General features: G+C 36.7%; 25 protein-coding genes and 1 long non-coding RNA gene across 43 annotated transcripts; 9 read left to right on the top strand and 17 right to left on the bottom strand.

Moving 5' to 3' along the window:
* The first annotated feature begins 6458 nt into the window (after window positions 1-6458).
* Prosap (prosap) lies at window positions 6459-50007 on the top strand. Of its 2 annotated transcripts, XM_066747596.1 has the most exons (18): window positions 32170-32783; window positions 35290-35511; window positions 36182-36184; window positions 37084-37101; window positions 41224-41349; window positions 41633-41813; window positions 41886-42205; window positions 42296-42560; window positions 43673-44168; window positions 44407-44660; window positions 45428-45604; window positions 45707-45920; window positions 46002-46203; window positions 46278-46590; window positions 46670-46863; window positions 46948-47109; window positions 47185-47485; window positions 47558-50007. In XM_066747596.1, the coding sequence occupies exons 1-18, from the start codon at window positions 32526-32528 to the stop codon at window positions 48721-48723; spliced, it is 4872 nt and encodes a 1623-aa protein (XP_066603693.1). In that variant the 5' UTR covers window positions 32170-32525; the 3' UTR covers window positions 48724-50007. The 2 variants fall into 2 exon arrangements, with proteins under 2 accessions (XP_066603694.1, XP_066603693.1); XM_066747597.1 differs by lacking the exons at window positions 32170-32783; window positions 36182-36184; window positions 37084-37101 and adding an exon at window positions 6459-6836 and having other exon boundaries at window positions 35224-35511; window positions 47555-50007.
* LOC136785791 (DNA ligase 1-like) lies at window positions 17804-19096 on the bottom strand. The gene is made up of 4 exons (XM_066747064.1): window positions 18971-19096; window positions 18790-18897; window positions 18573-18716; window positions 17804-18497 (listed from the first exon to the last, which is right to left on the bottom strand). Exons 1-4 carry the CDS (start codon window positions 19005-19007, stop codon window positions 18193-18195), a joined length of 594 nt encoding a protein of 197 aa, XP_066603161.1. The 5' UTR covers window positions 19008-19096; the 3' UTR covers window positions 17804-18192.
* LOC136785789 (uncharacterized) lies at window positions 19481-21323 on the bottom strand. Its single transcript, XM_066747063.1, has 2 exons — window positions 21188-21323; window positions 19481-21077 (listed from the first exon to the last, which is right to left on the bottom strand). Exon 2 carries the CDS (start codon window positions 21068-21070, stop codon window positions 19481-19483), a length of 1590 nt encoding a protein of 529 aa, XP_066603160.1. The 5' UTR covers window positions 21071-21077; window positions 21188-21323.
* A 1367-nt stretch (window positions 50008-51374) lies between the features above and the next one.
* On the top strand, window positions 51375-56240 carry egg (eggless). Of its 3 annotated transcripts, none has more exons than XM_066744274.1 (13): window positions 51375-51845; window positions 51999-52300; window positions 52377-52506; window positions 52589-52732; window positions 52817-53175; window positions 53258-53487; window positions 53552-53957; window positions 54023-54277; window positions 54351-54695; window positions 54777-55253; window positions 55317-55591; window positions 55664-55958; window positions 56033-56240. In XM_066744274.1, exons 2-13 carry the CDS (start codon window positions 52043-52045, stop codon window positions 56237-56239), a joined length of 3381 nt encoding a protein of 1126 aa, XP_066600371.1. In that variant the 5' UTR covers window positions 51375-51845; window positions 51999-52042; the 3' UTR covers window position 56240. The 3 variants fall into 3 exon arrangements, with proteins under 3 accessions (XP_066600371.1, XP_066600364.1, XP_066600380.1); XM_066744267.1 differs by having other exon boundaries at window positions 51979-52300; XM_066744283.1 differs by lacking the exons at window positions 51375-51845; window positions 51999-52300; window positions 52589-52732 and having other exon boundaries at window positions 52457-52588.
* A 24-nt stretch (window positions 56241-56264) lies between these two features.
* On the bottom strand, window positions 56265-57801 carry LOC136783922 (myotrophin-like). The gene is made up of 4 exons (XM_066744294.1): window positions 57713-57801; window positions 57351-57420; window positions 57068-57178; window positions 56265-56991 (listed from the first exon to the last, which is right to left on the bottom strand). The coding sequence occupies exons 2-4, from the start codon at window positions 57417-57419 to the stop codon at window positions 56815-56817; spliced, it is 357 nt and encodes a 118-aa protein (XP_066600391.1). The 5' UTR covers window position 57420; window positions 57713-57801; the 3' UTR covers window positions 56265-56814.
* Window positions 57802-58106: 305 nt separating this feature from the next.
* On the top strand, window positions 58107-63424 carry LOC136785808 (sperm-associated antigen 6-like). Of its 2 annotated transcripts, XM_066747088.1 has the most exons (10): window positions 58107-58214; window positions 58286-58548; window positions 58641-58851; window positions 58925-59103; window positions 59162-59335; window positions 59403-59555; window positions 59612-59761; window positions 59844-60002; window positions 62604-62749; window positions 63260-63424. In XM_066747088.1, the coding sequence occupies exons 1-10, from the start codon at window positions 58190-58192 to the stop codon at window positions 63420-63422; spliced, it is 1623 nt and encodes a 540-aa protein (XP_066603185.1). In that variant the 5' UTR covers window positions 58107-58189; the 3' UTR covers window positions 63423-63424. The 2 variants fall into 2 exon arrangements, with proteins under 2 accessions (XP_066603185.1, XP_066603186.1); XM_066747089.1 differs by lacking the exon at window positions 58107-58214 and having other exon boundaries at window positions 58455-58567.
* LOC136785813 (uncharacterized) lies at window positions 60714-63397 on the bottom strand. Of its 2 annotated transcripts, none has more exons than XM_066747094.1 (4): window positions 62936-63397; window positions 61647-62481; window positions 61287-61372; window positions 60714-60868 (listed from the first exon to the last, which is right to left on the bottom strand). In XM_066747094.1, exons 2-4 carry the CDS (start codon window positions 61857-61859, stop codon window positions 60865-60867), a joined length of 303 nt encoding a protein of 100 aa, XP_066603191.1. In that variant the 5' UTR covers window positions 61860-62481; window positions 62936-63397; the 3' UTR covers window positions 60714-60864. The 2 variants fall into 2 exon arrangements, with proteins under 2 accessions (XP_066603191.1, XP_066603192.1); XM_066747095.1 differs by having other exon boundaries at window positions 61677-62481; window positions 62936-63389.
* Window positions 63425-63502: 78 nt separating the features above from the next.
* On the bottom strand, window positions 63503-64690 carry LOC136785811 (uncharacterized). The gene is made up of 3 exons (XM_066747092.1): window positions 64438-64690; window positions 64075-64338; window positions 63503-64001 (listed from the first exon to the last, which is right to left on the bottom strand). The coding sequence occupies exons 1-3, from the start codon at window positions 64444-64446 to the stop codon at window positions 63684-63686; spliced, it is 591 nt and encodes a 196-aa protein (XP_066603189.1). The 5' UTR covers window positions 64447-64690; the 3' UTR covers window positions 63503-63683.
* A 131-nt stretch (window positions 64691-64821) lies between these two features.
* On the bottom strand, window positions 64822-66253 carry LOC136785809 (keratin, type I cytoskeletal 9-like). The gene has a single exon (XM_066747090.1). The coding sequence runs from the start codon at window positions 65875-65877 to the stop codon at window positions 64966-64968; it is 912 nt and encodes a 303-aa protein (XP_066603187.1). The 5' UTR covers window positions 65878-66253; the 3' UTR covers window positions 64822-64965.
* A 1-nt stretch (window position 66254) lies between these two features.
* LOC136785810 (uncharacterized) lies at window positions 66255-68418 on the bottom strand. Its single transcript, XM_066747091.1, has 2 exons — window positions 67339-68418; window positions 66255-67257 (listed from the first exon to the last, which is right to left on the bottom strand). Exons 1-2 carry the CDS (start codon window positions 67363-67365, stop codon window positions 66523-66525), a joined length of 762 nt encoding a protein of 253 aa, XP_066603188.1. The 5' UTR covers window positions 67366-68418; the 3' UTR covers window positions 66255-66522.
* Window positions 68419-68556: 138 nt separating this feature from the next.
* On the bottom strand, window positions 68557-69402 carry LOC136785812 (uncharacterized). The gene has a single exon (XM_066747093.1). It carries the CDS (start codon window positions 69349-69351, stop codon window positions 68800-68802), a length of 552 nt encoding a protein of 183 aa, XP_066603190.1. The 5' UTR covers window positions 69352-69402; the 3' UTR covers window positions 68557-68799.
* A 683-nt stretch (window positions 69403-70085) lies between these two features.
* LOC136785793 (uncharacterized) lies at window positions 70086-71499 on the bottom strand. Its single transcript, XM_066747068.1, has 4 exons — window positions 71192-71499; window positions 70961-71116; window positions 70622-70903; window positions 70086-70462 (listed from the first exon to the last, which is right to left on the bottom strand). The coding sequence occupies exons 1-4, from the start codon at window positions 71450-71452 to the stop codon at window positions 70175-70177; spliced, it is 987 nt and encodes a 328-aa protein (XP_066603165.1). The 5' UTR covers window positions 71453-71499; the 3' UTR covers window positions 70086-70174.
* A 223-nt stretch (window positions 71500-71722) lies between these two features.
* LOC136785631 (uncharacterized) lies at window positions 71723-72820 on the bottom strand. The gene is made up of 2 exons (XM_066746788.1): window positions 72678-72820; window positions 71723-72565 (listed from the first exon to the last, which is right to left on the bottom strand). Exons 1-2 carry the CDS (start codon window positions 72678-72680, stop codon window positions 72179-72181), a joined length of 390 nt encoding a protein of 129 aa, XP_066602885.1. The 5' UTR covers window positions 72681-72820; the 3' UTR covers window positions 71723-72178.
* A 111-nt stretch (window positions 72821-72931) lies between these two features.
* LOC136785630 (optineurin-like) lies at window positions 72932-75612 on the bottom strand. Of its 4 annotated transcripts, none has more exons than XM_066746787.1 (5): window positions 75251-75612; window positions 75143-75183; window positions 74750-75046; window positions 73554-74675; window positions 72932-73479 (listed from the first exon to the last, which is right to left on the bottom strand). In XM_066746787.1, exons 3-5 carry the CDS (start codon window positions 74864-74866, stop codon window positions 73291-73293), a joined length of 1428 nt encoding a protein of 475 aa, XP_066602884.1. In that variant the 5' UTR covers window positions 74867-75046; window positions 75143-75183; window positions 75251-75612; the 3' UTR covers window positions 72932-73290. The 4 variants fall into 4 exon arrangements, with proteins under 4 accessions (XP_066602884.1, XP_066602882.1, XP_066602883.1 ...); XM_066746785.1 differs by lacking the exon at window positions 75143-75183 and having other exon boundaries at window positions 74750-75119; window positions 75251-75357; window positions 75420-75612; XM_066746786.1 differs by lacking the exon at window positions 75143-75183 and having other exon boundaries at window positions 74750-75119; window positions 75251-75357; window positions 75432-75612.
* A 255-nt stretch (window positions 75613-75867) lies between these two features.
* LOC136785652 (uncharacterized) lies at window positions 75868-77742 on the top strand. Of its 2 annotated transcripts, XM_066746826.1 has the most exons (3): window positions 75873-75914; window positions 76021-76173; window positions 76240-77742. In XM_066746826.1, the coding sequence occupies exon 3, from the start codon at window positions 76791-76793 to the stop codon at window positions 77736-77738; it is 948 nt and encodes a 315-aa protein (XP_066602923.1). In that variant the 5' UTR covers window positions 75873-75914; window positions 76021-76173; window positions 76240-76790; the 3' UTR covers window positions 77739-77742. The 2 variants fall into 2 exon arrangements, with proteins under 2 accessions (XP_066602922.1, XP_066602923.1); XM_066746825.1 differs by having other exon boundaries at window positions 75868-76173; window positions 76266-77742.
* Window positions 77743-81844: 4102 nt separating this feature from the next.
* On the top strand, window positions 81845-86561 carry LOC136785651 (homeobox protein 3-like). The gene is made up of 5 exons (XM_066746824.1): window positions 81845-82022; window positions 82239-82508; window positions 82579-83371; window positions 83453-83661; window positions 83731-86561. Exons 1-5 carry the CDS (start codon window positions 82020-82022, stop codon window positions 83806-83808), a joined length of 1353 nt encoding a protein of 450 aa, XP_066602921.1. The 5' UTR covers window positions 81845-82019; the 3' UTR covers window positions 83809-86561.
* Window positions 86562-86709: 148 nt separating this feature from the next.
* Window positions 86710-87519, bottom strand: LOC136785653 (mitochondrial import inner membrane translocase subunit Tim13-B). Its single transcript, XM_066746827.1, has 3 exons — window positions 87303-87519; window positions 87160-87228; window positions 86710-86844 (listed from the first exon to the last, which is right to left on the bottom strand). Exons 1-3 carry the CDS (start codon window positions 87405-87407, stop codon window positions 86746-86748), a joined length of 273 nt encoding a protein of 90 aa, XP_066602924.1. The 5' UTR covers window positions 87408-87519; the 3' UTR covers window positions 86710-86745.
* A 1487-nt stretch (window positions 87520-89006) lies between these two features.
* LOC136785827 (cell adhesion molecule Dscam2-like) lies at window positions 89007-154570 on the bottom strand. Of its 3 annotated transcripts, none has more exons than XM_066747113.1 (28): window positions 154175-154570; window positions 124777-125097; window positions 118426-118587; window positions 117402-117551; window positions 116842-116959; window positions 108259-108499; window positions 107384-107585; window positions 106765-107061; window positions 106525-106635; window positions 106230-106388; window positions 104246-104647; window positions 97659-97778; window positions 96997-97176; window positions 96483-96630; window positions 95808-96106; window positions 95217-95365; window positions 94825-94979; window positions 94443-94624; window positions 93951-94259; window positions 92906-93202; window positions 92320-92455; window positions 92091-92218; window positions 91428-91856; window positions 91077-91361; window positions 90587-90942; window positions 90270-90522; window positions 90073-90163; window positions 89007-89983 (listed from the first exon to the last, which is right to left on the bottom strand). In XM_066747113.1, the coding sequence occupies exons 1-28, from the start codon at window positions 154311-154313 to the stop codon at window positions 89557-89559; spliced, it is 6246 nt and encodes a 2081-aa protein (XP_066603210.1). In that variant the 5' UTR covers window positions 154314-154570; the 3' UTR covers window positions 89007-89556. The 3 variants fall into 3 exon arrangements, with proteins under 3 accessions (XP_066603210.1, XP_066603211.1, XP_066603212.1); XM_066747114.1 differs by lacking the exon at window positions 104246-104647 and adding an exon at window positions 101171-101503; XM_066747115.1 differs by having other exon boundaries at window positions 89844-89983; window positions 90266-90522.
* Window positions 154571-156355: 1785 nt separating this feature from the next.
* Window positions 156356-157626, bottom strand: Pop4 (ribonuclease P/MRP subunit POP4). 2 transcript variants are annotated; one of them, XM_066746667.1, is made up of 4 exons: window positions 157302-157626; window positions 157036-157222; window positions 156829-156954; window positions 156356-156754 (listed from the first exon to the last, which is right to left on the bottom strand). In XM_066746667.1, the coding sequence occupies exons 1-4, from the start codon at window positions 157401-157403 to the stop codon at window positions 156615-156617; spliced, it is 555 nt and encodes a 184-aa protein (XP_066602764.1). In that variant the 5' UTR covers window positions 157404-157626; the 3' UTR covers window positions 156356-156614. The 2 variants fall into 2 exon arrangements, with proteins under 2 accessions (XP_066602764.1, XP_066602763.1); XM_066746666.1 differs by having other exon boundaries at window positions 156360-156754; window positions 156829-157222; window positions 157302-157617.
* A 145-nt stretch (window positions 157627-157771) lies between these two features.
* Window positions 157772-161241, top strand: LOC136785563 (uncharacterized). 2 transcript variants are annotated; one of them, XM_066746665.1, is made up of 5 exons: window positions 157772-158157; window positions 158244-158988; window positions 159085-159731; window positions 159807-159915; window positions 160010-161241. In XM_066746665.1, the coding sequence occupies exons 1-5, from the start codon at window positions 158052-158054 to the stop codon at window positions 160203-160205; spliced, it is 1803 nt and encodes a 600-aa protein (XP_066602762.1). In that variant the 5' UTR covers window positions 157772-158051; the 3' UTR covers window positions 160206-161241. The 2 variants fall into 2 exon arrangements, with proteins under 2 accessions (XP_066602762.1, XP_066602761.1); XM_066746664.1 differs by having other exon boundaries at window positions 157775-158157; window positions 158226-158988; window positions 160010-161239.
* Window positions 161242-161549: 308 nt separating this feature from the next.
* LOC136785722 (COMM domain-containing protein 8-like) lies at window positions 161550-162501 on the top strand. Its single transcript, XM_066746954.1, has 4 exons — window positions 161550-161806; window positions 161879-162040; window positions 162099-162251; window positions 162323-162501. Exons 1-4 carry the CDS (start codon window positions 161741-161743, stop codon window positions 162479-162481), a joined length of 540 nt encoding a protein of 179 aa, XP_066603051.1. The 5' UTR covers window positions 161550-161740; the 3' UTR covers window positions 162482-162501.
* Window positions 162502-162611: 110 nt separating this feature from the next.
* Window positions 162612-164175, bottom strand: LOC136785724 (vesicle-associated membrane protein 3-like). Of its 3 annotated transcripts, none has more exons than XR_010824701.1 (6): window positions 163961-164175; window positions 163807-163856; window positions 163659-163709; window positions 163334-163566; window positions 162921-163084; window positions 162612-162766 (listed from the first exon to the last, which is right to left on the bottom strand). XR_010824701.1 is itself a non-coding variant. In XM_066746955.1 (6 exons), the coding sequence occupies exons 1-5, from the start codon at window positions 164024-164026 to the stop codon at window positions 163047-163049; spliced, it is 438 nt and encodes a 145-aa protein (XP_066603052.1). In that variant the 5' UTR covers window positions 164027-164175; the 3' UTR covers window positions 162612-162766; window positions 163008-163046. The 3 variants fall into 3 exon arrangements, 2 of the variants coding, with proteins under 2 accessions (XP_066603052.1, XP_066603053.1); XM_066746955.1 differs by having other exon boundaries at window positions 163008-163084; XM_066746956.1 differs by lacking the exon at window positions 162921-163084.
* Window positions 164176-165240: 1065 nt separating this feature from the next.
* Window positions 165241-198080, bottom strand: Rgk2 (Rad, Gem/Kir family member 2). Of its 2 annotated transcripts, none has more exons than XM_066746755.1 (7): window positions 196881-198080; window positions 195075-195218; window positions 187838-188015; window positions 173919-174124; window positions 170099-170214; window positions 168111-168303; window positions 165241-167956 (listed from the first exon to the last, which is right to left on the bottom strand). In XM_066746755.1, exons 1-7 carry the CDS (start codon window positions 197779-197781, stop codon window positions 167673-167675), a joined length of 2022 nt encoding a protein of 673 aa, XP_066602852.1. In that variant the 5' UTR covers window positions 197782-198080; the 3' UTR covers window positions 165241-167672. The 2 variants fall into 2 exon arrangements, with proteins under 2 accessions (XP_066602852.1, XP_066602853.1); XM_066746756.1 differs by having other exon boundaries at window positions 170099-170190.
* LOC136785612 (uncharacterized) lies at window positions 182381-184186 on the top strand. Its single transcript, XR_010824693.1, has 2 exons — window positions 182381-182532; window positions 183005-184186. It is a non-coding gene; the product is annotated as an uncharacterized lncRNA (long non-coding RNA).
* A 3873-nt stretch (window positions 198081-201953) lies between the features above and the next one.
* On the top strand, window positions 201954-207705 carry LOC136785606 (arrestin domain-containing protein 17-like). 2 transcript variants are annotated; one of them, XM_066746747.1, is made up of 8 exons: window positions 201954-202283; window positions 203071-203226; window positions 203356-203570; window positions 203647-203832; window positions 205425-205633; window positions 205706-205863; window positions 205967-206110; window positions 206174-207705. In XM_066746747.1, coding segments are annotated over exons 1-8 (1188 nt in total). In that variant the 5' UTR covers window positions 201954-202165; the 3' UTR covers window positions 206176-207705. The 2 variants fall into 2 exon arrangements, with proteins under 2 accessions (XP_066602844.1, XP_066602845.1); XM_066746748.1 differs by lacking the exon at window positions 206174-207705 and having other exon boundaries at window positions 205767-205863; window positions 205967-206106.
* A 22424-nt stretch (window positions 207706-230129) lies between these two features.
* On the bottom strand, window positions 230130-231860 carry LOC136784690 (tigger transposable element-derived protein 6-like). The gene has a single exon (XM_066745546.1). It carries the CDS (start codon window positions 231858-231860, stop codon window positions 230130-230132), a length of 1731 nt encoding a protein of 576 aa, XP_066601643.1.
* Between the last annotated feature and the right edge of the window lie 11933 nt (window positions 231861-243793).

The raw sequence follows: 243793 nt of genomic DNA, 5'->3' as shown, positions 1-243793 counted from the left end.
TCCCGTTGGGATTTCAATAATATACAAACAGAGTTTCTATCTAGTTCTCTCAGGCACATCATCGCCTATTTCTATCTTTCAGCTGAGTCTCGTGCAACGTGATAACATCGTCAAGTAGCTGTACAAAGTGAGAGAGTAAAAAGAAATGATAGCTTATCAGCAGTAGCGAACCTATTTTTATCAAAAATAAAGAAATTTCGTACATGTCATTGCCGGGGGGTAATAAAAATTCAGATGATATAAAGTTAAATTTACTAAACGTTGACAATACAGAAAATGTTATCATGTTGAACGATCTTGTATCGATGTTCTGTTAGCCTCAAACGGGGCGAAATACGAAGGCTGTGCTACTTTTCTCGCAGAGATACTAAACGAAGTAAATATTGAACGTGAAGCAGAGTTTTGGCACTACGTTCGGATCATTTAAATATCTTTATCTCGTGATATTTTTTTCTCAGATAAAATTGAGGAGAACCTTGTTCGGAACGTGGTGCCACTTGTGCATACATATATAGCGGAATAAAGATATTTGTAAATATTTTGTGGAGGAGATCGTGTCGTCGGCGTGTGTAGCGAAGAGTAAAAAGGCTGGAGAATGGAAAATCGGGTAGATCGAGAGAGATAGAGTGGATCGAAAGGGTTTGCAGACACAAGCCATACACACATTCGAACTCACATAGCCACACACACACACAACACCCAGCTAATAAACACTGCCAATACGTGTAACTAAGAGCCCTAGGATAATCGATCGATTCATTATTCTTAATATTACGATTACGATTACTTGTATAATCTTCTAATAGATCTCTAGCGAAGTACGAAGGTGTGCCTGTTCACACTCTCCCAAATGCCTGTATATAGTTAGATGAAATTATTATTTGATACCCCTAAGCGCGGTGTGCGATCATTTTGTACACAAAAGCTGCCGACTGAGAATCTCTGTTGATTCTATGAAAATCATTTATCGAGGGCTCTCGCCAACCATCAATAATAATTGTCGATAGTTCGGACGTGCAAAGTTCTCGGTAGATATTTCGATTTTTTTGTAATCCAAAGTTTTTTCAAGAACGTTTCACTGCCAAAAACGCACTGCCGGCCGCTTCAAGCAGCTATTAAGTATACGCCGATATTTTTTAGACAATTGTTAATTTTTTCTTTTCTTTGCTATATTTAGAGAAAGCCTTAAAAATCACATTGAAGTTGCTACTGCCGATTCAATCATGAATCAGTCACAATCACTGCCAAAAAAAAAAAAATATTTAGAAACTCTTCGGCTCTTCACCTGCCCATTTCAATTCGACGTTAGACCCGTAATTGTCTCCGGTGCCATATTTTTAAAAGCATCCAATTCTATTTATTCTAACGTTTTTATTTTTATTGCTCCTCGTGGCACGATTTTTTCTTCCACAAGATCGTGCTTGATCTCGTGAAATCAGGCAAAAGAGACAAGTTAACGTAATTGGGCAAATTTATTGTATTTGTAAAATTGCTAGTTCGCTGGATACAATTGGTTTCTAGATCGAGTTTGAGGGATATAGTAAGTTTTCTAGCTATTAAGACGAGCGTAGTGACGCTTTGTTCAAAGACTGCCAAGTTGAATACTAATTTTAGATAATGCAGCCACTTTTGGCTGCCACTTTGCTTAATTATTCTTTTGTTGGTCGTTAGTCGTATTTACTGCTAATTTATTAAAGTAACTTTAAAAATTTTTAAGAAATTTCAAAACGAAGCTAGTGAAATTTAGTACAATTCTCCAGTATATAGCGCGAATGTGAAGTTTAGTATTGTTTTATAGACGAACAAATAATTATAGCTCGATTACAGAAATTAGTGATTCCGGCTAGAGACTGGTCGAAGCGATTTGAAAAATGGAGCAGTGAAACCGAAGAAGAAATTGTCCCGCGTAATTGCCACGTTGAACTTGTCGATAATTAACTAGTATACGCTTCTTAACGCACCACCATCTAGAAATTTAATGGCCCTCGATTCCCAATTTTTTTACCGATATTTTTCACTCTTCTAAACAGTATAAATACTGAATGTAAATTTAAGCGAGATGTTGTAAAGTTTTGTGTAATCTAATTAGTTACGTAATAGAGTTGTAGTGCGAAAAATATGTAAACTGACAGAGGAGCCTCAAAGGTCAAGAAGGATTTTTCAGGATTTCGTAGAAATTTGCAGACTTTTCGTAGGAGAGGTACGAAATTTCTCGACGAGATTCTCGATCGATAAAACAAACCTTCGAGGCTCTTCTCGAGTTTCGTTCTAAGTTTAAGCGTTCTCGGACATACTGTTGGAATATCTTGTATATAAGCGAACGATGTCGAAAATTACGCGATCTTTGGGACTGACTGAATTTAGCGACTAAAATTTTCGACCGTACAAGTGAGAAAACAAAAAATGAGAGAGAAAGAGGAGAGACAAAACCTTGTATTTTTGCAGAAAGAAAGGCATAAATTGTTCTTTCCCCTCGTTCTCCTGTATTTCTTTATCAAAGTTTCGCCTCTTTCTCGATCTCGAAGTTTCATGTTTATACTCAGTTGACGCGAGCACGTGGACAAAGGTGCTAAAGAAATCTCGTTTCTTACGCGAAGCTCTAAAAACTCATTATAAGAAAATTAGCTGTAGCTAGGCAATGTAGAACAGTGAAAACAATCTACCAAATATGTTTCAATTTTCAGTACAGAATTATTTTCTGTACTTAACGAATTAGACTGATTTACTCGCAAAGTCTGTTGATGTTCATCAATTAAATCATGTTGAAAATGATTTTTATTTTTCATCGAATCGGGCGGTTCCTTCATTATAAGTTTAGAGATATTATTTAGATAATATTAGGTTTAAAACTTACCTTTATCCACTTGCTCTCGAGAGTTCCATTGATTTTATAAATTATATTCGATTATACTTCAGGCTCCCATGAGTGATAAAACGCGAGCATGGGTCTTTACATTTGACCGCGGCTTTCTAGTTTTTACGCTGGCTCAATTTCACACAGCGCTTTGTAAACCAATAGAAAATGTATGAATGGGAGGTAAAGGTACAAATGCTGGTCCGTGATAATAGATAAAGAGATAAAACATAATTTTTGGCAAATCCCTGACCGGACAAAATTATTTTTCAAGATTCCCTATGGTGCAAAAATAAAATGGGAGTGTAAGAGAGAGTGAAAGAGAGTGTAAGGGAGAGAGAGAGAGAGAGAGGGAAAGAGAGAAAGAGAGAGAGAGAGAGAGAGAGAGAGAGAGAGAGAGAGAGATTAAATTAGTGAAAACTATATACGTGTAAATAAAATATTAGATTTCTGTACATAGTTTACTAATTATAGAATGAAATATTTGAAGATTTCATATAAGTATACTTATTATTACACAAATATGGTGTTTGCATTTATTATAAATTCTATGTTAAAGTACGAGGAAAGAAATCCGCCATAGTGTTCGATTTTTTTTTATTTAATGTGAAAAAGAACTTTTTTTGTAATATTAAATTTTACATTCCCTAATCAATTGGGCCAAATCATTCCAATCAAGTTTGTTTCTGCTTTCATTGCCATTGACAATTGAATTGATTTTTTTTCTCCAACTTATCGCGTGATACTTTATTTAATCAAGTGAATTGTCCAATTTTCTTTGTTTACCGGCTTTTGACATTGATATTGTGGACTAGTTTCTATTAGAAATTGCTTGTAATGTATACTAAAGGTATATAGAGAAGTATGTGGCGTAGTTGGAACCATTATACGGATTCTTAGTGGGTAGAAATTGCGTGGACGTGAGGTTGTCGATTTTGTAAGATGAAGAGAGGGAAAAAACAGCTGCATATTTCCTGATTGCAATATTAATAATGAGTATCGAGCGCTAATAACGAGCGAGCCTGAAAACTGGAAAGCCTCGGAGGACCTTTTTGTAGATACGTGGCACATAATTAAAATGATTTTCGTTAGCGAAGTGGCAGGTGCCCTAATCGATTAAACGATCACCAGGTATATTCGATCAAATTGCAATCGTTATTATTGCCTAACCAAAGCTGCATAAAAAATGCCAACAACGGGATATCCATTTACTTGTCGACATTTAGTATTATATCTATTGACAATTTATTGTAGAACGTGGATTAAAATTACTAATCGTAACAGCAATGTAATCGATTACGATTCGTCCCACACAGCCCAGAAATAAAACTTTCCTACCTAGTATGTTTTTTCATTCATTATTCATGATGTATTAGAGAGAGAGAGAGAGAGAGAGAGAACAAAAAAGTCAGACTTAAATAAACATATCTGGTGACTTGAAATACGATCAGACTTGGTCTCCTGGAACTTCTTCTCAAACATTTTTTTGCGAAACGCCGCGCTTTTAGTGCATAAACCAGCAGAATAGTATGAGAAGGAAAAATTCTCGCGCACTGCCTGTCTGCTGAACTCTCGATCGATTTTACTGATCGATCTCTCGAATTATTCAATGATCTTGCTTCATGATGAAATGTGTTTTGGCGTAGTGGTGTTCGTTTATGGTCAGAAAATAATAAAGCCAAGTTTCGCAAGGAAAAACACGAGACAAGTGCACGCGAGACTTTTTACGAGAGTTTATGCGAAATAACAAAGCGTGGAACAGCGCTTTTCACTATTTGGATACTTTCATGTACAAACGCAAATGGTGATTTGTAGCTCAAGAAAAACATTAAAGAGATAGATATTGTACGAGAGTAATAATAATTTTGCTATTGCAATATCGCTTCTTATATATATCCATCATTACCCAATTTCTTCACTTCGTCTTTCAATATTATTATTTTACAGAAATATATAATTGTATATATGGCTTGTTTTTTCTCAGGTCTCCCGACTCTTGTGTTATAACGACAGGTCGGTTCGCTTCCGTTTCCGCCATCCCAGCGGCTCTGTAACACGATATCCTGCCCATCCGAGGGAACTCGATCCCTTTTCCAGGATCTCCCGGATGACCTGCTGCAATGTTCATCGTGCAACTCGTACATCTGCAAAATTACGATCGATCAACTTGGAGGAAAAAGTGGCCAATATAATTAATTTACGGCTATAATTGGACTATAGAATTTCTCAGTCATTTTATCTCTTTGACGGAGAAATTCTAACGATTTTTTTGTGTCACTTCAGTTACATATGCATAATCCACGGTGGGAGTAGGACCTGGGGCTCCAAAAAAGCACAGAGTCCAAGGGTTACTGTAAAAACTCGACCTGGTATAATCGTTCGTCACCCGATTGTTGATTTATACTTGGCCGAGTTTAAAATACAGCTTGCCAGATGCAGCGGAGCAGGGCGCTTCAGTCAGAGACAGAGAGAGAGAGAGAGAGAGAGGGAGAGAGATGGAGTGAGGGCATTGGGAAGGGAGAGCAGAAACCAGGAATGGTAATGGTAATGGTAATGGTACCGGTGTAGAACGTCGAGAACGCGGATTATACGTTCGTTTCTTGCTCGATTCTTCGTCTCCATCGTCTTCTTTGCTCTTCGTTTACAGTTAAGGAGACTGGGATGAAATTAAGCTGAGCCGTTGTCTCACGGTCGATGACACTGATCAAAATGCCCCATTCGACAATATTTTCCCCTAACAACTTCCCCCTCTACATTCAACAGCATATTTATTCGCTCTGCGACATGCTCTTTTTCTTCATCCTACGTAATAAATTCTCTTCGTCCAACTTGCTTTCATACAATTTTAATTACACAGTTAAATACTACTGCCTTTCGGTGCACGGCTTACGTGTTTACGTTATGGCATTGTTTTCCAAGATGGCGGAAATTAGCGGGAAACGACGCACGATTGTTTAATGTAAATGGCTATCGCGAGCGCGGGAAAGGTAGTAACCACTGTTCACGCAACTGGTCGTACTTTTAGGTTTTCTGTTAAGAGCTCCACCTTCATTCGACAATATCTCGTCAACGACAGAGGAGGTAAGAAAACTATGAGGAGAAACTGTTGAAAATGAAGAGGAACATGGAAACAGTTGTAAATTGTAGTTTAGTCCGCTTCAGATGTTTCGCAGATTGTTGTAAATTTCTTGCTGAGTGTAATGACATCCTTGGACAAAAATCCATCAATTTGGTATTCACCATCCTCGGGAAAAATTGACTTAAATTTGCGAGAGGCACTAAAAAGTAGTTTTGAACGTTGATCGCTGGCAAAATACTACGTGCGACGATCGTTTAAAGAGGATAGTAAAATTTCGAATTCCAACAATGGACATTCCTGCGTCTAGCCTCGAGAAAATTCGCGTTTTTTTTTCTTTTTAGTCAGATCATGTACGGTTTTACTAAGACGTAGCACAAAATATATATTTATTAATCATCCGTGAAAAACGGAAGAAAACTGCACGAAAATTGAGCAAGTAACTATAAATATAGAATTATGATTAGTCTTTTTTCAGGACACGAATTAGACACGCGAGTAGAACAAAACGATCAACTAACAACCATGGCGGTTTTTGAATTGCAATTGTTTTATAGAACAACCGGGGGGATTTGTTTATAGTTCGATCGGCTTCCAGGTGTGGCGCTGAGGAGGAGGTTACGCTTCTCACATTTCTCATTGGCTGTTCGCTTAGTCGCCGCCGAAAACTCATCGGGAATGCACCGTTCAGCGACGCTCCGCGTTCGAATTGTTTAAACGGAAAATGTTGTACGTCCTAAAATTAACGAAGTCGATTTAGGTGTAGCAGTGAATTATGCCAACAGTGTCAGTGTAATGCCAAGTGTCGTGATCACTCTCGCGAAGCCTCTTCCCAATTCTTAATTGGAATTCTCAGAATTGTGTGTTTACCTTTCTCCGTGTTGTCAATAGGCTTCTAATCCAGTGGTAAGTTTATTTCCATCAAAATATAGATTTCTAGTTTATTAACCGGATACATATAGTGGCGTCGCAATGAATTCTGTGAACTACATTACTATTTTTCTAAAGCGATAGCAAGAAAAACGTCGGCAATAATTATCGAACAATGTTTCAGAGGTTTCCATACACAGTGTTTATAATCCAAAAACAATTGGAAGCCGCGCGCAAATAAATATGTAAGAGACGGATTGCGCACGATAAAACTTTTATCGCGTTTGATTTATTTCGCGCAAAGTGAATAATGGAGCTAATATATCATTTTGGTGATTTTCATCCGGTGGGATGTGTGTGGATAGACCGGAAATCTCTAATAATACTAGAATAATCTCTCCTTGTAACACATAGCTCGAATGTTTAATTGAAAGTAGAAAATCCCCGCTGCAAAGTCGATTTATCTCGTCTAATTTTCTGGAAGCGTTTACCCAGATCCGTGTGTATGTAAACTTTCAAGGTTTGTAGAGTTGTGTTTGAAAATGAGTATCGCGCTTGGAAATATGCTGTAACAGCAGTTTCACGGAGAACGAACGGTGCCACTTGTACAAATACTGGTACAACAATTGTGTAATAGCGACGATAATAAAACGATACAACTGGTATCCGCGGATGCTGCATTTCCGGATTTTTCTCTGCCGTAACGTGTCCTTAGGACTGTATATCTTGGCTCTCTTTTTTTTTATCACTGCTGCGTGCGTAGCCATCGCGCTTCTTTTTTAGTCGAGCACACGTGATAATTATCCTGACAACTGGTTTTCTGCCTGACTTACATAAGGAGTCAGAAGCGTCCTCACCTTTCCACCTTCATCATGAAAAAGTACTGCTTTGTCAAAAATGCCAATCCTTTCATTACCCGAGAAAATGCTGAATTTTCATGAGGTCATGCACGTCCCAGAAATTATGCAACCTTGCTTAAAATCGTCGACGAGTATTTTCAGTTTGCCCCAACGATAAATCAATATTTCCTTCCCGTCACTTTTTTCCCCGACCACTGTAATTGGATTGTTATTTTTCACCAAGGACAGCTCTTTTTTTATGGTTATTGTACGTCGGAAAGGATGATATAATCTCGTGGCCAGACGTATTTTTCTACTGCAATTTAATTTCACGAATTAAATGGAAAATTTATCGCATGCAATAAAAGATAAGAGCAGCTCGAGAAGCTTTTGCTTTTTTCTTGTTATAGTTGAGATTTTCAAGGCCTAAAATAGAAAGGGTTTTTTTTCCATATAATTCATCCACCGGATATTTATTCGCCGCTGCTTAATATAGACCTGTCATGATTGATACACCTGGGGAGATAAGTCTGTATTGTAATGCTTTAATCCTCCCCCCTCCCCCTCACCATCTTCTTTCTCTCGTCGGGAAAGAAGAAGAACGAACAAGTGGATTGTGTTTGGACAAAAAAGAAAACTCATCATCGGGGATCTAGAGTTTTATTTCGCACGCGTGACTCATGGGAAGCCGGCAGGTTTGAAAATATTTTACGAAACAGCGTTATCACGATCGATTTCAACGCTGTCAATAATATTTACGGACGGTAAGCAATTCGCGGAACTTCTCATAAGCTGAAACTCGTGTCGAAATCAATACAAGAGCGTTGTACCTCGGTTTCCCGCGTAAATTGGGAATTGCGCGAAGCGCACGGGCCTGCAGCGTGCTTCGTTGGATCTTAGCATCGCTGACAATGGGTTTTCTCGCCAGATAAGATAAGGCTTGATAAAATTGTGATCGCGAGTGCGCGAGGGTTTAAATCGATCGGGAATCCCGACAAGAGTTTGCAAACCTATGTGCGTGGTGGAGGGGGGGAAGCCCGAGTAGAGAAATTGTAGAAGAATTGAAGAGGAGCGAGGGGGGGGGGGGGGGGAGGCGTTTTGAAAGATTTTTGCGTTGAGCGTGGAGCGCGAAAAGGGCCCGGAGCGAATTCCGGTGGCGCTAGTGTTGATCTTCGTTAGTTATTTTCTGTCCAATCGCAGAACTCTCTCGCTGTACCGTCGTCGAATGCCCGATCGGACCAACTGATTTATTCAGGGTTATTGTCCGGTGGCGCGAGGTTTTTGTCCTGCGCACCGACCATAATCCTCTCCTGGACCACTCGCCTGATTTTTCTTCTACCATATACCGGGTGTCCGGATCTCCCAATAATTCTCTCTTTTCATTCATTCGAGTTTTTCGCCAATCAGCGTCGTATCGAGACTCAAGTCCTCGCCAAAATCGAATGCGTTAACTTTCAGAGGTTAAGTTTCCTCGCGCTCTTCACCTTTCCAAAATAAGGACCCACGAATTTATTCAGGGTTATCGTTCGATATTTTTCATCCGCGATTCCATCGTAAGCCTCTAACGAAGTGAATTTGTTTGATACGCCAAGCGTCTTGATCTCTACGTTGCATTGCAATTCTCTCTTCTCTCGTCTAATTTTCTACCACATACCGGGTGTGTCCAGCAAAGATTTCAATCGCGTCTAAGAATCGCCTCGACTCTTAAACCGCCTTGACACACGATCCGAGCATGTTATATGTCAGTGTGTAAATATTGGAAAAGAAATTGAAACTTTGCTTCGCATGGAAAATTACCAAGGGTCCAAGGATTAAGAATCAATTCTATTTTTCATTGCATATCGGGTGTCTATAGATCTCTGTCCGGATCAATAAAATTCTCTCGCATCTTCTTTCAATTCTTCTCTATAATCACTGCATATTTTTCACGCGTGAATCAATAATTATTGTATTATTTATTATTTGTTTCTAGGCACGCGCTATCGTCCGTCGTTCTCGCGTCAGTCACGCGAAGGAAGAATCGGCCAATGAGCTCGAGAGGCTAATTTTCCTCGCGCTCCACGCTCTTTTAAAACGAGAATGGAGAAATCTATCTCTCTTACGGTCTGTTAAGCCGCGAGTTGGCGTTTAATTATAATCGATGAAACTTTATCATTGAGCGTGGCTGAAAGAAATGCAGAGTGCGCTCGCGGCTCTGGATGGGAAAAAGGTATTAGTGGTAGTGTAGCGAGTGTCGATGAAGCTGTGAAAAATCGACGACTCGTTTAACGCTCCTATGTATACACGAGAGAGCCTATGATCGATTCGTGCCGCGCTAAAGTAGAATCAATCAATTTCAGCTTGTGTAATATTGATGATCGGCCAAATTTTCCTGCGAAAATCAATTGGAGAGCAAAGAGAGTGAGAGAGAGAGAGAGAGAGAGAGAGAGAGAGAGAGAGAGAGAGAGAGAGAGAGAGAGAGAGAGAGAGAGAGTGGTAGAGACGTCGAGCGTTGCACGTAGCGCTCGCGCACACCACTCGAGCCAAATCCACACCGACGTGTACCTACAATAATTTCAAATTCCACGTGTCTCGTAAACCCTCGGTTTACCAATGGTAAGTAGAGTTTTGGAAAGCTCTTGAGATAAGCTACAAGAATATGCAATAAAAAATGGGTGGTTCCATTTTAAAAAAAACTCAAGTTGATCTTCGTGCGACCTTCAAATGACTCTTCAAGGTAAGACCGTGCACTGGCAGAATGCTCTGACGAACGAACGTAGCAAATTTTATTTGCGATATTTTTTCGCAAAAAGTAATTTTCAGCAAATATTTGAAGCGGTCGTTTAAAATGGCACGTTCGCTATGTGCGTATATGTATGTATATACATATAGATATATAATGCAGCAGTCGTAAAAATTTCACCGTCTTCGCTTTGCATGGAAAAACCAAGCAAACTCTCTCCGTTTTTCCCTCTCTTTCTCCTGGAATTTGTCAGTATTGGCAAAAAAGGAAAAAATACCGAGCGACGGGGATTCCTTTTCGTCAGAGTCGACCGCGATTTCGCAAGGTTGTCATTGCTAATTAAAATATTTGAGATCCCGAGGGATTCGTTCGGGAGAGAAAGAGAGTGGGAAAAGGGTGGGGTTTGAGCGCGCGGATCGCGTGGGTGAGACCGGTTTTAGGCCACGTTCACATGTGCGGCAACGGAACTAGTTTTGTCTCGCGTGTTGTTGCGCGAGAAAAGAACGTGCAACGTGTATGCAAATGAGTGCGTTCACTTATGAAAATTAAGAACGTAAGGGCATCGCGTAATTTAATTAGGCAAAACCTACGAGAAAAATCCGTAACGACGCAGGAACTCGCGGTAATTGACCCCGAGCCCCCTATATAAGGGTAGAATTTTCCACCTTTCTCATTGGCTGTAAATTATGATGAAAAAGTAACAAAAAAGAGGAGGGAGGGGGGGGGGGGGAGCCAATGAGAGTGAAAAAGAGAAGGGGTGATGATTGCGAGTAATGAAGCAACGGATGGAAAGCTGCTCGGTGATCGTATCGATTCCTCATATTTATGAGATTATTATAACGTATACATTTATTATTTCAACACTTGGTTCCGTGCTCCAAATGCATCACCGAGTTGTTTGCCATAAAAATTAAGTACTTAAGTGCATCGCGTAGTTTGATCATAGTTAAAAGCAACGACGAAATTCTAGAAGGGACGAATTTGTCCAAGTTTTCGTCGCACTAATGAAAATATATCAGCGGACAGGGATGAGCGAAGGAATAAGGGAACGTTCGGTAAAAGTATATCAATGTAACGGTAAGAAGGTCGTTGATCGGATCAACTCCTCATAGTTGTGAGATAATTATGACGCACTATTATATATATATAGCGCTTCTTTCCACGCTCCAAATGCATCGGTGACTTTCCTCCGTCAGAGCCCCACTCCGCGGGCCGACCAATGAAAATGTCCCCTCCAATAAACTCATAAATGCCAATCGTATATACGTACGTTACTGTACCATCGCGTAACTCGTTGCGAGTTTCCTGCTTTTCTTCAAACGCGTCTCATCTTTAACCACATATATATACGTAATAGTCTTACGTAATTAAATATTATTATAAATAAACGCGTCGGTATCTTTTCTCCGTCTGGCGAGTTGCCGAGAGATCGTGAGATTGTCCCGACGTCACAATTGCCAATTAAAAACGATATTAGGCGGGAATAATGTAAATTGCGGATTATTCAGAACGGAAAGGTTTGGAGGGAACGGATTTTGTGTCGATTTTATTACAGTCGTTGAACAAGTGTAATACGTCAATTGGAAATCGCGTCATACATTGCTAATTAGAAAGAATGTCAAGCGGATATAATCCAAAGGACGATGAGTTATTCGGTAATGCGAGCTTTCTTATCCGTTTACGGTTTTATCGAACCGGTGTGTGTAATGGGTCGATCGGAAGTGGTCGAACGCGTATTCGCAAAACACGAGGAGAGAGGAGAGGTTGTGCCTTTTCGTCTCCTCCCGTCCAAGAGAGCAGCTCTCTTCCACCGATAGATGGCAATTCTCGACTAATCGGAAGTTCCCCCACCCAATGGGCGAGCTCTGCTTTATTGTCCAATGGAGAGCTTTCCCCCTCCAGCGGGTCTGCTTTTCCCGTTAATCTCGACAATTAAGGGTGCTTTAGGTGAAATTGCGCGCATGGTCTCTCTTGGAAAATTTCCGCGTGCCTCCGACCTATCGGAGTGATGCTGTCGGTCGACCAGCCATTATTATTATTTTCAATGACGTAAATGCAGGCGCGGCCGGCCGGCTCCCCATGGGATTACTTTAGCACTGCCCCGCCGGATGTTGTAATAATTCCGATTACCCTAACACACCGCGTTCCCTCTCCCTTCGTATCGCCTGCTGACGTATAGCGTCGCGCTCTGCTCCAAGAAAAGCCTGAAAATGGTCAACGCGTACTTGTATCGCGAGCGAACCGAGAAGTCTCCGTTCGTCTCACTTCCATTCTCCCCGCACTTTTTCCAACTTCCTTACCGTGAAATAGAAACGAGCGAGCCAAAAGTGCGGAAAATGTACAACTAAATCGAACAAACGCATAAGGATCTCCGTAGAGTTTGCTTCTCGGGGATTACGTTGATCGCGGCGGGTCGTGCAAGTTCACGGTAGCACGCGGAGAACTTACTGTTACTCCACGCTTCGATTTTCTTGCTTCCTGGCGCGATGGGAGGGAGAGAGAGAGAAAGGTTGCTTGATTGGTTTCCCAAAGGGGAGGGGCAGGGAGAGGAAATCAGCAGAGGGATTAGTGCAATGGGATGAATAGAGATGGAGATAAGAAAGAAGAATATTAAAGAAGATGGTGGGGAAGGTTGAGAGAGGGAGAGCCGGAGATAAGAATGAAGGAATAGTGTGAGATAAGGTTAAAGTTAGAGGGAGAGAGAGAGAGAGAGAGAGAGAGAAACGTGTGCGTTCTTTCCTCTGCAGAGAAGGCATCGAGTTCTCTTAGGTTGTTGCAGAAGTTGCGGTACTGCCTGAAGAAATTACCGTTAGAAGAGCTGCACTCGCCTTACGTGCTCTTCCTAGTCTCCATGTTACACATATAGTATACATACACGCGCATAGCTAGCTGCATCCTATGCTATTTGCACCGTCGCAGTTCCTGCCTTTGCCTATTTCGCATTAAAACTTTCCTACTCCAACTTCCTTTATCATTCCTTACCTCGGCTTTACCTCGTCTATCCATTTTATTCAACTGTCCCGAGCTTAATTCCTCGAATTAATTTCACAGAGGGCATTCCACCCCCCCCCCCCCCTCTCCTCCTTTTCCCATCACACTCTACCGGCTATCGCTGCACAGTCTATATAGCTTCTTCGTCATCTCTCTTCGGATCAGCAACAGGACGGAACTATCCGTTCGCGTGTCTCCGTTCCTGTCACCGCTGCAATTAGTCTGCCAATGGCCAATCATCAGCCTCGAATATAATTAAACCAGCGATAGCTTCAAATAGCTCTTTGGCTAGGATCATATTGACTCTCCACGAGAGATTCGATAATCTTGTTTTAAACAAACAAAAATTCGTTACTCCTTTTCTCTGCTAGTCGTATTATATATATATATAGAGAGAGAGAGAGAGGTTTGTGGTTTTATTTGCACGTGTGTGTGTGTGTGTGTCGAAGCAACGCTGGGAATTCATCGTTTTTTTTCTTGGAGCACATATAGCTCTAATAGGAGCTTGACTCCGTTGAAGCCTAGCGTGCACAGATATAATACTTGGAAAAGCAAACTTGATCCCATAAACTTGACTCGAGCGAGCCCTTCTCGGAATTCTAAGGTAGCAGCACCGCTGACACACATTCAAAGCGCGCTGTGGCCATGTATGGAGTCGTATTAATTGCGGGACGGTTGATTGTTTTACTTCTCTACGCAGAATGTTATATCGAAGTGTCGGGTTCCTCACTCGTACGCTCCGGTAGCGTCTGGCTTATCGCTTAATGCCAATTAAGAGGGGCACTTCGCGCCTTCAACACCGGGATCCTTCAGTTAAAAAGAAGCCAACACTTCGCACGCACTTCGACCTCGGAACCACTCGTCTCGCACGAAAATACTCTTTTCATCACGGAGGACCACACCACCACCACCACCATCACCATACTCGCTAGCTTTTTTAATTATACGACTGTGAGTTTTTCTGTCTTTTTCCGTTTTATATTCCTTTCCGTTTCTCTCTCTGCATTTTTGCCACTTCTCCGAACAAGCGTCAGTAAACCACCGACGCTTGGATCATGGCTTTTCCCCAAAACTTGTCTTACTCTGTCTCGTCCGTAAGTCTCTTCTTCTTCTTCTTCTCGCTCACTATCGCACGATTGTGAATTTTTGTAGTATTTTCACCAACGTTGGCTGGAATCACGAAGCACTCGCCATGGCAGCGGTGGTTATAGGAAGCACTTGGAAAGTCCCGCTGCGAGATAGGCGTGTGTCTTGCGAGGAATCCTATTACGAGCCAACGATCCTTCATTTTTCCAGCACGCCGATCAGCCGGTACTTGGATATATAGCTGCTCGAATACTTTTCTCTTATATTTTCGTTCCATCGCAAACGCTGACAAAGGTACACTCTTATCAATTTTCATTCTCTCTCGAGTCACGCTTACTTCGTCGCTCGACGAATTCATCATGGTTCCTTTCACACATGTTGTATAGATAACTGTGTAGATTTTTTTTCTCTTGTTTTTTTTTCATTTCATGTTCCTGTCGCGGGCATAGAGAAAATAGTCGCGTCGCAGGAACCCCACGACGTCACAATTTCACCCTGCGTAAGAGCGAATCTCGACTCTCGGAAGGGGTTGTAGAGGCTGATTTAATTGGCGGGAAAACAACAGCCCTTTCGAGGGTCGAGATCCCGGTGTGATGTGCCGTAGTGGAAAATCCTGCGTCGTATTAGCTTCGGGAAGATTCGAACGCCTTCGTGGAGCGTCGGAAGTTGCGCGCACACACAGACACACGCACACAGAGGCAGCGGAGACACAACACAAGGAGAGAGTCACCGGAGATATCCTGGAAGCGAAGCTCGCACACATGGACAGCACACGCGAAGCGTTGCCATCGCGCGAGTCACCAACAAATCCAAGAAACGAATACACGCGCGCGCACGTTTATGTTTGTGTTGCGAGATTGCGGAGAATCGATAAGAATAATTCACCGACACTGTACCTTAACTGGCCAAACGAAATTCTCCCTTCCTCCATTGTTCTTTGCCAGCCATGAGCCAGCAGTCTGAAATGCGATGGGTTCTCCGTTAGGTAGCTCGTGTTATTTTTTTTTTCTTCTCATTTTTTTAATCTTTAAAGATCCTAGCTCGGTCCGAGAAAACGGCAAATCTGCTTGCTCAATGGCTCTCCTCACCCCAGCAGCGTTCTTGCACGTACTTTGTTGTTTACCTCTCCTCCTCCTCCTCCTCCTCCTCCTTACCTGATTTTTCCTCCATTCCTGCGTTTTACACCTCGAGGACCGGAAACCGGCGCCAGCGTCTCGCGCAAACTTCCGGTCCCCGAGTTTATCATAATATCACGTTTCTCGGGACTAATCCGTACCTTTGGATTGTATAATTTTTAACCACATGTACGCTTCTGAAATATTTTGTCAAATATATAACGTATACAAAGTAAAACTCGCACCTAATAAATCATCTTCTTCTTATACGATTCCATCTGCAACCTTTAATTAGAAAGATGCTCTTGCGCGCAGGATGTAAAACTGGTCGATGGTAAGAAAATACATATCAGAGCGAGAACCTTGCGTAAGTAGTTTGGAAACTCGAGCAAATTTTCCACTTTTCCGTTCCATTTTCAATACTCTTTCCCGCGCCGCGCCATTTGAGCGTTTTCGAATTTTGTCAGCGATGCTGGTAGTAATAAAGGACAAGAGATCTGCTCGAGATCCGCGGACCGATAAAAATTCCTGTGGTAGTCCGCCGAGGTATAGAACGCGTGGCTCGAGAAACATCGAAGAAGATTTCACTGTCCGCGCGAGGGATTTTATCGATTTTATCCTTGCAAATGATTCTTCTCCTAGGGGACAAGTGTACTTGCATTATTATGATTATTGTTGTTATTAAAATTTAGTGTCGTAAATAAGGGAAAATACGAGGAGCCGTCGGGTATCCTCTGCCAGTGACCTGCGTGGGCAGCGTGCAGAAAATTCCAAATCTCGCCGCTCATACAGGGTCGCTTTTTTCCCTACGATTATTGCAACGACGCGAGACGAGACGCAATGAAAGAAACGCAGGAATGCGTCTGCGAGCTGTTATCTTCTTCAGCATTTTCCCCTCGGTGCTCGTATAACACCTCGAAGCAAAAAGCCAGCTAGCCGATGCGTCGTCGACGAGTGGTGAAAACACGGAGGAGCACGCGACGCGAAAAGCGCGATAAAAATTATGATTGGCGAAAGGAAAGTGCTCGCGCCGTGCATAATAATAAAACAGATATCCGACGATAATTATTTCGGCGCGTTGTGAAAAAAGCCTTCGGCTAGAGTTTCTCCTCTCCTTAAATTCGCTCGAGTCGACGCGACGCGACGCGACGCGCCGCGGTATTTTTCATTACCGAAAAAACACGAGATCTCGATAAGGGCGTGTTGCGCTTAGCATTTTCGAAGCAATTCACGTAAACCGGACTCTCTCCCTGGCACGATAATAATCGCCCACGACGACGCGAGGCAAGCGAAACTATCGGGGAAGCGACGATTCCTTCGCGCTGAATCGCTCGTAGAAAATCGTCAAGGAGACGAAAAAATTCTTCTCGTTAAATCCACCTACCCACGACTTTCTACCCTACCATAATTCAATTAGATTTTTCATCGATAAATTCGACCGTTGCGATTGGCCAGATTTTCTACGGTCGCTTAATTGGCAGATGGCAATCTTCTCAGGGACTCTATACGTATATATACATGAACAATATTTTATATAGGAAAGAATTCGGCTTGATTGTTGATGGATGTGCGTCGATGAAAAACTATATCGTTTGGGATGTAAACGTTAACGAGAAGGGAGAACATGTTGTGGGAGGAGGAGGAGGGGGGGGGGCTATCAATCACATTTTCGCCAATTCTAACAACTAACTGAGCAACCACCACGAGCCATTAGTCATCAATATCATCGATCGTCGATCATCGTCTTTTACCCCTTCTTTTCTTTTATTCTCCTCCACTCTCGCCTCCTTTTTCGTCCGCCATTGACATTATACACTCGCATCGACGTTTCTTGTCTTGCGAAAGCAACCTTCGCCTGCTCCGTAATTATCCTCGCGTGGCCATTGCCTTATTAACTCCAGTTTCCAGATAGCATTGCGAGTACCCGTAAAACTAATAGGATTCTCCCCCTCCTCCCTCTCGTTTTACTAGAAATTTGCTTGCGTCGGGACCCAGCGGCCGCGATATGCGTAAGGTAAAAGTACCGATTATGGAACGGTTTTAAGGAGACCTAAAATTATTGTTCAAATGACATTATTAAAAGTGCTGATATTACAATGTGTTATATATATTTCGATGGGCCGTAGTTTGCAGATTAATTTGCGACGTTAAATATGCAAATTCGTTAGAAAGTAAAATTACGGTAAATAAAATACTGAGTTGATGTCTTGTACCTATTATTGAACGCCATTTTTATGGTGTGCCCCGGTGTTCCATAATTAATGTACCTATTTTGGAACGGATTAATAATTACAGATAATTATAATAAGTAACTAAATTTGTCCAAATAAACGTTCACTACATTAAATTGTAAACTCGAAATATAACAAATTTTAAATATTTGATTAAAATAATAACAATTTTTAAATGCCTATTAAAAATAAAATAATAAAATTGAATTTTTAGAAAGGGTTTAACTTGAAACATTACTTTTTTTTATTTTATTTCAAAACATTGTTGAACAAAATACATATATTATAAAACAAACGAGCATATTAATTTATTTAAACATTTTTATCCACAATTTTGAGTATATAATACTATAATCGTATCACTGAAACGTCGAACATTCTTATTAAAAATTTTAACAGAATTCTTTTCTATAACTTTTCGATCTTAATTTTCTTTGCGATTTCCTTCATTTTTTCTTGCAACTTCTTCTTCTCCTCTGCTATTTTCTTTTTCTCTTCTCTTAACTGTTTATTCTTTAAAATTCGTTCTTGCTTTTCCTTTTTGGCTTGCTCCTTTTTCATTTCTGTATTCCACCACATATCACTGGTTCCAACTGAAGGGAGCTTTGATTTTCCTTTGCCTTCCAATTTAATGCGTTTTTTTTTCGGTAAATACTCAACTGGCAATGTGAAAGCCATAGAAAAGCTTGCTTCGTTTTTATTATCAGTTTTATCTGAAAAATTATCAACTCATTTACAAATTGCATATATATGTTGGAGTCCCACAAAATTAAATTGAAATAACGTACCTGGATTTTGATTTTCTTGATTTTCATCGTCTGTTTGGGTAATGTCTGACTCTTTGTTAACAGTTTTAGTCGACCTTTGAAAATTCTCTTGCAATACAGGATGAGACATTTCGATTGTAGGACTTTGGAATGCTTCATATGACTCTGTAAAAAATAGATGCAATTAACTATGATTATTTATATAATTAAGCAAATTTGTAAAAAAAATTGTACGAACCTCTGTCATTGATTTGTTTTTCTAATTTTGGAAGTTCCGTATTGAAGATTAATGAAGAAGAAATGATAGTCGGGTTAGCATTTACTTCTAAAGTACTGTCAATATTTTCTGAAACAAAATTATTAGGAATGAATAAATTTAAGTATAGAAATAGGTGAATTTTCTAGCATATTGTACAAACCTTTATCGTTGATTTGATTTTCCAAATGTAGAGGCATTGATTCGTCAGAGTTAACAGATGCAACATTATTAACATTTAGATAAGTTTCATTAGTCAACGGAACCTCTATTTCTTCAATATTCTCATTCGTGACATTGTTCGGCTCCAAAATTATACTACTTAAACTGCTATCTTTTAAAATATTATTTAATTCCACATCTTCAATATTATTATCTACTTCTAATATTATGACATCATTGCTTTTATTCTTACAACTTTCTACACTCACATTTGGAGGTAACGGGTCATGTAATACAATAACTTTGTGATTGTTAAAACACTGAATATTCTTAATTGTAGGATTAGTTTTCACTATTTTATCTAAAGGTGTAAAAAAGAACCATATCGTTATTTAAAATAAATCAAGATAATAAAAATCAATTTGTATATATAGTCTAAATATTTTTAAATATAGTTTTAAATTGATTTGTATATATTATTCTAATTTTATGGAATTGTAAAAATTTAATATTAGATAATCATAAATGTATAATGATTACTAGCACTGGTCGCCTGTTTTTGCTTGAACCAATAATTGAATAATCCAATATTCTCCACGTCTCTGGTCCAGAATCCAATTTGCTCTGCTTCTCGAAAGGCTTGTAGTAATTCGTGTGGTAGATTTTGTTCCAAGTTCTGCATATGTTGTGATTTGGTTTCAGTCTGCGCAACTGTAACTGCCTGTTGACTTTCAGGTTCATCTTCTTGCTTCTTCACTTTTTTCTTTTTTTTTTTGTTTAGAATATTATATTCTATTGCATTAGGATTAAATGGCATCAAACCGGCAGCTTGAAATCCACCTTGAATAATTTTTTTCTCATTTGTAAAACAAGCCAAAGTTTCGGCTAAAACCTTAGAAACGTGCTCCTTTTTTAGTCTCGACTGATTGTTCTCAGCTTTCCATTTTAAAACTGTTTTACGCCACAAATCTTTGAAGGGATGAAACAGAGCAATATCCAATGGTTGCAGGATGTGAGTCGCATTGGGAAAAAGAGCAATTAACTCTATTCGATTTTCTCGGCAAAATTTCACTAGTGGAATAGTCACGTGTGAAGAATGTCCATCTAGATAAATAATCACAGGAAATTCAATGTTTTCTTTCAATAGCCAAGGATAAAAGATATTAGCTATATATTCATAGAAAGTTTCTGTCGTCATCCAGCCATTCTCCGAAATTCCGATACCCCAATCAACTGGACAATTCTTCGAAATGCTCTTTGGAACACTATCTTTGTATTTGAACATGAGCATAGGAGGAGCACGTGATCCATCAGCACTGTACATGAAAAGAGCAGTGACGCTCTCTTTCTCAAAACCATCTACAATTTTATATGCTGATCTTGCTCCTATTTCAGTCAGTACTTTTTCTGACTTGGGTATCAATTGCATGTTGGTTTCATCGCAGTTGAAAACCCTGGATGGCTGAATGTCGATTAAACCTTTTTTTCTTAAATATTCCTCAATCTCTCTAAACCAATCACGTAGATCCTCCTCTGTTACAGAAGCACGAGTTAAGGTAAGATGCTGGGGTGTCCTTAAACTTATATTGTTATGACGTTTGCGAAAGCTTTCATACCATCGACGACCAGGCCTCCTATTAGTAAAAGGAGTTTTCTTATCAAGCAAAGTCACATATTTTCGCACTGCGTCCAGGAGCTCAGTTTTTGATATTGGATATCCTCGCTCGGCTCGATACAATATCCATTGAACGATATCACTCTCTTCATTAGGCGATAAGACTGTCGGAGGTCCACTTTTTTTGCTGGCTTGGTCCTGATTTTTCATAGCTCTGTGTATCGAGGTAACAGGTACACCATATTTATTAGATGTTTTCCGGTATGACATTCCTTTCTCAACATCAAGTACAGCCTTTTTTAAGTCTTCAGGTGCATATTGAATTCTTTTTACTTTTTTCTTAGAAACATTTCTCTTTGAACCAGTTTTTTCAGAAATTTTGATAACTTTGCTTTTTACTCCAAATTTAACCTCACTTTTCACAGTACTCTTGACTTTTTTAACACTATTACATTTTTTCTTCTTCTTTTCAGTTTTTGCAGGCATTGTAAATCTATAATTAAATTATAAACATAAAAATTATCTTTACTCGTAGTACATTTTATAGGTTAGTTTTTCGGTTTGCTTGAAAATTACAATTATGAATATAAATTATATACTTACTTTTCTCTAACATGTAAATACTATAATATGTAAACACTGCATAAAATTTAGTAAAATTTTTACACCCAAAACATAAAAAATTCTCCAGAAATCAGTGTCCGAGGTCTTTTTCGTCACGTGTTTCATCCATGGGTACATGAGGTAGACATAGGTACGTGGAAATGGAACACGTCTTTGCCTCGTTCCATAAATACGTACTATAGCGAATATTGTGTATCTATTATGAAACAGCTATATATTTTAAAAAAATCTATTTCAGATTGATAATAACAAAAAATAAATCAAATCTATAACATGTAAATTACCAATTAAGTCTTATATGGGTCGTAAAATCGTTTTAATTAAGAAGTAAAAATGAACTATGTAAATTGTAATTATCACCCCCCACTCGCAACTTAATGTTAAATTTTACGGATTTTTAAGCGCGCTACACTCAACGTATTTTTTAAAAGAATTGTTATCATATAACAGTATTATTGCTTGTGTATTCTTATATATAATTATCTGTAAATATCTATACAATTTTTACATTTGCTTATTTGCATGGTGATTATACTATTTTTCGTTATGTTTTATACCGTTCCATGAAGGGGTCACGATTAAGAGAGTGTTCCATAATAGGTACTTTTACCTTATATACGTCGGGCCTTGGAACATTCGACGTACCATTTTTCAGTACTCTCGTCGGGTGTAATGATTAACAGTCCGTCCGGAGAATTTAGGACGCGGAAGACTCGATACTCGATACTATTTATATATATATATATACCTATACTAGCTGATATATTATTGGACGAAAATGCCAGGCGATAGACGTGGGCTCTCGGGACACTTTCTTCGTTGACCCAGTGTACCGGGATAATGGGAGGGGTATTTTATAAGGTATCGGTTATGCACGGTATATATATATATATATATGTATAGAGTATATATACATATATATAGAGGCCTCCCATACCTTTACATAATCCCCCTGGACTGGTGGGACGTCGTCGCGTAGGTGCGCGTAATCTAGAACAGATTTCACTCCCTTGATTCGAGAAATGATCCAACGGCAGCGGTGGAATCACCTGATCGCCCGGCTAGAATGGATCCCGCCAATCATAGGAGACACGAGGAGGATTTCTAAACTGGATCGCCAGCGAGCTTGTGAAATTATTATTCTCCTTTGCGTAACGAAAAAAATCCATCGCTTCTCATCCGATTCCTCTCTCGTCACGCTTTTTTTCTTCGTCTTTCTCTCCTAGTTGCTCGATCGATTAGGCCAACCACACCACTTTCCAATTAAGGCGGTTCTGACCGAATCGTTAAAATCTGTACGGATATTGTCTGTACTCAATGGATAATGATGGCATGGCTTATCTAAAAAAAGAAATTTCTCATTAAAATTAATACACGAATGAAAAATGTGAAGTAGATTTACTCGCATATTTCAATCGAGCAATTTTTCCCTCTTCTCGGAGATTCTGAATATAATTTGTTGTTGTGACTTCCATGAAGCATTGTTCGAATCATGCAAATGTATACCCTCTCTTGTGTACAAGATGCTTCGGTAGTTTAAGCGTCACATTGCAGTCTCGCGCTTATTACCTCTTTATTCTTATTCCAAGGAGGCAGTTAAGCCAATGAATCTATTTCTTCCACTATATACCCATAATCTCATTTCTTATTTTAATTTATTTTTCCCGAAGCTCTCTTAATATTCCGCTGCTAAGACTGCGCATAACTTCTTGGCGTAACAAAGCTGATACTCCGCTCTAACGATCAAAAGGTGGTTTCTTTTAAAAACGGGGTCCAGTCTCACAGGCCCCTCCGTCGCACGAAACAATTCATCGAGAGCTAGCGTGAACGAGAGATTAGGGAAGGGAGCGGGATAATTAAAGCATCGACGCAAACTCTTATTCTCTCATTGGGTGAAAGTGTTGGGAACCATCGTTACAGCTCTTCTTATCTCGCCCGTATATCTGTCTTCCGATACACTCCTATCTACATATGAATATGTAGGTATTAGTATGAAACGAAACAAAACGGCTGAGCCGCCATGTAATAAAGCTTTTCACAAGTTTTAATCAGCTTTCACTCGGGCCGCGAGTCATCAACCTTTCTTCGTACGTCGCGCGCGCGCGCGCGCATAACTATATATCTCCTAGATGTGGAACAATCCCAATTATAAATACGACCTTGTCGAGTATCCTTTTTCTAGCCTCGATATGAATTTTTACGAGCGACAGACTTTTATCATCCGCTATTACAGTCCTTGCTCGGTGACACGAGGCAAATATCGATTTTACAGCTTGACATTATTCACCGCGAGCCATGCGTCACCTCTATTGTACGCGATAATATCAAACGTGTTATTCTTCCTAATGACCCCATCTCCCATCTCACGCATATAGATCGATCGCAGAGAGAGAGAGAGAGAGAGAGAGAGAGAGAGAGAGAGAGAGAGTCCCGTGGAATTATTTCTTCGCAAGATTTTTGCAGTCCACGAGATATACGACTACGAGTCAAGTTCTGCATTGGCAAATGTCAAGTGCGAGGTCATCGATCGCCGAGAGATTCTCGAAGCATCCGAAAACAATGACTCTTAACCACCTTAGCCACCCACTCAGTCGTGCTGCTCTCCGCTACGATGTAGCTCAAGGCTGCTCCAAGAGCAGCGCCCCTTCCTCGCCTTTTATGCAGATTCCTCGTCTATATAGCCAGGGAACAGTATATCATACGCGTGCACCAATATGGCCGAGAATTTTAGCGGGAAAAATTCCTATAGCCATCCATGGATCTAGGCAGGATAGATTTTTTTCATAGAATCGCTTGTTGCAGATGCCGTGACTCCTCGAGCAATCCCCCACAAGCTCGCGACTGCAGTACGAGGACCGATTATGGTGAGTCCTCGCGAGTATTGTAAATCTCGACTTACCTACTTTTTCACGCCTGCTTAAATAAGCGGGGACAAACCCTGTGCTTTTGCAAAGTGTATAACGCGTATATATATATATATATATATAGTGGTCGAGAGCGTAGGTTAAGAGACGACAGTATCCAGACGGACTATTATAGTGGAGCGAGTGCGCACGTGGGTGTGTCCGTGGAGGAACCGGTCCTGTAATCGCCAGCTCGCTGCTAAAGCAGAGCGCGAACAATTTGGTTCTAGCGATTTTCTCGTTCCAACCAATATGTACCAATCGTTCTATATATCCTGCATCGCTGGGATAACAACGGAGGAGAAGAATCGACATTCGTCGTTCGCTGGGTCGCGGACAAAGCAGGGGTCGAACGGTCAGGGTTTCTAGAATTCTTATTTTATGGACGGAACGTTCTATATCTCGTATATTTTCTTTCTATAATGAAAATAACTGAAACTCGAGTGGGATGGAACATCTTTGAGCAAAGAATCTCTGAGTTTTAATATATTTTTTGTAATTCTAGTTATTAGAAAAATGTTATTGGATGTTTGTCCGTTTAACCTCATGGTAGAATGCACTGAAGAGAGAGAGAGAGAGAGAGAGGGAGGGAGGGAGAGAGAAGAACTGTGAATTGGTCGAATCGAAGGCTTAGCGTTTTTTGTGTTTTGTTGGTAAACACTGACTCTCGCAAGAGTCGAAAGGTCCCGGGAGAATGTTTCCGAGGTTGCTATTAGTACACGGGGTATTAGTAACTAGTATATAGTGGACTTGATAAAAGCGGAGAGGAGAATTCCATTTGTAGCGCGGGCACACACCGTTGCTCCTGATAATGCCACAAGAGCAGCCAGCCAGCCAGCAGCAGTAGTACCGAGCGGTGTATACAGTATAACAGTAACAGAGAGTCTTATAACTGACCTACAGACAGAGCGCAGCTGGACTGCTCTTGCTTGACAGTAATCTACGTACCGGTCAATCGGCAATTCAGCCGAGGCTTTCCGATCGAAATTCCACAACCACGAATTATTATTATTATCATTGTACAACAAGAGGCACAATACCGCAAACGGAGAGAGAGAGAGAGAGAGAGAGAGAGAGAGAGAGAGAACTCTTAACAAACGTCTCCCATTGTTCTTCTCTCTCTCTCTCTCTCTCTCTGCCACTTTTTCCCCTTCCAATTCAATCTCGTCCCGATCGAAATTAGTAAATGCACGAATTGCGCAAGAGCAGTCGTCGCGATATTAAAGAAGAGGAAAGCTTGGGAAGAGAGTCGCGCGGCCCGCGAGACGGCATTAATGAATTGTGAAACTAACGAGGTAGCCGCATTAAAGAGCAATTATTATGTTACGTCGCAGGAATCCTTGGCGTCAAAAAAGGAGGGTAGCTGCTACATCGCTCGTTATCGTATTTCCTCCTCTCCCTCGCTCCACTCTATAGCGAATCTCCGAGGTCTAATTATTCAACGGAGCGCGGCAAAGCCTTTCGATCCATTCTCACACTCGGCCCGCTCGAACGCGGGGATTCCCATAACATTGCGTCCTAACGATAGAAACCGGCGAACAACGTATGTACTATGTACATACCAGGGGCTGCATGCAGAAACTCGCATATTGCGTCGGCCGAATCGCGCGATAGCCGACACTCGACTATCTCCACTTTTCACTCCACCTTCTCGCCTCCCCCTCGTATAATTATTACCTCCTCCATGTATACACTCTATTCGCCATAAATTATATCACCATCCATTAAGTACGTCAGCACGCTGGCCAATAGCAAACTTTCACCGCACACCTCTAATATTTTGCCATCCGTGAACTTTTGCCTTTGCGCCTGTTTACTCTCGTGCCGGCCAGAAACCACCGACGCCCTACTTACCTCAGTCTTGTTATGCATTCCACGCGTGCCACTACGCTACAATGTTACGCAATTTTTTCCACGAAAATCCAAGCGTCCCTCGCGCGCATTGCCAATAATTTCCACTCGCAGTCATCGACAACCGCGATAAACCACCACCTCCTCGCACATTTTTCTTCCTTCCTCCGTTCGCTCCATTACTCGAATCTCGCGTGTCGTTTTTCTATATGCCAAATCCCTGAGAGATTCTCCCGGCCCTATTTCATCGGTCCATCCCCCCTCCTTCTCTCTGACCCAGATCCACCTTTAATATCACCGGTGACTCGTTCGGGATCAATCATGCATGTGTATGTGTGTGTGCAGTGTGCGGTGGTCTTGTTCAAGCTGGCAAACCTACCGCGAAAAGCAACTAGCGCGCCCTGATCCTTCGGAGAATCTCTTTATTATGCGAGCTCCTGGAATAAGAGGGCAATATCGACGAAAATTTCCGCGAATTCCACTCGACCAAAGTCTCGATCCGGCTCTCGCGCGGAGGGGGGCTTTGTTTACAGTTCTTCCACTTTCGTTCGGAGCTCATTTTTGCTGGATTCTCTTGCTCGGAGCAAATATCGATTATTTATTGCAAAGCAATAGCTCTCTGTGTGTCTCGCAGCTTTGCGAACGTGTTGTGTTGCGCCAATCCAAGTGTCTCGGGGCGACTCTAGTGGAGAGTAATGTGTCCGCCCTGACAGTAAACTCTGTTGCGGAGGGGGGAGAGCTTGGCGTGACACTTGGTGATCGGCAGAAAGAATCTCGTTCAGCAAACCAGGAAATCGCCTGATTAACTAGCCTCTGGCACGAATGCGAGCCTATATACTCTAACGATTATCTGCATAGGGTCATCGGCTATTATTATTCTCCATGTTCTTACACAATAATTGATGAATGAAAGGGAAAGCTTCCATCTTAATAAAGCACGAATAACGTTAAACTCCTCCTCTCGCTGCAATTCCAACGTATCGCGCCCGTATAAATTCTTTCCGCCTGGTTTTCTTTATCGAATTTATTTATCGCGAGCTGTTAGAGGAGGGGGGGGGGGGGGGGTTCATGTTGAGAGAACGTTCAAAAGCGTTTTTCGTCTAGGTATAACTGTGTCTGTCTACCCATTTCAGAACACGGGACGTGTACACCCACGCTTACTTAGCCCGAATATATTTAGGCAGAGACAAAAGGCGAAATCCGGTCTGGCAGGCGTCTTGCCGGATCTCTACCGGTGCACCACGTGATCCTCGGGGACTGTCGGCGCGAGTCCTTAATGCTCCGCTGAATCACACCCATCGTCTCGCGCACCGACATTCCTCTTTTATCATTCTGCAGTTTCATTTTGTAATTAGGTCGTTACTTCACTAAAAGTTAATTGATATCTAAAATTTCTATACGCTGTGTTTTCTCATCAACTAATTCGAGAGGCCAAGAGTGTGGAAGAAATATTTTCCGTCGTGCGGTCTCGACGAACGGTGCTTTAATAATACGATTCAGCATCCCTTATTTATGCCCTCTCTCTCTCTCACTCTCTCTTTGGTTTTCTCTCTGCCGGCGGCTCCCAGCCCTCTCTCTCTCTCTCTCTCTCTCTCTCTGGCCGAGTCCTTCGTGGGATCAATAGTCTGGTACACGACAGTGACGTACCTAGCGAGCTCCTCCTCTCCCATTCATCCGTCAGAAATCATCATCTTTTACTCCCCTAGTCGCTCTTCCATTTTTTATGCCCCTATATATATATATACCCTCACCCAAAATACGAACCAGTCAACCGATGGACTATTTTTCGCATTAAACTTATCCAAGCTTGGGGGAAATTGAATTTTTTCATACCTCCGGCGGAGATTTTGAAATATTCGTCGAGATATTAAGCCGACGTAAAATGCTCGTATTTTTTTTAACCGCGCATCCGTGGCTGTACAAGGCTACAATGCAATTTTTGTCAACATGGGTGCAAGTTGATCGATAAAATCCATTAAAGAAGCTTCGCTGTAAGATTTTTTTTGTCTTAGAAAATTACAACAATTTTATAGCATTAACTGTATCAAGTATTTCTTTTACGATCCAGCGTAAATTTGCCACGTCATCCGTCGCGGCTACAAATTCGCCCACGATAGTCGTACAGTAATTTCACAAGAAAAACTTAAAATCGTGCAACGTTAAAAATTTCACGCAAAGGACCGCTGTACTTATTTTATTATTCAATCAACTTTACACCGAACACCCTTCGACGCGTTAAAGGTCCATTTTGGCAAAATTCGACGATATCAAAAGCTCGTATGTACGGTTACCTTAATTAGCGCTTGACACTTTGTTAAGAGGAGTATTTACGTAGCTCCGCGTTTGTGTGCTCGCGCAGCGACACTGTGCGAGCCGAGTTAACGTCGGTGCAGGCTAATCAATAAAAGCCGTTAAGAAGATACATGCTCGCGCGAAATAACTGGGAAAAGGACGACTATTTATTTATTGTTTAATCAACCCTCCCGCTAAATTTTTGCCGAAACGAGAGAATTCCAGAGAATCGCAGCAGCGTTTAGCAGTTTGTTTGCCGCACTCGGATCATCTCGGTCACGTTCGACCACGGGCAACCCTCGTGAAAGCAAGAGCCGAGAGCCTGCACTTTTGTTTTGTCCGTATATATATATACATATAAGCGTTCGTAGAGAGCGAGGATCGTTGAATTTTCGTGGTTGGAGCCTGGTGGTCGTAACCAATCGGGTTTTGTTCGCCAAGAGAATGGGCGGGCGGGTCTCTTTGAACGGTCACCCCCGACCGAAAGGCGCGCGAGTTTTGGTCCCTCGGGTCACGCTAGGTCACGAGCGACGCTCCTCTGGTTCATCGAACCCGCGCGTCGCGCAGAAGCGTACGGAATACCAGGAGCGTTTTTTGCGAATAGACATTGCACACACGCGGCGGCTGAGAAGAAAAATGGAAGGAAAAGTTTGACGAGCCGCGCGGCGCATAAGACGCGCGAGACTCTCTCTCTCTCTCTCTCTCTCTCTCTGCCGCGGACACCCCGCTGCCACACTGACTCTCTGATATACTCGCGAGATATCCGGACAAGATTTAGTGCATCCTCTTGCCAGCTGCCCCGTGCAGAAAATCTGCCTCGAGAATCTCCCTTACAACCCGATCGAAATGTTTCTCTCCTGTCCTTGAAATGAATACCACGAGTGGGAAAAAAACAAGCCGAACCCTCTATTGCCTCGGTAAAACTGACCACGCTGCTCTCTCATCCAGTCGCCTATTACCTCCTTATTCTTATTCCGAGCCGACAGTTAAGCCAATGAATTTATTCCTCCATCCATATACTACACCCATAATCTTATATTTCAAAATATCCACATTTTCGCTCTTCGATTCCTTCGGCTCTTAATTGCTTAATTAGCTTTCGTTTGTCCCGTAACGTGTACACCGTCTACGTCTGCGTGGTCGTTCTTTTTCCTCGTCCCTTCGCATTCGCGTATTTCAACGACGTTTTTCCCATGGAGGCCGCCACACGCATATGGTCACCGGACCGAACAATGTGTCGCTCATCGTTTTTCGGATAATACGCCACGAGAACCACCCTGCTTCCTCGTAATGACTGCTTTTCGTTCACCCGCGCGTGCTGCTATACGTATCTATATATATATATATATATGTATTATATGTTCTTATGGAAAAGAGTGTTTTGCATAGTCGCGCACGTGGAAAATTTTTAGGAGGCGAGGCGGTTGAAAGTGAAATTTGAGAGGGCGCGCGGACGATAATAAGAAGGTAGTCTCTCGGCGGGGTATGGGCAAATTAGCGTGGAATTATCGTAACACCTGTTAGCGGAGTGGAATCGGCCGAGGTGTTATGGATGGTGGAGAGGGCGAAAAAGGCAAGAAAAATGAAAAAAACAATTAACAGGCCTGCGTTTGTCGGACCTCTCTGCACTGCCGACATGTTGGAATGATGAATGCGTTTTAGAAAGCAGCTATATAAATCGTAGCTCAGCGAGGGTTTCCGAGGTGTATCAACACGAGTCTCGCTTCAGACCCGCAACTTCGTCTCCGATTTATAGAAATTCCTATATTGACCGATGAAAAAGGGAAGATGTAAATAATTACAGATTTGTATTTCTTGCACTTTTACACTCAACTGCTTGCCGTCGAATGATGAATGTACTTTAAAAAGCTCCTCGTAAATCATGGTTTAGAGAGACTTTTATGTATACAGTATCGACGCGCTTATTCAATATTAAGGAAAACGCAGCATGAACTTCAACCAAGAGAGTTTTTTCTATACCTTGCAACAGTTAGTCTTGATGCTTAAAAAAGGGAAGATAAAAATAATTACAGGTCTCTGTTCGTTGCATCTTTTTATTCAGGGAACGTTATAAAGCGATGAATTCATGTTGAAGAGCAACTGCGTAAATGGTCATTCACATCGAGGTTTCTCAAGTTTCGACGAAAATTCAAATGTGAGAGAATTTGTAGCTTCGGTTCCACCCGAAATACAACAATTATAGTCTCGATGCATAAAACAAGAAAGAGAAGATAGGAACAATTACAGATCTGTAGTATATATATTTACCGGACCTTTGCTCTGACGGCGTCTTATGGAATGATGAATATGCATTTTAGAAAGCGCAGCTATATAAATCGTAGCTCATAGAGGTTCTGCAGTAGGTGCTGCTGATATTTAACGCGGTGATTGAACGCGAGCCGCTCGCTGACTGCTGCCGGTCCCGCAGCTTCGTCTCAGAATTATAATAGAAATTCGTGTTGATTGACAAACGAGGGGGGACTGCAGCTTATATACACGTTATTGCGTCGATGCATGGCGAAGCCGAGTGGGAGGGGGAGATTGTTGAAGAAATGGCGGGGGGGGGGGGGGGGAGAAAACCATTTTGAGGAATCGGGCAAGATTCGTGAAATTTTTGCTTGAGATACGGGAGAGTTTACATACACACGTGTAAGCGTGTTGATAATAAGAGAGAAGAGGCCGGTAGCAGAAAGGATGGGAGAAGAACAAAGCAGCCCGGGTGCCCTTGGAGGAGAATCGTGATTTAGGGCCAGCACGAAAAAGCCACCTGCGAAGAACACCGAAGACGCTCCACGGCCACGTTATATTTCTTGGCAGCAGCGGGGAGTGTAGAGTCGAGTTTTGCTGCCCGTAGCCCACAAGCAATACGTCCCCCCCCCCCCCCCCCACTTCCCCTACCCCTCTTCTCGCAAGATCGTTTAATGCCAGCATAAAAATAATCAGCCTCCATTCCACCTTAGTCTAGGCACCATCAGGGTGATTCGAATAAACTTTTCCCTCTTCATTTCTCAAAAAGTACGTCCTTTTCAAAAGGTTCGTATAATATTAAACAATTCTTCGAGTATTCGATAATATAAAAATCATGGACCTTCGTTCCACCTTGGCATCATGGTGACTCGAATAACGCCGCTTTCCGTCCTCGTTTCTTAAAAAATGTGTAATTTCGGAAAGATTGAAAAATTCTAGAAATATCAAGTAATAGAGAAATCATCAGTCTCCATTCCATCTTAGCTTACGCCCCATCAAGGTGACTCAAATAATATTTTCCATTTCCGTTCCTTCCACAGCATGCAATTTCTGAAAGGTTATAACCTCGGTTATAACTATTAATGTTATAGAAAATTCTACGAGCATTAAATATAAATATATAAATCATCAGTCGTCTTAGTTAAATCTTACCTCGTGAACCAGAATATCGAATGGAGGAATATTTATTACTCCAGTTGGAAATAAAAAAGTTTTTATACCAATTAATCTGTACAAGAAAATTCTAGGATACAATCGGACATCGTTATTCCAAAGCACCAACTGCAAGAGTCTTAAATTTCATATCACTTTACCCGCAGTGAATGATCTCATTATCATAATCACCGAGAGGCCCTTTCTCGAAGCACGATTTAAAAGCAATTATTGCTCCCCACAAATAATAAGCAAACTTTGTATATCAATAAACGGTGTTTCTCGGAGAAAGAATCTCCGGAGCAATTTGGTCGAAATCGCGAAGAAGAAGGAGGAGGGGGGGGGGGTGAAAGAGGTAGAGAGCGGCGAAGGTTGCGTGAGTCGTGGTGGAATTTAGGAAGATTGGCTGAGGAAGAGGAGGAGGTGGAGGGGGAGGGGGGAGGGGTGGCCGGGAGCAAAACGTGGCGCGGAAGCAACGAGTTGTTCCCCCATCGCGTGTCGCACGGAGAAAACGTGTGCCGGACGTAATTTTTAATCCCAATCGAGGCAGCATCGACGAGGATCGCTGGGGGAGGAGGTAGAACTAGGCAAGCAGCAAGGTCTCCGCGCGCGCGATTAGATCCACGCCAATTAAGCTGATTCGCAACGCTTGACCTCCATTCGCTGCGCGTTCCGTTAATCAAACAGTCAGCGGTCGACCCGTTTGCCGAGTAATCTGCTCGACTCTTGCCCGTCTGCCATATAGTTCGATATGCACCAACTCACCGGTTTGTGATAACGATAATGGGAATAATGATAACAATAACGGTGGAGGATTTTCCAAGCTTTGGCATTGGTCGGTTCGGGCGGCGCGCGGAGACGTCGATCGTTGGATGAGGGACTGGAGCCCTGGGAGGGGTTGGGGGTTCTTCCGGGGGTGGCACACGGTCGATCTCGCGGTTGCCAAGCGACCGACATCCGCCGGCAATCCAGTGGCGCCATCTGCCCCCGCCATCCACCACTGCCCCCCGCAGTCACTCGGAAAGCCTCGAACCGTACGCAACAAGAGTGCACCACCCCTTTCCCCCGGGAAACCACCCCCTGCGATCCAGAAACATCAGCAGGAACGTCGTTCCTCTCGCCAAAAGTTCGTATCTTCAACCTACTAGTCTCTCTCTCTCTCTCTCTCTCTCTCTCTGTCTTTTCTGCTAAAAAACCATCAACCACCGATCTCTGCCTCCCCCCACCCCCTTTGCAAAACGATACGTCAGCTTTAATCCGCCAAATCATCCCCCCTCCCCTTTCAATAGCCTCTCCTTTTACGACCATTCACCCGATCCAAGCTACATTCCGGTAATCGTCATGAAAATGCAATCTCTGTGCTGCTGCTTGTTTTACAGATATGTATATATATGTATGTATATACGGTGAATCCATGATTTCTTCACTCATGTATGTACGTGCACGCAGACGCCATTTTTAATGTCTCCTGGTTCTTCCTCGGAAACGTTCAAACGTCCAATTTTCCCTTTCGGAGTGCTCCGACAAATTTTCATCCGTCTCTCTCTCTCTCTCTCTCTCTGTAGCTGAAGCTTCGTCGGCGCCATTTTCCTCCGCGAGGTTTTATCTCGCAGGACCCGTCGAGTGGCCTTGGAAGATTCTTCGGGGTGGAGTCGCGATTGGAAATTGCCAGGGAGTCCGCCGCAGATTCGATCTAAAAACACGCGCGTTTGGTTTTGAGGGTCGGGGTTGTTCGGGGTCGTCGGCGCCGTCGTCGAGGGTGATCGTCCTCGTGGAGGTCGTTGCACCGGGTCCAAGTGCATCGCACGTGCTTTTTTCCATGCGAGCCATCATCCGCCAGCCACGAGACTAACTATATGAAGAAACGATCGGCCTCTCGGCCTTCTTTCCCGCTCGATCCTCATTCCTTAATTGCGATTCCCCGAAAAATTCTTCCAGTGGGACCGGGGAAAACTATCGCTCGCGCGTTCGAGAGGTTTTTTCCCCAAACCTGCGATTAATGGAGCGAGAGGAGCGAGCGCGCGTTCCATAAAATTGCTAATTAAGTATCTCCGTGGAGGAGATATATAAATACGCCGAGGGAGTGGTGGAGCGAGCGTCATCTTTGACCTTTCGAGTTTTCCGCCTGAAATACACTCCGCGTTATATTTTTCGTCCGAGTGCAGCCAGCAATCGTCACGAGAGGCGACAAGCTCCTTTCTCAATCTCCCCTCCTCGTGTTTGCTCTCCCGGAACGCGCTCACTCTAGTTTCCCTTTGTGCACGGGGGTGAAAAAGAGATCGAAACCCGCGGAAACTCCCCGTCCAAGTTGCTCGCGGTGCTGCAGCAGACTCTTGAAAAATTCCTGTGTCGACGGTGCTGACGAAAACTCGTATATATATATGTATATTAATGGTGGCTGCTGTACGTCCCCGCGAATTAAATCGTCAACAAGGGCCGATCATTCGAGCCAATAATGCTAACCCCGATATTCCGGAGCGAGGCTTATAATTGTGCAGCGCAAACTCGGCAGCAGGGAAATGGCAGAAAAATTGCCCCCGGGCATTCTGGAATTTCAAGGACACCAACAGTGTCCACCGCGCAGTGTCCTTGGTTTTAATTAAATTCGAGTGACCGTTAAGGACAGACTGAATTAAGCTGGTTTAACCTTGCGAGCACCCACGCGAGAATCCATGCACCGAGATTGCCTCGGCTGGGATGGAAAATCATTTTGTACAATTTTCTCTCCAAGGGGATTTTTTTTTTTTTCCAAGAATTCGACGCCGAGTCTCCGAGTACGGACGGACGGACAAATTCCAAAGACCCTCTTCTTCGGCTGACGATGCTGCCACGAATAAGGGCCACACAAAGACGGCCCATAAAACTATGATTTACCGCTTGTCATTGATGCGTTTGTTGCATGTCCGTCCCTTCCTTCCTTCCTTCCCCCTTTCTTCATTTTTCTCCTCAACTCTTCTGCCTCTCTCTCTCTCTCTCTCTCTCGCATCCTTCGTCTCTCCTCACAACTCTCAAACAACTCCAACACCTTAATTTCTTTAAACAAAATTTTATATTCTTCCCACATCCTTGCCTCTGCCCTGAAATTACCGAGCTTCAAGGTCGTCCGATGAAGGAACACACGAAGATTCAGCCAAGTGCGGTCGACCCGTGATTTAAAGTTTTAGCCGCAGTTTTAGTGGCGTCTTTCTGTGGTTTACCATGAAAGCACCGAGGAATTTCTGACCAATCGCTCTCCGCCTACAGCGAAGCTTTCGCTTTTCATCATTTTCAACATGCTTTTTCGTTGCTAGCGCGCGATTACATCGGTTTCTGTTTCTGCTGCAGGTTATTCTCGGGTGAAAGCGTATATGTACGTCAGGGTAATTTTATTATAAAATACCGGGCAAACCTGTTGCGACTCGCGCGCGTCTTTTGGTGAAAGATTGATCGGACCGTTTAGGGTCCCGAAGAGTCTGGCTGAGATCACTGGTCCTCTCGGCAGTATCAATACAGGCTGATGATGTTGGTTCGCGAGAATATTTGCTATTTGCCAGAGGAGACTGTATTTTAATTCTACCATGAAATTTCCAGATGTGAGCGCATAAGGGTGGAGTCCGCGGCAAGTGCGAGGTCCTCGCGATGGAGGCAGGACCGAAGCAACAACAACAACAGCAGCAGCAGCAACAGGAGCAACAGGCCCAACAGCCAGGTTGTTCTCAGGATGCCACTGCTGCAACGGCTGAAGGCACCACTGTCGACGATGGCGTCCTGCTGGCTAGAGTACACGTGCCTGAACTCTACGTCAGCAAGTGCCTCCAATTCCCCAAGGATCAACTCGTCTGGGACGTAAAGCAACAATGTTTGGCTTCGCTACCCAAGGTAGACGATCACCGTCCAACTAAACGCTTCACCTACGCCATCTTCCCTTCAGCTTCGTTCCAAGAAACTCCAGGAAAACTCACGTGTCGAATTGCAGCGAGACTCTCCGAGCGACGACGAGAGATTTTGTCGTGTCTCGATAATACGCCACATGTACATACGCGTATACAGAATCGAGAAATACGGAGTCGTCGAGTCTCGCTGCGTAGAAAAGAGAGAAGAGGAGGGGAGGGAAATGTGGCTGAAAGAATGGCATTTTTTCAAATAAAAATCTACAAAGAGAACGCGCTGCTACCCCTCCTCCCTCTTCGCTCTTGGTGTTCGCTTGTCGCGCGAGCCAACTGCGAAGCATTATTTTCCAAATCACGCGTAGTTGAATCTTCTACTCTCTTTTCTATTCTGCTCTTTATTTTTGGCTCTTTGAAAAAATGTTGTAACACAGTACTCGAGCCACGCGATGACGTCACTCGAATTTGGCTTTGAGTCACCATAGTAACGTCAGTCACACAGTGAGTTTGAATATGTAGCTTTTCTGCTTTTCATTACATCCTCCCTCGTCATTCTCACCGTCACTCTCTCACATTCTCCTTGTATATCCACGCATTGTTTATCACGCTAAAAATGACGCGTGTCGTCTTTCTGTCCAACATGCTTGCCTTCCGGGACGCAGGAGGTACAGCACTCTATAAAAACCCATATTAACAATGGTCCCGCCTTTTTATACAAATATATTTATTTCTCAATATTTCTCTGTCACTTTGCTCCTGCGTCGTTGACTGGTCCAAGAAATACCGCTAGTAAATTATCTGATAAAACAGCGAGCACTAAGCTCGTAACACTGTACAGGATAAGTGACGCGATGCCACGAGAATCACTAATTTGGACCATGAAACGTTCGCGAGAGGATGATGACGAAAATTGTTTTAATTTAAAACATATATCTGCACTTGTATCTGTCCTGTCATTTAGACGAGAAAAAGAAGCGCCTCATTTCCATATCAACATCGCGAATCTGTAGTCGATGGCCAGTTTTCTTCTGGCCAGAATAGTTCTCAGGACGAGTTTGGAAGGCCTTGTAGTAAAAGTGTATGCATCTATACACACACATATATTATATATGTATATAAATAAATAAACAAACGATGCAGTCGATTTACCGCAACTGTGTACGGCGTAAAAGCGGCTGCTTCCGGTTGAGTTTGTGATTAGAAAGGCACTCTGCGAACTCGTTCTTCCTGCGGTCTTTGCCAATGGTAGTTGTTTACCCATGCCTCCCCCGGCTTTTAACAGACTCGCACAGTTGAGAATCGAGACGAGCAAAAAGAGCGTAGTATCCGAGCGCTCGTCAAACCGGCACAAATTCTTATTGATTTCTGATCTGTGGTGTTGTTTTGTGTTGTTGCTGTTTTTGCTTTTGCCTCTCGCACTTGGGACGTACGTTCACTTGCGTCACACCGGCCTCTCACCTGCGACCTGCCCTGGACTCTTCGAACACCTCCGCCACACCTCCACGATGCACACAAAAATAAATAACCCATATACGGACTTCCGGATAACGTCTCTCGAGCGCAGGTGGCTACTTGGTACAGGGTACGTCTTCACTGATACTAATAGCATGCACTAATTAGCCCTTTTTATAATCTTACAACCTCTCTCTCTCTCTCTCCCTCCCTCCCTCCCTTTAATTACCCTATTAATACCTGTTTTTTGTTCCCTCCACTCGTCATGCATGCCATGCACGCGAGTACAAGCTTCGCCGCAATAGCTCTCCAATAGAGCATAAGGATTAGGGGATCCGCTGCAAGAGGAATTAAGACCATGAAGAAGAGCACGACACCCAGAGAGAGAGAGAGAGAGAGAGAGAGAGAGAGAGAGAGAGAGACTTGTCGAACGAAAGGTGATGGTGGTGGTGGTGGTGGTGGTAGTGGTAGTGGTAGTGGTCCAAACTAAACGAGCATCCAGACGCGTTACGTTCCATTTTGCATCATCAGCTGCGCGCGATGACGCCACGTAAAAGCGAGTGTCCTCGATCGAGGTCACCGTACGCCCTTCCTCATCCACCCCACCCTCGCTTCGTCGACTTTCCTTTTCTTCTTCGACGCGCCAAACTCGTCCATGCGCCTTCTGGGAATTCATCGGATCAGCCTCGATCATCCCAACGTTGCTGCAGTGCACATTCTGATTCCACCGAGTTTTCCCGAGGTTTCGGGCCTTCCCGGACGCTCCTGAAACGGACGAATGATGCGGAAAGAGCCGTAAGGATGCTGTCGGAGCGAGGAGGAGGAGGGGGGATGAAGCAACAAGAGAGGGAGAGAGAGGGAGAGAGAGAGAGAGAGGATGCAAGGAGCCAGCGAGGTGCAGAGGGGGAGGGGGGAGGGCCGGTTCGCCTCAAAGTGCAACGACACTCGCGCACGGTGCAAGGATCCAAGATGGATTCAATCTCGGCTCCTCCTAGGAATAATGATTTTCACTTTCGCCCGCTGCAATTTTCTCCACGCTATAACAGCGCGCGCGCGCGTGCAGAGACTGAGGCGGTCGAAAAGTCCACGAAGAAGCTCCAAAATATAGCAATTGCTACCAAGGATCCGTGTACCCTGCAGGATCGACGAATCCTCTTTGTGCTATATATATATATATATAAGACTCTGGCTATATTTACACACATCCTGAACCTACCAATCGAATACCAGCTAGAAAACAAGCTCCACGCCTCTAGCAAAGCTGTGCGTGTATCTCGCCTACCGTATTCAAGGCTCCGGTCTAAAAACTATCTTGAACCATCTAATTTTGGTCTTCTACCTTGTCGGCCCAGTTTCTTCAAGTTTTCAATAATTCACTCTGTTTCTTCTTGAGCACATTGTTTTCCTGTATATATATATATATATAGGTTGCTTTGTTGTCGCCACTTCTCGCAGTCTTCAGCCCCCCAAAAGGACGGGTCGGTTCTTCCGCCTCTGGACTCTCTTTCTCTTCCCCTTCGGCTCGCAAGCATTCACGATGAAACTTGGATCCTCCTCTACATAAGTATAAGGGAATCCGTTGCTATCTTTCCTCCACAGCGGTAGCAACAACTGCAACAGGCACTTGCCCGCGGCTCTCCGAGTGCAATCTCGTATTCATGAATTCCTTCTACGCAGACCCCCCCTCCCCCCTCCCTCTATCCCTTCCTTCACCCCTCATGCCCCCCCCTCTTCTTTACCGAACACTGAACCACCGCTACCCCACCCACTCCACTCCACTACCATAACACACTCACTTTTATAATATTTTCACCGTGCAAAAAGTCACGTCAGAGTGACGATTTTTCCATCTCTGACTGACTTCAATCAGAAACGAATTTCCCGAAACTTAATTGCTAGGTAAAATGGTGCGCATCTCACCAATATCCGATTTAATCACTGACATTCCCAACTCGACGCTTAATTGCTCCATCAGAATCCGTCTGGGATACTCCCCGGTCATTTCCGCCTAGTTTCGCTCATCCGGATCTTATTGTTGGTTTCTTTCCTCGAGAGGTGCTACGTACTCCCAGGTGGTGGTACTGGAGCTTCTTACTTGTGTAGAGAGACCTTGTTTTTAGGGCATTGTGTTGGTAAAGAAAATACAATTGTTTCATAGAAGATTCGTCGTCTGCCTTGTCACCTGAATTTTGTATGGTGAATTCTCTTTCTACGGATCGAGAGAAGTGAGTGCCAAGTGCAAGAAAATTATAGATATTTATCTTTATTGTGCAAAATTCATCGAGTGGCCTCTGCCGAAGCTTCTGGAATGGGAAGATTGAGAAGATTGCTGTGGGTATTTTTGTTTCTTATTTTTAATACTTTTTCTTTTTAGAGTGGAAGGGGGAATCTGGCAAGTGAGTTTATGCGTCGTTCGAGGCAAAAGTCGAGGAAAGCTTAAGACCGAAGTGGCTGTGGTTCTTTCCAGTCTGGTCGTGCCGCCGGCGCAATTACACACCATAAAGCACGATTCAGACACGCTTGGAGCATTACTCGAGCCTTGCCAGGGCCGCAGTGGATGTTGAACTTCCAAAAATCACCCAGAAAACCCTCGCGCATCCTTTTTGAAACTCTCCTGAGAAGCAAGGAGGAAGTTAAAAAAATGGTACTAGAGATCCTGAAGAAATTCAGTCTGCAAGACACACTAGGATCATTGTTCGATCTTTGGCAGAACCAGCGCGTCCATAGAACAATTCAAAAAATGACTAAGGACCTCCTAACGACCTTCTTAAAATCGCCGAAGAAGATAGAAGGAATAAGCTGAAAAAATGGTGCTGAAGATCCTGAAGAAATTCAATCTACGAGACATCCTCGGAGCATTGCTAGATCCTTTCCAGCATCACAGCTCCCTCAAATTCCCAAAAAGCACCTAGAAACCCCCCTCGCACCCCTCTGGAAGGCAGCGAAGAAACGAGGGGGAAGTTGAGAAAAGTGCTACTGGGAATCCCGAAGAAATCCACCGTGCAATTTTCTCGATAAGGCGAAGAGCACGGTCGTGTCGACTCTTTATTATAATTTTAAACTGCTGCGCGTCTGGCACGCGTTCATACATTTATGCATAAAGCGAAGCACACATCCCAAAGTATCTTAATGTCCGAACGAAAATTTAGTGACTTAGTTGACCAAACGGGAGACTTTCACTCCGAAAAAGGTGCAAGGTTTATTGGTCCGCAGGGGGAAACGATGAATAACGTTGCAAAATGTGTGTGGCTGACCAAGCTGTGCAATGGGACAAAAACAGAAGAAGTCTTATCGTTTTCTTATCGAGACGACGAGAAACCTCGTTCGCTCGCTGCGAGTTGGAATCGACTGGCGCGAGAACGAGAGCTCTTCCAGTTTGCGCATATCTATATCTATATATATATATATATATATATATATGCCTTAAACATATATGTATAAATATCTATATGTACAGTATAAGATAATCGGGGCGATAATTTCGATCGGGTCCAAGGCCGATCGATGGATCATAAACCAAAAGAGCGATGCCGCGTTGCATCTAAATCTTCGAGGAAGACCTTCCGCTGGGTTCAAGGACGAGGAGGCTGCCCGAAGCGGAATATGAAGAATAGTCCTATCCTTGTAGTTGATGTCGCTTTGTGCGCTTCTTCCTTCGCCGGCGCAATTCTTCCAGCAGCTGCAGGAGTCCCCTTTCCCTCTGAGATACACTTTCGTAGCCCTTTAATTTGACACGTGTTCCACTCGTGGCTATTGTTGGCATGATTGCTGGTCTGCCCGGTGGGCGGACAGTCGGAATCGACTCTTTTCTGGCATGGTAAACGCGGTGATAATGCACTCTCTTCTGCTTGCTTGCTCGCTTGCTTGCCTTCCAGCCTGCCCCTCTTCTGCTTCTGCCTCATTTCTACCTTGTACATGTATACCTGTATATATGCCTACTCGATGATGCTCCTACCCCAGCACGTGTACCGCACAGTGTTTTTCGTTCGACGCTCCAAGTACAAACCTACACCTGCCCCCAGCCAACCCCATCCTCAAGAGTTTCCTACGACTGCTTCCTGGAATCTTCGTTGAAAAAACCTATAACTTCCAGAAAAGTAATACCGGATAATCCTCTAGGATCAAGAATGATGCGTTTGATGCTGCTGCGATTCTCCGTTTCTCGTGAATGTTGATTTGCATGAGGAAATGAGGAGCTTCCGATGTACCATGGACATCCTTCTTCTCTCTAATTGGTCTGTGTATTTTGCAGGAGCTGAAGGAGAGCTTCAACTACGGCCTGTTCTGCCCGCCGGTCAATGGCAAGGCTGGCAAATTCCTGGATGAAGAGCGTCGACTGGGTGACTATCCCTTCAATGGACCCGTTGGTTACTTGGAGGTGAGAGAAATGGAGAACGGTTGGAAAGCTGAATTATTTCACCAGTCGAGATGATCGGTGTGTCGAGTTGTCTGGAATTATTTCGTCATCGATCCCAATCGAGAGCATAAACAATTCCCATTAAAATCAAAGAGATAAAGCGTTATCTGAAGAATTTATAGCATAGCATTGACACTCTTAAGCGGTTGATAAGAGTCGTGGGACATCAGTCCTCCATCAGAGTCTGCATCGCCAAGATTCGTCACTCTTCTAATTGCGCGTGTTCCTCTTCATGTTCTTTCAGCTCAAGTATAAAAGACGGGTCTACAAGATGCTGCACCTTGACGAGAAGCAACTCAAGGCGATGCACACCAGGACAAACCTCCGAAAGCTGCTGGATTACGTGCAGAATAATCAAGTGGAGAAAATTGCCAATATGTGCAGCAGGGGATTGGATCCAAATTTTCATTGTCAGCAAACTGGAGGTAAGTTTGAGGAATAGTTTTCAACGAAAGCTCGTCATTCAGAGGGGAACTAATGTTAATTCCTGTTTTCAGAGACCCCTCTGACTCTGGCGACGAGTCTGAAGAAGCCCTCGAAGGTGATAATCGCCTTGGTGAATGGCGGGGCCCTGTTGGACTATAGAACAAAGGAGGGCTTGACAGCGATGCATCGTGCCGTGGAGAGAAACAGTCTGGAGGCTGTTAAAACCCTCCTGGAATTAGGCGCTAGCCCAAATTACAAGGACACCAAGGGTCTCACTCCCCTCTATTACAGCGTTATTTACAAAACCGACCCAATGCTGTGCGAAGCTCTGCTTCACGATCACGCCACGATAGGTGCTCAGGATCTTCAGGGCTGGCAGGAAGTTCATCAAGTACGTCCACGGAAATTCATTGCGTCGCGTGTACCTATCGCTGTTCTATTTATAGCCAGCCGTGCCAAATTAACCTGATTTTTTGTCCAGGCCTGCAGAAATAATTTGGTACAACATTTGGACCATTTGTTGTCGTACGGGGCAGATATGAACGCCAGAAACGCTTCTGGAAACACTCCCCTTCATGTTTGCGCTGTCAACAATACAGATTCTTCGTGTATTCGTCTTCTGCTCTTTAGGGGAGCGCAGAAGGATAGCTTGAATTACGCCAATCAGACACCTTATCAGGTCGCTGTGATTGCTGGCAATATGGAGCTGGCCGAAGTCATCAAAAACTATCAACCGGAGGAAGTTGGTGAGTCATGGAAGGTTTTGGGCTTTCTGAAACACTGGATACAAACTACGAGATTCATCGATCCATCTTTATCATACAAGTCACTTCGTGCCATCGGTGCTGTTGAAGGGAGAATAGTTGCATCATGAATCCATACTGTTTTGTATATATATCACGAATCATTCGACATCATACTGAGGGAAATAATCGATGCTTGTTTAGATGTATGGCATGCCAGCATGAGCACGCGCAAGTTACCCCCATTCCATTTTCAACAATCCATTATCGTCGATTAATCGTGCATGGTGTAAACAGTAGGTAGGACAAACACACGCTCCTTTCATTGACATACGTGTATCTGTGGTGTATTCGACTAACAAACCCATAACGATGGTATGGAAAAACCTTTGGTGATGATGGTTTGCAAGACGTTAATTACTACTACCCATTTAGAACTCTAACAAGGAGTAACGAGGAAAATTGTTTGCTTCCGAGTTACTAATTATTATTATTATTTACCAGAGTAACATTGGATTTAATTGTCGTATGAAGTCGATAGCTGCCAGGAGATCCTGCGGAATTCTTTGCATGTCCCAGGCGTGCTATTTGAAAATTTTCCTTGCACAATCTGCGATGCTTCTGAATCCTGGCAGCAGCGACCCTGTAACAAGTAAAATTAGAAATGTGTTTTGGGTAGAGTGTGATTTGGTGTCTCGTCACAGTTCGTACAAAATGTAAAAAAAGCAGGAAATTCTTCCGTCAAACAAATTTATATTTTGTTTTACATTTGTTTGTTTTTTTCTCTTTCTCTCTTTTTTTCTTAAAGAATTGTGACATTGCATAGTATATACCAATAGAGTGTGAATTCACTGGTAAATTTGTGAGAATAGTAGCGTGGAGAGATAAGACTGCAGCGAGAACTTGGTTCTCGCGACCCTTGTGTATATGCTTCCTAAAATGCTTTTACCTCGTAATCGACGACTAACGAAAGTTTAAGCCCCGAGTGGGATTAGCGAGATGAGCAAAGTGGAAGAGAGAAGGAATCCCGATGACGTGGCTCCGGATAACAAAAGAGAAACGACCTTGTAAGGCTAAGTAATGTTTACTTTACTTAACCTTGCAACCTTTTGCAGTACCGTTTAAAGGGCCACCACGCTACAATCCCAAGCGGCGATCAGTAGCGTTCGCCGGTACAATGACGATGACCACGAGCTGCTCGGCTAGCAATTTGGGCACCTTGACGAGGATACCGTCCACGGAGCAGCATGCCAGCACCAGTGGCACTCTCACCAGAACCGTCTCGGTCGAACAGTACACGACTGCCTCTGTGACAAGGGTACCGTCCGCGGAACAATACGCCAGCGTATCCGGAACTCTCCGAGGACCGGAGCAAAATACCGTCCAATACTCTAACAGTACGCTCAACAGGCTGCCAGACGAACAATTCGATGCCAATGTCGCACAGCCACCGTCCGAACAATTCCGACTACCGTCCATGGATCAGCAATCTAGCCACCATCCGCCACCAACGCTCAGTAGAACCTCGTCCAGCGACTCCCACCGTGGAGCTCTAAGCAGAGCGTCCTCCGACTACCAGAACTCTGCTGGATCCACCAAGGAAACCCCGAGGTAAGCATAAACTGTCTTTACTGTTCTTGGCAATGGATCGAGGTCCTCGCGTTCATTATCTCTCTCTCTCTCTCTCTCTCTATATATATATATATATATATATATATATATATGTATATACCGAGAGAAACGCAATCTTCTCTACTCCGATTCCGTATATCAATGAATTGTTCACTCGTGAGACCAACTCGTACGCCCAAGGACACGTTGAAAGACAATTTACGCTCATCTCCTGTAGACCGATTGCAACTTTGGAGTTACGCTCCCTTTCAAGATTGCCGATGAACTTAAGAATGGAGGGTCTCACAAGATTGCAAGAACATCGTTTGGAGCTCCAACACCGTTTGGACATACAGAGAACGATGGAGATGCAGCAGCCACCGTCCCCCTCACCCAGCAGCAGAAGCTTAGCACCGTTCAGCTCGGCAAGCTCCAGCCTGTCAGAGGGCAGCAACCAACCGTCCGGCGAAGATTCTGCCAGCATTGTCACAGGTACCCAAGTAACACTTTCCTTCACTTTTCCTCCCCTCCACCCCCACCCCCTTTTAACATAAGAGAAATCTCTTGTAAAAAACTTGACTCAACAGCCACAGAGAACCTCGTGTCTAATTATGCACCTCTATACGAGGGAGATGCGCCAACAGGATGTTCTAACCACAAGGATTGTCTAGTTTCGATGGAACCTCTAATTATTTGATGGATTTTCAGCAATCTATTGTTCGGAGCAAGTCGAATTGTTTGTGCACTTGATACTTGTAAGCGTCTAACCATCACCACCAAAAATCCGGTACGCGAGGAATTTTAAACGAGATGCTTCTATAGACAATGCATGTTCTCGTTCGATGTTTCAATAGAGTCATCCCTCGGATCATTACACCATTCATTCATTCATTTATTCATTCATTGCCATCAGTCTCACGCGAGAGTTTCTGGTTATACATCGTCTCATGTCATCATCTTTCTCACTCTTACTCTCTTTCTCTCTCTCTCTCTCTCTCCCTCCCTCCCTCCCTCCCTCCCTCTCAATCTTGACCTCTACGTTCCGAATTCTCTCATTCTCATGGAGATCTATACTATACTTACACACGTAGTGAATGTGACAAGTTTAGAAGAATAGCGTTACTTAATCAGAAAAGGAAGACATAGTGTCGCATGAAATTCATTCTTTAGAATGTAAGGATAAGAGCGAGGATGAGATAAGCCGGTTCGTGCAGGTAATAACAACTTGGTTTAAAGCAAATTTTCATTGTTCGTTGCAGACAAGAGTCTTGGTGACACAGCGTCCGACGTTATCAGCGATAGTTCCGGAGTTGGAACCTCTCAATCCGACACAACCAACTCTTTGACAATCCCTGGCACGACTGTAGTTTGCGTGGAAAGCTACAACAGTGGTATACCAGGTCACTTGGTCATCAATCAGGGAGACATCCTCGAAGGTGACTCGCATCATCCTCAAAATTATTATTATTATTAATGAACGTTGTTCAAGCACCTGGATATTTATGACAGATTTTTCACCCTCTTCTTTCTCTTTGTAGTGACTGGTGCTACAGATTGCGGCCTTCTCGAAGGCTCTCTTCGTGGTCAAGGTACGGGTCTCTTCCCCGCAAATTGCGTTCAGGAGGTCAGACTGCGTCATACAAATATTCCTTTGGGAGCTCGAGAACCAGCCAGGGATGCCAGAAATAGAGTTCTAGGACGTCGCGAGTCTCAGCACAAGTATTTTGCAACAGCTCCAAGATTGAAAAAACCGTAATTGTTTTATTCTCAAAAGCAACACGATTGTTCTTTAAAACAAGATTTACCACTCAGTTGTACGCTTTCGATCTGTAGATTATCATCCGAGCCACGAACAGTAGTCTTGCATCGATCCGTCAAGGGTTTTGGGTTTGTCCTTCGAGGTGCCAAAGCTACGTCACCCTTGATGGAGATGACACCTTCGGCCAGGTATCCCGCATTGCAGTATTTGGACGACGTTGACCGTGGTGGGGTAGCTGACATGGCAGGATTGAGAAAAGGAGATTTTCTTATTCACGTAAGCATTTTCTAGCAAGGACTCGCACACATTACAAAAGGACTGTGTTATATTTACTATACTTTATTTAATAGATCAACGGAGAGGACGTGACTACGGCTTCTCACGAACACGTTGTTGATCTTATTCGAAAATCTGGAGAGCTGGTTAGGATGACTGTAATATCACCCGCAGTAATCGCTCTGCCAAATTCCCAATCCACGGCTGCATTGCCAACTAATCAGCCCCTTCAGAGGCAGTACGCTACTTTGCCTCGTAATGGAAACAAAAATGTGGTGATGTGTGGTACGCTTGGTAGATCCCCAGCTCCGGTGCCCCCACGAAGGGACCCTAAAACGACGTTAAGCGTAGGAAGAGCCAGAGCAAGATCAATGGTTGCTGGCCTAGGTAATTTTCATATTTCTAAGATGGGATAACTCTTTGCGAAGGTGGAGGAATTTCAGACTCTAATTTTTGTGTTTCGCAGAAGGTGGTGGAGAAAGAGACGATCGTGACGAGATCGCGTCAACTGGTGCCAAATCTAGTAGTGCCGAATCCATTCATCTTCCTCAACAGACGTCAACTGGATCCAACACAGGGCAGAGTACACCGGTACAACCTAGGACAGCCAGTATTCGCTCAAGACCAACCTCCAGCCGTATCACGGCTGCAGAACTGGAGGTACTTTATAAAAAGATTATTGCATCGTTTGGCTATTGGAACAAAGCTATAATAATCTCACTCTGATTTATGTATTATACGCAGGAGCTCTTCCAGCGTCAGCAAGGTAGCACAAACGGTCAATATAGCTCATCGATGATGAGTTCTCACTTCCAAACTGCTCAGGCCACTAAATCCCATCCATCTTCGCCAGCCAAGACTGGCAGAGTTTATGCAAGCGTGGCTGAAATGAAAAGAAAGGGCAAAGTGAGTAGCTGCAATTGCTAATCGAAAATGTTCGTCAATCTTTGTACTAATATTATTCGTGTAATTGTATTATAGCTGAGCTCGAGAGTGCGATTTTTCGGTGGTCTCGGTGGTGGTTCCGACCTTCACAGAGACTTTCACAGTACTCCAGATTTGAATATTCAAGGACAGCCATCGATATTCGTTTCTAAAGGCCACAAGAGTCAGGAAGACGTAAACTTGCTAAATGGCAGAAATGGTCTTCCACCGCCAAATCATCCACCACCTCCACCACCAGTAGGACAAGTGGTGAAGGTGAACGTCGGTCCCAACGCTCCTGACGTTGTCACGACAGCATCGGTCTACGATAATATGGCGCACATTCAGCAAGTGAAAGGTACGCTTTATTTGACATTGCTTTCAAAGAACGATAATTGTGATATTAAACAAGAGTCAATTTTGCCAGCAGAACTGGCCGCGGCAACAGCAGAAGGAAACTATGGTATCATGTCTAGCTTTCGGCCGTCCAATAGTGCGAAGCTTTATGCATCACCAGAGGATATGAAAATGGTTGGTTTTCGGTCCAGAAGTCTACCGGCACACTCCAACAGGCCTCACGTGAGAAAATCGCACAGCCTTCGAGCACCGAACAACGCAAGCTTCAAGCCAACGAATCAACAAAATAATAATACTAGCAACGGCAATGCGAATAACCAGACGAACAATCACAATAACCAATATGCCCAGCCATTGAAGACCAACAGGAGTCACAGCATAACAGGAACTCGGGAGAGGAAGAAAAAGGCGGTGAGCACTAGCTCATCGGCTACGAACCTATCGTCATTGGCATCGAACAACAATAATTTAGGCTCGGGTGCACCACCGATACCAGAGCCAGATTACAGTCTGTCAGAATCCGAGAATGATTACGAGGGCGAAGGAGAGACAGACGAAGATGGGGAGAACGAGATCGTAAAGGAATTGGAGAAAGCAGCAGCTCGGGATAAACTGGATTCCACGAGGGAGACATCAGGAAATTCCAATACTTCGGGGTCTAGCTCCTCGGGAAGTAGCTCTTTGCCTCACTCGTTTAGCGCCGAGGAGATTCAGAAGGCAAGGACGCAGCTGAAATCGTCAAAAAGCCATCCAAATGACTTTCTGATGCAGCAGACGCAGCAGACTCTGGTAGAGGATGGGGATAATAGCTCGAGTGGCGTTAGCTCCGACCAAGACGTACCAGTGGGTCCACCAACCGGATTCGATGACTCGAGATCCCACGCCAACGATGCTCAACATACAGGATTAATCTCAATGGAGAAAGAGAATAATCCTAAGCGGGCCAGCTATGGAAGTGGAATGCTCACGAGACACGCGGTTAGTTTAGCACAACTACCCCCACCCATCGAGGCTGACGCCGAAGAAACAAACGGCGATCTCTTCGTACCTCCTCCGCCAGAATTCAACGCCGGTCCCTCCTCGGGGAACCAAAATGAGCTCGTGTTCGCACCTCCTCCGCAATTCTGCGATAATCGTCAGCAGCAGCAACAGCAAAATCGTGTTAAGATCATCGGCGCGATACCAAAGGTTACCAGCAAACAAGTGAAAGCTTGTGGCGGACGATTGCATAGCCAATAAATGGATGAATGAGTCAATATGTGCCTGTAGTAACTACAGGCAATCCGTAGCAATTCGAACTTGTAGCAAAAAATACATACGTATGAATGGTAATGAGCGAAAGATTAGTATGAATAAGTGCGTGGCGAAAGTAGATGCAGGATCTCAGAGTCAATATTTATAATCGTACGCGAAGGTGGCAATACATGAGTGTATTTTCATTTACTATGATTTTTCGATTCAGTTACCATCCACAAAGTGGCCTAAAAACGTATTGATTTTTTATAACTTTCACAGTTTACTCATCCAAGGGAGGGAGACTACTACATCTACAAGGCCGAAAAATAGCCTAATTTTATCAATTCTTCTTCAAAGCAATAATGATGTTTTTTATTGATGAATATTTTTTATTTCTACGTAAAAGTTAAAGTTTTTGTTTCTCGCACACTTCTAGCGCTTGATTTTCCATCTGAATATAGCGATTCTCATTCATCACTAGCGATTCCCCATCGTGAGAGACTTTGCCATGATCTTTTTTATCACGCCGATGATAATAATGATGATGATTTTCTGCTCGCTTTGCTCTCGTATGTACTAGACACTGCTCAACAAATTTCACTACAAAAATTTTACTCACAAAGTCATTAGAGATTGTTTCTAGTTTTAATTAAGGAGTAATAGTGAATTGTGCGAATCGATTATACTTTATCGATAAACCTGTAAGCGTTAAAGAAATGCTATGTACGAAGCTAAGCCATCATCCATTACTCAGCTTGTAAAATAAACAATTCCTTCCATTCTAAACTCCCTTGAGCCGCGAGTTGAAATTATAAACAAAAGGAAGAGAAGAGTATTCAGTAATATGTGTCTATAATGATACTTTGTAGGTGTCGCGTGAAATCTAACAGTTTCATGTTAGGATTGGAAAGATCTTTGTATAACAAAAAGAACACAGCGTTTTTCACCTTTTTGTACATAGTATATTAATTTTTCTAGTGATATTCGCATCTTTGAAAATCCAGGTCAAGCTCACGGCTCACGGTGAAAGTGCTATATATTTGTAAATAAATGACAAAACATCGCTAATATGTATCGAATATCTATGATTGTAATGAACATAGGCATATTACGAATATTACGATAGATTTAAGTGATTTTCCACAAAGTAACGTCCTTCCTAATTATCTATTATAGTCTCTACGCCTTCAAATGCAATTTACAACACAGAATATTGTGCAAGCATAGAGTGGAATATGAGAGAAGTTACTGCGTACTGAAAGAATAAACTTTATGTCAGAACTGTAATCATAAGTAATTGAATGTTCCTTAAATATTTTAGTGCGTCTATTTACCGAGGTCAGCTTTCTAGCAAAACTCTTGATCTGGACGTCCAATCAAATTCTCATTAAAAATAGTAATTTAAAGCACCAAAAAAATTACTCCATCAGTTATTTCTCAAGACTATTGATTATAAGTAATCTCTTCGATTATGCATATATATATATATATATATATATAAATAATATTTGCACAGTGATCTTACCGCTGCGCTATGGTTTCAATTGGCGCGAAACAAATCTTTTTCCACGATGCAACAGTGCGTAGTAGAGGTAAAATAGAGTTCATTCCTGCCAAAAGTAATTTAGCAATCATACATATATCAAAATTTACGACAGTTGATAATGTGAATACTTTCATGTTATCTTTGAGCCAGTTAGTATGATTAAATCCTCATGTAATTTATTGTTTAAACGACGTTAACCGTAATGTTAATAAGTAGTTTGAGATTTTGTTACAGTTAGATTGTCTCGTCATAAATTTTTCTTTCACAGCATCGATTATACTTTTGGAGAGATTTTGATGAAAAAAGGCGTAGCATTGAACCAACTAATTAAAAAAGAAACAAAAACGTAGACTGAATTTGAAGAAGATACTTTAATATTTTACAGGCGTAAAACTCAAATCATTTGAAATGCACACACATAGAGTCCTGTCCTATAGGTTTAATTGTCACTGTGGTCCTCATAAAGGAAAAAATAGGATTTCTGCTCGTGGCAGGACAACTGATGACAAAGTATAAAAAGGCGAAAATCTGTCAAAATTAGCCATAAAAGTATTAAATATACATATATATACAAATATATGTATATATTTAGGTATTTAAATAGTACGTGATATCGACACTAAAATATGAACGACTGAATTTTTCGATTTCATTCTTATTCTCTGTTAAATGTACAACGTACCCACAAATTATACATCCAACTCAATTAAATAATACTACAAACTATTATTTTACTATTGCATAATTTATGTTAATGTCATTGTTATTCTGGTTACATCAAACATTAACTATAATTTGCAATTACCATTAGCTTGCATTTATACCGTATCAATTTTGTATTATATAGTAATTATATATATTATATATATATAGATATATATATAAAAGTCGCAAAGTATGTGCAATATTTCGACGATGAATAATAATCAATCATGTTCAATTCGTGAGCCTTGTTTTTCAAAAAGACATTTTAATTATATTACTTTTTTAGATAAATAATTTTTTTATCATTCAAATTTTTTGCTGGCAGCTAATCTAGATTTAGTTCAGCTGATTTTTCGATTGCTTTGTGCATGTTTGTATGTATCGTTCTTATGTTTGTTGCTCCTGTGTTTTATAACATTCACACATTGTGTTGCGCTTATGGATGCTAGACGCCAGTGCCAATGAAATGGTTTACATTGCCGGATCAGCTAAAAACATCAGATACTCAGTAATAACCTCTAGACAATTTATACCGGCCGTCTGTAATTTTATCCTCTGTCTGTACTCTGTAGTCTGTAGTGCCCAATATGAAATGGCATTTCATTCAGTCATATTGACAATCCGCAACGTAACAAGTAATAATCACAGGGGTCGGGTCGGAAATCGGAATGCTGCAACCATATTGGCTGAGGTCGACATCAGGGAGCGGAAACGGTCGACATTGGTCGACATCATAAGAATAAGGAAACAAACATCCAGCAGGATTTCAGAATTTAAATTTCACTCGACGGATTTCCGATTCTATCTTTAATGTTTCTAAAGAATGAATGTATTTCCTTTGAACTGTTACTTTTTCTCATAAACTTTCAGTTTGGTAAGTAAAAATCCATTTTAACTTTCTAGCAAAAGTTTTGTTTACATGCAATAATAATTTGTAGGTTATGAAACGTTTGTGTTTACTTTTAGCAGGAAACAAAATAATATCTGAATAATTTATTTGTTAACAGAGATTACAATTTAATTATAGCCTCGTATTCAATAGTTTGTAAATTTTTAATAAAGTAATAAGAAATGGCAGTGAGTAATAACGCTACTAACACCACAGAGGTTATTGAATTGCTCTCAGATGAAGAAATATTTGGAAGTAAAAAAAAAAGGGATTCATCAAAATTATGTAAGAGCAACTGTATAAATTTTAAATGTAATTCTGGTTTAGATATGATGAATGCACCATCGTTTTCGTGTGCATTTTATGGTGTAAACACAGCTAAAAAAAAAAATAGAATGATATGTAAACAATGTTTTGAGGCATCTTTTAAACACCAAGAGGTAACAGATTTTTATATATAAATCATATATAAGTATGTTCACACTTATTAATTCTTATGTTACAAAACTTTGATAGCAATTAGCCTTGGCATTAATAGAACATAAACCTTTATTGAAATGTGAATTTCCGGATCGCACAATGGAAGTTGAAATTTCTGATAGTGATGATTCGGATAATGATGGAAAAAGAGATATAGTGGAAGAAGGTATAAAATAGTTATGTCTGTTGAACAGAGAGTAGATAACAAACAAAACTTACTTATTTCTCCTTAACTCTAAATATTTCAGGTAAATATTTACCAGAAGGAATTCTTTTAAGTATAGAACAAAACTTAGAAAGTACATTAAATAATATCATAAAAAAATTTGATATTAATTATCAGATAACAGAAGCACATAATACATTAAAACTTGAGTGGGATAGATTAGATGGTACCTTCTTTTATGTATAATATATAATTTATTCTTAATGAATTGATCAATTGTTTTATTAATTCATTTATTTTTAAATAATAGAAAAAAATACTGCAGTAGATAATGACATTAAAAATATGATGGGAAAATTGGATGGCCTGAGGAAAACCTTTTATGATGACTTCAGACCACAAATAAAACTTTTAAAAGAGCTGCAGATAGAAGACCCACCTAATGCAGGAAACAGCGTTCCTCTTGTTGCAACAAAAAGAGTTACCCAAGTAAGAGCTTCCTCACGTACACAAGATAATCAGCTAGAGGTTTTGCCACTAGAAGGAGATTGGAGTGAGAGTAGATCTTCAATGTTACCTCCAACTGGACCTCTTGTTAAAACAATACCGGAAGTTGACTATGCTGTATTTATTATGAAAAATCCGCTGATGCCTTGGGTAAAGGGAAAGGTCATTAAATTAAACTTTATTTAAAAGAGTCAATTTTTTTATGGCTTATTAAATCTTATATTAAAAGTGGAATATTGTACAGGTTCAAGCAATAATTACAACAAACCCATGGACTTTCAAAGTAAAATTATGCCCAAGGAAAGTTCCTCCATCATATAAAGTTGTTAGTGGTAAACAAATTGCGGTAGCTGTCTCTAGCAAAGTCATTATTCCAGTAAAAACTAGAGTAGTAGCTATTTTTCAAGATTCATCTTCTAAAAATTATTACAGTGGAGTTGTAGCGGAGCCACCAAAATCAATCAATCAGTATAGGTAAGATAATCAACAATTATATGTGATGGTTCTGAATAAAAACATAAATATTGATAATTTACAGATATTTGATATTTTTTGACGACGGTTATGCCCAATATGTGCATCATGATCAAATTTTTCTAGTTTATGAAAGCTCCACAAGAGTTTGGGAAGATATACCTAATGAATCTAAAGATTTTGTAAAGAAATACATGGAATCTTATCCTGAAAGACCTATGGTAAAATTACAAACGGGTCAGATAGTGAAGACTGAATGGAATGGGAAATGGTGGATTGCTAGAGTAATAAAGGTAGATGCTAGCTTGGTACAGATGTATTTTGACGCCGATGGAAGAACAGAATGGATTTATAGAGGCTCTGCAAGACTAGGACCGCTTTATGTCGAAATACTTAAAGCTACCGCTCGTCAGCATGGCCACCATGCTCCCCTTAATGCGGGTCGTCATCGATTTTCAGCTATAACAAATGTAACTTTATATTTTATTAATTTCCAGTTTAACTATTTGCATTACAAACTATAAAAATATTGCAGAAAAATAATATGCCTTACGTGGAATATACATCTTTTAATGCGGAAGATGATGCATCAAAAGGAGCAGATGAAAAAGCGTCATTATCCCGATCGGAAGAACCCCAAGTTTCTGAATCTACTAATAGTAATACTGTGACTTCTACATCGTCTCAACCTCGTGCAGTTGCGAAAAAGAGTACTAGTAAACGTCAAAGTAATCTTGAATCAACATCATTTAATGCTATCACAGAGACCAAACCCTCTCATAGTATAGTTGTAAGTAAATATATCAATCTGATATGTTTGAAATAACAATGTAGAAATTCACTAAACATTTTATCGATTCTAGTATTACCAGACACAAAATAAAATTCAAACCAAAAAGTATAAGCCACATAAATGTGGTCCTTCATGTGTGCAAAGAATATTAATAACACCGGACGATCTAAGGGGGTATTCCCCACTATCAATTCCTCTGTTGTGTGGTTGGAATAGGCAAATCTGTAAATTTGCTAAAAACAAAAAAACGATTTTCTATCAAGCACCTTGTGGCGTCAGGTTAAGAAATATGGAGGAGTTGCATAAATATCTTTGTATAACTGGAAGCTCAATGTCTGTCGACTTGTTCGATTTCGACAGCTGGGTACATTGCCTAGCAGAATTTGTTCTGGATAAGTGCTTCGTTAATATAAAAGTAAATAAAGCAATTTTTACTTTAAAGATTGAACTATATAGACTTTTGCAACATTTTCAATGAAGATATTTTGATTTTTAGGATCTTAGCTATGGTGTGGAGAACGTACCCATACCATGCGTTAATGAATTGGATCATGCTTTACCGGATACAATTCGTTACAGTACCTGTAGAGAACCAACAGAAGGAGTCCATCTTAATTTAGATCCAAATTTCCTATGCAGCTGTGATTGTGAGGATGATTGCCAAGACAAAACAAAATGTCAGTGTTGGCAATTGACCATTCAAGGAGCTACTTTGGGAGGACGAGTTCCAAACACTGCAGTTGGCTACGTTTACAAACGTTTGCCCGAACCTGTAACTACTGGAATTTACGAATGTAATTCCAGATGTAAATGCTCTGTAAAAACATGCCTAAACCGAGTCGTTCAACACCCTCTTACCTTAAAGCTACAAGTCTTTAAAACAGCTCCTCGTGGATGGGGTATAAGATGCTTAAACGATATTCCACTTGGATCCTTTATCTGTATTTATGCTGGGAGACTTTTAACCGAACAGGTAATACAAACAATAATTTCTTTATTTACTTTTGGAAAGCATTATTTCTTTACCTGGTTTTAGGGAGCGAACGAAGGTGGTAAGAATTACGGCGATGAGTATCTTGCTGAGTTAGACTATGTTGAAGTTGTAGAAGGTATGAAGGAAGGTTACGAGTCTGATGTTCTCGAGCCAGAATCGCCAGTGCAGACTGGTAGAGAAAAGAGCAATAAAAAAGAATCAAAGGGATATGATGGAGGATATTCTTCTAGGAATTCTTTAAATGATTCTGATGAGGATTTCAACATTAAACAATACGTTAATTATAATATTGACACCAATTCAGATTCATCTATTAGGTAATTTAATGCAAAAATTGTAGAACAATATTTCCGAATAATTTTTTCATTGAACTATCAATGACTTCTTAGAAAACGACTTCGGAAACGCAAGTCTGATAAGATGTTTGAAGAAGAAAGATCTAAAAGTCCTGAAAGTGTTACAACAAAAGCTTCTTCTAATTCTGGTCGAGTAACAGATGATACAACCAGTGACGATGAGGAACCCAGAAACGGCAGGCGAGAACCAAGCAGATTTGATCCAACAGTAGAACCAACTGAGATGGAAGGACCAAGCTTTAAATCCGTCAGGGATTTTTATGGAGAAGACGAAGCTGTATATATCATGGATGCAAAGACAACTGGAAACATTGGACGCTATTTAAATGTATGTAGCACATACTGTCAAACGTGTAATTTTATTTATCACATATTTTATATTATAATATTTCATTTTTGCAGCATTCATGCGATCCTAACGTCTTCGTGCAAAATGTTTTTGTCGATACACATGACGTCAGATTCCCATGGGTGGCCTTTTTCGCATTAAATTACATCAGAGCTGGTCAAGAACTGACATGGAATTACAGTTATGATGTAGGTAGTATACCAGGCAAAGTAATTATTTGCAAATGTGGCGCTTCTAACTGCAGAGGCCGACTTTTGTAACTGATATTTCTATGCTACACCAACCAATAATACTATACAATTAATATCATCTTTTTAGCTCGCTATGTTTCATGTCTTTTGTTTCTTTTTAAGCCTTTTTATTATATTTTTGTTGTAATTTTTGTTCATGATTAATCATACACTATACAGTTAAGAAGTCGTTAATACAGTATTTTAAACAAAAAGCGAAATAATCCGCTATACGTAAATTAAATTATACATCATATATTTCATATATAAAAAGAATTTTACTTCAGTCTATATTTCAGAGGACTTAGTATAGGCGCTGAAAACATTTAAAATTTATATTGACTGTATGTATTTAAAAATATTTTAACTGTTCTATTTATATATTTATATTTTAGGTGAGCTATTAGTAAAAACTAATTATTTATTCTATCATTGTCCTTTAAAATATAGGTGTAAGTTCTAAATGATAACAATCACTACCCAGAAAATTTAACATTTTTAATAAAATTTTAAAAAAATTGATAAAGTTATTTGAATGTTTCAAAAGGAACGTTACTGTAGTAAATTGTTAAAGCTTCTATTTATAAGCAATTTTTGGCTTTCTGCTAGTATGATTCAAGCAATTGTTTGATCTCATCTTTCTCAGCTGCGTCTAAATAATTTGTTCCATCCGGTGTTAGTCCATCAGGATCTGCACCTTTTTCTAACAATAGCTTCACACAACTTGTGTGACCTTCCCATATTGCCGCTAATAATGTGGTAATGCCATGTTTATCTGTAGCCTGTATAAATCAAAATGTATCAACAATTATGTCTGCACAATTTTTATATTTAAGTGGTTAATATATGAGTAATTACATTAACATTGGCACCCTTTTCCACAAGATACCTAACTACTTCCACTTGACCATAGTCAGCTGCATAATGCAATGGTGTTCTTCCATCAATTAATTGATTTACGTCAATACCCTAATAATATTTTCGTAAGTGTATTAATAACATTCTCTATTATGTATTATTCAATATTATTTATTTTAGTGTGATGTTAAAAGGAGCACTAAGATTTTTTTTTTAAATGGATTGGTTATAGAAGGAGCTTTCTTGAAATACAAAAGTAATAGCACTGAGGTAAGGAATTTACCTTGCTTTCGATAATATCCCGCACTTGCTCAATATCTCCATTCTTTATTCCCCAAACTAGTTCACTCATTCTGTAAAATATTGCTTTGGTTAAAGAAACAGTCCCCTCTATCACTATCGAATTGTCAAATTTAGTTTAAATCATATCCGTTCTAGTGTAAAGTAAAAGAGCAAATAGGCGGTGGGTCCAGTCAGTCAGTGTCAACTTTGAATAGGTAGAAAGTCTCCAACCAACTAATCAAATCAATTTTGATCGACTGAGTTGCAAAAAACCCAAAAATGTCCAGAGGAACCAATTAATGTTCTGTTAACTTGTCATAAAAAATTTCGCGTTACAATCGTCACATATGATCTATGAGTTACTTAGCAAAGGCAGGCAAAGTTGCATGTATAGCTTAGTTTAAATAGATACTATTAAAGAAATTTGTAATAAGGGATTCTGTGGCCAATCGACATAAGAGCGAGGCAGCCATTTTTCTTTAAGCAGAAACGAATAATGAGTGGGAGGGAGGACCATATTATTGAATTCTTATTCGGACAAAATGGTTGGAAGTGTCAAGGAATACTCATAATTACAACGTGTCATGTAGTTTTGAAGAAAAATTTGACAAATTAAGTCCGCGCTTTCTATAATAAAAGACGTATTTATTTAAACGTCAGCGGGGATTATCTTTTTAGTAACTTGGCGGTTTGAAATTTTATAGGGAGTTTTTGTAGTAAAAGCTGTCAACCTGTTTATAGAAAAATTTTAGCGGGGCGGAGGCGGTAGAATTTCAATTTAAATCGAAACAATTGAAAAAGTTTATTTGCAGAAATTACAGCTTCAAAAAATTGTTTAAAATGACTGCTAGAACTATTTCACAAGGTATTAAAAACTATGTCTCCTATAATTTAATGACTATTAATGAAATTAAATTAAAGTTATTTTAATTCCAGTTTTTGATAAGTATCAAAAGGCAAGATTGGACTTTGTGCAATCAGTTGCTGATCTTGCATTAAAATCTAATAATATAATGTGTCTGGAGTCTGCAGGAGCTGTAGACCTTCTATGCTCATTGCTAACGGATAATGTTCCATCAATACAACACACAGCAATTATAGGATTGGAAAGATTAGCAAATCATGATATTAAATTGGCAGAGACCATAGTGAGAAAAAATATTTTGTCCCAATTGCTGAAGAATATAGACAAAAAAAATGTATGCTTTCATATTAAATGTAAGATTTTGTTTTATATGAAATTATTTTATATTTTTTTATTCAATAATATTTCATGTATGTTTTTTTACAGAAATTCTATAAAAGAGCTGTATTGCTTTTTATGAGATCAGTAGCTGGGCATTCTCCAGAGATGGCCACAATTGTCATAAGCTTTAATGGACTAGAGGCTTTAATTCTGTGTTTAGAGGATTTTGATATTGCTGTTAAACAAGCTGCTATATCTGTAGTTAGATGCATTGCTAAACATAACAAAAATCTAGCAAGATCGATTATTGATGGAAGTAAAAAGAACAAATAATATTTACTATTATTTTTAATTATGGAAATTTTTTACTAAAATATTAATATAAATAGGGGCTATACCTTTACTGGTTTCTTGTTTACAAGAACCAGAGATAACATTGAAACAACTGAGTGCTGGTGCCATGTGTGATATCAGTAAACATGATAGTGAACTTGCACAAGCTGTTGTGGATGCTGGAGCTATTAATTTTCTTGCAAAAGCTCTTTCTAATATGGATGTAAAGCTTAAAGTGAGTCAGTATACAAATTATCTAGTTAAGTAAAAATTAGATCTATTTGTTTGTCTAGCGTCAAGTATTGTTGGCTTTGGCAAGTATAGCAAAACATTCTGTAAGCTTAGCAGAATCAGTTATTGAAAGTGAAATTATTTCCAATGTCCTGTTACATTTAGCACATACAAATGAGCATGTTGTTAAATGTGCTGCTTCTTTAATAAAAGAAATTTGCAAGCACACACTAAAGGTACTTTATTAAATTTTATTTTTACAAATATTAACTTTTAATAAGTATCAATTTTTAAAACCTATAGCTATCTGAATTTATTACCGATGTGGGGGGTATAGGAGCTCTTTTACAAATTTTACCAAGATCCAATGCTCTTGTTAAAATACCTGCAATTATGGCCATTGGATACATCTCTAATCATTCAGAGCAATTAGCTATGGCTGTAATAGAGTCCAAGGTAAACTAAATACAAAGAAAAAGGAAGCTTGATATACAAAATTATCATTATTATAGGGAATAGATCAATTGGCTCTTATTTTTCAAGAAGAGACTGATTATAATGTAATCGCAGTAACTGTATGGGCGATCGGGCAAATTGGCAAACATGGTCCAAGTCATGCAAATGCAATAGCAGAATCTGATGTATTATTAAAAATATTAGAGGTATAAACTTATACCTCTTTTGTTATTTATTTTCTTATGCATTATTGTACTGTTCTTTTATCTTTTACACTATTTATTAAAGCTATATAATAGTGAAAAGAGCCCTAAAGATCTCAAAGAAAACTGTTATACAGCACTGAAACAAATTTTGCAAAAATGTTTACAAATTGAAGCACTAGGAAGTCTATTATTTATTTCAACTCCAGATGTGCTAAAATATATTCTAGGACAATTTAGCAAGGTAATAAAATTATTGTTTTTTAGTAATAAACTAAATAGTATATTTAATAATATGAACAATTTATTGTTTATCACATTTATGATTTCATTAATAACTTCTAATGATACAAAGTGATAATACAAATCTTTAGTTTTCTTTTTAAGTGATTATAACATATCTACAGAAAATGTCGCGATACATTTTGCCAAAATATTTGCTATCCATTTATCTTTCAATTATGCCTTTCTGCAAGTTTATTTTGTGACACAATTTACACTTTGTGATACGCAATTAATTGAATATGGAATATTGTTTAATAAGCTATATAACTTTTTGTCTTCGTATATAAGCACGTTTCTTATAAGTATATCTAAATTTAAGATTTATAGCATATTATAAATTGGTCAACAAACTGTGCAAGGCTGTTATTCTTACTCGCAAAAGTAAAATTTCTTTAGCAAATTAAATTTAAATTAAAAAGATTTTTTTTTATTTTAATAAAATGAATTGTGAATGTATGACATTCGTGGATGATTTAGTACCGTGAAATTGATAATGCATGAGAATTTATTCAGATTAGCGTATTCTTTGAATTCTGTATAGCAGAATTTTATGGCACGTACGAGATACGAAACGAGCATACTCCTCAGTCTTTTGACAGTGAGTGGCTTAGAAATCAAATGCGTGCTAGTTTAATTTCATGTTTTTCCACGAATGTGTTATAAATGATTCTCATAAAATACGAAATAGTGCAAAATTTAATTTCTTCTTTTCATTTAGTTTTTCTTTTTTTCTTCATATCGTAAATTTTACGATACACTTTATTTTCGCTATCACATATTTTCTAGTCATTTCTTAATCTAGAATTTGTTCTACTAGGCAATTACCTGAAAAAGTCAAAATTTTGTAAATTAAGCTTTTTTAGTACATTTCTTATATTCTCTAATGGCAGTATTCGGTGTACAAATAGAATTCTTGCAAAATGAATGATATTATACTATTTTAAAATGAAAGTTTTACTGTTTAAATACGAATATGAATAAGGCATCAGTTTGATATTGGGATTAATAGTTTTTCATATAGTCTTATTGATAATTGTAAAAAGTAAATTCCCGGATAAATAGAAGTTTCTATTAAGCTCGAAATTTTCACTAGTAAAAAATATTTTGTATTAATACGGTGTCGGAACGAGAATTCAAAATGCAGTGTAAAGCTGTAAATATTAATAATAAGATTGTCGATGCTTTAACATAATCTTCATGTTAACTATAAATATTAAAAATGAAACTTAAAAAAAGAAGTTACCAAAATCTTTGCTCCCCAATTGTTTCAAATCGTAAAACAAACAAGGCGAATATTCTGCTGAAAGAGTGTAAACTGTCCACGTATTTCTGAAATAAATTAAATCGGCTTTAATTAAGATTCTTAATCTCTGATAGATCCAATAATATTCAGACTAAAATTGACTTGCTAATTCTATACTTTGCTTTGCTAATAAGCACATGTATAAAAATCTTACGACCTTTCACGAAATATAGAAATTTAAATTCTTTTAAATTAAAAAGAAAAATTAAGTACAGTCAAGTTACATGAAAGTAAAGTAAATTATTCTTCAGAGTCGTCGTTAGGTTTAATACTAGCGTAATTGTTCAGGTTTCTATTCACCCTTAACATTTTTAAAAAGCTTCCCAATACCAGTATTGTTTTTCTGTGTCTTCTGAAGATTCCGGCATACAATTCTTCGCGCACATCTCTTCTATCGCTAACATCCGAATCGATACTTGAAACTGAAACTACCGACGGCTTAGCAGATACAGGCTGATGATAATTAGCCGCTTCGCCCGTGTTTAATATGACACAGTGCTGATTATTTATCATATTGACTATTATTGAGCGTCGAAGGTAGTTTTATATATTAAAATTTGGTCAAGTAACTTCTCAAACTACGTTAATCATAACAGTCTCAAATCATACTGATAGTAAAATGCATGTAAATGCCTATTTTATGTTTAATTTTAATTTTTAGTATATTTATATAAAAACAACTTTAACACCAAACACCTCTTAAATATTTTTGTATAACTATTTTCTTGTCTTTGTAACAATTAATTTTATATCTTATAGCTACTTCTTTACATATCGCTATGAACTGATTGAACGATGAATGCAGTAACTGCCTTTATCTACATGTGTGGATGATTTAATTTTTTAAAATTAAAGCCAATATCACGTCAGCGGAAATTCTATATTTGCATGTACCGTCTCTTTAAAAGAATTTTGTATACTTAAAGATTAGAGTGACATGTGTCTAATAAATTATGTCGTTGCATAAATGCTAAACAATGAATAGCTTCTACACTTCTTGCTAAAAGCTTTATCTTGCTGCTTCAAGACTAGCTTTTCCTATATTGCAGTTATGATGTTTCTTCCGTTACATCCAACATGATAGGATTATATTTCTTCTAAAATGATGGTTATCGTCATCAGCTTTCTGCATTAACTGAAAAAATATGATTCATTATTTATGCAGCATATAAATTTTAAAGCTTTTTTATAATTTGAAAGAATCATTTTTTTATATATATTTTCTTTTAATAGATATCATGTCTACTCTGTATATAGGTTTTACCAAATGATCCTAAAGCAAGAAGACTCTTTATATTATCTGGCAGCTTAAAAAAAGTACAAGAAATAAAGGCCCGACCTAACAGTGTTCTTGCCCAATACATAGCGATTATTAATTGTTGCTTCCCCGAAGAAATTGTAAGGTAATATTCTCTTCATTTAACATTAATCTGTTATACCACTACTTATGTTGATGACATTTTTTAACATACTTTCACTATGATTTCTTTTATTATAAGGGTTTATATTTATTTAAGAAGCATAAGTTTAATCAATTTGATAAATTATTTGTATCTATAAATCTAGGTAAGTTATACACATTTGCTTACCAGTAGAAGAGCCTTATAATTGCATATTAAGAAATGTAATTGTCACTTAAGTTTAATATAAATGATTTAACTGGAGCACATCATGCTCTACTAGTCAAATGGTCAAAATTCTAATGACAAAACATACGCGATGAGAAGGTTTTGTTGTTACAGCTGATTACCATTGGAGAAAGTATTTAATAGAAAGGAAAGTCTATCTCTTCTTTGGGCGATTATGTATCAGTCGATAAAAATAATCGTCAAAGAAAAGATATTTTTGTTGAAAGGGGATTTTGAAGTTAAAAATTTGTGTAAAAAATCTTCTAATTTCTTCATTGGATATAGATACTGTTCACCTGGATATCCCGATAATATTTTGGAGGCTGTGGAGCAGTACCAACCAAAATGTCCTTCTTTAACAGCCGTGAATCGCGAAGGATCGCCAGAAACTTCGCAATCTAGTATTTCTCTTTTGGACTATGACGAAGAAGAGCGCGCTGAGATTTGAATTCGAGTTTTAAAAAGTATAATAGATGCGAAAAATTCAAAAATATATTCAAATAAAGGTAATATAAGTAATTTATAGTGTTTCCGCATTTTTTAAATGGTTTAATATTAATCAATAATAATAACAACAATAATTAAATTAGCTGCTTGTGTACTATTTTGAAAAATTTAACTTATTTTTTTAAGTGATTAATTTGATTACCAAGATAGAATGGGTTTTCTACATATACTCATTAATTTTTTGATGTAATACATATTCTTTCTATTTGGCATTATTTCCAAGTCTGACGTCAATCTGACCAACTCCTCCTGTATTTATTGGAGTTGTCCATAAATCAGGTGAACGAGAATCATCGTCAGGATATTTTATTGTAGAAGTAGACTGAAGCCAAGGATTTCCAGGATTCATTTTCCAGATATTCTTTAATTCATCGTTATCAGCTGGTAAAGTATTGCCACTGTTGGTCTCTCCCGGTATAGTCTGAGGTATGCCGGCTGGTCTTGTAACTAATGGTGCAGACGGTGCAGTTTGTCCAGTAATTGGCTGACCTGCTGGTATATCTTCACTGCTAATGATCATCTGAAATTAATAATAACATAACAAACCTGAAGATTTTGGTCACTGCAATTTTATCAACACAGTGTGATCAAACCATATCTCCGGTTTTTGGATTGTTACAAATCCAGTCAGCTGATTCAACTAAGATAGTTTGAGCATTTATCTGAGGATTTTGTGAAACTGGCTGATATTGTGGATACTGCTGATGTTGCTGATATTGTACATTTTGTGGATAATGCTGATGCTGTTGATGTTGTGGATACCATTGTTGTCCATGAAAACCGTAATCCCGATTACTCCAATATGGATTATTAGCATTTGACACTAATATAAGATTGGCTAAGATAATTGGTATCAGCTACAAAAAATTAGTGACGTTAAAGCAATATTTAGAGTTTTATTAATCGTTATCCAATTGACTTTTAAGGATCTCTTAGTCAGAATTTCGTCTACTTACAATAGTCATTTTTAATGAATTTTTCTAAAACGTGAAGCAGGCTCTTGACGCGATGCAGCTGCGACTGAAATTCAACCTATAGAGTTACAGTTTTAATGATTCCGACCGTGTATTTGAGTAGAGTTTGTATGCAGTCATGAATTGTTATTTTACAAGATAACAAACAATTTATCTTTTTCTTTGAGTTATATGAGTCTATTATTTTTTTTTATTATTCTCCAGTATAAGCGTTAGCGTGGAACTCTTGAAAAATATTGGCTACGACACCAAAGAGGTGAAACTACAATAAAGGGAAACAGTTGTTTCGCGGATGAAAAATGATTATCATTTATAGCACGCCGACGCGCAAGCTGATGGGTCATACGTCAAACTGTTTTACATACGATTTCCGGACTTCAGGCCAGGAAGAACGAAGAAGAAAATAAAAGATGCAAGATTGAATAACTTAAACGTAAAGAATTTATTTAACACAAAACATTTTAACGTCTTTCAGAAATCAGTTGTACAGCTGGAGTCGTAGGGCTGGAATTAACCATGATGCCTGCGGCCTGCTTTTCCTTGGACTTCAATGCTGACACCACCCTCGAATCCACCGTGTTTACCGCCTCCAATATTAATTTCGAGACTACTTTGTCCGTTGTGACCTCCGCTGACTTTTCGACCATGACCTCCGCCAACTCCAACTTGGAATTCACCGTCTACGTCACCAGCGACGTTTCCACCATGCCCGTGTACACCGTGTCCGTGTACACCGTGTCCGTGTACACCGTGTTTGTGTGCACTGTGTTTATGTGCACCGTGCTTGTGCGCACCATGATGGTGTCCATGTCCATGTACACCGTGTCCATTTACGTCGACTCCACCGTTGATGTTGACTCCAAGACCACCTTGTGGGTCTACGAATCCACCGTTGTTTCCACGGAGGTGTCCACTATGTCCACCGTTAACATTGATCTCCAATCCACTCTGTCCACCGTGCTCATGTTCAAAATCACCGTGTCCTGAACCGTGTCCTGATCCGTGTCCACCGACTCCACTGCCAACATTGATTTCAATTCCACCTTGCGGGTCAACGAATCCACCGTGATCACCGTGACCACCGTGACCACCGTTAACCTCAACCTCGATTTGATCTTGACCATCATATTCTCCGTGTCCGCCAAAGTGTCCACCGTGTCCCCCGTGTCCACCGTGTCCCCCGTGTCCACCGTGTCCACCTAGGTGTCCACCGATGCTTCCTCCGTGACCTCCATGTCCTCCGTGTCCAATTTCAATTCCTCCTAGTATTCCACCACTGTGACCTCCACCTAATTCGAGTCCCCATTTGCCACTAAGTCCACCTCCAATTTTCTTCTCAATCTTCAGGCCACCACCCAAGAGACCCAATGTAAAAGGCTTAACTTCTTCTTCCGTAGGGGCTGCCATTACGGCCACTGCCATTGCGGCTAAGATCTGTAACAAGAAATCAAATAATTTACACAGTGTTCTTTTTTTTTCAGATCACTTTTCTGACTCCGTACTCACCAAAAGCTTGCGAGCCATTTTCGAGAGAGTATATCCTGGTCTTTCTTCTCACAAGATTTACTATACCTACCGATAGAGATCATCCAACATTTATACTCTGGAGAATCAAAAATTATCAGATATCAGTGTGTACATTCGGATTGTATCGACAGCTGCATCCACCCCCATTGAAGATTAACACTGTAAAACTGTTTACGTAGGTGTAAGCTCATCCCTCTTAAAAAAATCACTCATGCGTGCACGTATATACAAACACGAGTATATATGCATAAATTTATTATAATAAAGGAGGGTACGTGCTAAGATGGGATTTTGTTGATTTAATTGGTTTGTACAACGCTCCAACGGTCTATATTCTATACCTGTTACGACCAATCTCAATAAATCGTTTCCTTCATCGGACTATTCAAGTGTAAAAACGCAATTGAACAATTTTGGCCAATTAAGAAAATATTCCATTTCTATATGCGAACTAGCTATATATATATACATTGGATAGAATTAATCTTCATGATTCAGGATCAATAAACTCGATTTATTTTGCTAGAAATTTTTACATGTTTATAAATTTGGTATGTGATCAGAAGAAGTAGTTGAATGCTCAGTTGACGATGGATCAGCTGAAGCAGACGTGGGTGCTTCTGTTGTTGAAGCTGATAGAATAGTATCCTGATGGATGTTAGGCTCTGGTTCTGCTGTATCGAGTGGCTCTGACGTCGGAATTGAATCAGGAGAGTACATTTGTACCTCGACGGTTGGCTTATGTTCTTTTCGTGATGGGAGTAACGAATGTTTGCCATGCTTATTGAATTTGGAGAACGTATGAGAAGCCAAGAAATCTCCTGTTGCGGTAATCAGTGGATGAGAAGCAATTGCTGAGGACACGCTCTTCTTAAAAGAGTCGATCGGGTCCTTGATACTCTGTCCGATTGATTCTTTGATGGAATTGAACTCTTCCACTTTTTCAGCCACTTTAGATTTCACTGATTCCATCTTCTTGTGCGTGGCCTCTGCTGCAGCCTTCACAGCGTTGATTTTAAAGGTTGCAACATCCTTCGTCGCATGGATCTTCTTATTTTTGATGTCATTAAGGATACTCAATTTTGCATTGGCCACATTTTTCACTGTATCCACCGTGGTTTTCTTCTTCCACTGCAAAGACTCCTTCCAACTCTCAAGTATTTTATTTATCTCTGTCAGGAAGTTTTCTCCAAAGCCAAAAGGTTTATCCTCGTCAAGTTCAGTGCTTTTGATGAAAGAAGCCTCGCTTGACATCACTGCCATAGCTGAGAGCACCTGTATAAAAATGTAAGCAACTTTAATATTTTCACTTCACCTAAAACAATTTATTCACTGGAATCCTGATTGTAAGCTTACCAATAGAAGACCTATCCTGACCTGCATCTTGACCACACAAGTTTAACAGGAAAATTAAAATGCACATGAAATGCATCACGCAGTCCTCCTTTATATACTGCTTCTAATCTCTTTCTCAATATTTTAGCTTTCCCATATTTTCAAAGCCCCAAGGCTCACCAAAATCAGCCTTCAAAATTCCTAAAGACTTTCTCTGCTTTATTCCCCCAGGCTAAGTAGAACTAGCATAAGGATACATGGACTAACTATTTTCTTTTCTTAATAATTAAATATACTTGTGCTTTTTACTGGTTCGTTTTTACAATACGATTTTTTTTCTTCTAGATTTGCTAATGGTGCAAAAGACCACCAGTGATTTTCCTCGAGCTCAATGGACGTGGATGTTCTTTGGACATTGCTGACTTATTTGGATAATCATTAATCGGTGCTTGGGGGCTGGACAGTTGGCGCTCTTTGGAACTCTTTAGATTTTTTGGATAATCATTACTAGCCAGATGAGCAGCCGTTAAAAGTACAGAGACTCCGGCGAAGATAAGCCAAACGATTAATTCAAAAACGATCTAAATAGAGAGCAAATAAACAAAATAATAATGTGATAAGGAACTACCAACTACGCAAGTGGTGTAGCTGTTTACGCGCATTTTAAATCACATTAAATGACAAGGTGGGACGTCGTTAAACTTAAAAAATCGACAAAACTACGACGAGGATGAATATTTGCCTGGCTTTATTTTACTTGAATGCACATATTAACGAAGAGGAAGAAGCTGTCGCTCAGTGATATCCAGGATAGAGTTTTTTGAACCATCGTGAAAATTGTCGTAAAACTATTCAGCATCGCTCGACCTAGACACCTCTTCAGCTTAGAATTATTACCAGCCATGATATCTGTCACGTTTGCCAAGAATGATAAATTTGCTTTTCGTTATATGCTCAGTCAGACGTAAATTTACCTTGTATCTGCGAATCGACGTCTGATTTTATTTTCAGCTGTGCTCCACTTTTGACAATTGATGCACGTGGTAATACCATTTCGATTTAAGGAAAACCGTTCAACCAGAAACCAAAACACTTTGTAATTTTCCTTACTCGCCTTTAACCTTGGAATCAGGCTGATGTATACACAAAAAAAGAGAAACAAAAATTACAAATCCGTGAATTATCGAGAAAATTCGAGATTGATGTGTTTTTTTTTTATGTAATTATCGATAGCCTGGGTGAATTGGAGCATATATTTTTATTTGTATAAAGATCGTACTATATTGCTATATACAGAGTGCATAAAGCTTATGTCAATGTGCAGTGAGAAAATAAATACAAGACAATGAGTTTGTTCACCTTAGCTGTACTATTTGCAATTTTGATATATTTGTCTTTATTCTTCGTACAAATATATATAGACTTTTACCGTAAAAACCGCAGAAAACACAACTAAAACGGACAGCTCCGATTAATTTACGGTTAGTAGTGCTTAGGATGAAAGGGTTTCGCAGTTCCATAAGTTTTTGGTCGATAAATCCTTTTTCTAGCAGCCTGTTGCTGTCTATAAACGAAAAGAGGCCTGAAAACTTTGGTGTCTTGAGCTTCAAGATCCTGATCCTTGACTTCGGAAGGGAATGATCTTACAGCACGAATACTAGAAGCTCTTGAAAAATGAAAAGGATGACCCTCAAATTTTGCTGGTTTCGTAACAATCTCTGTCCTCTCGATATTCCCATTACTCTCTAATTTTCGCTTTGGCAAACCGTAAACTCTAATCCCAGGAACATGATCTTCGTCCCAAGTTGAGAATTTCCTCCTGTTCTCTGACTTTCCAGAATGATCGTCCTCCAGAATTTTCTTTCCTGGCTCCAATGATCCAACAACCGGAGACAAAGTGGAAGTTGTCCCATCATGGATCTCTCGAAGTCTTGGCGAAAATGGAATAGACTTCTTCCCCAGTTCCACAGGAGTCAAACTGAATGCTGAACCAGCAATCACCGTCAAAAATCCCGTCATTAAAAGTAACAACATTTTTTTTTTTATTCAAACTAGATCAATAATGATCGATTACTGAATCTCCGACTGTTTAGCAAAGGAATAGCGTTTATCGAGGTAGAACCAAGGCTTTTATAGAAGGATGACATCTCGAAGCCTCGATTATTCACCCAAGTTATGCAAATTCCATTGCAGAGAGGAAATAGTCTCGTTCTTGGTATAAATCTTTGGAGAGTCTGTAAACAAGTCATAATCCATCATGAGTCACGTTTCGCATCCGGCCGATGGAATTGAAGGCCAATAATCCCGAGGGTTCCGTTAGTTTTTACGAAAAGGGAAATATTTGAAATTCCCATGATGGAACAGTGGGGGTCAGCTCGTTTAATGGATTTCATCGTCACCGTTTCTCATGCATTGGCTAGGGTGGTTAGATAAATTTTTGTCCGAATAGTGTAAACATATGTGACTAATTATATTGCCCAGAGGCACTATTATCGTCATCGTGCTAAATGCCTGCTTATTACAAACGTGTTCTTCATAAATCTATATAAACAATTATGCGTTGTATTACTCATAGATTACTTCTTCCACTGAGACCGGAGACATCAAATGTAGCGATTACAAAAATATTTGTACAATAGAAATTTTATTTCTTCGGCATGTCTCTTTCCTCGAAACTGACGTGGTCTTTGCAACTCGAGTGTTACCAATTTATGATGATTGATCAGGATTGGATAAGGTTTTGATAATTTTCACTAGATTCAATTTATATATGTATGTATAATAAAAGCGAATTATGAAGGTTGATCGATCGATTACAAGAATATATGTTTTATTCTTTACATGGTTAATAAGGGAACTAAGCATAATCATCGTTATAGTAATGAGGTCTTCTGCGATAATAAGGATTGTACTGACGCCTGCTGTATTCACTGTAATAATTGGATTTTCTTTCCGCCTCTTGTCGAAATCTGAACAGAGGTCTGAAGACCATATCTTCAGCCACATCCAAGTCTTGGAAATTATTCAAATCCTTAGCACCTCTGATGGACACTCTGTGGATCTCCGTCGTTGGAACTCTCAGAGAAGATATAATCATGTTTTCCGCACTGAGATATCCAATAGTGTCCGATGAATCGAAATCTTCCTGCAAGTCAACTTACGCTTATATTGTTTCCTTCTAATTTAATACTTTTATGGTCTTACTGCATCGCAGCAATTGTTCATACCAGAATTAAAAATGTATTTTTTTCTCTTTTTTTTCTACTTTACCCGGACTTTTCTTTCAGTCTGAGTGGAGATTTACCTCGGGAACTGCCGACACTTCATCGTAACTTAACTGATTCTGAGTAGTTTTAGTCGTACTGGAAATAGGAAGCGAAAGCAACGCTATTATTGAGTTTCTTGCTCGATCGTCGGCTTCCTTGGATGGATCCAAAACTGCCACAACGGGTACTTTGATGGATAAAGCCGGTTCGAGTCCAATTATATCGGACAATTTCTGGGTAATCGTCTCGGTTAGTAAAGATTCATCGGTTGATGTCTTTGAAGCTGTCGGGTCCATTGGGAAAACGTCGTTCTCCCTTTTCTGCAAATGTTAAAATTATTATATTGATCTAATAGTCACTAATTTTACTTGGCTTACTTTTTCCCCGTGTTCTTCGGGGACTTCAGCTTCATTCAAGGTCACAATTAATTGTGACTCTTCTACCTCTACTTCGGATTCATACGTTAAATTTTTTCGAAGGTCCTCCAAGTGAGTTTCTGGTACCTTTATAATTTGTGTTTGTTCGGAGAGTACCTATAATTTTTACGAAGAAAAGACAGCCTTGTTTTGTTAATGTTAAGGTCATGAATGAATTTCTTTTAATCGTACCTTATCAAGATCGTCGACAGGGCTGATGACTGTCTTCTTTTTTATCACCAACTCAGAGAGAGTTTTATTATCTTCAACAGCATGCTGCACAGCATTTTTTATAATTGGATCCTGAACAACGACCTCTATTGTTTCATTGACTGTTTTTGGCTGATCGGGTAACAGACTATCATAAATCTCATTGGATTCTAATGGAAATCCGTAAACGTTATAATAAGTCGATACCACGAAAAAAGTTAAAAGCTTTAATGATGCATCCATCCCTAATTTTCGTTGGAATCGTTGCTTAGATTTTCGTGTGATTTACTGTGAATATTTCGCAAGACTGGTAAGCCAAAACCTCACCTTAGGATTTTATACAGTTATCAGCAAATTATCGGTAGCTCGCTAAAAGCCAAACCTGTGATTTTAACAAACTGTAGATAAGTGAATAAATTTATTTATAGTTTTAAACAATAGGACGTAAGCTAAAGTGGATTTTTCAAGATATCGAAGAATCTTCTTATAAAAATGTATCAATTAAGTATGCTTTATTTATTTTATAAACGTTGAGTTTTTCTGGTCTTGACTCGTTAGGATGAATATCGATGTAGAGTGTTAGCGCTTAGTTAGCAATGGTATAGAAAATATTAGTAGTATTTAGCAAGTGTATTCAGTTTTGAGCTCTTCCTAGATATTAGAATTACTTAAAGTTTCTTACTTAAATGTGTGTGGTTAAAATAAGAAAATTATTTTTCTACAAAGACATTGTTTATTATCAAAATTGATTTGTACCTTAAAAGTATAATAATGAAAAACTTAAATGAGATTGACATAAAACTTTGATGAATGCTTCTTTTTTGTCTAAACTTGATCTCTTCGTTAATTCATCGAGCACTTTCTGTATGCTCAATTAGTGATGATTTCAACATTTGGCAAGGGAATAAATCCAGATAGATGCTGGATATAGGAACTTGAACCTTATTTAAACGTTTTGAGGTAATTAACTTATAAACGATTTCTGCGATTCTTTATGCGCTGCTTGTAAGCAATTTGTTGCCTGTAGACGAAAAGTGGTCGAAGAACATTACTCCCAGCTGCAGTTTCCAGGTCATCGTCATTGGATTCTTTAGCACTGCGTTTGTCAATCTTCCTGTTTGTATCAGGTTTCCTCGAATCATACGTATTGGCGTCCTTAGTATCTTCAGTATCCGCATTCATCACAACAATAGCATATACAGGAATTTCCATGTTTTTGTTCTTCAGGGTTTGTGGCTCCAAGTCTCGTTGATCAATTAGAGGAGCTATGAGTAATTCCCTGAGCTGATCTCTGTTTGTAGGAAGTGCATTGCCATATATCCCAAATGCAATCAGCAAAATGTAAAATTTGTATACCTGAAAATTTCAATTGTCAAGAATTACTAATCTGACGAGCAATTATATTAAATGTGCTGCAAACAACGGGAAATAGTAAGATTTTTATTATGTTTATTAAAATTTGCTGTACCATTTTTTGTTGATAGTTTTGAAGCTTACAATTTATTTAACCTGCTGTCTCGTGTTTTGAAAAATCACAAGTACTCTGGACCATCGAGAATCTTGACTGGACATTTATATGATCCAGTGACGTCAAAGGAGAGCACGCTAATCGTACAGTGACGCTCAGAAGAAGGTGATAACTGACCTGGTAAACCAAGAAGCGCAATTTGTCAAGCTACCATTTTACTTTGACATGTTTGGGTCCAATGAGAAATTCGAGAATATTGATAAAGATTCTCTTTATTAAAATATAATAACGAGCAAAATATTAGAGATAGTGAAATAATAAACTATATTAATGTTATTAGTCGAAGTATTCTTTACATACATTATTCTTAGCTTTATTAAACAAGAAAATAAAGTTTGTCTATCTACAAAGAGTGTAATTGCGCCTTAGAAACTATTTCTCCTAAAGCTGTCTAAGCCAATAATTACATGATATATCAGATCTGTACATTACTAATTTTCAATATACAAAAAAAAATGCTTACATAAACTTCTCCTCATATGCACATTAAGTTTGGTTTTTATTTATAATATGTCCAATTTAACTATAACTAATCATTAAATCTATATTTCATTTAAAATAACGCATGAATTTTTAATCTGTTTATTTCTTGCTGCAATTGCTCATTTAAATGTATTTGCTTTGCTAGGATATCATCTAGCTTACTTTTTTCTTCAATCAACGAATCTTTTACTGTCTTCTCTGCAGTAAAGTCTTCTTTGTATGCTAATGCTTGATTTCTGAACAAATCAATGGTATCAGCCTGAAAGAAATGTGGTCTTCAATTTATATTATTATTCAGATTGACCAATTAAAGAAGGTTTTTATCATACTTACCTGCTCTTCGATCGTTTTTTGTTGATACATTATAATAGTTACTTTATTCTGCAATTTTTCTTGCAAAGAGTTCTTTTCTGCCAAAAGCTGTTCATATTTAGATTCCAGTGTTCTTTTCTCCAATAGTATACTCTTTTCTTGACTTTCGTATAACAAACTTTGTTGATCAAGGGAGGTTTTTTCTTCATTTAGGTTAATCCTGTCTTGCTCTAATAGCTGTTTCTCTTTACTCAGTTTTTTTTGCTCCACCTCCAAATTACTTCTTTGATTTTCTACTAATTTTCTCTCTTCCTCCAGCTTTTGTTTTAACTCTTCCAATAATTTTTTTAGTTGCTCCAATTCCTCTGATTCTTTAGATGCATGTACCTTGCTATGTTGTGCCAATTTCATTTCCAGTCCATGAAAGTATGTATGATAATGTGACAGCATTTTTTGAACCTGGTCTTGTGCTTTTAACAAATTTTCCTTATCTGACGAAATAACTTGCATATCTTTTTCTATTTCCCAAACATTTTTAGGCATTGTAGCATTTTGTGTTGTAATGTCTACTAATTTCATTTCCAACTCATTGATTGGTTCATTATAATCTGACAATTGTTTTTGTGCTTCAACTATATAATTTTGATCATGAGAAATTTGTTGCTTTATATCTTTCAATTTTTGATGATTTTGAAGTGATTGCTGTAGTAAACTCCATTCATCATCTGACAAGAGATTAATTCTTTCTAAGATGCTGGAAATCTTACTAGTAGAGTCAAGTCTTTCAGTTATGCTTCTTTCATTTATTTCATCTACTTTTTCACATTGCAAGCTAGGATTTAAGCTTTGACAGTCCAATTTTGAATTACCCTCTTTATTCACAAATGACAGCTTTGTTTTAAGTTCAGTATTTTCCATTTTTAGATGATTGATTAATTCCATAGTTTCAGCAAATTTTGTTTTGTGATTCTGCCTTTCTTTAGTTATTTCATCGCACCAAGATGCAAGTGTATTGAACTGCTTCTTTAAAGAGAGATTATTTCTTTTCAAAGTTTGTTTTAGCTCAGCATTCTCTTGCAACAATTCTGTCAACTTTTGCTGAATTTCAGTTATACTTAATGATGGTACAATAGAATTGTAATCCTAATAAATATAATTTAATATTAAACAAAAGGGAAATACAATAGTTAGTAATACAAAAATAACAATATACTTACAGCTGATATACTTTTTTGTTTAATGTCAACATAAGAAGCTGTAGCAGCATTATAGATCGAATCTTGGAAATTTTTACTTAATACTACAAAGGACAATGATTTATCTTCATTGCTCATACTGTGTGTTGGTGGAATAATAGGTTGACAGAAATGATTGCTGACAGGTGCATCCAATTTAAATCTTGGCTTCCCATCGACCAAAGTAAATCCAAGATTTTCCAAATTGCTTTCAGATGTAACACTTGACTGCACATCAGGATTTAAAGTACCCAGAGTTGCAAAATCATCCGCTGATTGCTGAGATTTGTTTTCCAATGTTTCCATAGTGGTAAATAGGTTAGCATATACTATATGTAAAGTATATGTATGTCTATATAAAAAAATAATAATTACCCAAAAGAGAAATCACACACACACACACACCAATTTAATAACTAAAATAAAAAAAATAGCTTTTGAGTTAAATATATATAGGTTAGATTATTCAACATTAACATTTACCAATCGCTATTCGTATCCAAAACAAATTAATTAATTAGCATTTGTCATCCAAACTGGTGGTGACAGCATTCTTCAGCATTTCAGCAATTGCTAGCAATTTTAGCCAACTGATATAATTAAAAAACGAATCAATGATAATATATCTAAGTTTATCTTTATGAAAGCTTACATTTGTACATACGTCGAGAAGGAATAGTTTATATACTTTTTTCAATTTATAGCTAACATCTTCCGAAAAAAAAAATAATTAGGAAAAGCACTGAAATCAGGGAAGGCAGGCAGACGTTCTGAAATATTCTACAGCTTAAACAATATTATCAAAGAGAGGAGATGAAACATCCGAACGATCAGACTGGGAAGTGGGAAAGATGTAAAACAGTGATGTAACTGACGTAAGTGCCGTCGTAAGTGCCGTAGCGCAGTAAGCGGTAGCTTATCAGATTGCTTCGTAGACTAATCAGTTTAATAGTATTAGATTATTAGTTCGTAATAATGAGAGTGGTAGTCGTAACAGTATATAAATATGCATAAGCATAATGCATTTTTTTTTATAATAATGATTTACGTAATATAGCTGTTTTAACAGTTTACCACTGACCATTAATGGCATGGCCGAGAGGGTGGCGGGCATAACAATAAATTTTTGTCGTTACAAAATTTTTCGGTAACAAATTTAAATTATAAAATTTATAGCTCCCTCCCTCTAGTCGTAAGTCGTAATTGGTCGTATATATTACGCAACCACTACATCGACTTAATCGACCTTTTAGATCGAGGCCGGGTCGGCCTGCGGGTCATATTTTGTGATGAACTATCGATGACAATTCCTTTTATCGACTATATCGATCTATACAGATCGATCGTCAACCACTCAACCCTGACGTCCCTATTCGCTATGTGCACACCTACACGTTGGCAGTCAGGTAAGAATGTGTAGCAATATACATAAACAAAAAAAGTCCGGCAAAAATGACAAAATTTACCGACAGTTAGCGCTGATATTATGCATATGTAGCAGCGATGACGAGCAACATGGCGTAACAAGATGGCGATTGACACATAGTTTAAGTGATACCACGTTAACGAACTTTAAGTTGGCAACAACACTAGTCATAATGTATACTCAAATTGAACGAACTGTACTTAGCCGGTGCACATGCACTAACACAATGTATATATGTATATTACGGCCTTGTAATGATGTTCAACCCCTTATAAATGTCAATCCCGCCCACACTCTTTCTCTTTGTACAGGTGTTACTAACTGGACAACTGGTCCATGCACCTAACTCTTTGGATATTAAGTCCGACTTTTATAATTGGGAAAGGAAGTGTGAATAAAACGGTTGTAACCAGAAAATTCTACGAAAGACATTTATTCTCCTGATTATACATAAATACTACAAAATTGGTGACCCCGACGTGATCCACCCGGATTACGTTTTCTTTCTTCGCTAACACGTGCCAGAAGAGGAAGCCGCCGACCATCCTCTTTTCATCCGGAAGGGACTTGCGCTCGAAGACCGCGTGACACCATATAATGCCGGTTGATCGGACTCCTCCACCTGTGGAATCACAAGAAACTTCATTACTGGACCTAGATAATGGAAGCACATTGCGGCGGAATATAATTCCGCTTGAATCGGCGCCCGGAACAATGGCAGATGATACTACCTCAGGAATCATGTCGCGGCCGTCGGGAATTAGCGAAATCAATGCTGTATGGAAACAGCAATTACCCGCCTTCATGTGCGAGGCACCCGATGTATGGTTCGTCGTCATCGAGGCCGAATTCTCAGCGGCTAGGGTCACATCCGACGACACCAAGTACCTAGCAGTACTCCGAGCCCTAGACGCATCGACTCTAAGACTCCTTACGGATGTGCTTCGGAATCCTCCTGAAAAGGGAAAATACGTGCATTTAAAACAGGCCATCCTCAACAGAATGATCGAATCAAGGTCCAAGCAGGTGGACAAACTACTTCGAAACCTGACCTTGGGGGATAAAAAGCCTTCTCAGCTTCTACGCGAAATGCGCGATCTGGCAAAGGGAGATATCGGGGCCGATATCCTCCATCAGCTCTGGCTAGAGCGATTACCAGCGCACGTGAGACCACAGCTCTTGACCTCGAACCATTTTGGTCTTGATGGTGTGGCCGAATTAGCGGACCGTCTTCTCGACGTATTCAGCTCTTCCTATGCGGTAGCAGCGACGAGCAGCAGCAATTCCTGCAATGAAAGGAGATTGGAGCAAAGATTAGATGAAATGCAAGCTCTAATTTTGAATTGCATGCAAGAAATCAAGGAGTTGAAGCTCTCCCAACAAACCAATGACTCCAAAAAGTTCCGGCAACGACCACGGTCAAGGTCGAAGACACCTGCACGCCGAAAGCTCTGTTATTATCACGAGCGCTTCGGAAAGCAGGCCAAGAAGTGTGAGGAACACTGCATTCTCTTCGACACCTTCAAATCGCAGCCGGAAAACTAATTCTGCTGTCATCTCTGAAATCAAACGATGGCAGCATTATCAACAAGGTAGACCTTGAAACTCGTCTACATTTAAATGATAAAAAGACAAACAAAAAGTACTTGGTTGACTCGGGATCGGTGATTTCTATCATCCCCGTCGGCCAGTCAAAACGAGGACTTCGACAGCAAAATCTTATGCTTTTTGCTGCCAATTCAACGCCTATAGCCACCTATGGAAGTCAGGACATGGACCTGGACTTGGGATTGAGAAGGTGTTTAAGGTGGACCTTTGTTGTCGCCGACATTCCCATTGCTATCCTCGGAGCAGACTTTTTGATGCACTTCGGCTTACTTGTGGACCTAAAAAACAGAATATTGATAGATTCTATCACAGGAGTTACAACCAGAGGTGAAGTGTTGAAAACTGACCTCAAAAACATCTCCACAGTGAACAACTCCATGCCATATCATGATCTTCTCTCAAAATATGTGGAGATCACAAAACCGTTCTTGAGACCTGGTCTCATCGACACTAGTTTTGCACACCACATCTCAACCACAGGTCCACCAATCCATGAAAGGTTCCGCAAAATCTTTGGTGAAAAGGCAGCAGCAGCAAGGCAGGAAATCAATAAACTCCTAGATGCTGAGGTGCTGAGACCCTCACGTAGTCCTTGGGCAAGCCCCATCCATCTAGTTCCTAAAAAAGATGGGAGCTTTAGAATGTGCGGAGACTATAGGAGACTGAACTCAATCACAGTGCCTGATAGATACTCACCTCCTTTGATTCAGGATCTATTCGCCATGCTTCATGGAAAAACCATTTTCTCCACCTTAGATTTGGAGAAGGCGTACCATCAGATACCCATGGCCCAGGAAGACATCCAAAAAACTGCCATTAACACTCCTTGGGGCCTTTATGAATATGTGGTCATGCCATTCGGGTTGAAGAATGCAACACAGACCTTCCAGCGCTTCATAAACCACCTATTTCGTGGATTGGACTTCGTCTTTGCCTATGTGGATGACATTCTGATAATGTCTGAAGATGAAGAGCAGCACCGGGAACATCTAGCCACAGTTTTGGAAATCCTAAAAAAGAATGGTCTATCAGTTAACCTATCAAAGTGCAGTCTTGGACAGCTTGAGATAGGTTACCTTGGGTTCAATATCAGCAGGCAAGGCTACACACCATCAGCCGACAGAGTTGAAAGAATACTGACCTTCCCCAAACCACAAAATGTTCTAGAGCTGAGACGTTTTCTTGGTATGCTGAACTACTATCGGAAGTCACTTCCTCATGTCGCTAAACTCCAAGCACCCCTGAACCAGTTCCTGAAGTCCTCTAAAAAAAGGGACAGGACTCCAGTCAACTGGACCAAGAAAGCTGAAGATTCCTTTGAGGACTGCAAAAGAACATTAGCACATCACACACTCTTAAAGTTCCCTGCTGCCAAGGCTGAACTACGCCTCACATGTGATGCCTCCACTACAGCCATTGGATCTTCACTAGAACAAAAGGAAGACAACACTTGGCACCCACTTGGTTTCTTCTCCAGAGCACTGAGCGATACGGAACGACGATACTCAACCTACGACAGAGAGCTTCTTGCCATCTTTGCAGCCACAAAGCACTTCCAACACCTCTTGGAAGGTAGGCACTTTATGATTCTCACTGATCACAAGCCACTTGTCCATGCTTTTAAGCAGAAACACCACAAAATCTCGGATCGACAACTGAGACAGCTGGAGTTTATCTCCACACTATCTACTGACATAACCTATGTCAAGGGAGATCACAATCAGGCAGCTGATGCACTTTCACGGATAAGCACTATTCACATGCCCACTTCACTAACTGCACTTGACATCCAGAGAGCTCAAACGGATGATCCAGAGCTCCAACACCTTTTGGCTAACCCAACCTCACTTAATCTCCAGGAAGTCATGGTGGAACCTGAAATCAGAATATACTGCAATGTGGCTCAAAGTAGGGTTAAGCCGTACTTACCAGTGACCCTCAGGAAGACAGCATTTGAAGTGGTTCATTGTCCAGCACATCCAAGCATCCGTGCTACCTCTAAGTTGCTGCGTGACAGGTTTGTGTGGCCTGGCATTGGAGGTGATGCAGCAAAATGGTCTAGAGAATGCGTCAGCTGCCAAAGGGCTAAAACAATAAGACACAATAAATTATTTCCATGCCACATAGATGTGCCTGATAGCCGTTTCAACCATGTCCATTTAGACATAATCATTCTTCCTAAAATACGTGAGTACCAATACTGCCTGACTATCATAGACAGATTTTCTAGATGGCCAGAAGCCATTCCTCTGAAGGACATGACAGCTGAGACCATAACCCAGGCGTTCTTCACTCACTGGATATCTCGATTCGGCACTCCACTCACTATCACAACGGATCAAGGGATGCAGTTTGAATCATCCTTGTTCCAATCATTAACACGAGCTGTTGGAGCAAAAAGAATCCATACTACTACTTACCATCCTCAATCGAATGGACTTGTGGAGCGTTGGCACCGGACATTGAAGGCTGCACTCATGTGTTCACCGAAGCCCTGGTTTGAAATCCTTCCAGTTGTTCTTCTGGGTCTGAGGACTGCATTCAAGGAGGATCTCCAATCAACTCCTGCTGAGATGCTGTACGGGACAACATTGAGGATCCCTGGAGACTTCTTCATCTCAACCGACCAACCAGCTGACCAACAGATGTTTGTGGATAGGCACAGAGAGATGATGCACTCCTTACGTCCAACACCTACAGCCCATCACAATAAGGCAAAACCTTTCATACTCAAAGACATTTTAACTTGTACTCACGTCTTTATCAGGAATGACCACGTCCGAAAACCTTTGGAGCCTCCGTATGACGGACCCTTCCAGGTGATTGACAGGCCATCCGACAGAGTCTACACCGTTCTGGTTGAGGGAGCCAAAAAGAACATCTCCGTCGACAGGTTGAAGCCGGCATACCTCAGCAAAGACGATGAACAGCAGGAAACTACACTCAATCACGAAGACACTGAGCACCAAGAACAAACACAGCAACCCGTGCACCAATGGCAGTCTACAATGGATCCACCGAAACGGACGTATAAAAAGGTGCAATTAAAACTCCCGCACATAAACAATTAATTTGACACATTAGTAATGTGTCATTCAGGGGGGGGTACTTGTAGCAGCGATGACGAGCAACATGGCGTAACAAGATGGCGATTGACACATAGTTTAAGTGATACCACGTTAACGAACTTTAAGTTGGCAACAACACTAGTCATAATGTATACTCAAATTGAACGAACTGTACTTAGCCGGTGCACATGCACTAACACAATGTATATATGTATATTACGGCCTTGTAATGATGTTCAACCCCTTATAAATGTCAATCCCGCCCACACTCTTTCTCTTTGTACAGGTGTTACTAACTGGACAACTGGTCCATGCACCTAACTCTTTGGATATTAAGTCCGACTTTTATAATTGGGAAAGGAAGTGTGAATAAAACGGTTGTAACCAGAAAATTCTACGAAAGACATTTATTCTCCTGATTATACATAAATACTACACATATGCATCACTACACATTCTTACCTGACTACCAATGTGTAGGTGTGCACATAGCGAATACTCCCTATACATATACATATATATGTAAGTATGTACATACATGCATATAAACTCCCTGCGACATCAAAATCCACATACATACATACATACTATTCCGTAGTATTCCGTACTCAAAAAAGGATCCGAATTCCGAACTAGTTGGAACCAGTTGGAACTGTTGGAAGTTGGAACCAGTCGGAAGTGCGTCGGAAGTGTCGGAACATTCGGAACGCAACCTGTATGTATCTGTAGGTAGACTGTAGTAGTAGTATGTATAGTGTGTATACCTGCGTGTGATTCCGCGAATTTGCGAAAAGAAGACACGCGCGATGGAAAGCGTAAATATTTACATCTGCTGAGTGTTTGCAGAGTAATTTTTATTTATAATCATGATAGACGGCAATATATCCATGGAAGAGGATACAGAATTGCGTGATTTAGTGGTGCAAGCCCTTGAGAATAATGGTGTTCTCGCGAAAGTCAGGGTACGAAAATTTTACTTATTTTAAGATTCGTTATCTTCGGAGGTTATGCCAGTATATTTATCTTACTATCATTCTTTCATTCTTTATTTTTCCATTGCATATCGTTATTTCTTTTGCATTAATTATACTTTTTATAGGCGGAACTTAGGGCAAGCGTTTTTTTAGCCCTCGAAGAACAAGAGTCTGTAATGGTACGTTAAATTTATATGTTACAACAAAATAAAGTAAATTATTATTTAGTGTTGCCTTCAAGAAAAACGATGTTACTAAACAAAATTCGTGATACATAACTATCTCTATGGCAGCATTTTTTAAATAAAAATTTATGTAATCAATTTGTTGGGATGAGACATAATTTGTACAGAAGTGCACATAACCTTAACTAAATTATTATGCTTTTCATTTAGAACCCTGAACCTCTACTAAATAAAACTGTAAAACAGTACCTGTCTAATGCAAAAGGAAAATTATTGTTTTCCTTGGTGAGGGAGTTCCTAGAATACTTTGGTCTTGAGTATACTATATCAGTTTTTGATCCAGAAACATACTTTGGAAAAGAGTATAATTATGTTGGAAGAAACAAGTTGTCAGAGGCGCTAGGAATTAATTCTAATGAGCCTTTGCTTGGTGAAATCTTGAAGAATAGTATAAATGGTGCCTTTAGTAATATAGAAACTGTATGTTTTATAATTTTTGAATACCTGAACATTATGATTTATACATTTATTAATATCTCTCTTGTTTTAGCACAATGCTAATCATAGTAAGCATGAAAAAATTGGTGAAGCCTCAAATAATTTTGCCAATACAACATATGATGTTTCTGTTTCAAATATAATGCAAAATGAATCTATATCATTTTCAAATGATAATGATTTGTCTGAAAAACTAGAAAGCCCTTCTGAGCAAAGTCCTCAAATTCCCATAAATGTGACAATAACCGAAAAGAAGAAAGTAGAGTTGACACAAATTACTGCATCGGATAATGAATCACATGGAAATTCTCTCAGGGAAAACATAAATGAAAATCATGAAACTAAAGAAGATAATGCTGATAATAAAGGGAACAATAACTTACATTTTGAGAAAAACTCTGAAAATCTTAACAAAACTATAACTATTACAAATCATTTACAAAAAGAGACTGAAACAGAAGTGCTCAATCAAACTGCTTCATTAAATAAAACTGAACCACTAATTAAATTTGATGTATCTATATCTTCTGAATTGCAAACAAATCAAAGTCCAGATATAACAAAACAAAATAATAAAAATAGCTTAGATTTACAAATATCAAATAATGTACAAAATAAGAAGCCAGTTAGTACAGGAAATAACTTTGGAAAAACAGTATACTTTGAAGAAATTATTATTGATGGAAGAAGAGGAAATATTAGCACAATGCATAATGCTGAATCTTGCCTAAATAATGCATCAACACTAGAACATAATCATAATTCTATTTTTGGTGACTTACCACCTCTGAATGGTAAAAAGGCTAATATTAATGACTTAAAAGAATTAATAAACATCGGACTATGTAAATTCTTTTTACAATTTCTCTAGAATTCTTATTTATGTTGAAGGATTATTTTTTAAATTAAAATTTTTCTTTTTACAGCATCTGATGGTGTAGATAATTATGATGAAGACTTTGTATCATCAGCTTCTGGAAGTGCAAATGAACAAAGCCCTTTTAAAGATCTTGACACATCAGAAAATCCTACAAAACTACAAATGAAAAAAGATGATAAAACACTAAGTGCCCATAGCGAAGAAATAAGTGAAGAAATTGAAGGGTTGGAAGAAATACTTACTAGTACTTCTTGTGTATGAATATTTGAATTTGGTCTAATAATGTTTGTTTTTTAATTACTAAAGCTAAACATTACTTTGCAGAATGAGGATCTTAATATAGATAAGAATATATCTAATTTTACATCTGATGTCAATACAGATTGTATTGAAGAAGTATAGCTGAAAACTGCTAATCCAAAGCAAACGATAAATGATTATTTTAATCTTTTCCTATTTGTGGAGATTGCAATCCTAATAGCAAGGTATCACAAATGTTTTGCGTTTTTTATTTGGATTTGGAAGCCCATGAGGATTTATTAAGGTTTCAAATAAGACACTGCCAACCCTGGCTCAATACTTATAAGTTGCATTGCAAGAATTAATGTAGGAGGTAAAGTTTTGTATACTACTTATACATACTTTTTCATAAAACTTTACATACAGAATAAAATATTTTTCTACAGATTGAAATGTAAGTTAAAGAACTTAATTTCATTTCATTCATTTTTTCTTTAATTTTAAATTGCATTTCAAAATTGAATGAAGTGAAATTTCTTACTAAATGGTTTAAGCAGTCATACTTTATTTTTATCGAAACAATTTACCTTCTACATTGCACTGTATGTATGCGTAGTATTATTGTTCTTAAGAGAAAACTAGAAAACTGCTGTTGAAATAATTTAGTATTGGAACAAATTTGTTACTGCTTGCATGCTGGTAACTACCATTTAACAAAATTCATCATTATTTTTTCATGGTATTGAAAATGATTTGTGTATCGAGTTGATTGATAGAGCATTTCTCCATTGACCTAAAGTTACTAACATGATATCCTTATAGAATGATATCATTGAATAATCCGTCTGCTAGTGGATTGCCTAAAACAATCTATGAAAAAATTTTTTGATAATAATGGTGCTAGCTTTTTGAGATAAAGTTTTCTACGAGATTTGTGCAGTTCAAGTAAATTTAGGTGCTTTTATATTTTTTGCTTTTGAAGAAAGAAATAATTAATAAAAATGAAAGACATGAAGAATAGATTTTTTATTTTAGGCAATCCAACTCTATAAAAAATAATTTATCTAGATTTTTACGTCCTGAAGTAAGATGCAATAATAAAGTACAATGATGAAATAACTGGATGCTTGACAAATCAAAATTATTTTATAAGAAATATGTAGCTTGCTCTTTGTAGAAGAAGTTTCATTGACAGGTGAAGCCTTATACACTATAAACTACCATTTCTAAAAAATTATCTTTGATTCAAACAAACAGATTTCATTAAGAAAAAAGAAACTCTTGCATTTTTATATAAGTTTTGTAGAGATAACGGTTTGAGGTAGTATAAAAAATATACTACTATAATCTGTAAACTTGTCATGTATAAACTACATGTTCACATATAAAGTACATAATCATTCCGTATGCTACATGAATTAAAAATTAAACATATTTATAGCAATAATTTATTCTTATATATTTCTATGTGAAAATCAATTTGTTTGAATCAGAAATCGTCCTAAATATTTTACAATAGGTGTGTTCCTGACCATTCAACGTGGTTGCATTTTATTATCGAAAAGAAAAGAAGAGTTGTATCAGTAAAAAAGAACAGGACTGCATTGAACATTCCTGCACTTTTTAGATTTTAAGAGATAGGTACATTCCATATTGTTATTAAGGTAAGCTTAATTCACAATAGCAATCATATTTTTTAAAAAGTAAGTGTTTTCCACCATGGCAAAGAGGAATATAATTCTTAAAATGTTTTACAAATAATTCAATACAGTGTTTCTAACTTTCTCAGATTTTTTTACAAATACTAGCAATTATACTTATGTAACCTTGACGTACTGTGTGAGCATAAGTGCTTTGCTGTCATTATTGTTTTTTTTTTTTATTAATAATTATAAGATTTTTAAATTACTGGCTGGGTCTAGATTTTGTATTTAACTGCTTTCTAACAATCACTATATTTTTACTTCTTGTTTAATTATATATTAATTTTGAGATTGAGTAAATATTTTAATATTTAATTTATATATTACCAAATTTATTTAAATTCTGAAGGCATATATATTTAGGGGAATAATGTTTGATGCAACATGTTATAGAATTATTAATTTCAAAATAATGTTAATAATTATTATACTGTACAGTCCATATTTGAACTCAAATTATGCAAAGAATCATGTTTTCATATTACAGGAGATAATTGTACTGTAACCACGTTGAAATATTGGTAGCTATATTGTGCCTTTTAGTGTGTATGAATAATTATAAAAAATGCAGATAAAATCAATGAAATTGTGGCTTTAAAAAAAAATAACTATGTTACTTATTTATTATTTTTAACTATGATGTAACGATATTCGTGTATATGTTATTTATTTCATAAAATATTTTCTCTCTTTTGCTATAATAGCCTATTTTTAATTAACCATTTGGAAATTTGTTGTTTTTAACACATAGCTTTAAGAAAGAAATAATCTTTGTAATTTAAAGTGAAACTGATAATCAAATAAATTGGAGCTTCATAAATTATTGCATAAAATTTTAAAATAAATGGTGGAATCATAAAAATATTTTTCAATAATAAATCTTATAATATTTAATATTTGAAAGTTTTATATACAAATGTTTGCTAGATTTTTAAAGTATTGGATGTTAGATTCCTGTACATGAATATAAATAGCTGCCATTACAATACCAAAACTCCAACGCTTTATAAAGGGTAAAACATTATGACCTTTTCTTCGATAGAGGCCCGTTTGAGAGACTTTTCTATATGATGGAACAAATTTTATACAAGCCCTTTCTATGTCTGCCTTTAATTTATAACTTCTTGAAAAAACATATGTATAGTTTATGACACCTTAACTTTTGTTTACATCATTATCATAATGTGCTTTGTTATGCCTCCATAAAAATATCAACTTCAATTTCAAATTGTGTATGCTAACTACCTTAAGCTACGTTGTATTAAATTTTTATGTATTTTTGTATTCTTATTTGTATTTTTTTCTTTGTATGCTGATAATCCACAAAGGATTTCACTGCATTAAATAAGTAAGAAAAAAGTTTACAACAAAAAACAATTTATTCATTTGAATCTATTTACATTCGGCTTCGCTCTTTTTGTAGTCTACTGCTATATGCTCTTGATACAAGATTAAAAGCATCCATATATCTGTCCATGCACATAGCAACACATTTCTGTAAAATGAAATAAAGTAAAAATTAATTCGTGATAAATAAATATAAGAGAATTTGATATAACAGTTGAGATTGCTACTTAATCAAGTTCAAAAGGATTAACTTTTAGACTGCCGGCATTTTTTCATGAAAGTAATGTTTTTTTTTTTCAAGGATTTGTGAATAAAAATAACATACGTAGTTAATACATTATCGACATTACTGCAAAGCTACAATAGTGGCTTTACCGACAGCTTAAAGGTTAATAACTATGTTTATGAGCTATATAGGTTACAAAGAGGTTAAAAGATTTAGAGGTTATGTTAAAAGACCTACTTGTTCCGAATTATCTAACGAAGTACCTGGCTTAGTTACACATTTCTTGAAACACTTTTCTGTAATTTTCTAAAAAGAGAGTGTTAGTTAAATAACATTCATTCAAACATTCTGAAAATGATGTGATCAAATCTCATTATTACCGAGAGAAGTTCTTGGGCGTTTGCAACAGCAATTTGTTGCTTTACTTGTTCCATAAGCTCCTCTTTTTGTACTCCTTTTAAGCCATTACCTGGTAAAGAATCCATGTTATTTTTATTAAATTTTTTTGTTATTATTTGGAATCGGAGGTGTGTCGGTGTGACTCGTGAGCGGTCCGGCCGGAATTCTCGGGCCGCCTCGTTCCGGCCTCTGTCTTACTTCCGCACTCCCTATTTCGGCGCGGCGCCGTCAGATGGCCGCCTCGCGAGTGTTTTCAGTGTTTTTCGTTAGTCAGATTTTGGTTCAGTAGGGCTAGTAGGGCAATTCTGTAACTCTTACCGACAAATTTCGGTATCGTTAAGCAGAAGTTAATGATAAATATCGGTACGTGCAATAATAAATATATACCTATATATACCATTTTCGGTCCGTACCGACACCGAAATTTTTCGTTAAAATTACAGAATATGGGACCAAAACGCATTTAAGCTCGCGAATCGTGCCATTCCTTTCGCTCTCGAAACTCGACTTTATCAAACCTAGGGACCCTGTTTGTTCCCTCTTTCCTTTTTGGAGTACACCAGCAGTCAGCATTGTCTTCACCTTTAATTTGGACCCTGCTCCTTAGATTATTAAGTAACCCATCTGCATCACTCCATTTTAGATGTGCAGTCTTATTCCTATTCGAACCTACGTCATTCCATTTTTGAATGCGTAATCCTTCGATACTCTCGATACTCTCGTTCATTCGAAGCTCTAGGCCTAGGACCAGTTCCTATTTATCCTTTTCTACACAGCTCTCGATCATTCGGAGTTAGGACCGTACTCTCGATACACTCGAGACTAAGGACGTGTTCTATTTATCCCTTTCGTTTATTCGGTGCTCTTAGCACTATCGTATTATAGGATCTCGGGATTCTTTTCCTTTAGAGTGATAAATAACCCATCTGCGTATACCACTTTGGTTGCGCAGTCTGTTTCCTATCCTTCTATCTTTCAGTCTTTTTTTACTTCCTTTTTTTGGTAGCCATACCGGGTCAAATCTCTCACAGTTATTATTCTTTAATAATAAGTAATGTCTTCGCTGATCGCTAGAGCTTGGACTTGGCGCTCTATCTATCTAACGCACTTTCTCCTCTACTTTACCGATATTTGTTTTTTTCCGGAAGCACGTGATTATGTGTGGGAAAACTAACAACGGTCGATTAACGTAGTATACGGCAGTATACCGTCGAATGACTCGAATGCCATAATTGGCGTCGATACGATCGTATTTATAGGTATAAAGAGCTCTCACGCGCTTTAACCAACAACAGTAAACGGAGAATATAATATTGTATATTTACACAAAAGCATAGTGAAAAACTTACTACGAACAGCTATTACCCCTACTACCGTTATTTTTTCTTTTTTCACCGTGCTTTTCGTGTAACTTACATACGATATATACGTATTTTTACGAATTTACATTCTCATTTCTTTATCGTTATGTTTGGTTGATGGACAATTCTATGTATATCGACTGAAATCTCGCTAGCTACTACACTAATACATAGGCGGCGTTTTTCCATCTTGTGTACTTATAGATTATTCTTGCGAACACATGCAAATTTAATTGTTAAGTTTCAAAATTGCAAGGAATAATAAGGTATTGATAAAAGAATCGTTGCTACTTTTATTTATAGAAAAATATTTCTTTATTGCAAACTGATGGTCGACAGCAGTTACCGGTAAACTCCAAGTAACATTATAATTATAAATCTTGCACAGCTTGCAATTTTTGATTTTTTCTCTTTTTTATATCGTTTGACAGCATAATAAACACAATTAACTAGTGACATCATTTTAACAGTGTGACAGCAAGTTATAAGAGGTACGGCTTGAACCTCAGTCTTTTTCCTTGCCCAAGGGCAAATCGCCATTTCAATATTAATAATAAATACCTTTTACCAATTTTATTCGGCTAGATATGAATTTGTCTAGCCTGCACCATAGATCGAGGAGACTACGATAAAATTTAACATAAACCACGTAGATACATTTGTAATTCGTCTCTCTTTCTCTCTCTCTCTCTCTCTCTCAGAGACTAGAATGGTTTTCTTTACAGAAAACTCAATGGCAGCGGTAAATTGGCAGTGATTGATCGATAGAGGTCGATTCTTAAAACACCGAGAAATTCCTTATTTCGCACTTATTTTTTTCTTAATGACGTAAACATTGAGCGAAATTTTTTATGGGCAAAGTTGACACATATAATTAGACTCTAGTTACATCATTTATACAGCGCGATAACGTGTAAGAGTGGGTACGGTCAGCTGTTTGTCTATGGAGCTTCAATTTTGGGTGGAGGTCACGTTCAGTCTCACTGCTCTCGTGAGCATCCATGAATCCGGTCGGTGGTTTCAACTTAAGAGTCGGAAATTCGCTATCCCGAACGTTTAGCTCTTTCAGAAGATATTGAGGATCGAGGGATTTTCGCGAGCTCGATCTAAATGCGGATATTACCAGAGTTTGCTCATTCCCTAGCTTATCGCAGGAACCATGTTTCATCGATGATAAGCTTGGCGAGCCATTTCTCGAGAACGGACGCATCGCAGAGCTGGACTGGCCGATTTTCAGGATCGACTGCAATATACCAGAAGAGCAAGAGTCCATTATGCTATTTGGCATTGTACCGTGTACCCTGAAATTCAATATATTTCGATTAACACGTTGAATTACGAGAAAAGCTATTTTGTAAATATATATAAGAAATTTAGTCTTAAGATTTACTTTTGCCTATCAATCCTGGGAAACGTCTTTCTCTCAGAAATGGGTGACGGCTCGGTTGATGTACTTGATTCGTGCGTGTGGTACAGCACATCTGCGAAGTGGGCGGAAATATGCAAAACAGACTGGGTATTAGTATTGTTCGTTGGTGGTCAGTGGTTGCGGTGCAATGCAATGGTGAATTTCGAATACTAACTTACTATGATGAACCGGCCTGGGTACTAGCGCTAAGCGCTGCTCCCTCTGGTTTCCGCAATTCCTCCCCGGGGATTGAGCAATTATCGATCCAGGACCACAGTCTTCCAATTGATTGGATGATTCAGTACGGCTGCTGGTGCCCATTTCCGTGTCACTATCGGAGCCCAGCGTGTCGTACTCCTCGGACTCCGACTTGAAGGACTTCAATTTCCTCCGCGACCTACCTCTCAGCTTCGTGTACTGCTCCACGTCGCACTGCATTTCAAAAACAACGATATATATTTCACTTCACACTGTACAAGGCACAAAAAAAACTTACGGCGAGTGGAAAAAGATGAGTGGTAAGCGGACGCGATTGATCTCGGGCGTTAGCTTGCACGTGCACCTGCGCACTTTGCAGCATAGTCTCGTTACGTTCGTAGATGTAAGACTGTCTCATGGGATTGGCCGAAAGATTTTCTTGCTCGGGCAGATGAAAAGTTGCATAGGGATAAATATCGTCCTCGGAATAATCGTGAATTCGATCTTGTAGACTCGAATCTCGACGGGGTGATTCCTGACCTGATTTTCTCACCGTCGCGTAATACTGTTCCCTTTGCTCCATATTGTGCTTGTTGTCCAGCGCCGCCTGGTTTTGCGAATTGGAATCTTCTGGCTCTCTCCGTCTGTCAGGATCTGAAAAGTTAAGATGGCAGGTGTCGGGTCTCAAAACGAGTCTCGCTTCAAATTTAGAGATGAGGAAGAGACTATGTGGAAACTGGAATGTCTCTTTTGTGGTAGATCGAGGTGTGGAAAAAATTGGTATTTACGTGATTTTAGGCAGAAACACACGCCAGCCACTGCCAGAACAATAGCGAGCAATGATATAACACTGGGAGTTAGTACGTGAGCATCCAGATAGAGGGGAGTATTCTCGACTTCCTGCGGATGCTCCCCGTGCAGGCGAGTATTTCCGCTAGTCGACAACGTATTGAACAGATAAACTCGCTGACTCGAGCCGGCATTGTTGTAGGCCGTAACTCGAACTTCGTAGCTAGCGTCACTTTCCAAATTTACTATGGGAAACTTGGTGTGAGGCGGTACGTTGTTCGACGCTGCAAGGTAGAGTTATTAATTTACCATCTTTCATCCTACTTTTAGGTTAGAATCGAGATATTTACCAAGGAGCCAATCACCGGGGATCCTGCGATACTCGACGACAAAGTAGAGAAGGGGACAACCTCCATCTTGCCAGGTGGTAAGGTCTAGAAGGGCGAAGGTTAAATTGGCTTTGATGAGATGCTGTTTGGGAGGTGGGATGGGCTTGGATCCATTGGTTCTAGCAGTTTCCACTTTACTAGCACTTCCACTTCCGATTCGATTAAAAGCTGCCAATGTGAATTGGTACTTGGTACCGCACTGAAGCCCTTCCAAGAGGTGCGTGTTGTCCCTACGGTCTAGAAAAACTTCTTCCCATTCAGCGAACTCTCTTCTATATGCCAAGAGGAATCCCTTGATAGGAGCGCCCCCATTATCACCCTGCTTCCATTGTAGCTGAACTGCATCGTTAGTTGTTCCGGTTGCTAGCAGAGTCGGTGGTGTTGGCGGAACTGTACGTCAAGTTTGCTAATTAGAACTGATGTCTGTCTCGCTACGAATTAGTACGAAACCCGTGGTCCCGGCAAGACGCGCTCCAAGTTTCATTTCCCTCAACAATCAACTATACTTACTGCGTAAAACCAAAGATAGCCTCGCAAATTTATCAAAACTACCGCAATTCCTGTCTCAACGAACCCTAAACTACCATCAGTTATAGCATTAGCGGGACTTATTGAATTTTCTACCTTGCACCTGTAAGGTGTAGGTGATTTCGTCGTGGCCGAATGAATTTTTCACGTGGCAGGAGTAGTTCCCTTCGTGACTCCTTTGGACGCTTTTCAAGAGTAACGTGTTGTGCGGGCCAATGTCGGAACTAAGCGAAACAAAAAACGTGGTACAGTATACTTATTTGCAAATATTGCATATTTCGTGGAAGAGTATTTCGTGCAGTTTTTTTTCTAAGTGTCTGCTTACTTTTGATTTAATTTCAGGTCACCGTGACGCCATTCGAGAGTTGGTAATGGGACGCCGACGATAAGACAGTCCATATTTACATCTACTTTCCAGGGGACCACGATTGGTGTCCCAAATGACACGATCGCAGCTGGAACTAATTAAACTAAGTCAATTTAGTCGCCCTTCTAGGTGATTCTGACTTCTAATCAATCTCTGATCCTCTGAAATGAAAAGCTGCTTTTCATGCAAGTGCAAGAAATCCTATACCTAAAATAAATAAACTAGCTGCTTCTCCAAGCTTCTTCATCAACCAGATAAATAAACGTAAGTATAAATAAAGTCTCTTGATAAAACATAAATGTTGTTACGTTTGTTAATTTTATTAATTTTTTTATTAGCATAAAGGTTCGTTGAATGGATTTAAAATAATAACAGCGAAGGAAATACGCGAAGGAGGAAAGATATGCACGTCTAGATGAGGGGAATAATTAAACAAGATGAAAGACAAGTTTGACCTTGTAATGAAGCAGCTTTGCGGGAAAGGGGATACGTTAAAATTGAAGTTTCGGTGGAACAGAAAAAGTAATTAGTGGAATCTTCTTACCAGTTGAACTTGGCTGAAGCTTGATTACAGGAGTGCTGGGTCCCTGGCCCACTTTGGTCGATGCAGTAACCCAAGCTTCGTACGATTCGCGCAGCTTTAAGCCCGCCGCTTCGTGATGGAGATTCTGTGCAGTCAAGAAGCTCTTAGTGATCTTTACTTCCTGGCCTTGCTCCAACACTCGAATATAAACGATGTATTTGGTTATAATGCCGTTCGGCTGTCTCGGAGGCAGCCAAGATATCACCACCATGTCTTCACCGCCAGCTACAGCCTTCACGCGTTCCGGTGCATCTGGTACTACCACCAGGAACAGAATCACGTATTATTCATCCATATCATAATAATCAAAGACTTCTCTATGTCCCCTCGTTAAATTACACGCTTCGTCGTCTCTTTATTAGAAAATCAGTTAAAAGTGAATTTGAGAAAGTTTAAAAGTTTTTATTATATAATTCGCCTTGTTCAGCGCTTGCACGTCGATGAACGTTCGGATCATGGTAGAGAGAGAGAGAGAGATATATAACTACGTATAGGATCGAGTCGAAAGAATTTTTCGCGTTCTGCGCGCTGAATTTTTATAAATTTTTACAGGTGCGCTTTTAATGCGATAGCGCAGTGAAAAGGACTATGGAGATAAAATAAAGACGAGCTGATTAAAGTAGCTTGATTAAAGCTAGTGGAGTATTTGTCTGGATCGATCGGGAAGGAGCACATGAGGGATGGCAGACCATTCTGGCGAAAAACTAAGTTAGATAAGGTAGAAGCTCGCTAAAAGAAAGAAACTTTCTTATTCTGATCCTGCTCTTTTCTCAACCGAGTCCAATGAAATTCTAGCAATTTAAGGTGTCAAACTAATGTACGAGACTATATTTATTATCTTTTTATTTAAATTGAATTATAACTTTTGGCAAAGACTCGATTAATATCTACTAAACGTGGCTTAATCAAAGTTGATTCATTGCTTTTATGCTCTCGTCTATAACTATTCGAGCAAAGTGTGTAACAGTTGAACTTTTGTTGCAGAATTCTCAAAGAGAAAACTTACTAGTTTCTTCGGTAGTGCAAGTGACGGGACTGCTGCTGACTCCGTCGCCTGCTCTTGTATAGGCGAAAACCTGAACAGTGTAATTGGTATAGGGGCTGAGACCATGAAGAACAGTACTCAGTGCATGGGTGATTTTCGTTTCTCTCGACGTCTCTACTATCGAGGCTGTATCGCTGCTGCTCTCGTATAGCAGTTTGTACCCTTGAATGACCCCGTGAACTTTGTCCGAAGGTGGCGGTTTCCAGGTAACCTGAATGTTTTGCCCGGTTAAAGCCGTGCAAATTACATTCTGTGGCGGTGCGCTCGGAACTGTATTGAATAATCAAATGAATTCATTAAACTTATTTATCCTCTTATTTATGTCAGTGAGTTTTTGCCACAACTATTTGTACCGCGGATATAAACAAAAAATGGTAATTGAATGTTTAGAATTCAAATGTCCGGTAACTACGGCACGAATAAAATCTGACATATTTATAATATTCTACACACCGTCTTCAAATGTTTGAGCAACGATGGGATCCGAGCCTGGTCCGTCGCCCTTGGCGTTGAATGCTTTCACGATTATATTATACTGCGTATACTTTTGCAAACCCGTCAGCCTATATTCGCAGGATCTTTCGCTATTTCCTGAAATTCCTACACGCGTCACGTTGACGGATTGGCTGTGTTCTCTGGAACGGGAGATAAATCACTCCATGTATACTCAATTCTAGAAAATTGACTGCATTAATTTTCTGCAAGAATTTTTAAATGCTTTTTATATTCTCTCTATTTTATTATTAATATATCAATTGACTGGTTCTTGCGTCAATAATCTAAAAGTTTATTTAAATTTTTACAGTCTCGCCGGGTAATTTCAAATCAGCATTACCCTAAATTGGTGTAGCTGATTGTGTAGCCCAGAAGTTCTCCGTTCCACAAGGACCTATCGGGAGGTTGCCAGGTAACCTTCAACTGCTGTGGATCCAAGGGTTCCACGCTCACGTGTTTCGGAGCTCCACCAGGAATTTCTCCATCCGTTTGTGCCTGTTTCATCGTTAATTATGAAACATATATTATAAGGCTCCGTTAGAAAATCCAATTTCAACGTTGTCTGATCATAAACGACTTCTACTACTTGCTCTTCTAAATAACTTCCTAATGTTTGCTTAATGTTACACGTACAATAGTGCACATGCACGCCCGAATATGGTCGTCATTTTAGATGTACGATAAAGGGACAATGAAAAGTTCCTCTAGAAAAGTGTAATGTTTGATACTGACATGAAGAATGTCGCTTGGTGCTGAAGTTCCAAGATGATTTTCCGCAAGTACTCGAAAATGGTAAGGTGTGGCGGGTTTTAGGGGTGATACCAGTGCGACCGTGGTGTCTCCTGTTACCAGCTTCTGCATATTGTGCTCATGCCAAACGTCTTTCCAGCACAAAAGTTAATAACAATGCTTAAAACCTCGTAGAATTATTCATAAACATACATAGGTATTAAAAATAAAAAATCCAAGTAACCCCATATTTAGTCCCGATGAAATTAATCTGTTTGTACGTGATAGAGTATACGCATCAGTAAAGGAAATTCGATAAAACATTACTAATAAGCCAAAAATACAAGCGAAATATATGTAAATGCAGTTTTGTTTAAACGAGACTATTCACGAATGTATAGGAAGGGTTGCAAAGTTTATTAATTATACTAATTGAGAGATTTCAATGGTACGATCGAAATGGAGATATAAGGAATGTCTATATAAAAATTACATGGTTAAGTGTGGAATATTGGGAAGAAAAAGAGGTGAATGAACTCGAATGCAAGATAACGAAATTATTGGAAGAACGAGGGCGGTTAAAGGTTGGTTTACCTTGAGCTTCCTTGTACTGGATGATGTAGCTGGTAACGGGTGGGTTCGAGTGGGATGAATCGGATTCCGACATTGGTGAATTCCAGGCGATCAGAATCGATCGGCTTCCTTGTTCAGCTACGTGAACGTTTCGTGGAAAATTTGGTGGTTCCTGCACCAACAAATTGACGCTCGCCTTATCGTGACCGTAGGCGTTTCCGGCATTGCAAAAGTACTCTCCGTGATCCACGTGGTCGGCTTGGGATATCCTCAATTCGGACATCATACCTCGTGGAGTTGCTGAATTTTGCAAGGAGTATCTGCAAATTTAATTAGTTAGGTCTGATCAATCAAGGGAGTAATTATACATTTGATTGTTTTGTTCGGAACAATTTTATAAATTTAATTAACTTCAATTTGATACACGAAGTCGTTCTACGTGCGATTGTTGAATTTCCCTGGCTACATATTTGTAGATATCAATCCAATTGGATAAATATTTCATTAATTAAATTAAAAATAAACAAGGCAATTGGGGCCAAGTTCTTCATGAAATGCGGAATATTAGACGTAGTATAGTATATAGATGAGGATATTTCTGTTTGTATAGGGGAATTGAGGTCTTGAGTGTGGTCGTTGAAATAAGTGAGGGATTAGAGTTGATAATTGGTGTATTATTCATTTGGATATATATACCTGACGTCGTAATTAGGATCGATTCTGCTGCCACGAGCACGCCAGCTAAGATCAAGAGGCGTATCCCCTTCAGCTTCACAGTGCAATGTCACGCTCCCTCCTCTCCTAACTGTCTCTTGCCTGGACCTCACCGACACTCGTGGACCCGCTGGTTAACCCAAGCAATCCCCATTACTAATGCACCCATTTCAGACGGAACTTATAAACTCATGCATATAGTTTAATATTCCTTAATCCCATTCCATTCTGGTATATATATATAGGTATACAAGACTAGAGGAAGTCTTATCCTTTTTAACAAATTGGATGTTAAATTGTTATTAAATAAATAATTAGCTTTCGAAGAATGAAAGAGCAAGAGAGAGAGAGAGGATAAATAATTGCAAGGTTTTACGAGGAAAAAGCTTTTATCTTTAGTTTTTACGCCGGAAATTCGCGAGAGCTTTGAGGTGAATTTTACGGATACGCGTGCTCCGGGTGCAATTTGGATAAGGGGCTGCTTGAGATGCTTTACCATGGACTGTCAGCCGAATGAGCTTGCTGAGGCCTGGACCAATGCCGTTGCTTGCCTGGCATAAGTAGAAACCAGCGTTATCCCTGGAGACTCTGGATATCACCAAGGTGCCATTCGCAACCACCCCGATGCCTTCCGTGCTGCTGTATCCCAGCTCTCTATAGTCACCTGGAGTCTCACCTGGCACACATTTCCACTCGCATATAAAAGTCACCCTAAAACTCCTCAGTCAGCGAAACACGCCAATATCTATGCTAACGCTGCGTAAAATACTAACGATTCCCTCATGAGTGATACATGCACGTCTGACTTATTTCAGTCTTAGCTACTTCCTTATTTACCCTTGACCCCCAACAACCGACATTCGCCACATTTCTATAAATAAAACATACTCGTTGCTCCAGATGAACCATCGATCTTTCATCAAAACAAATTGTGCATATCTGATAAATGACTTTTCGAGAATCCTCCTCTGTTGTATAAATAGACCCATCCTTTAATCGATCAAAATGTCGTGTTTTCTAGAGAAGCTTTTTAAAGAATTTTGAAGCAAAGAGAAGCAAGAGAAAAAAATTCTGGAAGAAACCATCGAGTCTGGAGAGAGCAGTGTAAGTTGTTTCACATTCAAGTCGAGTATGGACGACCAGTTAGTAGTAGCTTACCGATAGATTGCTTCCAAGTTACGGTTGGGGCAGGAAATCCTTCAGCCTGACAGGCGATTGAAATGCCATGATCTACAACGGCGTTTTGATCCATGGGCTCCACGGTCCATTTAGGTGGTACTAAAAATTCCCATCCTTACATTAAAACCCCCACAAACCATTTCTCTTCCTTATCTGTCTAAGAAGGATGCTCTCCGCTTTTTCCTACTTCTTTAACTAATTTCTTTCTTGTGACCTCGCACGATCGCTCAATCTACCCCAATCAACCTATTAGCCAATTTCTCTGCTTTTTACACGATAACCTGTATATCTCCTGCACACGGAATTGTATTTGTTTATGAAAAACGTTGTAGGTGCTGAATATATTGATTGATCAATACATTGAACTATCGTACGAGTTTGTCAAGGAATCTCGAAAATCTATTGATCTTGACGTTAAGAATAAAGAATTTCTTTTATTACAGAGTAAACTAATTGATAATAATGCGTTATTACGTAATTTGAAATGCATGCAATTTTAGGACACAATATGATATGGTACTCACGCAATCACTAGAGAAATAATATTATAACAGTTTCATGATGAAGATGCTACTGATGAATTGCTTGAATTGACGAAATTCTCTTTCATTATTGTTAATCTCGACTAATATTGAAATTTGTAGGATTAAATTGTGTAATATGAAAAATTAAAGAGGGGAGAAAAGACCATTTGAAAGATTTCTTTACCTATGGAGGAAAATCGTCATTTCAAGTGATATAGGTAAATTTGATAATATGCGAAGATAAAAATTGACTAAGTTTAACTTATTATCGAATGCATGCTTTACATCAGCCACAAGCATTTTTGCATGACAAATATTAAAGTAATCATCGAATATCCTACCTAAGTCGATATTAAACATTTTGGTTGAGCCGAGAGAAAAAAAGAAAGAGGGTAATCCAATTTTTTTTCATGTCTGAGACTCCTTATTAATATGCTGTGATTAAAGTCTTACTTGTACTTCATTGGCTCTTTGTTATTGAAGGAAAGTTCCTCATTAGCCAGGCCATTGTAAAGCGAGTGAAAGGAGCTGTGGGGGAGTTGACTTTATACAGTTTGCCTTTCCTCGAAACTCGTCAAGCTTATACTTTTACGTACTGCCAGTCTCGTGTAGCAGAATGCTATGTATCGCGATAAGTATTCATAGAAAAAAGGCGATTGGTAGTTCCTTCCCCCAAATGTGGAAAAAAAGACTTCTTGAAAAGGATTGGAATATATTTTTTGTCGAATAAGTTTAAATCATAGGAATATTTCTCTCTCTTAATAAAAGGTTATTTATAATAATGAGAAACAAATGTATTTGAAAAGTGGAAATTTCAAACGTTCTACAAGTGCTAATTTTTTCTTAATACCATTATTTTTGGTTTTTACTTATAAAAACTCTAAATGAAATACCTCAATATCACGAATAAAAAATTATATTAATAAACTACACTACTTAATTTATATATTAATTGACTTGTGGTTTATCCCCTTCTCTTATATAGAAAAAAAGTAGAAGCCTTTATAGAACGTTTGGATGTTCCACTCTTCACTCTGTAATACTGACTTCGTTATAATACTACGTTATTTTAAGAATCTAAGCCAAATAATTTAAATAACCGTACCTCTACAAAGTATTCGCGTCTACGAATTCCTAGTATCTATGTATATATATATGCTAGAAAGTATCGATTTATTCATTGCTGCAAGTGTATCGTATCCTTGTATATACACACAGGGCAAGTATATATCAAATGCTAACTGCAGAAACATGATTAACGTACATGTGGATAGCGTGCAAGTGTTGCACTCGACCGTAAAAACCAGTAATATAATAACTGGCAGGTGACTTAGCGCAAAGTACCACGTACGTTCATTTCCTATGAAATTATAGAAAGCCCTGCCGAGGATGTGCGAAATCTTATTTTTTGCAAGAAAAATCTTGTTTCGCGAGCAATCGAATGACAGTTCCGTCGGAAGTATTTGAATGAGCGATTGGTACGGGAAGGGTCGGTAAGTGGGAAGGAAGAGGCTATAAAAATAAAGCGAGTACCTCGTGGAGCCATGGAAAAGGAAGATAAAAATATTCTGGTTTGCCGGTAATCGCGTCTGCGTCCAATTGGGAAGTGCCCAAATGGCTGCAAGATAGAAAAATGCGCGCCATGGCTAAGCACTCGTTCCGTACTGATTTTTGGATGAGTCCCAAAGTGGAAAGTATCGTAAGGCTTCTTTGTAGGTAGTCTTCTGCTATTTTCCGAGAGAGCCGAAAACTCGTGTGTGAGAGAGAGAGAGAGAGAGAAGGGGTGTTCGGACGACGGAGAGAAGCGAGGGGATCACGTATGCGGAGCTTCTTGAAGATACCGGTGCGTGATCAGGATACCAAGCGTCTACTAAAAGAGTCGGATGTCGACTCGAATAAGCAAATAATTTCAATTGTACCACACCGTGAAATTCGCGCTAGCTTGTACGAAGCTCGAATGAATGCCCAATCGACTGGTTCGGTTGGATCTTTATATGTATACGTACAGGGTGATCATAAAGTCACCCCTTCCCCCCTCACCTATCCCAATTACTCTGTGAAATATGCAATTCTTTCAAAAGTAAAATATACGCGTTTTCGCGTACTTTCAAAAATTTTTTTATAATGGTATTTATTCCAGCTTCTCGGAGGTCGAGCAAAGGTCGAACTAATTTTTCTTAAACGGAGCTCACCTATATTTCATTACATATTCTTGTAGCTTATTTCAAGATATTTTCAAAATGCTATATTGATTTATCATTACATCCAACCATTCGCTAGATATTTCGATTTGAAATTGCACGTATGTGTGGATTTAGCCGAAGTAGTGTACGCAACCGTTACACATACACGCGTACAGTCACTCGTCTGCTTATAATTTCAAATCGAAATATCTAGCGAACGACTGGTTGAATCCATAAATCAATACAGTGCTTTGGAAAGTTATAGAGATAAGGTAGAAGAGTATGCAATAAAAAATAGGGAGAAAATTGAAGAAAAACCAGCTTTGACCTTCATACGACCTTTGCATGGCTTTTCAAGGCCAAACGAATATAATAGCATATAAGTTTTGGAAAAGCAGGAGAGCCACTCGTTATCAACATTTTCTTTGAAAAGTGCATATTTTTCCAAATAATAGGAAAAGGGAGAGGATGGAGGGGGGGGGGGGGGAGGAGGGAGATGGGGTTGCGATTACCCAGATATAACCTGCAGTGAGTAGTGAGCAAAGTATAAGAGCTTCGTCGGAGATTATCCATCAGAGTATCAGAGAAGACGACATTGAATTGTGCAAACATAACCTATAGTCCAATCCCTTTGCAAGAGTAGTTCCTAAAGCTTTGGACAGGTGATCCTTATAGTTGGCGAGGCATACAAGAAGAGAGTAGATGTGCTAGTAGGCAAATGGCGCGTGGGTTTATGTACACAGAGTTTCTTACAGATACCATATGTCGTGATCGAGACACCAACCAGCAACTAAAAGACTGGTTGAATGCTCCGCCAGGCCTGCGACGTTACGGATCTGACACGTGTAGTTGCCGCTGTGCCTTGCGCTGACGCTATTTATCGTCAGGATGCTGGAAAATGGTGGATAGTCGCTTATCTGAATTCCAGCGTTCGCTTCGATCGCTGAGTTAGACTGGTCCGTGGCTGTATCGTCCACCCTGACCTGAATCGGCTTGTCGTCCATCAACCAAGTTATGTTGAAAGGCTGATCACCTTGGCTCGTGGTGCACATTAGCTGCGTCCTCATTCCTTCCATCACACCGCTTCCGAAATAAAACGGCGAAATCCGCGGTGGAACTATAACGTGACGTGTCATAATACTGTATCACGTGTGTGCCACACCATCCCTGATCCTAATCGACTAATGCGATTCATCGATCGCTACGTTTCAATTACCAAACACCGTCTACTTTATTATAGTATCATCCTTTGCGCCTCTGCAGGGGGGATTCCGCCTTTTATCCCTGCACCCCCACGTATAAATATTATTACCCTATAGTTATTTGCATCCCCCCCCCCAATCTAACTCGATATAAACACGATAATCCTTGATTCATCCTCTTAACGATTAAAGTCCACTCGTACTTTTTTATCGTATAATTAGTATTATAAGCGTGTGTGGGTGGCGAATTAAATACGTGTGTTTGTGGAACTGAGGTGGGGATTAATGGTCATCTCGATATACTGATTAGGCACGTTTCAATTAATATCCGGTGTATGCGCGTCTCCGAGGAATATTACCACGTGTATGACTACCGGAATTGTTTAGATAAAGCAAATACTGAAGTTAATTAATTTTAACGTATTGTCAATTATCACGGATCACTGATGTAATTAAGAGTGGCTTATTAATTGAAGGAGTCAAGTGATATATTGGAGAGACGTGGATGAATTTTTAATCTAATTTTTAGAAGCTTGTAAGTTATTTTTTAATGTAATAGTAGAGGAGGTATGGTGAATCAAAATTGAATGAGCTATATGCTATATTTATATGCATTATATGTGCTAGCAAATATATATACCCTTCTTTCTACGCGTTGCCAGAATTAATACCGCAATTTTCGCGCGATAAAAGCTTCAAGGCAATTGGTCTACTATGTCTTTATAGCTAACTTTACCGGGACAAGAATTTTTTCAAACAATCTCGTTTTTTTATGCGTTATTGATCTATTGGCTGAAAATATGAAAACACACAATTAGTGAGAAATCCTATTTTATACCATACTTACCGCTGTATCGTCGTGGCAAATGATAAGTACTATCTAGGCATTTACGTAGAGATACTCGATAATTGATTCAAATTTTAATTACTTGAATATATTAATTAGTGCAAAAATATTGGACTCACACAAGATATTAGGAAATACTTGAAATATTATGATAAGTCTACAGCTTGGCTCTGAATTCTAATAACAATACGAAAACGTTTAAGACGACAATAATTCGATGATGAAAGAAATGTAATAATAATAATGATAATGAAAAAATATAATGGTATTAATAATAACGATCAAGAATATTAAACAACGTTTATGATATAACTCTGCTACTGTATACTAGTTCAAAACTGTTCAAACTGGATATACCACATAACACGATATAACTAATAAAAAAATATAGTCATTCGCATAATGGATATAGCTCAAATGGCATAAACAACAATTCGACGAATATAAACGACGAGTATTATAAAAATGATAAACTCTCAATGTTCAGTTAATAAAATTACGTGTTCTTCGTCTCAAAGACTGGATACATATACGTGTGCGAATTATAAAGAATTCAAGGTAATTAATCGCAAAATGGTAAAAAATACTGCGACATCGAGAGATTTCTCTCAAGTTATTTCAAGAATAATTTATCTCGAATAAGTATTAGTGAAGTAGACTGTGAGGAAAAAATTATAAAAAATATGAAGAAAAACTTTGTAAAAATGTTTTCTCGATGCCGCACAAATGTCACTCGATTTACCTGCTAATTAAATGTATATTTAGTGTACAGTTCAACTATGTGCGTGTGTGTCTGGGTTAGATGTTCAAAGTTCAAAGATGTTGTGTCGGATAAATAGATAATATATTCATGAATGTATGATAATTGTATGTTTACTATGTAGATAAATGTGTAGATTGAGGCGACGGGGGACGAAGAGGGGGGTCTGTACGAAATTTTGTTTAAAGCGTGCAATAAAGCGTGCAAAGAGAGAAGAGCAAGATCAGAGCGTGCAAGAAGAGATAAAAAGAGGCTAGAAAGATCTGAAGAAATATGAAAATTTTGAATTCTTCTCTCAGCTCAATTAATGGAGATAGCGAACTTTACTTTTAATTAGAGTTTAATTTTAAAACCGTTAAATATTTCCAGAGTTCAAGCTCCATTAATAATAGAGAGAACATTCGTGCACATCGATTAGAAAGTAGAAAAGGACCATGTCGTACGCGACATAGATCTCGAGGATTAAAAAGACGGAAAATGTCATGATAAGTAAAGACTGCAGCTGAGAAAAGTTTAAAAGAGGTATACATATACGAACGACAGAGTTGGCATTTCTTCGCGAGGGCCAAAGGAATTTGGTTGAAATTTCAAACCACGTGGCTCACTTTAAGACGGAAAAGTTATATCGCGACCATAAATTCGATCAAATGTCAAAGTATCGAGATTGTTAATTTAAACTTTGCGATATTAACTTGCACACAACTACGCAATTTAACTTGAAAAACTTTATGCAAAAATATTATTGAAAAAATCGAAGGATCGGTGTTCAAAGGTTAGGTGGTTGAGAGAGGGGACCATGGAATTGAAATAAGCTTGATGAGAGAAGAGTGCGAGGAAACGGGTGTTTGGCGTTAACGATGGAAGTCGGTAGGGAAAATAAAAGAAGAAGTGAGTAAGTAGTAGCGAAGCGAGTGGAGTTTTAGGTTAGTTGATGGGTGAGTTAAGGGGCGTAGAGGGCGCCAGTGCGGCCAATGCGGGGCCGGATAATCCAGCTCTGTCGTGTCGTAGCGTGCAAGGGACGGTGAATTATATCAACGGTGTCGCGTTTACCGTTGACGTGAAGTAGTGCAGAATGAGCGACGGTGGCAGCGCCATTGGACACGCGACAGGTGTAAGTGCCATTCTGCGCGGGTGCGATCGTGCTAATGCTCAGGGCGCTGTTAAAAGCATCGTATTGCCGGATGGTAATAGCCTTTCTTGGGAACTCGGTGCCGTAGGGTCTGCTGCCTGACATCTCGGGCATGTTAATATTCTCCGCAGAACTATGGCCGTGCGAGGACTCCTGTCCTGGGCCCCCCGCATCCTGTTCCTGATCGCCCTCTATCGGTACGTTATCTTTCAGCCACGTGAAAGTTAGCGGCAGGTCGCCCGTTACAACCACGCACTGTATGCTAGTACGATCCCCGACGTTTAAATCGCGAGCAAAAGCGAAAGGCGTGATTTTAGGTGGCACTGAAAGAACACAGATAAACCTGGCATTCCACACAAGCAGTTTCGCAAGTTGGCCGCTCTTACGATAACTCCACTTCCGCCGGAAGCTTCGCTCGCTTAAGCCTCTCTTGCAGTTTTCTCCTCTTCTATATTATATGTGTATACGTATATATATATATACACACACACACATTAGTGACGTCTATGGCAGGTTTTACCGATAAATCGAGTTTCCCTATTTTTATTTAATAGACCAAAGTAGGATTATTTTTATTTGATAAATCATTTCTCAACCCAATTATTTATTCAGGTATATTCCAAGATAAGATTATTATTATTGGATAACGAAAACTCGATTTATAGTAAGATTTCATAAATGGTAGCTGCCAAATTGTCTGTAATTCTAATCTAGGCTATTGCAAGACACGGGAAAGGTTCGATAACAATGGAAATATCAATTTAAACATTCGCTTATTATGATTTCAGTTGTTTTCCTATATGAAGGAATGACACATTTATTAGAGTTATTTGTGTGTTCCTCTATATGGAGCAATGGTTCTTGGCAGAATCATTATAGTCACACTCCCAGTATTAAGAAAGACGCGAAAAATGTTTGTACACAAATCAAACGAAAGTGATTATAGTGGAAATAAATAAAATGATACGTATTTCTCTAGCCTAATAATAATGGTGGATTTTAGATAGGGAAAGTGTATCGGTATAAGAGCTTGTCAGCGGATAACACATACACAAATCGATACTTAGGCAAGTACATACCGATAGAAAATAGATATTGTTTTATGTACATTGACTTTTTTATGTACATAATGTGTCATAGAATATAGAGAGCAGTGAGAAGAGCGCGTGCAAGGATAGATGCTTGAGCAATGCAGTGAGGTGCTGTGCTCTGTGCGTAAAATATTTTCAGACTCTACATATATATATATATTTGAATATATTAAATTTTTACAAGTGTTCACCCATGTCGGTCAAAATTCCATCCCGAGTATGCCTCTTTATTATATATCTATATACGTTTTAATTATGAGACACTTCACTGTTTCTACCTCCTCCTCCTTTTAACTTTTACAGGCCGAGAAATCTTCTCATCGAATATGAAATGCTTTATTTTATAACAAGGCACGTTGACCAATAAAATTGCAGTAAAGTATATTTCATCAAAGTACATAGATTTCGAGTCTTTAAACAGCGAATGTCCGGGCCTTTAAAAGTTATTATAATTAAAATAGCTCAGCTGATCCAACGATGAATAGACTCGAATTAGACCATTTCTCTAATGGAAAAGAAAAAACTTAATTAACGTTTTTGTATCCAGTAAGCTCTGACTGACTATTGTCCCTACAGTCAAAATTCCTCTGGTCCGCTATTAGAGGAATAACGCGAATGTCCCTTTTGTATCTCCCGATTAATTCAATCGGTCCTAGCTTTCTTTCGCTAAAAGTTAATTGTAAAAAGGTTATACACGTCCAAAACTCCCATCTCTTCTTTAAATGCTTTCTCGACAGACTGAATCGGTAAAAAGTTTTAATTGAATTCATAAATCTCAATAGATGCCATTTGACCAAGTTTTCGAGCGACTTACCTAGTACACGAACCTCGACGGTACGTTGGGAAGTGATGCTATTTTTGTTTCTGGCGGTGCAGGTATATATACCGTGATCTGCTTTGCTCTGTATGGTATCGATGAAGAGGGTACCATTAGCCACCCTTTGTCGCATGTTCGTGGGCAATTTAATTGCGTCTGCGATTAAAGTTAGATAATAGATTTTGCGCAGGTTTTCTCGTTTAGGAAAATTACAAAGGAAACAGGACTCTTTAATAACGTCGAAGCGAGTGATGCGTGCAGGGTATAGCGGTAGAGATTGTTCTCGACTCACCCTTTTCCCAAGTTATCGACTCGATTGGGTATCCAGCAACAGGGCACTTGATTTTCAGCGCTTTCCCGGCTACCGCGGAGACGGTCGGCATTGGTCTGATGCTGAGAGGTCCTGTGACGAGGAGGAGGAGAAGGAGAGACGAGATGAAAAGAAGGGGTAAAATTGAGAGAGAGAGAGAGAGAGAGAGAGAGAGAGAGCTCGTAGAAAATTGAAGAGGTTCGTCGTGAACGAGAAAATTACCGTAAATATTCAGCCTCGCGGAGTGCTTGGCCTCTCCTGCTCGGCTGCCGGCGGTGCACTCGTACTCGCCGCCGTCCTCGGGGGTCACCGAGGTGATGTTCACGTGGGAGATTACGTCCCCGTAGACGGTCACGTATTGCCCAATGAGGAGCCTGTCGTTCTGCGGCAGGGGGAAGCCATCCAGCAGCCAGGAAATCTGCGGCGTGGGATTTCCGGTCGCGCTGCACTTTAAGGACACCGAGGGTCCTGGCTGCATCGTCTGCTCGATAAACCTCGACACCAATTGCGGTGCTATCTCTGCAATTTCAAGCATTTCCCACTACTAATTACTCCGAACTTTCTCTCCTTCTAGCTTCCGTTAAAAAAACATTCTCGTGATAGTTATACAATTGTGCCTTTTATTATTTATCATGTATATATATATACGTCTGTAGATTCTAGTTTTATAAAACATTGGTTATATTTTATTTAAAATCGCGTCGCTGTCGAGTACGATGATAAATTATTTCTTTCCAGTAGCCTGAATTAATTATTATCATTATTATTATTGCACTCGGTGTAGAGTTTGCAGTGGAGAGAGGGAGAAGGAGAAGAAGCTGAGAGAGTATAGTTCGCTTACCGCCCAATCTGAGCTCCGCAATTCCCTGGGACATCTCGTACTCGTTTCTCACGAAACACTGGTACATACCGCGATCCTCGCGTGCAACTGACATCACGGATATACGATTCTCCGAAATCTTAACACGTACGCCCATCCTTAATGGTTGTCCGTCCTTCATCCAATACAGAGCAGCCTGGGGGAACCCACTGGCGATACACGTCTGAAACGTTAAAACGTGCTATAAAAATTTCATCCTTCTTAATGCAGCTACTCTTTTTTTTAACATTTTATCCATCTCGATTCCTTCCATATACTCCCAGCACTCTAATACCATCCATTTCTCCAATACTCCCCAAATACATGTTTCGCTTTCATAAATTTTCAATAATGTTCATTTGCAATTCAATGATTATCAAAATATTTACGTTTAATACTGCACGCGAGGACGAGTTTCATCATTTGGAACGCTAGGATAATTCTTTTCGATTTAAAATATATTATACCGATAAAAAAGATTAATATTATACATATATATATATATATATATATAATACTGTAAAAATTCTAATCATGGGAGTAATGTTTATTTGCGAATATTATTACCTGTCCAGAGTCCTATCGTTATATACATATATATATATAAAGCTTAGTAGATTTCGCACAGTGTCAAGCTCGAAACATATGTATTTTTGAGTAAGTTTAGCAAATTCTCGCTGCGGAGCTCTACCACTGAAACAACCTTCTCCGTATTCTTGTTTTCCCGAGTGCTCTCCCAGTCGTATTTCCGTATTTAGCCCTCGCGTTTGTAAATTACGAGAGGCTAGGATCTTCCGGAAGGAGCGCACACTCAAGTTACCCTGGCTCTTTGTAAATTAAGATTAAAGGAAAATTACCAAATGCGCCGGCTTATGAAGATCCACAGTTTGAATAGCAGGCTGCACGTGAACACTCAGCGGAGCGGAAATGGTTAATGTAACTTCCAGGGTCTCGCTGCCCTCGGAATTAGCCGCGGTGCACAGATACAAACCACCGTCGTTCTCTTGCACTCCCTGTATTATCAGATTCCCGTCCTGAATTCCATAATGATCCGAGTGCTCGATCGGCTCGTCCCTCTGGTTTTTCTTGAAGTACCACCTACACCGAGAAATCGATTTGACGGATTGTATATATATATATATATATACAGGGTGTACCACCGAAGGCGCACCAGCCTCGAAATGACCGTAAGAGGACGGATAGCGCGTGGTGGGGGTCGACGCATAACATTGGACGGAGTTAGATGGAGAAAGGCAGGGCTATACGCTCCTATACGCTTTACTTATGCCTTCCCCCCTCCCCCAACAACGCTACACCAATAGTCACAGTCTCTCTCTCTCTCTCTCTCTCTCTCTCCCCGCCGTTTCCATTTCTTTATTTTCATTTACCCAGGAGGCGTTTTCGTCCTTTTCTTCTACTATCAAGTCAATTCTTGCGGATTACTAAACACATTAATTTTTAGCATAAAATTGAAAAGCGTTAGCAATCTTTCTCACACCACCTTGAGGTAGATAGCTAGGCGCGTTTTTTTTAAAGTGGTTTCCCCCGGAGGCCTAATCCACTGGATAGAGCTAGCCTATAAATTCTCAAAATATCCCCCTCTTTGTTGAGAACGGAGGTTAGCTCTTCGACATCTTAATCCATGCGACTACTTTTTGTGGGGACACATAAAGCGTCTAATGGAAAATCAGCGTGAGGATAGAATGATGGAGATTCGTGAAGAAATCATTGCGGCCTTCAGAACAATCACGCCGGACATGGTGAGACGAGCAACACGCGACATAATTCGAAGAGCTAACCTTTGTTCGCAGCAAAAGGGGGGATATTTTGAGAATTTGTAAGCTAACTTTACTTTGAGTTATCCAGTGGATTAGGCCTCCGGGGGAAACCACTTTAAAAAAAAACGCGACTAGCTATCTACCTCAAGGTGGTGTGGAAAAGATAGCTAACGCTTTTCAATTTTATGCTAAAAATTAATGTGTTTAGTAATCCGCAAGAATTGACTTGATAGAAGAGAAGGACGAAAACGCCTCCTGGGTAAATGAAAATAAAGAAATGGAATCGGCGGGGAGAGAGAAGAGGGAGAGAGAGAGAGAGACTGTGACTATTGGTGTCGCGTTGATGGGGGAGGGGGGAAGGCATAGGCAAAGCGTATAGGAGCGTATAGCCCTGCCTTTCTCCATCTATTACTCGCGCTGTATCTAACTCCGTCCAATGTTATGCGTCGACCCCCACCACGCGCTATCCGTCCTCTTACGGTCATTTCGAGGCTGGTGCGCCTTCGGTGATACACCCAGTATATATATAGAATAACATGGATAATCACTCGAGAAGAATTTTTGATAAATTCACCCCTTTTATCTTTATTTTTTATAAATTCTAATTTTTAAATGTATATAGTATATAGATAGAGTCATATACATTTGAAAGAAAACAAGATTTAAGCAAACGTGTAATTCTTTCTATCTCCGCAACTATAAGAGATATCAAAATTTTGCATAGGATCATTTCTAAAGTTCTTTTTATTTCCAATCGAAAAGGTTCTATGGAAAATTTTGATAACTCTAATAGTGGTGGAGACATATATATATAATTATTTTTGCGTCTATGCTTAGGAACGATTTAAACGCTGGACACCCGGTACAGTAACGGTTGTGATGTAAAAAAGGAATCTTTGGTTTAATTTGCAGAGAGTGTATCTGAATAATTGCTCAGAGTATGGAATAGAATTAATAATGGCGACAGCGATGGGTTGGATGGAGAGACCGTCGCGATGAATCGTGTTGATGGTGTTGAGTCGACGAGGGTGCCTGCAGCATTTTTTTCAGAGAGGTTTCTGACATAAATGTAACTCAAATTGGTTAAGATGGTAAAAATGCACGAGGAGAACTATGAATATTTTATTGTGGAGCGAGCAAAATTTTCCTTGCCCCTCGCCATGCTGGCGCCTATGAGCGTACGCCACTGCATGGAAGCAAAACAGCCACAGGCACGTTAACAGTCAAAGGAATCGAACTCTCATCTATCCCCAACGACACTGGACACGGTTTAACTGTACATCATGCGGTTGTGAATCTAAGTGATTGTTGAAATTGCAAGTGTCCCCGAAAATACGTATCTATATATATATAGGCCAAACCGAGCAATATAATAAGATTAAATTATGAGAAACTAATAAAGAGATTTGAATCCAACGCTGGAAATATTAAATTCCAAATCTTTTTCAACTAAATGCTCAACGTTTTCAAGTTCGGCTTATAAAATTTTTGTCCGATAATATAAATCGTAATTGCATTAACTTAATTTAATACTGTTAAATTTCGAAAACCCGTTGATTATTCCCTTTGGATGGGCAAATACTGGTGATCTAAATGCCCTTTGAGTTATGAACGAAATGAAATCAATACTTGTTTCCCTGCTTGCTGCTGAATACTTAGCCAAGAACGAGTAAGCAGTTTGGTTATACTATTTCAGATTTTGGATTACGTTAGCATAACGGTGAACAAAAAATCGTCTAAAGCGGAACAAAGCTTTGAACTTGCGGAGCACGGTTGGGCATACTGACAAAGTGAAAATATCAACGCATTTGCCTGTAGGCGTATCGAATGGCTAATCAAATTTAACGTTGGATGCTGCGCTGGCACTTCGTAAGCTGCACGCTTCTCCATTATACAGGATTTAAAATAATGAAGATAGAATGATGAAATATCCCAATGAATAAAAAATCACTGTGATTTCAATCGCAATATATTAAACAAATGGATCAGAAGGAAATTTCGTGCAATATATGCAATATGAAATGCGTTTGACAGCTTATTTAATTTTAAAACCACAATGATAATAATCCACCGAGTCTTTGGGGGGATGAGAGAAAAAATCGAGTTTTTTCTTTTTCAAAAATAGAAAAATCCAAAAGGAAAATATAACGAAGCAGGTGAAAGTTAATTATTCTGTTCTGCTATATACGAGTCAGTTTTTCGTTTCATTTGACTCAAAGGATATTATTTGTAATAGAAGGAGTTTCGTCGGAGCAGAAATCATTAAGGCTGTACATATACTAGTGCTACATACATATATGTTACATAATATCTACTAATCGATTTCTCTCTGCGTATTCAGAGGAACCGGCTTAAGGCGAATCAGTGCAGCAGCCTGGAGAAATAGAGGTGTTAGCAGGAAACTAGAAATTATATCTATAGATATATATAGATATATTTCGCGTCTGGGAATCCCCGGTATGGGAAGACCTCTCCTTCTCGGTAGCAGGCAAACGGGAGCTGGCAATTCGATGAGATATGTCTGAATGTCAGAAGAAATGTCTAGATTATCCATAGAAATTTATCGAGGTCACGTTTGCTGAAAACTATCGATCTATTAAAATATCATTTGCTTAGCTTTCAATCTTACGCGGTACATTTGATATTCTCCGCTTCCGCCTAACCTCAAAACTCAACTCGCCACGTTTTTTATCGTTGCTTGATAAATTCCAATAAATTGACAATCCACCCCGACGTTTTCATTTTCCACCATCGTTTTATCTAATAATTGATCGTGCTTCCTAACAAAAATTACGGTTTTAATTGAAAAGAAAAACGTATTTCTTACATATATATAAGATTAAATACAGATATCGACAATCTTGCGCGCAGTTTCATTTGTTAGGGTGTTAGGGTGTTAGCGATTGGAAAAATCGCGAGGATACTTGAAATACGAACTAATCGATTGGTGCAGAGTGTGAGAGGATGACGATGAAAATTTGTCTGGCTCGAAATCGGTATAAATTTATAACGAGACCCATGCTATGGTATCGTGCAAGAAAAGTATATCTATAGACGTGTAGCGAATAGCTAATCGAATTTAGGACGAAAAGGTCGGCTAGGAGTGGGAAGGAAATGGCAATTGGATAAGCAATGTTGGATTGTGAGGGAAACTCGCTGCTGGAATCCTCTACTGCGTCAGCAAACCCTCAAACTACCATCCTTCTTCCCCCCCCCCCCCTATCCAACCACACACACACACACCCACACAGAATTCTTCACCTTTCGTCCTATGATTTCTTGCATGCTTCTCTTTTTTCCTCGAATTTGCCTTCATTTTCGTACTTTCCATCCCTTTCCTTTTATACCTCTGACATTACCCATTCCAACGATCTCCCACTTCTCTTCGTCTATAGCTTCCTATAGTGACGAAAACTGGATGGGTAGAGGGGGATAGGGGAGGGGGGGGGGAGGAGGTAGAGGTACAAACACAGAGCTGAATAGAAATACGCAGACTACGCCGGCTTACATATACGTATATATACGTATATACGGAATATTTAATAGATTGTCAGAAGCAGCCTCTGTAATCAGCGGTTGGATTGTTTGTATCGCTAATACAATCTCAGCCGAATGTCTGTACACGACGCTTTCCTTCTTCATCTCGATTCCCTTCGTAAATATACATGAAGACTACCTGCGACCTTTTCTCATATATATATATATATATATATACAGGGTGTTTCACGTAAGGCGCCCCAGCTCGAAATGAGGACTCAGAGGGCATGGTGGGGGCAGATGCATCTAATTGGCCGCGGAGGGAGAGAAAAGGATTAACGTGGAGAAGGATAGAGCTATCCTTTACTAGACGATACGCCTAGCGTATCGCTGCCCCTCCCTTCCCCGCTCACATCAGTCATGTTTGGTCAACTCTTATCCTCTTTCTCTTACTCTCTCTCTCTAACCGCGGCCAATAAGATGCATCTGCCCCCACCATGCGCTCTAAGTCCTCTTTTCGAGCTGGGGCGCCTTACGTGAAACACCCTGTATATATAGATGTGTGTGTGTCTCTATACTACCTCAATCTTCCACTAAACCCTGAACAAATCCAACTCTCCTCATCCTCCGAGGGAAGAATTGATTTTCTTTTCCATGGAAAATGATTATGATAATTTTTCTCCATTTTGACCAGAGACTCATCCTTATAATACTCGCGGAAGAAGCTGAAAGAAAAATCCAAGATGGCGGAGTGGTGATTTGCGATTCAATTTTCTATGCAAGTAACGGCATTAATGGAATTATGTATGCATTGCACTTTATAAGCATAACAGACCGACCGTCTCTCCTCTTACCATAACGATTAATCGCCATCTCTGAAGCTTTCATTTTGTTTAAACACACGCTATACTATATAGATTGAATGATTGATGGATGATGCGATAAACGCTATTAACCCTTCTGCCCCATCTCGGAGCATCTGTTTGCAATGGCTCATCGAAACTGGGTCGAAGACCCATCGGATATTTGTTCATAGTTCGATCCATTTATATCTATGCATGAACTCTCAAACATTATCACTGGTCACGATCCTTCTGTTAAAATTACAATCAACCACCTGGCGTTTTAAAAATATCCTTAGTATTCGATAAATTAATTAAGGAATTTTATTGATCCTGAAGATTTGCTGTATTTCTGTTTTCGCGACTTTCGTGCAGATAAAACGAATGTGAAATTTTCATTTAAATTTTAAATTCAAAGATGCAAAAGGAACAAGCGCAACTGGGAGAGAAGAAGTATCGCGTTTTATGTAACGTGAGATATTCGTATGCGTACATTGTACTCCTTATCTGTCCGTTCTATTGTTCCTTGTTTATGCATCGCATATAAAGTTAGCAAGAGGGAAAATATTTGATCAATGAAAAACTATCCTCATGTGCACTAAAAGGTAGCAGGCCCCTCTCAGCAGTTTAACGAATAATAAAATTTCCTTCGGAGAAGAATTAATTTTACTTTTATCCCCTTTACTCAACTCTTTAAGAGGATTAAGCACGAATTTTCAAGACTTTTAGCGAATACGCACAAATAATTGTACGTGATGCTTATGCACGGTTGTATAAATTATGTGCAAAGAGGAATTAGAGACTATTATAGATAATTTTAAGCTTTTAGGGAGGCCTGGAGTTTCGACTGCGATCGATTATTATTTATTCGTTGATGCTCGTTTATGTATATATATATATTTGTTTGAAATATGCCATATCAGCCAACGGTAATATCATTTAACGTTCTATCGTATTTTATGAAATTAAATATTGAATAATAATTATAAACAAAGGGGTATTTTAATAAATTAAAAAATGTGATAATATTTGACGAAGATCAATAGTTTATTATTACTGTTTATCATCATTATATATTATTATTGTGCACAAATGAAAACCGGGTAAATTGGTATAATACTATATAATTAAATTGAAAAAGAAGGGGAAAAAAAGGAAGAAATCCAGAGAAGTGGGCCATTGAAATGTAAGATAAATCGTAGCTTTTCGAGTTAGTACGAGGTAAGATGGAATTAAGTCAGCAAGTTTCGGTTAACCAAACCTTGTTTGGGCGTACCTACACTTTTCTGTAGTCTCGTACACTGCTGTAGTTAGAATATCGTGACCATTTTATGAAATCTCATCGGAGTCCCTATATTAGATCACACCAACATTTTATCAAATCTCAAGACTCTGTGTGTCCCTACAAGGAATTTGCAGATGTTGTTGGATACTTCTCACGGACTCACAAAACATCCTGGATAAGTCTTGATTGGATTCCGACGAAGTTTCGATTAGTTTTCGTGCGCAACCGAATCTCGATAAAGTCCCAACTTGCTCTCTCACTCAGTGAAGTCTCGATAGACTCCTGGATAAAGTTTCTCTACAAATGAAGAGATGTAGCAGGCTAAAAGTTAAAAGCTGCAATTATTAAATATTGTTGCAAAAGCTTCTTCGATCCAATTTATTTATACCTCACATACTGTAACGAACTTTTAGATTTCTCGCTTCGTCTCTTTGTGACAAAGAAAATTCTTTTTACAAAATCAATCCCCCACATATACATATATATATATATATATAACCTTATTTGCTTTACACGAAAGTGCACGGTTCTTTTTATGAGATGAGTTTCTAGTATGATTTCGAGAGAAGGACTGATGGTAAGCCCAATTTAATGGGGAGATTAAAAATTGTTTTTGTCGCTCTGAGCGAGACAACATTGAACGATGGTGGAAAGCCGTTTCGGGTCTTGCTCGTTTTCAGGACAAAGCGCGAGATTCTAATCCGGCTAAATCCGGGAATTCGACCGGTTGGATGGCAGTACTTGTTAGCGCAAAGTAAAAAAGGAAATCTTGTGTCAGGCGTGGAAGATAATTTCACCTGTTATATTCAGCCTGTGGCTCAGCTTTGGCTGACACGGATTTGCTAAATACCTCAAAGAGCTATCAGAAATTCCCTCTAGTCTGAAGCTACGATCGAGGGACACTGTATCTATATATATCTGTATATACATACAAACATATACATATATAGTAGACGGTAGTATTCCTTACCTATACATGAAATATTAAATAAAGCAGAGTCGCGAATCTTGGATAGAGCTAGATAGTGGCATATATTGAGCTTGACGTAACCCAGAGAACGTGAACTGGCACTGTGTGATATACATATTGGGTTACTTTGCGCGAAAATAGTTCCTAAATGATTTAGAAGTAGAAAGTGCAGGCTTTTATTGCTGAAAAAGGAAGGGAAAATTTTCTTAGGAAGAATACTGCACTCGGCTGTAATAAATTCGGTAGAATCTAGTTACGAGATATAAAATATGCTACTATTGTTTCCTGTTCCCGGAAATGCATGGTTTTTAACCGAAGTATCGTTATAAGCCTAAGACTAATGGCTGGATCTACCATCTAATCTCTCGGCCGTGTTCCGCACGGATGAATTAACGTGATAACCGCGCGTATTCCGAAAATATTCCTTTCTAAATCCGCTAAATCTGCTACTTTTAACCTGCCAGGCTCGCACGTGAAAAAGGTGAGCGTATATTTTCATAAAAATTAGCGGGTGAAAAAGTAATGTGCTTTTATCAAGTTTAACGTTGCTATATAATGAATTCACACAAGCCCATTGTTTCAAGCGCGTGTATAACTATACTAACCAATTAATCTACTACTATTATTTTCCTAATTGAATTCTTCATTTGCCCCCCCCCCCCCCCGTAATTCCGATAACACGAGCGGATAACGTTTTTTAAAATATTCGATTAAATCTCAACAGGAATAAATTTCTTCGTCACACAAGGCTGAGTATTTGCTAGGATTTGCATTATATTGGGTCGAAAAAACGTTTTTAGATATTTCCTCGGGATATTCTCTAGGAGAAACTGATGAAACCAAGACACCGAGAGAGATTTCTATTTAGTCTCTTCCGCTCGATGAAAACATAAGTCTATAAATCCGAAGAGCCGGATATTAGCCATTCGAGTTAACCGGTAAAATAAGATATTGCGACTATACCGCAGATAAATTCACGGGGGAAAAAGCTCTAGTGGCTCCTCCATGCTTCCTAGGATCATGCGCTGAATACATTCTCGAGAGAATGAGATCCCCTCTGCACACACATATTAACTCGTAAATCTTACCTGTTAGATGTTTGAGGATTAGCATAAGCCACGCACGGAATCACTACGGTATCGTCGACTCGGGCGGACATAAACAAAATCTTCTCGTTTATAATTGGTGGCATAAAACCTCGAATCTCTGCAACAGTGAAAAAAGAAACGTCGAGGAATGATGGATCCTTGAAATTTTCTGCTTCTTCGCTGCAGATTGTCTCTCTCTCTCTCTCTCTCTCTCATTGATTTTTAGACACTCCTTCCTTCCTTCGAGATATTTTTCAACGAGTTACGTCCATTTGTTACAATATTAAAGGCGAGAAAACAGTGCGGTTCGAATTTATATTGCTTCATTACAAGATATCCTCCGTTAAAAAAGACTCGAAGAACTTTGAGAAAAGAGTGTACGCGTATAATACTCCTCCTCCTCTTTTTTCGTTAGATCGTATAATGTGAAATGGCAAAGAAAAAAACCATGTGTTTTTCACGTTAATATTACGTAAAAAGGGAAGATATGAATATTTACTATTTCAAATGGAGAGAGTATTCGTTTGATGAAAATCCATAATTTAGTATCACAGACTCACCAGTCAATTGCACTCGGCCTATATTGGTGCTGATAACGGTTTCCTGCGTTATTCGATGATGAGTCCTGCAGCGATAAGTTGCCTGGATATCGTTGCGCGTTATATTTATTATCATCAATTCTCCGCTTGGGAGCATGTGATATTTGCCATCTGCCAATAATTTAGCTTCTTATTATCATTCTGGTGAAATTGTAATCCATATAAAAACACAGTGAAAATCTCTATTTATATGTTCGTACGTGCACAGGCCCCGGTGAAAAATAACCAAAATGTCAGTTTAATCAGTTTATAATACTGTATATGTATACTCAAAACGATCGATTATCGTTATGATCGTCATAAAATAATAAGGTGTACAATATTATATCAGGAATAAAATTACTGAATTTTCGATGAAAAACGAGAATACGTGGGAATGGAAGTGTGGGGGGAGGGGGAGGGGGGTGGTAAAATATAATTTATATCGTTGTTGAACGAGCGAGAGACGCGTGGTTTTGTTGAATCTGTGCGTATAATATGCGAAAGTAAGAGAGGCAATTATCGCGTTAGTCACCACAAAATGCGGAAGTCAGTGTAAATGAGGTAATTTCACGGAGCTCTTTGGTGACTTTTCCATAAAGATTTAAAAGGAAATCTGAGAGGCGTTTCAATTTGTGCTGTCAATTGCATGCGTGGTCGGTGCTTCTTGAACGAATAAATGCACAATCCTTTTCTGTCCTTTATCGACCATTCCTTCATAAATCGTGTGGATTGTGAAAGAGCCAAAATGCAATCGGCGAGCAACGCGCACCCAATCACGGCTGGTTTATCAAAAATTAGCCAATTCATTTTATTTTCCCTCGCTCCTTTTCTCTATTATTTTATTTCAGTCTGCTGATTTTTCCGCAAACAATCAATTCCGCTTTGATACGCGGTCAATCGCTGCCAAATCACTCGTGCAAAACACTCTCGCTCGTAAAACTTTTAATTTACTATATATATATACATGCTAGATACATCGATATATTCGTTTCGTTGTACTTACCGCTTATAATGGAAGGATAAATGTTGAAGGATGGCTCCTGGAGCCACGAAGTTACAGTCACGTGGTCTCGAACAAAACTAGGTACGCTGCAACGCATAAGTATATTGTTGCCAGGAAAACCAGCCTGACTTTGAACTTCCGGATCGTAGCGCTGGTTTACCACTGGAAAAAGAAAAAACCAGAAATAGAAATTTCATCTTTAAAGCATCTTGCAGTTTATACAGGGTATAATAAAGTCCTGGATGGGGACTAATACAAGGATAACACTTTGAAAACTTTCAAAGGTAAAAATTTCTATGTATATACCAATTTCATAAATAACGAAGAAATGCATGAGATTTTATAACATCTTATCGTGGACTAATGAAACTCTAAAGAAAACCTTGGTAGTACTGTCTTACAGTACCTACTTTGAAATTTTACGAGAGTTATTAAAAACTCGTGAACCTTGTCATTCGTTTAATAATTATAATAACAAGCATTCATAATGAGCAGCGGGAAGCTTTTCTTTCTGAATAGCAATCTTTAAATTTGATATAATAAACTAATTATGGAGATAGAATTGTAACTCTATATATGTATATATATATATATATATATATAAGTGGAATTAAAAACTTAATAAAATAGAACGTGATTCCAACAAATATCGAAATGCATTTAATCTAGATAGTTAAGATCAAGTATCCGGTTCCGGATGGACATTCGATTCTACTGACTTTGAATATCAACGTGCTTGACGTGACTCATCTTATAACTGATACCCATTGCAAGCTGGCATTTCAGACGATAATTCGCTTGTCTCCAGAATCCAACTGTCATACCACATCGTGAACCAAATATATCAATTTGTGCACTGACAAAGATATCGTATTCCTCCGATATATATCGTACCTATGCAATACTTTAGAAATAAAGAAATAATATTGATCTGTATTTGAACGATTGTATATAAATATATATTTGTGGAGAAGAAATAAAAGGAAAACATTTGTAAAAACACGAAAGAGCTAAAGCTTATCATATATATATATATATATATCGAGAGAGAGAGAAGGCTACATTTCATGAAAGTTTCTTTTTAAAGTACAATATGTACTATCTTGAGATAATAATGGCCTAGCTTAAAGTAGCTGGACGACGTTAAGTAGACTTAGCAGGTTTGGCACGTATAAATATTCATCGACACACGGATATTGTTAATGAAGAAATTGTTTCTGAAAGTGTGCTCTCATTTATCAGGCTTAAAATAGTAGAGAAGGAAGGAGGAGCAGACTTACATAATTTTTCTTCAGCTGAAGTACTGCGAGTAGAAAGAAAAAGAAAGCAAGAGAGAGAGTGGATAGGGGGTAGGTGAGAAGGGAGGTAGAGGGGAGGGGAGAAGAGTTTCATTACGGTATTGTATGAGAAAAGAAAGTATTACGAAGAGAGTTGGACAAGAAAGCTAGGAAAATAATGTGAAATATAGTTTGAAAGGAGAAAGAGGAAAAGAAACAGACTATGTGCTTGGAAGAGAAAGCTTTCGCGAAGCAAAATGTAAGAAGGGGCGATACAAGAAACTACCTCGTGGCATAGGTAAGCTGCTGGTTTTATTTGAGCGGTTAGTAAGACCGTACGAAAATCAACTAAGGAAAAGGGGGAGGGTGAAATGGTGGGGAGAGTATTGTGAGGAGGGGAGGGGGTGGCCGAGTAAGATCGGACGAAAACAAGTAAGCTTGGTGTAGTGGAGAGAGAGAGAGAGAGAGAAAGGAGGACGGAGAGAAATAAAGAGAAGGGGAAATGGAGACGTAGGTAGGGAGAGAGAGAGAGAGAGTGAGAGAGAAAGGGGGGGGGTTAAAGGGGTGAGAGAGAAGGTGAAGTGTGGTTGTGGAGCACTCGGGCCTTCTACCCATTTCAAGAGCCAGCGGAGCGAAGCACTCAGACTCTAGAATGCGGTAAAAACTCAGTCAGTTCTGTATTTCTCGCTTTGCATCGGTCCACCCCGACTCCATCCACTTCCAACCCCTAAGGTCCCCTTACCCTTCTCTACATGCCCTTCCTTTTTACCTCCTTGCCCTGCTCTACCTCCTTACACGACTTTTTCTCCACATCAAAATCTCCTTTTCTACCTTATAGTGTCTCCCTCTCTCTCTCTCTCTCTCTCTCTCTACCTATCTATCTTTCCATCGCCATCTCCTCCTCGTTCCTTGTGTACCACTGGGCTTTCGATTACGCGCCAGCCAAGCCAAGCATAAACTCAGCAGACGTCTCATGCCACGTAATATTTACGAACCATGAAATGCACGGAAAGCGGAAGCCAGCCAATCCCCGAGCACCTCCTAACTACCAACAGCCTACGCGGCGAGAACTCCCCATATTGCCGAAATCCCAAACTAACTTCAGACCCAAATAAATTTACGCGTAAACGCGCGGTGAATGTGATTTTTAAGAAATTGCCGGAGCAATGAGCCATCTTTACTACTTATTACGAACCGCCCCGTCCGCCCACTGCGATCAACCACCGCTTTCTTTCCTACCGACCCTCCGCGGGTTTATGCAACATTTTTATTGCGATATTTCCTCCGACAAGCTGCGTATCAACTATTGCTCTGGCTTTATCGCCCCATACCTTGCGGTAGAAATACAGTATACACATGCAGTATTATATATATATATATATATACTGTGTTCCTTCCCTTTTGCTCGAACTATGCAAGCCCCTGGAAGCGCTATTTGCGATGCAGCCCAAAACCAGCTTGAATTAATTGAAAAGCAGGCTGATTTTTAAGAAACTTGTCGGAACAATAAACCACTTTTACTACTTATTCCTCTTCTTCGCTTTTCCACTACCCCCCCCCCCCCATCGCACCTGCCACTTCATGCTTATTACTTTCGCAAACGTAGTCTTAAAACTTTACATCGCGCGTCGAGAATCACTTCTGGACTCAAATTACTAATTAATTGCAAATCTTCACAAGCTATTAGCAAGGACTTTTTAATTAAATTCAAGAGATGCCAGTAATTGAGAAATATTCTCTGAAATTCGAGAAACACGCAAATTGTATGGGAGGAATCAGATGCGGGTAATAATGCGGATAATTATTAAGAATGGAAATGTGTGTGTGTGTCTATGATATTCTACACGCGCTTAAAGAAAGAGAAAAATATGAAAACACGATAATGAGTATACCTAGCTTTGCTTTGAAGTCTCCTTGACACAGATGTCGCTGAGTACGGGAGGCTCGTATTTATTAAAAGAAGTTGTTATTACTGTATAGTCAGAGTTAACTAAAAAAATGCATGATGTATTCGTGAATTTCAAAAACACGAAAAACCCCAATCTTCGTATATAAAGTTCATATGTAAAGTTTAAAATTTTTGCAGCCCTCTGTTTACTACATTATATATATAGTGTAATTATTAGCACTCCTACAAAATTAAATATAGATTTGCAATGTTTATTAAAATATTTAATTTTTCTTTACAAAGCATATATTTGTACAAGATTTAAATGCAAATATTTACTACATATAGCGAATGAGAGTCATTTGTCGATTGCAGAAAAGCTTTAAAAAAGCTTTAATATTTGGTTACAACTAAAGTCAACGTAAAAAACCATTCACATATTTACCGAGTTGGAGAAGCTACGTGCTTTTATTAAAAGCATTCGTATTTGTTTATTAACGAAACGATCGAATGATTTGCATGATTGTCGAGTAATGCGATACAACGAAGCAATCCTGTAATGTGTTTACTGCAATTGACAAAGTTACCTAAGTGCCATAACCTAATAACTATTGAAATTTCGACATCGTTGGCAACAAAGTTTGACGCTGCCTTGCAGAAGCGGATAGCTCTATTAGGAATATGAGAATTACGGCACGATTTGGTAATCGAGTCGGTTATTTAATTTTACCGGAATAAGAGGGGGGGGGGGGGATTTCTATAGGTGACCTAACCTGAAAAGCAACGAACGTTGGGGAAAGGCTGAAGAAGGCAGGTGAGGGTCTACGGAGCTGGATTTCGCGTAAAGTTTCAAACGAATGAGTAGAAAAACATAAGTAGTGGTAGTATAGTAGCAGGGAACCTTTTGGATTCTGAAGGCTGGCGAGGTGAATGACCTTAGTACCAAAGACATGCGCCTATTCGCTCGACTCGCGCTAATAGGGTGAGCCGAGTCAGCCGAGTCGAGCCGGGCAACGCCTTGGAACGGCGAAAAACCGAAGACTTAAATTCTACTCTCTGCCTCCGTTTTTTAATGCTCTTCTTTTGCCGAGTTCACTCTATACGCCTTCTCAATACTGAAAAAACACCTTTATGCCCCCTGACAGTCTTCGGCTCTCTCTCTCTCTCTCTCTCTCTTGCGCTAAGAAAATTTCTGTGAAGGAACAATAAAGAAATTCACTGATGAGATCCGCTTTTCTACACTCGTAATTTCATTCGACTTTGTATGCTAAATCTTGACGGGAACGAAGAAATATTTTCAGCTTTATAAATATTCTTCACGGAATTTCCATGTTTTATTCTCGAAGCTGTAAGAGCGGAGAGATTCAAAATTAATAGCACGACAATCCAATTCTTATTTATCTCGTTTATGGTCACTATTATCGCGTTAGATCGGTGGTTTGAAAATTGCGGTCGGGCGATTAATCGTTCATGAGGGTGTCAGGAGTTAACGGTGAGCTGTGAACGAAATAAAATTCTGCTAAATCGAAATTTTCCTTACACTGATGGGATTTTCGTGTAATCCCGAGGAGCGTGGCGAATGAATAGAGACGGTTCTTAGTTATAGCGCTTTAGAACGTGAGTAGCTAGTGTTGAGTAAAAGAAGGGGGGAGGAAGAGGGAGTGACACCTCTTTTCGTGCCCATCTGACCAGGGTCACCCGGTAAAATACGATTATCAAAATTTTCCAAGGAAAGATATCCTCGATGATAAAAACGAAAGCAATTAAAACTACTGCCTAAAACATTAAAACGTTGATCCATGAAAAGGTTAAAAGTTCAAGCCTCGAGTTCCAAACGATTATTTTCCCACATCTCTTCAGGTTAACGTTCACCAGTTAAACTTAAATACATCTATCCACCCTAACCTTTTATACCACAAAAAATATACGATTGCATCTCCCTCGTAAGCGCGTCCACCCTTTACGACATCTAAAAGCTTGATGAGCATTTTTATATCGCACTAATCTCCGCGCTTTAATTTATCTTTGCAACTTTCACTGAATTTCTCCTTTTGCCCACCTCGATTCTCCATTGTTCCACGAGAATTATTTTCAAAGGGGAACAAGAGTTTGGAAAAATTTTTGGTGGAAGCCTGCAGGATTGAACGGAAGGATATGCTATTATAGTGTTGTGTCGTTCTCACTGGTGTCATTAAGCGATTAAATTAGTAGACGAAAAACGGGAATAAACAGACGCATGGCTGGATTAAGATAAAAGCGCATTGTTTCCGTATAGCATGAAGCGTGAGTCACAATGGCACCGGGCGGCGCGGGCGGGCAGGGGGGGGGGGGGGGGAACTGGGCCGGTGTGTTGCCTGCGGAAAGTAGCTTTCACAGGTTGAAAACCGTCTAGCAAAATGACGATGGGGCTGCTTTCAGCGAGAAAGCTACAAGAAAGCGAGAAAATCGAAAAGAAAAGATGGTGGTTCGTAGAAGCACTGCAAGAAAGCGAAGAGAAGCCTGTGAAAAGCTGCGCGACGATCGATAGACAAAATTCAAAGTTATCGGTGAGAGGAAAAGAACGAGTGGGAGCTATTCGCAGTGGAAAGTGGGAGGAAGAAGGAGAATGTATGCAGGTTGAAAGAAAAACGTGCAGGATAGAGAGAAATAGGGGAGAAAGAAGAAGGAGGTAGCTGATGGCAAATTGTGTAAAAAGTGGAATAATAGAAATTTTAGAAGGAGACTGACTGGGGGTAGGGGATAATAAGAAAGATAAAGAATGGGAGCAATTGTTGGTAAGGTGGAAAGAAAAAGGAAAATAGGAGATAATGAATAGATGCACGTATGGGATATCGAGAAAAAAAAGCAATTGGGGAATTAGAAAATAGGAGAGGGGTAAACGATAAGAATGAAATACAAGAAAGGTATAGTTAAGAGAAGAAAGACAGGATAAAGGGACAACGTGCAGGATGGAGAAAAATAAGAAAGAATGAAGAAAGGGGAAAGTAGGTGGCAAATGGTGCAAAAAGTGCAGGATGTATGGAAATTGGGGGAGGGGGTAATAGGATAAGAAGGGAGGGAAGGAAAGGAAATGTCAGACGTAAGGGGCAGTTGGGGGTTGTGGTAGGGGGGGAAAGATGGGGCGAGGCGAAGGAGTTGATATTACCGAGGAGAGTTTCTTGGAAGAGAGATTGGACAATAACTTACCAGCCCTGACATTGACGTCCCTGCTAACGATGGCACCGACGCTGTTGACAGCGGAGCATTTGTAGATGGCCCAATGGACATCCTGTCGGAAGGCCTCCGCTTCGAATGGCAAAAAATGAATGGTACCGTTGCCCAGGATCAGCCTCGAGCCTGGAATATTCGCGATGCTGCCGCCATCCGCTGCCAGCCAATCCACCGTTGGCTCCGGGTTTCCCCTGACCATGCAGTCTACTTTTCCTCCATTAGCGTTTGTGAACTCCACTCGCGAAGGCGGCTCTATTATAAAGCTGGGTCCCTGCATCTCGTACGATGCCAAACAATCTGAAATATTAAAGCAGTCGGTCATTACACTCTTTAGTCTCTCTTGCTTTTTTCTTTCTTTTTTACTCTGCTCTCTCATACTCGTCTCTTCTCTCCTACCTCCCTTTGCCCTTTTGCATATACACCGTTTACAAATCCTTCAAAAGAACATCGCTATTTCATTATTGAAACTGCCCCTTCAATTTTTCAAATTACCCTTAATGGTTCGTTATAAAAATTGCAACTTGTATGAAGAGGTAACGTGCAAAGCAGATTTCACAGAGATTTCTCTTGTTTATAAATTAACGAGTCATTCGTCAAAATCGAGGTATCTTTGCGCTAATTATATTTTTTATTTCGTGCGTTCAATCTTTAATTCAATAAATCAGCAGTTTCTGTATAACATTCGAACGAGCTGCTAATTGATCAAATTCGACGTGAGTATCCCATGGGATTAAATTTATGAATGTATGAAAGCTTCATATATATATATATATATATATATATATATATATAAATACGAATGCAATGTTGGAAAAAAGATAACACAAAATCATGATATCTTTAAACAAATAATGCCTATATTACACTAGCTCCATTTTTCTATATAAAAGTATATGGCGAGAGCCATGCTAATAATAGTTAATTAAGAGTAGGAAAGATAAATTGGTTCCGCAATAAGGATCCTGTTGCTGACCTCAGTAGAATTATTTTTTATTCCAGCTAGATGGAACCGAGTTTGATACAAACTTTAATATGAAACTTTTGCATCATTCACGATAATTACGAGGTTTCCTAGTAATGTTTCATACGATTTGCTTCACTAATCTTTTCTTTTATTTAACAAAATAACTGAAAGTTTAGCCTAGTTTTGTTTCCACTATATATGCATATATATGTATATATATATATATATATATATATAATGTATATTGCTACTTGCTATAGAAGCGTATAATATTATACATGAAGAATACGAATGCCGGGCCTCTCACGCCAACTGAGCTGTATATTTCGTGTGACTGAAGCAGATGAAATTTTGATAGAAATTGTGAAACTGCGTAATATCTTTACTACTAAAATAATTCCGGTAACCTTCTGTCTTTCACACGCGCTCTGAAATTCCTTGGGAAAGATATCTTTCCATTTTAATTTCAATCTCGTTATGCTTATACCTTGGATTTAAACTTAATTATTAATTCTCGTTATAATTATAACTCCAGATTGAAAGAATATTGTATAAATCATTATTTTCTTTAAGTTGCAACATTACCATATAAATGTAATATTTAGTATAATATCTGAAGCATAGAAAATAGTTTTCTTCGTGTAATATTATTTCTATAGAGAGGATAAGGTTGATATTCGTTGGTAGAGTATTAGTTTATTTCTACTTTATGTAAGAAAAACACTCAACCTCGCTTGGATTTGTACGTCGAAAACGTTATTGATTCGCAATGAAGCATATCATTGATTTAGAAATTTATAAAACGTGATCTGTCACACAGAATATTTATTATATAAATCGTCGTTCGAAATATAAGAATATTTGATTCATTAAATTATCGTAGCTGTATAGGGTAAAATTGATAATTTCCTATGATAGTATTTATTAGTTTTTATAGAGTCGATAATGACATATATAGATCTGTAACCAACGCATAAGTACACTATTGTATGGAGTATGTATTATACGAGCAGGTGAATGAGCTACGCTCTCTCACATGGTAATTCGCGGCCAGGTAGGGAGTATCTAGTGAAAGGGGGTGGAAACAGGATGAGATAATGCATCGACAACAGGAAACAAACGGGAGTAGTATCTCGATCTATAAATCAGATATTTAACGCTGGAATATAGGAGAAGTATCAACGGTAAACGCGGTATATTAACTATCTGAGAATCTATTAATCACTTATCAGCCCATTTACACTGATTTCAGTAGAAATGCTGGGACTGTTCCGCATTCCGTTCCCTATTGCATATTTGGAAACCATGCACGAATCGTCTGATCTGAATACCTACAGCATATCTAACGAAAATTGCATTCCTTGTTCATAAATCGTTTTGTCAGAAAGATTGCTACCGACAGTTTTACCCCTTCATCGTGTACTCTTTCTTTTCTCTCTTTAACCAATTCGCTTCACTTATTCGGATTCCAAATGGATATATAAAGTAAGAACTTTAACAACGTCTCTTAAATTGTGCCGAAGAAAATAAATGAGTAAATTATGGCTATTTCCATTTCCTTAAATTAACTGTTATCTTTCTTTTTGTTCTTTTTTTTTAATTCAGTCTTCCCCCTTTTCCTCCAGACAGTCCTTTCATTATTTTCCCCTTTGTCGTGATTCGAACAAATGAGAAAAAGTACACGGATCAATTTTAGTCCTCCTGCTTTATTAGAGCACGGAATCGTCGATGCATTATCTGCAATAACTGTTCTGGAAGTGGGAATGAATATTAAAGAATATTGGGAAAACAGCGGTTCGTGTCTTGAAAAGACCACTACCCTATTTCTCAGCCAGAGATGTACTTCTATTTACCCTGCTGGTATAACTGCTCGATAACAGAATATACGCAAAAATATCTTTTCCTTTATTTACAGTTAAATTTTACTATCGAGTTTCGAGAAAATTTGTAAAATTCTACAAATCTGAATATTGAGAAACCATGGCTTAATTAAGCTTATTTTCCGCAATACCTGTACGAGTTGGTAAGATTGTAAATATACCTATATAGGTAATGGAAAACGCAATTCTGTAATAAGCCCCGTAAAATCGAATATATAATATCATATTTAGACGTTGCATAACGTTCGTAGTTGGTTTGCAACAATCAATATTGAAAAAGCCTTCGACAAAATGAAACCAAATTAAATATTGGAAAAATCGCTGGAAAGTCGAAAAATAAATAATACAATTTCATTACGAATATCGTTCAAATGCCAATAATAATAACAGATAAATATTTGGTTCGTTGATTCTCCTACGATGAGTATATAATATTTGGTAAGTTCTCTCTCATCGTCCGTTTGCCTAATTCAACAAAAATGGTAGAACTTGAATGATTGATAAAAAAAAGAGGGAAGGCTGATGGAGCGTGGTGTAATTAAACGCTTGGCTATAGAGATGAATGCCTCGTATGGATGAGGATAGAAATCAGAGGAAAATAAGAGGAATGACAGCAGTTTCCCTTTTTGCGGAAACTGCAGCTTATAGTATTGAAACGGTTTACAATACTTTGGATCGAGTGGTATAACACGCCGAATGGGGGAAGGGTTGTTGGGAGAGTCTAGGGGGTAGGAAGGGGGGGGTGAGATAGGTAGACCAGTCAGGCAGATATTTACACGCGTCTTTCAATTGTTTGATGCGTTAGATATAGATAAGGGATATCCTAGTGGAAGAGTGGGAGGTAGAGGGTGGTAGTTGGTTGCAGGGGTGGGCGAAGTACGCGGATGGCCGAGCACGCAGGTAGTTGCGAGTTTTGTGACGTGGAGGAGGAAAGGGGGAGAAGATGGAAAACGTTGCGAGTGGTTCCAACGCAGAAAGAGACAACATAATCAACAGAGTAATATCCCATTCAAACAGTACCCGTCAGCACCACAGTTTCCTGACAATGCACACCAACTCTCTCATTTCACTGTATTGTATCCATTGTTCAAGGACCGCAGATTGCAAGGGGCTCCACCTCCTACTACCGTCATCCCCTTCTATACTCCCCCCACCCCCCTCATCCACAACGCCAGCCAACCGCCCCTGACGGCCTGCCTGGGCAAGAAGAAGAACTGCAAGGCGGAAATGGTGGAGAGTACGAAAGCGAGAAGAAAAAATGTGATCCCACCTGCGGTTTTCCTCAGGCAATTAGCATTATCCTGCCTTCGGTCTATGTGTATATGAGTCGTTGTGACCTACGATAATAAAATTTAAACGAAATTTCTTGTGCTATTATTATAATGAGTTTATTCATTCAATTTTATGTGAGCACACTTGCAATAACCCGTGTCTCTTGCTTGTCATACTCACTCTTGCAAATTTTGTTAAATGTTTTTTTTTTATTAGCTTAAGTCTTCGCTCCCCCCCCCTACAACCCACCAGCCATCCTGAAATCCCCGTGTCTTAACTACGACATCGTGAATCATGCTATACGAAATTGCGAGTTTTCCCCTATCAATTATATCCGCCAAGCACCGATCTATCTTGTTCCACCTGCGCTGAACTTCTTCGTTATTTCCTTGCTCTTTTTTCAGAAAACGATGATAAACGTGAAACATGTTTATTTTATTCTGTGCTAACCTTCCTTCTTCGATAATAGATGATTGCAGCGAGTAACGAGTGAAGATATAGGGCTGATTTTTAAAGGAGTCCTGATATTGATCCGTTTTGTTCAGCGGTGCATTAACTATATTTAATTTTTCAGTGCCGAGATAGTCACGTTGCTCTTTGCACGAAGTTGATGGAAAAGATTGCATAAAATTTATGCCAATTAGCCTCTGATGACGTACTTTACGCTTCCTACGTAAATCTCGATAAAATCCAATAATGATGCTATTTTTTTATTGATATCCACTCAAGCGTAAATGTGTCGTTAAAAATTAAATCAGCCCTTTCGGTCGCTGCGAACTGAAATGACTGAGCCAATTTTCAAAACGCATCGCGCGTGTATTGTCATTAGACATTTATAAATCCTATCAGGTATTTAGAAGTTTGGAATGGATTAATATTTTGGTCAAAGAATAGTAGATGATTTCGTTAATAAATATTTACCAATTTTACAAAATATATATTTTCTTATCAAGTGTCTCGATTTGTTGAATGGAAAAGTCGTGACTGAAAGGATTAGAGATATTTGATGGGAAATGAAAGATGTCGTGTGTGATGGGAATAACTGGAGGATTTGTTTGTGGATAAGTGTAGAATAAATATGGTAAAGGGTTGGAGTGGTTGAATATGCTTTTACCGGAAGTGCCTTGGCGACTTTAACCCAGCCGAGATAAATTTAGCACTACAGGCACTCTCTTGGCAGCTATCGCTGTATTATGGGAAGACGTTGCCGTTTAGGGCCGAGAGCGAATATACTGCATTAGGTTAGATAGTTCCGTGATTTTGAATTATGTCAAGCCTTCGTCCTTCAAACTTTCTACGGCTTCAACAATCCAATCGCAACTTAACTCGATGTACGCAGAGGAAAATCTAAAAACAATCAATACATGATAACGACCGTTATCTCAACCGAATTAAAGGGGTGGAAATGTTCGGATTTAATTCAATTAAACATTAGTTTTTAATCGGAGAATTTAACAATCTTTTTAAGCTTATTCGTATAGCAGGCATGTTTTATAATATTCTCATATGTTCGTAGGAAGAAACGATTCTCATTCATAAATATTCCCATCCCTTTCCATCAGAAACCTCTTTAATTAGTAACCATACACTGTTAATCTTGTTAAATCTGCTAATCAAAGTGATTTCCTGCTTAAATATTGCAATTGTGTAATATACAGTATCCAATAAGCTTTAGTTACATTTTCTACTCTCTCGTTCACAATTTTCATTTCCTAATAAACAAAAAAACTTTAGCTAAAAATTTACGTATATATTGTTTACTATTCTATATACAAATTGTAGATACTCTTATTGGTAAAAATATCGAGTTCTCTAAATTGGGCAGGTATCGCGTTAAAATTATACAATGAAAACCAAATATCCTCCGTACTCGTGTATAACAATCCTCGGAATCACAACAGCCTTTTATTAGCAAGGTATTTCTTTATTCGCATCAGCAGATTTTATACATTTTCACACGAAAGTTTCGTTGAAAATTTCATGGCTCGTTTCACCAAATAATCGCAATTGCTTTGCTATTTTTTCATGTATTTCATTGGACACGAAGTAAAATAAAGGACATAAAGCTAATTTGAAAAATCGTCGTGTTTCGGTGAATGAAATATTTACAGAATTCTATATGTAATTAAACATTACCAGTTACACAGTTTCTGACATTATTTCAAACGGATTTAACGAGCGGCGAGTATAGTGTTTCTGAGTGGCCCTCTCGAATAGCGTTCTGCAATATGTATGGTGTTTAAGCATTTATATTCTGTAAAGGCCTAACGTCTCGTTTATTATTTGTTAGAGCGTAAAAAACATTATATCAGCAATATTCGTTTCGTTTGGTGATTTTTTTTACCTCGAAAAAGGTAGAAGGAGGGGGTGGGAAATACGCCAGAGAGAGATTTCCAGTGGAAAATTATACTATATCTATATTTACCCTACCTAGAGTCAGATAAATCAAGAATATTCTTGGAAAGTGTGATTTAGCTGTATTTCGGTTTCTGTCTCGTAGATAATTTAGCTATCTTATTCTAGTTTTTGCATGTCGCACCACCACTGTACAGTGGCTTGTAAAATATTAAAGCCATATTCTCCCCTCCGAAATTCATCTGGCAGCCAAACCACGTAGATGGCACTCATTGATGCATGATAATTCAGAGATTAAATGTAAACAAAAAAAATCAGTTTTAATATACTATCACGTTTAATATAATACACATTGTTGATTCTCCGTAGGATAAGTAACCAACGATCAATATAAGATACTTGTTGCTCGGCCTAACTTGGTTAGGATAAGGGCTTAGCCTGTCTATTTATGTTGAAATTCCTTGTAAACTAATAACAACATTCTATAGTTTAGCAATAATAACTACGATGCACGTAGCTCGATTCGTTGATAGTTAAGTTTTGATAGCGCGTTAGTCCAACGTTATAGTATTATTGAGAATTGTCCGCCGTATAATGCCATTCCTGGGGGTTGAAACTTCATCAGGATTCGATTGGAACTTGGCTGAAAGCTAATCGAGGCTTCGCCAAGATTCAATGAAGATTTATCAAGATTCTGTAAGTCTCGGAAGAATCTCCGGCAAATCAAATAGCTTCATTAAATAGCTCGCCTAAGCGTCTCTGAGATAACTCATAGAAATTCATTATCAATGCGAAGCTGCTGGATGCAGAGATAAGACGCTTATTTTACGTATTGCGTTACTCAAATAGGATAAAAAGCAAAACTTCTCAGAAAAAGCTTATAAATATTCTCCAAGTCCCGGTAGTGGAATGCTTCGCTTCCATTTGTTCACTGTTAAATAAAGAATCATTTTTCAAGAGGACGAAAATCAATAAGATGCTTCGTTCCCGAATAATATTATCTGGAAATATCGATAGTGTTGGCCATCGATATTTCCATTATACTGCAACATTTGAGAAACCCCGCGTTTCTATTAAGGCAACAACGGGATGTAATTAACTATATATATAGCTTGCCCCAACATAATCATATGTTAATTAACGTATAACATAGTTATTGCCTACGAAGCCTGTGTGTTCAAGTTTAATTATACAGTTTGTTAATTTTTTAGGTGTATATATTCATACACCCCACTCGCGTGCATAAATATCCTCCGGATATACAGGCAACGCATGCATTACATGAATTTCATTAATAAAATAATATTATATATATATATATATATAGGTTACATCGATCTACCTTGGGGAAAAACTTGTTGAGTTGAAACGAATGAAATAACTCAATTGTACTCAAAGTGCCACTGTAACGTCCATTCGTTGGATTTAACTGAATTATGAAGTATCATGAGGACCGAGAGAGAAAATTTCAATGAACAATTCAAAATAAGGGGTAAAGGGACACTTAATACTTATCAAGCAGCTAGTTCTAATTCATTATGAACAGAGACATGAAAAAATATAATCAGTGAAGAAAAAGAAGCTTTTAGCGAGACATTTGAATATGAATTTCGACGTAGCGAAAAGGGTGAAGTAGTGAAGGCTAGTGGTGGGACTGTGTGTAGGATGTTTCAAAGACAAATTAAATCGTAATGCAGTATATAAATAGAGTATATACATATCTATGATGGAGTTAGTGTATAGAGATATGAAAGAAAGTTATGAGGTGAGAGAATGGGAGATAGAAAGTAGGAAAGATAAGATAGAGAGGGAGAAATAGAAAACTGAAAGAGAGTGAGCTACGAGAATAAATAGAGAGAAGGGGCGGAGGGGGAGGGGGGGGGGGGTGTGGGAAAGGCGTTTGGTGGGCAAGGGTAGGTAGGAAGGCGGGAAGAGCAAAGTGTGGTTGGCATGATGAAAGTAGATGCGGTTGTGCTTGCTATAGAACAGTGTACGTAAACTGGAAAGCTCTGCTAGAGGTTGGTAGGAAGAGTTTAGCCTCGGTGTGTACATGTGTGTATGTTTGTGTATGCCAGAGCAGGAGATGGAGGGAGAGAGGGAGAGGAAGAAAGAGAGGAAAGCATAGGAGGACGAGCACAGGACTAACAAGGACACTCTGAAACAGGGATCGAAATGCAAATACGTATTCTGTGTACTTAGTAAGGTGTACCGCCAGTGAGCCTCATGCATACAGATTGTACATTGTCCATGTAATACACATCATCGACTGCGCCAACTGTCTACCACACTATTCCTATAACCCCACCTCCTTCACATTCCCCCCGCACATTCTCCCTACCACCCATTTTATTACATATATGTGCTCTTTCATACGTCTTATATATTTAATGGTCAGCAAACAATATAACCTTGTACTTTCCTTCTCCCTCTCTCTCTTTCTCTCTCTCTTTTTTTTGATTTATCAAATTGTCCACTTATCACTTAATTTCTTCATTTATTCATTACCCTCATTATTTATTTATTCTCCCTCCCTGTTTGCCTTCTTCTGTTGCTCCCGCGATATTAGGATTTAAAAATTTTAATGTCATGCAGATTAAAAGGTCAAGCTTTATTATGCGAAGCTTTAAATGTATTCAACTGCGTATAGACCAGGAAAACTCCAGAAAAGTAATAAACGACTACTGCTGCTTGAAATACGGACAAAGATGCGGCTCGTAAATAAAAGAGCACTGAATCCGTGCAACTGAAACGCCAACGCAAACTTCATTAACTCGGCTTATAAAAGGTGAAAATAATTGTCGAATGAAAACTTTGGCCTTTATGATGTTTTTCGGCGCTTATCGAAGCGACTAAACTTTATTTGGAAATAAAAAAAGCTCGTGACAAAACTGATTTTCTTTTTATACAATTTGCTCGATTAAGAAGTTTTCTAACGAATTCTGTATAATTTAGGGCGCAGTGTCTAGAATAAAATTAGTGATACTCAAAAAAACATGATATTTCTATTTTAAATACTCGGTTTATTGTAATTGATCATTTTTCTGTCGAGGACTATATAACATTGATTTCTCGTCAATCGAAGGATTTTAATTTTTCTCATATGTCCCGTCAGTTATTAAACAGGATAAAACGATTGATTTGCAAATCCTATGAGCTCTGACTATTCATGATCGAACGAATGTAAGGAATAAAATATGAGAGAGTTTGAATTACACCACTTCAATTTGACTTTTACTAACGGTCCGAACTCACTTTGGCTATACTACTGCTTTTATAATGTATTTGCCGATATTTACACTTAAGCCCCGTTAGGCGAGAACTGGGCTACCAGCTTTTCAAGAATTTACAAATATTTTCGACGAAAAAAGCTCCCTCTTACTAATGTATAGGAGATTTAAATATATATATATATATATACTGTATATATTTATATATATACTATATAAGACCACAGTACGCTTATAGCGTATTTCATGCTTCCCTAATTCCTCTCGTTCTCTCCACTGGAAATTGTATCAAATTCGAGCTGTAGAAACCTATTAATATACATTACGTATCTATTTGCATACTTGCTGCGTATTACTCCTACATACATACACTCCCAAACTCCAAATATACAAATCAATAAATATCTTCATATATCAAGAGACCAGAGTTCTGGATTTTCATATCACTTTAATTATTTCGTACTATAATAAACGAACTGTAGGATATTAGAAAAATGAAAGAAAAAACAAAGTTAACAATTATTTCTCTTCGCGAGTCAACGCCTAACAACGTCGTGACTGTTTTTTCACAACGTAATAATAGATTGTATGAGAAACTGACAGAAGTGACACTCGAGAGATTTAATAGAAAATAAAGAGAGAAGCCATCGGTGTAATTCGATAGGTTCTTCGTAATGAGAGTAGGGACTGGAAGGTTGTTAAATGCCAAGGGATGGCGTTAAAGCATAAGATTGAAGCGAGAGGTTCATCGGTTGGTGGATCAGAATGGAGGGTAAGCGAAGTACCGTATAGATATCTTGGGGGATGAGGGCAATAGAGCAGAGACGGCTAGCAGCTTCGTAGGCAGCATACCAATTACGAGGTTGGGACAAGTAATTGTTTGCTTGTAAGCTACACCGTGTAGAGACTGTAGTGGAGGGTGGGAGGGGGGGGGGTCGAAGGAATGGATAAAAAATGAATAAGAGGAAGAGAAAAGAAGAATGGTAGAAGAAAGTGGGCAAATAGAAGAAGAGGAAAAAGAAGAAGACTACTGAGATGAAGAGGTAGGGATTTGAAGAGGGGGGGGGGGGGGGATCTGTTAGGATAGGTCTCCCAATGGTGGTTGCAGACGCGGTTGCTCGAAGGGCATTTTGGGACGAGTAGGAAGAGGGGATGGTGGTGGGTGGCAAGTAGCTAGGGTATAAAGAAAAAGGAAGGGGGAGGGGGGTAGCAGTAGTACACACGTCGCTCTAGTAGCTTTACTATACTGACGAGAGACGACGAGGACTGGCTGGCTGGGAGCCTGCAGCGTGGAGTGACAATAAGGTTTATTTTAAAGAGGAAGCGAGGGACGGTCGAGAGAGCAAGTGAAATGAACAAAGAAGAACTCTCGTTCCTTCACCCCTCAACTAATGAGTCCGCGCGGTTACATCAGAGGCAGGGGACAAATTGAAACGTACGAGTCTAGAGGGTCGCCTACCCTGAAACACAGGCGACCTTCTAATGCCCGACCATGAGCACCACACATCCCTAGTCGTTTTACTGCCTCTCACTCTCTCCCTCCCTCATTATACGTCAGTCTATCGCACCATTGCTGACCTACACGTACAAACACAAATATGCGTCAGCTATCACTCGATTGCTCTCCTACAGACCCACTCTCGCTTACACCCCCAACCCCTCGCCCGGCCTTCGTTCTCGTTCAGCCGATTCTCTATGAACAGTGAAACCCGAGCCCTCCGATGACCCAGATACAATTACTGAGGAACTCTGCTGCAGAAAGGCTGATGAATCAAATTAGTTCCTGCCCTATTGACCCGAACAGGAAAATGACCTATCCCAATTAATTCCACCCCATTCTTCGTTTCTTTTCTTTGTCGAATACAATTATCACTCTATGATCGTCCCACATCGATTGTAATGTGGAATCTTTTAACATTATTTTTTGGTTTTATATACGCGATTATTTTGTTTATAGTATCGCATATTGCACACGTGTAGCGCCAGTCAAAAATGTAACGACGATATTTTCAGAGAGCGGAGATTCCGTAGGAGAAAATATTTGGTTATTCTTTATGAAAAATAAAGTGTACGCGTCATGTGTGGGTAGCTAAAGGATGAAAGAAGCTCTGGCAGCCCGCGGGCAGCGATCCCACTGGGATGATTCGCCCTCTGTAGCTCGCTAGTATAAAAAGTTGCTTTTTCACATTGAAGAACCAACGGAATATTGTGCATGGAGAACCGAAGCCAGCACATTTGCCATTGCCACATTTATTCCTACTCGTACCCTATTCATTCATTGTTTCTGTCGCATTAAAAACAAGAATCATAAATGAAGCACTTTAGCTCGTAGTAGCAAAACCAAATTTCCGCACTTCATCGACCGACGAGTATTTTATATCCGGCCAACTTAATAACTTTCAACGTAAAAACCTCTGAAGCTTATTATTAACGGTAAACATTGTCATCAAGCCATGCTCGTTTTTTCCGCTCATAATCGCAAATGTGATGGACGCTTTTTACGGTGGGATTATTATTAATTAAGGAAATTTTAATAACCACAGCTTTGGTATAAGTTTGAAAGTTTGACGCAAGTAATACCTGCCGGCACACCTGCCAGAAAAGCGTATTAACGTATATAGCTAGACTTTTTAGCTAAGAATTTCATTATGCATTCCATGCACGCACATGCTCACGTGGAAAGAGCCATTATTTAAAGAGGCCAGATAAGTGTGTTTTCCAGTATGAAACTCGACTTCGTTTCAAACTCATCGCTTCTTACTTGATCCACCTCCCCCCACCCCCTCCCAACCCAACCCCTTCGTCTGCACACCAACTTCATAAAGCTACATAAAGAAATCCAGCCAACTTTTCAGCCAAGTAAAATTATGAATGGATGCCAAAAAAATCGCGCAGCACCATTTTCCCACGATGCACTTGCGTATAACGTTATATATACTAACATACACGTACTGACAAAATGGAATGAGAAAAGCTGCATTTACCAAGCGATCACTTTTCAAGCGAAACGTATATCTACGATATTTCCGTGTTTCGAGAATTTCTTGAGTATCTCGAGAATCTAATAAAAGAAAGCAGTGGGATCGTTGTCGAATTCTCCAATGACAGCAAAACAGAAAGCTAAAAAAAGTTTACGATGAAAGTAAAGTACGTAACAACTGGGAATCTGGCTAAACAAAACAGTGCATGGAAGAATATTTTTGGTTAAAAGTAAGGTGGTAAACAATACAACGCGATGATAAACCTATACGTATTTCATGATAATTGCGTGCACATGTTGCATGCGGATTATGCCCTCTTGAGGAATATTTAGGCAAATAATTTAATTTGTTTGGTGTTCGGCAATTTGTCGTTCTATCAAGCTTTGATGATCTTTGACAAACTTTATCGTAAACTTTGGATTATTATCTCATCAAGTTGAGAGCACTTTGTCTTTGACACGGGTATCCAGTATTTCAGTATTCCATAGCCACACCCGGATTCAACCCCCTCCCCTCTCTTTGTTCATCCCCCCTATCTTTATTCCTCCTCGTGTGCCCTCTCACGAGGTATTCGCCGAACACTTGTACACGCTTTGATACTTCATCTCCCTGCATACTCTTCAAATGCCTCGTTCGCCGCATACTTCGTGACACGCTTTGTGTACGCTTTCTGAGTGGTCCATTTTTCAAGGAAAAGGCATCGAGACCAGCCTCAACCCACTGCTAACCTTTTACGGAGTAAAATACAAATATCAAAATACCCCCTCCCCCTAAACCCTTCCTTTATTTCGTTTATTTTATGTTTTGTTTATATACATATATATAAATCGATCAAACATTACCATTCATATTTGTCCCTCGAGGATCTTCTTTAATTAACGAAAATGGTATAGAAGTGAATATATAAGCTATGACTAGACTTTTCTTCAGTTTGCAACTACTCTTCAAACATCGAGTGCATAATGGTAATTGATATTGGTTTAATTACCCATGCAGAATGCCCCACTTCCAACCTTCCATCAAACCTCGACCCTCCTGATTTACCCTACAACCAAATTACTAATGAAAAGCAAAAATGCTTAAGGCACAGCTCGAACAGTGAATTTAAATGCTATTCGAGTCAACATTCTCTCTTTAAATTCTTTCTGAGCGAATTTAAATTCTGACTGAATTCGGCTATCCTTTAAATTGTGTTTTTTTTAACTTTTCAAACTTCCCTAGAGGACGCAGATGCTTCATTTTGTCGTTGAAAGCCGCTAATTAAGATTCCCTTTGGTGCAATATTATTACACATTTTTTTATTCTAGAGAACCAATATGGCAATTTGTTGTACAAATTTAAAATACCTGACAAAGATGATTTACCTTATATTTTTGCTGTAATGTGCTGTCATCTGTCATAATTAGCCATGGAGGGGCAGAGTGCATAACGTCAATTATATATATATATATATTCATAATGACCCGTGTACTTTAACGAGATTCCGAGTCTCTTTCCATCGCGGATGACTACCTATGCTTTTCCACGATTACTCGCGTTGAAATGGAGCAAACCTTATTAAATCTAAAAATAGCTAGCTCTTATTTTAATCTCGTATGTAGCTTAAAATATCATAAATGTTGTAAGAGAAATTCTTGAATTTCTCTCTCGTTATTCTATCATTATTACTATATTTATATAGTTTACAATAAATTATTATTGTAGCCTTAGCAAAGATCAAAATATAAATCAAAGTATTTGATGTTACGGTGTTAGGATAGCTGGTGTACAGCCATGGCGAGGTTCTTGTCGTTTCTAAGGGGATTTCAATGGTACCACAGAGAGACGTTGATCCCATGCCCGAGGGGTTGTTATTTTGTTGAGAAACTGTGTCTCAGGTAACGTAATCCTCTTTTGGACGCTGCCCAGTGTGAACGACGCTGCTGAATCAATCAGACCCTTCTTATAATCCGGTTATAATTACCTCGACAACAACTTTCACCTCCTCGAAATGCAATCCTAAACCCACGACACTTTAAAAAAATTACCCATCCAGTAAATTGCCACTTTCTTATATAAAAATCCCTCCACTTTATATTTACGCAGCGTTAAAATTCCCTCAATTTTCCCCACTATCTTAAACATTGGAAAGCCTAACTCGGGCTATGAATTATCGCTAAAGAAGACCACGCGTAGACATTCTCGAATAACACTTTCGCCTCGGTATATATATAGAGATGAGGAAATAATAAAAGAGCTCGGAGGCCTTAAAGTTTAGCTGGGCGCAATGAGAAGTGTATTAAAGTAGAGCAAACTTTAATTCGAGTCTGGACCGAGGATGACGATTCTTTTTCACAGTGGAATAAGAAATTTCCTCTTATAACGCAGGCAAGAGGGCGAAATTCATATGTCTGAGGATTGATGGTACTTTTATACATATAATGACCGTGGTTGCTGGGAGTAATTTGTGCATAGAGGGATGAATATGACTGTGCTGCGTATGGTAAGGGGGTTAGTATGTGTTGAAAGAGAAGAGAAGGGTAGAGGAGGAGGAGGAGGAGGAGGAGGAGGGGAGGGGTATGGATCCACTGCAGAAAGATAGGGGGGATGGGATGGCAGTGGATATAGCAGTCTGGCAGTCTACCATGCAAAATGCTACGTCGACGTTATCGTGCCATCCGAGATTAAGAGGCTGACACAGTAGATAGGAGGGACCGCAGCTGCGAGACCTTTTTCTATTTTTCACAATACTCTGTGCTGAGCTTTACCTGACAGATGTCCCCTGATACGGGTATATATATATATATATCCACAACTGCTCTTTTTTCTTATTAATTTATAACGCAAAACCCTTTCATCCACTCTGCCACAGCATTTTCCGCCAACGCTTTAACTCCCAGTAGCAAATATTACCCACGGTCTGTGCCTGAAGCTTCCAGAAGATTTGACAAATTTTCTATAGGAGCGAGAAGAGGAGGTCGTTCCGCGAGTGGAATGGAGAACGGTGAATGAAATTAGAGCGGAGTCATTATTCAGCATTTTGGCGTGATTGTTTCGCTGATATCAAGGCGTAGCCAGTCGAAGCGCCTTAGCTGGGGCGTCCATTATTCCTGCAGCATTGTTGACGCATGGGAGCTAGGCGAGGCAGGAAAAGTGCTGGGGGTGTTAAGGAGCATCAAAGTGAGGAAGGTAGGCTGCCCAAAGGGCTGAAGCTCGAGCGTGGAACGGGGAAGCCTGGGGAACGGGTTAGCTGTGCTGATAGCAAGCGTGAAAGCAGCGACTAAAGGAGTTCGGTCTTGTAAGAAAGGGTGAAGGAAATACAAGGACGAGGTTGTATTAGTGTGCGACTGGGGGGATTGGGGGGAGTTGGAAAAAAGAAGCGAAACAAAGGTAGGGGGGGGGGGGTAGAATAGAAAAGGATAGTGCTAGAGAAAAAAGTGAAAGAAAGCGTGCGTCCGAGAGAGAGAGAGAGAGAAACTTTGCCCCAGCTTGGTATAGCGTTTCAGTACATTGCGGGAGAAAGGCAAGTGAGTGGAGAATGGCAGGAGGGAGAGAAAGGAACGAGAAACAGAATACAGGGTAGAAATGACCGCGGAAATGAGCAGTCGCGAAACCCCAGGGTGGAAACAAACTCCGTCAAGTGTGAGAGCTGTATTATTGTCGTCTGACGACGAGAACGACGAAGACAGCGGGAACGACCATGACGAGGAAGATGAAGAGAACCAAGGCTTCTACCTTCAACGTTGAAATTGCAAACTGTTCGAAACTCGTATGAGTTTTACTTCCAGCCATTATCGGACCTCTTTCCACTTACCACATTCTTCCGGACCACTGTTCAGCTTTCATTCTCTTCTTTCTTGATTTCTTCCATAATTTTAACTACTATACCCAACCCAACCTTCCAACGTTTTTATCGTACATTATTGCACGCTCGGTAGTAAATTTTTATGCTCCTAGAGATTTTAAGCTCCCTCGTTTTTGAAGAAAGAGAGAGAGAGAGGGGGAGGGAGAGGCGGAGAAGGATAAAACAGCAACAAATTAGCTTCTTGTTGGATCAATAATGCATTTTCAGGAGATACGACTCGTTGAGCATTGTATTAATGTATAGAAATTAATTTTTACTTGCGGAAGGAGGATGTAAGAGTTAATGTCATCCTAGAAATTATTGTGCACTGCAACGTCTGTCAATGTGATTATGGCGACCCAATTGTTGAGTCGCACTACTTGAATAAAGCGTTTCTCCTGCAATGGCACAATAATTGACGAAAAATGTAATTGTCGAGAAACCACTTTGTTCAATTATCTACCATCGTGAGTCTTCCTCTTTCTACCGGAGGACACCAATTGAATCTTTGGCCGTGATTGCCTCTTCTTTTATATATATATATAGGTCGATGCAACAAAATCTTACAGTTAATTAATTCTTAAGCATTTGTGTGCAAGCTCGAAAATTGGCTTGGAAATAAATGAAGTTAATTTGGTGTAGAATTGGAAATCGTAATTAGATCGAATCACTTAGAATTAGACGATTAACTTGAATGAAGCTAGATGTAAACCTTGAGAAAAAAAGTGGAGCTGATGATTGGATTGTCTTATCAATTATCCTTGGTGATGATTTTACGAGGGCACCGGCTAGTCTCCTTATTGAATTGCTAAGTGTGATTGGACTAACCAATTGGTTAGGTACGGAAACGTCGCAGTAAAAGCAAATACGAAAATCGACGAGTCATTTTAGGAATTCGCGTTAGGCAGCGGCCAGCATTTCACTCGTTTCCTCTTCTATTGAAACGAAACGTTGCAGGTCATCTTACGTGACTGGCCTCTTCACATTTCCTCTGCACGATCGTTCTCCAAAAAAAGCTCAGCTTTTTATAAATCTTCCCCTCCCCCAAACTAATATTTGTATAATCATCGAGTTCGAAAGTTGGTTGAAAAAGGGTCGAATTGTTCGCGCACCTCTCTCGAATCTCGTTAGGGAATGCAAATATTTGAAACTTATGAAATTAGTTATCGAGCGTTAGATATTACTTTGGCTTAAAATACTGTATAACTATATCGTATTATAATGAGAGTAAGAGTTACCGTAACCGTGGTTGATCAAGATAAAGCGTGATGTTTTAAGAGTGTAACGCCCGGAAACGGATAAAGTCTGTTTCAATATTTTCGGTGGAACGACGGGGATACAAACGGGGTAGGATAGAGAGAAAAGTATAGAGGTAGAGGAAAATGGGTGTAGGATGTGTTGGAACAAGATGGAAACGAATGTCTTGATATCGATCCGGAGACGTAAGATTCTTGACGAAACTCTTGCAGTACACCCACTGTTACGGCGGGGTGTGGCTTGCGGATAGCGCAGGACTGAAGGAAAATAAGAGTTAATGGAATGGTGAAAAGCCCACCGTACCAAAAGAGCTAAGATAAATGGTCCTATATACTCCTGACCTTTACATCCATTGTAGCGTGAATTCTGCACCAACTATACAGACAGACTTTTCTAAAAGAAACTTTTTAAAACGATAGAATTCTTCAAGATTTTCCGTTCCTAGTCGGCCCATTAAGACTTATTTTTTAAAAAGTGCTGCATAGTATATCTATGTTATATGCACGTACTATATTTCTCTCAACAAAACTTACACTCGTTCCTTCCAAGTCGATCGCGATCCCTTTCAATATCAAATTTTCTGTCCATTTTCGATCGTGACGATGAGGCAATTTCGTTCGAAATAAAATCTACCTTTTAACCGTTCGAGGATGTTCGATATGCTTTCTTACTATACATCCATGTATTTCTTCCGTGACAGACCTCTCATGAAGATGGAGCACTTACCACTATACCTAGTGAGTTATGTGTAATTGATGGAACGAAAGTTGAATCACTTTCAACACAATACGTTTTATCCGACTTTGATACTCCGTCCCATTATTCATATTGACGTTGCACAGGAGAAAATTCAACGAATTTGTCACATTCCAGCAAATTCTCTTCCTAATCACCGATAAATATCTCTTTGATTCTAATTATTTTTCTATTTAATAGGAATCTGGATGGAGGGATTTTTAAAAAAATTGTTTAATTCTCTTTTTCGATAAAAAAAAATATATATTTATAGTATATAATAGTCGAGAGAAAAACGAAGAGAAAACTTTTCATGCTTTCTAAATCGTAAAACGAAAATATTTTACACGCCTTGATGGATTCCACGTAGGAATGGAAGAAAGTCCCGGAAGTAGGATCATAAACGGTTAAATGTGAGAGGAAAATCCATCCTTGACCAGAGCATCCTTGCTTTACTCTAAAATATTAAAAGTGTTAAAAAAATAAGCTTGTGGGTATATAATAAAAATTCTCAACGTTAAAATAGCCTTTTCTGAGATATATATATATATATATATACCTGTATTTACTTCCTAACAATTTTTTTAACCTTCTTGATCTTCTTCCTACTTGATTTTTGTTGCGAGGAAAATCCCACAGCTATTTTTTTTTTAAGTTTGGTATTAAGTCAGCACTACTACATTCGCCATAAAGTAATACGGAAGCGTAGAAAAGTATGCTGTGCATTGACCATTAAAAGTTTAAACTAAGAAAGAAAAAGGGGAAAAGAAGAAAAGTCGGTCGTGCGGTCAGTGTGAAATGAACGGAGAGAAACAAGTAAAGTTTTAAATTGAGTTTTCATTAAAGTTTCTTTATTCGAATCCATATAACCATTGACAAATACTTAAAACGCAGCGTTTATCGACGATAAAATACATCTAAATCTATTTTCCTTTCTCGTGCTTTACATAGCATTCAGTCTGGTTGGTCAAGAGCTCCGACTTGAGTTGTAAAAAGGAGAAACATGTTTACTAGCCAAGTTTATTGTGACAGTTTTCTATAGGAAAGGTAAAGCAAGTTTGATAAATCCTAAAGAGCGATTAAATCGTACTTTTGGTACATAGCACGAATGATCAACTGGAATGTAAGTTGGAACTTGTGAAAATTCAGTGAAGAAAAAAGGGAAGACTCGACATAAATTTGGACAGTTTGGTGAGGAATCGAGTAGACGAAGAAGCGAGCCATTACTTTCCAAGAATTATTCTCTTTTCTATTTTGGCGACTGTCCCACGGTTGATTGCTCGACCGAATGTCTGGCCAGGATAAACTCGTATCAGAGAAACAGATCCCACAGCTTGGTAGATGGTATATATGGTGACGCACGTATATATAGATCCATTTCAGTCATCTTTGTCTGCAGTGTACCTGTTTTACATTCGAACCGCGAAAGAAACCCGCCTGGCGAAGTAAGTTATTGACAGTTTTATGTATCGAATGTGCATCGTGTAGTTTCATCATAATGCGCTACGAAAGAAGAGTAATATCATTCATAAATGGTCCTTGCACTACACGATAAAAGTAAATCCACTCGAGCTTTATTGTCTTGGTGCGTGGAAAGTAAAAATTATGCACCATGAACAAATTTAATCGTTTAAGCTCTCGACTCTCATGGATTTTTCAAATTTCTGGCTGAATGAAAGCAAAAAAATTAGTGTAAGTATAATTGTGCTTGAGAAAAAAGTTACAAGCTCATTTTTGTGGAACGCGACGAATGAAAAAAAACACAGTGATTCGACGTGATTTGAAAAGATCCATTCCGTTTTCAAATAAAGCTAAAAGCACAATGAGTGATTAATGTTGACACGTCAAACACTATATAGTTAGACGATTACTTTGGTATCTGTATTTATTTTACAAATTAATATAACATACTGCGAAAACGATATACATATATGGCTAACGTTGGCAAACCAAGTGAGATTTGCATAGGAATAAAAGTGGGTTTTTGAAAGTTGGAAAGATTAAAGCTAATTTGTTTAAATGATAATATTTTCTGGGGATAAGAGAGTGGCCGCTATATAACGGTGAGGTTTCATGTTCGCCATCGTGTTCAGACACGAAGGATTATCTCCTGGAGGATAGTGGTTGGGATCACCGCAACCCCCACCCTCACCCTTCCCTCCCCCACTCTGTTCCCATTAATACCGTCGTGTACACATTTCTCTACCATTTCTAGCCCACCCTCCTACAACAGCCGCTTACAGAGATTATTAACCGCGGCATCCCATATTTTATCAATTTTCCTTCGTTTCTGCTACTTTCTCACCCGAGCTGCTTGCTTCCGTTGCTATTTCATTTCCACGTCGATATTTACCCGGACTGCGATAAGAGAGAAAAAAAACTTGTGTTTCCAGCAGGAAAACTGGATTCTCTCTATATATATATACAGGGAAGGGGGTTGATGGTCTTGCCATGCTTGGAATCGTCTGTGTAAGGGGAGAAAAGTGGTAGTACATTACACAAAGGGAAGAATTCGCATTGCGATTGGCTCATTAGCGTTGCTTCGACTGGCATTCATCCAGAAAGTCACCCCTCCGGCTGGCGTTAGAATCCCTTTCGATCGTCGCTTAAACGCTAAAAGAAAGAAAAAAGCAGCGAAATAATAAGTCGCGCCGCGTACACCGATTGTGGAGCAATTATGCAGAAAATACAGGGGAATTCTTAACAATGCTCGGTTATTTCTTAATGAAAAAATTTAATTATAAGCTAAATTACTCCCGGAATGCACTATCCTGTACGGGAAAAACCAACTTGCTCTGTGGCTGACTAGTGAAAGGCTCGACTACTTGAAAACGCTACTTATTCTTATCGTATTAGGTTCTGCCATATATATATATATATACACACTATAAAGAGCTAAGGAAATGAAACAAGAAATGGGAATTTCCGAGTCTTTCGTTCCCTAAGGACAGTGGCTTAAGTCAGGTCCATATAAGGCTTAACTACTTAATTTTATCTTTCCAGTCGTATATAAACCCTTGAAAGCAACGATAGGATGCGCCACCACTGAACGCCCAAACGTGAATTAATCTTCTCTCTGATACCTCTGAATGTGAGAGGAGAAGATGAAACGTAAGCAATAATATCTTTTCCACATGGTTGCTTCATGGGCCAATCATCTGTGTGCTCCGTCTGAAAAACCTAATGTGAATATAAGGCTGCACGACGTGCAAAAAAGTGCCTTATTGATCAAATTATATATAATATACCTATATAATATAATATACTATATAGATGATGATAAGCTGTGTATATATACCAATCCGACTCCTTTAAATAAGCCATAAATTCATATTTAGTTGATATTGTAAAATTCGATAAAGAGATTATTCTTCATTTGAAGGAATTATTCAGTTCTGGAATGGTTGGTATGAAAAGAATCTAGCGATACGCCAATGAAATTTCTGTTTATTTTATCAAATTATGGAATAAAGTGTATATATATAAGGAATAATCTGCTTCACGTGGTTGTATTATGAAACGATCAAGTTTTATCTGGAGAGATCGATCGTGACTGAAGGCTGCGATGAGGTAGATATAAAAAGCATGGCATAGAATTTGGAGAGTTAATGCCATTTGACAGTAGCCCAAGTTTAGATCAGTCGAGAGCTGCGATCTTGACGCTGCGCTGATCGATTTCCAGCAAAGCAACCCAAGCACGAATCGATCGGTTTACTAATATGCGATGCGCGCCAAGCTCGCTGCTATTCTGCCACTCTCAAGCACTCGCTAAACAATGTATATGCTGTGAATGGCCCGGGCATACCAGGAATTCCTACAACCTATTTCCACATCACAATTTCTGTCAAAGCTCTCTCATCACTTTTCAAATCATTGATAAAGTTACCTTGTCTTTCCATCGACAGTAAATCCTTTGCAATCCTTCCATAAGGACTTCAATTATTAACGAACAAACGTGTAGCAGCAAATACTGGTGATAAGCTTTCGAGCTATAAGGTTATTGCAGTGTTTGAAATTTAATGAATTGTTTCGTGTAATATTAAAAAACCGTCCATTTCAAAATGTCTCCTAAAAAGCTTGAAAAGAGAAAAACTAGAATTAGAAAGGACTTTTTATTGAATTTTAATTTAATAAAATTATAAATATGAGCAAAGTTAGGGCCTTGTAGCAATATTCTCATAATTTTCGCGTTAATTACTGAAATTCGCTCGAGTTACTACATATACAAAGCTCCGATATTATATATTCATCAGCTAAGAATTTTCATCAAATCTATCAAAGAAAGGTTTTGAAAAATGAGTCTTTTACGTACTAAGAAGCAGATTGTTTGAAGCACACGTCTACAGAGGGAGTAATTCTTGTGTGAAAATTAAATGGAAACTCGCAGTAAAGCTAATGAATGGTATTTGGTATAAAGTGCGATTAATTCGACATTAATAAAGCAGCCTTATTTTCTCGCCTCGTGAGAGAAATGAAGCAAGTGGACAATAGTAATAGCTGGTGAAAAATGAAGTAATTATTATGACCATTAAATACGAATTTTAACTGGCAAAGGCTTCGCCTCGTCGAGGAGGCAACCAGGAGAAGGGAAATAATTTTATTTGGAAATTAAGTGTTTTTTAATTAAAAAAGAGAAGCAGGAAATTCCTCATTGTTAATGGCGAAAAGTGGACGATGATATCCGGAGATAAATGGACGATGAGAGTATATAATGAATTATTTTGCGGAAGGGTGGATGGTGGTAGGGTGAAAACGATCCGAAGGACTATAAGCGGCTTCTTGTGAATGGCAATGGAGGGATAATGACACTCGTTGTTCGATTTTAGGTAGGGGCTTCTTCTTCTTCTTCTTCTCCTGAAACACTATTCGACATTTTTGCATTCTTAGGGTGGATTACGACGGGGTCCCTCGATCTTCATGTGCTTGACGAGGAAGTTGAAATTCGTGAAAAGGACAAGCGGAGGATAAGTTCCCATTGAAAATTCCTATGGCTTTCAAAATACGAATCTATACCTATGCATGAGCCAACAACACGCAAACTCACAAATGTACACAGGTGCATAGACAAATATGCAAGTCAAGTAAGGTATACATTCAAGTAGAAAGGGAGAGAGGGAGAGAGAAATGAAGTGAGCACTTGGTGTTACACCCCTTCCCTCGACTCTTCTACTTACTGTGTACACAGAAACCCTTGCCCCTCTTCGAAGCTTCATTTACCATCGTGTATCTATCTTATACAGACACATAACACCTCAATTCGTTTACGAGCTCCGTATACCGCATTATTCTGCCTATATATGTTTACCAATTGCACAACAACAACTCCTTTCTTTCCAACCACAAAAACTCCCCACCGCGACCTATAACATGGGGAATTATTAAACCGATATAAAAGATATAATTAACACTTGATATTATTTACAAGAGAGATTCCACGGACGAATTTTGCGATAAAATTCTGTCTAGTTTCAATTTACATTTTATCAGAGAAAAATTGGAATCTCGGAGTGGATTATGGGATAAATGGGTCTCGAGAAAATTGCTGCGATATATCCATCGCAGTGTAAAGGCGTTAAGACATTATGCGCGGGGCAATATGCGGTCTCTGGCCGGCCGTGCGTTATTATTACCTGAGAACGTTGGTCCAACAACGGCTCACTAATATCCCTATTAGGCGCACCCACCACCTAGCTATACTCGCGCGCTGATTTATTGACTTTACTCGCTCAGAACTTTTTGACGTCACCTGTACGAGGAAACTGGAGAATCCTTCATAAAAATTTCTCGAAAAGTTCAAACAAATGCCAATCCGTCAAAAATTAATCACTCGACGAATCAAGAAAAAAGAAACTTCGTTTTGAAGAAATGGCGATTGATGAATCAACGGATTATAATTGATTAATTAATTGATGTTAAAATCTATGAGCGCATCAGGAAAAGCAGTTTGTTATTTTCAATGATTCCATATACAGAGAGAGTTCCGTGAATCATAATTATATAAGTCGTTGGAGCACAAAGTTCACGGATTAGTGCGGAAGAAAGAGAGCTTGGTCCTAGTTAATCAGCAATTTTTTTTACCTCGCGGAAATTGATAATAAATGTCGCCGATGTTATTGGAAACTGCTGCACCCAGAGGTGACTGGTGAGGTTGCGTTACATTAATGGGACGTTAACTATAACACTGTTACGCCACAAGGGCTCTCGTACCAAGCACCAGTGTAACGTTTCAGCGAAATTTGGTGCAACGGAGGCCCAAGCAAGATCGATAAGGCACTACTTTGTCTTACCACGATTAGGGTTCATTCATCCCGAAAATATCGAAGCAAAACACTGTCGCATTCGACTCAATGTGACAGTTGCTCTCCTTATTCTTCTCTTATATTCAGCCGCCTAATTTATATATTCATAAGGCTAATATGCTATTCCATTGTTTTAACAACGATTAATATATTTGCAGTGATTAATTTTCTTTATTAAAAATAATAATTAGATAATTAACTGCACGACAAGGGAATAACCCTATTTCAAGACTTGGCGAAAAATTTGTTAAACCAGAAAGAACACTTTTCCTCGGTATAAATAGTTTATTTAGAAAACTTGGCGCGGGTCGAGGGAGATAGCAAGTAGGAAAATATAGATACAGAAAAGAACGAGATTGTATATATACGATCGAAAAGAAACATGACAGGGCTGAATGTATAGCGTAAGGTTGTTTTATAGTGGGGAAAAAATATGGGTCAGGAAATGCATAAAAGTTGGTTCGTTTGAACGTCCGTACGTCCAGGATGAACGCGAACAGTCCCTTGGCATTTCTAATAAAAGAAATATTTAATAAGGTGGAAAAAGCATTTTAGCAGAATATTCTGTATAGATAGTTTCAACAATTGTCACCGAAGAAAGTCGCATTTTTCTTATTGTGGAACTCTCAAAATGGATACGCGCGACGTTTTCACAAAGAAGGAATGTTGTTTGTGAAAAATCCTTTATAACATACTTTAATAGAAAAATTCTTTATGATTCGCGCCTTCCCTACTTGCTCGTTTTTCATTTCCAATCGTGAAAGTTTCAGCTTACCTCGGAGCAGTATAATAATAAGATGTCTGATTAATTTTACGGCTCTCTACTTAGCCGGTATCTTGTCAGTAGAGAAAGCACACGCGATTCTCGCTCTCTATTTTTTCTAATTAAACTAATCCCTTAGAAAAAGTCAGCGTTTCAAGAGCGAGCTTTGTACTTTCTTTTCTTTCACGGAAGCTCTTGGAAGCTAAGGAGTTTTGACTCTTGCGAGGAAATATGAGAAAATTATTATTATTTTCTCTCTCTCCCTCTCTCTCTCTCTCTCTAAAACTTCCTTTCGTACACGTGAGAAGGGTATGAAGAAGATGAGGCGTTTGCTGTATAGCCAGCTTGATCAGCTTTGGATTGTTGAGGAAGGATTAATTAGATCCTTCGTGCAAGTGACGTTACACCAGGCTCGAGTCCCTTTGTCTTCGACATGTAATATCCATTGACCTACATTGTACACCGTCGACTAACTACCACCCCTTACCAACACTCTACACCCTAGACACTATTAATAACGCTACTTCTTCGCACAAAAATCCTCGCACACCACGCGAAACACCCCCAAATGCCCTACCAATATATGCATATTTACCCTGACTCGTATACGAGATTCAATCTGAAAATCGACGACGGAATATTGAGATTTCACTCGTTAAGAAAGTCATTTACAGAAACCCGAAGCGTAATATTATCATCTATTCACATTGCGACATTAAAAGGAATAAAAATGTGATTCGAAGTGGGTTGAAAATTGGTTTTGAAGGGGGAAGGAGGGGGGGGGGGGAAGGAAAATTGTACGTGCCGAGTCTTCAAGGAGGAAGAGACGAATTTACGATGAAAATGTGATTTGCTGTTGAAGACTTATTCGATGGAGAGGAATCAATCAGTATTAAGGATGGTTCCTTACTTTCCTTCCTGCCTCCTGGACGCTTCTCAACCAATACTTGATCCCCGGTTAGGTCTCGCCTTCTCGGCAATTTCTGGTAACTACGAGTGGCCCCAGAGTATATTCGCTTGTTAAACGGATTTCAATAAGCTAGCTTGGTAGAAACTTGAGGCTAAATAATCAAAACGTATAAAGAAGAATATTTCAGCCATCAGGCTTTTGCTAACTGATACACTGTGAAAAAAATTCTCGTAGCAATTTAAGGATTGAATTTGTACAAGTACGGAATATTTGCAATGGACCAAAATGGCAATGATGGAAAAATTGTAATTGTTCTATTATTTGGTAAGTTAATAACCAAATTAATACATCTGGATAATTGAATTAAACTATCACCATGAAAGAGTGGTTTAATAAAAGCTTTATAATATAACGAAGCGAAACATCCGTTTTAATACAATTTGTATAATCGTATAGTTTGCAGAAAAGGATCAGGGAGGCTTTAATTGCTAATGTAGTACGCGCAATCCTCTTTATATAATCCTGTCAAAATCGTTTTGTCCGGTAATTCGTCAAATAAGTTACGATCGCATCAACTTTTGTTGTTCGATTGAAATTGAAATTTATCGAGTAGCAAGTTTCTTGATGCGAATCGCTCTTATAGTGATTTTCTGTAAATTCCTTAGGAGCGAACGCCTCATTAACTATATTTACTATATATGTATATATAGTTATGTAAGAGCAGTTACGGGCGTGCCAGCAGTTGTTTTGCATCCACCATTACAGGGTAAGCAACGTCTTTTTATTTTCACGTTCACAAATGAGCATCGAAGAATAAAACTTGCAGGAACATCCCATGGAAGGAGATTAAAAAACTCAAGCGCTTGGTAACCACTAATGGTCATGGCCCCAAACAAAGCTTTCGTATCCATTCATTAGGTAGTAATTAAAAATCGAAATTTAATTAAAAACAGATCGTTCGTTAATTTGCGTACAATACAAAGCTCAACAATAAGTATTAACAATAAGTTTCAAGATAGAGAAACTCTCTGTTAGAAAGTAGAGTACATATATAAGTAAAAGTATAATTCTTGTAGATTATTTATTATTTAACTCTTATAAAGATAATCAAGTATGATTTAGTACTCGCAATTATACTATTATTTTAATTACATCCTCGTTAATCGTGTTCTCTTTATTCACTATACTACATCAGTTGTGCAGTGATCATTTGTGTTAATGCATTCACGGATATCAATTTCAAATTATCAAATTACACTTGGCTGTAAAGTGTAAATAATACTCAACTGTGATACAAGTATCAAAATAATTTCCATTAACAATAAAAGTATTATGAAAATACTTCTATGTGTCCTTTACATTTTTTAATCTTCAGGTAGGTACGTAGATGATATTTTGCATTTTTATGATAAGTGCTATAATTTCTGGGTGATAAGTAGAAATTACTGGTCGTTTACAGACCAAGCTATGAGATGCCATAGTGTACATATTAAGTTTTATGCGAAAGGCAAATCCGCTTCTACATAGTTATATCATGGTCCTACGTCATCTTCACACTGGGAAGATCCGGAAGGTGCCTTATGAATACATATTTGCGAATGTTTTCATGCTACCAGCGAGCAGCTAGCTTTTCATCGACATGGTAAAAGGGAGGGGGGGGGGGCAGGTAGTGTTTCTGCAATTTTAAATTTTCCATCAAGCATTTTTCTCGCGCAAAGCAAATCATGAGGTATACGTGCGACTCACGTGCACTGCCTGATAAATTTGTCATGAACGCGATGTGTGAAAAATAAGATTTGTGAAGAAAGCACACAAGTATTTTGCCGATGTTCCTGCAAGCTTTCCTTTTACCAATGAGATGAAAATCCTAATTCAAGATCTATGCCAACAACATCCTTCATACCCAACTCCCCACAGTAGTTAAGTTTCAAAGATTTATTCCAGCATCCTGAAGCGCGGATCGAGTATCTACTAAATGCTGTTTTCACAAAACTCTTCTTATCTCAGACGACAGTTTTTATACAATGAAATTAATTTCTCTAAATTAAAAAGGAATTCGTAAAGAGGTTAATTAAACAGAAACATTGTTGAGGAATATATATGTGCCTATATCCTGTTTCAATGTTCACAAAGAGCTCCGAGAAGTTTTTGATCAGGGCGAAAAATGCTGCTTGAGAAATGCGAGAAAGTTGTGAGAAATTTATAATTGGCTGTCGATAAGGGTGCACGGTGTACTTTTACAAGTCGACCATTGAATTTCTTTCAGTACTCGGTATATCCTTGGAGAAGGAGCAGTCATGGTCCAGTAAGAATAACAATAAACTTCCGGCGAGACATATGGTGCAGGATAATTTATTATTCCATCTGTAATGCTATTCTCAAATCTAATATCTTTCTGCTTCCGAGAAAAGTTTGACCAAAGGAAACAATTGCAGAAAGTTTTTTCCCGAGGAAACCGCCTCTTTTACGGCCTGGCGAAACGATTCAAATCGCCATCAGTTAGTTCATTGTTCGCGCTCAAACTTGCATTATTTCCCAGTGACTGGGAAAATCGCAAAACCCGCAGTCTTAAAACTACGTATTATCAGTTTGCACGACTCTTTCTTAAGCCGCAAACTTTCAGCCGGGAAAATTATTCCTCGAATAACAGCTGCCTCTTTCTTACGCTGGCTCAAAAATTAACTCGGCCAGATGATGAGAAAGTAAAAGGAAATTAATAATTCACGAGAATAAAAAAAGAAAAGGTACAGGGAGGAAAATCACACTTGTGATATATAAGATGAAAAATGACGAATTATTTATTTTAAAATTGCAACTGACCGAAAGCATAAGTTGTACAAACGTGTGTATTTCTAGACGAGTTTGTGTTTTCTATATTTTCCATGTGATATAATAATATGTGACTTACCGGTAGCGAGGGATGCAAGAAGGTAGAGTAATCGCACTACGCCTGGTCTAACGAACAGTACGAGCGGCCAGTCCACGTGGAACGATAACCCTCTGAACTTGGAGCGATGCTGCGTGTTTTTAGCGCGTAACATTTTCATTCAAAAATGCGAAGGTTGCTTTGGCTCAGGATGCGGAAGTAGAAAAGGATATCGGGAACGGACTAAGGGGGTAAAGGGATTTTACTGAGAATCATTGGATTGGTCATTGAAATTGGTAGATTTATTAGGATGACTTTCTTAAGAATGATTGGGATTCTTGAAAAGATTTCAAAGGCTGTTAATTTTTTATTTACGACACACGCGCACACACTCTCTCTCTCTCTCTCTCCTTCCTCTCTCCAAAACTTATACCCGCTCTCGACCTCACTGCACCGAGCGCTAGTGAGAGACTGACTCGATCTCGGTACTCTCGGTTTACTTGGCCACATCGTACATGTTCAAACTGCGGTCGCGCGGTCGCAGAATACTAACATCCGCACCGCAACCTCCGTGCCAATTCGCTAAGTTCGACTTTCCCATTGCGCATGACTAGCTAACGCCATGTTTTCTACTACTGGGGATTTCAAAAGCAGGTAAACAAACCCCCAGCGAGAGATATCCCATATCCCACCTTTACCTCTCCTTTCTTATTCACCTTAAGTTTTTATCCTCCAACCCCCCCCCCTTCCACCCCCTCCGCCGCCTTCAAATCCTACTTCTTATTTCTTTATTATACACATACACTCTTTCCATATATCTCACTTTTTTTTATTATTATATCGTATGTTCGTGCTAATTACGACTGCATCCACGTGCGTGTAAACTTTCTTACGTACAACATTTATTAATCTTTCGAGGCTTTGTATTTTCTCTCCCTCTCTTTCTCTTACTACGTCATTTTCAAGGAAATACAGGTTCAGGGAAATACTTACTATAGCTTTATTTTATGGTGGAATGAGCTATATACTTTTTGTGAAAAAAAAAGAGGAGAAAACAGAATAGCTCCGGTTAAAGCAACCAAGATGGATTATGAGACAGCAAAGAAATCGATAAACTGCCCTCGTAAAGTTAAACTTCGCAAAGCTAGCCAATCAAGGCTAGTAGATCCAATATAGAGATTTCATGCTCAGGAAGCCAAGCACAAAGCCGAATAATTACCAAACCAAAATCTTCGGTTACGCCCCAAGTTAAAATTAGAACGAAATTTCATGGTTTCAAAGGAAATCCTGACAAAACACTGTGTTATATATTGCAAATTTTCCTTCTCCTCCTTCGTGTATTTACGCTCTATTAGTTTCAAAAACTCATTTCCTTATATCCTTCTTCTATACCTTTGCGAAAGAACAGAGTGCCATTCATCATTTTTAAAAAAAATTTCAATCTCCATGTTTTATCCCTAATAATTATTATTAGGAATAAGTTGTGGGAGTTTGAATAGTCTAAGAATGATAGATTAACAGGATTTGATAACAATGGAGAAAGACTGATGAAACAAATTTCTCATCAGTCGATTCCTCGGCATATAACGTGAGAAGCTGCAAGGCAAACTTAAATTACGTCTTATTGTTGCCATCTGGCTTACACCAAACGTGCCTGTTTACATTTCAGAGATTGGTCACAAAGTTTCGTCAGTCTAGATGGAAATCAGCTGTTCCAGATGCCACGATATACTATGCATAGTAAAATATGGCGCAAACATGTTCTCGGAGACTTTAATGCATTATTTCATCCCCCCAAGGATGCATTTCCGACGAGAAACTGAAATATTTCTATTTCTCTCGCTACATTCTGCATATACATTTATATTTACTTTATTACTTTTCTGCCTTTTTCTCCCATCTAACTTTCCTATAAACTGAAAGTAAGACCGATTACGAGATGTCCTCAACTAGTTAAAAAACAGTCATTTCAGTTTGTTTTTACTTCTTAGTCGTTTACCCTCAAAGTCCTTAAGTTTTGTTTATCTCTTGACAGAACGAAACACTGTAATAATTCAGAAGAGTATTATTGTAACGTCAAGAATTCGAAATCAAAATTTGCTGCTAACTTTCCTAGCATGGAAAAGCTTTCAGTGTATGTAAAGCTGACGCTTTGAAAAACCATTCTCTCGAGATTTGGGTATTGCTAAAAAGATATTGCATTTTATTTTCTTTTATTAGATATACACTTTACTTTTATAAATCAATGTTTTTTAGCCAGTAAAAAGTTTACATAATATTATTTGTAATATTTTTTTTCTTTGTATCAATCAGTCACGCGCGAATAATTTTGTTTTAAATTAAAATTTCTGCGGTCAGCCCACACCATCTGCTGGATAACTTTTAAACTTCTGTGTTACTTTATCGAATGCTGGCAAGAAAGAAGTTGAGTTTATCAATTATTTTTATTTTTTTAAAAAATTGTGTACAAAAAAGTGTTACATTATAATTGAAATGATTTTGGAATTTTGCACTTTTTTACTGTTCGTTCTGCTGGCCTAATAGCAAGCTGTCTTCCAAGTATTTGTAGTGTTACATTATAAGGCAAATATAATTTTATTATTACAATATTTTTTGGTATTGCTGAAAGAAACAAAGATTATTTGTATATAAGGGAACTGATCATTTCCTGTATTATAATAAAATAAATCTCTTACTTATTACTGTGTCATTTGCATTACATATCCTAAAAGTATTTTTTGTATCCTGTACGACTATGCCACTCTTTCCGGTTAAACTAGGACATCTTGATTTTACAATAGTTATCAGAGCACCATGAAAATCTGCTTTCATCAATTGTTGATTTAAATTATCCCAACTTGGATGAGTAGGCTCTTTAGGAAAATCTAGAAATACTTTATTACCAAACATCTGCTCCATATATTCTATCCATAATTTATTTAAAGGTAAAAGATCAGAATATTTTAGACTGTTCTTCCAGCCTATTTTATTAAGTCCTAAATGCTGTCGTCTTCTTGCACTTAAATACTTTGCTTTCTTTTTTCGTCTTGTTTTTTCATGCTTTAACCTCAATTTACTAAATATAAAAGACTGCAATACAAGAATATTCGTTATTTCTCATATTCAACTGATTCTGTTGTTAATTATTATACAAAAAATAAGGCTATACTTTTTTCAATTTTTCAGCTACTTGATTGGTGTCGGAAGCCGGTAATAAATCTTCAAGAAAATTTATAATATATTGACTGCTGTTTGCACATAGGGTTGCCATCTGTATTCTTTTCCCCGGACACTGACCTCTTTTATTAACCTTACGGGAACGTCCGGGGGGATTTTTAAATTTATCTGGGATTTTTAAATTGTTCGAAAAAGTTATTTTTTTTAATTCGTTATTACCCGTTAAAGATTGATCAATAAATATTGTTGGAAATCGGATCGGAGATGCGGGAGATGTGTCGTGGTGACTGGTGAGACTAGTGGAGACACTGGAGACTGACTTCAGGGGCTCAGGGCTCACTGCGACTCTCGGGCCTCGGCCTCGGCCAGCCTCGGCCGGTACAAGTACATACAACTGATACAAGACAAGGCATACAGCTACAGGCCGGCTATGCCCACATACAGCACTATGCTATATGATGTTATGTGTGTGCAATAAGTTTTAAAGATGAGGCACACACGCATTACGATGAAAGAATTCAGTTATTAGTGTATGAAATCACAACTAAAAAATGAATATATGTGTATGTAAATACAATTTGATTAAACAATTATAGTCTTCAGTCATTTGTTTTTCTACTTAAAACAAGATTTAAGAATTCCCAAGGCCTAACCTAGCATAACCTAAAAGTCAAAACATGATTATGTGAATTATGTACAAATTTGTATAATTTGTCATTAAAAAATAAAAGTATAATTAATCATGTACTTAGCTAAACTTGAACCTTTTGAAAAGGTTCTGAGAAATTTGTTAAAACCACGTGCATCAACCATTTTTCTGCCTCGCTTGACCAACAGTGCACCAACTGGTAATTATAACAAAATATATCATTTAGTTTATTTTTTATACTTAAGTAATTAATAACAAGGTTTTTAGGGATACCATCTGTTATAGGCTGTAAAGATAAGGAAGTGTCTGATAATATAGAAGCTACAAGTATAACTAATAACAAGTACAAATCTATGAGTAAATATGAGATTTTCCAAGCTTTGAAGAATATGAGCAGAACAAGCTCAAGCTACAAATTAGAAAAGAGTAATGTAGAGGCTTCTTATTATGATCATGTCTGTAACGAATTATTTAAGAATATTAGATCTTTAGATCATTACCATACTTTATATGCTTTAAAAATACTTGTTGAATTAAATACCCCTATAAATTCTAATATTATACAAGGGTTACTTCAAATTATACGAGCTTCAGTAAATGACTTATCTCTTGAAAACATTTGTAAATTATATTATATTCTAACAAGTATTGAAGAATGTCCATTAAGAGATGCTTTGCTAGAATCTTTACCTGTCTCACTTGAAGAAAACTTATGTCAATTAAGTGTGGATAATTTAATAACTTTGGTTACAACCCTGTGCCTTGTTACACAGATGAAAAAAGATCATTTAGAAATTGCAGATAAAACTACACTTCTTATTCTTTTGGGAATAAATAAGCATGCTAAAGATGTACCATTGAAATATGCTGTACCTATTCTTATATCCTTATGGGATTTACAATCTCCACTACTTTTGAGCACAAAAATTGTCAATAACATGCAAGAGATAATAATGGAAAATCATTTGGACTTGACTGACAATGAAATTATTTCATTATTGTTGCCTATTGCAACGAAAAAGAAAAATGGGTACTAAATTTAACTATTCTCTCTTATATAATATACAAAAAATATTTTTGTCCTTTTTATATTTTTGGTGAAATAATTTTGTTCTATTTTTTACAGTAAAATTCTCCACTACAATGAAAATCTCGTAGCAATATGTGTACATACAGCTATGCGAAATAATGTTGATTTCCTAAAAAGTACCACTATTTTAAACTTTTTAAACACAATGAACTATGTACATTATAACTTCTTAGACTATATAACCTCTTTATGTAGAAAAGATGAAACACTATTAAGCAGGTTTCCAGCAGGTCCATTATCCTATCTCATATCAGGATTTGAAAAAGCAAACTATAAATCAAATTCTTGGAGATTTCTTGTAAAACAAATATTAGATAAAAGATTGTTATATAAAACAGAATATTATTTTCTGAAAAATGCTACAAGCCTGTTATCGTTGGATATTTATAATTTGAATATAATATCGAAAGCTTTGGCTACTTTACCACGTGAGCATGACTTTGAAAAAAAAAGTATCATGACTTTTAACCAAATGCTTTTACTGTTATATCACTCTGTAAAATCTCTATATCCAATGTACATTGGCCCTTATCCAGCTGATGAAATAATTACATATTTAACGGTGCCACAAAAGTTGCATGGAACTAACAAAGATTATGATATAACATCATTATTGCAGAAAACCTTTGGAGGGAATGAGTATGTTTATAACAATTTAATAACAAAAGAAGGTCATATTATTGGTAAGACCATTATTTAAATATTTTGAGTATGTATATCAGTTTCTTTATTATTATCTTACATTCTTTCCATTTTAGATCATGCTATTATTTTTAATAAATTAGGAGATGCAGTTAAACAAAATCAAATTAATAATACTATTTCTGTAAATTTTGAAAACTTAAAATTCAAACCAGATGAAGCAGTGTAAGTAGATTGTTAGAATATTAATTGGTTTAGTAATGTATTGATTATATTAATTAGACTGAAAACATTTTATTCAAATGGTATTTTCTTTCAGGGTACTTATTTTAAATTTAAACTCTATGGCATATTCCATTAATACTAATCGTAGAACTGCTTTGACAGAGCTATATGTAAAAACTTTATCAGCTATAACTCAATGTAAAGTAATTTCTTTAAATGGATTATATGTTTATCAAATTCCTGAACGCGAAAGGTTACCATATTTAAAGAAGATTATAAAAGTTCGATAAATAAAAAAGTCAGTATGTAAATAGAAACGAATAAAACATCGTTTAAAAAAAATTGTAATTATTTTAATCTGCATCGTCAGAATTTCTAATCATATGGAACTTTTGTAAGGCCAAGTGATAATTTGTCATACATTAGGGATGCTGTATCAAATTGTAATGATCATTTTTAACCTTTTATGGAAACACACATTAAATATATGTATTTCTTTCATATTGTACTAAATATCAAATCCTAGGTACTACTAGAAAATATTTTTATATAACACATTTTAAATTTAAAGTATCTTAAGCGTTAACATTTTATTCTTTAAGTTGTTCATACTATTTGGAATTTAGTACAGCCATTACTTCAATTAATGCTTTGGATTAAAATATTAATATTTAGCAATTTCTGAGGTGTCTCTTGATGACTCTTTTTGAATGCTTTTTGAATTCTTAACGACTAATCTATAGCATGTACGAACAATGCTTGGTGCGGCACCATAGTCAAGTTAGCTAAAAAAAACAACCTCAATCCGTAAATTAATATTAAAATTTTCTTTATTGTTTTTTCGTGTAGGGAGTACCTAGAAAAGTAGAAAGCCCGAAAATTCAAACAACCAGGTGGGAGGGGACTATACTTTCGCCATTCAAAAGAAGGGTTGATTTTTGTTTTTGTACATTAAATAAATTTTTCAGCTTTTGTAAATTGTAGTTAGCTGATATATGCTTCAACTGTTTTAGAAAAATTTCATTTAGGAACCTTCTTTCCGTAAATATTAAAATTAAAAACTTATTAAGGAAAAACTAGACCAAATGTAAGATGATTTAATTGTTTTTCTGAACGAATATTTTGCCATCCTTTTTGAATAAAAAAATCTCAAATAATTATAACAGATTAAATTTTTTTCAAACAAAATGATAAAAAAATTAGTACTCTACGATTTACAGAATTAAAAAAAAATAATTAGCAAAAATCAACCCCTTTTTTCAGGTGACATGATAGAGCTCCTAACCCCATTGATATTTGAAATTTTTGTAATCTCTACTTTCTTAGACTCCTTAGTAGTCCTTAGTTCTCTTACACGCAAAACCAACTAAATTTTCGTATTTATTTACCAGTCTAATGTTTAATTAACTACACCCCCGGTACCGTTCTTAAATGCATCAAAACATTTATAAACGCCATGTATGTATTGTGACTATTGTGTCATATTGCCATATGGGCATCTGGCCTGGTGCGCTGGTGCGTCATACTCGGGCCGTGTTCCGTTATTGACTGTGAGTACTGAAAATCTATAGTTTATGTCACGCAAACTATAGATTACTAGTACTTACAGTCAATAACGGAACACGGCATCGGTCATACCCGTCATACACACAGGGAATACGGGGACGGGAAATGGGGATAGCGAGCAAAGTAAGGGAACCAAAAATTGTTTGTTGAAATGATTGAAATAAAACTTTTATAAATTTAATGAAATGATTTGAGATTTGATATTTCTTTGTTGTTAACGGAACAAAGAGATAAGTAAAATATTCAGATAAGGTTAATCATGGATGGAACTCAGTCAACTTATATTAGCCTTTTTAGTGAGGAGAAAAGTAAAATGTTAAAAGAGGTATGTTAAATTTATTCAAATTAATCTTTGAAAAGTTTTCTGAAGCAAACAATTTTAGTACAATTTTTTCAGCTTTTAAATTCATGCATTGATGAGATCTGTGGTCATCCAGGGCCTTCATATTATAAGTTTGTCAAAACTGTTGGCTGGACAAAGGAGGAATATGACACTGTTTATAAATTAATTTCTTTACTCTTGAGAAATCCAGCATCTTTATATTTGATAGAAGAAAAGGTATGTAAAATATTTATTTTTAACTAATTATGAATAATAAGTAACAATTAAATTTTAGATGCCACAAGAGTATCATGAACTTCCTGAGCACGTTCAGCTCAATCTTTTAACGTGCTTAAAAATACGTAGAGAGCAGCTTCTAAAAGCTTTAATCAAAGAAAATTCTAAACGAAAAAGAGATACTTTGATTGATTTTGATTGGAGAATAAAGGTAATTTTGATAATTCATTATTATCACATATTCTATTTATTGGAATTTAACATAGTTTGCTTATTTGACAGCTCATTATGGGATCTAGTAAAATGGCATCGCTTCGAGAACCTCTTTTGCAACTTGATTTAATACTTGAGGATAAAGAAAATCAACACATAAAATGTATTGAATTAGATAAGGATGAGTTAGAAATAATTATAAACACATTGAATTCAAGTATATCTTAACTTTAATCATAATCTAATTTATACCTCTTTTTATAATAAAAAAATAAATATTTAAAATTATAGCAGTATTTTCTCTTGTTAAACATTAATGGTTTGTAATTTTTCAAGGAATTAAAAATAGCTAGGAAAGTAAAGAAAAATAATAGAATATATATTTTATATAGACTTAAAAATACAATAAACATTACCATAAGAGGAGAAAATATTTTACATTTATAAATAGGATATTAGCCTCTCATGTCTTCTATAGCTGAATCAGTCAGGAGTTCTGGATGACAATATAAGCTGAAAAATAAAGTTTTGCATAAATAATGTAATGTTTATAAAAAGATAGTTATTTGTGAATATGGTTTAAAGCCAATTTTTGGAAAGAAGCATGCAAATATTTGAAGTTATGCAATATAACAGTAAATATTTAAAAAAATTATTGTTTACATACAATGATAAATGAAGAATTGTCTAAAGTGTGGAGAACAAAGAATTCTGTGAAGAATCCATGAATAATTCTACTGAAGAGCTTTGGTACCTTTAAGTGATCAAATCGACCTTGGGAACATCGCGTTTGTTATTTGAGAACCAGGTAAAGCACCACGATGTCCAGAACTGAAAATGATACGCGACATACTAACTACTAAGATTGCAAATGAAAGAAGATTAACCACATACCGGATAAAAGATATGAAAGAAGTAACATTTCTTGTAATAAACATGTTAGAGCTATACAATTGTATGTTACTTGTCTGAGTTCAAATTAATGATTGGATAACATTACAAGAATATAAGTAACAGGTACATGCCATGCAAACAGTTTCGATGAGTCCGGTTTTAAGGAAAGTGAACAAAATTTCTTACCAATAATACATGCAACCACAGTGAGGGTAATAGTGATAATAATAATCCTGGATTTTACATTCTGTAACCAGGCTTTGCGTTGGGCTTTTCTAGCAGTATCTCTGAATTCATTTCCAGCCATTATTAAGCGATCACTAGCTTCTTGTAAATCTTCCAACTTCTCTCCACGCTCCATTACTTTTTGTACATTAACACGCATGACATCAGTGACTTCTTGAATTTGAAGCCGTACACTGTAAAAGAAAAAACACACTTAAGGATTAACCATCAACTAATTAATCTACAACAATTCTGCAAAACAATTTTAAAACAATAAACTATTTACCTATCCATTTTTCCATCTACTCTTTCCTCTTCCATTGATGTACTTGGTCGGCTACATCAGTAACACATGCAAATATATATAAATAAAAAGTCATATTAAAGATAATATAGAGGAAACAAACAGATAATATAATCTGTTTGAAACTTACTTAAATAGCATATCTTCATCAGGGTCACTGTCATGTTCCAACAAAAACTCCTAAAACGTAATAATAAAATATTAGATTTCCCGCTGTTGTTTCTAAACTTGACTATCCTTATTTTTAATTAATTAGGAGATACGTCAATGTGACAACTACTTACCTTTTCATCTTGATCAGCCGTTCTTACATCTTCCCGTGAAAATTTTCTTGCACCAGCCAAGGCCATAATTATTTAATTGCTCATTTACGGCTTACGTAAGCTTAGTTAGTGGGAAGTGAAAATGAAACAGTTTGATCAGCGATAAAGTCTTCTGTTCACGGCTTAGAACGCACAATCCACACAATCTTTTGGCCATATTGTGTATTTACCTGATCTATTTTACCGACGAGACAGTCTGTCCCTCCTATTTTGCAGCGAACCAAAACATTGATAAAAGTAATACGAAATAATGTATATCCAACAGGTGGCAGAGATGGTACTTTACAAAAGTTTCATAAAAGAAATATTTAATCGTACGAAAGTGGTTAAAAAAAGCTTTTTCAATAATAGAATAGCTGTTATTTCAATATTGGATAAAATATTCTAAACAAATTTAAGACTAGGTTGCAATAAGTTGTAGAGTTGGTTAGGAAATAAAACATAAGTTGAAGAAAAGAACAGTTTTTATATTTTATATTTCTTACCTTTGGGGAGCTCTGTTAAAAATTTATGCCGTCTTCACGTAGCATAATAGTGGCAGCCGGAAGGAAGCCTCCCAGAACATCCCAGGGCCCGGACTACATTTGACACATCGAAGCGTTTTACGAACGTTTTTGACACTATATGAGCTATCTAGACGTACAAAAAAATAGTTATATCCAAATTATGAACAATTTATACAACAGACTATTATTACAGTTTGTTCGTTTAATTTTGTACTTTCTGCACTGTCTATAACTATATTTACGGTGAGATGCTTATAACATAATCGGAAAAATGTATAGACAGAAATACCGAAAATGCAGATAGTACAGTTATAACAGTTAGCTAAACTCATTATTAGAGAAACTCGAATCAGATTGTTTTCGGTTATACAATATTATAAGCAGAAAATCACCAATAAGGGTTAAATCTCTTAAAAGAGAAGAAACAGAAAAAGAAAATTGTAACTCGTTCTTGCATAAACATTAATTATTTTATTACAGAGATATATATTTGTTTTACAGTGGAGATGATATAAAAATAACTTGATTGTCGTGTATTTATAGATATATTATAATAGATTCTCGAGGTTACTTATTAAAATATTTCTCATACTTTGCATTAATGTGTGTGTGTGTAAAAAAGATCGCGATTTATATTCTTTAAAATTAAATTAATAAATGAAGAGACTAATGCTGAAAACTGGAGTTTTGTGTTTTTTAATGTTATTTAAAAAAAGAGACAAAATTTAATACGTACAATTTTGTGTGAAATGAGATTATATATATTACTGGGGATGAAGAATGGTTCAACGAATAATATATAAAAATAGACAAATATTTATATGGCGCACTGTTATTATATATGAATAAATATTCTTAAAATTGATGGCTTAATACTTAATGAATATATGTGTGTTTTAAAATGAATATAAATTCTTTCTATAAAAAGAAAAATTATCCATTTACAATATTTTCAGTCATTTAAACAATTTGGTAACAATAAATTAGGATTTATATTATATGTATATTGTTAAGGGGCAGCCATAGATATACATATACATACAGTACATAATAATATATTATTGTATAAGGTACATTATTAGTATGTAGAGAGAGAAAGAGAGACGTATGTGGAGCCAAACTGACTTGGATTCACATTTTATACGATTTTAGGCCGTGTCTACTCGTCTGCACATTGCTCACTTAAACAATAATTTCTTAACTACATCAGAAAGTTTGATCTAACACAGCTATAATACAAACAGACAAAAGCTGAGAGACTTGCTATAGGAGGTCTTTTTTTAATTACATGTACCTATTTGTGTTTCTTTTCGGCATTGCACACACAAATAAATAATAAGAAATACACATTTTCTTCATTTTCATCGTGTACTTTTTATTTTCTTTGATAATCATTTTTACCACATTTTTTCCCTATTGCGGAGTGTCGGATTAATTTATAGCAATCCAAAAACCATCAATAGAAATATAAAAAATTTAATCTAAACAAATTTTAAATTTAGCCTTTAACCGAAAGATTACTCGAGATGAAAAGTTGTAATTAAAAGTTTCCTCAATTAGTTGTAATTAAGGTAATCCATTGACCAATCGAGTGATTGAAATTGGAAAATTTTTAATATTTAATAAATTTAAATTTTAAGCATCCTTTTATCCTTGTTATAGCTACGGTTTTCAGGCTGGTATGAATTAATCCTGTACCTAATATGTCTAGGATAGTTTTGTTTTCTATTATACGATTGCAGATATGCAACATCATAAGTGATCACATCTATACGTCCATTTGAATTTAAATGTATAGTATACATATAATAAAGAGAGTCCCATTTTATAAAAAGTACATGGATAATTCTTCAAAAAAGTATTTGAGCGAATATGTTTAAAAAGAAACTTAAATGACTTTAAAGGGACTGAAGATGTTAATATTAATTTGATTTTTAAATGACATTTCAAGATCAGACCAATGGTGCTACACTGTATCCCCTTCGAAGTTAAACAATTCTTGTCTGAAACTTGTTTGCAAACAAATGCTTTCTTGAAGAATTATCGATATGAGTTCTTTAAAACGGTATACCCCGTAATCCGTTTATAGACCGATAATCGTTGAATTAGGTGAAGACGACCAGCGTCTTGAACATGACGTACCCTGCATCTAACACAATAACAGATTCTCCATGTTGCTTTTCTTTTGGTATTAAAATAGTGTAGTTTGCAAATAGTCACGGATACAATATGCTCTGCTCTTTCTTCAATTTATATATATATATATATATATATATATAAAGAAATCGAGAATAATATTTTTTTGTTCAATCAAAAATATATTGCTTTATAGTACCTCCTTTCACTAATTGATATTTCTTCACTTTTAGTCCTTTATTTTTTAAATCATTTTTGTAGTAAACTGACAAAAAATACTGTATATTACTCGAATATAGGGCCATATTTATATGTAATTGGCCCATTGAAAATGATAAAACGGAAATATGATATTTTCCATCTGTTTCTAACCAAGCACAATGTTTAAAATTTTCTTGGGGATATTCATTTCATGTAAATTTATTGATATATAGTAATACTGTCTCTATAAAAAGGTATACAAAAGAAATCCTTGTATCATACTGATAATTGATATAATTTTTTACACTTTCTCAACATCAAGTTTTATGCACACTGACAAAGTAGATTTTGCATCGTGTAACTTTGATCTAATTCATTATATCCATACAAGGTAGACAAGAAATCTAACAGTCAATTTTAAAATTTATTTTTTAGTTTAGAAAACGACAGAGAGCAACGAGCCAGCGCTGCCTTTATTAAAAATTATACACGTAGTAGACTTTTACTTACTTCAATCCTAGCTTGGTTCTCTCTAGCCTCTTGCCCTCCATTAATCAGCTTTGCCATGTAATATCTAATATATTATCAATCGACAAGAAAATAAAATTCACTTTATATCGAACGGTATTTAGCAGCCTTGCTGCAATCATCGATTAGTTACTATATGAAAATCCTAGAAATTGCTCAACTTTTCTTTAATACACTTAACTCGTATAATTCACAACATTGAATTTTCAGTAAAATTAGAATTTTATTATTAATTAACAGGATTAGATATGGACATTTTGATATTTAAGCATAAAATAAAGGGAGGGTAGTTTGACATTTTTTTACAGTACGTGAAGGTTCTCGCAGCTTTTGCTTTTGCTGTCGTTCAAGCATATCTTTTGAAGAATTTCCCTAGCTAAGCTTAGGCTGAGCACGGTCTTGCTTCCATGTAACTTGGGTAGTATTTTACCCTTACTGCTGCCCTGACGACGCTGTTTCTTGTCTCGCGATTCTCTCAGCCGGATTTGTTTCAGTACTCCCACTAAAAGCTCATCCACGTTGTGCTGAATTCCACTTGATGTCTCTATAAATTTGCACTCTCTCGAGGTTGCCAGCTGCTTTCCCTCTGCGATCAAAAGTCATCTCATAAACCAACTTTACATAAAATAGGGTAGAAATTCGGAAGAGAAACGAAAGATAATAAAAAAAGAAAATTAATAGTGCAGAAAATTTATAAATTATAAAATCACTTAGGTCATATTTTTGATAAAGTTATTTACCATTGGCTGAAATTATACGACTTCTAGCCAGATCGGATTTGTTGCCAACGACAATGACTGATCGTTCCTGAGTGTGGTGTTCTCTCCACAAGTAGTTTAGTATCTCCTCAGCTACTTGAAAGCTGGCACGTGACACGATGGAATAAACCACGATGCAAGCATGGGGCTCGTACGTCGACAATGAATTCTCCACCTGAAGCCAATGAATTTAACCAAAAATCTAAACAAGAATCTATCACTCGCTCTAAGAAAAATTCTTATAACTTGGTATTTTAATAAATTTTATTCCTAATGGTACAAGCAAAAGCAAGATAGATATGATTGATAGAAAAACTTGTCTCTCGAATAAAAATTGTAAACTTCAAAAGGGGAGTATATATTTTTTATTACATTATTCTGGTAGCTTTCCAGATTATTATTATTAATGAGCTAGGCAATTATGAGCTCATGTATATATACCCCCCTATCTGGAAAATAATTGGATTGGATTATATATTATGTAGATCGTTTCGAAAAAACAATTTAAAATTTATTAGAAGCAACGAGCGGTAATGTTGATGGTTCTTCAAAGAGATTTAAACATTTGAAGCCAGATTTATTTTTGTTTGATGATTTAATCTATTTAGAGGGTTTTCAGTCGAACTAATTACCAAATCGTCTTGTACGTATCATAAATTCAGGAACAGTTACAAGAATAAGTATTACCGTGGTTTCTTTGGAAATGCAAAATATAATTAAAAAGATAGTGTTAACGCGTAGTCGGTGGTTGACGTTTTTACCGTCGAAGTCGCAATGATTTCACGCGAAACGATTGCATCCAGTAATCACAATGGGGAAGAATTGACCACGAACATGACTGCAAAGTTCAGCCATAAAAAAAAAATAAAAATAAAGCCAGTCCTATTCATCATTACTTAAGAACACTTTGAACAAGACTCAAAACTGCAGATAATCGAATACGAAAAAATTTTTAAAATACAAAATTATACATATTTATCTTTAAATTCGATAAAAGTTAATTTTACTAACGACAAATGTATTAAATACATTTGAAGCGATTTATTTGGTTTTGTAATCTTTGCATGGGATGTGAAAAGGCAGAAATAAATCTGGTGAAAACAGCTAAACAGTTCAAACACGTATCTAACGTGGTTAAATTATGGTAATATATTTAAGAAAGAAAACGAGAATCCCTTATGCAAATATATTTTATTGGAAATGCAACAAGAGTGTTCGAGCGTGTATAATCAATTTAATCATTTAAATGTAGATAAGAGAGCGTGCGATTACCTCTCAGAATTTTAGCAGGATAATTAACGTTAATTCTATTTGACGAGTTATTTGTATATTTGCACATGGCAAAAAGACGTACTAAGAATAAGAAATGCAAAAAGTAAAATGATATAAATCCAATTTGAAAAAAGAAAATACGAAAAGACACCAGATTTTAATATTACTTTTAGATAGTTGGAATGAAAATCGTGTATTGGCTTTACGGCTTTGAATAAGTATTAAAGTAAAACGTGATCCGTGATTTTAAAAAGTTTCAAATTCCAGAATTTTGCGTGGGATAAGCCAGCACCGTGGTGGCTTATTATTCACCAAAAGCTGAAAATTCTAAGCTGAGGATACACTTTTTTACACGAGACGAAATCAATGTTATTCTTCGGTATACCAATGATATAAAATATATACGAAGCGTAAATACAAATTTAGCTTAGGCTATCAGAAATGAGATCAGTACAGTTGGCATTTTCATTAAAGCGATTAACCTGTAATATCATTCACCGATTATTATTTTCTCAATAAATTTCATGAATTTCCCTTTTCTACTAAATATTTACTCATTCCGCTTCCTTTTATGCTGCATTTTACAATCAATTATTCATAAATGTGCACGAAAGCAATTTTTCGATCCATTAAAATAATAATATTATAATGGATTTATAAAATCGTGCTTATTATCATTGAAAAATTCATATACTTACGCTCATCTCCACATGAGGATGATCGATGAAGATCATTTCGGATTCCTCACCATCAAGAAGGATAGATACTGTTTTCTCGCCAAATTCATCATCTGCGGAAAGACCAGTGGCGACGTCTGCTTAACGTTATAGAATAATGCATAAGAATACCGGGGCCTCACAAAAGAATTTAAAAAAAAAATGGAATTCATAATATATCAATTGTTTAATATTAATCAGAATAGCAACACAATTTTTTAATAAGAAATGTGGTAGCTATTTAAATAAAAACCTATAAAGAGGAGTATTTTTTTGTTTTTCGAAAAATCAGTTAGGACAGTCAAAGGACAGAGTTTATATAAGGGAAAGTTTGTTCCGGCAGTATCATGATAACGAGTTTGTTGAAACATATTTAACAATGTTGAGGTAACAAGTTTTGTGGGTTGTAGGGTATATAGAAGCAGATGCAATTAGTATAAAATTACGTAATGGTATATCGAATGCGATTATGATAGTATTGAATAGTAAATGATTTCTTGGCCATTCTATATATATATATATATATATACATTGGCGATCGACACTCTTCCTTGGAACCCTTCGAGAGGATAAAAATAATGAATATGCTTGGGGATGGAAGGTCGCGTCTGGGACTGTCTGGCCTGGCAGTTGAGCTACTTGAACTGCGGTAAAAGCTGCGACACGGAATGGCCATTATCGCACGCTGTGTAGGTTGCGTTCAGTTGCGTTTGTTCCACGAGATGCTATGGCTTATGAAGCTCGTTACAAGTCTGCAGCTAGCTACTTCTGCATAGTAACATGCTACCAAATTAAGCCATTCTATCACAATTGCCACTCATTAACAGGCAGCCATGCTTAATCACGAGTACGTTTGATTTGTTTGCAAATTTTCTTGAAATGCAGAGACATTGATGTAACAATTTATTAATTGGTCCAAATACTCTTGGAATATTGATAAGATCCCTTAGAACTTGTATTTTTAATCGATAACATTTCAATTGGAAGTCTCTCGAGAGAAAAAGACAAATTACCGATATTCTGAAAGTTTTAAGTACAGTTTGTGAGAAAAACTTGAATACTCAACGTAAAAGTAGGTATAATATGGTTAATAATTATTGCATAGTGAATGTGGAAAGTTTCATTATCCAATTAGCTTTCGAATTATTTGAAGGCTGTGTCGAGGTTTTCTTAATCTTACAGATTCATTAAAAAACAGAATAGTTTAGTCGAACTTCGGACTGAGGAGTATCAAAGGTGCAGATGAGTTTTTCTTCTTACAGTTTCCGTTTTCAAGTTTTAATTAATTCTAAACAGGATATGGAAAGTGTGTGACCAATTTTCTCTAAATAACGTTCTGCTTGATGATAAATTGTTCAATTGTGGAGCCTTCGCGGAACATTTTACAGCTGGTGACGTTTCAGGGACAAGGCTTTAATTTAACAAAATATGAAAACGAGATCAAAGAGTTAATCTAATTTATACGAGAACAAAGAAAATTTAAGATAATTCATGCATTATAATCAAACTATATTAGTTAGACGTGCTTTAAATTTGAAGAAATCAAAATTCTGTTATGTCATTGAATATTTAATGGCGAAATGTTCAAACATAATAAATAATAAGACATTTACTTAGTATATATTGACATCTAATTTAATTTTATTACTTATATTTTTTCTCTATTTTATTTCACATGTAATCAGTAATTTATTGTTCGCAAAATTTATATTTTTCCTTAATTTTAATTTAAGATTAGTCATTTTATTTATAAAATTATAATTTAGAAATTTACTTATTAATTTCTCGAAATTATTTACAGCAATTAAGCTAAAAGCTAATTTCTATATAATTGCCTGACTCTGGACTTTATAAAAATTTTGAATGAAAAACTATATTTACCGCATTTTTAGTAAATTAACATGTTGAGAATTTGTAAAGTATAATTTCACGATTAAAGACTACTCATAAATTAAAAATGAGCCAAGACTGAACATTTTGCATTAAAATAACCAATTTTAAAAAAACAATAAAAATATGAATTATAAAAGTGCGCGTTGAATATTATATAGTATACTAGTCAAATATCTTATTTTCTATTATATTTTTCAGTTAATTAGGAATATGTTATCAGTGTTTATACACCATAAATGTGTGTTATCGTTTTCATCTTTAAAGTATGTTTGACCAAGAAAGCTTTATCTACTGCATGAACTATCTTAATTATTTGATTTGGTAAAATCCACTACGAATTAGGTATATTATTAATAGATTAATCAATATCCGCGCGTCAATAGTCTGTAAAAATGCATTTATTCACTCTAGTTTCAAATCCCTTATTAGACGCATCGTTAAGATTCTGTGGTTTAACATTGGTATTGATCATAAGTAGTACTGTAGGAAACTATTGAATTTTGACGTCATATCCAAATAATTTCAATGTATAATCCAGATTAATTTAATCCGACTTCCTAGGACTTGGCCCAAAGGCTGATTCCAATTGTACTCTCTCTCTCTCTCTTTCTCTCCCCTACTCTTTTTCTATTCTAACGTATTCCAGTTGCGTGGCATAACCTCATTAATTTCTAATTAGATTTATAACATGTTTTGGATTACCAGTGTAACAGCATAGAGAGTAAAATACCGCTATAGCAATAAGATCCTTAATTATGGGAAAACTTTAATACTAATTAAACTGATTTACATGTACAAAATTTGTGTTCAACGTTGGAATGTCCTCTTGATTTTAGTACTGAAGCATTAGCTTACAAACTGGAAAACTCTTTGGCAATTGAGCGAAAAAGGGGGATGGTCTGGCGAATTTAAAGTAGAACGGAAATACGTGTTAAATTTTTAATGCCGTCTAACGGAATGAAAGCAATAAATACTTTGCTCTCAAGTTGGAAACCCTCTAAAATTGCTTTTCAAATTGTATATGCTTACGTCCATTTAACTATATTTAAAAAAAAAATAGTAATTTCATTCTTCAACTTACGTCTTATTAACATAGATTTTAAGAGACCCTACAAACTTTTAGATTGCAAATAATATAATTTTAGAGACTATTGGTAGTTCAGATTAAACGAACATACCATGATAGTACTAGATGAAAGTGAACGAATAAAAATGCTTGAATTTACTCCAGAATACTCAAATCTTTTACTTATACTACTGCAATCCCTTAAAACGTGATAGTTTTTCTTCGATTTATCAATAAAATGATTATTCATGGTTATTTCGTAAAGACTGTAGGTACTGAGTGTTAAATTCAATAAATTTAATTACGCAGATGAATCTATAAATCATGCACGTATGCTAATTTCTTTGCTTATACTACTGTATTTTCTCACAGGAAAATGTAACTCTGCATTGCCTCGACATTTTACGATTTTCTACATTGTACCTCCCACCGTTTCTCCTACTTTCCATGACAAAGTTAACTGCCAGCACCAGTGAGCTTTTCCACACCGCAAACAATTTCTCTACACCCTTCTTTGTTTTAGCAGAATTTTTCTCGGAAATAAGTTGATATCGTGCAACGAGCAATAAGTTGCTCGTATTTCGCATGTACGAAATTAATATAGGAAAACACGTTGCAATAAAAATAACTTTTGTGGGAACGTGTGAAACTATTAGAGTAAGGACAATTGAACATATTGCAGGCTGCATATATTTAAAATAATAACCGAGAATATGGTTGAGAAGGTAAGGAAAATATATAAGAGAGAAAAAAAAGTGAAATAAATTAAAACGTGGGTGGCCCCGATTGACGATCGTTAAGGAAAATTGAAAAAAATTTTAGTGAAAAGTAGAATATATTTACCAAGACTGGCGTCATAAGTATTCATGTACTCGCTCGTCATGAATTGGGATACCAGAGCAGTTTTTCCAACCCCAGAATCACCCAGTAGAACGACTCTGTATTTTGAGACTTCTTCTATTTCACTGTCCGTACTATTCACGGCTCCTCCATGTCCACTGCAACAAGATCCTTCGAAAGGTGACCTCTCTCCGGAAACATTACTGTTTCTGGAACAAAACGATGAGGACAATAAGATATTAGCGAAATATTTAATAATGTAATAAAAATATTAAACAGTAAAAAAAGGAATAATTAAAATTGATATTAGGCCAATTACGTATATAGATATAATAAAACAAAAAAAAGTTTTAGTAATAAGATAAACAAATAATAGACATTCAAATTTATTGAAAAGGAAAAAATTTAAATGTAATTTTTGGTAAGAGGAAAGAAGATAAATATTAAGAAAAAGAAAATTGTATGAAAAATTGTATATTTATACTAATTAAATCATTGTGTAGTTTATAATCGATAGCCAAATTTAATTAAACGACATGAATAATAGTTCACCATTTATTCCCTAATTAGAACAGGGTTGTTCAAACATAACAGCTAGGATATTGTACTCGTCCTACAAGTTCAATGAAGTTAATTTGCACCTGAGATTATGCGTTGAAAGCTCCAAAGCAAAAAGCGACTCCCTATCCTCTTTGATCGAAAGATGATTTTTTATTAATTGTAAAAGGAAATTCTTTGTGTTTTCGTTTTCCAAAATATAATTCTAACATATAGGAAGTAATGTTTAAAAGCAGAATTCATGCTGGATAAATTTGAAATTACTATGAGCTCGAGGGTAAGGCACGCTATTTTAAATGCACTTTTCTTTCTCATTCTATTAATTCGGACAGTGAGAAAAAAGAGTCCTTATTTTTATAATGCTATGTTAAAGTTCCAAATACTAATATTCGCCCTGCAAAGGAAGAAGCTGTATAATTCTTTATCATCCTTTTTTTAAATTACTAAAAAGTTTGTTGTTCATCATGATCGTTTTCTTTTTCTAAGAAAAAAAAAATCACGATAAGGAGGTATATGTCCTTTTATGCAAAACTTTTCTCTAGGAAATTTTTAATTCGGTCATTAATTTAACATAATCTCTTAAACATATTAATATTTTAATAAAAATGAATGAATCTTTATAATAATATTAATATAAATAATAGTAAAAATATAGCTGTATGTGAAATGAATGCAAACTTGATACTGTATCGTAAAAGCTTGTACATCCTTAATATTCGTTTTCTGCAAAGTTTCCTTTAAAGTTGGAGGTGCTTTTTAATGGGAAAATTGAGAGTTTCAGTGGGGAACGTCTAATTTAGCGCGAGGAATAATGATTGAAAGAGGCCAAATATTTAAGAAGCTTGCATTGGAAAATTCAGGGATGAAGCGACAGTTGGTATGGCAGTTTTTCCCTGCAATTTCCTTCCGGGACTCGGGTCTTGGTACAAAATCCCATGAGTCATCCGTATGAAAGACGAGCACCCTCCCAGGAAAGCGCCCCCTTGGTTCAGGAACGTCCGACTGTCCTAAATGACGTACCTAAGCCCCCAAGGGAAGCAGCCCGGCTTATGTCAGACACAAATCAATGATTTTTCTTTCTTGTAACACTCTGCCGAAATTGTAAGGATTCGATAAGTTGTAGACACTAAAAGTGACATTATTATTTGATAATATTCTAAAGTCCTCGATATTATATCTTTTTTTGTGTTTTTTTTTCCAAGTAAACGAAATAAGAAGAAACTAAATTTTCTATACTTAAGATTTGATAATTGCTGTTTTGTGTTTAGTTTGAAAACTATGGTTCTCAAGGAGGAAAGGAATGCTGATAGGTATAAAAAATGACAAGAATTTTCTCAGGTGGTTGTGTCAGGTAAACTGTGGTAAAGGAGAATGAATAATTGCTGGATCAAGCGGGTAGTTTGAGCAGTGTAAACCCGGTAAAGTATTCTGTGATGTAGGACGATTTTCAAAGGTTTGTATTTTGGGGAGTAAGTGGGTTATCCCAAATGGCGTCCCAGGATGCTGTAAGAGTGAACATCCCGTGGGAGATCTTCCCATCGGCGATTGTCTTTGACCGCCGTAGGCTCCCCCAGTGTTTTATCAAATTGATCAATTTATAAATCCTCCAGCAAAGAACGAGAAGAACCTTCGTGGAATTATTGGATTTGATCGATAAATTAGTTTCCAGCTTCTATCCTCATCAAATATCCCCGATGCTACTATTTAATCCCTACTAACTGACGGAACTCATAAAAAAATTGTAACCTTATTTACACATTAAAATTTACGTAATTTAAAATTTTAAATTATAATAAAAATCGGTGAATTATTATATTTTATACGAATTATAGTGTATTTATGTATACTTTTGTTACCTTAAAAATTTGTTTCAAGTACCTCTTTTCATTTTATAACATGCTTCATAGATATATAGAGCTAGAAATAAATAATTCACTGAAATATATATAGAAATGAATATTGCGTCGCGGCAGTTAAACCTTTTATGGTCAAAATATTCTTCGACATCCAAGTCATGAGCGACGTGACAGAGGGGCAGAGATGTATAATTTATATGTAAAATAATAGTCAGGAAAGAACAGCTTTCGGTAAGGTATAAGAAATAGGATTGTAGAGAAAATTGGAATGGTGCGGGAAAGAATTGGTGTCAGAAACAAACGCAATAATATTGTGAAAATGTAATAAGGGGTTACGCTGAAGAGAGGGAGAGGGAGAGAGATAGAGAGAAAGGGAGAGGGAGGTTTGGTTTCATGAGAAAATAGTTTCATTATACCTTTTGAACAATGCGGCCAGAGCTGGTATTAATTTTCTGCTTGTTGAAGGTGAGAATCCAGATGGGGACAAAAAATATCCTTTTACGACACAAAAGCTTGGCAATTGGGAGGAAACATTCTTGAAATAGAAGAGATTAAATTTTCAACCAGTCGATAATCTTATATAATCAGTGATAATAACACATTCCTATATGTTACTAGCGATACAATTGAGAATTGCGATTATACTTTTCGTATTTCGCCCTTTATAATAATTCTTGGAAAAGAAGTCACATACCGACACGTTTTAGAATTGTGAAGAGTTACAATCATATAAAAAATTATAATTCATTAATTCTTTTATAATAACTAGGTTCAGCTTGATAAGAAAATTGAAGTAATAAGCTAAAGAGACATATAATAGATGACTACTATCGTTTCGTGTAATTAGTTAAAAAGTTCTTTTGTAAGAGAGAAGCAAGAGGTGGATAAAGATTTTCGCAATACCATAAAGTATAATGGAACTTTACTGGTGAGTTGATGTGACAAATTTTATCGCATTTTATTTTTCTCTTTCATTGAAAGCTCGTGAGTTGGACGTGTCGGTGTAACGAGAACCGTAATAAATCTCATTTCTGCGAAGCTGCCATGGTTTCTCCCCAATGAATTTTCTTCTGTTTTGACTTATTTGCGCGCAACAGATAAATTAGCATTATGCGCGAAACCCTCGGCCCACGCAGAGAGACAATAAATTTTCAGAAAAATAATGAATGTCATTGGAATTGTCAATATCGTCGTTTTTGCGTCTCGTAAAAATTCATTATCAGATAAAGCTTTCAAAAACTATTAAGGTACTTTGTTAGATTATGTAAGGGATGAAAAGCATTGTTAAGAGACGTGAGCATAATTAGATTGCTCTGTTTGCCACTGGCAGTAAACCCTTGCTAATATTTTCTGCATGCTAAAAGAGGAATGCATTTGTCACAAATAATAATTTTATTAAAAACTGAAAATGGAAGTTTCTTTTTTAATCCAACCATCGATAAGCTAGCTTAAAAATTCTGTTGTCTATTTCTTTTCTCAGAATACCGTAGGTACTACATTACGAAATAAAATAGTACGTGTTAGCCAAGGACAGTAGCTGGTGTATGTTCGGATTCGCAAAGCGCACATGAGATTGTGTTTAGCTCTGTTTTTGTACGTGCTCGCGCATATACACATATTTGCTATACGTATATTGTACCTTATACTGTGTGCGTGATCACAAGGAAGAAGAGGAAAAACGGAGACAAATATTTACGCAAGCTATTTAGGGGCCCAAAAGCTTAGCACGTGTTCGATAAAAACTAAAAATAACAAACTCATCTTAATTTTATCAGGAAATATTACATCCTTCTTTATGAAAAGGCTTGCGAAATTTCCTTTAAAAACATATTTCTAGCTGGCGATAAAAAGTTTTCGATCAATTTGTAGGCTTGCTTGGCAAATTTGCAAATAAACCTTATAGGGGGATTTTATTTTAAATATGGTAAAATCTCGTGATAAAATTTGGAGAAAGTTTTATGGTTATGCTGAAAATAAGATGATTCGATAATAAAATTTTCGGGAGGAACTTTAGTGATATATTGAAAAGCCTGTCGTCTCACGTGGGCTCTTGTGGTTAGCCTGAGGGAGAGAACATTTATTCTCGGACTGTAAAGAATTTTTCGTTGCAATCGTTACAATAGCGACCGTGACCTTTAATCATATGCGAAACATGAATGATTCATGGTCGAAGGTGGGTTCGGAGACTTCTTCCCTTTTCCACTTAGCAGGGAGAGTTACGTCGTTTGGTATAATAAAATTGGAAATAGTCGAACGAGCGCAAAGATTCTGCGGATGATCGTAGAAGTGTTCGAAGTACGAAAACGAGTTCATGAGAAATCTCCAAATGGCCAAATGGCTCGTTCAATGCGAGTTTCCCTGCTTCTAATGAAAGTCGGGGATTCGTGAGAAAGAGAGCCGCCTGATACTGACATATTAAAGCTCGCATACAAGCTCAGAAAAGTTCCCCTTTTCAGCTCTCATCAAAGAATCCCCTAAACTAGTGCAAATTGATCCTAAACAAGCTCTTGGCACAAACCTTCATAAAAATTTATTTTCGGTTGCAATTAGTTACTAGTTTCTAGAATAATAATTGTTTCTTTATTGTTATACAGTCTTTGTATTACATTTGCAATATGTCGAAGACCGCACACCTAAAGGGTTAAAAGAGTAATTTTTCACTCGCAGACTCGAAGCTAATCCAGAAAAATCTATTCTAATTTATATCAATCTCATTTGATAAATTAAAATATGCTTTAAGAATTATTCGGTGGTTGAATACAATTGATTAGTTGTATCAAACCTGAAAAATTGCTTCATCTACATAAATGAAATGGTTTGGGCTCGTAATTAAATCGGAAGCTCTTGAAAAATTGAGAATTTTCAGAAAATTTATAGCAAGACAAATCTCTAAACTTTTCCCAAGTACAATAAACTACTCAAACAATTGTCTCGAATAAAGAAAAATCGCTCTGCCAAAATAACAATTCAAGAAAAATATTTTACTCCCAACTAGAGGAAAAAACCAGGGGTTTCTTTAAACGGACTTTAAACGAGCTTTTCCCTCGAGTTTTCACCTTGAGCGAATTTTTCTCATACACGCATCACTTCTCTTTCCACGTGTAAAATACATTGCAAAAGAATCTCCTGAAATTCGAAAATACCATCAGCGACCGTAATGCAATTGTTAAGAAATAATTGCCAGATGCACTTTTCAATCATTTTTAGATGCAAACGAAAATTTAGCATTAAAACGTTATACGAAAATCTTGTATCGTGACCTTTGAATCAGTCTTTTTTATATTGTTAGGGAGATGAGTGGGACTATCGACTAGCAAGCATATTTTTCCGATAGAAGCTTTCTTTGAGGATTACGACAAGGTAGAAATTCTGAAGATCCGGACCGGATCGGCTGGGGTTGATTTTATAGCTCGCAAATGCGTCTCGTGAGAGATTCGAGAATGCTCGCGGCTATTTTAAGATGCGAAAGCTGCAGGTATTTGAAGAAGAAGAAGAAGAAAGAGAATTGTATACGCGGTATGGAGGGGAGAGTGTAAAAATGTTACGAAAGCAGATGAGAGAATGAAACTCACACGTGTCGTCGTAGCCGCTGACAGTTTAGCATTCAACCATAGCTAAAAGTTTGTAAGAGTGCTGATGAAATATTTCAAAACCGGAAGTAATCACTGATTCCTTCCCTGCCCTTATTGGAAGAGAGCGCATCTTGCAGTATATTTTTAACTATCTCAAATTGGACAGCTATTAATTTAACTTACACATATTTTTTTATATAAATATAAACATTACAACAAAATATTGCACAATTATATCGATACATAATTTAATCTTTGAACAAGTAACGTTAAACAAACATGGTTCTTACACGCATTAAGTAAAATAGGATATTATTAGTCTTCTTCAGAATGCTTATACAGATTGAATTCCTGTTTGGCTCAGTTTCTACAACGCGAAAGATTTGTCCGGATGAATCGTGTCGAGATTTTGGATCGAATCCATCGATGCTTCGCTAGAAATTCATATAGAAATGCAGAACTCGCAGTCAGCCCCGTGACTCATATTCGATTTCCCGAGACTGTGTGATTCTTGATAGAATTTTTCTGAATCACCCAATCCAATTTGGAAAAAGCATGAGATTTTAACTTACTTAGCGATGATTCGTCAGCCTACTAGATGGTTCCACACGATGACCGATTTGTATATAAATATAAGTTTTACTACTTCTGTACAAAATTCTCAACGCATTTCCAAAAATACCTATAAGCTTTGGTTTTCCAATTTAAATTAAAAATAAATCTATAGGGGAAAATTGGTCTGACCTTGTTTCCCTTGGTAGTTTGGGTTTAAAATTGAGACAAGTTGGTTGATTTCATTTTATTAGGACTAGTGGCTGGACGAGTTTCTTATTTTGTACATATAATGAAATTTCGCTACTTAAAATGAGGGAGGAAGTTTACCAATTTCAGTTGGAAAGCTGGAAAGCGGCATGGATGGAGGAGAGGGGGTGTTGCTGTACGTATATATATATATATGTGTGTATATATACAGCGTACTTTAGTACACTTGTTCCTCCTTTCTTTTTTTATACTACTTATTCTTCTACCCACAAGAAAAAAAAATCTTATGAAAAATTCTCTCTTTCCGCCTGATAAAGTAGCTTTCGTGCTATTATAATAAATACCGAGATAGCGGGAGTTTTAATCGACCTGATGTGGCTGAAGCATCGAGACCCGATACAGATAAATCAGGACAATACACGCTCCAAGAAAACTGCAATAATAGATCGAGCCGAGGATGGATAATAATTTACAGAGTTTAATGGCGAATGGAAACAACAGGCAGCAACTAATAGCGAATACATCGCAGTATTTTGCATTCACATTTGTCAAAGCTAATAGTCTCACTTAAGCAAGTAATCTTCGATGATAAATATCTACCCTTGGACAAGACCTACGGAGAGAGAGAGAGAGAGAGAGAGAGAGAGGATGACCTCGAAAATATAAACGGTTGTCAGCTGCAATTAACAACGACAGCAATTGAAGCAAACAATTCTCTTCCCTAGAATAATGCATCCCTAAGGGCCGTCCTCGTACCTGTAATCGTGAAAACTATAGTACCGAGCGAACTAAACCTAATTATGGAGCCTGCGAAACGAGAATAGTGTCCTTGAAATTAAATCGCCCACGCTCTGCGAGGACTCACGATGCGTAATTATGTCGCGAAGTCAATCGGCCGTTGAGCAAGTTTTACAGGGGGAGTGAATGCATCAGTGAGTGAATAATCCAGATAAACATTCCATAGATTTCACGGCTAAATATTTCTCACCTTTTGGACAAGGAATGCGAGCTCTTATAATAAACGTACCTATATACCTACTCTTCTTGGAAGCTTTTCACAAAAAAAAGCTTCGAGCTTTCCAATGACAAAGGACCTTAATACCTTTGAATCTTGGAATTTCATCGTTGACAATAGCGTTGCAAATGAGTTTCTTGCCAAAGGTTTCGAGTGACGAAAGACCGGAGCTTCGAGGGGAAAGGGCTAATGTTTTCGAATTGTGAAATTTCAACGTCGAACTAAAGCCCTTGGGGAGTATTGCGTTTAAGCACGAGTTGAAATCGAGGTGATCTGGATGAAATATTTGTACGGAATGGAGCCAAGGGTAGTGGTATGGGAAGGGGAGCGGAAGAGGGTGTGATGTAAAGTGGAGGATTGCTGCGTTGTCACGCGAGAAAGATTAACCGGTTGAGATGTGGATGGTGATAGAGGAAGAGGGAAGAGAATTGGAGGGGTAGGGAAAGAGAGGGGAGAGAGAAGGAGAGATAGAGACGGATAAACGAGGGGGAGAGCATTGACTCCGAAAGAGAGGGAGAGGGAGGGGAAGATTCGAAGAGGCGTAATAGTCGCGAGCTTCTCAAAATTCCACGAATACTCTTGTCGCGTCAGAGATGCTGACAGACTCGCCAGATTTTAAGCCCTACTCTCTGCACCATAACGGTCACGTGACACCAAATTCCCCTCCATGTCTTAAAGCAGCGAGTTTAGAATAAACCCGGCCACCGTCCTTCGCGGCATTCGTTAGTTTCATCTTGAGAAGTTCGAGTTTGACTCAGTTCTCTCCCTTCTCTCTCTCTCTCTCTCTCTATCTATCTTTCTTTCTTTCTTGCTCGATTCCCAGTTAACTTTCTGGATCATGGAGGTTGCCAAAGGTAAGACCCTTTTTTTGCTCTGGCCAACCCTAATTGCTACCCGGCACGTTTCGTGAAAAAACCTTCTCTATTTCGCCCTTTTTCATAAACCCACCCCTTCCCTGTTCCACTTTTGTTTTTATATCACCAACGCGAAGGCTAACTGTTTTTCCCACGAGTCCATGGAACCGAAACTATATTTCGTGCGATTAATTAGCCCCGAACCGATACGGTACAATTTCCTAAATTTCATAAACTAACCGAATTTCTGAGCGGATTCGATCAGAATTCTCTAATGAATTGCTTCCGTTTTCCCGGTGCTTCGTGAAAAATATTTCTCGCCTACTATTTTCTTTATTGTTTTTTTTTTATTATCGCACGCGAAAAGTATGCTAGAAAGTTTATTTATATTATATTAGGGGTTACGTGTCAATAATGTGAAATAATGTTGTCTTGTTTATTCTAAGATTACGATCATAGCATTTTGTTTCAGTTAATGACGCAGCTACGAGTTTGGTGGAGCAGTCGGCCAATATAACATCGGCGACAAAAACGGTTAAGACATCGAGTTCCGTGGAGAGCGTACAGACGAAATCAGTGACGGAATCGTCGACATCCATGAAATCAGTTATGTCCTCTTCCAGAAAGTCGCAGAAATCAATGGAGTACGAGGAGGAAATTGAATACACAGAATAGTTTATAAAAAAAACTCACCATTGCCAAATTCCCAACCTATAAAAGACGCGCCTCTTATGCAAAGAGAAAAATGGCCTAAAGCAAATATGGTGCTCATTCGACAAAGTCAATTTTTTCTATCCGAAAGCTGAATAAAAAAATAACTAAAAAGAAGCAAGCAGTCAAGTGGAATCTGTCTAAAATAAAGCCATCAGCCTAGCATTCCAAGAAAGCAAAATTCATAATGATTGCTCTAACGCAATAATTTGTCATGATTGTTTTTTACAAGGAAGAAGGAAGGGGACCTAACCTCAAAAATAAAGAGATTTCTGCATGAATGGCGGCGCTGTTGGAGGACCTCTTGTGGAAGACAGTGGAACTACAGTATAATAAAAGAAGTTGTTGGAAATATCGCGAGGAATGATTCATAAAAGTTGAGATAAAAGATTTTAGGGTTGCGCGCGAGTAGTTAAATTGTCCGTGCATATCGCATCTGTCGTTCCTTAGACATGCACAGTATGTAACAACGTTTCGTGATATAGCGTACAAACTGGCTTCTCTCCAATCGCGATTCACTGGATAGCGAAACCTCTTCCATTTGTTTCTCAAGAATTCGCTCGGGAGTTCCTAGCTGTTTTTTTCTTACTGCGCAAACTCGAATAACGTCGCTCCATCATTGTCAACCTCGTTTCACCAATATTTTGAGCAGTCGTTTATCATTTCGCAACAAAACTACTCAAGACCGCCCTCTCGATAAAGATGAATGCTCTCTTCACCATTTTTATAATCGTTAATCCAATCATTATACTATATTAGATAATCGTGTAATTGTGTACATCGATAACAGATTGTACAACCTTTTCTGTACGTTGGATAAAAATGAAAATGTACCAAAAGTGAAAGAAAAAAATAAAGAAAACTCCTTAACAGGTCGAGGAAATAATATATACGTTTAACATTTGTAAAACACATTTATAAAATAAAAAAAATAGAATTGTAACATTTATTGAATCAAGTAGTTAAAACATAATTTTATATAAAGAAATTATATCTTTATAAGTTGTAAAAAATAAGTGAGTAGACTCGCGATACCGTGTTGTTATTTTTCGTCGTTAATTGCCAGTAGATAAGAATAAATAGTGCAACAAAGCGTTTTTAAAAGCGCGCTAACAAGATTACAATTTTTTAGAGTTTAGTCCAGTAAAAAGCGAGTATCACGGGTTAGAAAATTATTCATTGCATCCTCACCCTCTCTTTCATTCGAGGCTGAAAAAAATATGACTATAAGCGGAATAAAGTTTTACAAAGAAATAAATTGTATTTATTCATCGTGCGCTCTACCTCTGCACGTATACACATGTATGTATGTGAGAATATGTAGTACGTTTGTGCCTAAGAGTCGCTACATTTTCCGTCGAAAGGGAAAAGCTACGGCTTACTTCACGCGATGTTAATAGAGATCCAGCTGGAGGCAGAGAGAGGATGGAATTTTTCTCCCAGGCGGTCGCTATAAATCGTCATGAATTGACTTTGCGGAAGTCAAAAAGTAAAACGAGCTTATTTTCAACCAAAGATTGAGCTGAGCCATCGAACTATAGGAGTTGTGCCATTTCACGTCAAAACGGACAGATTTCAGAGTACAATACCGAATTTTTTTTTACCTGAATAAATATAGATCCAGTGATACACTTTAGCACCAGTTGGATTTACACGAACGTTCTTTCTAGGAAAGAAAACGGAAACGTAATTAACACTGATGAAAGACGCAAAAAATCTTTTGTGAAAGTACACGTGGGACGTGTGACCTTGCCTTATATTTATTTTGAAGACAAAAGAACCGTGATTTAATCTAAGAAGAGTACAAAGCATGTATTCTACGCAGAAAAAGGTATCGAAAAGAAGTAAAAAGGATGTAGAACAGCAATAACTCAATAATAATGTACTACTGAACGAATAAAATTATAGAACTTTTCCAGGGATCAATCTTCAGAAAATTTCTTATACCTATATTGATTTTTAATCAAAAAGAAAACTAAAATTGCAAAAAAATTAAATTATAAGTAAAAGCATGTATTTTTTGCTGCTTGTTTCTCGGATAAACAAATAGGAGTAGAGAAATGAATATTGCAGTCAATGACAAAAGAACTTTGCTTCAATCTTCTATTGTGCTTTAGTTGATAACTCTGTACACCCTTCAGGCTGTATATTTATTCCTTTCTAAATCTAAACAAACAAACTAAAGCTTCGATATAAAGCCTTCGCATCTAAGAGACGAGAGTTTTTCTTTAATTTAAGATAAAACGCCTTTCTTTGACCTTCTAAATTAATTATATCTCACCTTGTAGAGTATTGCGCTTCACGTTAAAACTCAACTTTTCATATTTCATCAGTCCATGGGCTCATTTGTCTTACGCATGCTCCAAATTATTTACTTTCAACCAATTTTCCAACATTTAAAATGAATTAGACGTTCAACCATGCTCAAACGTATTTATTATTATTATATTTTACGATTCTTAGCCCCTGTGTCACTAGATGCCACTCAATATCCATCTCAGAGTTCCACTCGTTTCCTGAATGCCCAACACTCAAATTTAATCAGCATTTTGCTAAAATTAACAGGCTCTTCTAGTTATATTCATGCGAGATTATTATTTTTCGTTGGATGACTTATCGTGAAAGCTTTCCCTTTCTCGCTCAATAATTGCAAAATAGCACCGATAGCTTCCCTCAAAGCCGTTGTACAAACAGCGCTCGAACGATCGATATCAGTTTGTTTGATGAAATGTAAACATTCATAATTTATATTTTACGCACATAAATGCCTACTCATTTTTCTATCGTCGTCCAACTTCAATGCAAACATACGGATTGTTGATTTAAAAAATCAAGGTTGGTACGAAAAGTTTGGATAAATTTGTACAAATTTTACAGCATGCGTGACAGAAAGATCTGATTAGTTTTATCGCCCAAGCTTATCGTGAAATTCCGCACCAAGGATGAAGAAACTTTTGACCCTTGACGCGATCATAGAAATTTCCTTCTTCTATGCTATTCACATTGTTACGATCTATCCAACGAAGGAATCTAACCCAATAATTTAAAAATCAGTTATGTTCGTGCAGCGATAGGCGTAATCCGGATTTAACAAAGGGAACACACATTTCATCGTTATTGCTAATCTATAGCGACGCAAAATTGATAATTCTGTTAGTACATAATTTATTGGTAATTAGCAAAGTTGCATAACGCTTTTGATTCAGAGAGTTGCGTTGATGATTGCGAAGGCTGAGTATAGGAGCTCTTATATAAGACTGGTCAATAAAGTACAAAAGATTTTTACCATTGTAATTGTTACAAAGTTGAAAAGGATCGTTAACGGCTATATCGTAATTCATCTCGAATAACAACGAATAACAACGGATTTAACGAGAAGGTTTTTCTCCAAGGACTCGTACTTCTTCACAATTTTCTAGATTCCCTGAGATTCAAGAGACCTTTTTCTTGCGATTGATTTCACTCCTGTTTACTGTAACATTTTTCATGCTTCAGTTATTATACTAGAGTGCAGATATAATCCTTAAAAAACGAGTCAAATTTAATACTTGATATATTTTATTGAAATAATTTTTTAAGCAATTTATTGTTATTTTCATTTGCAATATATATAAGGGTCTTTCTGGTCAAAATTGGTGTTCTCGTTAAAAGTATTTAAAATTACGATAGACTAAGAGCGAATAATACTGGTGCTCGAATGGGGTTGAGAAAACATCGTAAGTACACAAAGAAAATATTTTGTGAATGCCGTTAAAGCGTTGACTCGTATTTTAGATTATCTACCGATACTCTGCTCAGCATCCGTTTTTTCAAACTCCCGACTCTCTCTCTCTCTCTATCTCTCTCTCTCTCTCTTTCGGGCCTTCAAAGATCAATATTTACGAGAGAAGGTGGAAAGAGAGAGAGAGAAAGAGAGAGACTGTGTCGATTTTCCCTTTATCAATATTAGATCTGTTGAGCCAGTGCCACTGTATATAGGTATATAGTATAGTGGACCTTCTATATAGTATGCTACCACCTAATCATACTTCTCGTCTCTTATCCCTTTTCTCCCTCCTCCCCCCTTCCTCAATACTCTTTAACATTCCTGCAGTTCAAGAAACGTCACTGAACACTGAACTTTATTATTAGCCTCGAACAAACTCTCATCATACCATTTACCCGGTAAACTTTTTAGGATTGTAGATGATTTAAATGAAGATTGATTATAATGATACTGAGAATCGAATTACCATAATAACACATTAATAGCAATTAACGAGTGAAGCTTTATATGGATGAGCAAATGACTCAAAGGGATTTAATTTAATTGTAACAGAACGTAATATTAATGATTGTGTTTGACAAGGAAAGGAAAATATTGTAATGGGTGTTATGTATTAGAAAGAGTAATTTAAGTGATATAACTTTATTTTAGGGAGACGGCGTATGTTTGGTACGCCGTAGGATTTCGTAAGTGGTAGAGAGTACGAATGGGTGAACGAGGAAATTAATTGTTTTAATTTGATTTTAGCCAAGCGAAAAATGGTTTTAGTTGCTTGGCGAGGGGCGAAAATGAAAAGATATATATATATATATATATATATATTCTTACCTGCTGCTGTTGACTGAAGTATTGCTTCTGCTGTGTCTAGAAATGATTGAATCGCCCCGATTCACGACACCTTTGTGGGTGATACTGAAAGCACGCAGCCTGTACAAATCGTCGCCAGCACGTGGATTGTACGCCTTTTCGGGTAAACTGTGCACCCGTGGCTTAATGTGATCTGGTACTGAAACAAATGAAATCGAATATTTTACCGCAACTATATTCCAAAGAACGTTGTGGTATTTTTATAATTATTTATATTGATATTCCTTATTTTTATTATACAGCAATAAATATTAATAAACAGGATTTATAATGGCGACGAAGCAAATATTTAACTTTTATTAATCTGTTTGATCAAGTGTGTGAATTTAGCGATAAATACCAGGGGTTTTGATAAGCAGCCAGAGGGGATAAGAGAAAAAAGAGCGACGTGCACTTTTGTCGGATTTAATTGCGCGCGCGCCCTCGACAGCAATTGAAAACTGGCATGGGCAAAGCATGGTTGTCAGATAGTCGATAGCTAAAGGAGGTCGAATAATTGTTCTCCGTATTGGTTCGGTTTTCCTTCAACCGGATATCAAATCCAAAATCTTCCCTCCGGAGAAACTAATCCAACAGCTCTGGGATTTTTAGCTATTTTCTTCTTGTTTTGCTATCTATTATTCAGCTGTTGGTATACAGTCGCTACTCTTATCGTTCCTTTACAATCTACAACATTTTAATTAAAATTGATTAGTTCGAGAGGCACTGCTCACTAAATAGAGTTGGCCGTTATTGGGAAGAAGCTTTACATTTAGCCTAAATTACTACGGTTTGATCAATATTGGTAAATAAACGATATACCCGATATTAATGTGATTATGTTCGATAGGCCACTCCAGCAACTTCATCTTCGGTTGCTCCGCGGAGTTTTCCTATTAATGCTGCTAACTTCAAGACCGCTTCTGCGAAATGCACCCAACTGCACCACTGACGATGAAGCTTCCTTCAAATGAAACAGGTGAAGTGTTTTTAAAAACACTAGACGACCCTTGACTGAAAAATGCAAAAACCGCACTTTTCCAGAACAAATTGAAACGTTTTCTTTGTTACAAACGAAACTCAGAGGCTTCGCTTAAAAAATATACATACATAAATCTCTTTCAAAGAGAATGGACGAAACTTCGTTAGGAATAAATCTTGGCTGAAAAAAGATATTCTCGAGAATGCGAGGATATTTTAACTTTCGAAACCCGTTATTAATGCGACACATTATTATTATCATAATATAAGGAATAGCTAGTAACACTTTAATTTCACACTTAGACGATTAGGCGATTAATGTATCGTTGAAATTGCGTTCCGCGTAAAGGTTTTCCACTCGATAACTTTAAAAGGTGTTTTATCGATTTGGAAAGGCGTTATTATCTATGGGAGCTAGTCGACTGGCATCCAGCCGTTAAAAATCAAAAATAAATGTATATCAACCATCGTCCAATAAGATTTTTCTTTGTTTCATTTTATTACCTCAATTTTTATCCATTAGCGCTCACCAAACGGAGTATATGGAGCATAATAATGGAATGCAAATTTGAAAAAATTCAAGAAAATTTTTCTCTGCTCACACGAGGTAAGATGCATGATAATTTTGCTTTCATTCACTGCTGCTTTTGAGATGTACGCTAGATAGGTACATGGGGGATAAGGTATAACGTGGATGGCCGATGTGATGACGGTGAATATCGATCTGGGTAATTTGTAAGGCGCAAAAGATGTCTTGTGTTATTTGTACAATGAGAAAAATGTCGTTCCAAACGAAAGCGGGTACTTTATATCATCTAACCAGCTACTTGCTTCTTTTCAACAACCAAATAGTTCATTCAGATGCATAATTATATTCGCTAACTTTAACTGTATAAATATAGTATGTATTCAACGCCTTAGCAAATATTCCCTCAATGTATCAGTATATATTTTCTTTGATAAAAGAGGCGATGAAAGTCTATAGATGAAAATTTAATAATCAATCTCCTTGAATCCCGAGATCTTCAATATCGAACATATTTGCATTCCGATTCTCGCGCTACCTACGAGCAAACGATAATATGAGCTCGGTGATGTCTATACGTCGGAGAATGACAATAAAGATTTAATAATAATTTACGAGTAAATACACAAAAGATTGCATATTCTGCATTTCCTATATTGTTATCGACCCTTGTTCGATAAATATCTGCCTATACTACTTAGAATATCGAATTATTCATTTAAAATGAAAATAAAATATTTCAATTTTATTTTTTATATTTTTACATTAATATATGCTTCGCTTGTATTGTTTTAACCAAACTTCTACTGCCGATAACACTTCGTTTTATCGATTATCCGCGGCGACGATGCGTAAGGCGCAAAATGCGGCGAATGTTTTGAAGAACTGTCTTTACTCGTGATAAAAGTCGGTCAAGCTGACCTGACAAGGGCTTCCAACTTTCCTATCTGGAACGCAGGTGTTCGCGCTAGCACGCCATTGTGCGTCCATTCGAACGTCGGGTCGTGGAAACCTAGCGAAAGCAAAAATTATGTCGATTGACTAGAAGTCTCAGGATTTATAAAGAAAAGGCGTTTCCTTAAATTCCTATTTAGCCTGACGTCAATTATTTCTAAGCAATGAAAAATTTTTTAAATTCCAATTTCTCGGGATAATACGGAGAAACGAACACTGGGATTAGAAATGCGGGATTACAATTAGATTTCTGAGCGAGTTTTAGCTTAATAGATGCGATGGGGACCGGGTAGGGCGAGCTGGATTAACGAAGGATCCAATGTTAAGCAGGAATACAAAGAAGGAAGAACAGTGCTTGTGAAAACGTAGATTCAGAGGAGAAAGTAAATGATACAAATTCGAAAAAAGAAGCAGAGTTTTTAACAGTGCTGAGCAAAGCGTGATTTCAATTGAAATTACTACGACATTTCAATTACTTTGAAAATGGAAAAACAAATTGCAATCACGTGTAAATTATATGTGATTTAAGAGTACAATTACTTAAAAATTGTAATAGTATTTCTTCTATTTTAAATTATAGTATAATTCAATTTTCTCCTAATTGTAACTGCAAACACATTTTTTGTCTGCATGCAACAATGGTTTTTAAGATACTTTAAGATATAGTATATGTAGGTATTTTGAAAACTTACAATATGTATAATAGGTACAGAATTTTTAAGAGATATAAAAGTTGGAAATGTTAGAATTGTTCAATGTACTATGCAAAATACGAATTTAAGCAAATAAAGTAGAAGAAGAATGAGCGACACCATAAAAGAGATAAGAAAAAAGGTTGGAGTGGTAAAAGATTTGTATAATGAGACATACAAGGTTGAAGTAAATTACATATGGAATAAGAAAACAGTTTCAAGAAGAAAAATACTAAAGAAACTGAGAGAGAATAGTGGAGATGAGAATGAGAATGAAGGGACTAAAGTTAAGGGTGCTGATCGTTAGTATTAAGGTTCAGGAAACTCGTTCATCAACGATGATCCTGGCCAGTCCTGCCCACATCCTCGGAATACCAATTCGTTCACGAGCTAAGATTGTAAGATTACGGCACTATATATATATATATATATATATATATATATATCCGTCCAGTCTAGAACAACACTTTAGAAATTAATTACACGCTTCATGTCTGCACGGGCAAATACACAATCAATACGCTATAACATTTTTTCTGAAAACCTTTGAAGATGTTTAACAATGATTATCCTTTTCTACTTTCATTGGCAAATAAAATAGTAATTAAGATCACGAGATTTAGATGAGATTAATTTTATTTTAAGATAATGTTTGATATATTTTTGACTGGGACCACTGCAGGACGAAAAGTTTCAGTTAATTGCTGCCTCGAGTACTTATCGTGATTCCTTACAATCTGATGTTTCATCACGCATACTAAAAGTGTTTTTCCACTCGAAAGAACCGTTTTCAAAGTATAAAGTTTTAATTTATCGTTAATTCATGATGACTGTTTTTAATTATTTTGTAGCTAATTACAGTTTTATAAGTAACCAATGGAAGCTTTCAATTTCTTGCATGAATTAAAATCTTCTCCCCACTACAAGATTCTTCAGCTTGGCTCGAGTAAATGGGACGCCTTGTATAAAGTATATATACATACAGAAATAGGAATATTTGAGGAAAGAATTTTAAGGTAAATAAAAACATTACATTGGTCTATTTAGGTCTAAAAAGGATCATAAGATTTAAGCTGGCATAGATAAGCAAGGCAGGGACAAGGCGCTTAAAAACTTTTTATCATACTGGGCCAGTTGGTCTTTTGTTGAGAAATCTATATAAGAGAAGGTAGATAAAGTAACGTAACTCAATTGTTGAAGCTCGACAGTGGGGATTATAAAAGTTTGCCTTCCCCTTACAGCCCTTTAGCCCCACCTGGGATCTTCTAGAATTGCAAATGTATAATTCTCTATCGATTTTCTAGCAAAGATTAAAAGTCTGTAAATTTTGTTTACACCGTTAAAAACTAAAAACCGCTAAAACCAGTCGAAACTCTTATAATTCGTTTGGGAAGTGCACGTTGTAGAAATTTATCCTGAAATATTATAAAAATGTTTACAAGCGGAATCACTTTCCAGGTAAACTTATACGACTATACTACAATTTTTTGTACTTTATGACATCGTCCCCTTGCTTGTGAGAAAAATAAATTTTTTCCTCAGAGTACACGATGAAAATTTTAATTGTCACATTTTTGCGGAAAATACTTGTTTCAAAGTAAAATCAAATTATTCTTATCTGCTATATGGTGAGAATGAGAGCTGAAATTTTCGTATCGAATAAAACAAGAGAAAGATAGGTAAAACGCAAGGATAAAAGAGATAAATGGGAAAAGGAAAGCGAAAGGTGGGGAAAGGAAAAAAGAAAAGTAGAAAAAATATCGAATGAGTTATTTTCACGTGAAAAAAGGGAAAGCTTGTTCAAATCCTTCTTTATCTACAGTGACACTCTCTCAAGAAATGGGGGATAACATCATTTATGAGAAAATTCTATGATTTTATTAATGGGGCGGTAAAAAATAAATCTTTAGCGTTGGAAGATATTTTTTCAGGAAATGGAATTTTCATATACCTGTTTATCAGATTGCATCATTATGAAAATTTACTTCTGATGATATTATTATTTATTATAAATAATTTTCTCCCATTTGCACATTTATGAAATATGAAACATAAATTATGCAAATCAATTATTCATAAATCATTGTAATTGTTATTGTAATACATTATTCTAGAGCATATATATATATATATGCATAATTAGACCACAGGGATAACATTTGTTCCGAGTTTATTCACAAAGCGTGCTAATATATTATTCATCCGGAAATGAATGAATGAATTAATTCTGTATAAATCAACAGGCGCAACTTGAAGCTCATTATAGCTGAGATTAATTTCAAAGTAATGAATCTGCGGTTTCCTAACAAAATTAGAATGATAAGAATAAAGCAATATTTGTCTAGTGTTATACGATGTTTGACTATCGGAAAGCGAATAATCATGATAGTTTGTCCATATGTGATTTTCCTATTCCTTTAAACGCATTTTGCACAAATTTTTTGACATTTAATTTAAATTATTCCAGTCATGGAAATCCAATCAAAGCATTTATCAGGCATATTTTTGCGAACTAAATCTACGTTTCTCGATAATTTTATCAATTTAAAAAATTGTATTAGAAGCAAATAGATCAAACGGTAGTCATCCGGATTTCATTTGCTGAAATTCCATTAAGCAAAAAACTGGTAATGCTGTTTATTCGTAAAATTAAATAAAAAAATTGCATTTTAAAACGTTTAATAATTTTAAATGCTTGCTTGAAATTCGTGATGCTCTTTATGGTAGTTCGTTGGAAATTTTAGCAGAGAACAGGCGTGGTACTTGGATTAAAAAAAACTCGTTTGAATGATTCTTGTATTAAAAGATATACTGCAATTTATTTATTTACAAGAGATTTTTTTATCATCGGTGACGTGATCACGTTGCGCCTCTATTTGCTACTTTGTATTGTGTAAGCGAGCGTGGACAGTCTGAAAAGCGTTTTATTTCTTTTTACAATGCCAGCAGCAGCAAAACCGACAAAAGACCGAGCTTGGACGCGTCAAAACTACAATTATTTCTGCCAGTCTACGACCTTCCTCCGCATCACGACAAACTTCCCATAAATCCAATTATGCTGCATACACAAAACCAGTGGTAGCGCCACGAAATCTCATTGTGCCAAATTTAATCCAATTATTTTTTTATCGCCTTCATCATTTACAATAATTTCTTCGTTCAATAGTTTGTTTGGATGGTTGTTTTCAGTCTCAATTTTAGAAATTCATTCTGTGTAATCTATTGAAAGGAAAGCGAATACAATAGGGACTAAGGACTGAGGCTGTAGGTAAAGGAATAAAGCGGGAGGGTGATAAATAGTCGTAGATAAGGGATGAAACGGAAAGTCCACTTTTATTACGACATTCCGACGTGATGGAAAATTGACTTGGGCATGGATCTCTGAGAAAATGATGGGTATGCTGCATAGCTGATGATGAGTCATTGGCTAATCGTGGGTGAAATTGATGATTTATCTCAGTCCAGTAATTGCTAGCCCTGCTCATCTCTATTACAGGATTAGCTGTAGGATCCATGGTATTTTAATGAAATATTTCACACACTTGATTCTCCCAGGGAGCTTCGAGCAGGTGTGAAAAGCCACATTAACCGCCGCATCAACTTATCACTTATCCATTATTGAGCTTATTCCTATCTTCGTATTTTATAAATTCATGTTATCAAGTTTGTATATTACATAATTATTATGGGATGTAACTAAGCTGATCCGGTGAAACTATATTTTGCGATCATACACCCACACACACTATACGGTAGCATTTTAAAAGTATTACATAGCTATAATCCATTTATAAAAAATATAAAAATATTTGTATAGTTATCAGGAAACTCGGTAGTCTCGCGTCAAGTAGTAAAAGTAAGCTACATATGAGGGAGGCATATAGAATACTTTTCTTGATGCACTGAATTTTTAAATCTAGTTAAAAGATGTGTTAGATACTTTTTAATACTAGCAATTACTTATATAAGTATATATAAATAATCGTTTTGAGAATCATAATAAATTATTTCAATAACCACTTGAGTGTATATTAAGCTATATTTTTTTATTTTAAATTGAACTTACCAGGTAGTTCTAGGAAGTTAGACGTTCTGCGTTGTCGACCACGTGGATGAGCACTGAAATTTAGTGGACCAATGTCCTCGTTGCTGACATTTGACAAATTTGAACGCTGACTATCCCTCGAACTACGCCGGGACGCCAGGTAAGCTATAAAAAAAAAAGAATTCGATCAACTACTGAAACTTAAATCTCAAATAAAGATATTTCAATTTTTCCAAATATATCAATGATAATTATACGCCTACAAAGACTTATTCTGGCCTTACTTTTCACTTCTCAAAATCGTAAAATAGTCTTCAATATAATAATTCGTTGAGTATTCCAAATTTCAATACTACCAGTTTAGTTATATATATTTTCTTGTAATAAAATAATTCGACAAAGTTCTCTTATAGATTACATGACTAGAATAATAATAATAACCAATACTTATTAATAGTGTTAAAACGAATGTAACTAATAAATAATTAATAGCCTATTGATACGTGAAATAGCAGTGAAGTCTGTCGATAACATATAACGATATAACCTTTCACTGCTTAATTGCATTTTGTATAAATGCAGTAGGTTTCATGACGCTCTAGCATAATATCAAGGTTAAAATCATGAAAATTGCCTCTATTGGAGAGGTGATTGTTCGAAATTATAACATGCAATAGACTCCAATATCAACATTACGGATAATTCCAACACTCTCCACTCATAGATCGGTCATGATTGAAATAGTAAAGTAAATGGTTCTAGTTTATCACCATAGTTTCAGTTTGTGAAATGATTAGCAAGGTAATTCTAAATTACAATTTGTTCCCCATACAGCTTAAAAGCATCCTATACCTAACAACTAATTCCCTTTGATACAGCTGAAGAAAAGAATTTACTATAAAAAAAGAAAATACAGTATACGTAATGTCTCTCTACGAGCGAGAACCTTTTTTACACCAACCACTCATTAGCACACACATATAATGGTTATCAGTAAAAAAATTTTAAATTAAATTTTATTTCTTGTTTGATGTGTCTTTTTCTCTCTAATAAGAAGATTTTAAAAATAACACAAGTGAAACAAAAAGTGAATCTTTCTTTCTACAAGGATATTAGAGAAGAAAGATAATTGGACATTGGAGTCAATTAATGATCGTTTTAATTATATTTTATTAGTTTTATCAGTTTTATGAAGAAATTCCTTTGTGCGTGAAACCCAATTAGTTGCGTAAGCCAGCGTTTTAAAATCTATATATGACTATATCTTACGTCCGAGCGTCAATCGAATGGCTCAGGGAAGTATTAAGGATTATGGACGGATTATTCTATAGATTCGTGAACCATAAATTCAATTTAGGTCGCATGGCTAACTGATAGGTCGATTCTTCCATTAAACCATGGATGAAAAGGTACGAAATATCCATTTTCCTTTTTGATCGCCATGAAATGGCTGGAATTAATCTTTAACAACATAAGGTCAATTGATCAAATCTATAACGACACTCTCCATGGAAAATTGCTAACGAGTGAAACTAATATTCAACCATCAATTTTCGAAATAATTCAACAAAAACTCAGTAGAACGAATACGAGGAACTTAGAATCCGCCAGTGGAAATAATCAAGTAGAACAAATATGAAATTCAGCCGCCCAAATGGGATAAAATAAATTTCAAGTAACAAAAAGTATAATAATAAACTATAGAGATCTGTCAGTGAAACAGTTTAAGACGCGAGTGATGCATAATCATTGTTTATATTAAAAAAAAGGGATACAGAAAGTTATAAGGGTGTAGACAATTTCGTAAGGGAAGTAGATCAATCTTACCAAGCCCACCCTTCATGGATCCCCTTCTTCTGGGGCTGGACAATAGGGTAACTTCAGTTTCGACATCTTCGATTTCTGTGAGGTCGCTCGTCGACTTTCTTGCCATAAATTTGTCGTTTCTAGCATTAGCAGATCCTTCATCGGATCCTCTACGTCTTTCCCTAGAATTTTCGTATAAACAGCCTTGGCTCTTGTTGAAGGAGCCGCGGATTTTTGGTCTGCTCTCACCTCCCTTCGGATGCTCGTCCAGCCTGAAGGAGCCCTCCAATGACGAGACCTTGCTCTTCCTGTAGATATCCTTACCTTCCGGACTCTTCCGATGCTCAGATTCCAACAATGGAGTCTGTGGACTGATCGAGCAATGATTGGAGGTCACTATGGTCGGTGACATGGGACTCTTGACACCACAGAATCCAAAGGCAGAATTTCGGTGACGGTCCATTGGTTTCGGACTTTTCTGACCGAAACACGTGGAGCTCGACGATCTGCTCGTCTTGAGTTCCAACGGGGCAACGGGACCCTTGGGTGGATAACTCAAAGTTTTTCCCAGACTTCGTCTCTCGCAGAATTGGAAGATAGGCAAATTCCGGTTAGGAGAGAGCAACATTTCCGGTAATGGACTTTTCGGACTCTTATTTCCCGAATAGTTGTAACTGGGACTCCTGGAGGCAGGTCTATGATTCAGGTCGGTTTTCCATTCGAACTTATCAAAGTCGAAGTTCATATTCGGAGTTTCAGGATAAAATTCCGGTGGGAACTCAAAGACTCTCGGTGTTGTCGGTGTTTTCGTCACTGACAATTGGCTGGGACTTCGCCGACCGGAAATTGGCAGCTGCGGTAGCTGACGTGGACTCCTTGGGGACTTGATGTGAATCGAGTGACCTGGACTACTGGTGGCCATTGTAATTTTCACAATAATCTCGTGGCCTCGCTTATTTCTCTACTACGTCTCTGTCGTAAAATCTCCCTCAATTTCACACCTAATCTCTCTTAGTCAAACTCCATTCTTCCATACGAAAATTGTCTTTCGACCTTGAATCTCGAATACGTTGAATCTTGGGAATCTTTTATCGACAAGGGATGAATCCAGATATTGGGGAAGACGATAAATTCGATCAAATTTCGATTCAGCTCACTGTACTGGGTAGTATGTATTCGTTATGTTGAAATAACCTGTTGATCTCGGGCACGTTGAGTGTTCCATTTACTAACTTCTGCACGCCGACGACTGACCTTATATATATATATATATATATATATATGGTAACCAAAACTTTCTCTTCACAAACACAAAACTCGTAAAATTTCTCAACACCATCAAAGACCTTGGGTCTTCGTATTTCTCATTTTCCTGAGATATTTCTTAATTCAACATTTGTTTTGCAATATATAAAAGAACTGCTGCATCACCAATTAGTTTATTTCAAAGAGACGCGATTTCATTGATCAATCAAGGAGGATCGTTGATTGTAAATATCGTATGAGCCAATCTAATTAGACAGGAAATTCGCATTTGGATTTTATTGGAGTTGCTGGATTTGTAGAGGAGTCTCTTTGGGAAAGGAATTGAGCTTGAGTTTCGGGAAGCGAGTTAGCGAGTGCGTTTTTGTGTCGTTGTGCGCGTCTGTGGGAAAAAGAAGGGAGCGAAGGGAGCGAGATGTTAGCTGGATGGTTGCCAGCGCGCTACTGCGGTACCTCGGAGTGGCTTGGAGTGTAACTCACCCTCGCACCTTCTTCGCGAACAACCCCTCCTCTAGTAGCACCGTACTCTTATCCAGGAATCTCTCAGAACGCTGGCGCGTGACTCCATCCACCCCAGGCAGCCTCTCCACCTCGCTCCCACCACCATCCAACCATGATCCCAAAATTCGGACCCTTTTTGTGTATTACCTCGAAAAACCACACGTCCCACACGTTTTCCCCGCTCGTTATATTTCCCCGAAATCCATTTCGTTCACAATCCTTTTCCTGGAACTATACTATTTCGACTGCATTATTATATTTTACATGTTGCTTTATGCATTTAATTAATCCATGTCATTACTCGTATTTCCTATTATACTGTCATTTTTCCACTATTTGTATTATAACACCAATAACTCGTTATTGGCTCTCCAACAAGTGCGCGTTCTACTTTTGTAAAATGTAACTCGACGTTGTTTGCTTGTAGCGATTCATTTTCAAGAAAACATACTAATTCGTGCACTGTTGGCCATGGATACATTTCTGACTGTACGTATATACTAACGTACAAATTGGTGTGTATAGAAATTATTACACTGCTGCAGATCAATAGTGAGCCCAGTTGAATCTATCGTATAGGTAACTTTAAACTATCTCTATATGTGTACTTGTCTTATAAAACTTTTATTTGTCGATAAAGGAAATAGTATAAGGGTGTAAGAGAGTTGGAGAATAATTCTAAATGTACATCGGAGAATAAATTTTTTAAATATACTGGAAATCGATAGGAGTATCAGGTATTGTAGTTATAATTAATCGCGTATTACGTGTAAAATGATTGGAAATATTAATTAGCAATGATATAAAGGCGTTTGAAGGATTTAAAATAGATCGACAATTTACAAAAATTTTAATTTATCGTTGAACCGTTCAGTGGCTCAGACAAATTTATCCTGTGTAAAACAAAAACGCTATGATTAATTAGTGCACTGAGCTGTTAAAAATCGAAGTAGAATTAATTAAAAACTGTATTGTAATTTAATTTATCGGATGAAAAAGTAGAGTAAATTTTATAAAAAAAAATCATTGAAGTGATGTAAAATCTAAAAATTCTGCATGAGATTTAGGATTGAAAGGCAGGAGATCCGTGGTTTAACGGAGACGGTACTTGAGCGAGGTCGAGCATTTTAAATTCAAATCAGTTTTAGTGGTCCAGGTTCGCCTGAATAAGTCCAAGAGTAGAGTCTATGGCTTTTTCAACTAATTCGACAGAATCGACCGATGCCGGATGCTTGATGAAGAGCCACAGGATATTTGTGGGGTTTTCAGAACGGCGAAGAAGGGGAAATCTACAGAGTCACCTCGGTCAAGGTCGCGCTTAACGTGAGACTGCAGGTGGTGGAAGCTGTGTGAGTTCGCCAGAGGGCTCTACTGGCCAGATATTCAACAAGTAAAGTAGATAAAGCAATTGCCTCTTACTATATACTATATTTCTCCTAAATTCAATTTTTAAACAATAAATTAAGCGAAACTCTAAAAGTCGTGAAGAATTTTTCTATAATCCTTCAAAATATCAACAAAATTAAACTGACAATAATTAATCTACGTAAATAAGGAAAATACTTTAATCGAGTCATAATCCATATAAGTAGTATCGAAAGGGATCAAAGGGGTAAACCCTAACAAACTGTTTCATTCCAGACACGTTCTAGCACATTTGCCGTCCAAGCTCGATGATACTTGAAACTCGAACATTCCACTACATTTACGGAATACAAATGCTCTCCAATCGTCCAAAACTCCTGTTCTGTGTAATGTGAATCCGCCCCGATTAAAGTGAAATTGGAAAATAAGCCTCTCGGTAAATTGTACTCTCCAGAGGTTTAAGTGGAAAAAGACCGTGAATGATCGAAATAAATTCCAATTGAAAATTACACTAGTTACTTTTATCTTTTCGCGAATATTTTTTCAACTGCGTGAAAATAATAACGGAGAGAACAAAATAATAATACTTATTTTAGAAGAAGAAAAATAAAATTTTCTTTGCTTAGTGCGGTACTTGGATCCTGTCGATAGGGGCCAGGATTATCGCTCAAAAGATGCATCACGTGTTGGTCCAACAGGAGGTTTGAGTTTGACCTAGTGGTAGAATATAAGCTTCCACGTGGGGTGAAACTGGTTGAAGTTGCTTGAAAAGCCCGCAAGCTCGGTAAGGCAGCACCGATAAAGCTGAGCTCATATGGAGTCTCAACCTACGCGCACCTCATTCGATAAGCCAAATTTTCAAGCTTTCTTACCGAGTGATCCTATAGTAATCAGCGGAGTAATTATTTTACCTTTCGTGAAAGCAAGTATACCTTGCTACCTGCATTTCTCTTCAAACGGTTAAGGGTGGACGGTTTTAGTACATCGAAGGCCCCTACATATCCCAGTCGATCAACATCAGAGAGACCAGAAATGCATTTACCATTAAATCTATGAGAAATTTTCTAAATATGTGTATTCACATTTTTAAAAAGGTTATTTTCACCCCTCAATGGTAGGCTTAGAATTGTATATCCTTTAACTTCGTCAAATAAGTCAAAAAGGAATAATTTACTGAATATATAAACACATTTTTGTTTTCTAATAATTAATATAATCTATTTGTCTACAGTGAAAAAATATTATCATTTCGGACAGGTAAATCAAGTCCTTTGCAGTGAATCTTCCTGTGTCAATCATATCGCCGTATATCTGTGTCTAAATCCACGGATTTTTGAATACAATGCCAAATTTTTGCGAACAAAATAATTTTGTAGTAGAAGGATAATCATGACTTTTGATAGTACTGACGGCCAAGACTCCTGTTTGGTCCTGAAAATACGAGGCTTCAAAATTAGCTTTTTGTCAATATTAAACCATAATATGCAATTTTTGACAATTTTATCTCCTAAATTAATAAAGATACGAGGATCAATGATTAGACCGAAAATGCTCTGGAAGAACTGTATTTTATGAAAATGTTATAAAGAATCTAGTTTGTTCTAAATTGTTAGTATAATTAGAAGATTCAAAAGGAATAGGGTGGATTGCATTGTAAAAGCAAATGGAAATATTCACTGCGCACTAAAAATCAATATTTAGCAGCAAATATCATTTCCAGGGAGGTGATGCAAGCATCTGAATAGTCTCAACGGAAAACGTGAATCACGCAAATTGGTTAATCTCGAAACAAAACAAGTGTATATATAGTATATGCAATATAGGAATGCATATATTACATATGTTGTAAACAGGTGCTCGATTAGCATTAAGTATAAGGAGAAGGGGGGAAGAGAGTAAATAGACGCATAAATAGAGGCAAGGCAGGAATAAATAAAGATTTTCGCGTTGTTGACCAGACGATGGAACAGAAGAAAGCGAGGCACTACTGTGTGTAAGCATATGCAGTTAATTTCGGAAAGTAGTTCGTGACCGGGACTCAACGGTCGTCGGCGGTTCAGTTGAGTTGTGGCTACCACTTGGACCAAGCGCCAACCCGTGTTTCACTCAACCTTGCGTTTTCCGCATTCAATTGAAAAAAAAGCAAATAATAAAATAAGACACGTGAAAATAACAAAATGCCATCTTTGGCAATTTTTAGAATCGAATTCGATCAGATAAGTGGAACATTTTCACCAGGAGAGTTTATCACGGGATACGTCATCATCGATCTATTAAAGCCCAAACAAGTCAGAGGTAAATCACTTTCGAAAAGTGTTTTTTATTTATTGCATTCAACTAAACAAATGAAGCGGCGAAAATCACATGACAAGTGGTGCCATCGATGCAACGCGTGGTAGAAATGTAAACCTCAAACAGTGATCCAAAAATAATACCAATTATTAATCATTCGACTCCTTAGTTTGGATATAATAATTTTATTTCGTTAAACTCTAATAAAAAATCTGCATAAAACTGTAATGTTAAAACTTTTCAGCAAAGAACAAATAAGGAATAATTCTTACGAAAGATTTTTTTTATTAATATTAGTAAAAGACGAGAACTTCGGAATAGTAAATTTTCATTAAAAGTGGAACATAATTTGTGTTAAATTATCCAAACTAATTCTGCAGTTCAAAACTAAATTGATTTTTAAAAATTAGGACTAATAAAGCATAGTTATTTAAAAATTTAATGAAATAATTTTACTTATTTGTGTTATTCTATTATTGAATCTACATCGTTTCTTTATTGATATTTATTCAAAGAGGGTGTTACGCAAGTGTTCACGCAGCTCTTATATTTTCCCTGAAGATTCCAAATAATTCAAGATTGCCACGCATGCGTTCGCTCACTCTATGTTTAACTTTCCATTGCAATGAATTAGAAAAGCGCGACAAGAATGACAAGAATGGACTATTAAGCGAGTAATGCACGTCGCAAATCTATTTTATTATTTATTGGACCAAATTTCTTCAAGCGCTTCTTAAAGTTTGTATAAATTTTAAATGCATGATAACTTATGTTTCAATAATTGATCAAGGTCTACAGTTGCTTGTCAAAGGAGAAGCCAATACAAGTTGGGAAAGACGCAAATGGGAACAAAACAGCGAAGGACATGCCGATCCCGAACCAGTTCATTATAAAGGCACCGAACAGTACCTTCTGATTAAAACTTATCTGGTTGGAAATGAAGGAGGTAAATTTCTTTCTAGAACATTAAGCATTTTCTATATCTATTGGCATTTAATAAATTTCTTCCACAATTTCTGTAAAAGAATTAATAACACAAAACATACAAATGTAACAATTGAAACAAAAAATATAGGCGATGAGAACGTCGAGCTGCCAAGAGGGGAAAGCACGTATCCATTCAGTTTTCAATTACCACCAAATATACCATGCAGCTTCGAGGGTGAATTTGGACACGTTAGATATACTGTCAAAGCGATCATTGATAGACCATGGAAATATAACCACGAATGCAAAGTAGCTTTTACGGTTATCACTCATTTGGACTTAAATGAATATTCTGAGAAATGCGTGAGTTCTAATAAAAATTTGCCACATAGCTAAAAGAAATTTCTTATTATAAACTTGTTCTGAATAAAAAATTTAGATGGGAGTTAAGGACGACATTTTGGATAATTACAGCTGTTGCTGTGTATCCATCGGAACTATGAAAGCAAATATTGCGATCCCTGTCAGTTGTTACGTGCCAGGACAAACTGCAGAAGCTGTTGTAGGTTACGAAATGTGTTCCAGAAGGGTTGACATTCATCGAATTTCTTTGTGCTTACAGCAGGTATTAGAGAATTTTTATTTTATTATGTTAATATGTATTATTATAGGAAAGGTAACTGTAATCACACAATTAAACGCGATATAACTTGATTTTATTAATTTTTATTGGATGCTTTTTTTCGCCAGTTATAGTAAGAATGAATGAATTAACAAAGGTCACTTACATATTTATATGTATAATATATTCGCACACATTCTCGACAATCGTATATATTTATTTTTTATTATAATTGATCGCTGTTATTGATCAAAAAAGCGAAAGAGACAGAGACTAATCAAATTTTATTTATTGCCACTATTTTTGATTAAATAGTAAATAAACTTTATTTTCCGGTCCGAGTCGAAATTTTAACCCTACATTAATCCTTAAACATCTTAAAAAAACCTCATTTTATCCTATTTTGTTTTACAATCGTACTTTCCTTCTTCACAGAACTATCTAACTTCTTTCTAAATCTTAAATTATTCTCCAATGTGAATGAAGTAATATTAATTCCTTTTGTAGGCTATTATAGACTTTTCATTGAACTTTGAATGTAGGATATTGTAGAATTAAAATCAAATTTTATTCTGAAAGCCTATTTTACGTCTTAAAAGATCTTTAGCGCCTCCATAGCCCTTGTTTACACTAGATTCTTTGAAGTCCAAAGGAGGTCTTATAAGAAATCAACATTATAAGAATTGCAGGTTAGCGGAGTAGGCAAAGGCATGGACTGCTGTTCGCGAGGTCCCAGGTTCGAGTCCCACTGTTGCAGAAATGAAATATATTTACTGGTCGCTTTTTAACATGAATAATAAATAGTATTTGATATAGTAGTTGAGCCGTAGCTGCTTAGAGGCTAAAATATGCAAAGAATGTTGAAGAACAATTATTTTTATCCGATTTTCCTGATAAAGACGTAATCAATGTTAGACTCATCGTTTATATTAAAATCAGATTAGATTTAACGGAACCGATCCCGACGTATCAATGCGTTGCATGATCCATCCGGTGAGCTACATACTACATTACTCTAAAGAATGAGTTCAAAGGATTACAGGAGGTTTTGCTAAATCTTACCTTTGTCATATTAGCTGGGGAATTGTTCAAAATGTGACAACTTTTAGAATTAAAAGAGGATTTCAAGCCATTAAAGAAATTCTATACAAATACTATGAAGTCCTCACTAGAGGACTTTCGTAGAATTACGGTAAGAGTAAAATTTCGACTCGGGTCGCTCCAGTTGGAAAGAAGCTTATATCGTATACATTTAAGCGACGCGGTGCCTTAGTTTTTATCAACCTACTCTCCTTTGAATCCAATTTAGGATTTACATTTTACGAAGTTGATTCATCCTCGGTGACCTTGTCATTTCTTTAGACCTTTGTCTATATAAAACTCGCAATCTGCACAGCTAAAATTCCCTGTATTTTTTTCTTCAATCCTCTTTTTGTTACTTCTCTTATCTTTCCCTGCACCAATCCTCATTCTACTTTTTATATTCACTCACACGTAACACATTCTATAGGTTAAAGACATTTTTTAAAAACATTGTATTGTTTGCTTTTACTTTATCATATATGAAATAACTTTTGTTTGAATATAAACAAAAGGTGGCGTACTTTTATGCAAGGGAGCCCAGTAACGATAGCAGAAGCGTGACGACCATATTGGCCAAGACAGATCAGACATCAAATTTCCAAAAAAGAGGAAAAGTTTTTTTAAAATTCATGATACCTGCTGCACCACCCTCGGAGCTTCAGTTCTGTGGCCTAATTGCTGTTAATTATTTTCTGGTCGTTCACATTAATGTATCAGATTTGTAAGTATAGCTATATATATAATTTAACGAGTCATTAGATTCTATTCAGATCTTTTATTTGATTTAAATTAGCCATAGCGATACTGAGAGGCGTTATCCAATTTTAATGGGAACGATTCCTTATCGAATTCAGCAATTCGTTCCAGGCAAGAGGATTAGCGAGACCTGTCCAGTACCAATTTTACCATCGCATTTCGAGTCGGACCGTAAAACGTCAATGATTGGTCTTGGTAAATAAATTAGTTAGAGATTTAGTGCTAAGAATGATTATAGATATATTATTTTGTTATTTTCTACATTTTTGATTTTTAACTAGCTTGTTTTATTTCGTAGCGGTGTCACCATCTTATAAGGAGTCTAAGAAAAGGGCAGACAGCATCAAGGATTCCGAGGACTCGAATTATGTTTTGGGGGCAGATCAGCCATTTGCACCAAAATATCCTGTATTCAATTTTGACGCACAACATAAGCACCAATGTGAGCTTCTCCAGTCAAATCCAGTATACGAAGCTACAATTGCATAAACCTTTTTGTTTACAGGACCACTGTGGAGACATGCCTAGTTACCTACAGTCCTTCATTCAATAATGATTATTATTCTAATGGAATTTGGAACTGTGAGAATCCTAATAGAGAGCGATGAAATGCCAAAAGGGTGCTGAGAGCAACAGGTTTACCAAACATTAGCTTCCAATAAAGTTAGCGTCGTGTGCCTAACCGTAAGGTAAAAATAAAATAGGATTAAATGGCAATGGACAGAAGAGATCGACTCACTGGTTTACATTAAGAGTATCAGTGAAAACTAGTCATCTTAATATAGCTAGGCATTATTTGTGTGTCTGTCGCCGACAGAGCTTCAACGGAGTTTAATCCATCATGTAGACAAAGGAAGCAGGGAAGAAGAGAAATTCTTTTAAATTATACGTTGAAAAAGGGCTCGCAAACAATTTGGCAAGACTACTTGTAAATCGTATCACGTGTTCATCCTATCTCGATCTTTATAACAACGAGTATTTCTACAACAATATTACCTATACTATTTTATACATATATTGGAAATAAATTTTAAAATGCAACAGAAAGTTACAATTTATTTATTTCCTTACATCTATTATAATCATTGACTAACATTTATTAGTTAATTTTACTATATTAATCTCGTTTCTGCGATAGGCGTGACCCTGCAACCTATTGTAATCACATGCTCCGATGCCTAACATTTTGTCTACTTGGCTAGCCTATGACTTACTTCACATGGTTTTGCGCGTTTATCTTAAAATACAAAATATTTTAATTTTTTTTTATGATGTAATAATAGCTAATTAAAGTTATAAGTTAGCCGAGCGGACAAAATATTGAATAACTGAGTTTTGTAATTACAATAGGCTGCAGGTTCGAATCCCATTGCGGAAAAAAGTTTTAATATTGTTAAAATTAACTAATAAATATTGGTTGATAATATTGTAATAGATTAATATGGAAATAAAATAAATAAATTAATTAATCGGATATTTTTTTTTGCATTTTAAATTTTATTGTTAATATCAGATATTATATTGATAATAGTATTTTAAATAAATTCTTTTATATAGGTATCGAGATAGCCTGACGAATGCGATGTGATTCGCACAACAATCTTGCGAAACTGATTGCTAGCTTTATACTAAATGAAGCTGGTTATCAATAGGGACCGTGCAAACTAATACAATAACAGTGATGTAAAAAAAATAATTGGTATATATGCGTACTATCAGCACAAACTATCGGACAATTTTCACACTTTTAGTGTGTACTTTATTTATATGTATACAGTTACACACTAACACTTTGCTATCATTGTATTTGCTGCACTCTTCCTATATCAATAAATAGAATGCATTTTTACATCCCCGTAGTCATTCGTGATTTTCTACATTTGGAGTCATGCAGATAAGAGAGCTTTTCTATAGAAACCGTTGCGCAGCTTAAAAAGCAATTAATTTAAAACGATAATCTCGACAATTTGTACCTTGAAATTGCAATGAAATTTCATCCACCAAAGACTTTGTAAATAAAGTAGATTAAGCAGCATATTCGCTAAAGATTTACTTTTTCAAATCTCCCCTTTTAAATAGGATTTTCTTATTGTTCGGAATTAATTAAATATTTTCGATACACGGGTCGTCCCGTTGAGCAGTGGGTATTTAACCCCTTTTTCACAGTGTATTTATGAGACATAGGTGAGGGCTATTGGTCGAGCTTTAGCTTCACACTTTTTGTATCATTTAACCTACGCATCATTTTGCTACTAGATTATAGGGTTACAATAATTTTGATGTAAATAATATAAATTTTGAGTTTACTTATTTTATATGTGTTACACACATAATTTAACAAAGATCTATTTTAATAATAAGCGTAGGCTCAAAGTGTCAACAAAATTTAGATACAACAAAATATCTTGAAAATTATATTTTGTGAAAAATGAAGAACAGATGCAAGCAGAGAGAGACCCGTATCCCCATTACTGTAATAATAATCAACATTTTGCATGAAATCTTTATGGATACAAATAGTAAGATACAAGTTAAAACTCATTCGAAACTCTAATTTAAATCCCACTTCTAATCTCAGGTATGTGCTTGCCGTCGAGACGCTACTGTGTCTTTTAACAAATAATGCTTTATATAATCTTATTTGTTTTATTAATCAAATTTACATAATGATTTCAATACGAATTGTATAAATTTTAGCAATTTTTTAAAACATTTTACGATTGGACAAATAATTAAGATATTCAAGTATGCTCTGATTCAAAAACAAAGAAATGTTTTAAATAATTATGTTATTTTCCAGAGAAACGTGTAGGATTTTTATAGAATATTAATTCTTGAACAATTGGTGAGTTTTTGAACTTGAAATTTGATTTTTCTAATGAATAAGCAAGTTTAAAATGACTGAAAAATTAATCATTTTTAACTAACCTCAAAAATCCTTTTTATTTCTTTAGAAAATCTTATGCTCTATTAATTGAGACGAAAATGAACGTAACTGATTTAAAATTATTTTAAACTACGCGTCCTGCCAAATCTTAAAGTACATATAGTTACGTGGATATTCTGTCCAAAATTTTTAAGCGCGCTCAACGAGCTATTGACTTATTTTAAGGCATTTCACACTTATATTTTCGAAAATAAGCTATAAGACCTTATTTTTAGGTTTATAGCATATATTTTATGTAAAAAAATCGAATTCTCGAAAACTGAAAAGTGATGTAACCCGTTAATATAATTGTTCATATTGATCACCTCTTTCCGATAAATATTTTGATTAACAAAAAATAATATATCATTTATTATAATATATATCTTTGTCACGCACAAACAAGAGCTTATGCTTATTACATAATGTAACGGTGTATCGTGAATTTTATTTTACATGAGAAACCACTCTGTACGGGCAAATATGTATTTCAAAATATAATACAAAAATGTTTTAAATACAAGTAAAAATATACAATAATTAGCTGAAATATTATATATTTAAATATATCTCTGTATAGTATCAAATATATTTTATGTCTTGAAGATATAATAAAAATATATTTGCAATGAAAATTTGAAGAAATAAAATATATATATTCGATTACATTGTTTTATATTTTCGATTAAGAATTTCGCCATAGGCGATATTATACAAATAGGTACAATAACATTTTAAGTTGGATAAAGTGAAAAAGAGACTAAAGATGTAAAGGATTAGGAGAGAGAGGGGTGGCACTTCACCGCTTCCATGGCTCTACGTAGTGGGGTAATTGAATCTGCGCGAAGCTCTCTGCATCCAAGATATATAGAACGCATACTGTATATAAAGGTTTGAATAGTATAGCGATCCTGCAGTGCGTTGACGAACCCCGTTTGGCTGGGCTGCTATTACAAAATTCAACAACACTAAAATGGCAGAGCAACAGATGCAGATTTTGAAAGAAATAAGAATCGTTTTCGATCGGGTTACTGCTGTTTACGCACCGGGTGAAATTATCACTGGCCATGCGATTGTCCAATATAAAAAATCAACGACTATTAAAGGTAAATCCAAAACTACTTTTATCAACTGTGTATACAGTTATCTATGTATATTTTTGTTGATTTCTTGATAGAGGTTGCATTCCGAATTACGTATGGAGTGCATAAAATGTACAGTTTATGTCACATGTATTATAGAAATGTTTTGAACATTATGCGAGAAGCAGCCGTTTTATGTGCTCCTTTCAAATGCGTGCGAAAAGCTGTTGCTTCTCACACCTGTTTGAATAAAGTGCGTAAAACAGCTGCTATACGTACGCTTAGTCCTGTTTGACAAGTTGAGCTTTTTACGTAATATTTTTACAAATAGCATGTGCAACAGATGCCATATATTTCCTTAACCCGTGTGGCTGATTGTGGCATACACTCTTACGACACAAACTTGATATTCGTTAATAAAATACATGCTTCTATCATTACTTTCACAATATACTGTTTTGTAGATTAATGAGATAATAATGATAAAAACTCTAACACATACACAACCTTTCATTTGCAAAATTGATATTTAAGGGGTTAGACCCCTGTTGAAGCTAAAATTGAAACGCATTCTTTGACATTTTTTAATGGAAAGAAGGAAAATAAAAAGAAAAACAAATTAAATATGTTATTAGGCATAAATTGAAGTATGATATAACAAGTTTTCATTGAAAAATATTTCAAAATAGCAGCACCAGAGCTATTCTTCTGAAATATTGACTTTTTCCACTGTATATATGCAGCATAACTTCAACAATGTTCAACATTTCCTTTCGAAACTTTAATCACATCTTTGAAACAACATTTCGAAGTAAAACACGTAAGGAATTTTAATAATATTAAGTTTGGTATGATTAGCGTTTATTTCAAGTAAAACTTTCAATTTTCGACCAAAAATTGTAATTATTTGTTTATAAAATATGTTCGAATTAACCTATCGAAAATTCCCTAAGCGTTTTAACTCGAAATATTGTTTTAAAGATGTGATTAAAATTTCGAAAGGAAATATTCAAAATTTTTGAAGTTATGCTGCGTATACCGTGGAAAAAGTCAATACTTCAGAAGAATAGCTCTGGTACCGCTATTTTGAAATATTTTTCTATTAAAATTTTTTATACTATACTTCAATATATACCTAATAACATATGTAATTAATTTTTTTTATTTTCCTTTTTTCCATAAAAAAAAATGTCAAAGAATGCGTTACATTTTTAGCTTCAACAGGGGTCTAACCCCTTAAGAGAGAATACTACTTTAGAAGGCTTATTTGCACGGTTTGTTCGCGATTGTTTTTTTAACAAGAAGAAATATATAAGCTAATTTGAAACTTTGAGGTCATTTTATTTATACTTTATAGTACTTCTCTAAATTCTTTCAAATGATTTTAACGTATAATATAAATTATACTGACTCTATTGTTGATGGAAGTCCATTATCAGACTCTAATTTTGGCGGGCAATAGACAATTCACTATTTTTACTTGAAAGTAACGAATTGAATTTTTGTTTACATTATATAAATATATTTTATTAAACGAACCTGTTTTTATTTAAAAATATTGAAACTTGAAAAATTAATAGACCTTTGAACAGAAAGTTTAATTTTCACATTTGTTTGTTCTTTTTTCATAAAGAAAATTATTACAAATTTTATTTTTTCAAAATTATGTTCATTTAAAAGATAATTTAATAATGAATAATTAGTCTCCGTTTTTGAAAAAATCGGCCAATAATTGATTAAGTTACAACGCCCGCCAATGACTACAGCCCTATATTTGTTTCAATTACCAATAATTAGTGTGATGAATATTTTTCTGGATATATTAAAAAAAAACTAAATTATCGTAATTTTTATTTGTATAAACATACACTCTCCCTGTGATATTCCGTACAAAATAAGAGTTCAATAGTGGGTCGACAAGCTCGCGGTGAAGGTAAAGAACTGCATAGAGCGCTCTAACGGTTAAGCATAGATATATTACACTGCCACACAAGAAAAAAATTTCCTGATCTGAGGATCTAATTATGTTTACTTTATACTTTTGATGTTGCTGAATTCTAATTTAAGGTCTGTTTACTGTCATCACATCAGAATTTTGCCATAACCTCGGGAAACCTATAGGTTAATTAACCGGTTTAGCCTACTCGACCCATATAATCTTGAGAATGAGATTATAATCTGAAATCAGAAGTTCTTTAACGAAATAACTGTCACCGGACACCGATAGCCTTATAACTCTATAACTCAATGTGCTATCAGCCCCAATAACCATGTACATCAAGACATTTAACGTGATATATACATTAAGGTACAAATCGCATTATTGCGGTCAATGCATCTTTTCTCGCATAATTTTTATTACGTCTCAGGCGCCACACATGCTATTACGTACTAAAACTAATTTACCATATAAATCTATATTTTTATATTTGCTCAATTAATGTTAGTTTTTCAAATCATTGTACCATCGACATTTACGTACCTGACAAATACGCACAGAAATTAACATGTTGACTACCAATTCCAATTTGAGAAAACTTCGAGTAGGACCAATTTTCGTTTTTGATCTAAACTTATACATGTTTACACTTGTGTATATAAATTTAAGCGAAAGTTTAATATTGTTATTCTATGTGTTTCTAAAATAACTTTTTTTTTTCGTGTCCTACAAATGGCCCCATGCGAAATACGACTGTCTTACAGATTTAAATGACGTTGCAGTCAACGTGTTAAGCTAAATGTCTGACTTATACAATTTTTGGGGTTAATATACATTGAATAATGAAGTTGCATGAGGTATAGTGTTTAAGGGTTAAGTGCGTTATAGGGGTACAGTTTAAATGATCGAGTTTTCAGGTTACAATCTCATTCTTAGGATTATACAGGTCAGATAGCTTAAATTATTGGTTTCTTGAGGTTATGGCAAAATCCTCATATAACGCAGCCAAACAGACATTGGATTCAAATTCAGTGACATCAAATGCATAGAGTAAACATGGTTAGACTCCCAAATCAGAATTTCTTTGTATGACTGTGTTATTGCTAAATGCAGGTATATATTTGCGAGAGAAACAGTTATCTCTCTCTCTCCCATATTTACACAGTGTATAAATATATATATATATGTACACATAGGAGCTATCTCCAATAATTTTTCCCCAAAATGTATGGAAAATATTATGCAAAAACTTGCTACATTTTATATCCATAATTATAAAATTAATGAATTTTTTTTTTCTCGCAGTACTTAAAATGTGCTGGGAAGGAAAATGTTATGTCTCTTGGACAAAAGGTACCTACGATAGGGTGGAAAAATACTCATCGTCTGAAACATATTTTCATGTGGATACTTTAATTGGTATTCATATAAACGGTAGGTAAATTGAAAATTTAATTTCTAATTAGAATGAAGCTCAATGTTATTGTTGTTCAATCTTTGTTTAGAAGTGGATCTTAGTGAACTTTTCGAGGGGAAGCATAAGTATTTATTTACTTTTGCGCTGCCAAATAATATTCCTTGCAGCTTTTATGGTGCCTACGGTCATGTTATCTATACCGTTACAGCAGTTATCCCAATGCTAAATAATATGGATTATTTTTGCAAATCAGTTTTCACTATTTTATCCCCCTTTGACGTAAACAATTGGCCCGAATTCTACGTAAGAAAATTTTAGAACTATCTTTTTCGATAACAAATAAAAGAAAGTATTAACCCTTAGATTGAGAATGCTTTTTCCTAAGGAATTTTTAAATTTTATCTATCACAATTTTGACTATGAGGTGATAAATCACGACAAAAGTCTCGCGGCACTTAAATTGTAGTTATGCATGTGCAGTCTAAAGGTTTAAGTAAACTTAAATTAATATTAAAAAGAAAAAAATATGTATATATATATATATATATTATTAACCCATTAACGTCCAAAATGTCAAAATTTCTTGCACGTTTTCAAAGTGATTTTTTCCTATGTAATTGGCGTTGAAAAAATTCTTGAACCACATATTCTGATGTAAAATTGCATGCTCTTTCAGAATCCGTTGCCAGAATCATGATGAAACTCACAGGAAAAGAGATATGCTCGATTGAAACATAAAAAACACCTAAATTTTCGAAAAAAAAAATTTTTTGGATTTTTTTTCGAAGTGTTACGGTGAAGATATCACCTTGCGACCGTGATCAAAGGTGATCATGGGAGTTGAAGTTTAACAGGGAATTTTTTTGTTGACCTTGAACCATCGCTTCTTTACAAAATGGCGGAAAAAACGAATTTTTTTTTTTCAATCTTCATCAACTTTTTTCTCGAAATCTATGGTCTTTAGGAAAAAATTCATAAAAACAAAAATGCCTTAGAATCGCTCGAGGAACATTCTCAAATTTTTTCAGAATTTTTTGAGAAAATTTTTGATTTTCCGGGAAACTTGTGAAATGGAATTTTCAAAAATGTCTCCAAAAATTCTGAAAAAATTTTAGGATTTTTCTCGAGTGCTTCTAAGACATTTTTGTTTTTATGAATTTTTTTCTAAAGACCATAGATTTCGAGAAAAAAATTGATAAATTTGAAAAAATAAAAATTCGTTTCGACCGGTATGTTCTAAAAACCTATTGGTAAAAAACGATTTCTGTGCAAATTTTAGGAAGATTTTTTTACTCTTAGCGTTACTCAGAGACTACGGCGTGGACGTGGTAAAATTCTGTCTCCTTTGGGGTGCTTTTTTCCCGTGAGTCCCCTTGCCTCCCACGTCTCGGGGTGCTTGTTTTCCGTGAGTCCCCTTGCCTCTCACTTATTCATACTTTTAGGTGTGCTTTTTTAGCCAACATTTATTGCAAATATTTAAATTATATGTTTTGCAGAAAATTCTTGTTCTTATTGGACAGTTTCCATTCGAACAAATCCTCAATTTGTCACTATTAGATCGTCCATGTGCTTTACTTTTGCGACTACTTTTTTGTAAGTAGTATTTGGCAATCGAAATAGTGAACTCTTTTATTCCAACTTTTTTCTTTCCATCGTTAGGAGCATTGAAAATTACAAGAGAATTAGTAATAGACGCCTGTATAAGTCTCATAAAAACTACCCATGTCTATTTTTTTGATCGTATACTTGGGAGTATGTCATTGCAATGTCCGTCATGCAGGTCAACACCTCCCATGAATTTGTTATATAGGTGAAAAGCTTGCGGAAAAGGTATTTCAATTTTAGATTTAGCCTCTGCGCTGTATCTTTTTGAAATAGATAGAGGATTGACACCTGCTGCAGTTGAAGCTATTGAGACGGGCTTCGAATCCATGATAGTAATGAAATTTATGCCACTGTTTACGTCGTGCTTCACCACATATGTCCCTCTTGGAGCTTTCTTATCAAGCACATTTTTTTCTTTTAACTCGATTATCTCTGATAGTACCAGTGCATTTCAAACGCAATTTCTTCAAATGTAATACCAAATCCATGTTCGTGAAGAAGTTGTCAAAGTACAGATGAAATTGAGAAATTTTGTTATAACTTATTATTTGAAAAAATGGTTGTAATAAATATAATACTACTCGTGAACCTAAAGCACATTTAGATAACTTATCTCCTATTTGAGAATTCTTGCCGCAATAAAGATCCAAATTCAGTAGATAGCCGTCCGAAGTACACAAGCCCCAAAATTTCAAACCAAATCTTATCGGTTTTCCTCGAATAAATTGTTTCAAAACAGTTTTTGCATAGGATTTGGCCATCATCTCATCAACGGATAGAGCAGTTCTCCATATTCCGAATTTCATGATGTTATTTTGAAAAAGTTTCAGTAGAGAACGAACGCGCCATCCTCGATCATTTGAATCTTTGTCTTTGTTTTTTGAAAACTTCAATTTAGATTTTGTGATTTCAAATTGTTGGCGAGACATTGCAGAAGAAACTACTTCATTAGATAAATACGGATCAGATGACCAGTAATCTCTCTGTGATTTTCTGGGATTGAATGTAGAAAAAATAACTATTCCAATAAAAGTATCAAGATCTTTCAATTTCAGATCATAACCATTGTCTTTACACGCATCAATAATATATTTTTTCATTTCAATAGAAAAAAAGGTTTCAAACAATTGAAAAGGTTCGCTCCTACGTATTTTCTTTTTTTGCGATTCGGACAATAATACTTTATCTTCACAAGAATCAGGGTGTAACTTTTCACCCTCAATCCAAGTGAATTCATGACCTTTTTCAAGTTTATCTTGTTTTTCAGAATAATTTGCACGAGCTTTATTGTAAGTGATATTGGGTATTTCATGTTCGCAATCTGAATCAAAATCGGAACCAGAATCATCGGAACCTGAATAGTCAGGATCCGGAATCAATACGTTGCGTTCTGAATCACTATCTGAAGAATCTGATTCATATTCAGAAGATCTTACACGTTTCCGCGACATAATGTATGAAATTAATGATTTCGTTTATTTATCACTCATCCGTATGTACAAAAATACGAAAGAAGAGAACAAAAAAAGACGAATATTCATGAATACATGAGACCAAAAATTACGCTTATCTGCCGAAATGAAATGGAAATAAAGGATGAAATTTTTGTCGGAATCTATAAGTCTTTGAAAAAAGAATGAAAATAAGTTAGAATCATTCGAGCAATATTGTAAAATTTTTTCCGAGTTTTCGTAGACAGAACGTTTTTTTACCAATAGGTTTTCAAAACATCGGCCGAAACGAATTTTTTTTTTCAATCTTCATCAACTTTTTTCTCGAAATCTATGGTCTTTAGAAAAAAATTCATAAAAACAAAAATGTCTTAGAAGCACTCGAGAAAAATCCTAAAATTTTTTCAGAATTTTTGGAGACATTTTTGAAAATTCCATTTCACAAGTTTCCCGGAAAATCAAAAATTTTCTCAAAAAATTCTGAAAAAATTTGAGAATGTTCCTCGAGCGATTCTAAGGCATTTTTGTTTTTATGAATTTTTTCCTAAAGACCATAGATTTCGAGAAAAAAGTTGATGAAGATTGAAAAAAAAAAATTCGTTTTTTCCGCCATTTTGTAAAGAAGCGATGGTTCAAGGTCAACAAAAAAATTCCCTGTTAAACTTCAACTCCCATGATCACCTTTGATCACGGTCGCAAGGTGATATCTTCACCGTAACACTTCGAAAAAAAATCCTAAAAATTTTTTTTTTCGAAAAGTTAGGTGTTTTTTATGTTTCAATCGAGCATATCTCTTTTCCTGTGAGTTTTATCATGATTCTGGCAACGGATTCTGAAAGAGCATGCAATTTTACATCAGAATATGTGGTTCAAGAATTTTTTCAACGCCAATTACATAGGAAAAAATCACTTTGAAAACGTGCAAGAAATTTTGACATTTTGGACGTTAATGGGTTAATGTAACTTGATGTATTTAGAGAGGGATAAATGACGAACTTTGTGAACCAGTTCACTGGTGTGATTGGTGGGAAAGCGGCAACATAACGATTAAAATAACATCTCCTAGTAGTACTTTTGTGCCTGAGGAAACTATACCGATAACCATTAGATATGGTATGCATTCCAATAGCATTAATATTGCAAGCGTTAGTGCTATATTTGTACAGGTAATTTAAACTTTAAATATTTATATTTTCACTAATCGTCAATTTTATCATTGTTTAACATTATTATCTTTTGGTTTATATAAAGGAAACAGTTTTTTATACGAGTCATTATTGGCGTAAATTTCAAGAAAATATAATCACTAGGGACAATAAATGTGGTCCATTTAATCGGGAAGGAATTGTGCTGCTGAAACTAAAGATTCCAACTTTACCGCCATCTTTTTTGCAATATTGTGACTTAATCCAAGTGCACTACGGAATTAACTTAATCATTTGTTTAAATGAATGGTAAATATTTTGAAACAGTTTAAAGAATAATTTTTAATCATTAAAATGCGGTAAGGTGTTTTAGAATTGATAATTAACTTGAAACATCTAGATGGCGAAAGTATTTTTGAGAAAAAAAAAATCCTTCCAAAATATTAGATTATGACCTATTTTTAAAGAGTAATCAATAATTTTTCTTTACTCCACGAGCATTAATTTTATTCAGAGACATCTCTGAAGCTGCGTTCCTATGGCGTACGTAGTGGTTCGTAATATAACTCGGTATTATTCTTAATACCACATGCAACTCAACACAATCTAGTTTGTTTTCCCGGTAGGCTTCGCCATATAAAAAATGTACTAATGAAATATGTATGTGTTGTATGCTTGATTTCATCACAATAATAGGATTTCTAATTACTCCTTAAAAATAGTCAACAATTCAATATCTTATAAGAATTAATTTTTCTTCAAAACCAGTCCTCCCTCTAGATTTTTTGAGTTAGCCATTGATGCTAGAATACTTAGGTTGTTTAAATTTCAGTGACCAAGAGCGTTTCATAGAAAGGTTTTATCCCATATACATTGGAACAAAACCTTCGATAATGAATCCCCCGATATCAATTATAGTCCAGCCTCCAAATTCAACAACGAGTGATAGTAACCTTAGCCAGCAAAATCCATCAACTTCCGAGTCATCAGAATCATCAGGACTTAATGGAGTACAACGAGATTCGAGATCAGATATTCCATTGAATCTATCCCAATTGGAGCAGTGTACTTCTACAACACTATAAGCAAAATTAAAATAAGAAAGGAATGCAACAGGGCATGAATAGGTACTGTAAGTAAAGATAACGGTAATTAAGTGAGAAATTTGATGGATACTCTATATGTATATTGAAAATACAGTGAAAAACTTAGAGAAATGAACGATAAGCAATAGTATTAGCAAACTTTACGCCGTGCTTTTCGTGTACATGTATTACACTCCTACTACATTACCGTTGCATTACGCGTATAGCGTCTATAAGAAGGCTCATTCTAAGATAAACATCGCTACACACACTGTCAACAAGTAGAAAACTGATTTTCTTTGAATCTCCTATAATAATTGAATAATTTTGTATTGCTTCTAATATTTTAGTATGTCATGTTATACATTTTTAGAGGAAAATTAATTCAAATGTACCGTAAAATTCTTTTATCAACGAAAATGATAGAAATGGTAGACGTTAGAAAGATAAAAACCTCTTCATAATATCTTAGTGGAATTATTATTATAATCACATCACCTTTTATTGTTAGTTTGGCAACAATTTTAGTAGAAGATCAAGCGTAATAATATTTGTTTCATTAGAAAAATAATGTAATGAATATTAATGTTACTCTTTAACCAAGATTTAACTCATCTATCTATATGTTAAAATCAATAAAATAGTTATTTAAATAATAAGGAATAACTGTAGCCTTATCTTGGTTAGATAAAAGTGGTAGCGACGTGAAAAAACCGTTGCCAGAACACAACGCAAGAAGTTTTCTTTCTGTATTACTGCATCACTGTGTTTCATCAATTTTTAGCTCTAGAATATTTTCCATTATGATAAAAACATCTGATAGTTTCTTGATTTAGTATACGTAAACTCAATGTGATGACCGTACACTCTCTTTGTATAAAAAAATACAATATATAAGCGAGAATTGAACGTGCGTAGAATTAAAACTGTAAAGAATTGTAATGACTTGATCAAAATCGTCAATTCTAATATTTGAAAAGCAGTAAGTTTAAACGAACCAAAATCCTTGCATTCGTAGGAAAATTGCTCGCAGTCGATTTTTTTCATAAACATTTGTTTTATGTGCTTGAGTAAAGGTCAATAGTTTGTTAGGCGAAAATATGGGCCAAATTCGTTTAAACAACTTTTTTTAACAATTAAAGGCAATAACAATTTTTTTGGCTTAAAACATTTTTTTAGGTATTTAAGGATATTTTAAAGCATTAAAATGTCTACATATTTTCTTGTAAAGTTGCCCGTTTTGGAGTTATAACTAATTTCATGTTCGAAAAGCGCAGAAACGTCGATTTTCCACAGTGAAAAGCGATATTAAAAAATGAAATTTTGGTATTTACCATAATTTTATAGTTATTTTTGGACAACCCTTAACATAATCCTGAAGAGCCCTTGTAGATATTTTCATTCTAAAGGTTTAGTTTTAATTATTTTTTAAGCGCTCATTAAGCAGCCGACATGCTTGCTTGCTACTGCTGACCGTACTGTAGGGTGTCATATTTAAATCATCGATGCTTTACTTCAAGTACAATTTGATTACTGTTGATGTATGTTTTACGAATCAATATATTTTTGTATAAACAACGATAAATATATTGATTCGTAAAACATATCACCAACAGTAATCAAATTGTATTTGAAGTAAAGCATCGATGATTTACATATGACACCCCACAGTGCGGTCAGCAGTAACAAGCAAGCGTGTCGGCTGCTTAATGGGCGCTTAAATAATAATTAAAACTAAACCTCTAGAATAAAAATATCTACAAGGGCTTTTCAGGATTATGTTAAGGGTTGTCCAAAGATAACTATAAAATTATGGTAAATACCAAAATTTCATTTTTTAATATCGCTTTTCACTGTGGAAAATCAACGTTTTTGCGCTTTTCGAACATGAAATTAGTTATAACTCCAAAACGGGCAACTTTACAAGAAAATGTGTAGACATTTTAATGTTTAAAATTTCCTTAAATACATAAAAAAAATGTTTTAACCCAAGAAAATTATTTTTGCATTTAATTTTTAAAAAAAGTTGTTAAAACAAATTTGCCCCATATTTTCGCCTGACAAACTATTAACCCTTATTCAGGCACATAAAACAAATGTTTATGAAAAAAAATCGACTGGGATCATTTTTCCCACGAATGCAAGGATTTTGGCCCGTCTATATAGTTATATACAAATAATATTTAATATATTTATTATATGCATGTGTGTGTGTGCATTGTGTATCTACATGGACATACATAATAAATTTCTCTGACCATATATACTTAATGGTGTTTGTATGACGTTTAGAAACTATAAAGAAATAGAGACAGCATTATAATATCTATATGTTTTTTTCAATATATATATATATAAAATTACATTCTAATTAAATTAAATAAATGTACTAAATCATTCTAATAGTGTATTCATTGTGTCACAAATTACCTAACCTGCTGATGATTAATTATTAAAACGCCTTTTTTTCACAAATTGACAATCATTTTCATAGCATCCATTTGCGCTAAAGTTTATATAATTTCGTTGGTCTTCATAATTACTCACAAGAAACGTATCATGTATATAATTTTAGAATTATATGATTATCGCGTAATTTATTTTAGCACATCGCTTATTTATTGCTTTGAATTAAATCGTGGTCCTAGTTTGTTTATAAAAGTAGCATAGATAATTGTATTTATTAAGAATTATAATTGAGTACATTATTTAACATCTTTTCAAAAACTGCCGTTATTACAACGTCCTTTTAAATTTTCATTTAAGATCATCCATGATTACGCTAAAGATTTCACCGCCGCATTAATAAGGATTTATATAGTGGTGCTCCATAAAATTGTTCATACTTCAACATTATTTAATATTCTGTAATAATCGTTAAGGTTAAGAGTATTTATATCGATGTAAAGAAAATCTTGTATTAATAAAAGTGATTAAATTTGTTTCACGGTTGCAAACAAAAATAATTCTTATTGTATTAGTTATTCAGAGTACTAGTATATACATATAACCCCTAAAAGTAAATTTATACTATATAGCACCGGATTAGTACGGTGCAGTATGATAAATTTTGGTTGAAGGAGGATAAGAGATATATTTTCGTTCTTTCATTCAATTGATATGTCATCAAGTGCCATCAAGTGCCTTACTGGTCTGATGCCATATAGTTAAATTCAGCCTAAAGAGTATTCTTTAATATATAGTAAGTTCTATAGGTCAGCGTCGAATAGTGGAAATTAAATAAAAATAAATATACATTTTCTCTATAGTACCTTACAATTCTCCGTCAATTTAGACAAAATCTGCTCACTAGAAGCTAAACAATAACTATGCAAAATTTTTCGAAAATAATACATTGACTCATATATACGTATAGTCGGACATGAATTGTTTTCCTCTTATCTCTTCTAAAAAAGTATTCTGTACGGAAGGGATTGAACTTAGAAAAGAAGATAAAAAAAAGTATAATATAAATTCAAACTCTTATACTCTCAACGTCCTAGTAATTGAGTAGTACATTCTATTTATTAATTTTTTCCTTTAATGATTTATAAGATATATAATAAAATTAAGTCGATTATATTATTAGTACTTTTGGTTTTATTATATAGCAATAATATACTAGGATTTACAATTTAAATGTTACGTGAAAAACGGATTAAAAATGGTGGGTTTTTCGATACCGACGCTCAAACGCCTTTAGGGTGAGATTCACCAAGTCCGGCTTGATGGCTAGCCGGGCTAATATGGTATACTTTGGGGCTAAAGTAGTATAGTTTCCGTTACATAAGCTGTATGAGTTTAGCCCTTCTAGCCCCAAAGCCGGGCTTGGTGAACCTCGATCACCCTTAGGGACTTCTCCATATGTTGATTGACTATAGTCGACTGGACTGGCGACCTTCTCCGTGAGATTCATACAGCACTACTGCAAAATGAAAATAAGTATAATTCTGTAAAAGTTATCCTAATTTGATAAAATTGATTGAAATATAAAAAATACCGCATTTCAATTGATCGTATTTTTTTTAATACTTTCTATTACACTGGGAAAAGAAAACTAAAAATTGCCATGATGGCATGCATGGCACCAAATCTCCTACATTGCCAAATTACAAATATTTCAATTTTTTAATATAGAATTGGTAAAATAATAAATATTACAGTATAAAAAAGCTAGTAAATTTACTGAAATTGTCTTTGAAACAGGTAATAATTGTCATCTAGCGATTGAGGGGATAATAAGTGCTTTTTTCGTATACAGTGAATTTTACCGTTCTTTCTCTCTCTGCGCTGTAATAATTATCATTTTAGAATTGAAGGTATTTGGTGCTATGCAAAACTCGAAAAAGTTTAGTGCAATTGGAAACAGTCCTTTATAAGTATTAGTGTTTATTTAATTCAAATAAATTAAACATTTGTAGATATTATTGTTATATACCAGAGAACATCACACAGGTGATATATATTGGACAATAAATCTAAATTAGTGAATATTTTACATTAATTAATAAAAAATAACTACAGTGTGCCTGTGATATTCCCCACACTTAACTATGTACATAAAAGAAAATCAAGTGTCTACTGGTGGGTTAATGGGTATTTGTTTTGCTTATTTTTATATAATTAGTTCCGATAAGTTTGCTTAGGGCATGTTCCAGGATTCACTGCCGGTACAATAAACATCTTTATGTCTTTATCTAAAATGAAGCATTAAAAGAAGATAGAATGATACTTGCAGTATTGGCAGTGAGTTTTGAAACACGGCTTTAGTATTTTCTCCATACACATTCCTGTTTTCTCTCTCTTTCTCTCTCTCGATCTCGATCTCAATCTCTTTCTCCCTCTTCGATTTATATAAATGGATTAAAAAGTAAAAAAGAAAAAACAAAGGGAGGATTAGGGATTATTGTTTATATTCACGCTCATCCATTTCAAATGGTGGGGAGCGCAAACGCGAATTGCCGTAAGCTAGTCAGCCCAGTCAGACGTGAAACGTGAAATGACTAGTCTGTCTGACGTAGACCCGCATTCACGAAGCTCCACGACGCAGTGCAGTGATACTGAAGCAACAAGTACCGAATAAATTCGCAAGATGCCATCTTTACAAACCTTCAAAATCGAGTTCGATCAACCTAACGCCGTTTATATTTCTGGCGAGATTATCACTGGCAAGATTATCGTCGAATTTTCAAAAGCGAAGAAAGTTAAAGGTAAATTTAAAATTATACTCTGATAATAGCTCATTCAGAAATGTTGCATAAAATTTGAACGCTATAAAAATATCAAGAGAAATGTTCACTTATTCACGAATGACTATATATTTTCAATTCGTCACAGTATTGACTAAAAAATTTATTTAATTACAGTCATTTATCTTGTATTAGTTTTTTTCCGAAACTTTTCAACTCTTCAACAATAATGAAAGTGTAAATAATCGAGTCGAATTTAGGTAGGTTTTACGCGGGACGCTAGTAAAAAGTTTGAATTTCGCGCCTTCGCGGGTTTCGGCTGACAATTAGTAAACCGAGTAATTGTTATAAAGCAACAGATCCCTATAAGATAACTACAAATAACAAAGAATTAGGTATACACTTTCCTATCGTACTCAGTTTTAAAATATCACTTTCAGTGCACTCGGATTAGCTTGAAAAAGTACCGTTTACATGTAAAGGAAAAGTAAAATATGAAAGTTATTTTATGGATATTTTTAGGGAAGGTATAAGAATATCAGGAAAAATGTTTGGAGTCCGTTTATAAAGAGGAGACATTGTTTAAATAATGAATGAAAATGCAAAATCAGTTATTTGCTTATAATTATGAAATCATTATTTTTTATATGAAAAATAAAATTATAAGTGGTAAAATAATTGTTATACTAAGCTTAGGAGCTGGTATAATTTTTATTTACCAAATAATTGTTATATTATTTATTAATATTTAGAGCTAAAACTTATAGGTAGTACAGATTTGGAATTAAATTATAGTTTTTGATGTTTAACCAAATGCCAAATCAATGTTTGACTAGAATTATTTGAGAAAGCTGCAGTAGGCCTTTTTTGTGCAATTATTGAATGTCGTGAACGATAACGTAGACAAGGGTGAGGGGAGGGAACAATGAGTGAAGACATATTGTACAGCCGCTAGTTCAAGGTTGGTCACATCACCCACCGGTTGCACGTCCTAATCTGGGTATAGGCTGGTCCAGAGTTTCCAGACTTGCAACATTGCCCCGTGCAAACGGCGGCGTCGCGAACCACATTTACGTACCCGGTTTGATGTGAAGCTCTCACCGCTCTCACATGGAACCTCCAGCACATCATGTAGATGTGGTTCGCGAATAGCGATGCTGCTTGTGTCGCGGCGCAGTTGTAAACCTAGTCCTAGACCCGGCTTTATGCTCAGGTCGAGTTTGGATGGATTCAGACGCACTCGATCGGATCTCAGCGACTGACGCGCGCCGATTCCGCTGTTCGCTGTACACTGTTCGGTGTCAATTTTCGGTACTTTCGTTGCATTAGAACGTAAAGGGAATAACTCGTTCAGTTTAGTCAACTTTTCTTTATCAACGAGCTTTAGGCGATCTGAATGTCTATAACGACGGGCAATTTTAATGAGGACAAATATGTAATTTTTATAGAAATTCATTTAAATAAAAAAATTCTGTGGAATTCTAAGTATTCAAATTACTTAAAAAAATATATCTATAGAAGGTGCCTGGAAGGAAATTAGCACAATTATAAATTACTTATTTCTACTCGTGGTTCACGCTCAATATTGGATAAAAATAAATTCTCTGCGTTTGAGAAAGGTCTGTTCTTTATACTCTTAAGGAACTTACGAACAGCAATCATAAATATTGCATTATCAAGCACAGCGCACGTAATTTTTTAACTTGAGTATTGTGTGTAATGCTACATTACACATTAAAAAAAATATTTCAACTATAACGAATAAAGTTATTGATATGACGAATAGTTAATTATAGAATCAGTCATTGATTATATCAATCAATTGTTCTTTATACCAATGAATTTTGTTCACCATTATAACAAAAAATTGTTGATTGGTTGAAACATTTTACTGAGTGCTGATTCGACTCGCCTAGTTTGTACCTGCGCCTCTATATTTAACTTAGATCGAAAAGTAAGCAATATACAAATCCGGTTTTCATAATTTTTTCAATTTGGTATGCCACAAAGAAATAATATCAGCTACGTTATTTATAGATTTCAATAAAACATTATTTATTCGTAAAATTTAGATATTGCATTTGATATTTCTCTAACTTAATAATCGTAAAATCTTGTTACTTATAAAAGGGTAAGTCAAATATAAATAGGACTACGTTGCTTAAAAATTGTTTTAAAAATCTGGAGTATTCACTTTAGCACGGCCGCGAATGAGGCAAGCCAAGACCGAATCAAACATCCACTCAGCCTCTGTATGAGTAATTAGCAGCTTGCACGGAGACATTACGTCCGCACTATAGCGAGCATCAATCTCCTTTGATCGACAAACATTAAATGACTCGGGCTGAGGTCGTGCGTTGAACACTACGAGGCAGTTTGCTGCGCCTCGGATCAATATCCACACTTATTTTGCCTTGGTTTATTACCTAATTCACATTCGTGTTCAAGTGCGTACTCACCTTAAAGAGTTGCATACCGGTACAGCTTCGATTTTCTTGTATCTTGATCGTTTATGGAGAGAATAAAAATAATCCTAATTCTCACCTTTTCCTTTAATTTTGTAACAAAATTTGAGTAAGAAGAAAGAACGCGTGTCTGTGAGGAACAGATCTTTATATGTATGTATAGTCTCTCGTAATCGGAAGAATGAAACTGATCGAGATATTCGGTACTTCAATAGCGAAAATCGTGGAACAAATGTTATAAGAAGCTTGTGTCTTTGCCTAGGGTAATGGAGTTTTATATAGTTTAAAACGAAAGCCGTGGCCATCACTCATGCATTAAATAGCCTTACACGTGTTGATAACATCAGTTTAGTTTTTAATTTTTTGTTTATACTTCATAAAACTCTACATATAACTATCCGCTGTGCTGCACGAACGTGTGCGTTTTTTCTCACTCATCTTTTTAATTACACCATATGGATCCTCTCGTTACGGGCAACGTCAATATAAGCAATTTAGTTGATCTCCGCATGTTCTGGTAATTGTCAATACACGTTTTACGGTTTTAAACCTTTGCAAAGGGCGACATCAAAGCACAACTTAACAACTATTAATGTGTATCAAGAGCCAGAGGTCCTGTTAAAGCTCCGTTGTGGGGGCTAAGTTCGTAATTGGCCACGGAGACAAAGAGAAAGAATGACTTTTCGGATAGAGAGTGTATACAATGCTACTCACGCCGCTTCCCTGTCAATCCTAGTAGTCTCTCTTTCTGGAGGACGCATGAACAAAATTCATTTGCTACTAGAGAGAGAAGCTAACAGAAGCGAACGAGAGACGATGATTAGCCAATAAATTTTGTAAATCTGCAGCGTTTCACAGAGAGAGAATACTAGGATTGAATTAACAGAAAAGCGACGAGAGTAACATCGAGTTTTCTTTCTCCGATCAGTCATCCTTTCTCTTCCTCTCCATGGCCAATCACGAGCTTATCCTCTGCAACGGGGCTTCAAGAGAACTTTTGGCTTTTGATACGAATTATCTAACTAACACAGTATACCCTACCATATTTCAACGCGCGCGCGGCAATTATCAGTAGAAAACTGTAAAACGTATCCACTGACAATTATCGAAATATATGTATATAATTAATAGATTTAATTACTAAATCGCTTGTCAAGGACGCCCATAATGAAATGATTAATCTCTTATATATTCGCAATTCGCAAACACTCCAATGCCCCAAATACAAAATGACTGATTTAAAAAATATTTTGGCCAATTACTTTTTACCATTTAAATTTCAGAAGGACATTTTTGATATCTGTATAAAGGCAGTTATCACCTCAGATATCTTCTGCACTATTTAGATATACCACAGGTTTGAAATAAATAAATTCTGTTTGTTAATTAAATAATGATGCTGAAATATCAAATAGTAAGTATAGAAGAAACATAATGTCCACAATAAAAATTGGCACTCTTATATTCACATCGGATACTCTAATTTTTTATCTGTACTTATTCATTCGCTTTTAAAACTTAAGTTTTTCTATTGAACAATTTTTATATTTCTTGTTCCATTATATTTTTTCACAAGTTATTTTATTCGTTAATATATACTCTACAAATTCATTATTTCGATTTTTACATTAATTTACAAAAAACAGACTAGTAATTCGTTGATTATCATTTTAAAAAATTTAAACGGTGAATTTGTGAGTATATATTAACAATTAAAATGACTCTTCAAAAAATACTATGTGTGTGTTTATGTGTGGAACGAAAAGCAAAAACTTTTCAAATGAAAAACTAAGTTTTAAAAGGAAATTAAATAATACATTAGTAATAAAATGAAATGCAATGTAGGGTAAAAAGTGCAATATTTGGTTTACATTGTGTTTTAAATATTATTTAATACTTCAGCATTACTCATACAATCATAAAGCTGAATTTTATTTATTTCAAATTTCAAACATTTCTATGACTAGTAGATTAGATGTCTAGGGTGATAATTCCTTTAAATTAATCATTATATCACTTAACCATATTTTACTATATTCAAATTTATGTAATTTAGTTTATGGGATATAACAAGAAATTTGCATTGTAATTACGAATAACCACATCCTATTAGAACATATAGCGTAGCTATACTTAAAGCATTATTCACTCAGAAAAATTGAACATTAATTGTTTTTAACCTCGTTAACAATTACTCGTGATGTCAATAAACTAATTTTAGTAATATTATGAATAATTAATTATTTCTTAAGTTATTCATAATATCAATAAATTTAGTTTATTGACATCACGAATATAACTGTTAATGAGGTTAAAAACAATGTAAAATTTTTCCGAGCGTACAAGCGTAATAAAAGCTGTGACTTTAGCTTACAAAGAAAGTTTTTGTCCAATCTTTAGGTAATTGCGGTTTAAAATTTATAAGTTCGTTAGTGTAGAAATATTTGCAAACAAACTCCAATCACATTATCTTGGTGGCATTGCTTGATAATGCGTAGCGTATGTATTACAAAATGCTATTACGTCCAATTTAACCTTGAATGTTACCGTTGTCTGCTGTCTGGTATAGGGTAACAATGCGTAACACTGAGGGTGAAATGGTGATGCTTATTGGTTGTATACGCTTAGAGATCAATAGAGAGCTTTCGGAAACGCTAAAGGAGAAGCTACATATATACTGCAAATTCAAAAGTTGTAGTTTCGTAAAAATATTTGTAGTGTTTTACATATATTATGAGATGTGTTGTCTCCGTAATAAATTTGTTTAATTATAAAACCTTATTGTTTGAGATTGTTATGGCTTTAAGGGACGACGCTGAAGCTAGCGGCCGATGGCTAGCGGCCGATGCGAGCATTATTGTCGTAACTGTACACGTACCATGTTATGCGCCGCGTAAGTAGAAAACGTATATTCTCGCTATAGCGCGCCGTATGTAGTCAGACACACTCTACGTGTCCCAGCACGGTGCGAGCAACAAAATAAAACTCTATACCATCTAAACCAAACACTTGATAAACATAAAAAATTATGCATCTTCTTCGTTACTTCATAACAAAGAGATCCATATATATTAAAAAGTGGAACCGCCCAAGGAACTTGTCGAAAAAAATTATAGAAGCTTACAATGCGCGTCATTTTTGCAGATTTCTCTAGGTTTTGGCCAAGTTTTACTCCGCTGCTAGCTACAGGAAATCAGCTGCTAATATGAAAGTATATGCATCTTCTTCCTTATTTCATAAGGAAGAGATCCATATACTTTCATATTAGCAGTGAATTAAAACTTAGCCAAAACGCGGAATTTCTGTAAATACGACGCGCATTGTAAGTTTTAATAATTTTTTCGACAAGTTCCTTGGGCGGTTCCACTTTTTAATATATATGGATCTCTTCGTTATGAAGTAACGAAGAAGATGCATAAGGTTTAAACTGTGTGAGGAATTTCCTGTGGCTAGCAGCGAAGTAAAACTTAGGCAGAACGTAGAGAGATCTGAAGAAATGACGCGCATTGTAAGCTTCTTTAATTTTTTTCGACAAGTTACTTGGGTGGTTTCACTTTTTAATATATATGGATCTCTTCGTTATGAAGTAACGAAGAAGATGCATAATTTTTTATGTTTATCAAGTGTTTGGTTTAGATGGTATAGAGTTTTATTTTGTTGCTCGCGCTCCGTGCTGGGACACGTAGAGTGTGTCTGACTACATACGGCGCGCTAGCGAGAATATACGTTTTCTACTTACGCGGCGCATAACATGGTAGGGGAGGCAGGGGATAGTTGTGACATTTTATATTATATTTAAAATAACTAGTTAATTAATCATATATTTTAAATTAAAATCAAATGCTGTTCTTTCTACATCATAACACTATATTATCCGCTATAAGCAATTCTTATATACCTATTAGGCTGTCTTTAATTTAATAATTTTTAAATAATATTGCTTGCAACTTATTGCCCCAGTCTTGGGGTAGGTTGTTACATCATAGGGGGTAAAAAGTGATAAATTTTGTCTCTTTAAAATTGGATGCAAAGGTAAATAAAATAAAACAGAATTATATTTTTCTTTATTAACTTTTAACTAATTTATTTGTTTAACTTGAATGAAGATATGATTATTACAAAGTTTTAAACATATTAGATCAAAAATAATGCACCAATTAATCAGAATCGTCTTCAGATTTACAATTGAAACAAATATAATGCAAAACATCACCTTTCACACATTTAACGTGACACCAATTTCCACACTGCATACACTGAACCCACTGTGTACCAGGCTTACTTGCATTAAACGATTTATAGCAAATTAAACAAAAGCATTCATCATCTTTTTTTTCATTATTATATTTTACTTTTTTTTTCTTCACGCACACTTCCTTTTTGCTTTTAACCTTTCGTTTTTTATTTAACTTTTTATCTTCTTCTTCCTTCAATAATTGTATCTCTGGTGAATCAGTTAAAATAGCAGATTTTCGTTTTTTTCGTGATGTATTCTTAATTCGAGGAGGTGCCTTTGGATACGGTCGAATTTCTTCTGGATTAAAATTAATAGGGCCAGGCGATAAATTTTTATCTGGATTAGATGGACCTGCAACTGGTAAAATTTGATCTCTTTGTTCATTATTTTGTTCTGTTAATACCCTGTCAGTGACAAAGGCAGAAAGAAAATCTTTTTCCTGAAATATACTATTATTTAATGGGAAAATTCCAGTTTTGCGAAATCCAGCAATAATATTAACCGGATTTAGTGCCATCGGAAGAGCTTCTTTTACTATGGATGGAATATTGTGTATACTCATTGTCTTTCCGGCATTGTTTCTTAGCCAAGCATCTTGCTTATTGGAACAATAATTTTTAAAAGGACCATAAACACTTACGTCCAGTGGTTGCAATTTGTGGGAGCAATGCGGTGGAAATGATAATAATATTATATTATTATTCTTTGCTTTTTCAACCACACTGATGCTTAAGTGCGAACAATGATTGTCCAACAGTAAAAGTACAGGGTTCGAAATAGATGGCTTTACATGATCGATGAAATGATTTAGAAATAATTCAAATTCTATTTCAGTCATCCAACCTGACTTATTCCCAGCACCGATACATCCTGGTGGACCATCGCGTATAAAATAGTCTCTATATCTAATTCTAGGGAATATAAACATACAAGGAACGGAATTTCCAGTTGCATTGACTGCTACACAAACAGTAACAAGAGAACCTCTTTCAGCCGAAGTTACAGATCCGACTTGTTTAGCTCCTTTTGTTGCTATAATTTTTCTCGGTTTTTGTACAGTAGTAACTCCTGTTTCATCTACGTTCCAGATATGAGAAGGAGTTAGCTTATATTTGTCAATTATTGAAGTTAATTTTGTAAAAAAATTATCAATATTTGTCTTATTAAATGAGGTAGCACGGCTTAAGCTGGTAGCTTCAGGAATTCTTATTGAAATCATAGAATTATGTCTTTTTAAAAAAGCAGTAAACCAGTCTACACCTGCTTCTTTATTAATTCGCCATGATTGTGGCATTTCAATATGATATTTAAGCGCACATTCATAAGCAATTTTTCTAATATCTTCTGGAGTTAACCCATAATAAATTTGGCTACATTTAATTATATAATCGGTCAAGATTTTCTCTTGCTGTTTATCAAAGACCTGTCTGTTTGGCCGATACCCTATTGTAACAGAATCTATGGATTTTCCTTCATCTAAGGCTATTTTTCTTTTTTTTAAATATCTTGCCAGAGTCATGTGACATAAACCAAAATCTTTCGCTACTCTGCGAATTTTCATTGTATTGTCTTCCTGTATAATAAGAGCAACTTTTTCAAATAATTCTTTTGGTTGTGTACCACGTTCAGTTTTTCTCTTATATACTCGCATTTTCTATAAAATAAATTAATAATAATAGTTTTATGGTTTTAAATAAAAGTATCTATAATTTAACACGATGACTTAAACATAAACCAATTTTAGCGTAGAAATTTAAGAGTCTAGGTATCTATAACTTGAGGTCAATTGTGACACGTAACATCTAGCCCCGAAAATTTATAACATTTTGCCCCGACTACACAATTACATCTTTAATGCATAAAAAAAGTCGTAAAAGAAGATTTGGCTTTTCTATTATATACTGAGATCATTAAAAAACTTCAAATTTATATAAATATACACAATTTCTATATGATAAAATAATTTATAATATTAAAAAATAAAAAATAAGGTTTACAAGAAAAATTTACAAACCTAGTATTTTCAGCAGCTACTCCTATATCTTCCTTCATCGACAATATTAGTGCGACTAAGATACTTAATCCATTAGCGGACGTTATAAGAAGCATTTACTTGTATTGATGCTCTTCTACAATATGTTTATTTACCTGTTTTTCATCTGTAACTTCTTACCCCCGTAACAACTAGCCCCTGTCTCCCCTACGTGTACAGTTACGACAATAATGCTCGCATCGGCCGCTAGCCATCGGCCGCTAGCTTCAGCTTCGTCTTTAAGGGAATGCATTGCGCGTCGAGAAATGACTTCCAAATTATCTTCTACAATTTTAAAAATTTGAATATATTCATAGGGACCAAATTGACTCGTATTGATCTGCTTAATTAACGTAAAGGCTTATTTTTTGGATTAAACAAAAACAAAATTTTAAATCGGATATTAATAATATTTTATTTCCCATCAATAATTTCGAAAAAGGGAGCCTTTACGACGCTGTGCCAAACTTCAACGAGTAATTTAAGACCAACAAGAAGCAAATATTCCCATAAATGTAGAAGATTTTTAGGAAATACTATTGTAGCGCAACCATGGTAAATTTGCACATTTTTCTTTGTTGCGCTACAATAGTATTTCCAAAAAATCTTCTACATTTATGGAATTATTTGCTTCCTATTGGTCTTAAATTATTCGTTGAAGTTTGGCGCAGCGTCGTGAAGGCTCCCTTTTTCGAAATTATTAATGGGAAATAAAATATTATTAATATCCGATTTAAATTTTTTTTTTAATCCAAAAAATAAGCCTTTAGGTTAATTAAGCAGATCAATACGATCCAATTTGGTCCCTATGAATATATTCAAATTTTTAAAATTGTAGCAGATAATTTGGAAGTACTTTCTCGACGCGCAATGCATCCCCTTAACTGAACATACTTTGTAATTGATTATGATTAAAATTTTAAAGAGAAATATGCGTTTCTCAACAACGCGCGGGTTTGTATGAGAAGAATATAGCTTAAAATGTGTACAAAGTAACAAGTTGACATATTAATTTATGTTAAATTAAAATTTAAGGAATTTACGGTCCTATATTTGTGGGCCAAGAAGTACTTGACGAGAGAAAATATATATCAAGCAGAGCAAACTGATATATTACATTTACCTTGTATGCTTTTTAGTCAAGAAATTTGTAGATTACAAGAGTCTTTAATCTGATCAAGTGGAGTGCTGTTTTCTTGAAGTTTTGCTTTTATGATAGCAGGAGAGTAATTGCTTTAGACGTGAAAATTACAGTAAGCGCTGGCAAACCCATCCATGTCTAAATCATATTACAAAAATATACCAACAAAAATTTATTGCCTTCGGTGAATTTCAATTTTTATTGTTTTTAAGTGTTAATATTTCTATCCTTTCATTTTGTTCATCATACCCATTTAAAACATTTTATTAGTTCCATTCTACGTAAATGTATCGTATAAATACTTAAATGAAAATTCTTTGGTGCAGACGATACAGGTACCTATATGACTTTACATCATCTTTATCAAGTTGATCATAGCAGTAGACTACAAGGGCACTTATGTACGCATGCAAGATTCCAAATTAAGCAAAAGCGGCATGCATATGTTCACCGTGAGAGCAGAGTAACATGGCTAATCATATTGTAGCCTTATAAGTACCAGCATTGTCATGCTAATAATAGGTAAAATGCAACTGTGAAACACTAGCTATTTTAAAATAATAATATTTGGTAGTCAAAACACACACGGTGCGCTTCTTGATAATAAATACATGCAAAAATTTAGGTATTGAAATAATCTTACTTTTCTTATTTTTGAGAGTCCCATACATCGAACACTTAAGCATTTTTAAGGATAAGTATATGTAATTAATTAAAAATAAGGTTTCTTTATTAACTATTGGTAGAAAAACCTATATAAATCCAGTTAAATAAAAATAAATTAATGTTTGCAATAAAATAATTTTTAATGACAACCAACTCTTGGTTTTTAATTAAACGAAAACATTCTTTTGTCATTTTTTATGGAAAACATGAAATAATGTTCCCTAAAATAGAATTATCTTAAAAAAAGTTAATCTTTGACAAATATTTAGAATACTCCAAAACATCAGCAAAGATTTCATGGATCCAACATTCAAAATCTTCTGAAGTTATTTTCGTTACTTGGCACATAGCTTTTAGAAACAACTTTTTGATCATTTTCAAAACGTGAAAGATTCATCTCAATATCAATACTAAATGTTACATAGAAGAAAATTATATTTACATATAGATGACAATAAATAAATACTAAATAATATATATTTGATAAATTTTCTTCTCGGCTACTAAGACAATATGTTTTTTCGGTAATATATACAGGGTGTTTCACGTAAGGCGCCCCAGCTCGAAAAGAGGACTTAGAGCGCATGGTAGGGGCAAATGCATCTTATTGGCCGCGGTTAGAGAGAGAGTAAGAGAAAGAGGATAAGAGTTGACCAAAGATGACTGATGTGAGCGGGGAAGGGAGGGGCAGCGATACGCTAGACGTATCGTCTAGTAAAGGATAGCTCTATCCTTCTCCACGTTAATCCTTCTCTCTCCCTCCGCGGCCAATTAGATGCATCTGCCCCCACCATGCCCTCTGAGTCCTCATTTCGAGCTGGGGCGCCTTACGTGAAACACCCTGTATATATATATATAGAAGACAAAGAATGTAGATAAACTTATTTCCCGTGCTCCTTCAATCAATGTATCGATCGATACTATTGGTGCCTGGTGCTAGATATTGCCTAACATTAGAGGAGTTCCCCTTATAATTACTAAAAATATTCTGCATCACAACATATATTCTAGTTTTGAATAATAATATTAGTTACTCTAAGCGTTTTCCGAATCAAAAAATGATATGAATCTTATTTGTAGAAATAAAAAAATCTTTCATTGATTCAAAGCTTAATTAAATAGTGTATAAGCATTTCACAATGATAGTAATTGTTAGAATACAATAAATTCTGAACTCTCTTATATCTTTTTTATTTTTATTTTTATTTTATTACAAAAACAATCTCCACTGATGTGTAAGTATACTACGGACTATATAGATGCATTAAATAAGAATTTACATAAAATAATTACACTAAATTATAATTCAACAATATAACCTCTACGGAGAAATATATGTATAATCGAAAATATGAAACAATATAATCGAACATATTTTATTTCTTTAAAATATATAATTGCAATTATATTTTTATTATATCGTCAAGAAATAAAATATATTGGTACTATATAGAAATAAATTTGAATATATATAATATTTCGGTCAAGTATCGTATACTTTTAATGGTATTAAATATATTTTTGTACTATATTTTGAAATATACATATATTTTTCCACATGGGAAACTACGGTAATAACCCCAAATTTTCCATTGAATGCCAACATGTTCCTTAGTTCGGCGACTTAAATTTAAAAAAATCTGTATTATATTTTACCTATATCTTAAATAGCAATTACCTATAATGGTTTTTTCAAATTTGCAGTGCTTAAAATATGCTGGAAAGGAGAATGTAACATTCTTTGGACGAAAAAAACTGAAAATATAATGGAAGAATTTTCGTCAAGCAGAAGATATTTTTATCGAGAGGTTGAAAGCCTTGGACACCTAGACGGTGAACAATTTTGAAAAATCAATTTTTTATTAATATTCTACTCTACTTCGATGTACTTAAACTTTTTCCAGGGGTGGATCTTACTAAGATTTCTAAAGGGCGAAACATATATCCATTTACTTTTTTGCTACCAAAAAAAATACCTTCTAGTTTCAATGGCAGCACAGGTCGTATTCAATATACTGCCAAGGCAATTATCGTGAGACCCGTAAAATCGAATTATGAATGCGAAACAGTTTTTACCGTTATAACTCCTTTGAAATTAAACACATATCCTCAATACATAGTAAGACAAGACAAAAATTATTATTTTTCATAATCAGTAATTAAAATAGGGATAGAAATAGAATAATTTTAAACACACACACATTTATGTAAACCAATATATACTTGCAGGAAGGAATTAATGACTGTGTAGTAAAAGAACTTCACAGATGTTATTATTGTAATGCAGGAACAATACGTATGAAAGTGGTAACTCCCTGTACCGGTTATGTACCCGGCCAAACCATATGGGTGGCAATTGCTTTCCATTTGCAATCTAACGCCACCAATGTAGCTAGAATATCTGCTTATCTTCAACAGGTAAATAAAGTTCTAAACCTTTAAACTCCAGGTAAACTTGATTTTTAATTTTTTAACTATTTAAAGAAACTACTTTTTTATGCGGACGATGGAAAGCTAAAGTTGGAATTCACTACTCTGGCTAAGGACGACAGCCTTGGTCCATTTAGAAACGTTGGAATAAAAGCGTTAAACCTAAAAATTCCACCTGCACCTTCGTCTTTTTTAAAATACTGCCATCAAATTAGTTTGAATTACTATCTTAAAATCATCATTTATCTAAATGGATGGTGAGTGTTATAACAATAGAATAGAAAGCTTTTATATATATCGAAATACAATAAAGCAGTGCACGGTAATTTTAGCACGCGAGGATCATTTTTCGAAGCGTTTCCCTTTCTTATCAGCTTCACCACTCCACAACGCCCGTAGTCAAATTCAGAGTTAGCTATGCGAGTTATCCTGGTGTTGGATTAGCCTTCTGGTGTCATGGAGGGGTAAAGTTGATAGTAGGGGAAGCGGTCCGAAAAATGACCCTGGCGTGCAAAAATTTCCAAGCCTTGATCAAATAATTGAATTATCAGTCAGCGCAATGTGGCAGCGTCCTACCCTATACTGATTGGGACTCCCCCCTTCATACAAGAACAAAGAATATCTCGTTTGAATAGAGCGGAAGATAGTTGTTCATCACTCACGAACGATAACCAGCTAATCCGACGAAATTTGGCACCCTTGCATCGATCGGTGTCAGTTGAATTAAATGGGTTACCTCCGTATTCAGAAGCACCTGTTGACTGCATTATTCAACCCCCAAACCGGCCGAGTTCATCCAGAGCCAACCAGCAAAGCCGTATGTATTTCAAGATAAAATTAATTGTTATTATATAGGGTGAGACATTTAAGATGTTCCAGAGTTAACATACAAATTTATTTACCTATATCTCCGTATAATTATAGGAAAATTTGTAACTATTTTTAATTAGGACTTCTCTGAATGCTAATGCAGAGGAATTTTCAAAGATCGTAAAAAAATGATTATCTATTATAGTTACAAAGATAAACCTTTTCTTATATTTATACTTTCTGAGTCGTCTTAAGTATCTAACCCTGGAGTACATTCCTTTATTAAATCTAAGCGTTAATTATATCAACTTGAATTCACGACAATAGCTCCACCATCATATACGGAATGTTTGGCTAAAAATGTTAATACCGAGAAAGACGACAGCACTGTTCAAGTTATTGCACCGAAAATATGTTCTAAATCGAAATATTCCGTCTTCAAAGGTTTAACTATGTAAGGCCTCAATGTAAGGTGCGAACTAATTCTACTAATAGCCACATATATAGTGTACTAAAATGAATATCATGTTAAGTGTCTCGTCTCATATAGATAACATTTAGCAGAAATAAGTTGAAGCTTATAATACATTCATTCCCTTTTGTATTACTAGGAATTATTACGCATATTATAACGCAGTAGTTTCAGTATATATATATATATATATATGTATACATATATAGAATAAAGAAATGTGTATACTCGACCGGAAGAAATAATTAATTAAATAATAAATGGGAGAGGCATAGAAAAGAAAAAGAAGAGGCAAGAACATTATTCACTATATATAAAATTATGACATGCGTAGATAGAGGGTGGTGAGAGTAGAAAAGGATTTTAACGCTTGGATAAGCAGATATGGAACTAGCGCAAATAAAATAATAAAAATTGGGAGGTAGTCGAAATTTAAGACAATGGACAAAGACAGTAGAAGAATGATACAGCTACAATGGGAGAGACGGGAAAGACAACTCTAAATCAGCGTTACAGTATCGTATAATAATTTCATTCTCTCGCTATAACTTTACTACACTTTGGAGGAGAATGACAAGGAAGAGATTCAGGGATTAGAGTAAGGAAAATAATGAATTCAAACTACCAACTACTGGAGCCACATTTGATTGAATACAGGAAGAGAGAGAAAGACGTACAATTTTTTCTCATATTACAAGAAGAGGAGAGAAACCACTTCTTAAAAGCAATAACAACGTTGGTGAACCATATTAATACTCTAAATAATAGTTATAAAACTAATATAATTACTTATTACAGGTAAATATTAGTAATTAAATGTAATGCAATGTTGTAACAAGTTTAAAACTATGTATATCGGCTTATGTAAACCTAATGTAACATTTCAATCATAAATAAAATTAATCTAAGCATAAAGCATAGTAATACTTTTGAATTTATAAAACAATCCTTGAAAGAAAATAAATGCAATTTAGAGATATTGCATTCCGATAATTTCACTAGTCTTTTAATATGCAGCACATTATAATAAGATAGGCATAGACCAAACAGAAGGACGCATTTATTAGTTCTATTGTTTATAAACTTGATGGTAACTTAGAGAGATTAAGAGAAAAGGCGAGAGAGAAAAAAGGAGAGAATATGGCTTTGTTTTCATGCACGTCAAGGGGTTAATATCGAGTTAAAGTTGACGCGCGCGCGCGCGCTCCATTAAGGAGAAAATCTTCAGAATTAGACTCTACCTGTTTCTAATGGTGGAACGACAACTTAATTGTTATTTTAACCTTACTTTAAACCCTTAATAGAACCATAGGCGGTGTTTGACTCGTCTAAATTCCATTAATTTCTTTCCTAAAATGGTTATAGAAGAAATAAAGTAGTACCTTGTATTTATTTGCTATTTATTAAAGTACAAAATACTTGATTATTTTGTGGCAGTACTGAAAATTTTTTTTAATTAAAATCACCTGCATTTTTGGCAGATATTTTCTAAAACTATTTACTATATTTTTAAACTATTTTACTAACTACAGCAAAGCTAGATCATATTTTAATAAACAGTATATTACATATATTAGCCTTCTCTCTGCTTTATTACGCACCTAATATAACAAAATTGATTAAATCTTTAATTTAACTTTCGTAAAACCGTGTCCTTTTAGTGATATCGGCAGTTACATGTTGTAGTTTGTAAAACATTCATTTTTTTCCCCTTTTTACATATTTTGAGTAGTTTATTACAACTTCTGACTTCCTGTTACAACTGTAGCAAATGTTACATTCGGTATCTATCTAATATATCTTTCTTAACACTAAACCTACCAGAGCGGTCAAATAACCGCTTTTGAGGCCCGAAAAAGAAATGTTTCTTAATTATTATATGAAAATGTTGTGTTTATTGTTTATGCTAAATTCTGTATTAATTACAATCAACTGGAACAGACCAATGTTTATTTCAAAAGCAGTCATTTGACCGCCATCAGTAGAAATAGGTATACATATATAATATGTCGGTAGGTTTAGTGTTAAATTAAAATATGGGTTAAATTATAAGAAGTTTAATTTTATTAACTATTATAGTATATCTATAAATCTGAGAAAATAAATCATTGGTCACAGCAATTTTTATTTGAATAATAGTTACAAATTATAATTGTATCTGATTTTAATAAACAAAAAATAATTTATTAAGTTAAACAAATGTTTGAACCGAATGAAAGTCAATGTATTGCATTAGATTTTATGCAAATCGAGTAAATGATACATTGCCAGTATTCCTAACATTTATTGATTTTATTAAAATAATTATTTTTCTTAGTGATATTGTATTTTATATGTGTAGAAATAATTTATATAAGTGGAATAAAAAATAATTGTGAGAAAGGTGAGGTATTATCGAAGAGGTGAAGAAGGGACAAGCTGCAATGAAGGTCATACTGGCATGCTGTGATTCGTACATTTAGATCCTGATGGGTGGGGAGATTCTACCTGCGCGGGAGTTTGTACGAAGCTTTCATTTAGTTCGTCGAATAGTCTCACACGTGTAGCATTTCCAAAACTTTATACGCTTCAGCGTACCTAAAGTAATAACAAACCTGCGAATAAAAAGCGAAAAATGTCATCATTATTAAACTTTAAGATCAAGTTTGATCGGCCTAGTGCCACTTACTTTCCAGACGAGATTATCACTGGCATGGTCATCATTGAGCGTTTAAGACCGACAACAGCTACAGGTAAGCCTAAGATATAACCATTAAAAGAACTATATTGTTGTTACAAAATCGTCATTTACCACAAAACATTCGATTTTGGCAATTCAACAGGTAGACCCCCACCTCATATTTTCTGAATCCATTCACAGTCAGTTCCACCATCATCTTCATTTAGCCAGAATGTAAGCATCTAAACCTAATAATTTATTTGGAAAACGAAAGAGCGTTACAATTTCTCTGTTATCTTTGAAAAATTCATGTGAGAGTTACTGTACAGTCTCCCAATTAACAAATGCAATAACCTATTATTTTAAAGTTTTATATCAATTATTCACTACTTTCATTTGCTAAAAGAAACTGAAAAAAATAATTTTGCAACTTAAAGGCAATGGGTATCTGATTAACTTTGGCAAGCATAAATGAGCTAGATAGAAGACTTGAGATTTTAAGAAAGAAATTCTTAATAAAACTCTTAACCGTAGCCTTTAATTAACTCGAAGTTGTTCAGAGAGTGGATTATCTATTATCGAAAATTGCATAAGCGATTTATTAACTATATTTAGAAAACTAGGTAGTCGGGGTTTACTGAGTTAATATAGCAATACTAATCAATTAGAGAGAGCATTCTTTTTAATTATGTAAACTCTGTAGTGAAATATTAATTATAGATAATCTTTTATCAATGGTTCCATTGTACGCTTTTATCCTAATTTAAGTATACTCGAATAATAAGAGATGTACTTTCTTTTTAGTAATGTCTTCACAGACATTTTACTATTTTATTTTTGTAATTGTAGGTATATCTATCATAGGTTATTTACCGTAACTATACTAATATGAATTTAAAGAGGATATATAACTCAATAGCCCCAAGGAAACGCACATAATTATATTCAAGAAAAAATTTATATTTAAATATTAAATAACAGCTGTTCCCTAAATTTGTAAATATTAGAAAATTTCCACAGCGAAACAAAATTTAAGTAACCTGGTATTAACGTATAAAGTTGAAAGATTTAAAGCAAGGGTCTCTACTTGAGATTAAAATCATCTCAAGATGTGCACTCTCACTTTAGTAAATTACTTGCCTTTATCAATAGTAATAAATATAATTCATTAAATCTATTTTTATTATTTTCATTGTTTAACATTTTATTCGTTAATTTCATATCATCGGTTTACTGCAACGTGTGACAAAAATATTACCTTCTCAATCCTTCAAAAGCTGCATCAAAGTAGGCAAATCGCAAAACTCTCACCATAGTCAGGTTTGATGTATATGAAACAATTGTGGTTTTATTGAATCGTGCAATCACGTTTATTTTATTGAGAGGTAGATGTATAAGAAAATTTTTTTCCTTAATTTGACCTTTCTATATCCAAAGTCAAAGGAAATGTAGGATTTAAATATTAAGCAATAAATAAATGCTTCTGATAAATTAGATTCTTCAAGGAAATTTAAGAAAAGATCTCGAGATTATTTCCTACTATTAACCGTTTGAGTTTCAGGGAGTATTGAGAAAACACTGTCGAAGAATCCCAAGCAATGCAATTGCGCTTTCTTTAAGCCCGCGTCCGTTTATTAACTGCAAATACTGAAACTCTATAATAAATATGATATAATCTATAGATTCGAATTACTTACAGTTAATAAAAGTACGTGGAGTAATTGAGTACGAGAAAATCCAAGCAGCAAGTTAGTGCTTCTTTTTTTACCATCATTTATGTCAACAACACTGGAAACGTACTGATTTTTCTCGACATAAAATCTCAACGGCGCGATCGCGTTGCTCGGCACTCAAACGGTTAACACGCATCTACAATTCTCATATTCATTATTTATTTGTCAAGTTCTATTGGTCATAACATAAAATATTGAGAAAAATTATTATAGAACAACGATATAAAAACAGAAAACTTTTTTCCTAGAATGCAATAATATGATTCTAAACCAGGTTATCCTAACATAGTAAATCTTACCTTGACAATTTTCCATGCGTATAAGTATTTAAATATATATCCTCGGAAAATTTATAATGGTGATACAGGTAAACGTTAACTGGCTCCTCTTACAAATTTAACCGCTAGAATATGATGGATTTAATGTTTTCATGCAATTTTACCATTTAATTCTCGTTTCCGATTGAGGAAAGCGCAGGTAGCCAATATTGGAAGATACGTTGTTACATAAGCATTTTTCATTCTGAAGTAATTATACAGAAAAATATTTCAATTAAAATAATAAAGTTTACTATTGGAACCGTGTAAACTTGGACAGAAAAGTTTAAGTGAGAACATGTATAACTGTAAATATGAACAAAAAAATCTAACAAAAATGACGAAACTTGCCGATAATTATAACGTTGATATTATATGCATTTTGCATCGTTACAAATCCTTACCAGAATGCCATTATGTATGTATATATAGGAGTAGACATAGCGAATATCTTTGATCTGCTGTTACTTCGCTATTAAAAAGTACGTTCAGAATAGATTCACTATATGATATCTTGCGTGCTCTAATTTCTATTACATTTAATATACGTTACCTGTTTTAATCTACATGAAAAAGCGCTATATTACCCGGTTCTATTGGTCCAATATATACTAACGGTGAACGTTAATGAAATTTTAATTTAGCAAACTTTGCAATTTTACAAAAAGCGACATTTCTAGTGAAAGTTACTTATAAAAACACGAAAACTCTTGCCATGCCTCATCGCATCGTGACACACTATGACAATTTCGTAAAATTACAGAAAACAGAGGCATTTTTCTTACTGACATGGTAAATTTTAAGTTTAGCACCGTAAAAGATATTATATCATGAAAAAGTTTTTGGTGTATTCGATTCACATTTTTTAAAATAAAAATAGAGTTCTAATTGACTTACATTTTAACTATATGTTAATTTTTTAACTTAATAAGCCTTTACACACAAAAATACTTAAACGATGAGACTTAAGTGTGAAGAAAACGAACCTGCTACAGTAGGTAATTTTGGTTGGATCGCCAAAATTACTCGCTGTAATTGTTTAGTTTTTTTATTGTTTAAATCTTATACATTTTAAGTATCTTAGTATGTTAAGGCGTTAATATCGTCGGGATTTTATCAATAAATTTAAAGCTATGTATACTTTAATAGGATATTTAAGGTATTAGTTAGCAATTAAAAAAATATTACTGCGCAGGATAAGATGTTAAAATTATACTGTCAGAATTGTAAAATGAAATTCGAAACTCACTGAAAGTTATATCGTAAATAAGCGTTACCACTGCCTGGCCAAACTATTTGAAAGAATGCTTAAGTATCGTCTCCA

Source organism: Prorops nasuta, unplaced genomic scaffold, assembly GCF_024137725.1.
Source record: "Prorops nasuta isolate Cenicafe-Biocafe unplaced genomic scaffold, Cenicafe_Pnas_1.2 PNAS00003, whole genome shotgun sequence".
In the NCBI taxonomy this organism is placed as follows: Eukaryota; Metazoa; Arthropoda; class Insecta; order Hymenoptera; family Bethylidae; genus Prorops; species Prorops nasuta.
The sequence above is the reverse complement of the archived record's forward strand: the minus strand, read 5'-3'. Positions and strand labels throughout refer to the sequence as shown.

Coding starts and splice junctions, on each gene's coding strand:
- LOC136785813 (XM_066747094.1), bottom strand. CDS start 61,859: ATGATAAATAATCAGCACTGTGTCATATTAAACACGGGCGAAGCGGCT. Junction 61,373..61,646: donor GCTTTTTAAAAATGTTAAGG/GTGAATAGAAAC, acceptor AATTTATTTCAG/AAATACGTGGACAGTTTACA.
- LOC136785812 (XM_066747093.1), bottom strand. CDS start 69,351: ATGTTGTTACTTTTAATGACGGGATTTTTGACGGTGATTGCTGGTTCA.
- LOC136783922 (XM_066744294.1), bottom strand. CDS start 57,419: ATGAGTGAACTAGTTTGGGGAATAAAGAATGGAGATATTGAGCAAGTG. Junction 57,179..57,350: donor GGGATATTATCGAAAGCAAG/GTAAATTCCTTA, acceptor AAATATTATTAG/GGTATTGACGTAAATCAATT. Junction 56,992..57,067: donor AAAAGGGTGCCAATGTTAAT/GTAATTACTCAT, acceptor TGATTTATACAG/GCTACAGATAAACATGGCAT.
- LOC136785630 (XM_066746783.1), bottom strand. CDS start 75,073: ATGGAAACATTGGAAAACAAATCTCAGCAATCAGCGGATGATTTTGCA. Junction 74,676..74,749: donor AACAAAAAAGTATATCAGCT/GTAAGTATATTG, acceptor TATATTTATTAG/GATTACAATTCTATTGTACC. Junction 73,480..73,553: donor AAAAAACGATCGAAGAGCAG/GTAAGTATGATA, acceptor CATTTCTTTCAG/GCTGATACCATTGATTTGTT.
- Pop4 (XM_066746666.1), bottom strand. CDS start 157,403: ATGGCAACCCTATGTGCAAACAGCAGTCAATATATTATAAATTTTCTT. Junction 157,223..157,301: donor TAGCTGAAAAATTGAAAAAA/GTATAGCCTTAT, acceptor CTTGTATTGCAG/TCTTTTATATTTAGTAAATT. Junction 156,755..156,828: donor TGCAAATGACACAGTAATAA/GTAAGAGATTTA, acceptor TGTTTCTTTCAG/CAATACCAAAAAATATTGTA.
- LOC136785827 (XM_066747113.1), bottom strand. CDS start 154,313: ATGAAAATGTTACGCGCTAAAAACACGCAGCATCGCTCCAAGTTCAGA. Junction 125,098..154,174: donor TCTTGCATCCCTCGCTACCG/GTAAGTCACATA, acceptor TTAATATTTCAG/ATTGTTTGGCATCGTACGAG. Junction 92,456..92,905: donor GCTTCAGCCAAGTTCAACTG/GTAAGAAGATTC, acceptor TAGTTTAATTAG/TTCCAGCTGCGATCGTGTCA.
- Prosap (XM_066747596.1), top strand. CDS start 32,526: ATGAGGGACTGGAGCCCTGGGAGGGGTTGGGGGTTCTTCCGGGGGTGG. Junction 45,921..46,001: donor GCTCCAAGATTGAAAAAACC/GTAATTGTTTTA, acceptor TTCGATCTGTAG/ATTATCATCCGAGCCACGAA. Junction 46,864..46,947: donor TCACGGCTGCAGAACTGGAG/GTACTTTATAAA, acceptor TATTATACGCAG/GAGCTCTTCCAGCGTCAGCA.
- LOC136785724 (XM_066746955.1), bottom strand. CDS start 164,026: ATGGCCTTGGCTGGTGCAAGAAAATTTTCACGGGAAGATGTAAGAACG. Junction 163,857..163,960: donor CGGCTGATCAAGATGAAAAG/GTAAGTAGTTGT, acceptor ATTACGTTTTAG/GAGTTTTTGTTGGAACATGA. Junction 163,567..163,658: donor GTAGATGGAAAAATGGATAG/GTAAATAGTTTA, acceptor TTTCTTTTACAG/TGTACGGCTTCAAATTCAAG.
- LOC136785808 (XM_066747088.1), top strand. CDS start 58,190: ATGACTGCTAGAACTATTTCACAAG. Junction 59,336..59,402: donor TTTGCAAGCACACACTAAAG/GTACTTTATTAA, acceptor TAAAACCTATAG/CTATCTGAATTTATTACCGA. Junction 62,750..63,259: donor TTCCCCGAAGAAATTGTAAG/GTAATATTCTCT, acceptor CATTGGATATAG/ATACTGTTCACCTGGATATC.
- LOC136785793 (XM_066747068.1), bottom strand. CDS start 71,452: ATGGATGCATCATTAAAGCTTTTAACTTTTTTCGTGGTATCGACTTAT. Junction 71,117..71,191: donor CTGTCGACGATCTTGATAAG/GTACGATTAAAA, acceptor TAAAAATTATAG/GTACTCTCCGAACAAACACA. Junction 70,904..70,960: donor CCGAAGAACACGGGGAAAAA/GTAAGCCAAGTA, acceptor TAACATTTGCAG/AAAAGGGAGAACGACGTTTT.
- LOC136785722 (XM_066746954.1), top strand. CDS start 161,741: ATGGATGGAACTCAGTCAACTTATATTAGCCTTTTTAGTGAGGAGAAA. Junction 162,041..162,098: donor TATATTTGATAGAAGAAAAG/GTATGTAAAATA, acceptor ATTAAATTTTAG/ATGCCACAAGAGTATCATGA. Junction 162,252..162,322: donor ATTTTGATTGGAGAATAAAG/GTAATTTTGATA, acceptor CTTATTTGACAG/CTCATTATGGGATCTAGTAA.
- LOC136785606 (XM_066746747.1), top strand. CDS start 202,166: ATGCCATCTTTGGCAATTTTTAGAATCGAATTCGATCAGATAAGTGGA. Junction 202,284..203,070: donor AAAGCCCAAACAAGTCAGAG/GTAAATCACTTT, acceptor TAATTGATCAAG/GTCTACAGTTGCTTGTCAAA. Junction 203,833..205,424: donor TTTCTTTGTGCTTACAGCAG/GTATTAGAGAAT, acceptor TATAAACAAAAG/GTGGCGTACTTTTATGCAAG.
- LOC136785791 (XM_066747064.1), bottom strand. CDS start 19,007: ATGCCTCTACATTTGGAAAATCAAATCAACGATAAAG. Junction 18,898..18,970: donor AAATCAAATCAACGATAAAG/GTTTGTACAATA, acceptor ATTTTGTTTCAG/AAAATATTGACAGTACTTTA. Junction 18,717..18,789: donor AAAACAAATCAATGACAGAG/GTTCGTACAATT, acceptor TATTTTTTACAG/AGTCATATGAAGCATTCCAA.
- egg (XM_066744274.1), top strand. CDS start 52,043: ATGGCAGTGAGTAATAACGCTACTAACACCACAGAGGTTATTGAATTG. Junction 53,176..53,257: donor TGCCTTGGGTAAAGGGAAAG/GTCATTAAATTA, acceptor AATATTGTACAG/GTTCAAGCAATAATTACAAC. Junction 54,696..54,776: donor AGTGCTTCGTTAATATAAAA/GTAAATAAAGCA, acceptor TTTGATTTTTAG/GATCTTAGCTATGGTGTGGA.
- LOC136785789 (XM_066747063.1), bottom strand. CDS start 21,070: ATGCCTGCAAAAACTGAAAAGAAGAAGAAAAAATGTAATAGTGTTAAA.
- Rgk2 (XM_066746755.1), bottom strand. CDS start 197,781: ATGGCCACCAGTAGTCCAGGTCACTCGATTCACATCAAGTCCCCAAGG. Junction 188,016..195,074: donor TAACTTCCTAGAACTACCTG/GTAAGTTCAATT, acceptor CATTTGTTTCAG/TACCAGATCACATTAAGCCA. Junction 167,957..168,110: donor TCGTATAATTTCAGCCAATG/GTAAATAACTTT, acceptor TTTTGATCGCAG/AGGGAAAGCAGCTGGCAACC.
- LOC136785811 (XM_066747092.1), bottom strand. Junction 64,002..64,074: donor ATCCAAAAACCGGAGATATG/GTTTGATCACAC, acceptor TATTAATTTCAG/ATGATCATTAGCAGTGAAGA.
- LOC136785810 (XM_066747091.1), bottom strand. CDS start 67,365: ATGCAGGTCAGGATAGGTCTTCTATTG. Junction 67,258..67,338: donor TCAGGATAGGTCTTCTATTG/GTAAGCTTACAA, acceptor ATTTTTATACAG/GTGCTCTCAGCTATGGCAGT.
- LOC136785653 (XM_066746827.1), bottom strand. CDS start 87,407: ATGGATTCTTTACCAGGTAATGGCTTAAAAGGAGTACAAAAAGAGGAG. Junction 87,229..87,302: donor ACGCCCAAGAACTTCTCTCG/GTAATAATGAGA, acceptor CTCTCTTTTTAG/AAAATTACAGAAAAGTGTTT. Junction 86,845..87,159: donor CGTTAGATAATTCGGAACAA/GTAGGTCTTTTA, acceptor TTCATTTTACAG/AAATGTGTTGCTATGTGCAT.
- LOC136785563 (XM_066746664.1), top strand. CDS start 158,052: ATGTACTTAGCTAAACTTGAACCTTTTGAAAAGGTTCTGAGAAATTTG. Junction 158,158..158,225: donor GACCAACAGTGCACCAACTG/GTAATTATAACA, acceptor CAAGGTTTTTAG/GGATACCATCTGTTATAGGC. Junction 158,989..159,084: donor GCAACGAAAAAGAAAAATGG/GTACTAAATTTA, acceptor TATTTTTTACAG/TAAAATTCTCCACTACAATG.
- LOC136785652 (XM_066746825.1), top strand. CDS start 76,791: ATGCCGGTTGATCGGACTCCTCCACCTGTGGAATCACAAGAAACTTCA.
- LOC136785651 (XM_066746824.1), top strand. Junction 83,372..83,452: donor ATTAATAAACATCGGACTAT/GTAAATTCTTTT, acceptor TTCTTTTTACAG/CATCTGATGGTGTAGATAAT. Junction 83,662..83,730: donor TACTTACTAGTACTTCTTGT/GTATGAATATTT, acceptor ATTACTTTGCAG/AATGAGGATCTTAATATAGA.
- LOC136784690 (XM_066745546.1), bottom strand. CDS start 231,860: ATGCGAGTATATAAGAGAAAAACTGAACGTGGTACACAACCAAAAGAA.
- LOC136785809 (XM_066747090.1), bottom strand. CDS start 65,877: ATGGCAGTGGCCGTAATGGCAGCCCCTACGGAAGAAGAAGTTAAGCCT.